Genomic DNA, 281,363 nt, shown 5'->3' with positions numbered 1-281,363 from the left:
TTCTTGTGTTTTCTGTTTTACCCTTTTAGTCATGGTCGTCGGTTCTTGGGTGCTTGGGTGCTTGGGTCTAGGTTTTTGTTCTGTTTGGTTCTGAGAAGTAATTGATTCATTCAGTTTTCTTATAATAGTATAGCATATAATAGTAATATTTAGCATTCCCCTGTGCTTTTAAGTTTTGATATTTACTAATGTTATGATCTCAGACGACACATGAGCAACAAGTATAAGTTTTTATGGCAGCTTTTATATTGATACTTTTTATACTTTAAATATTTTATTGTTTTTATTATTCGCCAAAAATGGCGAAGGTATGAAAGTGAACCACTTAATGAAGCAAAGCAGTAGTGTTTGTAGAATCCTCAAACCCTTCAAATGTAATTGAAATGAGCCGTTTCCTGTTTTTCCTATTTTATTTTGAAATTGTAGCGGAAGTTGTATCCTTGGTGCGTTTTTGCTAGCTTGTTTGTAGAGGGAAACTTTTCTCCAAGGTTCGCGCTCCTCCTCTTCACGCTCCTGACATGCAGCCACTTCAGCGGCGTACTCTTTAAGCATTAGCCGCTTTACGAAGTCATCTCTCGGGCTTTTTTCACTTCTTCCTTAAAACCACCGAGCAAAAGCCTTCCCTGCTATTTTTCAGTGGAAATTCAAAATAAATTCCAAGGAATCAACAGCGTGGACCGAGGCGGGATGGGGCGGTCCGGTTGAAGTTGCGAGCTAAAGACAGGCTGAGTCTCCTCCGGTGCTCCCACCACAGTAACGCCAGTACCCGCCTTGGAGGCCATGGGCTGCGGCTTGCGGAAACTAGAAGACCCGGAGGATAGCAGCCCCGGGAAAATCTACTCCACCTTGAAGAGACCGCAGGTGGAGACCAAAACAGACACCGTGTACGAGTATGTACTGCTAGACTTCAGCTTGGAAGGTAGGCGTGTGGCATATTTAATCCATCAATCGATTAGCTGACAGAAAATGTCTTGTTTGAAGATGCTCCATCAGTGTTTTAGAGCTGCACATATTTCTTATAACGATGATATTCATCCTCTGTTGCTTCACACTCAGAATACAAACTACAGCAAAGATAAACGGACTGACAGAAAATGATCCACTAACAGTTTCTGATAGCCCGTCGCTTTTTGTGTTGCAACATCATATTCATGAGCACATAGCAGGTTTTCTTTGTCTTATCAGAAATCTATTTGCGTAATATTATTGTTTATACTGATATTGGAACATGTTTTCACTATGGGTATTTTTACTGTTTTATACAACAAATGATTCATGAGAAGAATTTTACATTTCACTTTTAACATTTTCCAAGTGCTTCAAAGTTAAAACGATTAGTTGATTAATCAATTGATTGACAGCAAATGGATGGCAACAGTTTTGGTGGATTCTTAACTGATGCTCAGAACAAATGAAGCAACTTAAAAACAAACAAAAATATTATTGTGTTATTAGTGTTTTTATTATTATTATTATTATTGTTAGTGTCTGCTCAGTGATTGACTTTTCCTCCTGTCACCATGTCACAGGCTGGGCAGGGCAGAGTCATGTAACAAGATACAATGGGGGAAATATTAACAGAATTTAAAACCAACAACAGTAATCAACACGGGCAGATTATATCGGTTAGAGGATCTGAAGAGGTTAATTTTTAGCTAATCTCCCAGCCTTACAATCAAGTATGCTGTGACATGTTCTTGAGCTGAGGCAGTGATTTGATTATTCAAAATGTTGATTGAACATTTTTGGTCAGCTGTTGTAGCTGTAGGCTTGTTGTCAGTTTTTCAAATTAAAAGGACTAAACATTTGGCTGTTTTTTGTATTCTCCTCTGTTTTATAAATGTATAAAGTGCATATTTTTGGGGCTGTTGCTTAGATAAGACAAGTGCACCTAATTCAGTTGCATCTCTAGTTTGCTTCTGGTACCTCTTACACTGGCCTCAAAGTAAACCATTGTTGCTAATTTTAATGGACCCTTCAGCTGAACAAATAGTTCAGGTTCTTTCCCGTTTCCTCTTAACAAAAGCCTGAAAGTGTTCCTTTTTCTAATTCAAGCATTCCTCTTGTTTATTTGGCCCTAAAATAACCATAAATAGCAGACGTTATGATACTGTAGTTTGTTATTCCCCGGGAAAAAGTGTAATAAAAGCACCTTACAGCCAGACAGGAAGCATCTGATGTCCAGATCACTGTTTTAGAAGAAAAGGAGCTGACCTGTTAGTTTACGTTCAAGTGTTTAGCATACATGTAATGAGTTAGCATCTAACTCTTGGTTCCTCCTGGTAACAGGGCTGTTTGCCTAGCCTATCATGAAATAGGTCACCCAAGGTTTTTTGTTTTTGTGCCCTCCTCCCTGCCTTTGCTAGTCACTTGTTACCTCAGCAAACACACGGACACACAGATTGACATACCTTCTTATGCAGTTAAATGCAGCATCCTTCCAGAGTAAACAACCCCACCTGCTCTGTTGTGGAGTTTCATTTGAACATATGCGAAGGTTGCTGTTTTTCAAGGCTAATCCCTTCATCTGGTCTCCCGACTGGCTGTTTTCACTGTGACCTATTTGGAAGGAAATGGTGATTAAGTTCTAAATGGGAGCTGAGCACGTAAACGTCAGGCCAGCACAATGATGAATCGGGGGAGAAGTACTGCGGTCAAAGTTAGAGGAGGTCAGGGGAGCAAAGTGCTCCTGTTGTGCTGTCTGCAAGAAGGTAGCAGTAGAAGCTACCATTGTCTGAGCTGTCATTATTGACCGATAAAGCTGCAGATTTCTCTGCACTATTATAGTTACAATTATAATCTTTATTATTTTTGTAGTAGTAGTAACAGTAGTAGTTTTGGTGAAATGTATTATAAAATTAGTGGCTAAGTATAGGATTTTTGTTTTTTGCTAATACGCCACCTTAATGTTTCATTAAGATTTTAAATTCTGCCTTAGATAGTGACAGTTAACCATAGTATCTGAACACAGCCTTAAACATCTGCAGCAGTAATATTGATCCGTATAACACTGATGGAACATTTGTTCATCAGAATCATTACTTTTACTTTAACTGCTCTTTACCAATAATACACAGTCTGACTTGTAGTGAGGTGTTTTCGTAGCGTGTTATTGGTACTTGTATTTAAGGAACGGTTCTAAAAAGTAGTTCAGATGGTGATTAACTTTATTAGTATACTTTAGATACTACATAACATATGGGTGAATAAAAGTAACAGGTTCGTTGGATTGTTCTATATGTTCTGTGGAATCTTTAATGTTGCCATGGGAATTTTTCTTGTTGACAGCTCTGTGTATAACCCACCAGCAGTGGGTTCATGACCCACTGTGGAAAATTATTTTAAATCTTCTGGTTCTCTGAGCCAGTCATGAGCGGGCAGTCATGGGTTTTGCCCTCAGACACACTTATAAATACAGTATTTTAGACAGAGTGTGTGTGAGTCATAGATCTACTTTAGACAAACTCTGGTTCATACGAGTTACAACAATAATGAGCTTTGTGAGGAGTCCTTGCTTCACAATGGATTCATTTCTGTAACACAAAATTAATTTGTGCTCAGCAGCAAAGTGATGGATCACACCAGGACTAGTGGGCTTAAATGACAATAAGAGTATTAATAAACAATCTGAAGTTATCCTGTAAATCTCGGTCACTTATATCTCTATCAAACCTCGACACGAGGCTCAGAAGCGCTGCATGTTTATGACTGTTTGTCTGAAGGTGGCTTCTTTTCTTTTGTGAGTTAAGTGTGAGAATAGCACATTAATGTTCAGGCTTCCTGTATTCTTGGATCCGTGTCATGGAATCTCACTTGAAATGTGCAAATATCTCTTGCTGAGTGTGAAGCTCCATAATTGGCACAGCTAAAGATAAACTGGAATGATTCCAGTCTGTGAAGGTCTAGTACAGACTGTTAATCTCCCCATTTTATGATTTTGTGTATTTAAAAAAGGGGGGTCTGTAGTGGTTTAGTCAGTTGGATTTCTTCTTGCCAAATGAGCCACGAAAAGGATCCTCAAAAAGCCAATCTGTGCCACCAAATGTGCACCACATTTACTGGCTGGTGATCAGATTTCAGTTGGATTTTTTTAAGGACAGATTTTATCTAGGTTTAATGTTTGAGAGCATGACTAACATTCCTGATGAGCACCTGGCCTGCAGATGTCTTACAGCCACCAGAGGTCAGGTTGAACTGTATGCCTGTACATATTTATTTATGAAACGCATCAAATCAAATCACTTCTATTGTCACATCACATGTGCTGGTACACTGGGACAGCACATGTGGTTCACTGGGTATCTTTATGTTTGTTTAGTATTTAGGTAGATTTTTGTTAGTACCTCTAAAAATTGTGTTGTTTGTCCAGTATTATGCCAAATGTTGGGAAATGTAATATGCAAACATAGGAAACATCCCACAGTGAAGTGCACTAGTGAGATTGTGGGGCAGCGAGCAAGTCGGCTCTCATCCAGTTGTAAAAATATTTAAATGTAACATTTCTCATTTTGCCCAGAATAAACAGTATTCTGGGCAAAATGAGAAATGTTACATTTAAATAATTAGTTTGTCAGTAATTTGGCTCATCCTGAATAAGGTTGAGTTACACTGGATATTGGTGTCTCACTGGCAAACAGGAAGTAACACATTACAAAGCTGTATGGTGGAGGCAGGTAGCTGCCCCTCTTGGTGCTGCTGGAGCTCACTTCCTCTTAAAAGGGCGTTCGTTTTCACCTCACTGTTGCCAAGTGCTGCTCACAGTCCTGATCATTGTTGTTTTTCTAATGTATAATCACCTTGACACAGCTGTTGTCCTGAACTGGTGCTATATAAGTAAAACTGAACTGTATTGTGCCGAGACTGACTCAACAGTACTCAACCCAAATGTCACATTTTGGGTTTAAGAGCTTTGCTCGTTGTTGTTAGCCAGCCTCACTGCTTTCTCACTGAACAGAGCAGAGAGGGTGAGTGTGGTGCCTGTGCTGGGAAAACAAGACCTCATTGTTAAAGGGTCCTGTCCTTGGCTCAGAGGGCCTTTTTGAGGGAAACAAAATCCACTAAATATGTATGAAAATCTTTAGATTATTATTATTATTTTTTTAAGTAGGATCACAACTGGATTTCATAAATGAAATTCTACCCCTTGTTCAAGGACATCATCACCTCTCCTTGAAGCAGTGAAGCATTTCTGGGACACGTAGTGACGATCACACACTCACACACCCATCATGTATCTCCCAGTGCTCCCAGTCAGCTTGGCCTGATTCCACTTTGAGAGGAGACTGGACTTGGGGCCTGGAGCCCGAGGCAGTACATCAAAGTGCCTAATGGCTAATGCTTCCTGAGGTTATCACTAGCAGAGGGATATATATATATATATATGAGTATGCATATTGTGTTTCTGTAGGGGAAAGAAAGCATGTCGAGCTGAGTCTTTGTAGTTATTGATCTTTTCATAGCAAACTGCTCACAGTGCATCTTACAGCCGGACAGCGCTGAGCATCCCGATCATGTCGTCCCAACAAACTTGCACCATCTCCCTGACTTTCACACTAAAATTCAGAATTTCCATCTGTAAATGAAACTTTCTAAAAATGTTTTAAATGATGGCTAAATCATCTCTAAGATGATTCCTCTTTGTTTAAGCATGTGTTTACACTTTGTCTATGGGTCATCTTTCCTTTGCACTGTTTACCTCAGCTGTAGAGATGCTACGAATCAAGAAGGTGCACAGAAAAATAATAATTAAAAAAAATAATTACAAAAATTATATATAGCTCTTCATTTAAAAAAATCAACATATTCTTAAAACCTGAGAGCTTGTTTACGACTTCCTGAATGAAGAGAAAATTATTAGTCTTCCAGAAACAGAGCGTCATTAAGCTTAACTCAGCCTGTCACATAAAGTGATGGATGATATAGCCTGTTGTAATAGTGGACTTAAATGGGCTCATATCAGCTACACAGTAAACATCCCAACAGATTGCTGGTGTTACCTTCGCTTTTTGAAACAGTTTTCCGCGCAGTTTGTTTTCTTATGTTTGTTTGTCCCAAATACAAATGCCAGGTAGCTTTATAGGTTCCTGTGTAGCATGCTCCTTCAAACTCCTGTTTGTTCTTGTAACAAGTGAGTTACTCCTGTACAGGCTAGAAGCAGTGTTGACAGAAGAATAGCCTTGTCCTGTATTTCCCTGCTTATGGACTAGCTTTGTGCAACAACTGAACAGGACTGAGGGGAATCAGGGAGTAGATGGTAATGTAAGGTGACGTGAGGACCACATCAATAAACTGGAAGATGGTTGGAGTGATGTTTATTCATGACTGACGGTGATTTCAATCGCCTTCCTCTGAGAGAGGATTGGGTTGTGAAGTGGTTTGACTGACCTCAGCCTTAGATGACTGACCCAGTTGTGATGAGGCGTTTACTGTTTCTGCCTGCCAGGTCTATTTATTATCTCCAGAGGGTAGCGCAGTTGTCTGTAATCTCAGTCTAATCCTAGTATTTAAAGGTCCACAACAGATCCTTTCAGATTAAAGTTTGTGTTTTAGGTATTAAATTTGAAGGAGATTTCAAGGACACTGAAAGGTAATGCAGACCTAAAAATGTAACCATGAATGACATGAATGATCTGAATAATCTGAAATGATCCATATTGAAAGTACATGTGTTGTTAGTGTTTTTTGTTTTGGTTGGGTTTTTGTTTTTTTTTTTTTTTGGGGGGGGGGGGGGGGGGGGTTGATGTTAGGAAAGCTAACATTAGCATTCAGCACGTTAACAGCCAACAGTCAGCGGTCATGCTTACTGGTCAACTGAGAAACAGAAAGCTGCTTTCTGCAGATGCACTGATGTAGTATTCAGATCTGCCCCTGACTCAAAAAGCTGGAGATGATGACAGGAAACCATCTGTGGGCCTCATTTTATTACATGATGTGTTTGCAGCAGTGGACTGGTTTCTCCAGCAGGAGACATTACATGGTGTAGGAAGCTGACATCAAATGTTCAGCAGTTTGGAGGTATTTGTTTCCTATAATTGATGAAGCGAGTTAACAACTAAAGAACTCATTCAAGCTGTTTTGGCTTTTCCTCATTTTTATCCAGATCCGATTTTAGGCAAACAGTGATCATGTCAGGACTTGTGTAGCACCCACTGATTTCAGACACGCCCTGAATCGCTTTTTTTCTGGTATCAGGTCTGCTGCAGGAGACTGCAGACAGACAGACACACACACACACACACCTACACACACACACACACACACACACTGTTTGTACCATAATCACAGCTTAGAGGTTTGCATTCACCTCTTGATCCTGCTGATCAGTTGCTGTTCCTCACCAGCAGCATTTGTATTTGAAGCAGATGAGCTGATAGTGGCTTTGAAAACTAAAATGTGTCAATTAATATTGTTTGCGTTAATAATCAATTAATAAACATGTAGCGATAGAGACTTCTGTGCGTGTGTGTGCTAATGAGATACACTGTTTTGTAATAGCATCCTTATTTGGGGCCGACATTTATACACAGATTAATTGTGAGACTACGCTGGTATTTAAGATATGTTAAAGATAATGACTCTATCTACGATCCATTTACTAGTAGAAGAGGGAATCACCAGACAAGCCAAGATACCATTTGACAATAATTTGCTCACAATATGATATTGTTGCGATTTTTAATATTTTTCAAAAACACGTGCAATTTATCATCTTTTAAAAAAAAAAGGTTAATAATGCCCTAAAAGTTAAACTGTCAGTATCAGTTTTATTCAATAATAAGTTATGACATTTCTTTTTTTTTTTTCTTTTTTTCTTTTTTTGGGGGGTTCAAAGTGAGATTATCAATCACACCAACATTGTTACTAAAACCTGCCATAACATGGAGTCAGTCTGCTATCAGTCTGCAACTAGATGGGGTCAAGTTAACATGCAATCTGTTTTTGGAAATACATCAATTAACTGTGATAAATCATTAAAAATCACACAGCAGTCGTCTGTCTACAAAGAAATTCATGTTAAACTATTATTCAAGTCCAAACCTTCAACAATCTCTGCAGTTAGCCCAAAGGTTGCTCTCCTGTTTTCACTTGTGTGAAGTCATGAGGTAGTTTTGTCAGCTAAGTATGCCCAGTGTTGGCTGGGCTCAGCTCACAATGAGCCCTGAGCATGAGGTGACCCTCTCGTTTGTAGTGCCCCAGAGTATTTTGGTATCCCTATTTGCCATATTGTGATGCTATGCTGGATCTTTTTTATTCCCTCCAACCCTGTTTAATAGAGGACAGTAACTTCACATAAGAATAAAGTTCAAAACTAGCCCCTGTTCTCCCTGTGTGGTATTTATGTGCCAAAGGCATTAATGTGGTGGTCCTCGGTGTCAATCACTGTCTCCTCTGGGAGTGTCTCAGTCAGACAGACATGGACATCAGACAACGGTCTGAGAAAGAAACTTCATCCACGGGGTGGGCGACTCACCGCAGAGGCAGCTGATTTTGTTGAATTGTTGCATGCCATTAAATGGGCATTTTAATAAAGGAACAAACTGTTTGTTAATCCCCATCACACGCACACAGTCTTCAAGTGACCTTAATTTGTTGCTTTTACAGTATTATAGATTTCTCTAAAATTAATGCAGAAAGTGTAACTTGCTTTGGCTCTGTAATTCCAGAACCTTAGATTTTCTCCCTGCTGATCGTTTTTATTCCTCGACTACAAACAATACAAGGACTTGAAAAAACAGACGTGTTGAGGTTCGTAGTGTGGATGTCGCTCTTCATGTATTTGCTCCTCGTTGCTAGGCAGCTTTCTCTTTTTCACACCTTCACACATGGGTTTGTGAAATCCGTCTTGTAACCCGCTCCCTCCTCCATCCCCCTTTGGCTTTACCTCCCTTTCTCTCAGCTCTGTCACCCCTCTGTGTGCCCTCCTGTTATTCAACTCCTCTTGAACGGCTTCTACATTTTTACCACGTCCTTTCTAAGCTTCCCTCCTTCATCCCCTCCACCACCTCCTCCTTTTTCTCCCATACCCCAGTGAACAGAGGCCTCAGTGTGCGGGTCCTTGGGCCAAGTGGCAGCAGAATGGGAGGGGGTGTGAGGATTGAAACGGGGGAGGAGACGAGCAAAAGGCTGTCACAAAAGCCTTGTTTAGAGGTGTATTTGGATGCTAACACAGACGTCCTGGGAGCACTGAACTCCAGTGGTGGTCTGTTTTTCTGATGTGGCCACTCTATATCACAGGCCTCATTTCATGATACAGTAGCTGTGTCATTAGCCTAAACTATGTAAACCACTATGTTCCACTAAACAAGCTAACATAAGATGTGACATGATCCTAAACAAGCTAAAATTAGCTTAAACAAGACACATTCCTAGCTTAAAATAAAGGCACTAATATAAAGTAAAACACTATGTTAAACAAGATAACATTAGCTGCTATGTTAGCCTAAACAATTTAACAGGATGTAAAACAAGTTAATTTTAGCTGATATACTAGCCTAATCCTTTGAACATTAGCTGCTACATTAGCCTAAAGAACCGAAGATAAATTGCTACCTTTAAATAAAAGCATTAACAAAAGCTGCTACAATTTCATATTTGTCAAAAAAAAAACCACGAGCTAATAAAAACAGTAGTATAGGAAGATAACTGGTGTAGGAGTCATTTTTCTTGTGCACTTATCTGTATCGCCACTAGGGGGTTGTATTTCATTTCATGCACTTGTTATGACAGGCAGGTATGAGGTTATTTAGGGTCAAAGTTAATTCTGTTCAGGTCTTAAATATTGTCTTTGTTTAAATGGAAAGATAAACGGACATTGCAAAGGAAATAAATGACTCGTGAATATAAATGAAAATGAAGATTTGGCACGGTGAACTGTGACTGAGTGCACGTAAAAGCAACGCCTACTAACAAACAAGTAGCAACCAGTAGCATCAAAATATAGGATTTACTCGCTACAACAGCGATATTCAACTTTTATCATGTACGTCTGATTTTTTTCGTTTTCTTTTTTTTTATATAATTTAAAGTTCATAAATTCCAGGAAAACTACCACTTTTTATGGGACTTTCTCCGTGTTGAGGTACTTGGATTCACTTCATTTCATGACTGCTAGGACAGCAGGCTGCTGTACAAGTTCTCTTTAGAGCTGCATCACTGTTTTCCAGCAGCTGCAACATGTGTTAAATTTAAATTCACCTCAAGCATTGAAAGCGGGGTTTAAGCCCACAGGAATGCCTGTAAACTGTTGCAGCAGTCGCCCGACCCTGGTGTTTACTGGTTTTATTGAGGTTCTGGTGGTCTTCATTCTCATGAAGGGAGCCAGCCAGACAGCTCATTCAGAGGCTGCAGTGATGTCAGCTGCATGCTGGTCTCCCAGGTCTTTTGGGTGTTTGTTCATGAGAATGTGGGGTGAATGCTTTTTTTCTGTCTTTTACACACACTCACACTCACACACACACTCACACACACACACACGCAGTCTTGTTTTCATCGCTTCACAGGCTGCTGTACAGTCTTTCACTCTGTTCCCTAAATTTAAGTCTTATCCAGAGTTTGTCCCAGTAAGGGAGATGGGAATTCCCCACATTGTTTGTGTAAACTTGTATCTCACAAGATTAGTAATACTGTTACACACAACATGAGTTGACATCAGGAGACTGTAACCACATTAACTTTCTACCTAAACATCAGTACCCACCCACAACATGAGTTGTACACAGAATAATGAGAAGTACACACAAAGCTGTCTTGACGCTGACATGCCCTATCCTTCAGTCAAGCTCAGTTAGTGGAAGTTTTGTCAGAACAAACAATGAATCTCCACAATGTGACTGTATGAACAGGAGTAAGGCTCTGAAGGCTCTGGCTCTTTATCATTCGTGTCTCTTCTTTTTTCTTTCCTTGTTTTTAATCATCCTTTCTCCAAAATGTGCAAATTGTTTTTTAAAGTCTTGGAATGCTGTGTGTGTGTGTGTGTGTGTGTGTGTGTGTGTGTGTGTGTGTGTGTGTGTGTGTGTGTGTGTGTGTGTGTGTGTGTGTGTGTGTGTGTGTGTGTGTGTGTGTGTGTGTGTGTGTGTGTGTGTGTGTGTCCGTGCACAAACGGCATGTAGCCAAACCCCTCTGAACAGTTGCTCTTTGTGGACACAGGAAGTATGGTGATAGCCACATGGATTTCCAGCCAGGACTTTAGGAAAAATGGCACAAGACTCCGCCATTCACAAACTCTCTAACTCTCTCTGCTCACTTCACACCTCTGATGGTTCACAAATGGATAAAATGAAAACAGAAGACAGGCATAGTTTGGAAAGGATCTCTTCCCCTTAAGGCTGCAGAGTCGTAAGGAGAAAGGTGTTTATTTGATGGTAGATCATGGAAGGTGATTGATGGAGCTGGTGGTCACATGTCATTTTCAGACATCATAAAAGTTGGATTGATTTATGAATAATCAGTAAATGGTTTGTGTGTCAAAGTCTTCGGATGTGTCATTCAACTCTGAGCGCAGGTTTGAAAACTGAGCAGATGATGTCTGTGTGTGCAGGTAGCCGTCCGACAGTCCAGTATGTGTCCTCGCTGTCTGAGTTGCCTCAGGCCCTACAGCCATACTACACCCAAGGCTACCTCCTGGCTGCACTTCACCCCATCATCCTGTCTGTGGGTCGGACTCGCTCGCTTCCCTTCAGCCTGCTCTACCGCGCCATCCTGGCCCGTCCTAGACCCAGGTACGCCAGTCCTAGTCCAACGTCATCAAATTTATCTTAAAACTGGCCTATTGTTGATTTTTTTTTCTTGTAAGTCATGGTCAAAGAAAGCTTTTGCCATGATGTTGTCTAGTAGGTATATGAAAGATAAATGAAGTCAGCTGCATATTTAATGCAAATTGCTGATAGGAGGTCTGACTTGCGTGCTAGCAGAGAGAGGAGACTGTGTTTTGGTTTGACTACTGTTCAGTTTCTGTTGGCTAAAATTCACCTGACGACAGGGATCTCTCAGCAGCCAGTGAGGATGGAGTATGTCTAATCTCTCAAGCCTACTGGGCTCTGCTGAGGGACCCAAGGGGGCGACAAAACCACCACAAAGAGGTATAAAACCCACTGCCAGGAAGGTCAAAACCACAATACCCACACAACAGTCGCAAAGGGACCCAGAATCACCATACACAGCTGAAACAACCGCAAACATAACAAAAATGACTTGACTACAAAGAGAAATGAAACCTCCAAGACTAAACACGACTACCATTTGGAAAAAAACTACCAAGAAACTAAACATGAAACCGAGAAACATGAAACAGCCACCAAGGAAGCCAAACTAACCAGGAGAGTCCAAAAATGATTACCAGCAACACAAAACAACCACGAACAGACTAAATACCAGGAGACTAAAATCAACCACAGAGGAACTAAACATGATTATTAGCAACATGACTGTAAAGTTGCACAAATCAACCAATACTAGGCATGAACATTTTCACACTTTTCTCTCTTGTTTAGACACTCTCAAAGTTCAAACCTTCGTAGAAAAATAAGTCCAGTATTATAGAATGAAACCAAAGATCAAACCCTGTTTTCAAGTCCACAACATGGGAATAGAGCAGCTGCCAGAAAATTCAACATTAATGAATCAATGGTACGGAAGTGGAGGAAGCAAGAAGAATGGTAACTTCTACCTTCCTTTAGCATGTCCAGAAGTCCCAGTTTTTGTGCAATGGTTAGCATCTTCCTCTGCCTTTTAGGTGCTACCGCAGGAGCCTTTGACAGTGCAAAACGCTTCATCGACATTGTTGTGTTTGTTGGAGAGAAAACTTAAAGTGCAGCACTTCAGAGTCACACTGTACCGATCAAAGATTTATGTAAATTTGACAAGCTGAACGCATTCTGTACTGTACAGGAGACACGGCACGAGGTTGATTGACAGTGGTCTACAGCTGATCAGGACACAGAACACAATGTGCTGTAAAACAAAACAAAACAAAACAATTCAATTCAATTTTATTTATATAGCGCCAAATCACAACAAATGTCGCCTCAAGGCGCTTCATAGATACAGAGAAAAGCCCAACAATCATATGACCCCCTATGAGCAAGCACTTTGGCGACAGTGGGAAGGAAAAACTCCCTTTTAACAGGAAGAAACCTCCGGCAGAACAAAAAACAACATGCAAAATTGCACCAAAAAAATCTGCGAATCAGTGAGGCCGCAAAAGGTGAACCACGTTATAGCGAGGGACCACTGTATTACCGTATTTTCCACACTATAAGACACACTTAAAATCCTTTAAGTCCTGACAGTGTGCCTTATGTATGAATTCTGGTTGTGCTTACTGACCTCAAACCTATTTTATGTGGTACACAACACTCAAAAATCTGTCAAAAATGTTTTAGTCCGACTTTGGTAAGCTATGAAGCCGCACCGCTTGATGGATTGTTGGAGCATTACAGCTACTGTGGTCTGGAGCCTCACGGAGTAATCTGGGTCCAAAATTCCGTCTACTTCAGGTCCCAAAGTCAAACGAACACTGCAGCATCACTGAGAGTTAAAAACTGTCTAAATTCTTTCATCTTTAATAAAATGATCAGCGTTGCTGCTTTACCAGGTGCAACAATTAAGTTTAACATCCAGGCATTCATGAAAACAGAATTTATTCAATTTAGTTAGACTAGAGTTAGAAGTTAGCAGGAAGTTGGCTCGCTAGCTTCCACCTAAACATGATATAGCATGTTCTGACTGAGAGATTTCTGAAAAAATTCAAACGTACTGCTCTGCTATCACTTCCAACATAAATGAAGACAGAAAACTAAACAGCAGTGACGTTTATAGGGTTACTGAAGTTGGGCTAGCTGGTATATAATGATGCTACATGGTAGCAACACAGCTATGTTAGCATAACATTAGCACAGTGAAGCTGGAGGATGAACGCTAACTTATTCCCACTCATTAAACGTAATGTGAGGGTTCCTGATGGTTAGGGACAAATGCAATCACATGACAGAATGCTGTAAACGGACCAAACTTCAGTCAGGAGAACAACTAAGATAATCCATCTACATTGCAAGGTTAGTCATTAATATACTGCAACAACATGGGAATAGAGCAGCTGGAGAGAATTCAACATTAATGAATCAATGGTACGGAAGTGGAGTAAGCAAGAAGAATGAGTTGGGTAAAGTTTGACTTATCTGACTGGTTTGTTTTGCTTAATGTGCCTTATGGTCTGAAAAATACATAGGTTTGTGGAGCGTTGTGTTGTTTATTCTGTTAGTTGTGTGGGGGGATTTTTTCCTGCAGACTGTGGTGCTATGCTCTTGTATCGAGTCGCTGTCTCCTCATACTGATGAGAACAAAGTGAAACGTTTACCTTCATGTTGAAACGGTGCTACAACGGTCTGTGCGTACTCTTATCACTACAGTAGCAGCAGCCTGCTGAGCATGTAAATGATTTATTTGTTTGTGTCTGCAGCTCTGTGACAGCTGGACTCTGCTGAACAAGTCTCCCTGGGGTCTAACACTTATCTTTGTTATGTGATTTCAGTAAGCAGACAGCATCCATGTATCACAGCGTGCCGGTGCTGAGGGTGGAGGAGTGGCCTTTACCTGGAGACTCGCTGACGGCTGACACTGTCAGAGCACTCATCGATAGGGTCAGCCATCTTTACCGGTGCATTAGTCAGATCAAAGGATAAAGAAGGGATTTTTAGTATATATGTTACGATCAAGACATCCTCAATGGATTCAAGATAAATGAGTGGTCAATGTATGATGATAAAAGCAATAAATAAATACTTTTAATGGCTGAAAAATGTTGGAAAATACATTCACCTCATCTAAACTTCTTAATCTGTATTTATCTTTGCTGTAGGTGAACAGCAGTGCACGGGGAGGGGTTCGATTCATTGGCTCCGTCCTCCAGCAGGTGAGTGGGATCACCAATGGCCGGGTGCACAGTCCAAAGAGGGCCTGTCGCTCGCCTCCACATACACCTCCTGAAACACTGCCTGGAGACAGAGAGCTGGATGACAACACCTACAGTCCTGGTAAGACAAGATATTCATGTGGGGACTTTCTGACTGGTCGTGTGACCTCAGGTTCATATCCATGGTCACAATAATGGTGTTATGTGTTAGACTGCCAAATGGTCGAGAAGATTTCACCCTTGGACCTCGTATTTTATGTTATTTTTTTTAAGAAAAATGCTAAAATGAGTCATACTTTTGCTCCTTCTCCTTCCAGATTTGAGGTTGCTGGTCTTCTTCCATTCATGGGCTCCTGGCTGTGCTCCTCTGGACTCTCTGGGCTGTCAGTACCACCAGGGGGCACTCTCCATGCGTGTTTCCAGGAAAGGCCACGTGGTCAGTGCTCTGGAGGCTGATTGGTTGGAGCTGACTGCCGCCTACTATCGCAAAGGCTGGTCACTGGTAGACTCCTTTGTTTACTGGGACACACCTAAAGGTTGGTCTGATGGTGGATGTTAAACAAGCACAGAGCGGCGCATGTATGTTTGCCCTCTGCAGGCTTGAGCACTTAAAAACATTAGTCATGATTCCAAAACTAAAAGACTGAAGAAACCTCAGCTGTCCGGTGACAACAGGTATTGTTCAACCAGTTTGAAAATGGTCTAAAACCCATTCAGATTCAGAACCAACACCAACTTTCAAAGTCATTGCAAAATCTAATCCGGACCAAAGCCAAGTTTGAAACAAGCCAAAAGTCAGGTTCAAAACCAAGTTTCAAACCATTTTTCTATGCCCCAAACCAGAGCCACAGCCAGAAGCCAATCCAAGTCTAAACCAAGTCAAAGATTAGGTTTAAAACCATCCACATCCTTGTCCAAAACAAGTGTAACAATTTGTTTAACATCACAGCCCAATACAAGTTATAAGATGGTCCAAAACCAAGTTCAGACCCAATCTTAAACTTTACACAGCTTTGTGTATGTATACACAATACACACACGTGTGTGTGTGTGTGTGTGTGTGTGTGTGTGTGTGTGTGTGTGTGTGTATAGTGTTGTGTACTTATTGTTGTGATTTACATTGCTGTGCTTGAGAGTCACCATCTAACGGAACCAAATTCCTTGTATGTGTCTGCGCGTTTGCATGGCCAATAAACACGATTGTGATTCTTAAGTCCAGCCCAACAACACTGTGTAAAATGGGCCCAAAGTCAGAACCTTTTCCGAATGTTTAACTAGTCTGACATCAGCTTGAAATCCACAAATGAAACCAGAGTTGTCAAAAAAATGTTAAAAAGACTAAAACAAGTTTGAAATGTGTCACACTGATCTGAAGCCACCTGTGTCACGTTGTAAGTGGACTGATTCTTGTATAGAGCATTCCTGCTCTCCCAGAGTACTCAAAGTTCTCTTTACAAAATGCCACAGGCATCCATTCTTCTATGCTTTTAAGTGCTTACTAACCACATTCACACACATTCATACTCCGATGGATGCATCGGAGAGCAACTTGGGGTTATGCAGACTAGGAAGAGCATAGAATCAAACCACCAACCTTCCGATCAGTAGATGACCTGCTCTACCCCCCTGTTGTCCAAAACGCTGGAACAGAGCTGTGCTCTGCAGATGAACAGGAAGCGAGGTCGCCAAAGTCGGGAAGACTGCTCCAAATATAGATGCAGTGGGAGAAAGGAGCCAAAACAGGAAGTGACTTTTTTGTGTTTATGTCAGTCAGGGTTTGTTTTTTGGTTTTTTTATGAGATAGAAATGGATCGCATATATTTTTCATGTGTTTCATTTTGGCCACAGTTTATTTTGTGCAAACTCGAGTCATACTTTCTAGTCTTTTATGAATCTATTTTAAGTCGTTTTATTGCATGCATAGAATCTGATAACTTGGATTTGTTATCCTTCTTCCTAATGAATCGGGGAGCATTAGGCAGCTCGCTGATGGTGATGGAGAGGTTTGTACAGACGGACTACAACACGAACCCTCCGCGCTGCTGTCCTCTCACACATGAACACGTGGGAACTCTCAACCTATTTCTAATAACTGGGTCATTATCAACCCAGCGACGCTCTCATTTCCCCAGCAGCTGAAACTTGGCTAGCTGCAGCAGTGTGAATCATGTATGTGCTGCCAGACAAGGTGAAGAATCTGGGAAATGTTTGATTGTTGTTCTGTACGTTTTCATAGCAGCATTTAGTTGTTTGCTCTTTTTAGCTGTGAAACTGCACAGTTAGACCACTTGATGCACAAAGCTGACTTGCGTAATGTCATCCAGCGCCCTCTGAGCGGTTTGAGTTCCACAACTGTGACTTTATCAATAAGGACCATGCCACACAAAAATATGAAGATGAATTTTTCTGTTTTCACCACAAAAACGTGACCGCGTGTCTTCCAAACAGACGTTTGTGTCACTGCCACTGTTTGTGTGTTTCAGGCGAGCCGGTGCCTCGATCGCTGGAGGGATTGTTCGTGTACGAGGAGAGAAGCACGTCTCCTCCTGCCAATGACACAATTGTTGTCGAGCAGTGGACCGTCATCGAGGTCAGTGAGATTTTTGGAGAGATGTTTGTGGAACAGAGATGTTTTATCCACTCTTTAAGGGCAAGCTTAGGTTAAACTGTGAGGTTTAAAAAAGACAAAAAAAAGTTCTTTTTGAACATTAGTAGCTTTTAACACAGTTTGAGATAAAAAATGACCCGTATGTGTACGTGTGGTTAACATTGTGAGCACCTGGGACAGAATTAGAAAGTCAAATAGACGGTTTGAAGAGTTTGAAGCTGGTCGGTTAGTGAGGCATCTGGTTTTTTATACCTTCATACCTCCTCACATTATACACCATATGACAGTATTTATCTAATCAATAGAAATCATTGTAGTGATGGATTGGCTGACTCGATAATTCCACGTTGTTACTTTCTGGCTTTACAAATATTCATTTGGTAAACTTATAATGCCATTAATGCACAACTCACCGTGTAGTTACACCAGGGATCGGTTAAGAGCAAAGCACAGAGCCACAAAACATATTTAGGCATGAAAGTGAAGAAAAAGCATCACAGCAAATCCGGTCTGGAAATTGAAATCAATTTTTGTTAAATTCTGTAGTTTCTTCCACTGATTTCATTTTTATTCCATAGGTTAGTAACTGGTTAAATAAAATAGTTTCAGGAGCCACAGGTTTGAGACCTTTGCTGTGCTTATTGGTTGAGGACCCTGACATGACACCTTAGAGCAGAGCTGAGGTCCAGTGTGAAGTGTTATACCCTTTAGACGTGACTCTAGAGGCAAAGAATTGCGCAGCTTCTTTCATGTTTGTTGGCTCTAAAATACTCCCAAACACTCTTTGTTTACTAAGCACAATCCAGTCGTTCTTTCACAGCTCTCTGAGCTCAGCTGTCCACTTTATCAGTGTCTCCATGGAGAGAGAAAACCCCCACAGCATTTCTAAACAATATCATTGCCAGCTTTTCATTCCTCAGTATAGACCAATCATCATAACTACATCGCATTTCCAAGGAACTCCTGAGAGACCAGATCCTGGCCCCCTAAAGCAGGTGTGCTTTGGAGCAACTGGCTCTCAAAGGCTCCCCTTAATGACCGGCTCTAAAATAATCAAATGTTTAACATGGAATCAAGCCAGAAGTGGTGTTTACTGAGACTCACGGCTCGCTCTTAGCCAGACAGGTTGCTTTTTCTGAGCCCTTCTGTGATATCTGGACACGTTGCTCTCCTGCAGGACTCCAATGTGAAAACAGATTACGGGCCACTCCTGCACACTCTGGCTGAGTTTGGCTGGCTGCTCACGTGCGTGCTGCCCACACCCATCATCCGGCACGACAGGTAGAAGAAGATGCTTTGAAGATGTTTTCTCTCCTGAAACATGTTTTTCAGTTGCATTTCTGACCATGCTCCCGTTGATGTGTGCAGTGACGGGAATCTGGCCACAAAGCATGTTGTATTCCTCCAGAGGCCGGTCAGAGGTCAGACAGCCGGACAGCCGAGGAACCAGGTGAGACCTTTTCCACATTCGCTGTTGCCAAGAAACATGAGGAGGCAGCTGAACGTTAAGCAAATGTTTAAATGGTCTTTAATCTGCATGTGGCATCAGCGTTCTCTGTTGGATAGACCTACAAAAGCCTTGTGCAGCAGTGAAAGAGGCGAGCTGGTTAACATGTTGGGATGTTAAGCAACTTCAGAGCAGCATAAGACACTCAGGTGCAGGTGGAGACCCGAAACAGAGCTAGAATAGACATCACTGCACTCAGCGATGTAAGTCTTGTGCTCCTGCTTTCCCAAAGTCAGTTTGGTTTACAGTGTGTGTAACTATAAACTCTAGCACTGCTCCTGTCGGTGGCGCTGTCACTTGGTGTTCGCTCGCTCTGTGGTATAGTATCACTTCCTGTTCCTGCTCAAACACAGTGGTGTTTCTGAGTAGCTTATTTGCTTAGCAGTTTAATTAACAACTTCTAAATACATTCTTTTTTCACAGTATAATCTTCACGTGCTTCATCCGAAGCACACTTTCTGTGTACTCACTACCTAATTTATAGCCAAAGTATTCACTCACTGTCTCTGTACTGTTTCGCTAGCTTAGCTCGTAGCCGACCCGTTAGCACCATGGCTACTTCACCTGTCCCTTCTGCACTTTCTTGCTCATTGTGTCAGATGTTTAGTTACTCCTCGGCCTCCTTTAGCGGTAATGATATCTGTAACAAATGTAGCATATTTGCAGCTCTGGAGGCCAGGATTACTGAACTGGAGACTCGGCTTTGCACCCTTCTCTCACCCTTAGCTAGCCAGGCCCCTGTAGCTGGTGCAGCCGAAGATAGCGTAGGCCCCGCTAGCTGTTCCCCGGCAGACCCCAAGCAGCTGGGGAAAGACGGCTGGGTAACGGTGAGGAGGAAGCGTAGTCCTAAACAGAAGCCCCAGGTACACCACCAACCCGTTCATGTGTCTAACCGTTTTTCCCCACTCGGTGACACACCCGCTGGGGGTCAAACTCTGGTAATTGGTGATTCTGTTCTCAGACATGTGAAGCTAGAGACACCGGCAACCATAGTCAATTGTCTTCCAGGGGCCAGAGCAGGCGACATTGAAGGAAATTTAAAACTGCTGGCTAAGGGTAAACGTAAATTCAATAAAATCATAATTCACGTCGGCAGTAATGACACCCGGTTACGCCAATCGGAGGTCACTAAAATCAATATTGAATCGGTGTGCAACTTTGCCAAAACAATGTCGGACTCTGTAGTTTTCTCTGGTCCCCTCCCCAATCAGACCAGGAGTGACATGTTTAGCCGCATGTTCTCCTTAAATTGCTGGCTGTCTGAGTGGTGTCCCAGAAATGATGTGGGCTTCATAGATAATTGGCAAACCTTCTGGAGGAAACCTGGTCTTGTTAGGAGAGATGGCATCCATCCCACTTTGGATGGAGCAGCTCTCATTTCTAGAAATATGGACAAATTTATTAAACCCCTCAAAACATGACTATCCAGAGTTGGGACCAGGAAGCAGAGTTGCAGTCTTACACGCCTCTCTGCAGCTTCTCTCCTCCTGCTACCCCCCCCAAAAACCCATCTCCATAGAGACTGTGTCTGCTTCCAAAAAGACAAAAAACAAACTAAAAACCAGCAACAAACAACTTAAACATTTACAAAGAAAGAACAATACAGTATCCACATCTGAACCAAAGAGTAAAACAGTGAAATGTGGATTATTAAATATTAGGTCTCTCTCCTCCAAGTCTCTGTTAGTACATGACTTAATAAATGATCAACAAATTGATTTACTCTGCCTTACAGAAACCTGGTTGCAGCAGGATGATTATGTTAGCTTAAATGAATCAACACCCCCGAGTCATTCTAACTACCAGAAATCTCGAAGCACAGGTCGAGGGGGCGGTGTGGCAGCAATTTTTCACACCAGTCTATTAATTAATGAAAGACCAAGACAGACTTTTAATTCATTTGAAAGCCTGATGCTTAACATTATCCACCCCAGCTGTGAAACTCAGAAACCAGTCTTACTTGTTATCATCTATCGTCCACCTGGGCCTTACACAGAGTTTCTGTCTGATTTCTCAGACTTTATATCTGATTTAGTTCTGAGCTCAGATAAAATAATTATTGTGGGTGATTTTAACATCCATGTAGATGCTAAAAATGACAGCCTCAACATGGCATTTAATCTGTTGTTAGACTCAATTGGTTTCTCTCAAAATGTAAAAGAACCCACCCACCACTTTAATCACACTCTAGATCTTGTTTTAACATATGGCATAGAAACTGAACATTTAACAGTGTTTCCTGAAAACCCTCTCCTGTCTGATCATTTCTTGATAAAATTTACATTTACAATAATTGATTACGCAGCAGTGGAGAGTGGACTTTATCAAAGTAGATGTCTTTCTGAAAGCGCTGTAACTAAGTTTAAGAATATAATCCAGCCACTGTTATCATCGTCAATGCCCTGTACCAACACAGAGCAGAGCAGCTATCTGAACGCTACCCCAACAGAGGTCGATTATCTTGTTAATAATTTCACCTCCTCACTACGTACGACTCTGGATACTGTAGCTCCAGTGAAAACTAAGGTCTCTAATCAGAAGTACATGACCCCGTGGTATAATTCTCAAACACGTACCCTAAAGCAGATGACTCGTAATCTGGAGAGGAAATGGCGTGTCACAAATTTAGAGGATCATCATTTAGCCTGGAGAAATAGTTTGTTGCTTTATAAGAAAGCCCTCCGCAAAGCCAGAACAGCTTACTATTCGTCACTGATTGAAGAAAATAAGAACAACCCCAGGTTTCTCTTCAGCACTGTAGCCAGGCTGACAAAAAGCCAGAGCTCTTTTGAGCCAACCATCCCTTTAACGTTAACTAGTGATGACTTCATGAACTTCTTCACAAATAAAATTTTTATCATTAGAGAAAAAATTACCAATAATCATCCCACAGATGTAATATTATCTACAGCTACTCTTAGTACCATTGATGTTAAGTTAGACTCTTTTTCTCCAATCGATCTTTCTGAGTTAACTTCAATAATTACTTCCTCCAAACCATCAACGTGTCTTTTAGACCCCATTCCTACAAAACTGCTCAAAGAAGTTCTGCCATTGATTAATTCTTCGATCTTATATATGATCAACCTATCTCTAATAATCGGCTATGTACCACAGGCCTTCAAGGTGGCTGCAGTTAAACCTTTACTCAAAAAGCCATCTCTAGACTCAGCAGTCTTAGCTAATTATAGGCCAATCTCCAACCTTCCTTTCATATCAAAAATCCTTGAAAGAGTAGTTGTCAAACAGCTAACAGATCATCTGCAGAGGAATGGTTTATTTGAAGAGTTTCAGTCAGGTTTCAGAGTTCATCACAGCACAGAAACAGCTTTAGTGAAGGTTACAAATGATCTTCTTATGGCCTCTGACAGTGGACTCATCTCTGTGCTTGTCCTTCTTGACCTTACTGCAGCATTCGATACTGTTGACCATAATATCCTATTAGAGCGATTAGAACATGCTGTAGGTATTACAGGTATTGCACTGCAGTGGTTTGTATCATATCTATCTAATAGACTCCAGTTTGTGCATGTAAATGGAGAGTCCTCTTCACACACTGAGGTTAATTATGGAGTTCCACAGGGTTCAGTGCTAGGACCAATTCTGTTTACATTATACATGCTTCCCCTAGGCAGCATCATTAGAAGACATAGCATACATTTTCACTGCTATGCAGATGACACCCAGCTCTATCTGTCCATGAAGCCAGATAACACACACCAATTAGTTAAACTGCAGGAGTGTCTTAAAGACATAAAGACTTGGATGGCCACTAACTTTCTGCTTCTCAACTCAGATAAAACTGAGGTCATTGTACTCGGCGCTGAAAAGCTTAGAAATTTGGTATCTAACCAGATTCTTACTCTGGATGGCATTACCTTGGCCTCCAGTAACACTGTGAGGAACCTTGGAGTCATTTTTGACCAGGATATGTCCTTCAACGCACATATTAAACAAATATGTAAGACTGCGTTCTTCCATTTGCGCAACATCTCTAAAATTAGAAATATCCTGTCTCAGAGTGACGCTGAAAAACTAGTTCATGCATTTATTACTTCCAGGCTGGACTACTGCAATTCATTATTATCAGGATGTCCAAAAAACTCACTGAAAAGCCTTCAGTTAATCCAAAATGCTGCAGCAAGAGTACTGACAGGGACTAGAAAGAGAGAACATATTTCTCCTGTTTTGGCTTCCCTTCATTGGCTTCCTGTTAAATCCAGAATTGAATTCAAAATCCTGCTCCTCACATACAAGGTCTTAAATAATCAGGCCCCATCTTATCTTAATGACCTTGTAGTACCATATCACCCTATTAGAGCACTTCGCTCTCGCTCTGCAGGCCTACTTGTTGTTCCTAGAGTATTTAAAAGTAGAATGGGAGGCAGAGCCTTCAGTTTTCAGGCCCCTCTTCTGTGGAACCAGCTTCCAGTTTGGATTCGGGAGACAGACACTATCTCTACTTTTAAGATTAGGCTTAAAACTTTCCTTTTTGCTAAAGCATATAGTTAGGGCTGGACCAGGTGACCCTGAATCCTCCCTTAGTTATGCTGCAATAGATGTAGGCTGCCGGGGGATTCCCATGATGCATTGAGTTTTTCCTTTCCAGTCACCTTTCTCACTCACTATGTATTAACAGACCTCTCTGCATTGAATCGTATCTGTTATTAATCTCTGTCTCTCTTCCACAGCATGTCTTTATCCTGTCTTCCTTCTCTCACCCCAACCGGTCGCAGCAGATGGCCGCCCCTCCCTGAGCCTGGTTCTGCCGGAGGTTTCTTCCTGTTAAAAGGGAGTTTTTCCTTCCCACTGTCGCCAAAGTGCTTGCTCATAGGGGGTCATATGATTGTTGGGCTTTTCTCTGTATCTATGAAGCGCCTTGAGGCGACATTTGTTGTGATTTGGCGCTATATAAATAAAATTGAATTGAATTGAATTGTGTGAGGAGGTTGTAAATTCAGACGCCAGCAGGGATGCAAATTTCCCTTTAATTTCCTTACCCAAGCCAACATTTCATAATTCCACCTCTCAGCTTAGCTTCCTCACATTAAGCTGAAGAGTTTTCTTTCTTTGGGATTTTCAAGAAAGCACTTCTAAACATGCTAGTTTTCTTTAGAAAGTATACATTGCTTTTATTTAATGTTGTGACTGGAGAACAGCAGCAGTGTTTAGTGGAAGTAAAGAGCTGACCTGTATTACCAGCATCACCCAGATGAAGATGAATGAAAAATGGCTCTGTTGGATAAGCAGGAATATCCTCTGTGTGGCTAAAGTCCCCCCTGGTGGAGAAAGTCGGTACTACTCTGAGTTCACTGCAGGTGATGGCTGCAAACTCGTAGGAGGGCAGAAAAACAAATCAGCAGTTACCTGGAAACTATTCCAGGTGTAGTTTTCATGAAGCTGCTTTATTTATTTCAGTCGCCAGTCTGCAGAGCCGCCCTCAAGAAAATCTGTCTTTAGATTTTTATTTTAAATCGTAGTCCATCTGTGTCATTTCATGGTCTGTTATGGGTTCTGACTTGTGTCCCTCTCTGTCTCCAGTCTGTGTCCAGTCACTCTGTGAGTCGGGCAGCCAGCAGCCCCGACCCTCCAGACACCCTTGCTCTGCCTGCGGGAGGCATCGGGGGATTCCCAGTGTTCGGAGGAGGGTACCCCAGCTCCCTATCCCACATGGAGGAAGGTGGCTTTGAGCAGGATGAGGGGAAAGCTGAGGTCACCTGTATGTAAGCAGGTGGAAGTACCCAAGCAAAGAGATATGAACTGTGGAAGGTTCAGACTATTCACCATCTGACAGAGACTTTAATGTAGAGGAGCTCTGCACTTTGAAAATGTTGTTAACAAAGCCATAACGAGAAAGCGGTTGGACTTAGATGTGCAGAGTGATGCACGCCTAATAACAGGTGCTCCCAGTATTATAAAGCACAGGAAATATGTTAATGTTATTGTGAGAACTTGAAGGAGCGAGGCTCTGCTTTCTGCTTACAGTCTGGAGTTATGCTCCTTCACAGCTCAGAAACATACTGAAGCAGGAAGAAATCTAGTTTAGTTTAAAGTTATTTAGAAAGAGTACAAAAAGTGATGTGGAACTATGACTAAACATAATAGGAAAAAGTCACAGGCAGTTTTGGTTAAAAGGGCCTACTTGTTCTTACTTCAACCCTCTAAAATCCATGTTTCCTGAGAAAGTTCATGAATGTCAGCTTTAGATTTATATATCAGTGAGACAACATCCTTCAGTCAAGTAATCAGTTGTCAGTAATAAATGTATTCCAGAAACTGTGAAAGGAAAAAGAAAGTAGCACATTCCAGACTTTGACATATGACCGGTGACCTCAGCTTGAAGTGTGTGGATATAGCTGCTCGGTGCGGCTGCCATCGTCCTGTGTGGTCACTGTGTGGTGTCAGTGGCTCTATTAGGTTTAATATCGTACACGATGGAGCTCGATCAGTAGAAATTTGACTTGTTCTTTCATAACTGGTTTAAAGCCCCAGCTGTGTGTGCTTTCTGTTGGCGTGTGTGTATAACTGACTTTCAGTCAGAAAAGCAGCAGATGTTCAGCGTCTGGACTCGGAGTTTTTTTCTCTCTTTGCTAATGTGCTGCTCATAAAAATCGACGAGGAAGACTCCTGGAGCCTCGAGGAAGATGCCGGGGTGGTGGAGGTGTTGCGCTAGGACGTGGTGATGCAGGGCAGCAGCTCTGACGTGTGAAAGGAGGAGATGGGAGCATTTGGAGTTTAAAGGTGAACTGGAAGTGTGTGTCAGGTGTGTGACGTGAGGAGAGTGAGAGGGATGTTGGTGTGCGTGACACAGGGCAACTGGAGCACCACTTCAGTGTGTAGCTCTTACGCTGTAATGAAGGCTCTGTGCTGAAAACATACAAGGTATAAATGGTGGGCGTGGCTTCTGTCTGAAAAGTGAAGCAGACACACAAGTGCCTTAAACCTGCACTCTTTCTAATGGCCACCAGGGGGTGATACCAAAGGTTGCAGGTCCTATACAAGTCTATGAGGAAACAGCCCCCTGCTTGGACCTCTATAAACACGAGTTCAGTGACGTATTTTGGTTCGTACTGATGAAAACGCTCCGCTTTGTAAAGTTTGGTCACTCCAAGTGTCAGAGAGGACGACTCAGTCGGTGAGCACATGGTCTGAGTCAGAGCTACACCCACAGCTCATTACATCAAAGTTCTGATGATGAGGTCATCACACAGTTTACATGTTTTGGAATACATTTATCTGATATTTAGCTCTCCACTGAAGTTTTGTTTCTATTGTCACATATGATGTTTCACAATTGTTTTGTAGTTTCACCAGGTAACCACACAAAAAGAGAAAAGTCACTGAACTACTTGAGCCACCGTACAGATATGTAGTTAAACTATATACCTCCCCAGTACATGATGAAAGCGAGGTGCCTGAAACAGTATATTTGTACAGAAAAGACTATTTCTCTGAGATGTTACAGCTTTTTCAGCTATTACTCTGGAAATCATTCATACAGCTCATCGTGTTTAAAAGTATTATTTTTCCTCCTTCATTTTAAAGGTACTGCTAATATTCCTGCTGCTTTCCAGACATTCAGTGTTACACACATCCTAAATGGATGGAGGGCTCTTTTTCTGCTGTTGTGCATGTGTGTATAAGTATATTAGATGATAAGTGTATTTGTCTCATTTATATAAAACATTTCTAAAGCTGAGCTTTGAAATAGAAGCGATAGATGTCGTTTGCAGTCTGTGATGCACAAATACAAGAAATGTGAGTTAAATGCCACAAACATGAATTTCTAACAGGTGCCATGTTCTGTGAATAGTATCAAAATGTTTTTTTAAAAAAGACCCTGGAAACTAATTTTTCGAAGAGAGATTTGAGATTTCAGGATGAGGGAGAGCTTCCATGCCAATTCCTGATTAAACTATTGTTTGTTCTGGGATTTTACAAAGGGAAGTTACGTTATAATAGGACACAAATGGGACAAAAATATGGAGTGACCTTATGAATCAGGAATGACTTTTAAGCGGACCTGTTCTTCTCATTTTCAGCAGATTTGATCTTGGACTGGTTACAAGAGTCACATTGCACTATTCACAGTGAACCGTTCTTATTAGCGCTGATCTTCAGTTCATCCCGTCTGAAGCCACTTTTAGCTTCCTTTAAGCCAGCTTTATTACGATTGGCTGCCCTTCCTTAAGCGTTTACAGGTGGGTGGGGCTTCTGTGCTTGCAGCCTGAGGGGGCTTTATTAGAGCAAACAGTAGAAATGGCCAACATGTACATACCCTGAACTCATTATGTTAATGTTTGCTTTGTTTAATGAGCTCGATGATCAGAACAGTGCGTCAGGAAATGAGGAAAGCAGAGCAGGTCTCCTTAAAGATCAACTTTCAGGTTAATCTGAGGACTTTTATAAATAAGGTGCCGTTTTAGTTTGAATGGAAATGTATTAAATGGGTGTTCACTGTCAGTATTAATATTCTAGCTTTTCCCTCTTCTGAGAGTTGTACATTTCCCTTCCTTTATTGTGGCTGTTATTTTTTATTAAACAGTATTTCCCATGTCTGACTCACTGATTAACCACACGACCACACACACGTCTGAATAATAGTCTTTTTGTTTTTATTAACAGACATGAAAATGTCAACAGTAACAAAAGATTTTTTTAGTCCAATAAAAAAAAATAAAGTGGGTTGGATCAGGCTCCTCCCACAAAATAACTTAATGAGGGAGAGGGTAAAAGAAGGTTGTGCTCTGACATGTAAATGTGGCCGATGTTCTCTCCTTCCTGGATGACTTAATTGAATGCTTAAAAGCAGCCAAACGTTGCCCATTGCTGCAGGAGATGAGAACATCAGGCACACTGGACACAGTATTATGAAGTGGGGACATGTCACGATGCAGGATCAGAGTTAGCCAAACAGCCTTACTATACACGTCAAAGGCCGAAGAGACTATCTGACTGCTAGTACACAAACAGAGCTAAGAGATTACGGTTTTCTTTGTTCACTACCACACGAACCGCACACCTACATTGTGTTTTAATAGCATTATTAAGTCAGCAGGCTAATTTAGTGATCCATCTCATGGGACACCCCCAAATCAGACTGGTAGGCAATACAAGCAAAAAGAACAGAAGCAGTCAGGAGAAAAGTGCACAGAAAACATGAGTGAATTTAAACGGGGAGGAGTGGCAGAGGGTTTATATACACAGAAGGAGGGAGAGCTGTCAGTGTGGGCCTTTCTCAACAATACAGGTCACCATAGTTACAGAGGCTTTCTGCAAATCCAGCTGCCTGAGGAAGATTAGCCTGCGATGTCCAGAGCGAGAGGCAGCGTGGTGTCACGGCTCCATCGCTGCTGAGGATGGATGAATACCTGCAAGAACAACTTCGTGTTCCATGCTCGGTACACTGTGTTATAACGTAGACAGTCAAAGTGTGTGGGAACTAAAAAGGGCTCCAAACGTTAGCCAACCATACAAAACACTGACTGCAAGCTTTAAAGCTGCTGCATATTTCCTTCAAATCTGAAGAATGCTCCTCTAATCAGGAACTGCTGGAGGGTAAAACCTTTCACACTGCAGTTCCCCCATCAGTATTTAAGCTTTCATGGTTAATGCTGTTAAAGTTGTCCTTATTTACACGGTATTTATGATTCCTTTATTTCTTCTCATCTAAAATAAGATTATAGGTGCTCATGTGTGCTAAAAAACAAAAAATTAATCCCTTTATTCTAAATATAGTGAAGATAAATCTGAGATGGGCTATACTGGTGGGCGAGTGAAGTAAAGAGGCACAGAGGGTCATTAAATTCAAGTACAGCCACAATTGATCTAAATGAGTGTTTTCATCTGCTGGAAAACTAAATGCCTCCAGCGTGCTGGGAAGCAGCCACGGAGCCGTGAGCACACAAGCTGGATCCTGTGGACATGCGGGGTTATGAACAGGGTTTCCCTACAGGAGAAGTGTGAGAGCAGGGCTGTACCCCCAACCTCTGAGTGGAAATAGAAAATATAATTGTGTCCTGCAGGCATGACTGAACTCTGCTCCTGGTCATCTTTACCCTTACTTCCTTTTAGATAGATACAGGTGACTGGGGAGGAGGGACATGGACAGTGTTACTAGACGGGAGCCTCAATACACTGGTGTGTGTGTGTGTGTGTGTGTGTGTGTGTGTGTGTGTGTGTGTGTGTGTGTGTGTGTGTGTGTGTGTGTGTGTGTGTGTAATGAATGCGTGTGTGTAATGAATGCGTCTCCTCTGTTATGTAGAAATATGTTTACATGTGTCTCCCTTATGGTGGCAGCAGCAGGAGCTGTCTCTTAGGCTTCGCTCTCCCCAGCTGAAGAGGTGTTCTGCACTTCCTCCTCCAGGATGGGAACGATCAGGTTGTCCTTGGACATCAGGTTGTACTTCATCACGAAGCGTGTGAACCGGTGACACAGGAACGTTTCATTCTGCACACAGACATATGTAGCAATGATCACACTAGCCAGTTTGTCTCCTTCACAGCACCCAGTGTGACTCCGAGACTCCACTGCTGGAAATGTTTTGTTCTAAAGCTGAACGATGAGAGGCATTTGTGTGTTTCTACTTTATGGATTCAGAACACTCTCCTGTCCTATGATCACGTTCCTCTTACTTTCTGAGAAATAAGTATATATGAACCTTAATCCTCATGATGGCAGACAACAAAGCATGCTGCCATTTAGGGGTGGGCGGTATAAACGGTATACGGTAGAGGTTTGGTCCGTTTACAGCACCCTGCCATGTGATTGCATTTGTCCCTAACCATCAGGAACCCTCACGTTAACCTTTATTGAGTGGAAAAAAGTTAGCGTTCATCCTCCAGCTTCACTGTGTTAATGTTATGCTAACATAGCTGTGTCGCTACGATCACGTAGCACATCATTATATACCAGCTAGCCCAACTTCAGTAACCCTACAAACGTCACTGCTGTTTAGTTTTCTGTCTTCATTTATGTTGGAAGTGATAGCAGAGCTGTACGCTTGAATTTTTTCAGAAATCTCTCAGTCAGAACATGCTATATCATGTTTAGGTGGAAGCTAGCGAGCTAACTTCTAACTCTAACTAAATTGAATAAATCCTGTTTTCATGGACGTCTGGATGTTAAACTTAATTGTTACACCTGGTAAAGCAGCAACGATGATCACTTTATTAAAGATGAAAGAATTTAGACAGTTTTTAACTCTCAGTGATGCCGCAGTGTTCGTTTGACTTTGGGACCTGAAGCAGACGGAGTTTTGGACCCAGATTGCTCCGTGAGGCTCCAGACTACGGCAGCCATAACGCTCCAGCAATCCATCAAGCAGTGTGGCTTCATAGCTTACCAGAGTCGGACTAAAACATTTTTGACAGATTTCTGCGCGCCGTGTACCACATAAAATCGGTTCGAGGTCAGTAAGCACAACCAGAATTCATATAAAGGCACACTGTCGATTTTTGAGGAAATTAAAGGCTTTGTAAGTGCGCCTTATAGTGTGTAAAATACTTTATACAGAAGAATATATCGCGATATATGTTGTTACCGCACATGCTTCATAGTATACCATGATATGGATTTTAGGCCATATCGCCCAGCCCTACTGCCACTGCTGCTGAATTCACTTCAAACACTTCATAAATAAATAAAGAATAATCAAACAGCTTATCACAAGTGATTTTTCTTTTTTTTTTTTTTTTTTTAAACGACACTTGAACCTAACATTAGCTAGCATAATGTTAGCTTATAACAAGCTGTTCAGCTGGCTACAGCAGGGTCACGTGTTTCATCTTCTGACAAAAACTGTAACAATATTGTAATAAATAGGCATGTTTATGTACATTTTCTTATGTTGGAGCCATGACTTGAGTTCAGGAGATAAGGTGGAAATAAGGGAGGACACAGCAGTGGTGAGTGAGGCAGATGAAGTAGGAGGAGAACTGTGATTAAAAAAAAAAGACAAATGTGCAAATCTTAAATCTTCACTTACAGTTTCAGAGTTGTGATTTGGACATATCGACAAATAATTGAAAAGAAAAACTCAAAATAACCCTCCTTGGATGGGATGCCCTGCTGATGGTAGCTAGTTGACACATCATTCAAATTCTTCTTTCCTTAGACATTATGGACTTGTATAAATAGTCTTTTGTTAAGCTATTGTGAACAAACTGCTTATATCCCACGCAGCAGCTAGCTGGCTAACGTTAACGTGCTTGCTCACCAGTGTCACCATTAAAAGGCTAAAAGTTTGATTTGATGCATTGACGTGGAGTCTGTGTGTAGTTTGCTGCCACCGAGCACAGTGGAGGTAAAGCACTGAGTGATTGTTCATAAGCATCATTTCGATGTCTGCAGAGAACTGATCCACAGTTTTTCGTGTGAAGTCACTCAAAGATGGGGAACACCTCACTTTTTCTATGTTTTGTTACAATCAATTTAGCAATTGAAATGGAAATGAAATGGGGAAAAATTAACTTGAACAGAGCACATTTACTTAAAACCAATGATGAACACACTAAAAATACAAAAGAGACTATATGAAAAGACTATAACAGTCTTTATGGCCTCTTCAAGTTTGGTTTCTGTAACAGCAAAAAGAAAAAACAAATCCATATACCAGGAAGGAACAAATAAAATCACATTTTAGAATTTCTAGCTTGACAGCAACAACCAGAGAGCGATGGGGAGCAAAGGTTGTAAACGCCTACCTCATACTTGTCAAATATCTGGCGATGATGGAAGTAAGCATGAGAGAATATCCTATAGATGCGACGACAAACAGAGCCCAGCTTGGCCACTGATGACTCCTTGATGCTCACCCTGTAGACACAAACCAGTGGTGATTTAGCTTGTGCACTGGGAGCATCACAGCATGGGTTTCCATAGCTGAGCAGCTGCTGGTGAAATGTATAGGTGCCCCATTACTTTGTCCATACAAATCCAACTATCCAACCTCATCTAAGGCACTGTAATAAATGTGCTTTAGCCTGTCTACAGTGTGCGCACATGCAAGCCACGTTACAACACTCCAACACTTTATTCCGTCTCTCATGTAATCAAGTCATGTCTGTGGTGGCTGATGCCTGCTCTGGGTCTCAGAACAGAGTCAAAGTCAAACAGCAATTTAAAGTAATACAGTTGTGCATAACTTTTAATAAAATTCTGGCAACCACCAGCACTACCCCACAGCTTCCTAGCAGACACACCTGTGGTATGAATTTGAAAAATCCTACATCCCCCCTCGTTCTCGAGTTGTCACATTCACAAGGGTTTTTAGAGAACTTGACCTCTGACCTTTAGATCGAGGTCACATTTTTTAAATCATCCGAGATTTTTTAGTAGAAGCACCTATTAGAGTCAATTTGAAGCTTGAGTACTTTTGGAGCTTGGATACTGAAATCAGATGCCTGCTAAAAATGATGCCTCAAGAGTATTAAGAGTGAACAGAAACAGTCTGGTTATTCAGCTTAGCAGCTAAACAATGACCTGAAATTGATTTGATACTATTCTATAAATTATAGCTGCTTAATGGAAAATGACTGACCTGCTGGGGAAGTATTTGTTGCTATTAAGAAGGCAGGCAGCTCCGTCCAGCGTGTGCCTGGTGTAATCGATGGCAGGGCACTGTGGAAGCAGCAGCATCACAAAACACACACAAACCCATCAATGTGAGAGCAGCTGCTTGAAAAGCTTGAGTGACAGTTGGAAGCTTTGACTCACTTCTTTGGGTGTCTTGTGGGCAGCACATAAAAAGATCCACTGCTCTGTGGCTGTCATCTGGGTGCAGGTGTCTGGATGGCACTCACTCTGCAGGCAGAAACACCAAAATCACTGCAGCTAACAGTCTCTTACTAAACTAACTACTTGATGTTCCTGAACCCTTCTGCACCAGAGAGAAATGGTTTACAAAGAGTAGCAAGCCTACATGCTGCTGACTTATGTGTCAATGACCATTTTTGCAGACTGCACTATTTTTTTAAACCTTAAATGAGACCTGATTCGGGATCTATAGAGGATTAAGGCAAATTTCTAGGGGTGAAAGAATGCTCAAACCCCAAAATTACCAAAGGAAGTTTGTGGTGATTTAGTGTACTCACCTGCAGTTTCACAGCTAGCCCGTTGAGCTCCAGGCAGAACTGCCTACAAAAGGATCCAATAAAAGCAGAGTTAGAACAAAATATCCTCTGATCACATGATTTTTTCTTCGGCAGCCAGGTTTTAGCCCAACTGTGAGCACAAGATTTAAGCAAGTAGAGATCGCCTATACTTCACTTTTTTTTTTTTATCTGAAAGCTCCTCATATCTGAACAAAGAACTGGTTCAAAGAATCTCTAGAAACGGCCTGGTCTACATATTCAACTTAATTTAATAATTTCTTCAGAGATGTTACTAAAAACTGATTGCATGCAGTAGAAATAAGCACAGGACCGAACACAGAACTAATGAAGCCTACAAAACATTTCATGTTTTAGAAACAAAAAGTACGCTATATATTTGCTATACTGTGTAGGAGCTGCCAGCATATAAAAGGACATTTTATAAATGCTTGTCTGCAGCTCTGATCCTGTTTAGAAATATGTGCCCCAAGACTTCTTACCTGAGGTGCTCATACTTCCACACGCCCTCATCCTGACCCTCAGGAGGTTCCAGGATTTTGTCGATATTGGAGCAGTCTGATCGGATGTTCTGCTGAATATACTGACACAGAGAAAACACACACATTAGTACAGACTCTCACTTACAGTCCAGTCTGACTTTCATAACCTGACACATGATGAACACACAGTGAATGTGTTCATACATCACGAAAGGCCAATGACAATGCAAACAGTGCCGCACCAAACCAATAATGTGTTTGGAATAAAGTCAGAGCCGCACCAGGTAGGCTGACACACACAGCAGAGAGCAGCGCATGTGTAAATGTTTGGGCTACTGTCAGCCACACCGGTACGTTAGGAGTGAGTCAGATGGACAAAAAAGAAAATAAAAACAGAAATGTTGAGGAAAACTTGAGTGACAACATTATTAAAAACAAGATGTCACAACAAGCACAGCTCATAATCCAAAGCTCACAGTGCTAACCCTACTGCTTAAAAGAAGGCACAGAGGAATTTGGAGAGATTTTGGTTACTTAAAGTCAGAAAAAGCAGCAAACACTGCAAAATCAAGTTCCGACAAAGGCATGTAAAGACAACACATGATGCATTCAAGCACAGTCAAAAATGTCAAATTTAACTGGCTGATTAAAGTCACTGACCCTCAGTTCAATGTTTTTCTGTGTCAGGACTTCATCCAGTTTCACCTAGAGAGCTCTTTGGTTAAAAGTTGGTTTTAAATTTTACTATACATATAAACTCACTTCACTAGGTTGAATGTGAAATCCCCCCACAGTTTTTTAAACCTTTAACAACATTTACACTGACCGAATATAGAGCTCAGGATTGTGACATCACTAATGTAATGCATAATGGGATTGTTTTTCAAGCAAGTTCGAGTTGATAATGGAATATATAAACGTTTTAAAACGTTTAAAACGTTTTAAAATGACAAAACAGCACATGTGACTAGAATGGAAACCCTTTTCCAGCTTGGCTTGGGTAGCAGTTGGAAGAAGGAAACGTATCACCTTCAACAACATTTTGAAAAATATGTTAATGTGATCACAGGAATTTCATACCATAAAGTTATAATTACACTATATTTAACTGTTGTGGTTACATGCTGTTGGGCTGTTGCTATGCTACACACCCTAGGTGTGTCAGTTATCTGGGTTGTAGCTACCTGGCAGCATAGCTGGAATGAAAGAAAGTCTTCATGCTTTGATTTTGAAAAACAGATTCTGCGATAGTGTGATCGTGGCCGGGCTACAAAAGTGAACACACAGAAGTTAAGGTGGATACTGCTGACTGGTATCAATGGAGAACAAAAAAAGCTCCTGCAGCTGGTGCTACACCACAGCACAAAATGTTGCAATGACACGACCTGCCATAATAAAAGCCAAAACTGCTTTGCATCTGAATGACTCATTTTTCAGACTCACAGTACAGTTTAGTTAAAGTACGTAGTAAACATAAGGTTATTATTACAGTGCAACATTAAATTCATTAGCCTGTTTCCTCCTTAATGCCTGCTAGGCATTAGGGAGGAAACTTTGTTTTGTTTATGTGAACAACATGGTGCCTATCAACATGCTTTGCGATTTCCGAGCTCTATGTAGTCAAATTCTTGCCTAATTTGAGCAACTTTAAGCGCAAGCGATAAGACAGCAGCACCAGACAGTCTAAAATTGGGTGGGGAACACACCCACACACAAACACACACATGAAATGTCAACCCACCTGTTGGACAGCCAGGGTGCTGTCCATCTCCTCAAATGATTCATCCGGCCAGTTGTAGAAATCCTGCACAATGAAGAAGGACAGTATTAGTGTGCACTCAGTGTTTGGAATGTATCGCCAGTTATCCAAAAACTGGTCTATATAATATGACTGTCATCTGACGTAAAGTGAAAAGAAATTGCCAATCCTGGCAGTTTATATATCATATATGACAAACAAGGAGAGGGGGGTACCGGGATGACAAACTGTCGGTGACAGGTGAAGTTTTTCGGAGAGTAAAACGTTAGTACCTAAGTTAACAGCCATAGTTTTCCTACATTAGTCTGAGCTCCGAAGGCAGATAGCTAGCTACATAGTTATGTATCGTCTATTGGGATATGACTATTTCCTGCAAAGCTCTGGCGAAATTAACCATTTTTCTCGGACGCGTGGATCGAGGTATGTGTAAAGATGTATCATCAAACTGGCGTAGGAATTATTCAAGCCGAACACTTATTCAGAACAGGGAAAGCAGGACCAAGAGTCGCTAACATTACTCCAGGAACTAGACGGAGCAACCGCTAATCTTAGCTAGCTGGCTATTTCCAGGTCAGGCCCTTCCTATACGCTGTCTGCGACAAAGTTGTCGCGAAAATAAGGACGATAATGCTGTACAGCACCACAGACGCAGCTTCTCCCATCCGCGGAGAGGGTTCTTGTACTCATGCTGGAGTGGTTCTACAGACCACAACTCACCTTCGCCTTGGTTCCAGGCCGATTCCTCCTGAGAACTGCAGTACCCTCCGCCATGACCATCTCGACAGAATACCCGGATGTTCGTCAGCCGCGGTGTTGTAGCTGCTGAGCGGATACGGTAACACAAAGAGGCTCAAACTTCATTCTTATGTAAGGAGACCCGTATCAGTGATAGGGCACTCTTCTTTAGCCAATATGCAGGGGGTTCGCATACCTGCAAAGTGCCAATGAGAAAGACACAGACCAACCTGACAAATGTTTAATGTTTTTATAGCTGCGCATGAAATCTGGGTGCACTGCCTCAAAGTCTTAATTATAAGGAAACCCAGCTTTCTCACTTTGTCTACAAAGAGAGGCGCTGTGATTGAGTTAGGAATCTGTAGTTTTTCGTTTTACTGTATGTTTTTCTATGTGTCATGGGTTCCTTAGTTACAGGCTCAAGTGGGATTTGGCTGGTTGGGGAACTTTAAAATCGGATTTAGTAACGCTGAGAAAAGAATTGTTAGAAATAAATAATTTGTTTTGATCAGCTGATCTGTGCTGCTCCTTCCACATGCACTGCTCGTTGTGGGTTTAGTCATTTAAGATATAAGCAGGTATTTTCACGATTGCGTGTGGCTGATTTCCCAACCCAAACACACTTGAAAGTTAGAATAAAAGTGAGAATTTAGTGGGTGAATCTAATCGATAACCTTAAATATAGATTGATATCTGCTACCCTTGCTATAACCTAGCATTAACCATGAACAACTGGTCTGCTCTGTACCAGTCTAATATATACTTTACTACAAACTAACCAGTTTTGCCTGAAGTTCAAATTAGTCAAAATGAATATACTTCTGGTTTGCATTATTTTCCACAAAACCACATTCATCAGTACATTATGTATAAGTTCGATATTTGATTTAAAACATTAATTAGAACAGTATGGTTCCACTTTAGCAGATGTAACTTATTGTGCAGTCCTTACTTTTGAAAATAATTTCTCATTTCCCTTTCAGCTACGCAAATCTTTCTCCATCTCTCAGCGGCGCACATTGTTTTGTTTTTGTTTCTTCTCTGCTTTGAAAATACAGAAACTTTACATCATTCCTTGTTCCAGCCCACGTTAACCCTATGGTTACAGATGATATACTACTCAATGCTGTGGTTTTACTGTGATTTCAAAGGTTTAAAGCAATCACTTGAAGTGCAGCAACACCATCTGAAACTACAACACCCTCTGCCAACCTAAAACTACAGCAAAACCAAAACAGCTAAAAGTTATAGCAGCACCTTCTGTGTTTAGCTTTTTCTGTGCTTGCATTTTTTTCTTTATGTGAACAAAAGCCTATTAAACTTTCCTTCTGCCAAGATTACACAAGTATCACACAGTTTCAGGCAGAGGTGTGTCAAAGGAAAAGCCCAACAATGAGTCTTCACTTTTATTATTGTAACAAAACATGATTAGAATTATTTACAGGAACACAAAGAAGAAAAAAAAAAAGACAGACATTAATGAACTTAATTTCTTCTCTCCGGGGATGTCAGGGACTTTACATGAGGACTGGCGACTCATTCAACATATTTACCGAGGATATCTGCATCACGGAACAGGAAATAGTCCTATGGGAGAAAAGACAAGAAAAAATTAAACTAATTTCAGCACAAAAGCGTGGACGGAGTCTGAGGAAACTGCACCGCACCTTGTCATCCAAAATGACTTTAGTCCCACCGTACTCTGGTAGGAGAACCTTCTCCCCAACCTTCACGCTCACTGGATGGATTTCTCCCTTCTGAAAGAAGGAGAAAAACATGTTAGGCATGAAGTAACACCACAGTTGTTACTGAGTCTTTTATATTTAAAACTCAAGAAAAATCTGTATTTTTGTTTTACCCTATAATTTACAAGAAAACACAGTCATGCAGTGGATGGCCACATGACACGTAGCTTTCCTAATCCTAACAGCTTTTTAAAGGGCAGATGACTGAGGATCTGTGCTTCAGCAGGAGTCCTGTTCACTACTGTGTATTTGGAGATATATTTTTACTGCAGTTTTCAAATGCATCATTGAGAGAAAAAACCTAGGTTAGGTTAGATCAGGTCTGAAGGTCAACCCGACACTGTGACTATGTTAGCAGTGCTAACCCAATTCTGTAACCAGGGTTCAGGAAATAGTAAAGTCCAGATTTTATTCTCTTAATGCATCATATTTAAAGGTGCAGCACCTTCAGAAAACTAAAACCAGAAATTCAAAAAACTATAACAGACTTTATTTTGAACAGTTTTGCTTTTGCAGGAGCAACTGTGTATACAGAAATAAGAGTCGTGCGCATAAAAAAAATTATGCGCAGTGTGTCTAAAACAACCTGCATCAGCCTAACCCTTTAAAGCAGGGGTGGGTTACTCCAGGGCTCAAGGATCGGGGTCCTGCAGGTTTTAGATGCGTCCTTGATCCAACACAGCTGATTCAAATGGCTAAATAACCTCCTCAACAATTCTCGTACTTCTCCAGAGGCCTGGTAATGAACTAATCATTTGACTCAGGTATGTTGACCCAGGGTGAGATCTAAAACCTGCAGGACACCAGCCCTCGAGGCCTATAGTTGTCCACCCCTGCTTTAAACCCAATCAGGGACACTGAAGGATAAGCAATAACTATAATATTGGAATCTTTTCAAAGTAAAACCCATCTCAAGCATGATATACTGATTCATAACTGTCTTGTTTTGGGGGGGAATAAAGTTTCTGTTTAAGAGTTCTTAATTTAATTATTGTTTTTATTAATGTTATTGTGAATTGTGAGATTTTCATGTAGTTTAATACCAACTGCAAAAACAAGCTTTAGTTTATAAAATAAAACAAAAACCATACAGTCTTCTTGTAGCAGCTATGCTATGTATGCTTACCTGGGTGACAGAGCCAGGTCCGACTGCCACCACTGTAGCCTGCAGCACTTTGCCTTGAGACTTCTCTGGCAGCATGATGCCCCCTTTTGTTACCGTCTCTGCTGTGAAGCGCTCCACAAGCACCCGGTCAAACAGAGGGAGGAATTTTCTGAAAGCCTGGAGACCACACAAAGACAGGACATATTAGCACGACTATCACACTATGTTTAGGTGAACTGGGCAGCTAATGATTCATCATTAGAAATATAAGTTGGGGGAAAAGAAAAATCCTACAAATTTGACTCCAAACTTTTAAGTTGGCTCTCTTGTGTAACACGCCCCTGACTTATGTGTTATGCACCAACTATACACACACACTGATTTGCTGCAAAGGTTTTAAAATTTGAACATTAACTAGATTCAGTGCTTCACATGCTTACAGTTAAGTCAAACTGTAAGTTAATACAGAAACGTGCTGGTTATAATGCATGAGTGAATAATAAGCTGCTGGGTTTGAGTTAAAAAAAAGAGGGTGGAGGTTAGCGACAGAGGCAGCCTTTGTCAATCAGTTTCCCCTAAACTGAAAATTAACTTTTCCTCATTTATCTACTTGAGTCTGAAATCACGAGGTAGGGCAGCAGCTGCGCAGCATTTCAAAGAGACACTGATCAACTTTTTTCCGTCACGACTTTAAGGACAACATTTGTTTAAAAGCAACTGCATGAGTGACCTTCAGTAAAGGTCATTTGTGACTGTGATGGAGGAGGGTGATGGAGTGGGACTGGTCCCAGTTTGATAAGTAGGGAAAGGAGGTGGAGCTTCCACACTATGTCTGAGGGGTCCAGGCCAAGGACTCTTCACCTCTCCACTGATAAAACAAACTAACCAACATCAATCAGCCCTGAGCCTGGATCAAACATCCTCCTGCTCACTGGTACCAGATAAAATCCAAGGCCAGTCGAAGCAGCTTTCACAAAGTTCTTAACAAGTTGCATAAGCTCATTATGATTAGCCCCACATTTCTGTCAGATGCACCAACTTTTCTCCTTATACTTTAGCCACTGATAGTGTTTTGATTGGCTTATGACCTGACAAGAAAACCAGATGTATACTAGACATCTACATTTTAAATTGAGTATCAAGCTAGTTGAGGATCTAGTTTTGGTTTCTACTTAAACAAGAGTTCAAAAGAACTACCCACCTAAGTGTCTCATAACATTTCAAGATGGCTGACCAGTGGCAAGACTCAATTCTAGTAGTAACCTGTTCTATACAATGAGTACTTTTGATTTTGTACATTTTTAAATATTAGCATTACCTTTACTTGTGACAATGTTTCTACACAGGGGTGATGCAACTTTTCCAAAGCAAATGTGTACAGACAAGTATAACTCCCTCTACACTGATAAGCCTTTAAAGAGTCTTACTGCAGTAAAAAGCACTCAATTTTCCTCAAATACGGTGGATAAAGTACTTGAGTACCTCATATTTGTCATGAATGCAATCTGAGTGCATGCTGCTGTAAAAACTACTTTCAAACAAACTAAACTTCCGCTGCTCTTGACTCAGAGGCCAGTATTGGATGTCAGTAGTAGTTCAGCAGGAACAATGGGACTGCCTGTCGCTCCTCACTAAATCTCATGCCTGGAGGTTTGTGCCCTTGAGCTTGACGGTAAACGCAAACTTGCTGCACCTCGTGTGTGTATGTGTGTGCGCGCGCGTGTGAATGAATAAATGGCTACACTAAGTGCAATTACTTACCTTTTTACTTAAGCTAACAGTGCGCTCATAGCTGTACTTGTATACAGGTCTTATGATCCCTCATCTAGGTTTAGGCTTTGTGGCTTGCCATTAAGACAAACGTGCATTTATTTAAGCTCATTCTTAGCTCCCTTGCAGCGTGACCTTGTCACTGATGTTCACTTTAGCTAACATGCGGCTAAGAATAATTAAAAGCTGGTCAGTTTATTTAAACCGTCTACTGACTGCGTCACCTATATCAAAGAACTCGGCGGTGATTGACGCTCGTTTTTTGTTCGCCTTTTTTTAAATTAACCAGGCACCTTACCATTTCTGGACGTGTGTGAGGTCTGAGAGCCGGCGTGGATCTGCACCCCGAATCCTTGCTGAGCGTGAATATGGCACGCTGAAGGATATCTCCACGTGAAGAAATATCCAGAATGCGCATGCGCACTAACCAGCCCTGAACTCGTCAGGCGCAACGGAAAGTTCTAGTACACCCAAGGCCAACATCAAAATATTTTTTAAAAGCGCACACATTATTTAATAAAAGTAAAACATGTACGGGACATTTTCTAAAACTGCTTTAGTGACTTTTCTGTCTTTGAAACACTCCGAGCTGAGGCAATGTTGCACAATGTCAACTTTGACCCTTTTTTTTCCGCCAATGGCACGCCAGAAAATTCTGGAACCGTCTGCCCAGGAACGAGCATTAATTTATAATTCTACATATTTCTATCCTAATCAGCCTATTTTACACACTGTTTTGACTTTATTTTATCGAGAACTATAATTCAAGTAATAGTGTGCCCGCACGTCATTATGAATTTTAAAAGAAGAGCACTTTTATTAGGTAGTTATGGTTTATACACAGTCTGGGCGGGCCGGTACATAACCCGGATGTGCTAGGCCATGTGCAGTTCTGTCTCCGTTACTCCACACGACTGTTCTCTCCTCCAGTCGTTATATCATTCCGTCTTGCGGACCGGCTAGCAGCAAGCCTTTACCTCAACTCACAGGTAAGTGTGGACACTGCTGCAAGTGTCTGAAGCTACTCAGTTTACGTTACAGCCCGTATACTCGCGAATAGCGCTAGCTTTTATGTAGAGTACAATCTGCGCATGCCGCTCAGGAGGATCGAGTTTGATAGCTCTGCGCTAACAGATTTCTTCCCCTTCTAACTGCAAGGACATGCGAGTGTGACTACAGACTTTAACCGACAGGCCAGCTGTCACTGTGCTCTCCTTGTAAGTGTATTGTCTCGACTGTTAAATGTGCTTTGCTCGTGTGGAGTAAGAGGAAGATAGCGAGTGATTAAAAGCAGTTAAAACCTCCCATTGAGACCGTGTATGAGCTGAGCAGGGATGGAGAAAGCACTTCCACACGTGCTTTCACAAATTTGACCTTGTGACGCACGACCTGAAGAGCGCACGCGTGGGGTGGACGTTTCTTAATCCAGTCGCGGTTAATGCGCATAGAATTAACAGTCAAGAGACTGAAGCATTTAGAACATCTTTTAGTCAACTATCACATATTTTTGAAGTAGTTACACTTAATTGATTTTTTTTTTATATTCATCTGCACTGAATTTACTATGGTTATTGGTCGCTCAGTAGCTTAAATACAGCTTAACCTCAAGTAATTACAACAAGAATGGGGATAAAGTCGCGGGGGTGGTGTTGTACACGACTTTTAAAAACATGGATAATCTGGGGTTACAATCCTGTGGTCCTTAGACCTTAATAACAATCCATGGTTGTAAACCCCATTTAAAAATCGCCGATAACCGACAAGGGGCTCTTGCATACTACTGCTGCACAATTTAAACTCGTAATAGCTTGTTGTTCTTGCAGTACTCAACAATTTACAATTTCTACTTTTTGATAATTGATATGTTACTCAATGATTAAAATATGGTCATTATTCGCTAAGCAGATGTTAACTGGCGGACTGAAGTCACTGACAGGTTTTCCTAACATGTTGGCTCTGGGGCTACCTTGTCATTTTTACTAACCCCTTAATGAATGTTAAAGAATGTTTCAGGCTCTTTTTTTGGTTTGTTCGTTTGTTACAAGGACATTACACTGCTACTGTTCTATCAAAATTTTAATCGAATATCCTCATATGTGGCTGTCATTTTTCTTAGAAACAAAAATCAGGTGTTTAAAAAAAAATAAATCTGGTAATTCTTTGTTTTTACATTCATCGGGCCCCAATATGTCCAAATATCAAAGAGAAATTAAAAACGCATGCCGTGGAAGAGTTCGGGTTTTAGGAGGTTAATGAAATATCTTCCAGTTTCAACAACTTAATTGACACATTTTCAGATATTCTGGCTGTCAGATTGTGTTGTTCAACTATTAATAAAATGTATTCAGCTGCACCTCTCTTTACTTTTAATATGTAGGTAGGTAGGCAGGCCAAAACCAGTATTGGTAACACTTAAAACCATTAAACTTGCAGATTAATGATAAATCCAGGGGACTCTGCCCCCTTGTTGTTTAGTACAACTGGAGATGTTCCTTTATTCATTCATTCACAAGTCTCATGTCATGCCGTCTGCGGCCACTAGGGGTGTACTTATTACATATGCGAAGAAATGTAATTAAACTTTGGGATACTTGGAGTATTATGGCCTAACCTGTGTTTTCCTGCCACAGACATGTTTCGTTTAGCCACAGTCATGAGGCAGGTGAGGCCTGTGAGCCGGGCACTGGCTCCCCACCTCACACGAGCTTACGCCAAGGATGTGAAGTTTGGGGCTGACGCTCGTGCCCTCATGCTGCAGGGAGTGGACCTGCTGGCTGATGCCGTGGCTGTCACCATGGGCCCAAAGGTAACGCCCCCTTTGATTTTTATTTTTTTTTTTTGGATTTTTTTTCTTGAATATTAGACCAGTTTTCTAGGAGACTGTACAGAAAGATCCTTAATATCTTACACTGAGTGTTGGTGTAGGCCAGGGGTCTGCAACCTTTAAGACACAAAGAGCCATTTGGAGCCGGTTTCCATACAAAAGAAAACACTGGGATCCGCTAATACGTTTTGACATCTAAAATGAAGATAACACTGTATATATTGTTTTTTACCTTGTGCTTTGTGTGAACAACTAAGGTGTGTTGCTTATGAAATCCATGAAGTGCTACAGAGAAAATCACATTTTATTCATGTAATTAACACATTTTGAACTCTTAAAGAAATATAACAAAAGGAAAGACACCCAGCTGAACTAAAATGATCCATGTAGCAAACAAAAACTGTTGTAAGCTGCCACCCTTATATCGCCTTTGGGCTTTTGGAACCTTGACCTGACTTTTAAAATCTAATTGGGGAAAAAAAGCACTATGCTGCTAAAAAATGAAAAATAGATATTTGCAAAATTCTGCCTAAATATGTATTTTACCTGGTTAATGTGTGTGGCGGGGCGTGGTCTGCAACGCTGCTGCAGCGGAGGCGGGCGCACCTGAGCTGCACCTGCAATCACACCTCGCCACCTTAACGTCTGTGCTCGCTCTCCTGTTGTGTTGGTATGTGTCGGGCTGTGAGCTGAAAAGCTATATGTGTCGGCTGTATGCGTACAGCAACCGTGTGTGAAAAGTGGTCAATAAAGAGATGCTGAAAAGCGTGTTCATGCAAACATCGTCGGGTCTGCCGTGATATGTTTACAATTGGACTTCTGCTCCTGAACCTCTGCGCACAGCGTCTGCAAATCGGGGCTGTATGAAAGAACAGCTGCTGACATAATGTGGATCCGAAGATCCATAATTGGCCTACCTGGGGTTGAAAGTCTCGATAAATGCACAGCGTTTTGGCGGGTATATCGGCTTCCGCGAGTGGGACTCTTATTTTGAGCAATGAAAAAATACTAGAATATAATTTTATTTTTATATTTCAATATTACAATAATCTTCCAATTTAGAACTACAAGTTAAAAAAAGAACTAGCATAAATAAATAATACACTTCAGCTAAATGCTTCTAATTTATTTTTCCAAACCACGCGGAGCCGCAGTATAAGGACTATGACTTGATGCCACAAAGGGGTACCCTGCCCTCCACAGGCAGAGAAGGGAAATCACTGAATTTCTTGCCAATAGCAGGTTTAATTTCAGCAAAGAATTGAGATGTATTTGGATAAATAAAGCAGATATGCTAGCCTAAGTCCTTCATCAGCCAAGTGTTAAACAAAATGCATTAATCATTATGCTAAATGCCTCTTGCAATGCAACAAATAGCATAGACTTAAGAAAATACTGGAGATGAAAGTGATTATTTGTCTTTGTGAAACATATGTGCAGAACTTTTTACCTCACAACTTTCTGGCTCGTTTCAGGGTCGCACTGTCATCATCGAGCAGAGCTGGGGCAGTCCAAAGGTCACCAAGGATGGCGTGACGGTGGCAAAGAGCATTGATCTGAAGGACAAGTACAAGAACATTGGTGCCAAGCTGGTGCAGGATGTGGCCAACAACACCAACGAGGAGGCCGGCGACGGCACGACCACCGCCACTGTACTGGCTCGCGCCATCGCCAAGGAAGGTTTTGACAACATCAGCAAAGGTGCGAACCCTGTGGAGATTCGCCGAGGTGTTATGATGGCTGTAGAAACCATCATCAACGAGCTGAAGAACCTTTCAAAGCCCGTCACAACCCCCGAGGAGATCGCACAGGTATGGTAATGTTTCTGCTGTCTCCATAAGGCCTCAGGCATTTGGGATTTGAGCTTTAATTATGAGTCTGCTCTTTCAGGTTGCTACAATCTCAGCCAATGGAGATGTGGAGATTGGCAACATCATTTCTAATGCCATGAAGAAAGTTGGCCGCAAGGGAGTCATCACCGTCAAGGTTGGTTTCAGAGGTTTCCTCCTTCTGGAGAAAAGCTCATTTACTCGTCCAATGAACATTTACTGTCTGATTTTTGAGGACAGCTTGTAAATGTTTGGTTCAATTTGCCAGGATGGGAAGACTCTGCATGATGAGCTGGAGATCATTGAGGGTATGAAGTTTGACCGCGGTTACATCTCACCTTACTTCATCAACACTGCCAAAGGTAAGGCTCCTGAACAGGTTTCAGCTGTGCATTACTGCTCACTAAAAGTTTTAACTGATAAACCGGTGCTGTGCACTCATTATAAAATGACCAGTTAGTGTGAAAGGCTTGTAAGAGTCCCACTGTCCTCCTACAGGAGCACAACAAACAAACCGTATCTAAACTATTTATCCTCTTTAGTTGTTGCCATTTATCTCTTTGTAGCTGCCCGACTAGAATGTCTAGCATAACATGTTAGTTTTTTAAATTTTTATTTTATAGGTTTAGACACTTTGTAAATGTGTTATTTCATGTAATATTGGTTTGCACCACCAGGTGGTGCAGTCAGCCCAGACAAGGTATTTGTATTCAGTGGTGACTTGGAAAATAGGCAAAGTCCATTGAGGTAATGGGGTTAGGGCTAAGTAAAGCGTCTAAAGTTCAACAGCAGTGTGCTTCCAAAAACATCTCAACACACTGACTTGTTAAGTGCTGCCCCCTGCTGGAGAAAGTGTATGCTTTGCAGAAGGTATTTGGAAAGGGAAAGGGCGAGCAGCCCAGAAGATCATCTGACAATGTTTTAAACACAAGTCATTATCTGTGACAGTGTTGAAACGGTTTGCTTTATTGAATCGTTACAGTGTTTTCACTTGCATCCAAATATAATCTTTAGAGACAAATTTGAAGTGTAAAAAAAAAAAAGGGAGAGAGACAGAAGCTTGCTTTCAAACTTGTCTGAGGTTGCAGTCGTCCCCGTCTAACATCGATACTGTGTGCTGACTGGATTTAACAGTAAAACATGCAGGTTTTGTAACCAATAAACTGTGAATGGTTTTCATGTGCCAAGTCTTGTTTCTTCCTGTTTCTACCAGGCCAGAAATGTGAGTTCCAGGATGCCTACCTGCTGCTGAGTGAGAAGAAGATCTCCAGTGTCCAGAGCATTGTGCCAGCTCTGGAAATTGCCAACCAGCACCGTAAACCTCTGGTTATCGTGGCAGAGGACGTGGATGGAGAAGCTCTAAGCACCTTGGTTCTCAACAGGTACATTGTTGTTGTGAGGACTGAGATGCTTGTTAACTGCTTAAGGGGGAAAAAATGGAAACTACACTGAGGGAACTTTGAATGTGTAGTAGCTATTTATTTATTTTTCATTTCTTTTCAGGCTGAAGGTTGGGCTTCAGGTGGTAGCAGTTAAAGCCCCAGGCTTTGGCGACAACAGGAAGAACCAGTTGAAGGATATGGCCATCGCCACCGGGGGGACTGTAGGTTCTGATCAGTCTTAAGTGTGGCAACTCTTTATAAATCTGAACTGCCATCTGATGGTATATTGTTCTTTGTGTATCTGGAGGTGTTTGGGGATGAGGCTCTGGGCCTGGCTCTTGAGGACATCCAGGCTCATGACTTCGGCAAGGTCGGCGAGGTGCAGATCACTAAAGACGACACCCTGCTGCTGAGGGGAGGAGGCAGCTCGGCTGAGATTGAGAAACGGGCGGCAGAGATCGCCGAGCAGCTGGAGAGCACCACCAGTGACTACGAGAAGGAGAAGCTCAACGAGAGGCTGGCAAAGCTTTCGGATGGAGTTGCCGTGCTCAAGGTTGGATTCGGCACCATTTGTGGATGAGTGGTTTTTCCTGTGGAGAGGCAAAGCTGTGACACCTTTGCTATATTTCAGGTGGGAGGAACAAGTGATGTGGAGGTGAATGAGAAGAAGGACCGCGTGACAGATGCTCTGAATGCCACCAGGGCAGCTGTTGAGGAGGGCATTGTTCCTGGAGGAGGTTGTGCCCTGCTGCGCTGCATCCCCGCCCTCGACGCCCTCAAAACTGCCAACTCTGACCAGAAGATCGGTAAGATCGTGCTTTGGCCTCTTCTCGGTAACACCCATACTCCTAGGGTTACATACGTGCTGCGGTTTTAACCAGCGCCTCGATCTAAACAGGTGTGGACATCATCAGACGGGCGCTCCGTATTCCTGCCATGACCATTGCCAAAAACGCAGGCGTGGAGGGTTCACTCGTTGTGGAAAAGATCCTGCTGGGATCCCCTGGGATGGGCTACGATGCCATGCAGGGAGAGTACGTCAATATGGTGGAGAAGGGCATCATCGACCCCACAAAGGTACAGCTCAGCCAATCACATTCACTCGCAAGATGGATGCTATATAGATTTTTGTTTTGGGGGGGTTTTCATGGCAGATTATGGAGGAGCTTTAACTTTTTATTTCCTCCTCTTACAGGTGGTGAGGACAGCACTGATGGATGCTGCAGGAGTAGCATCTCTGCTCTCCACTGCTGAGGCTGTCGTCACAGAGCTCCCCAAGGAGGAGAAGGAAATGCCAGGGGGCATGGGAGGCATGGGTGGCATGGGCGGTATGGGGGGTGGAATGGGTTTCTGAGCCACTCCTCCTGATCTTTGTGTACAGACTCAATCAGGAGCTTAGTGGAGCTGGAGAACTGCCCCCACCGAGCTCTGCCCACAGTGATGGACGGACTGACGATGAATATGTCAGAGATGCAAATGTTTGATAAATGCTCAAAAGACTTGAGAGCCCACAGAGTCCACCTGCTACACTAGAGTCCTCCTCAAACCTTTTCCATTAGCACTTAACTCCTTGTCAAATGCTCAGACTTAAACTAATACCAGTGAAGAAGGAAATTCAGCAGTGTTCATATTTGAGGATGGTTCCAGTTTATTTCTACCTGATGTATTTCCCGTGTGGGTCTTTAGATTATAAACTTTGTACTCACTACATCTGTTGTAGGGAAACAAGGAGTTAAACTTCTAAACTCCAGAACATCTGGGTCTCCGTCCTCTTGTGTCCCTTCATCGGCTGTCTCCTCTGAGTGAGAGCGGCCTTCTTCACGCCTTTGCTTTCCAGGGACCCAGCTGTACTCAGAAGCACAGCTCTCACCTGCTCATCGGGAGGCTGTGTTTCAGGTTTCATGTTGGGTTCACATGGGATTGCTTTCCATAAATGGAGGGTATGGGTTTTGCACAAGTCCAATGTTCTTTGAAAGGTAGACGGCCTGAATTTCTGCCCAGATTTACAGTTTAGTGTGGCAACTCCTTGTTACCCTGAACCTCTACGACACAATCCAAAATGAGTTTGACAATGAGCTACAAAAGGGAAATTAGCAGGGTGGAATAAACTGTAACTATCCTTAAATGGACCACAGAGCCTCAGCATCTGTCCTTCACTCGTGTCTTTTTTTTCTTTTTCTTTTTTTTTAATTATTTGTATGTGTTGTCTGTGATTGACTTGAATTCATCTGTGATTGAATTAAAGCAGTTTTCGTACATACACGAAGCCTTTCTCCATCTTGTCTTGTTACAACTGGACAAAGAGTGCCTAAGTGACCAGAAGTGGAGCGTCGTCAGGAGCCCGTGTAGTCTGAATGTTTACCGAGTCGCGTTTCTGCATCAGAGTGTACAGCTGATTGTATGTGAGGGGCTCACGATCCTTTGCTACGGAGTAGATGTGAAATTCTCATTTCCTCCATCGTGGCACAGCACTCACAGAAAGCAACCGGAGAGTGATCTTTGTCTTGCTACTTTATTCCAAACAGCAGTGATGGTTCCACTACTCTTTTGTGTGGATGTTAATTGTGTTTTGTTTTGTTTGTTTTTTAAATTTTCATTAATAAACTCTTATTCTGATGTGCAGATTTGTTTGTTTCTGCTATGTAGTCTCCACAAGTCCGTTTGTTTCCTTTAGTAAAGCAAGTTGGGGTTAAGTTTGTCTTCTCAACCATAGCTCACCTTCTGTTCAACCATCCAGGCAGAAGCTGAAGATGTCTTGCTAGTACAACCATGAAAACGATACAGATGAAACTTGTGCATAAACATTAGCAGATGGAGGTTTAAGTACAGATTTCTGCATACAGTTTGTCCAGTTGCTCCCACCTGTTTCCAAACCATTCAGGCCTTATTGTTGCAGAGAGGTTACTGTATCCAGAGTGTTTTGCTACAGTAGTTCCTGTCAAAGTTGGCTTTAATGTTTAACCTCAGTCAACGGCTAATAATCGTCACGCTAAGTCAGGAATGGCTCTATAACTTTGGGACCAAAGTGAGCACTCTTTGCCTCTATGAAGCTGTTGGGACCATTTAGAAACCCAGTATGTCCCCATCACCAGGCCAGAGGACCTCAGAATACACTACAGGGCTTTTTTTTTTTGTCAGCTACTTATGCTTTGGCAAAATGTCTCTGACCCACCGATGGTATTATGTACAGCAGGGGTGGGGAACTCCAGGCCTCGAGGGCCGGTGTCCTGCAGGTCTTAGATGTGTCTTTGATCCAACACAGCTGATTTAGATAGCTAAATGACCTCAACATGTCTTGAAGTTCTCTAGAAGCCTGGTAATGAACTAATCATTTGATTCAGGTGTGTTGACCCAGGGTGAGATCTAAAACCTGCAGGACACCAGCCCTGGAGGCCTGGAGTTGCCTACCCCGATGCACAGCTAGACTGGAGCTGTGTCACCCACATGTGATTAAAAGGTGTCCTAGTTTATGGCTGAACCATTTATTGTGTTAAAAACTCAGTTCAATTCAAGCTTTTCTTTATATAGCATTTGTATAGCACCAAATCACAACAACAGTTGCCTCAAGGTGCTTTATATTGTAAGGTAAAGACCCTACAATAATACAGAGATATTTCCCAACAATTGGATGACTTCCTATGAGTAAGCACATGGCGACAGTGGGAAAGAAAAACTCACATTTAACAGGAAGAAACGTCTGTCAGAACCAGGCTCAGGGAGGGACGTCCGTCTGCCGTGATGGCTGAGAAGACATAAGTTAGGCTTTAAACAATTGTTATGTTTCCATTTAGCATTTTTTGCCTTTAAAACAAAAATACAAACCTAAAGCTATTTTACCATCACTTTATTAAGCGAATGAGATGTTTTATTTTTTTTTAGAATCTCATCATAGTACAACACTTTGCAAAAGTCTTGAGTTACCCCTCATTTCAGTGATTTACTCAAGTGTGCAAACATACATGGAAATGCAGTTTCTAAGGCAACAACAATCCTAAAAAGACCATCTCGGTATGGCCACCTTTATTTAGGAATAATCCTCTGGGTTTCTTTCAGGGGCTTCCAAAGTTCTGTAGATGCTAGCTACACACTATTTCAGAAATGGTCTAAGGCACAGGTGTCGAACTCAAAGCCTCAAGGGCCGGTGTCCTGCAGGTTTTAGATGTGTTCTTGATCCAACACAGCTGATTTAAATGGCTAAATTACCTCCTCAACATTTCTCGAAGTTCTCCAGAAGCCTGGTAATGAACTAATCATTTGATTCAGGTGTGTTGACCCAGGGTGATATCTAAAACCTGCAGGACACCGGCCCTCGAGGCCTGGAGTTCGACACCCCTAGTCTAAGGGAAGCTCTCAATTTACCGCTCAGTCTACGTCCCTACCCTCACCTGTGGTCATGAGCTGTGGGTAGTGACTGAAAGAACGAGATCGCGGATACAAGCCGCAGAAATGGGCTTCTTCCTTCAAGTGGCTGGCCTCTCGCTTAGAGATAGGATAAGATCAGCCATCTGAGAGGGGCTCAGAGTAGAGCCGCTGCCCCTCCACATCAAAAGGAACCAGTTGAAGTGGTTCGGGCATCTGACAAGGATGCCTCCTGGGTGAGTCTGGGCATGTCCCACCACCTGGAGGAGGCCCCGGGGCAGACCCGGGACATGGGCCTGGGAACACCTTGGTGTTCCCCCAGACAAGCTGGCGGAGGTGGCTGGGGACAGGGAGGTCTGGGCTTGTCTGCTTAGGTTTAGGCTGCTGTCCCCGCGGCCCTGGATGGGTGGATGGATAGAATGGACTGGTAATTATATAGCACCTGTCTGCTAAAGTTGAGCACTCAAAACACTTCCTCCTACAAGTTCACCCAAACACACACTGAGACTTATTTATTATTTAGTTGATTTATTATTTATTTATTCAGTATCTAAGGATACTTTGACGTGCTGACTGGAGGAGCCACAGATCAGGTCACCAACATTCCAACTGGTAGATGAGCATGATGTCATGAGAGGGGGCGTGGCCAGGATTTCTGGTTGAGGCGCCATCTTCCTGGGCCAAACTAAGCTCAAGCGAAAGCAGCCACATCAGCCATGGTTTGTTCTTGCTGTGTGGTCGGTTGTAATGTTAGATCGCACGACTGGTGTTGTGCCAAAAAGTGATTTCCGGTATTTACCAAAAACTGATTGCTCGTATTTAAACTGCTATAAGTAAGTGTTGGCCTATATTATGTAAAACATATGTCAAATGCATCCCTTATGGATTACATAAAGTCATCTTGAGCCACAAACAACATTCGTGTAACAAGGTAGAAGCCGCAATCAGTTTTTGGCAGTGACTTTTACCTTTATTTATGCAGTTAAAAAAATCTCATTAACATTAATAATGTCTTTTGTAAGAGTAAGCTGGCCAGGAGGACAGCAGAAATGGCAGCAAATATTACAATAGTTCAGTAAAAATATTTTAAGTGGGGATAAAGGACCGGATTGGTTATAATGTAAGTACAATAACACAGAGTTGTAAAGATACTTGAAAAACAGATAATTTTTTTAATTCTATATATAACCCCTTTGTAAAGTCTGTTTACAAACATACGTAAAGATATTACACATAAAAAATACACAGAAACATTGGAAATCACTTTTTGGCAGGCAATCACTTTTTGGCACAACACCTGCAAGGGAATAAGCTTGAGAATGGATGTTTTTATTTTTTCCCCACCTGGAAGCAACATGAGGGAGCTCATATAGCAGACCTTACCAAAAGAAGGCATCTAGCCTGGATAGCAGCTGTGAGACGAGCTGATATCCAGTTCTCTTCCATCTCCAAATATCTGTTGGTGCTCCAGACATTTTCATTCCGGTAAGTTCTAAATGTGTTCAAATCACTCTTTATAGTCTATTAGTTTTATTTTATGCACTCTGAGGTCATAGCAAATTAGAACAAACATCCTAATGAGTGATTTTGCAGAACTACCTTCTATTTAAAGAGTTGCTAATTATTTGGCATTATTGCAGCAAACCAGCCAATGAAATGGATGAAACACATCGTGACCGGGTTCCAGCGCTAGTAGTATTAGAAAATATAACGTTGAATCAATGTCAGGTTTCAACATTGATTCAACATCAAAACCTGACGTTGTTTCAACATTAAAAAAGGGTGCAAGGGTGACGTTAGGTCAACGTTACACTTCAACGTTGATTCAATGACATCGCCTGATATTGACTCAACATTGTTTCAATGTTTCCTTGCTATCTGGGTCGTCATTCAAACAAAGGTAAGTCAGCTCGAGTTCTGTGAGTAAAATGCGTTTGATTTTCCCCCGAACATTCAAATTAGTGCAGCATAAATTCATTCATGAGGGGGAAATTACAGTGAACACGTGGAGGCTGTTAGAGGGATAACATAGTGAGTTCAGTGCATTGATGTGACACTGTCCTGAAGGATTTAGTTATTCTGTATGGTTGTCTGTACGTCGACGTACTCATAAATCTTGTATCCAATCTTTGGTGAATTGGATGTGTCCCTCCAGAGATTTATAATTGGGAAACTGGTTCACCTTGTACGCGCTGACTCCACAGACAAGGTACGAGAATATATCAGGCTATGTCAATAGCGGTTTGGTCTTCAGGGTTTCTACTCCACGGCCGTATTTCATACGGGTCCACATTTCCAATGCACGCTATTTTCTGCAAGTACCGTCTCTTTCACACATCCGGACGCAATCTGTCTCTGTACCGTCCTTTTTCGTTTAAACTGCTTTTAAGCATGTTTTTAGCAACCGTCCTTCCAAAGTGTGTTTGTTTTGATTCGTGGCCTAGGAAGATGGCGCCGCGCTCCCACAATGCATTGGGTGTGACGTCAACTCCAAAGCCTTATCCTTGCACTGTATGTTTTTCTATCTCATTTCAATGCACTGGCAGTGTGTTCGGGATCATTGCCATGCTGGAAAAGTAGGCCATTGCCAATCAGAGGCTTTCCAACTGTTTCATATTTTTTAAATCTACAGGGTGGGTCACATGTTTAGCAACAGTATGCTAATCGGATTCCTCAAAGTGCAATCATACAGGGACTGAGAGATGCATTTTATTCTGCAAAATGGACATAGAAATGATGTCCTCAGGCTCCAAGAAGAGCTCAAACAAAAGTACAAGGGAAGAACACTGGAACAGAACTGGTGAATCGATAGAGCCAACCATTAAAGAGGAAATGGCTCAGAGAGGTGATGGATGGACAACATAAAAACCGTCTCTGTAAGAAACTGGTGAAAAAGGAAGAATGGAAGGAGACAGCAAGGAAGGTAAAAGAGAAGATCAAACTCCTCAACAACCAAATTCAGGGCCTAACAGCCAGTTTCAGACTGATTCACAGTTTAGCAGATCAACATTGGGAAACAGAAGCTTGTATCCAACACAAAGGAGAAGCAACAAATAGAAACAAGTGCTCAGAAGGAAGCACCAGAAAACAAAGAGGAAGAAAACCAGGAAAAAGACAGACACAAAAAGGAAGCTAAAGAACGAAAGTGAAAGGCAGAAATAGAAACGGTGGGAAAGTAAGGTGAAGGAAATAGTGAGAGAAAAGAAGGAGAACACAACTAATGACCGAGCAAAAGAAAAGACTGATGAGGGGGAAGAACGAAGAGCTGGGGTTGGCACCAGCAGAGCACTCTTCATCCTAACCCTCATCACCCTCATTCTTACCCTTTACTCCACCATCGTACAGCCCACATCTATCCCTCTTTACCAACATTAATCAGAACTGCTCATGAGTCTGGGTCACATAGTCTACAGAGAATTGGTGATTGAGTACCAGTCAGTACTGGTACTCAATTTAACAGCCGACGGTTTGGGACAAACCAATGTGACAGGTTAGGGGAGTTTCATCAAAGTATTTCTAGTCCAAACGATTAATAAATTATTTCTAGGAAATTGCATGTAAATATTTATTCTTTGTGTAATATGTAGCTATGTCACAGATACTCACCTGGGTCAGACTGTAGCACATGAAAGGAGCTCCTTTCACTGACATGTGCTTTAATAGGAGTCTTAGTCCAAATAGATGACACGGTGATACAGACGGGGGTCTCTCACTCTGAATGTCCAACAGGGACATTCAGAGTGAGAGACTTCATTTCTAAAAGCACTACTTGTAGTATTGTATTACTTTTTGTTAAAGTTCCTGCACTACAGTTTATACAGACTCATTAAAAGCCCTCTATCACTTCCCTAGACAGAAAACATTTCATTTCTTAATAATGCTTCTATTATGAAACATCTGCAGGAACTTATTGTGTATTAGCCAAATAGGGTTTTGTTTTGTTTACCAATTATGCAAAGCAGGAAACAAACACCTTTGGGTGTATCTCTCCTCTTACTGGTTACTAAATCATTATGTAACACAATTAGGGAGACGAAGATGAAGATGAGGCTGTCCATAACCTTGATGTAACATTTGATTATGTACTCAGTTGCAGCCGGTATTGCAAGTAATCTTGTAACGTTGCACAGCCTTCCACTAAAGCTACAACGCTACTGAGCATGGCTGTGTGGGCATATATGGTGTCCTCAGCGTGGCAGAGGCCTCAGCACATCACTGATTAGCTGCTGCCTGTGACAAAGTGGGTGAGCAGTTAGAAATCTTTAATACTCACCACTTGTCTCAAATATTAACTTTTTACACCAAAGCAGTTTATTCTCTACATGTGTTGTTTTGCCCGTGAATCTCTTCGGGTCAGCTTCTGTTGGTTAAATGTGCTTTAGGCTATAAGACGTGACACACTACACATGAAAAGGTTCAGATATTTTTCATAGTGCATGTTTGAGCTGTTTTCCCAAAAAAATAATAATTTTACACAATTCAGTGAGCTACATGCTGAACTTAGGAGATGTAAGCTGTGTGGGGTATTTTTACGAGTTAATCTGGGGAGTTTTTGGTTTCAGTTTCATATGTCACGGTCATCACTGTGAATGAACTACACATGCGGTCCCCAGTTTTCAAATCTCTGTCTTTTGTTCACAAGGAGCCACCTTTTAAAATGTCCTGTAACTGTACGAGTAGGTCAACTACCAATCGAGTGATGTCACAGTAATAATTGTGAGTCTGTTTTCAGATGTTCCCAGTGATCCGTGTTAGCTTTGAAAGGGCAGAGGGAAATTTCAGATTCTACTTTGCCCTTTGCCTGCAGTGACATTTCCAAAGCTTATGACAGACTGTTCAGATGCTTCACTTGCAGCAGGTCTATTCTCAATGCTCACGTGACGACCCTATTTCTGTCTGGTCCCAGCCCAGAGGGAGGAAACACACCAGAGAACCCAGGTTTGTTTTTTAGAAAAAATACTTTATAAATCATGCAGTCGGTCCATGTTTTTCAACACAAACAAAACGTCCTTTCCACATTGCATGAAACAAGCTGACACAAATCCATAATCATACTCTTTAACAGCAGTGTGTAGCTCTAATGTGATCTTAAAACTAGTATTTACACACTTACACTTCACATGAAGCCACCTTAGTTAGCGTTCATAAGCAGTAAAGCGGTTATAGTAAGCAGAGAAAAGGCAAATGCAGAGCAGTGTATAAACATAACGATACTGATACAGCAACACTGATGGAGGAGTTCCCCCAGTGCTGCAAAACAACATTGTATTAGGAATACTGCTTCTAAATGCTAACATTGGCTCCCAGAGTGAAGTGCTTGCATTTACACCTAAACTAAGTAATAAATATGATAAAATGAGTCTATTGTTCCTTTATAAATGAAGATAAATATGTTGCCAGCAGGTCTGGAGGCACTCTGTGGGTGCTGTGTGTTGGACAGGTGGAAGGTTTGAGGTCAGCAGACTCATCACGGAAACATCCTGATCTGAGCCCCATTTTATCAAACCGCTACAGGTAACATGCTGGTTGTGTGATGGTAAAAGCCATTTCTGACTGAACAATGAGCTGTTTGCTAATAATAATGATCACGGTGCACTCTCTGAATCAATGTGTTGCATTTAAACATTTAATTTCTCTTCTTTAGGTTAGCATTTATCAGGGTTAGTATCATTTTCTCACGGTTTTGTTTCATGATCAACAGAAAGTCTTGCCGCACAGTTGTATTCACTTGCAGCCAATTCCCTTTTTATTGATTTGTATTTGCCTACAAAACATATCACCGCTAATTCAGCACAAACTAAGTTACCTTTAAATAATCCTTACATGCACACAAACACGTGATCCTGCAGAACCAGACACCACTGAATAAACTATTAAGAAGTCCAAGCTTCGCTTTTCCAATTGGCTGGTGGGACGCGGTTCACATTCATAATTAACTGAAAGGTGCCAGTGTGAAGCAAAGCAACAGTAGGGGTGACTGAGCCAGCATGTGCAGGGCTACGCCCCTTTACATTCTCCATAGAGCTTGCTCTTAGTTTATTTTTACTGGGCTGTGAGGGGTCAACACTGAAGGAGAACCACTCTGACATCAGTCAGAGGTCAAACATGAAGCACATTTATGACCATATATGGAGGCTGCTAATAACATGATGATGATGAATGAAGCCAAAGCTGAATTGCCTAACAGTGCATTTCCTGTAGTGGCCACTTGAGGCTGGCCCCAGAAGTGAGCCAATCCTCATAGACTTCCATGTTAAAAATGTTAAAAACAAACTTTACAGCAGGACAAAAACACGTTTACAGCCTGGTACAAAAAAAGAGACACTTTAAATGAGTGTATGACTTGTTCACTTAGAGAGTGGCTACTTTGAAAGAAGTTGTGGTCAGTCAGGGTCCACTACATCAGAACTGTGACTGAAGATGGAGCCACTTGGAGCACGTAATGTAAAGCTTTTCTTTAAATCTAAAAAATCCTAATAGCTAATCTGCATACAGCAGGAGTTAAATCAAAAACAACACTACAACCAAAAATAATTCTCATTAGTTTGATAAAAGGAGCTCCTGGCTCCTGCCTAGCAGCTGCTTTGGGCCCTGACATCAGCAGTGGGTTTTACACACTTGCTCGGCTGCATTTGGCATGACTACAACACACTGCTGCTATTGCACACTTAAGCCCAAATATCTCCACCTACTGCTGTTGAAATTGAAAAAGCATTTAAGTAATGATAGAAATCCAGTGTCCATCCACACTGAAAATAAAGCAGCACAGGAGCTTAGTCTGTCAGCAGTTAGACATCCAGCGAGTGTCTAATCTGCTGGCCATGATACAACATGTTGGTTTGTTTTCAGAATTTCTGTTAAAACAGGGGATTCATAACAGTCTCTGTGCCCCAACATGGGCACATGGCAGGACTCTGCTCTACCTTTGGTACAAAGATATGGGATTTCAGTGGTGTTGGTTCTGACTTCCATTACTCATACTACACTATTATGGACTTTGCCACAAAAAAAAGAAAAGAAAAAAGATTTAGTATAAATGCCAAAATACCAGGATGTTCTACAGTATCCAGAGGGGGTACGGAGTATGTGTGTGCTTTTCTGGCCATTCTGACCTACAATCCCATGCCAGATACAGCGAGAGGGTCAGAGTTCAAGGTGCAATGTTATGGCACAGTATGTCCCAGCTGTGTGCACACTATGTACTTCAGTAAAGTGCATTTTGGAAGGCAGGAAAGCTTTCCGGCATCTGGGCATTATTAGTAACCTTGTGCTTCCCTGAAACTGCGTCACTTTGTTTTGGCGTCACTACATCCTGTATTGTCTCTCACTGGGACCTTTTTTCATCTTTCTTTATGTCTTTCATTTTTTTAATTTTATACTTTACATGTCACGTTGCTATATATTCAGTGAATTTCTTCTGCTTTTATTGTGATGTTGGTCTAATGCTCTTCTTTGCCTCTGTGTTTGGAATATAAATGAAGCTGCCTTTCCATTTCCATTGCACTAAAAGAACCATACGGGGTGAGAAATGTTCAAGTGGTGCTCATCAGCAGACTAGGCTAGCCACAATAAATGTTTGCTTTCACAATCCTCAATTTCTGTCAGTAAATATTGAGAAAAGCCCTGCGTGTTTTGACACAGTGCACTGCAATGTCTTCAACTGTGCGACCAACAGTCCAAGACCAAAAAAATCTTCAGTTTCACAATCATTTTGACAAAACACAACACAACACACACTCAAGCAGCTGGAGCCTGTGTTTTTTTTTCTTTCTAAAGCTGCTTTTCCATTCAGTGTCCAGAGTTCCAGGAACTAAACTGTTCCTTCATACAGATTAGCAGCAAATTAGTCCATTTATAAATAGGTGACAGCTGGTTTAGCATTAGACTATACACAAAAAAAAAGTCCAGTAGTTGGTGGTAATTCCGTACTTCAGAGTACGCCACCAATCACACGCCACACTCCCCTCTGACGTTCCTGTACTTTTGAGAAGTGTAAGCAGAAACCTTTTCCTCTGGAACTTAACCTACACTCTGGTCCATCTGGTGGAAACACAGCTTACTTAAAAAAAAAAAAAAAGGTTTAAATTATTCAGCAGCTTCCGGAATAATTTCAGTCATTGTCTGGCTCCAGCTGAACTCTTTGCTTTCCTGTGTCATGTGTGAAACTGAATATCTTCATGTCTTAGACTGTTAGGTGCAGATAAATGTAACGTTAGAGAATCTGTGTGCAAAAGTAAATATCTAAAATATCTGAATAGACTCTGTATGTTGCAGCTCATCATTGCTTTGTCTCCGTTTTCAGTTGTGTGCCTGCATCCCTATAGCTAATCTGTACAGAAGTGATGACGCACTGGCCTGACGCACCGTGGGGCCTCCATTTGACCTGCGGGCTCAGATTCACCACCAGATCAAGGTCTGATATAGGAACCTGCATTAGCACCAAGGTGAAAATCAGCTGGAGGATCCACACCAGCTTTAAAATCTGACACAGGAAATTGTTTCATTGTTGTGAGAAAGGCACTTTCAGTTGGAACACAGATAGTCTCTCTTCGGGCTCTTTGACGTTGTTGTTTGTGGGTCCGTGTTTGTGCAGCAGAGGGAGGTTGTCGCTACGTGTGGTGGACCTCGTGGAACATGAGCTCGCGCGGGATGGGCGTCTCGGCTCCGTAAACACTGGAGGCACGCCGCTCGAACGCAGAAACCATCTGCTTCACCACCTCATCGAAGAACACGTGAGCGAGCTGGGAGTGGATGAGGGAGCGAAATTCAAAGGAGATCTGAGGAGGAAGAGGAGACGATAAAGTTAGCAGCTGAGTCTCTAACTTTGTGACTGTATGAAACTGATCCAGACATGCCAAGATGAGCCAACACATGATCACAGAGCACATTCTCACATAGTGGACATTTTCCAGTATGTTGCCCTGCAACAAGCTGTTTGTACTTACAGCAAAATCCACAGTGCAGGTCCGGGGGTACCCAGGGAGACCAGGGCTGAAACGCCACATCGTCTCCAAGTGGTTGAACAGTTTACCCTCCGAGCACGATGCCTGAAAAGCAACATGTACAAGTTTTCTGCGGTCAGTCAGCAACAGGAGAGACATTGCATTTGTGAATTGCTTAGAGCAACAACTGTGACTTTACAGCCTCAGAAAACACTGCAAACACCCTCTGAGCAGCCAAACAAAGGAAAAAGAATTTCCAGCTGAACTTTGCACCTAATCCCAGCTTCAAAGACGGCCTGTTTTGACTAGGGTGATATTTACAGTTTACACTTTCACACCCAAAAAGTGTGGAGTGCTTCTCACTCCAGCCTGAATGATTTTCAGTCAGTGTGATAGTTCACCAAGCAGTGCAGTCTGTTCTATTTACATTTTACAGACGTTGAATTTAAGGCTGATAACCCTGCCTCGCTGAAAAGAGCAGATAGTGTTGCAAATGTCTCTCGCACCTTTCACACCTCAGAGAGGTGCCGTCTGAGTGTTATCTTCTAATGGTATTCACACCCACCTCAGCCTTTGTTTGTTCAGCTTTGCTGAGGTGAGACAGGGGCAGGTATTGTCTCCTCTTTTTTCAATTGTTATTCAGCTATTTGTGCCAGCCTTCACGTCTCTGTGACAGCCAGCTTTTTACACCCCCTTCTTGTGTGGCCAACTTTCCATCACATGTTGTGTAATGACAACAGGGATAAATAACGAACGAGAGGAAAATATACAACGTAGCAGGAAGAAGTTAATCAGGACTTAACACGGACAGTCCTTTTCCACTAGTACCCACTTGGCTCGACACAACAGGGTTTTTAGGATTCTCCATTAGGTGGCAGTACCTGGTACAGGGTAGTTTAAGTAACAACTTGGTCAGGCTTGAAAGCCTGAGGCAATCCAAAAATGTGACAACGACAGACTGTGTGCCACGCATTGGCCAGTCAATGGCGTCTGAATCATTAGAGCACTTCTTTCACAAAAATCAATACCACCATTTTTAAAACTCAACAATGAGGAAAAACACCTGAAAAAAAACCAAAACAACACAGTGGTCCCCGAGTCTGACAAAAAGCAATAGATCAACCATCATCCTAATGTGTACATTAGGTGGTACTCCACTGCAATGGAAAACGACGGTAACATAGTAGAGTCGAGCTGAATAGGCACCAAGAGTGTCTCCCCAGCACAGACCGCGGGCCTGTGTTGACTAGCTGCAGACCTTTTTCTTTTTCTTAACACTTTAAAGCCTGAACCATGAAATAACTGCCAGAAAACTCAAAATATTGTAAAATTGAGTGTTTATTGAATAGGCTGACGACTTCATACAGCTACTATGAAGGTTACTAAATGGGAGCTCATGATTTGTTGTGCCAATCTTCATTCAAAAACCGTATCCTGACTTTGACTTGAAACCAGCTTAATCTGTGACGTCCATCTAAATTAATTTTTCATTCTTACCGTTTTAGTCTGTTTCTTTTAGATTGAGTGTTTTCCTTTACCTACTCTGTGTTTTCCTAATAATGTCACAGTACTAACATCAACAGTGGATGTTTTTTAACCATGAGCTTGAAGCAGTATCTTACCTTGACCAGGTGAGGGCGTACTGTAGTGACGAGGGAGGTGTAGTTCTCCACTACAGGGGGGAAGCCCACAGTTAATTTGGCCTTGCAGAAGCCGGATCTCTTGAAGACCACCTCAGACTTCTTGCACCAGGGAACAAAGAGGCGGTAGTTTTCCACCTCAGCCACCACTTCATAGATCTCCTGCATGGAATATCTGCAGGGACACGGAAACAGAGAGAGCGAATATGTTAACGCAAGGCTGCACGTCACCAAGGAGATGAAGGTCAGCAACTGTGTGACAAGACACCAACCATAATACAACAGCGTCGACCCAGAAAAGGCTCAAATAGGTCAGTAAGGGATGTTGGAATAAGGGCAAAAGAAGAGCAGTAAAGCACACAAAACAAAAGTTGGAGGTGTTGAATGACAGACACGTACAGACACCGTGTTACATAATTCCAGACGTCCAGCTGAGGGAAAATAGTTGCCAGTGCCCATGTCTATTTATACAAGCAGATTTAGTGAGTATGACCTCTCTGAGGAGCACAGGAGGACATTTAGTGCGTCACACACACACGTAGGGTACAGATACAGAGACCAGACTCCAAACACTCACTGGTACATAGGGCATTTCAGAGCAGCTGAACGCACCACATGTTGCCAATACTGGAGATCACTGACATTGGTGCATTATATCATATTTTGGAGCTTCAATTTCAGCCCTTGTAGCCGTGTGGTTTGGTTACATTTCATCTCTTCTGCAATGGACATAAAAGCTCAGCAGCAGGACCACCCAGACGTAAAGTCTGATTTGATATCACAGAAAGACACTGAGAAGTAATTATGGATATTGATTAAGACTTTCTCTTTGTTGGTGGCATTATTGATTGTGCTCATAGGTCCAGTTCTTTATCAGTGCCATTACTGATTTCTGATCATTTTGTTGTGTGTGTGTGTAAACATGTTTTCAGCTGTTTTTTTATCTGTGAGTCAGAGCACAGGATAGAAATAGAAGTCAAAGGGCTCGCATGTGACTCAGGCATTCTACAAATCATGACGTCATTGTTTAACAATGTGCTACCGCCAAAAATCTATGCCAGTTATGAGAGGAATTAGAAAGCTTGGAGCCATTCTGATGGATGAATGAGTTTTTCCATCCTTTTTCAAAAGCTTCCTGTGAAACTATTTTTAAGTTTTCAGGAGGGTCAGAGTATTTCAGTCAAACAAACACAAACAGGAGCTAAAGATATATTTTAAGGACTTTAAGTGGTTAAATACAAGCTGGGGGAAAAAAACACTTGCAGGAGAGAGCTGAAAAAACTGTTTCTATACAAAATACAAGTTTTTGCCCGCAGACACTGTCTCCTCCTGAGATAAAAATTATGTCCAAACGTGTCTTGAGGCAAAAAATAAATTAATGTAAAATAAAAATGACAAAAAAAAATGTAAGTGGATCCTGACTCACCCAATGATGCGTCTCTCTGAGTACTCCTTCCTCTTGGAGAAGGAATCTGCGAGGTTGAAGAAGCTGCGTGAAGGCAGTGTGATGGGGCGCCCTAGCACGGCTGCACTCAGCAGTGGGTGCGCACGCATCATCAGGATCCCGCATGATGAAAGGTATCTGATGACCAAACAAAAAACAACAAGTCACCAACAATGCAATAAGCTCTCAGAAAGCAGAGGCGCATCAATCTGTTGTTCTCAGTTTGGAAAGTTTGTGTGATTTGACCCCAGTCTAACAGCAGAGATCAGAGAATGGCCAGCACAAGCAAGTTTTGACACAACATTGACATTTCATTATTCTTTAAATTCCTTTTAACACAACAAACAGGGTGTGACTGTGTTTGGTCTGTGCTGCCTGCAGTGGGAAATTCTGGACTGTTAAGTACCCACAGCTCATGCCTCTCACTGTGGGTTCTTCATCTTTACTCTTGCTCAGGCTAAAGCATACAGTGAAGCACATGTCATGCTCCTGCACCAGACTGTGGCCTCCCTCGTAAAACGATAAAGAATGTTAGGCACCCAGAAACATTAAGAAAAACTTTTCTTTAATTCCCCTTCTGGCCTCAAAAGCCAGACTGAGAGACAACGGTTTCCTTCTCTCCATTTTGTACTGTGAAAACGTTCCAGTAGCTGCTGTTATGACATCAAGAATGTTTTTAACTCCTTTCTGGATCAACATTCTGCCAGCTACTCAAAAAACTGCTGTTTCTTATCCAAAAAGGTCTAGTTTTTACCCAAACAATCTAAGGCCACAGAAAGCTGCTTAATGACAGCGAGTAGCCTCTGAGTTGTATAAAACACCCCAAATTCTCTTTTTCTGTCAACACCCAGGAAACAGCCATTCTGTTTAAAGAACTCAACTGTCAGGGGATAAAGTCTGCAGGGACTCGGTGCTTCCATTCTCATGATGGCCAGTTGACTGACCCGTGCAGTGTCCGAGGTTCTAGTTGAAAGAGATCTAATTTAAACACGGAGGGTAGTATAGAACTATCACACTGTCTGCAATACAAAGAAAGCTTCCAGGTGGAACTTGCATCCTGGAGTTTCTGTTCCTGGAGGCTTCAGCATAAATAGATCTCTGACAGGAACTGTCTGGGTCACAGGAAGGAGTCAGTTGAAAAGCCGTTTTAATGTTTGTGCCTCCACTCTTCAATGTGTTTTGTCCTCAGGGTGCACAGCTGTAATATTTTTCATAATCAAGCTAAGCGGGACAGGAAGTCCTGATCTATACCAGCATATAACCAGCTGATTATCCTGCAGTACCTGTAAACATAGCCCAGCCCCAGCCGTTATTCTGGAGAGAGGAAACTCGCCACGCCTGCCAAGCATTTGTCACTCAAATACAGATGGAAGTAACGTAACAAGGTCAAGGACACTGATTTTACTTTAAGCTTTGGACACCTTGATCGCTGTGCAGCTCTGACCAGAGCTGACTACAGGAACTGTGCTTACTGTTTGGCCCGAGGGGCCAGACAATGGGTGAACTGTATATAAGAGGAATTCCATGAATTCTGGGGGAGGAAAACTCCACTGCCTATGGCCTTATGTCCATCTATTTTACAAACATTTTGACATATAGTAAACACAAGAAAATTACAGTTGATATTCAAGTTTCTAAAACCCTTGAAGGACTGGTTTGGTTGAGATAATTAAGTGTTGGCTACACTTAATTAGCCAACATTTAATTATCAGCTAATAAAGTGCAGCCAGCGATTTTAGATTGAAACACAATTAAAACTAATTTCATCATCAGACAGTGAGGGGGAGGGTCTGTGCAGACACCTTCGTGACCAACTATCCATGTGACCCAGGTGGGAGACGGCAAGCAGACTTTAAAGAGATAGAACAGGAATGACTACTCAGCCATTCGATCTCCAGGTCTCTGTGTCTGCATCTTACAATAATCAAGATCTTAGATTAGAATATTTTCTCACTCGTTCAAGATTTCCTCACTGTGAAAGTTAATCTACAACTATTTGAATGAGTGATCTTTAAAGTCTCTTTTGAGACCTAAAAAATTTCTTTGTTTGATTTTTCTGTGGGGGTTTTTTTTGTTTTGTTTTTTGCAGTAAATTAAACATGATTAGCAGTTCTAGGCAGCTGATCACACAAAAAAATCATTAACTAGTAAAATCAGTTAAGTCTTTACATACACTTCCCTCCTTTTCTCATTTCTCAACATTTTTTCCCCAGGCTGTTTTCTTAGACTGTTAAGACTGTTTTACACCTCACTGACTGAAAGGCTCGACTTGTTCCAACTTGTCATAAATATCTGTGAAACAATTCATGATGTTAACTGACGAAAAACAAAAAGGGTTGCTAAATGGTGATAAGAAAAAAATGTGATAATTAGTTCAAACTTAAAGTGGACCTACATTTTCAGCTTCAATTTTTTGTTCTTAAACAACTGAATAGATCACAATTATCCCTGTACATCTTTCACAGGTACAGTTACACATGTAGTTCATCCTCTGTCTCACACAAGCCTTTTAGTTGAGTTGGTTTAGTTTAGCTCTTTTCTTATGATTGGTTGCACCCTCATAAATAATGGCCTCTTTTTGTTAAGAGCGAGCGCCTGTAAATTAATGACCATATTTAAGATAGATACATAAGATGGAAAATAAAGAAAAAAAATGCTATGTACCCTTTGAAATAATTGCCCTACATTGTTCGGTGATTGATTACTTGTACGCTATGAAGCTCTTAACATCACATCAGCATTGTTTCCAGCTTCTACAATGTGATGTTTAGCTTATATTTATAATGTTATATCGATATAAGTAAAATATATGTGGACTGTGGACAACCACAATCCACATATATTTTCTACTTTAATCAACTCTACAATTAATCAAGTATGTAATCCTTCCTCAAGGCAACATGTAGCAGTAGCTCCAGAGAAGGTTGGATCAGGTGAAAAGCCCTGCCCCAGCTCTCCCATGACACCATGAATGGGACAACTTAAACTGGCTCATACCCTTCACCACAGCAACTTAACTAGAGATCCTGTTACTCAGGCATAAGCAGCCTGTAGGGGCATTTTCATTGGCCACTCCTTAGGAGTGTGTCTAAGAGGGGTTTTTTGGTCCATTGTGGCTGGCTGTAGCTCTGTGTTCCAGAGTACCCCTGCCACAGCATGACGGGAAGCAATTAAATAACACATCGATAATTACAATAAATTTAATGCTTTTTGGTGTGACAATATAACAAGTTAAATATGTGACAGCAATCTGCTGTTGTCAGCTTAAAGTGATAGGACTTTCCTAATACCAAGAACACCAATGATTCTACACAGGTTTTAAGAATCAATAAACCGAGTCTCAACAGGCTGTGAAATAAGAAGCATAAAGGCCTGTTTGTGGCACAGGTGTGCAACAAGACTGACTCACAACTGTCAGAAAAATATGCCAGCAATTATAAGCATTCAATGAGCTTAGAGGAATACAATTCCCACAGGTATGGAGTTTTGTAACCTGTTCCCAAATGAATCAGGTTTTCCATTCCCATAGTAACTCATCCCACACTGCATGAAATTCCAATGTACCCACTGCCCTTAAACAGGAGCCTATTCACTCCTGTTTTACTACCTGAAATATGATACACCTGTAGGGATGGGTATTGATAAGATTTTCACGATTCCGATTCCATTTTCGATTCTGTTTAACGATTCTATTCTTTATCGATTCTCTTATCGATTATTTTTTTTTTAAAAAAAGGAGAACACTAAGGTCAATTAGCTTAGATCTTTGTTTTATATCTTCTCTTTGAACAAGATAGAAATTTAGGAGTAACATGGCCTTACAAACCCAACAGTGAGATCTTAACAGATCCAACCTACGGCTCTTCAATGGGGTGTCACAGGGTCCCCAGGAAAAAAAATTGTGAATGTAAAATAATAAAATAAATATTCTTCTGTAGCAATAACAAAGAATAACATAAATGATTCTGTAGCAATTACACAAGAATATCCAGTAATGTTCCTGCCTACAATTAAACACATTCACTTACCGAAAATCGGGGGCATCTGCTGTGGCAAATGGGTGCAAGCCTTTTACCACAAAGTAGTCACTGCTCGGTGACATTCGTCTATCCTGGCCTGAAAGGAGACGCTACCGGTAGACTGTAGCAAGAACTGCCAGCATCTGAGCCAGACTCTGTCTGTCTCTCTCATCATGGTCCCCTAAATGCACAGTAATGGCAGGTTTTGTAATAAGGCAGATCGCGCTAACATAATATGCACTGTTAGTTGATTATTTACCTGCCGCATTAACGGGAGAGGACGTGCAAACGTTACCGCTACTGCTGGGTTGAGATTCACGAGTCCGGAGCGGAATTAAAAACACGACATTCATTTAAGGTTATCGCGTGTTTTGTGAGCAAATGCTTTTGCATATTCGTAGTGTTTCCTCCCTTAAATGAAATATCTACTTTGCAAGTATTGCAAGTTGCCCTGTTGTCATCCGTTCTCGTAAAGTATAACCAAACTTTTTAGCGTTTGAGCCGCCATGTTTCCTGCCAGGTAAATGACGCTCCGCAACGTGGTGACGTCATTCGGGGCGACTGGAATCGATAAGGGAATCGTTTGCAAAAATGGCAAACGATTCCAAGGAATTGAAACAGTGGGAACCGGTTCTCAACAAGAACCGGTTTTCGATACCCATCCCTATACACCTGACCTCTAAATGTATCCTGGGTACAGGCTGAGAATGGCCCAGAGCAAAAGGTGAATGAGACACCTCAAACTCCACAAAGGTGGAAAGCAGAATTAAACCCAAACAACAGATGAGCTGGACAATGAATTCATGGAAGTATACAAATACACTGAGAAACTAATTAAAGTAGCACACTTTGGATTTGTTTAACATTTCTTTAGGAAAATGTAGATAAAAGCATCATCTTGTTTAATTTTAAGGGAGCAGATAATGTGCTATTGTTTAGGCTAAGGTAACAAGTAATGTTACCTTGTGATGAGTAAATTTATAGGCCATATACAGTAGCAGATGCTCATACTAAAAATTACCAAATTTTCAAATAATGAGGTCGGTGTATGTATAAGTACACCGTGTGACCGAAAACCTAAGACTTCAGACTGCTCTAAACTTAGAATTTCAGACAGCCTGACTATGGTCATTTCAGGCACACAGCTCTGGCAGTGAGCACAGAAACCCCACCCACCCGCTGTTCAATCAGAGGAAAGACGACTTAAAGGAGGGGGGTGGGAGATAAAATGGCTGAGATATAGAGAATGGACTGGGGACTGGACTAAGACCAATATAAGAGATAACTAGCTGAAATAGAAAAAAGAACCTAGACTAATCATCTGAAACACTGTCTGCTTAGTGACAATACGGAGTATTAAACATATCTGCATGGTTTATAATATACTCTTTCGCAGTCAGCTTTTGATGTTAAAGAGAGGCTGTTGTATAAACAGATAATGACTGACAAACAGTAAACTTAATATAATATATGCATCACATGTGAGACAATAATTGGTGAAAAGCTGCTACAGGTTCTGGTGATGGTTTCATTTACCAAATGGGACTTAACGATTTTAGGAATATTTTCAGACTGTACCTGCATGTCGTTTTTACTACACTGTTTTGCAAATCACAGATAATCGATGCTAATCGTTACGATGCTTCTAAATTTTTATCGTGGGGATTTAAGTATGTAAAGTTAAAGGTTTCCATGTCTTCAACTTGGCTGTGCTATCAGCAGTGGTGGGACGTAAAAGAAAAAACCCAACTACGCAGACATAGTAATAATTAATGAGCCTGGTTTATAATCAATACATAAATTATCTCGCATTTTTGTAAGTTTACGCTAAGACTGCTGCTCCCCACATGAGAATGCATATAGTCCAGTAAAAGAAACTGAAATCAGCTTTACTTTTCTATGTGTGAAAGTGAAAGAGCGACAATTTAATGTTTCAGTGAATATAAATTATTATCTAATGTACTATGCGGCTTATCACTGCAACATCGTGGCTGTACTACATTTGCTATAAGGTAGACCAATACTGCTTTTACTCGACCCTCATTTCACTACTTTCTACCATCTACAGAGATGTAGTTAACGAATCCAACGAGATTCTTGAGTCAAATAGGGCCGTGAATCGTACACCGCCGCAGTGTTTAGCTACCCCGTACCAGAAGTTTAACTTTGGTATAAATTCTCGTTATAGAGCTATGTCTTCATATTTTACGCCGTCTCGTTTCAGACAACAACTTGAAAAAGTCAAACACTTTACCTAACGTTGCTTCTGTTCTGGATATCCCGGTTGGCTGTGGACGGTAACTGTTTTATGCACTCAGCTACTTTCCTCAAGTTCCGACCGCATCTCGCCATCTTCTCTTCTTCTTTAACGGCTTTGTTCACTCCCTCGCTATCAACCAGTTGACAGGGAGCTCAACGCGCAGTTTGGCCCGACCCTCAACTGGCCTAACCCGCTTGCCATTGGACGACCTGAGGCCACCGAATGTTTTTATTGGGCGGTCCCGCCGTTTGTCACGCCAACGTATTCAGGTCCGTGTGCACGAGCTCGCACGCGCATAGAGTCACGAGTTGTTGGCTCGGGTTGCACTACCGGCCGAGAAAACCGGGTGAAACCTGTTTGTCTTTGCATATCAAAACTATCAATAGGTCACCGTATTGACCTGTCGGCTACACTACACCTTCTTTGTTGTCATTTATTCCTGCTCTGTTGGGCAAATTTGTTAGAATACAGTTTCTACTATTTTTGAATAACAAAGTGAAATAAATATTTAAAATTATTTGCAGTAAGGAAGACATTGAAAGTGAAAGTGAACAGGTTTCTGTATGTGTGCTTTTGTTTTTATCTTTATAAAAATGAAAGGGGAGCTGTTTACATATACATCAATTCAGGGGTAAATTATGAAAGTTTCTTTGCTTATCGTGATACATTATATTTGTTTTACTAACGTGTAAGGTACATTTATTATATATATGAATAAATATTGAAGGGAATGATATATGCTTATCGGCACTGGTGTTCTTATCCAAAATATATGTTATAACATACACTTTAGTAAAGTTCATGAAAGTTTAAAAAAAAAAGTTCAGTGTGGTTTCAGGTTAAACACAGAAACTGTCAATTGTATAAACATTTCTCCCCAGTCAGGGTTGTTTGTGGACACTTTGGCGGCATCATTATTATCCAAACTTTGCCTTCTGTGTCAAGTACCTCACAGCTGGTGGTACAAGTTTTTCCTGCAACGACATGCATCTTCTGGCATCTTTCTGCTTAGTCACCAGGTAAAACTCAACTGTTTTAAATCTAATCAGTCAGTTTCCCCACAGCTATATTCCTCATCCTTCTGTCATGTAGCTTCATTTTCTAATGACCAAAATGCAGGCTGGGTCCTGAAATTTCATTTTCTGTGAAAAGGAAAAAGCTTCACAATTAGCTCCTGTCTGTAGTAGATGGACTGCTCTATATAGCTTTTCTACTCTGCTGGAGCACTCAAACTCAAAGCACTTTATACAGCATGTGCCATTCATACAAGCACTTTTTTCTGTGTTTTCCAACATTCACACAGATTCATACTCCTATACATCTGAGAGAAACTCTGTGTTCAGTATTTTGCCCAAGGATATTTGCCATGTAGCCAGGGATCTAACCACCACCCTTTGTGGATGACCTGCTATACCTTGTGAGCTACAGCCACCCATGCATTGTTTTAGATATAGGTCCTCTAGCTAATAGGAGCACAAGAAAATCTAAGAAATAACACCTGGGCATTTATGAGAAAAGAACATAAACTATAATCACAGGTGTTTTGTGCAGACATTTGGGGAAGAAACTTTACCAACCATATATCTCTTTCAAAGAAGCTAGTTTCACATGAAATACTAGGTAAACAGATGTTACTAATGTTAGAGGTTAAACGCCTTGACTTGAAGTTACGATTCTGAACCAGGTATTAGAAAAGCCTTGTTTACCTACCACTGCATGCCAAAATAGCCCCTGTGAAAAACAAGTCTTCTAATCAACAAAACCTGTCTTATTATCCTTTTCACTTCTGTGGCATACACAGTGAAACTACAGGCTTTTTGGTATACGTTTTTACAAAGCAGCCCAATTAATGTCCCCCAGGAGACAAAGAAGGAGCTGTGCAAGGAGATATTACTCAGGTGATTTCTGTCAGCAGACATTCTCCATTTTAATTGAAAAAAGTCTGTAATTGAAAAAAAGATCAGAGTGCTGCTTCTAGGAGTCTTAAAAAACACCTGGGAAATCTGAATAAAATGAGAAAGGACAATTGGAGGGCTGCGTCAATTAAGACTTTTTAATGGGGTTTTTACTTTTTTTTTTTTAGGCTAGTGGACATTATACATCATACATGGACGGAAAGTTACATACTAATTGCTTCACTGTATCTACAACTTTTATAAGTATGTCAATATACTACTTCTAATACTAATGCTACTACTAGCTATATAACTACTGAGCGATTGGAAACTGGTCTGAGAACAGCTGGAAAGACACGGAGCTCTGAATTAAGTCACATCCGCTTTCAGTCTCGAACAACCGCCACCAAAATGGCGAAGATCGCCAAAACGCACGAAGGTAAATTACTGCTAAAACCTCCATAAATATGTTCTGTTTTACCATGTATTTTGCTTTATGGTGTCAGTAAATATTGCGGTGAATTTTCTGGTATTTCTGTTGACGGTAATGCTCCTGTTTATTTGCGAAAAAGGCGATAAGCACCAGGCCTTATACGACGCAACGCGGAGCTTTAGATAATGGCGCTGGTGGTTAGTGCTTAGCTTTCTTGTTAGCTGGAGTGGACTATTTTTTCTCAGCTTATTGCACAGTTGCATGCAATAGTAGGCGCCATTTGGGCTTTTTGTCTTGGTCAGATACGCCTTTAAGCTAGTATTACTTGTTGTTGTTACTGTGTAATCCAAGGGATGGTAATTCTTTAACGTCTCAGGGATTCTCGTGGCTAACCGAGTTAGCATTAGCAACCTCTAACAAGCGTTTACCATGCCTACAGCAAATGGTATTCGGCAACAGACTCTGATATTAGCTTCATAATCGGTGTTCTGTAGCAAGTATTGGTAATAGTTAACCCTTTTCTGTAAAATATTCTAATGCACTGTTTGGACATGACTTTGAGAGTTACGTGACCCAGTTTTTGTTTGTGAAAGCAGAAATTATGATGTCAGTAACGTTTATTTTTAAAGCGCTTTTCACAGGCGTGCATTCATAAAGCCCTGTTTTGCAAAATAGAATAAAATAAATACATAAGATTAAAGCAACCTCACAGTAAAGTAAATAAACAGAGTGAGCCAAACTTAATTGTAGTGCGGGACTGTCTTGGAACAGATCATGTTTACATCAAAAACTACAGTCACATACGGTGATATTAATAAGCAAGAGTGTAAGGAAGTATTTGAGCTTGATTTAAGGTGTGAAAGCGCAAATAAAGGCCCGTTTGCTAGTCTTTGCCAATCAGTCCAATTCTCTGTGTGGGGTTAAAGCATTTTTTAACGACTAAATCTCTTTGAGAGCATCGTTTGCAAGTACAATACCCCATCTGTTTTTTCTCCTTGCTAAGAAACACTGAAGATCCTCCTAATTAAATGTACAAAAATTCCACGATGAAGAGCTAAAGGCTTTTTTCTTTTTTCCTTTTATGAAGCATTCCTTTGTTTCCCTGTGCCAAGGGATGAACTAAATTTAAAAAAAAAAAAAAAAAAAAAAAAAAAAGGAAGAATATATGGGCATGTTATCAAATTTTACAGTACGCTCTATCACACTGGTTTTACACCCTTATCCAGCACAAACTGAAGTCATGCCTCAGATAAATTTCAGTAAATATAATATTTATAGATTCCATTCACCACTGCTGATATCGGGGTGTATGTCAGTCATCCATGCTTGCCTATACAGGTAGTTTTTCACCATGTTTCCTTGTGCCCCTACAGATATCGAGGCCCAGATCCTGGAGATCCAGGAGATGAAGGCCTCCCTGCTGGAGGATGGAGAGCAGGGAGTGGGCCTGATCTCCACTGGCGTTTTTGACCCAGAGATCTATGAAGGCAGCGACAGTCGCTTTGCAGGATACGTTACTTCCATTGCTGCCAATGAGCAAGAGGAGGCAAGTATTTGATTTTTTTTTTTTTTCCTTTTTCAAATCAAACAAAGTAGCTTCTTCCAAGAATGCTGTTTTGTGAGCCACAGGTTGTCCTTTGTCAGTTTTGTAAGGAGCTTGACTGCTCCCCTCTGCTTGCTTTGGGGATTTGAGGAGAACCTTGCCAGTTTGGCAAGATTTGAATAGACTCATTTATTCTCTTTCTTACCTCAGGACGATGAAGATGATACGTCAACAAGCTTGTTGGGACAAAAGAAGCCAGGGTACCACGCGCCGGTGGCAATACTTAATGCCATTCCTCAGTCAGATGAACAGGTATGTTCATTCACTGTTTGGGCTAAATTCCAGTTAAAACGGGATCTAATTTTTTAAATGAAAAAACAGGCTTGTACAAAATCCTATTTTACTAATCATCGCATGTTTTGTGCTTAATCTTTGCAGTACGACCCATTTGCAGAGCATCGTCCACAGAAGATTGCAGAGCGGGAGGATGAATACAAGGCTCGGCGCAGACAGATGATCATCTCTCCTGAGCGTCTCGACCCCTTTGCAGATGGTAAATTTTGTTCTTTTGTGACCTTTTTACATCTTCCCAAGTTCCTTGCCTCCTCCCCCTTTTTTCTTTTTGTTTTCTTTTTTTTTTCTGTTTTTTGCACCAATAGTTTTTACTGTTCAACCCTTCGACCACAATGCAATAGCTTGCCTCCCAGACTCAATGCCTTCCCTGTGGTCAATCCTTTCCTCCATGTACATTTTGTGTCGCTGTTTTTCTCCCACTATAAATTTCCAACTGTTTCCAACAAATGTCAGTGTGGGCTCACAATTCATTTCCGTAATTGCAGTTTGGGACAGTGTTGTTGGGATTTTAATTTGGTGCATGCGTTAAAGGTATTATAGGGTTACCATGCTTTTCAGGGGGAGAGGTGGTTAGGTGTTTATTGCCTAACAAACATGGGTTGCAGATGGGTTGTGTGTGGGTCGAAGGGTTAACAACCCAATGTGATTTATGATGGGAAAGTGCAGTGTCCGCTTGTCACAGAAGTTGAGGATGAAGGTTAGCTCATTTAGCTGCCCACGTCCTGTGCTTTACCACACTGGGCACAGCTTTATAGGTGAATATAAAATATATAAGAGGAATATCATTAATATGCTCTGGTGATAGTTGAACCAGAAGCATAATTTTATTTTCTTTAAGAGTTAACAGAGAAACTTGAGAGATTTATTATCTGGATGCGGTAACATGACTTGTCAAACTGCAAATTGTCTTGGGCCTCAGCGTAAAGCGCTGCCTAACAAGTAGGGCTGTCCCGAATATCATATTTTTGAGCTACAGCAATTCAGAGTTGATCAAACTTTGTGTTTTTCAGATTTTATGAGTGTGATGTTAAACATAATCGGTCAGAAATTTGAGTGAAGCGTAGTACAGCAAGAACGTTCATATTTTATCCTCCTAAGACATGAACTCTTTGGCATGCATTTTTAATTTCTCTTTGCTGTTTGGGCTGATTGGGACCTGACGAATGTAAAAACAAAGACATGGATTACATGGATTTTTTTATTTATTTATTTTTTACCTGATTTTTGTTTCTGAAAAAAATTAGATCCATATATGAGCGCATTGGCTTTAAATTTCGATAGAACAGTGGCAGTATAATGTCCTCGTAAGTGGATATCAGGCCCTTGTAGAGCAAAATTTAGTATTTTGGTTTAGACAACCCAAAATGTGACGTCCACATATGTGGACGCCAGGAGGCTAAAAAAGACTCATGGGGTATTGTTGTCACCCTACTGGGTGGGTGGGCGGGCAGCGTGGGCACCACGAAGTTTCTGATTGCAATAACCTAAGAATGAGGTGACATGGGATTTGTACATTTATACCCAAGGTGCATCTACTAGGTAGAGGAGAGGTAGCACTGGAAGCTGCCAGTATTTTTATTACTGTGGCAAAGTCAGACAAAATCACCACACGCATGTAAGGATGATGGCTGTGCTGGGATTGTGGTAGTATGTAAAAGGGTCATTGTAATAAAATCAGAAGTTTAGGCTCCGTGGGTGCAGCTACCACAGGACAGCAAGGTGCTTTGTCATAGAGCAGTACTGTCCATTGACTTTCTGCATGTTGTGACAGGGCTAAAAGTTGCTTATTTATAACAGTGAGGTGAGATGATCATTATTGCAGTGTAGATTATTGTCACATTCTTATAATTCCATGTTGCTAAACTGAATACACACACAGTTCATACATTTCCAAATAGTGGAATATTCGGGTACAGCCCTAATGACAAGTTATTCTTTCCAATGTGGCCAGCTTTCCTACACATTTTCCTCATCTTTTAGGCTGAGCTGTGTAGCTTATCATGATGACTAGTGCTCAGACTAAAAACCAGAAACTGTAGCTGTGAGCCAGCTATCTTACCTCTTTGCATATTTATTGCATCTTCACTTCCCCTGACACTGTGAGCTTAAATGGCCTGAATGTCTCAGGCTTGGTCTAGGTATATTCAACCTGCATGTAGAGAGAGCACTTTGTACAAAGTTGTTGTTTCAGTAGAGTTTTATTTTACAACTCTCTCTGTAAAATAGAAATATGTTATCAAGAAAATTGTGTACCAAAATACCACAGGCCCATACTAACTGTCCTTAATTTCTCTCCTACAGCAGTACTGCTTTGCCAGTCCTGTACTGCACTCTGTTAAGGGTGCAGCAACTCATCCTGTGTAGGTTATGGGGAACACTGAGAACGGTGCACTTGTCAGTTTGGTCAGGGTCCATTGGCTGCTTGTTTTGGTGGGAGGCTGTGAGGGGAATCAGATGCAACCCAGCTACAACAAACCTCAGCCCTCCCAGCAGCCTCTTTTGAATTTGGCTTATCAGATTCCAACAAGTTGACATAAAATATTCCCGTAATGGAAGCAGACTGCCCAAATATTTGATTACATAAATTTACCTCTGTCCCAAAAAGGAAGTCAAGATCTTGATGTATGATGTTTAAATAATGAGTCCATGTGACTCTGGTATTATCAATATTTTTTCTAGTTTTGAATGCAAACACTCACATTTGATTTTATTGTGCTAATGTCCTTCTTAGGCATAGCCTCAAAGTCTTGACTTCATATTTATCTGCTACTGTAAATACCTGGGAAACTGGACCAAAATATCATGGGATTTTTTTCTAGATTGTGCTAATACCCCAAGAAGATGCTTTATTTTTTTTGCCTTAAATCAATGCATCACAATGGTATACTGTTGTGTGTGAGTTCAAACCCTTTTCCAAAGTGTTACTAATGGTAAAGAGAAATTTTCTAGGCTTCTTTTCTGCCGGTTGAAGTCTGACTGCAGATGGACCCTTGGCACTGAAAGTGTACGTATTCTGAAGAGCACAGCCCAGGACCCCTGCATCAGTGATGGCTATACTTCTTAATCCACTTAAAGAAAACACCACAACCTCAGCTCTTCTTTCTATGTATCTTCTTGTTTTTCATTAGAATGCTATGACTGTATGTAAGAAAGCCAAATGTACATTTGTATGTAATTTATTAGGACTGTCAGTCAGCTGTTTATCAGAGCAGGAACATAAGTTAAACTGTTGGTAACAAGAGTCAGGGTTAGCTGGCTGTGTTTGTGCTTGCTGTGTGTGGAATAACTTGGGGTTGTGGAGCGTACGCTGATGAGTATCCTATGTTCTTGTTCATGCTCTTTCGCGCAGGGGGCAAAACACCGGATCCCAAGCTGCAGGTTAGGTCGTATGTGGACGTCATGTTGGAGCAGAACCTGTCCAAAGAGGAGGTAAGATGCTGTGTATCTACACATTATCATCAGATATCAGAAACGGTCAGATGACAGTCCTTTAAGGCTAATTTTAACTAAACCTGGAAAAATAAACACTCCTTGTAAATCCTTCTTTCCTGCTTGATGTGTTTATATGGTTGCCAAACCAACACAGTGTCTGTAATATCAGATCACTGCCACAAAGATGATCTGGTATAGTGAGGACTCATCTCCACTGTTGTAAACTGCACTTGCAGTGGTCCCTTTTCTTCTCTTGAAGCGCTTCTTCCATTAATACCTACTCTGATCGGCTCGACTCGTTTTTCAGTATAATCGAGTACCGCGTAATGTGTGTGGGGTTGTTATAGCAACGTGGCTGTACGTCCCATGATGTTATTTGTATGCGAAATGAACACCACAACAAAGGTGAACGTCAAGATGACGGCATACCTGCTGCTCGGTCTGTGGCTTTCCATCAGACTTATCATCAGGGGCCGCGTTGTTGTTTCTGTGCAGCCGATTCCCTCGTTCCTGGATTTCAAAAATGGCAGGAGACACTCATGACTCATCGAGTGATGCCACGGCAGCGTGATGGCACCACATTTTAGTACCTGCTCAGATCACTTGGACACTCTGCCAAGCAGGTACTAAAAAATGGTACAGGCACTAAGGTTTAATTGAAAACTGTGGCAAACCGTGACGAGTCGATCCGAGTAGGAACTAATGGAAAAGGGGCTATAACTGCAACCTGCCACAGATGGAGGACTTCATTTACTGCTACCCTCAAACTCAGTATGGCTGCAGAACAAGGACTACTATTACCAGCTGAAGTTCAGTGAATCCAAAGTTAATCCACAGAATGTGAGACTCCCTGTTGGAGAAGGTGCTTATGTCGCCAAGTTATTAGTCATAAAGTAATTGACAAATGAAATATTTTCAGCGGAGAAAAATTTAAATTAAATTATTTCATTATTAATTTTAACAAAGTGTGTGCCATTCATATTCACACACATGTGCACATGCAAACAACACCGCAGCACAAATCAAATCAAGCTTTTTGAGACTTGCTGCCATCTGTATGAAATAATCCATAGGTGTTCAGTAGAGTTGAGCTCTTGGGTGTGAGGCTGTAACAGGATTCATAGAAATTTCATCATTTTCAAATGAGTTCTTTAAGCCTTTATGCCCTTGGCTGAACTGTCGACCTGTCTCTGTTTAGATAAAATGAACAGACACAGTCGCCAGATATCTTTACAGTCTTTCATATCCATGAACTCTGTATTTATCCTGACATTTGTGCATCTGTTCATGTAGAGAGAGATTCGTCAGCAGCTGGCAGAGAAGGCCAAATCAGGGGACCTGAAAGCTGTTAATGGGTCTGCTGCTGCCCAAGCTGTCCCTAAACGTAAGCGTCGCTGGGACCAGACAGCTGACCAAACCCCCTCCAATGCTACACCCAAAAAGATGTCCAGCTGGGACCAAGCTGATGCCAGTGCTGAAGTAAGCTTAAAAAATATCACCCAGTGATAAAACATAAATCTGTCTTGCATATCAGTTTTCTCACTGAGGTTTCTGGTCCCTTGCAGACTCCTGGACATACCCCTGCGCACACACCTTCAAACAGCCGATGGGATGAAACCCCCGGCCGCCCTAAAGGCAGTGAAACCCCAGGGGCCACTCCCAGTTCCCGAATGTGGGACCCGACTCCTAGCCACACACCTGCCGGTGCTGCCACACCAGGGAGAGACACGCCTGGCCATGCCACACCTGGTCACGGGGGAGCCACAGGAAGCGTTCGCAAAAACCGCTGGGACGAGACTCCAAAGACTGAGAGGGAGACCCCAGGACATGGGAGCGGCTGGGCTGAGACTCCAAGAACAGATAGAGGGGAAGAGTCAGTGGGTGAAACTCCGACTCCAGGAGCCAGTAAGAGGAAGTCTCGGTGGGATGAAACCCCTGCCAGCCAGATGGGCTCCTCAACACCACTTTTTACCCCAGGAAAAACTCCCATAGGCACACCAGCTATGGAATTGCAAACCCCAACTACAGGTAAACAGCCTTACTCTTTGTTTTTTATTAATATTATTATAATAAATTATATTACTTATTATTATTATTATTATTATTATTAGTCTTTCTTCTACTTGATTATAAACAATTAATCTCCCGTTTTCTTCAGCACACATGACTCCAGAGCAGCTGCAGGCATGGAGGTGGGAGAGAGAAATTGATGAGAGGAACCGACCTCTAACAGACGAGGAGCTGGATGCCATGTTCCCAGAGGGATACAAGGTCCACGTCTATTTGATGCATTTCATTTTCTAGCAACAAGCATTAGTGAAGGTCATTTATTAGACTGCAGTGCTGACAGGTGTTTTTCTTCACAGGTGTTGCCTCCTCCTGCAGGCTACGTGCCTATCCGTACCCCGGCCCGTAAGCTGGCAGCCACGCCCACACCTATTGGAGGCATGACGGGCTTCCATATGCAGGCAGAGGATCGCACCACAAAACAGATGAACGACCAGCCCTCAGGAAATCTCCCTTTCCTCAAACCTGATGACATCCAGTACTTTGACAAACTGCTGGTGAGCATCAGCAGAGATAAAATAATGGCACAGTCAGTGTGAGCCAGGTGTTTGTTGTGTCTGAGGTTCATGGTTTTTGTCTTGGTGGTAGGTGGAGGTGGATGAGTCCACTCTGAGCCCCGAGGAGCAGAAAGAAAGGAAGATTATGAAGCTGCTGCTGAAGATTAAAAATGGAACTCCTCCCATGAGAAAGGTTGGTTTTTAATACTTTGATTAATCATTCTTGCTTGTGGCCAAACTTTGGAACAGCATTAAAGTTTCCAGTTACAAGATCAACACCCAGCACCGAGGTTTTGTGGCTACAGGGTGAATATTTGCTTGTTACACAACGTTCTCTCTGAGGAGCTGCTGCTTACAGCAGAGGTCACAGTGTAGACCTTCATGCTCTGCTGTAAGCTGCACACAGAAACCACCCGGTCTCATCTTATCATGACAAGTACCAGGTTCCTCTACAGTTTTAATCACAGTTCACAGAGGAAAAAAACCCCAGCTTCAAATCTGACTTTTAAAAAAGTTTTGCTGATTTTTGCCCCAAAATAAGGTTTTAAAAAACTTTTCCTGTCTGCAAATTATAAGTCTGTCACCATCTTTGTAGAGTTCTCATACAGGTTTTCTTTCAGGTTTCTTTGAGTATGAAGTCTCTCCTGTGTTGTTTAGTAACAGATTTGCCAAATATACTTCAGAATTTGACCATTATCTGACTGGCTGACCTTCTCTTTCCTCTTAGGCTGCTCTGCGTCAGATCACAGATAAGGCTCGTGAATTCGGAGCAGGTCCCCTGTTCAACCAGATCCTGCCCCTGCTCATGTCCCCCACCCTGGAGGATCAGGAGCGCCATCTTTTGGTTAAAGTCATTGACCGCATTCTCTACAAACTGGATGACCTGGTCCGACCATATGTTCACAAGGTGGGCTCAATGTGAACGATCATCTGTGACAGCTCAGTTTAAATGTTCAGTGGTTTCTCAGTGTCTTTGACAATCTAAATGTCCTTTTTCTGCATGCAGATTCTGGTGGTTATTGAGCCGCTGCTCATCGATGAAGACTATTATGCCAGAGTGGAAGGCAGAGAGATCATCTCTAACTTGGCAAAGGTAACATGGAGCACCTTATTCTTTTTGTCTTTTTATCCCATAAACTATATGGACTGTGGTTTGTGCGAACCATTCTCGCCTGTTCAGCCAGTCAGTGGTCAGATCAGGGCTAGTTGTTCGCTAGATTAATACCAGCATGAGAGCTAGCAGACGTGACTTTTATGCCTCGTCTGTTCTCAACCTGCACCCGCTGGTTACAATCCGCCATCATTAGCTGTTTATATTCTGTCACCATGTCTGCTCAGCATATCTCTGATCTGTAGCAGTATTTAAACTTGGCTTTGTGTGGTTAAATGATTGAAAGCTTGCTGTCTTTCCTCTGTGTGTCTCAGGCTGCTGGTTTAGCTACTATGATCTCCACGATGCGACCTGATATTGACAACATGGACGAGTACGTCAGAAACACCACCGCCCGAGCCTTTGCTGTTGTAGCCTCCGCCCTCGGGATCCCCTCTCTCCTCCCTTTCCTGAAAGCTGTATGTAAAAGCAAGAAGTCCTGGCAGGCTCGGCACACAGGCATCAAGATTGTGCAGCAAATCGCCATCCTCATGGGCTGCGCCATTCTGCCTCACCTTCGCAGTTTGGTCGAGATTATTGAACATGGTAAGTGAACTTAAACTGTTTGTAGCGTTAAATAGTACAGAGTTCAAAGCACTGGCATCCACTGGCTTATTATGTGGATGAGTTAGTTCATAGTTTGTGAATTTGAACAGAATGCAGGTGTACACCTTTAACTATTCTAACTAGTAAATGTGTAACTGCTAATTTGCTCAATTTTTCATTCACATGAGATGTTTTGAGTATACGTGGTTTGCTGTTGTTGTTAAAATGCATTGGAGCTCTGACCATCGACTATTCGATTCTGCAGGGCTTGTGGACGAGCAGCAGAAGGTGAGGACCATCAGTGCCCTGGCTATAGCTGCCCTGGCTGAAGCTGCCACACCATACGGTATCGAGTCCTTTGACTCTGTGCTGAAGCCACTGTGGAAAGGCATCAGGCAACACAGAGGAAAGGTGAGCAGGAAATTTGGAAAAAGCATTCACAGCATTGAGTGCAAGATCAGCACCCAGCACTAAGCCTGCCTGTGGCTGCAGTGTGAATACTTGCTTGCTATATAGTCTCCTCAAAGGAGCTGCTGCTGTCAGCAGAGGTCTAATGAGAGACCATTAATATGCTGCTGGGAGCGTCGGACATTACCAGTTATTGTAAAGGGAAAATATGTGAAACATGTCTGCGATTGTGTCTTATGTTATCCCCTTTGGTCACCAGGGTCTGGCTGCTTTCCTCAAAGCTATTGGTTACCTCATCCCACTGATGGATGCTGAGTATGCAAACTACTACACCAGAGAGGTGATGCTGATCCTCATCAGAGAGTTTCAGTCCCCTGACGAGGAGATGAAAAAGATTGTGCTCAAGGTAAGGAGACAGTCTGTGAGGAAGCACCTCCAAACTGTCAACTAACTTCCTGTAACTCGTTCTCACCTCTTCAGCCACATAGGTGATGAACATTGTTTGCTACATGAGCACCAGGATTGCCAGAGCAGCTGCTAGCATGTCCCCTCTGCTGTCTTTCTGCACCCATTGGTTACATTAACGTATCTTTCTGGATGTCACAAGAAACTCATCAGTTTTCCTTCTGTCTTGCCTCATAGGTAGTGAAGCAGTGCTGTGGCACAGATGGTGTCGAGGCCAACTACATCAAGACTGAAATCCTGCCCCCCTTCTTCAAGCATTTCTGGCAGCACAGGATGGCTCTGGACAGACGCAACTACAGACAGGTTCGCGAAACATTCTTTAGCTTAAAATATATTTGGAAATCTAATATTGTCAAAATAGCTTAGAAAAGGAAATGTGTGGTTGGCTCTTTTTCCTAAAACTGCTGATCGTAGCCCGTTTGTGGGTTTTTTGTTGTTTTTGTTTTGTGTTTTGGATGTATGAGATTAGGGCTGCCACAAACGATTATTTTGATAGTCGGCTAGTCACTGATTATTTTTGCGATTAGTCGACTAATCAGATCATGTGTCCATTGGACGTAAAACGTACAGTTTATTGAACCAGCATGCATCTGCTCTTATATAACTATCATTAGCTTACAGCTAGAAGTGTTTAAGGTATGTGCTAACTAAAAATAAAGACAAGATAATAGTTTATTAAATTTTAATGAAATTTGCAGATTGTTTTGGTGGAGTTTAATCAACTCAGCTGTCTGCTCCTTGCTATCAAAAATATAACAGGACACCGGAGTAAATTCTCAACCATCTCACACTTCTGATAATCAGTTGTCTGCTTGACGTTTATTGAGCTGTGTAAAAACTATAACTTTAATCTCAGCCAAACTGATTTACTCAGGAGCAAATAAAATACTAAAAAAAGCCAAACAATAAAATTTTTAAGTTATCTAAGTGACTTATATATCATGTTTAACCTGAGTAGTGAAAGACGGCGTTGGGTTTGAAAACGATTTGCCGGGAGTCCGGTGTTCTCGCCGGCTCTTGTGAGCCTTGAACCCCGGCTAGCTATCGAGCTAGTGGGTAACAGACGTCTCCGAAAACGTTGGCGCGCTTTTGAAAATATGTGGTGTCTTGATAAACCGAGCAGATATTTGAAGTTCACACAGCTACATTCTCACCTGAAAATATGTTTAACGTTTATTTTGTGCCCAGAAAGAATAATAAGAGTAATATTAAAACTAACTAGCTGCCGCCATTGTTGGAAACTGAGCAGGTATACAACCGACCCATCCTTCAAATCTGGGGAAATGAAGGGCGCATTTGTCGGCCGCATTTGTCGGAGTCTTTGAATTTGGACAGTCTTTGTCGTGTCGCTGTAATGTAATCGGCCTACAAATGCGGGCACTGGAGGATGCGGTTCCTGAATTTGGACACAGCTACGATACCGGGCACAGCTTCTTCTTCTTCGGGGTTTAACGGCAGCTGGCATCCTTGTACATGCAGTGCTGCCATCTTCTGTTTCAGTCCGTTATTACACTCTTAAATCCTACTACTCATTCCTGCTTCTTTTGGGATCTTGCAAAGCTTTAAACAACGCGTTGACTATTAAATTAGTCGTCGACGATTTTGATACTCGACGTAATCGTGACTAGTCGACTAATCGTGGCAGCCCTATATGAGATGAGGAATGTAATCTGTGTTACGTGGAGTTGGTTATTTCCTGTAACCAATTAACAACTTCATAATCAGGACTTTCCTGTAATTGCTTCAGCCGACTCTGTCGTCTGCCTGTCATGTGACTCTATCGGTGGAAAATAATGGTGTGCACAAAATAGACCAAGAGATCTGATCACACAACTCAAATAGACATTTAGGTTATAATCTAGTCGGCAGTTAAACACACCGTGTCCTTAGAGTTGTCTGAAGTTTTGCACACTCGTCTCAAGTTATTATCTCTTTGTCCAGCTGGTGGACACCACAGTGGAGTTGGCTAACAAAGTGGGAGCAGCAGAGATCATCTCACGTATCGTTGATGACCTAAAAGACGAGGCAGAACAGTACAGGAAGATGGTGATGGAGACCATTGAAAAAATCATGGGCAACTTGGGCGCAGCTGACATCGACCACAAGCTGGAGGAGCAGCTGATCGACGGTATTCTGTATGCCTTCCAGGAACAGACGACAGAGGTGAGAGGGAGTTATAGAGAAGTGGGTTTTTGTTTCTGTTTTTTTTCCCCACAATATTTTGTTTCTTGTTTTGTTTCATACTCCATGCTCTTTGGTCTGCAGGATTCTGTCATGCTGAATGGTTTCGGTACAGTGGTGAATGCTCTTGGGAAGCGCGTGAAACCCTACCTGCCACAGATCTGCGGTACGGTACTGTGGCGTCTCAACAACAAGTCGGCCAAGGTCCGTCAGCAAGCTGCTGACCTGATCTCCCGCACGGCCGTGGTCATGAAGACGTGCCAGGAGGTACATTCAGCCTATACAGCATCCGAGACAAATATGTAACAGAGTCTACACACTGACCTCTTCTGCTTGTCCCTGTCCCCACAGGAGAAGCTAATGGGTCATTTGGGAGTCGTGCTGTACGAGTATCTGGGAGAGGAGTACCCTGAGGTGCTGGGCAGCATCCTTGGAGCGCTGAAGGCCATTGTGAACGTTATTGGTATGTAACCTTCACCGATCACAGGCGTATTTTATTGATAGGATGTAAATAAACGTCTTCACATTTGGTCTCATCTTGGTTCCTGAACTTCACAGTTGTTAGTTTTGACTGCTTCCGTCTTCCTTTTGGAGCCAAAAGTGATCATTGTTACACAAGAGGGTGGAATGCTAAGCTATCAGCTAACACTAGCAAGCAGCATTCATAAAGTGGACAGCTGTCTCACACAGATGCACATAACTGCTAATTTGTATTAGAACACTCACCACAACTGAAACCGCTGAAGGCGTAGCAGGCAGTTACAGGCGCGACCCTCCTAATTCTTGTATCTCGGTGGATGAGTTATAAAAAAATATTTAAAAATTAATTCGTAGAGCCCCTAGGCTCTGTACTAGGCTTTGGTACAGAGTTTGACTGTCATTTAAGCTCAATAGCAATCAGTGCACCTTTGAGAGTTTGGTAGTAAAAATGTAGCAACAGCTACAGTAACATCTTCCCACCTCTTGTTCTGTTCTAAGTAACAAAATTTACCTGCACCTCAGTCCCATCTCAGGGTGTGGAAAAGGACCCGTGCTGATATCTGACCTCATTTTTAGGCATGCACAAGATGACCCCACCAATCAAAGACCTGCTTCCTCGTTTGACTCCCATCCTGAAGAACAGACATGAGAAAGTCCAGGAGAATTGCATCGACCTGGTGGGCAGGATCGCTGACAGGTCAGTGGTGACAAGCCTCAACCTCAAGGTTTGTGGATATGATTGTGTCCTTTTCTAACTTTTATGTGTATTTTTAGGGGTGCTGAGTATGTGTCTGCCAGGGAGTGGATGAGGATCTGCTTTGAGTTGCTGGAGTTGCTCAAGGCACACAAAAAGGCCATCCGCAGAGCCACCGTCAACACGTTTGGTTATATCGCCAAAGCCATCGGGTGAGTACCTTCTGTCACGTACACACCTTTTACATGTAAGGTTTCATGTTCGTTTTGTCTCGGCTTATGTACACATTAAAGTGGATCTAAAATGTTTTTCTCTCTGACCTTCCTCCCTGCAGTCCTCATGATGTCTTGGCCACTCTTCTCAATAACCTTAAAGTCCAGGAGCGACAGAACAGGGTCTGCACGACTGTGGCCATCGCCATCGTTGCTGAGACCTGTTCACCCTTCACGGTGCTGCCGGCCCTAATGAACGAATACCGCGTGCCTGAGCTCAACGTGCAAAACGGTGTACTGAAGTCCCTCTCCTTCCTGTTCGAGTACATTGGAGAGATGGGCAAAGACTACATCTATGCCGTCACGCCGCTGCTGGAGGATGCTCTTATGGACAGGTATCAGCATGGTTTAATTTGACTGATTAGTTCTGATAAAAACTGTGGCAGGGGAAGTATTCATATCTTTTCAAACTCTTTACCCACACGTGAGGGTTAAAGACATCAGAGTGAATCCTGCACCTTATGTGTTTCTGTGTTCTGCCCTCCCCTGCAGAGACCTGGTCCATAGACAGACAGCCAGCGCTGTGGTTCAGCACATGTCCCTCGGTGTCTACGGTTTTGGCTGTGAGGACTCCCTCAACCACTTGTTGAACTACGTGTGGCCCAACGTATTTGAGACGTCACCTCACGTCATCCAGGCTGTGATGGGCGCTTTGGAGGGGCTGAGGGTCGCTCTTGGGCCCTGCCGCATGCTGCAGTACTGCTTACAGGTCAGGACCAGAAATTGGAATTATGAAAAAAAAAAAAAAGATGTGTGTCAGGATTTTTGTCTGCACACTAGTGCTGTCACCTAAAAGATTATTCATACAGAAAAGTCACACAGATTCAAACATGCACATGCTACAACCACAAGAGAGCAGACCGGGACAAGAAATGGAGTTACTCATACAGCTGCATTTTAATATAAACACGTCTCTTAAGAGCTACACAGTAAAGTTAAAGAGGGAAGATATTTGATAGAGCTCTGCTGTGTAAACATGGAGAAGTGTTCTTCTTTTACTCAGCACTAATGAGGAGTCAAACATCACAAAGCTTAGCTCCATAAAGACTTTTTCATGAACCTATTCAGCTTTCATACAGCAGTAACACTTCCACATATTTCTACAAACTACCAAAATGCAAGTATTTTCCAATGTTGACAGAAGGTTCGAACCTTTTGTCAACATTGTAGATGCTGTTTACCTCGACCTCTTAATCTGAATTCACACTTTGTGTGTTACTACATGTGGCTAAATCATTTACTGGTTATACTCTACTCATCACCTGCAGTATAGTGTGTGAAGTGTAAAGCAATGAGAGCTGCATCTTGTATGCATGACAGAAGATTAGAGCTTCTTTAAGCCCTCAGCAGTGCTGGGATTTACAGCTGTTCCAGTGGAAATCCAGCTTTGCTCTCTGTGCTGCTTTTCACGGGTGAATATTTAATTCTTTCTTTAGAGAGAGATAAACAGATACAGAGACAAAGAGTCAGAAGCAGTTTTGACTAAGTTCTGGTTACCTGGGGGTTAAAATGGGCCTAACTTTAAAAGTTTGAATCATTGTGTTTGTATGAAGCGTAAACTCAAACTGTCTGGCGTTCTGCAGGGTCTGTTCCATCCAGCCAGGAAAGTGAGGGACGTCTACTGGAAGATCTACAACTCCATCTACATCGGCTCTCAGGACGCCCTGATTGCTCACTACCCACAGGTCTACAACGATGACAAAAATGTCTACGTCCGCTATGAGCTCGAATACAGCTTGTAGATAAAATAAAATAAATAATCCCCCTCCCCCCCAAAAAAAAAGAATACAAAAAAAATCACACACTCTCATACACATACTTTTCTCCATCATTTATTTAGCAGCTGTGTTTGTCACATTCAGCTTCTCCTGTTCACTCTGAACTGGACATGAAAAGTAATCTTGTAGAGTCTGTATGTGTGGGGTTTTTGTTGTTGTGTTTCCCCCCCCTTTTTTTCTTCTTTTTTTAGTGTGCTGTAAGAAACAGCTGAAGTCAGACAAGCTATGATTTTTTTTTTTTTTTTTTTTTTAATTAAATGCAGAGCAGTCTTTACAATGTTTTAAATCTGGGTTTGTTTCTCTTTGTGTCTTGATAATTGATAGGACTCAGTACCAGCCACACTTTTTCCATGTTTCACACCACCTCTGTTCTTATTAGATCCATGCTTTATTTAACTGAATAAAATGTTTGTGTATAAAAATCAGTTTCTGCCTTTCAGTGAGATTTTTTCAATTATATAATTTCAATGCAGAATATGGAGATTAATACAGACATGGTCAGCGATAAGCAGCGTGGTAGTCTGACCATGTTTGACAGCATAACTGAGGTTTCCGGGTCCTGACCTGTAAGCAGTCTCCAGCTCATCGGTCTCCATATCAATTAGAAGTCTCTTTGGACCCAGCACTCCTACCTGACGACCTGTCCCATCTTCCTTGCCTCTCTATTATATATCATTAATAAAATCTATTAAAAATAAAAGAGTTGAAAACGTAACCTCCCTGCACACATGCATGAACACTCAGCCTCTCAGTTTAAAACACCTCCCCCTCCTTGTAGGTATTCTATTCGCTCATTGCTGCTACTCATCCAGACTGTTTGACCCAGATTCCTCCACAAAGAGTGAAGCTCTACTGAGCTGAGGAGGATGTACTGAGTTCTTATCTGTTCACTGGAATTCATCTATTCTGCTTTAGTTTGAATTTTATAATGTATCAAAAGCAAACATTTTTATTTTTTTTTATAAGCAGCTTCGTATAAGAAATCTGCAGGGCAAACACACAGGGACAGACAACCATTCGCACTCACATTCACTCGCACATTCACACCTAGTGACAATTTGGATTATCCAATTAATCTATCCCCACAGACTGGCGACCTGTCCAGGGTGTACCCTGCCTCTCGCCCTATGACAGCTGGGATAGGCTCCAGCGCCCCCCGCAACCCTGAAAAGGATAAGCGGAAGCGAATGGATGGATGGTATAAGAAATCTGCTCCCGTATCATAAATGTGCTGCTTTAAAAGTCGAGTACTTGAGGAAATGTACTGGCAGATGTGCCTTGAATCCAAAATGACTCAAATGTGTCCGTATGTAGTGTTTGTAGCAGCAAGGGGTTTGAAGAAAAGGTCACATGCTCCCACGGAACAAAACTGTCTGCTGGACCGCAACTGCTCTGAGGCTAATTTGTAAAACAGTACCTATTGGGTTGGGCTTTTTCTGTAGATTTCTTTTTTTACTATTAAATTCAAAAACAGTATATAAGATATATATATATATATATAACAAATGCAATGATTACATTAAAGGTGTTTGAAATAATAAGGCCAGTGTAAATACAAGTAATCCTTGTGAGACAAATTAAAGGCTTCAGACTGCTTTAAACACTGTTTCAGCCAGTGGTTTTCTGCTCTTGCCTCTAGATCAGGGGTAGGGAACTCCAGGCCTCGAGTGCCAGTGTCCTGCAGGTTTTAGATGTGTCCTTGATCCAACACAGCCGATTCAAATGGCTAAATCACCTCCTCAACATGTCTTGAAGTTCTCCAGAGGCCTGGGAATGAACTAATGATTTGATTCAGGTGTGTTGACACAGGGTGATATCTAAAACCTGCAGGACAACGGCACTTGAGGCCTGGAGTTGCCTACCCCTGCTCTAAATGATGCCACTAAGTGTGGATGTCCCTCTTGTGGTAAATAGCCACACACCATCCCACATGTCATTAAAACCAGAGGCTACAGCACCCAATCAGAACAGCTGTGTCAAGACCCAGGGTAAGATAAAAATGATTTTTATCTGTGGATGAAAAGCAACACTAGTGCAGAGCAGAGTAAATCAAGCAAAACTTCTGTTTGTTTTTAAGGAAAACATTGACGAGGTAAAGTAAGTGCCAACATGCTGGTAGCATGACTGAGTAAAAAGGAGCATCTTAGAGAGGCATCGTTTCTCAGAAGTAACAGTGGACAGATCTTCCCCAATCTGCAAAACACTGTGCCTGTTAATTATGGAACAGTTTCACAGTGATGCTGCTCCTCCTCATGTACAGTACAAAAGAGTCAGAGAATCTGGAGAAATCTCGCAACGGTCAAGCCATAAAATCAATATTGGATGCGCATGACCTCCAAGCACTCAGACGGCAGGATTATGTCAAGGTAATCACTACATGGACTCAGGAACACAGTTTGCCATGCCGCGGTGGTTAAAGCTCTGTCATGCAAAGAAGCCAAATGTGAACATAATCCAGAAACACCTGGGTGAAAGCTTATTGAAAATCCACTAAGGTAAAGCAGAACACTCTTCTGTGTTCAGATAAATGGTAAAAAATGGTAAATGGCCTGTATTTGTATAGCACTTTACTTAGTCCCTAAGGACCCCAAAGCGCTTTACACTACATTCAGTCATCCACCCATTCACACACTGGTGATGGCAAGTTACATTGTAGCCACAGCCACCCTGGGGCGCACTGACCACCGCCAGTAGGCAACGGGTGAAGTGTCTTGCCCAAGGACAGAATGACCGAGACTGTCGGAGCCGGGGCTCGATCCGGCAACTTTACAATTACAAGACGAACTGCCAACTCTTGAGCCACGATCGCCCCACGAAAAACTGAACTTTGAAATTAGTTTCTGGAAATCATGAACCCGGCATCCTCCAGACTAAAGAATAGACTGACCACCTGGCTTGTTATCGTTGCTCAGTTCCATCTGGAAACTTAGAGGATGTCTGTAATGCTAAAAGGTATATACTGGTTTTAGAGAAAGATATAATCCCATCCATATCACATACTTTTCATTGAAGGCCTCACATATTTCAGAAAGACAATGCTAAACTGCATACTTCAGCTTTTCCAATGACTTTATAGCAGAAGAGTCAGGACTGTTGAGCAGCCACAATCTAATATGAGACAAGAATCAGACTGCTGTTAAACAAAGAGGGGTTGTTACACAGTGATTCCCCCCCCCCCCCCTCCAATTAAACATCCAACATAATTTCTCTGTTCTTTTGTGCAAAAATACGGTTTTATGAGATTTGCAAATCATTGCTGCATGTATGTAAACTTGCATGTTATATTCTACCTAAACAATATTGCATTTGGCTAAAATTAGAATAATATAGGCCTGATTTTTGTGTTGTCTTATGCAACAGTTATGGAAGTGACTGGTATGATCACATATTTTGCTGTATCAGCTTCTGAATGTCAGGATTTGCTAACACATTTGTCCATAAATTAAAGGTCTCGGTTTGGCTAAATTGTTCATTGGACTACAAAAAGACTTGTGTTGTTATTATTTACACTACGAGAACAATCCAGAGTCTATTGAGACATTTCTCTGTGAGTAAAAGTTCAAGAGACAGCACAGCACTGTACTTCCTTCAGTTTCCTTCCGTTATAACCTTTAGAACGCACAACTAACAGAAATGCATGAAAACCACACAGACTGTGTACTTGTGCTGTGGCTTAACTTCCTTACTGGGACAAAAAAGTCAGTCCCCAAAAGGTAGATGGTTATATTTCAGGGGGAATATTTATCTTAAGTTTAGGTTTGGAAATATTCAGGATAATAATGTAAGTCATAAGTTAAGTATTGCCCTCTAAAACTTCCTTGTAGGTCTTGTAAGTCTACATGAGTTAAATCACAATGTTTTAGGGTAAGGATTCGGTTTAAACTTTAGTCTAACCCAGCCATGGCCGGGCCACAAGCCAGTGTACTCACTGTTCATAAACTATGTTTGTTGCAGACAATGGAAGAAGAAGAAAGGGGGACGGCATCTTCAGAGGCGAGAGAGAAGGAAAGGCAGGAGTTTGGGGTTGAGAGTCGGGTCTTTAAATGTAGGGACTGTGATCGGCAAAGGAAGAGAACAGGATAACACGATGGAAAGAAGGAAATATAGATATATGACTTGCACAGACCAGATGTAAGAGAAGCAAAGCCAGGAGCAGTGGGGGTAAGTGCATTAAAGGTTGGATTTCAGGTAGAAAAGAAAGGAAATCTGGAGTAAGTTGGGTGATGTAGAAGAAAGTAGGAAGGTGCACACAGGTGGAGTACTTCTACTACAGAAAGTGCAATCCGAAAAACATATGAGACTGCAAGGTGGTGTCGGGGGAGAATGTAGGCAGGAAGTGAGATGAGTTAGTTACTTAGGGATGCAGACTTGAGACTGGAGTAGCCAGGATCGGACCACCAAGGTCCCTGTACACCAGGAGTGTGTAAAATGTTCACCACAACTGTAGAGCAGAAGAGAGGTGATGAACAGTGAGCAGCAGAATGGCTTTGTGCTAAGAAAGTGCACTACAGATGTGATGTTTGCTTTGAGGGTGTTAATAGAGAAGTGTAGAGGAGGTCAGGAGTTGCACTGTGACTGTCTTTGTGGATCTTGAGAAAGAGGAACTGTAGAAATGCACAAGGAAGTCAAGACAGCAAGACAGTGGTGAGATGTCTGGAAGGAGTGCTGGAGGTGTTCAAAGTGGGGGTGGGATTACATCAGGGATTGGCTCTGAGCCCCTTCTTGTTCACAGCGGCAATGGACAGGTTGATGATGATGGCAGCCAGGATGTTTGCAGAGTAGGAAGCAGGTGGAGGAGAGTCTGGAGAGGTGGAGGTATGCACTGGAGAGAAGAGGAATGAAAGTTAGTAAAAGCAAGACAGAACACATATGTGTGAATGAGAGATAGTCCAGTGAAAAGATGAACATGCAAGGACTACAGAGAGTGACGGTAAATGAGTTTAAATACCCGGGGTCAACCATCAGAACCAACGGACAGCACAAAGATCTGGGTCAGGGCAGATAGCTGCCGCTCCCTGTGCCTAGTTCAGCCGGAGCTTTCTTCCTGTTAAAAACTTTTCCTTCCCACTGTCGCCAAGTGCTTCTCAAAGGAGGAATTTGATTGCTGGGGTTTTCTCAGTATTATTGTAGGGTCTTTGCCTTAAAGACCACAGCTTCTTGAGGTGACTTCTGTTGTGATTTTGGTGCTCTACAAATAAAAGTGAAATGAACTGTATAGAAGAGAGAAACAAAGTGGAGTGGGAGAAGATGAATGTGAAAGGGAAGGTTTACAAGATGGCAGTGAGACCTGCTGACATGTAGTGTGAGACTGTAGCACTAACAAAAAGATGAGAAGTCAAGCTGGATGTGGCAGAGCTAAAGTTTAAAGTTTTCATCTCAGTATGACCAGGATTAGAAATTAGTACATCGGAGGGACAGTTTAGATTGAGCATTTTGGAGACAGCGTTAGAGGCAAGCCTGAGATGGTATGAACATGTGCAGAGGATGGATAGCAGATGTGGAATATGGAGCTCCCCGGCAGGATGGATGGATTAAACTGGTTTTAGTCCACAAAGAGCAATCTGCTCTACCTACATGGTGCTTGATATCTGCCCATCTTATCAGAAATTACATTTGTCACTTGAAGTGGGACTAATTCATGAACAAATATCTGGAATGAAAATTACACTATATCTTTATATAACCTACATCACTGCAGTCGTCACAGCCATCTCTCTTTACACGCATTCATTTTTCATGCTTTGTGTTACTTATTTTTGGATCGTGTAACTGCGTTTCGGCCTCTCTCTGTATCCAGTGGATGGCAGCAGCGAGGGGTATTCTGCTTGTTGTTGATGCTGAGGAAGCTTCTCCTCCACTTCTGCATCTAAAGAGACAAGCACGAACTTCCTGTGTGATCTCCGTTCAGCTGACTTCACCCTGGCTGCCTCTCTGGGAGGCTTACAGGCTGTGCAGTCTGGGGGATAGAGAGCCTTCTGTGGGCGGTGTACAGCTCGCAGAGACGCTTGGAATATTCTTGCAGAAGCATCAACAGAAGATCAGCAGCAGCCATAAATGTGGATTGTTTACACCGGTCGGTCGAGCCGTTCCTGCTTCCCCGCCTCCCAGCGACTCCGAGCGGCCGACTGTGCTCAGCAGCGTAGCCGCAGATAGCGTCAGTGGAACGGGGCTGATGGCCCTGGTGCTCGGCCCGGCCTCCATCACCCTCAGCGTCTGCCCGTGAGACTCCTAGAGAGCTACAAAGCCACACCGCTACATCTAGTCGCCTCAAGTCCCGTGGGAAGAGCGGAGAAAGGAGAGGCGGAGCGGGGCTCAGCATCGCGCCGTGCATGGTGCTGCGGTGTCGGAGGGAGTGGATGTGCAGCCAGAGCTGACCCAGAGATGGCTGTTCTCAAACTGGCCGACCAGGTAGGACCAGCTAGCCAGTTAGCTTAGCTTCCAGACCTGCAGAAGCACAGTATTTCTCCTCCTGTGTGGTAGGAAAGTGTTTCAGTAGCACATGTTGTGCTATTTAGTTTTATACAGCCTAGAAAATAATAAAATAGATTCCTCCCCTACAGATTTGGCGCAGGACTCTATCAATAAATTAGCATAACACTAAAAAAAGAAAATGGCCTTATTATTTGTTGTAAATGTCGTTAAAATGGTGACAGCTCATCTGTCTCACATTTCCTGTTCTGTTTCCTCCTGTAAGCTGTTAATGTCTTCAGTAACTACTGTGTGGAAGTCAAAGTACCCGAGTATTTCCCAGGGAATGCCCCTAAGTTTGAAAACAATACTTTGAAGCTTTGTATTCTTGGACTTTGCTAAAATAGACTCGCACAGTTCACAGTTTTAAGTATGGATAACTGACTCTTTATGCATCCTCTCAGTGCAACCTGTCTGAATCAGGCTGCTTCAGCTCCTTCCTCTTTAAGGTCCCCTCCCTAAAAGTCCGCCTTCAAACCCATTGGCCAGTTTCTGAAATCCTGCAGAGCAGTAACACAGCCCATGTAAATTGTGTTGCTTCTACTTCTGGGCCATCTTTTGCCCATGAGATGACATTTAAAATCTTTTAAAAACACTCATATAAAATGTGCATTTTGGTGCACACAGTATAGTGTAATTAATCTGTAACTGACTTATTAAACTTGCTTCTTGGTAAAAATGACCGCAAAAGCCAAGTATGTCTTTTGTTCTTATAGATCCTGCTTTTCTTCTTATATAGTGCTTTTTGACTCTGTTCAGTGGTAAACTGTGAATTAATGATCTAGCTGATAATCAGAAGCTATTGTGCTCTCTAATTTACACTTTAAAGTATCCCAGTCTAACAGTCTTCAAATGTCTTTCTTTGTTAAACTACAAAATTTAAAGTTGTCTTTGAAAAAGCTAAAATCTTCGTTCAGTGGGTATTGTTTTTAAATTTTTCTTAAAGAAATTCTTCTTCTGTTTATTGACTGATTGTTTCACCTTGAACATGTCGAAGTGGAGCTTAGAGAATATTTTACTTTGAAGGAGATTTAATCAGACAATTATTATGTAGAATTCTGGCTGAAATATTTACTTCAGTATAATATTAAAATGATTTTAACCTGTCAATTTATTTGAAACTCAATTTTTCAACCACAGTGTTGATTTTTTTTCTTTTTTGTTTGAATTTAAAGTGCACAGACTAAATTTGAGGTTTGAATTATTAGTTGAAGTCATTCACAGCTATCAGTTTGGCTCTTGTTAATTTCAAGATATCAACAAATCGAGCAAATTCTTTTAGTCTTAAATTAAACAAACAACATATGAAACAAAAATAAAGCAAAAACAAAACAAACATACATAAATCAAAAACAAGAAATAAGCAAGCCCCACCACAGTATAGTTTCTTTCATATGAAAAATACAGAATGTGTAACTTTGCAGTTTCACAAGTTATGGAAAAACAAACAAACAACCCCCCCCCCCCCCCCCCCCAAAAAAAAAAAAAAAAGAACTAAAACACCATTTCCAGCAACATTACCGTCCTGGGTTAACCCTGTTTTCTTCATTCTTATACTTATTTAAAATTAGGTTTTTATATTTTAATTTAAACTGGTTTATGTTTTTACTTTCTTTTATTTCTTCTGTTAGACTGTTCCATAATTTAACTCCTGCAATTGAGATAGACATCGTTCTTAAAGTTGTTCTAGCACTTTGTATTTTTAAATTCCATTTTCCTCTTAAGTTATACCCACCTTCTCTTTCTATGAACAATTTACAGATTTCTTTTGGAAGCAATTTATTTCTTACTTTATACATTATTTGCGGTGTTTTAAGCTGCACCAAGTCTTGGAATTTAATAGCTTGCATTTTGACAAAGAGTGCATTTGTATGGTCCCTGTACCCCACAATGAAAATGTTAAAATGCTTACTGACTGTATGTCAGCAGTGCTGTAATGTTTCAGATTCCTTGTGAAGGACCTCCAACTCAAAAAATTCAAATTGTCCCAAGGAGACATACTTGACATGATGTGTACAGTACTCTTCAGCAGAGGTTGACAAATAAGAATTTTTATTTAAACAAGTCATAAACAAGCAGCCCTAAAGGTGTTCAGAGAAATATAAATTTGAACATTTACATTTAAAACTCGGGCACAGTCTGCGACTGTTATGTTACTTTACAGTCACACACTGGTTAAAAAGTACAATTAGACAAACTGCTACAAAAAGAATCACAAAAGAGACAAAGAAACACTTAAAGGCTACAAAGAAACTTGTAACAGCTACAGGACACAATATTGCTACAAAGAGACACATGATGGCTGCACACAGACAACCAGCTACATATGGGCACAAAATGAAGAGATACACAGTGACTACAAAGATCTCTCTGTGGGCAGCAGCACAGATACACACCTCTCTGAGCAGATGTGAGCATGGAAGTGTAAAAGTACGTGATTTTGTAAATAAAAATACAAAAGCAACACCGCCTATTAAAACAGCACTTTGAGAATCACGACCCTCAGAGGTCCTTCTCACATTAAGATTTTTTTTCAAAGTTAACCGACTCAGCATCTCTCTGCAGAGCTCTCATGTGGCCATGTGTGATATGTCTTGAGGGAAGCAAGAGCTGCTGTCAGAGTGTGTGTGTGTGTGTGTGTCTGTGTGTATGACCTAGAAGTGTAGCACTTCCTGTTATTTTCAGACATGCTGATGATGCCTGATAACTGGATGCCTCAGACTTTTTTCTTTTCATCCCGGGCTTATCAACAGTGGGTACCATAACAATCCCACTGCTGTAACGTCTCTTTTAACTTGTGATCTGCTGAATTGATTCCGAGGTTGACGTCATGTCTAAAATTCCTCAGATGTGTTTGTGAATAAACATCAACTTTTTTTTCTCTCTCTCGTTTTTGTGCATGCGTGGAAATGAAAGACTCTGCGGGGTAAAAAAAAAAAACTAATCGCAGAACGCAAAGGAAGTACAGGAAGTCGTTGACTTCTGACTTTGTGCCAAAGCACAGTTATGTGTCTCTTGTAGATGTCACACAATTTGAAGCAGGTGAAACATTGAGACCTCTTTAAAAATGACTGCAAACAGAAGGAAATGGGAACGATTTTGTCCTTTTCAAATACGTAATTGTTTGTGTTAAACTCAACTTTTAAAATGTTCTCAACTTTCTTTATAATTAGCCCCAAAGCATAGGATTGTCTTTACAAAGCTTGAGGAACGTTTCCAGGTAATTACAAGGACAAAACAAAACTTGTTACGCTTTCACTGTTTGAGGAAGTCTGAAGTGTGCCACTGAGCCTGAGGAGAAGAGACTGAGCCAGTATGAGGCCTGTTACCTCAGGCATCAGCGGAAATTAAGGCATTGTTGCAGAGCACATATATTTCAGGTTAGCCTGCTAGTGTGTTTGGAGGATGCCAGTGGAATGAAAACATTGGTAATCAGATGCAGGATGTTTGTGCATTATAAGGTGGTGAGAGGATTGTACTGCACCGACCCAGAACCTCAGGTTCTAATAGCTGGTTCCACTCGGTTCTTGTTCACGATTAGTAAAATCAGTGTTCAGAAGTTCCCCCAAAAAACACATGTACTGAATGCTAATGACCCAGCTTGCTTTTAGAAGCAGCACTCCATTAGCTTAAACAGGATAGCATAAGCCAAAACATGTTAATGGTGGCTGATTGATGAATCTAAACTGGACAACATTAGTACATTAGTGAATGTATGAATATTGGTGTTTGTGAGATTTGTGTGCATAATTTGAACGTCACAGTTCACATACAGCAAAAGCTACTTAAAAAGTTACAAGCAGCTTCCAGGTCATCTTATGAACCGTAGCTGAGTTAGCCAAAACCATAGACACAATGTCACCCATTGATTGGTGAAATCTGTATCGACGTCTCAAGATGAGTGTTTCTGCTGTTGCAAAGAAATGGACGTACGAAGGATGAGCAGGTTTGACTGTGAAATTGCGTGCTCATTGGTTAATGACTCCTTATTGACAGCTTGTTACCCATGAGTTTGCGGTGTCTTCCCATCGATAATCCTCGATTTTGAATCATGGTACGAACAAGATTTTTAAAAAAAGGTCTTTTTCATCAGTATGATCACTGAGTGAGCTATTTTCTTGTAGACTTCTATAAGACTGGAAGTCGTCTTGCAACCACGTCTTTGGCCTTCACGTGGAATTTAGGTTTAAGGAACTTCCATCTTGGCTTCATTTTTGCACGTCCAACAAATAAAGCTCAGTGAATTTCCACGTCTTCTGCTGTTTATGGCCCAAACAGGGTTCTATTAATTACTGATTTAGACCAAAGAAAAATAAGGTCAGGTGCTTTCATAAATGTTAAGCTAACATTAGCCTTTGACAGCATTGCTACTCCACAAACAACAATGGCTCCTGACTAGTTACTAGTGTTAAAAACATCTCCCACATCACTATAACCTGTTGTTGAATCCAGGCTTTGTGGAGGATTACGCCAGGTGTAGATGTCATAAAACAGTAACATTTAAGGAGATCAACATTGTCTTTTGTTTTTAATTTTAGTGAACGGAGAACCTTTAATGTATTTATTACAGAGTCATATGTGTTCTGCAGTCTCATTGGTTGCACACCTCAAAGTTGAGATAAGTTTATGGTAGGACAGTCCTACTTCAAGGCACTAGTGGTTTTGTTTTTTTTGCCCCTAGTCACTTGAAACTGCTGAACGTCACTGACTTTCTTTGGTCTGTAGTCACCACACTGCTGCAAATCTTTCCTTCCTTGACAGTACTTGCATTTTTTGACTTTTGTTCCTCTTTAACTTATCCCTCATCCTCTACCCATTTGCTAAATATCCCCATACGTGATCCTTGCGTCTGTATATCAATAAGTTTAAATACGTTTGGAAAAAAGGGCTGAAAACAACTTCTGTGCTGATTTCATTACATAACATTTTCCAAGTGAGTCGAGAACATGACCTTTTTAGGGACAGAATAGTCATTAACAGAAATCAGCACATACTTGGAAAAAAGTAGTAAAAATATTCATCAGTTTTCAGAGTTACTGCAAAACCTTTCTTCTAGTAGCTCTTGTGTGAGCACGTGTTTGATTTCTCTGATTTATAGAGTTTGGGCGTTTTAAACAGTTGACATACTTGAACTTGAGAATGGAAGAAGTGTGACTTTTATTTAAAATATATAATTATTAGATCCTTAACACAAAAAGTCATATGTTATGGCCAAATATGTTTGGCTGTTACCGGCAGGCTGACACTGCACGTTGAAGAGCATTTTCTCATTGTTATTGGTTACTAACGGGATGTTGGTCACATTGGTTCTGCCTTAAGGCTAATGGGAAGTGTGTGTGTGTTTGTGTTTGCGTGCGTGAATGTGTGCAAGCTGCAATAATGAGCTCCTGTGTTTGAAATAGCCTGTGGGGATGACATACCAGGAAGACTAGTGCAGAAAGCCAAGTCCTGATGTCATTTCCTGTCTAAACCTGTCTTCCTCAAGCTTCACTGCATTTCTCACTTAGCATTTCTCTGAGTTATTGGATTTATTTACTACAGTTCCCAACAGAGGACACTAGCTTTTCTACTAAGGTATTCCCCTGACACATCCTATGAATCGTTGCCTTCTTGTGGCAGTACCAGCCAACTCCTGAGAGATGCCAGCTGAGTGTTTTTGTTACAGCCACTAAGCATCGAGCTAAATATACCTATAATCCTGACTCCATCACTGCAACTTTGTGAGTGTGGGAACGAGCATAGATGAGCTCATTTGCATTATTGTGTGACTCTGTCGGTGTTACACATTAGATCTGATCTGAACTAGCAGCTTTAAACATTAGTGTGGTAGAAAAGCAACTCCTGTGTACTGCAAGTAAAAGTAACAGCTACAGTCCTGCGACATGCTGCGCACACGTGTCTGCCTTCACTCTCAGCAGTGAGTGAGATGATGGATGCTGCAGCAAAATTACATTCAGGGGAATGAAACGGTCAGATGAGGAAGAAGTGTTGTGGCGTGCTGTATTTTTAAAGCAGAAGTGAAAAACTTCTCTGTGGTTGGTTCCTCTCTCAGGTTTCTGAGAAGGAGAGACTGTGTAACAGGAAGTGAGGCAGGAGTAGCAGAAACGCACAGGAAGTGAAGTGAGGCCTCCCTCTGCTCAGCCTGGTTCATAAATAACACAATGAGCACAATCTACACATCATCTACATTTCGGTTTCAATTTTGCAAATTTTTAAATTGAGACATTTTGACTATATTTGTAATTGTGTTTTTAGTATTTTTTTTTAAAGTAAAGGAGCTATATCTGTTTGTTTTCATGTTTTCAAATGGGAGCATTTGCTGTTGTCTTAAAAAAATCATTTTCTAAAAACTGGTAGTCCTTAGCATCCTGTTACTCTTGTTCCCCAATACAAATTTGCCGCCTTCAGAATATTAATAAATTATAAAAATAACAATAAAGAAACATATTTAGATATTAATGCTTAAAAAAAGTTGTAATGTAGTTGTAATGATATTAACCTGCTACTGATGTTGCTATGACAATGATATCATAGCAACATAACATAATAGCCTAAAAAAAAGAATTTTTAGCTCCTTTGCTAGCCTGAACAAGCTAACATCACCTGCTATTTTAGCCCAAATAGTATAACACCAGTGATAATGACTTTATTTTGTTTAGGTTATTGTACATTAGATATAATTACCTAAACAAAATAAAGCTAGCTGATAATTGAATAGATTAAGCAGAATGAGATAAACTGAACCTAAACTGGATACATTACCTGCAATCCTCATAGGCTAAAGTAGAAAATAGAGGTACAGTTTTAAAAAAGTCATGAGTTTATGTAATGTCTGCGCATAGATCGTGATTGTGTTTCAGAATTGAATCCATGCTTGTTTAAAAACAGGTTAATCGTTAACAGAAATGTAATCAGGAAAAATGATATTCCCATACTTTGCTTCCAAAGAACCAGAACTTGTTCTAATTTGTCAAAATCTTCCTTTTCAGGGTTTTCCTTTGGCTGCTGTTTCACTCGTGACAATTTTGATAATGGTTTAGTCATTGTTAAGTTTATTTATTTATTTATTTAATACAAACATTTAAAGAACATATTTGGCTTTAATACTGTTTAGCAAAACCTGCATGAACCTGAACCTAAAAACTGGCCTTTAAGTCCGCCACATGTTGTCCCAGTTTTCTGTGTTTTTGCATTCCTCAAAAGCCTCTGATATCTGCTGTTTGGGCCTGTATTTACCTCACCTTTCTCATCCTGAAAAGAATAATAGGGGCATCGGAGACATAACCTCCACACTGAGCCCTTTTTTATTTTTGTGATGTGTATCTACCAAGAATTTTCCACAGTAGTTTCTCTGTCTCACAGAGAAACAGGAGATATAAGAAGTAAGGGAAGGCCTGCATTTCTTTTGTGTACAGTCTGCAGTTTTTGTACACGCTGCAGCTTTAAGTACTGCACACATAGGCAGCACTTCATACCGTGGGAAGGATCGTAGCCTTTTGTAACGTTCGTAGTGGTCACGTGACTGTGTTCTTTCTCATCCCCACAGCCTCCTCTCATCCAGGCAATCTTCAGTGGAGATTCTGAAGAGATCCGTATGCTCATATACAAGTCTGAAGACATCAATGCTCTGGTATGGTCACATGTACACCAAACAGGCATTCTGTCTCTGTGCATGTGAAACACTCACCTATTCATATTTTCCACAGAGCAGATGGTTTGTATTCACAAATAAACTGTATGCAGGTACTTACCTCACTGGCTGCTGCTGTGAAGTGGAGGAAGAGTGAGCTCTTTTTTTTTTTAGCACTTGGTTTCCACATTTATACACATGACAGATGTGTATAAGTGACACATGATAAAAAGCTCACCCTGCATGTGCTGAATTTATAAAGAATATCAATCTAATTTAAGTGGTTTCACCATAACTCTGTTCATCCAGGACACAAATATTCACACAAAGCACTTGTGCTCTCTCCATCGTCTGTAAGCGTGCATGTTTTAGTGCAGAAAAAGTTTCCATTGCCCAAAGTCAACTTTTAGGGAAATAAAACTGGACTCGGTGGCAACCACCTTTTTCTTCATTCCACCCCCACTTCCTGTTTTAGAATGAGGGAATTAGGGCTCCAAGTTAAGAATCAGTAAAACCAGAGTTCAGGGTAAGTGTTTATTTACACATCTGCTCATATGGGTATAAATACACAACACATGTCGGGGCTGTCCTCTCTGCTTATGTCAGCCCACTCAGCCAGTGTGATGGGCATTTATTCAATGAGACGCTCTGAGCACGAGGTCACTGATCCTCTACTCATCTGTGACCTCATACCAGCTGCATGAATGGAAATAGCACTGGATTTAAATACTTATAGATTTGGTTATCAGATCCATCTGTTGATGGTACGCTGTATGTTTGGTAAATGTAAACAGAGGCTTTCGTGTTTACAGGAAAATTCCACAGAGCGCTCTAAATGTTGCCGACCAGACTGGCTTTGCCTTCGAGAAATGCAGAACAACTACAAGGATGTACAAAAGAGCCACACATAGACAAAAAACACCCCCAAACAAACATAAAGACACATATAACTGCCACACAGAGACACAGAAACGACAACAAAGGGGCAACCCCCCCACGACAACAACCACAGAGACTCGATCAAACAGCCGCAAAGTCATACAAGCAGATAACAGAAACCATCACAGAGGGAAAATTGCCAGAAGACAATTAGGACTGTAACTGTGTGACATGTGCTCATATGTGGGAGGGTCACTTGTCTCATAACGCACCACTGTTCCTCCATCAGGATGCAGAGAAGCGCACTCCGCTGCATGCGGCAGCCTTCCTGGGCGATGGCGAGATCACCGAACTCCTCATCCTCTCGGGTAAAACACGCCACGTCTTTCTCGCAGATTTCAGCTGTTTTTGTTGTTGTTTTTTATTGAATGAATGTAGATGTGGAGCTTTATGACATTTAAAGCATCCCAGATAAAATACAGTTAGCTCATGTCCAATTTAAAAACAAACACACAAACAAACCCCTACATTGTTTTGATAATATTAAATTGCCTAAAACTTTACGTAGCCCGGCCACTAACGTCCTGACTGTCACAGAAGATTGTGGACGCCCTCAATATGCTTCATCATTTTCTGGTGAAAGTAATTACCGTATGGATGCATCTAAGGCTCATGTTAGTTGATGGAAGTGGAAGGCTTGTGTTTCCTGGAGCTGTGAGGAAATTTCCAGAGTGTAAACGTGAAGTTCCATCTTTTCCGTGTTTGCCATGCTGTGTTTCCGCTCTGCAGGGGCACGTGTCAACGCCAAAGATAACATGTGGCTGACCCCTCTCCATCGTGCTGTTGCATCTCGGAGTGAGGTAAAAACACACACACACACACACACACACACACACACACACACACACACGGGCAGTGCAGTCAGGGAACCTCGGTGTGTTTTACATGAAAGCAGACAGATGACTTTTCTTTTTAGGTCTCAACCAGAACTCACACTGTTCTCCATCTTAAGGAATCTGGGTTACAGCAGTTCATTGGCTGCATAAATCCCATCCATACTGGTAATTCATCATAGCAGGACTAGCTGAAGGCTCCACTGGCTGTGTGCCCATTTATAGATATTCAGGTCGCACTTATTATCAGTGTGATGGCAAATTCTCGTCTAGTTTTTGTGTTTAAAATGTTTATATTAGCCAAGTTTATGATACCAAGCATCATGGTTTTATATGTACACGTTAAGAGTGGTTAGAGTCTTAGCAAGCTCTTGCTTATTAGACTGTATGTTTTTATGTGACAGATTAACTTTATTTTCAAATTCTGATCATTGTCTTTACATTTAAGTAGGGGTGCAACGATACACAAAATTCACGGTTTGGTTCGGTTCGATACTTTGGTGTCACGGTTCGATATTTTTTCGATACAAAAAAAATGTTCATGCCTTTTTATTAATTTGTCATTTATTAAATTTTCACGGCACATTCTGCACCACATCTCTGTGCGTTCATCATTTGTTTGAAGCCAGCTCACCTCCTGCAACCACTTTTCCGAGAATACGCGCTTCTTTTGTGGTTCGGACTCCTTCTGACATTTCTTTGGAGGTGGAGGAACATCACAGTAATTGCTTAAAGGAGCTTCTTCGACATCTTTAAGAGTTCTAAACAAATGTCTGTCCTCCTCCTGAAAATCTTATGTATGCAAACACTCGTTGCAACTTCTTATCTTGTGCGGGTTTTTATTTTGACAGTGAATGCGCACCTGCGGACCACTTATGTGTAGACCTGGTTATTTAGCTCGTCATATTGCAGCCACAGAAATTCTTTTGTCCATGAAACCATAAAGCTGCACTTTCTTTTTGCCTTATAGTCTGATTTGTCATAACCTTTCCGTTTTGTCACTTCTTCACCCTGACCTGTCTTATTTGGCTCAGCAGAACTAAAATATATATCCTGCTGCTTTTGCACACGCACTAACATAACGCTCAGCGATTCTCTGCGCGATCAACCTCTCACATGTTTAAGCTTGCTGCGGGAGATTTCACTTGTCATGTTTGCATAGTAAGCTAACGATTGATAAGACGATGTCAGAGGAATTGGTGCGCAAATTATCATCACTCACCAATCAGTGCTGTCGCTCTCTATACACAGTTCACGCGATTGCAAAGTGAAAAGCAAAAAACAAGCGCAAATTCAAACGCGATTTCAGTATGTCACATATTGACAGTGGCCGATGCCAATGACATAATTACCCAGCTACATTTCCGAAAGAATGCAAAAGCATTGACATATATTTTTCCTTCCTACGATAGGCCGACGGGCAGGGCAGAGATAGATTTTGGTAGCCCGACTGGAAAAAAGCCCCAGGACGTCGGGCTAGCGATTTTGCGAGCCCTGTATCTGATTGAGGAATCACTCATCTTTGGAAAAGAGAGTTTATTATGGAGAAATGTCTCTTTCCAAAATAAAAGCTATACTATACGCTTCTTCTGGGCTATATTCTCAGCAGCATATTAAACATATCAGGTCCCCATAAGGAGAATCATGTGCTAACGGCTGTCTAAATGACTCGGGTAAAGTTTGTAGCATGCGTGCTTGTTTTTGTCTGCTTCCACTTGTCTTTGCACTAGGATGATGTCGGAGTAAATGTGCAGTCATATTGGTTGTGTTCCCACTAGTGCTGTCAGCCTTAATCTGAAATGACGTTAAGGTCACAACACGGCAAATCTCCGTTAACGAGCTACCGCGGATCATGAGTGGGGCTGGAAGACGTCAACACATTAACGAGCTAACTGCGCTAACACACTAGTTCCCACCAATTGAGCATTGCTGGCACATCCAACATACTGTTTTACTTTTGTCCATGACATGCTTACCATCAGGGTTATACTTCACATGAAAACCAAAATAGTTCCAAACGCCAGATCTGAATGAGAGTGGGGGAGGTTCAATTTGCCATGTTGCAACGAGCTTAACTTCTGTCTAGCTAGCTTGCCCTGCGCTCAGTGAATCTGTGTTCGACTACTCCGCCTAGGCTGCACTGTCGAGCGCAGATCCACTGAGCGCTCAACACAGACAGCACCGTCAGAAGGAAAGTTGATAAAATAAATTAAAAATGTTGTATTGTTCGATACATATGCGTACCGAACCGAAAGCACTGTATCGAACGGTTCGATATCGATACGAGTATCGTTGCACCCCTACATTTAAGTGCAAGATATTCCAACTGTTCAGAAGTCTTGATCCACCCCTCATTTCTTTGTCAGGGAAATGGGAAGTTGAAACATGACCAAACAACCAGGGAAATACAGTTTGTACAATTCTTACAAGGCTGAAAGTCAATGTCTGGAATGAACATCCTAATTCACCAACATAGCCTGAGCTCTCTTTGGCAAGCTTCTGGGATTGGCTGTAGCTCAGGTGGTAGAGCAGGTCAGGGGTTCGATCCCAGTCTGCTCCAGTCTGCATGCCAAATATCCCTGAGCAAGATGCTAACGCCGATGCATCCATCGGAGTATGAATGCATATGAATGCTAGATAGTAAGCACAGGAATGACAAACTCGAGGGCCGGTATCCTGAAGCGTTTCCATGTGTCCCTGCTGCAACACACCTGACACCTAACCCTACTCAAGTATATTTAAATAAAATTGCAAGTTTTAAAGAAGAAATGTACTTCTAAAAGTACTTTTATTGCACCTTATTCATTCACTCAGGAGCTGCTGTGACATAAATCAAATGGCTGATATAGAGTCTTTCTAATGACCAACTAATATTATTTAGCTGTGTTGCAGCAGGGACACATGGAAAAGTTACAGGACGCCGGCCCTCGAGGAGTTCGACACCAAAAGTACTCAAGTGAATGTACAAGTTGTGTAAAGTGCTTTGAGTACTCAGAGTAGAATAGAATAATCCTTTAATTGTCCCACAAGGGGAAATTTGGTTGTAACAGCAGCCAGAAAGACACATATACAACAAACAGTACACAGGACACAGAACAGAAACATACCCAATTTTTCTGACATATTTACATTAAGGACAGTGGTTACTATAAACAGAGTACTGTACTATTATTAAGTGAAATAAAAATAACTACAGATAAGAGGCAAACCAGGTTGTAGTGCGAATAGGTTGATTAAATTATTGCAGTTACAGCGCAGATGTAAACATCTATGTTTGTTGGGAGCAGTTCAGATTGTACAGTCTGACAGCTGCAGGGAGGAAGGACCTGCGGAAACGCTCCTTCATGCATCTAGGATGCAGCAGTCTGTCACTGAAGGAGCTCTGCAGTTCAGCAACATCTACATGCATGGGGTGGGAGACTCTGTCCATCAGAGATGTTATTTTGGCCAGAGTCCTTCTGTCTCCCACCACCTGCACTGGGTCCAGGGTGCATCCCAGAACAGAGCTGACCTTCCTAATGAGTTTATCCAACCTCTTCCTCTCAGCTGCCGATAAACTGCTGCTCCAACATACCACACTGTAAAAAATGACAGATGCCACCACAGAGTCATAGAAGGTCTTTAAAAGCGCTCCCTGGACTCCAAATGACCTCAGCCGCCTCAGCAGGTAGAGTCTGCTCTGACCCTTCCTGCCTTCCTGTAAAGAGCATCAGTGTTGTGGCTCCAGTCCAGTTTATTATTCAGGTGAACACCCAGGTACCTATAAGAGTCCACTATCTCAATGTCCACTCCCTGGATGTTCACCGGTGTCAGTGTGGTGGGTCTGCGTCTCCGGAAGTCCACCACCAACTCCTTCGTTTTCCCAGCGTTGATCAGCAGGTGGTTCTGCTGACACCAGTCCACAAAGTCCAGAGTCCACTGTCTGTACTCTGAGTCGTCCTCACCTGTGATGAGGCCGACTATGGCAGAGTCGTCAGAGAACTTCTGTAGGTGGCAGCGTGGGAAGTTGATGTAAAAGTCTGCAGTGTAGAGGGTGAAGAGAAACGGTGCCAGCACAGTTCCCTGTGGGGCCCCCGTACTGCAGACCAGTAGAGTAGAAAAGCGCTATGTAAGAATCAGTCCATTTATCATGTACTTTCTTCTAATTTGGTTAACTAGTCCAAGTCTGGTTCCCTGAAAGCAAAATATCAGGAAATAAGTTGTGGCTCAAGACTTTTGCACAGCTGTATATACAGAAAATATGTTGCTCAGTTAATGTTAAACAGTCCTAGAACGTGTTACAGGTTTAACTGTGTTCTCACTGATGTGCTGATTACTGAGAATAAATACTGTTATAGGAAAAACAGCACGAAGTATGAGGAAATCCTTAAATGAGGTGAATATACTAAAAAGATTAGAATAAATAATATCTGATAATTTTAATAACATTAGTAAGGCTAATTGTAAAATCATTTATGCCTATGCGGAGCTTCATGTCACATTTCAGTGGGAGTGTCTTTTGTTAAATAACCCAAACTCACATTGTTACAAGAAAACTCTATTTATTTGTTTCAAAACCACTTAAAAAAAATTCCTCCCATTTCAAAGATTAGCACCACTTAGATAGCGCTAGCTAAAGAAAAGAGCTGAAGTAAAAACTGTCTCAGTACGTTAGGCAGGAGGGGATTTACAAAGAGGAAGCTTACCCTGTTTTAATGGCATTACTTTCATTAGTTAAATAATGTTCTGAGATATCAGTTGACTGATCAGTTTATCTGCAGGCTTGGACTGCATTTATTCAGGTGTCACATGATTCAGGTATGTGCAAAATTTTTCCTCAGGAGGCTGTTCGAGTCTTGATCCGCCACTCTGCTGACGTGAACGCGCGGGACAAGAACTGGCAGACGCCGCTGCATGTCGCTGCAGCGAATAACGCGCTGCGATGCGCTGAAATCATCATCCCACTGCTGAGCAGCGTCAACGTGTCCGATCGTGGTGGACGCACTGCTCTCCACCACGCTGCCCTCAACGGCCACACTGAGGTAAAGCAGCCTGGAGCCGTCTTTTTAAGCACTGGAAGTAAATGATCAGCACGTTAGCTGCAGAGTGGGGCCGCATTCAGTTGCACTTAACACTGCAGTTCACAAATAAACAGGCTGTGACGTAACCGTCCTTTGTGCTGTTCTGGTTGAATAGCTTGGTTGAAGGAAACAGGTGGGCGAGTGCAGCTGTGTCACTGGGATTATTAAGTGGGTTGTGCATTTTGAAGCACTCCTCATCTTAGACAGAATCATTCACCAGCGTGCCAGATCTAAAATTAACAATGAGAGGCGGCAGATTTGTGGAGCGGAGCTGAATGGACGGTGCCTTCATTTCTGCTCGATAGGCCGTCCGGTGTGTTTATGCGGCGACTGGGCCGAGAGATGAGATGGATTTACAATGCTGCTATAAAAAGACCCGCCCACTCACACATTCTGTTGCGCACACCTCCCTCTAATATTTCCTTCTCATGTCCTTTCTGTTTATTTGTTAGATGGTAAACCTTCTCCTCACTAAAGGAGCCAACATCAATGCCTTTGATAAAAAGGATGGCCGAGCTCTGCACTGGGCAGCTTTCATGGGTAAGAGACAGAAGTGAAGGTTGTTAAGCACATGTCACAGAGATAAAGGAAATGGAAAACCAGTCCAAACATAACAAAAACCTACCAACAAACAAACAATAACAACAACCTCTAAGGTCTACAAAGACATCAGCGGTTCATCAGAGCAGTGCTTCGGTGAAAAGGACGACCAATCAGCTGAGTGTCAGTATTTCTTATAATCCCCTTTAGGTCACTTGGATGTGGTGTGCCTGCTGGTAAACAAAGGCGCAGAGATCAGCTGCAAAGACAAACGAGGATACACTCCGCTTCACACGGCAGCCTCCAGTGGACAGATTGCCGTCGTCAAACACCTGCTCAACCTGTCTGTTGAGGTCAGGACACATACACCCACGTAAACACACGCTTTTGTCCCTAATTTTCAAACAGTCCACATTGCAAGCAAAAATACATTCAGAAGTTTACTTTCACTTCGAGTGATCCCTCACAGTAGAGAGGATGTTGTGGAGAGTAGTTAGATCCCACTCCAGCTTTTCAAAATGCCATCACTGTACCTCTGCTGTTTCAATGTGAAAACTACCACTAACTAAATAAAAGAGCGAAAAAAAGGATACATGGAGTCAGATTTTCCTTGAATCTAAAAAGAAATCCTCAAAACATTCCTTCTGCGTGTCACTCATACGCCTGATTGTTTACTTCAGAATACCCTACAGAGATAGACAGACAGTCCCTTCTTGAGTGAACAGACCAATCCTAACATGACCAGCATTCATTGCATCGTTCACAAGTTAGAGCCAACTCATTCTTATATACCTCAGAAATCTGCTGCTGACCTCAGTAAGTGAACCATTTCGTTCACTTCTTTTAGCTAGCATATAGCATAAGCATACAGTCTATTACTTTTATCTAAACATAAACTATTATCTAACCCAAATATACCCTAAATATTTTTACTAGCTTTATTGCTTTTTAATGGATTTATAACTGATTTGACACGTACTAGTCAAGTTGAGCTGTTTGTGCCGTTTTCCCTTTGCACCTTGAAAGAGACGCCCTGTCATTCATGTTTACCTAGTCTTTATACGTTTCTGTTTTCTCTGACCACAGATAGATGAGCCCAATGCATTTGGAAACACGCCTCTCCACGTGGCCTGTTTCAATGGTCAGGACGCTGTTGTCAGTGAGCTGATTGATTATGGGGCCAATGTCAGCCAGGCCAACAACAAAGGCTTCACTCCGCTGCACTTTGCTGCTGCCTCCACACACGGAGCGCTCTGCCTGGAGTTTCTGGTCAACAATGGGGCCGATGTCAATGTACAGGTACAGAGAAATATAGTTACTGGCAAGACTGGAGCCCAGCTATTATTGTATATCGAGGGTAATGGTGATGTTTATTTTTACTTTTATGGAATAAAAAAATACAGACTTAAAGTTTAGACACATTAAGAGGTGTTTTAGGATCCTGTGGTAAACGAGTGCTGCTGCAATTGAACCTGAAGTTTCTGTATCGACAGTTCGAGTAGTTCAGCTCAGTTCAATTTCATTTTATTTATACAGCGCCAAATCACAATGACAGTCGCCTCAAGGCGCTTTATATTGTAAGGTAGACCCTACAATAATACGTACAGAGAAAAACCCAACAATCATATGACCCCCTATGAGCAAGCACTTTGGCGACAGTGGGAAGGAAAAACTCCCTTTTAACAGGAAGAAACCTCCGGCAGAACCAGGCTCAGGGAGGGGCGGGGCCATCTGCTGCAACTGGTTGGGGTGAGAGAAGGAAGACAGGATAAAGACATGCTGTGGACATGCTAGTTGGTACAACATGCTAAATGCTAAAGCTAAAAACTTTTTTAGTCAATATTTTGGGCTTTCTTCAAAATGATTTTAAAGTGTCGAAATAAATGAACAGTGGCTATTTGCCGATTAATTACATTTTGCAAAGTAAAGCAGAGACAGGAGAAATACCCTTCAGATTCTAGAATGTTGAATGAGAGGATTACAAAATGTAAAAATATTCTAGAAAATACTGAATGTGACCGAAAGAACACCGTCCCCAGAGTCGAGCACAGAAGTGGCAACATTACGCTTTGGGGGTGTTTTTCTGCTAAGGGTGCTCATTAAAAAACACGGAAGTCTGAAGTCCGTGTTTCATTCTAAACCTTTTTTTCTTCTCTATCCACGTTAGAGTCGGGATGGAAAGAGTCCTCTCCACATGACTGCGGTTCACGGACGGTTCACTCGCTCCCAGACCCTCATCCAGAACGGTGAGACTTCTTTATGCTTGTGTTTGTCTCGCGGTGTCTTAAAGCTGCCTTAACTCCACAGGGTCATTATTTTTTTCGCGTTTTGTTTCAGGCGGAGAGATCGACAGTGTGGACAAGGATGGCAACACTCCCCTTCACATTGCTGCTCGCTATGGCCACGAGCTCCTCATCAACACGCTTATCACCAGCGGAGCCGACTGCACCAGGTTTGTTTGTTTATTTGTTGACTTGTTGAGAATTTTATTGGTTACAATGACGTGTTATGCAGATAAAGAGATACCCGTGTCTTTCTCCAAAGGCGAGGAGTCCACGGGATGTTTCCTCTTCACCTGGCTGCCTTGAATGCGCACTCTGACTGCTGCCGGAAGCTGCTGTCGTCAGGTAGCTAACTGGGAAATGGTGCATGATGGATTTAGTTAAACTTAGCTTTGCCTTATTTTCTGCCCTGTAGTGCTACAGTTTCAAAGTTAGTCAAAGCTTGAAATAAAGTAAATGTTTGTAAATGCGAAAAGTTGAGAATGAGGCAATGTAGAAGCTCAAATTGATACCGTAAGTGTGTCTAATAATAATCTCGGACGAGTTTGACCTCAATGTCAGAGGTCATGTTTTCTGAACATTTTCTGAATGCAATAACACAAGAAGGAAGTCAGCTAGTATTCTGAAATTGATACCTGAGTGGTGACCTTGGTGATTGCCAGTATTTTCTAACATTAGTAACAAAATTTGCTGATTTAAAATTCAAAATTCTGATATATCGTCCTATGATGTTTCTCGTCTTATTGAGGCGTACAAAACATTATATTTGTCTGCCTGACCTGATACGATCAGCTGGCTGTTGTGTTTGTGGGACTTCAAACAGGTGTCGGCAACATGTGGCACATCCTCTGGTGGACAAACTATCCAACTTCAACACTCATAAGTTCCCTGAAGAAGGTTTCTCCCATCTCTTATTTATTAAAAAAATAAATACAGACATTGATAGATTGGCATATAGCTAACATCAGCTGATACATTGGTTGGTCTTTAGCCTGCACTACATGGTCCTTTTTTTCCTGGTGACACAGGAAGCATTCTTTATATGTACTCGTCAGCTACGTCACAGCGTGTCCACAGAGAACAGGAAGTCGAGTTCACAAGCACAGAGTGTAGCTGCTCAGCAAGCGCCTACAAAGCGGAGGAGGGTGAACTGGTTGTTTCTGAAAAAAAAATAATAACTAGCTAGCAACAGCTGATGAAAAATGCATGAACGGATGCTATTTTCATTAACAGCATTTTGAATCAATCAAACACAAACAGTGTTTTATGTGCTTTTGTCTAAAAAAGTGAAATTATTTGCTATTGTTTGTTGTTTCAAGGACGCTGAATCAGCATTTCTACGTATGTGCACGTTGCCCTCAGTGAGGGCAACTGAGGACTTCTGTTGTCTTCATTTCATCTAGGAGTGTAACTTCAGTGAGCGTTGAGTCCAGCTGTTGTTCTGCACAGGCACGTTCAGCTCCAGCCAAATTAAGGTCACAATGCTCCTGAAAAGACAAGGCCTCAGTCTCATTACTCATTTTCCCTCCGGACACAGTGCATCCCTGTGAATTCTCCTCTATCAGCAGTTATCTTGTTTACATCAGAAAGTTTCCGTGTTGCTTTGGCCTGTAAAATAATTTTCTTCTCATATCATCTGTTAAACTTTTTTTTTCTGAAAACAGACGAAGAAACTTTGCATTAAACAAAAGTTGGGAAAAGACCCGACTTCTTCGGGCTTCCAGTTAACTTGATGATTTAACAAGGCGCCAGCGCTTGTGTGTGGATGAAACTGGGCTCCTCACATGGCTCTGCTGAGCTGCTGTAGCGAACAACAAAGAAGTCATTTACATGTGTTTGTGTGTTGTGCAGCTGCAGTACTGGGTTTGGTCAGGAGTGCTGTGTTTGCTGCACCCACAGCTAAATCTTGGATTTCAAAATCCTTCATACCGTGGATCTCAAGAGTGATTTCCTGTCAGCTATGCAATTGTAGGTCTAACTCTGATAATCATGTGGATATAAAATCAAATTGTGAAAGAAAGCGTACACGTGTACGTGCAGCCTGTGCCAATCTGAGCCTGGACTCTGTAAGACAGCCAGTTACAAGTTTCAAATATTCTTTAAAGGCCTTTTTGTTCATTTCCACAATTTCTTTCAAATTATGACTTTGCATGGCTTGTTTTGTCTAAAGAATAACATTAAACTGAGCAGTTCGGAGGAGTCCACCGGTTTTAGAGAAAATGCCTTCTCGGAAATGCATCCAAAAATTTACTAGTAATTTCTCCTCCAGGAATAATAACTAGGTTACTCCAAAAAACGTAGTTGTGAGCAGTTTCATGGTGGACGCCATCTTTACTGGGTAACTTTGGTGTTTTCATGGTGCCGTGGTGACTTTAGCACGGGGTGGTGTGCCAAAAGAAATCCCAGTTCCTACATGAAACTACTAAGTAATCACAATGTTTTTTTTAAAAAAGAAATGACTGTTGAGTTTTGTTCAGTTTTTGTGGCGCTTACTTCATTCCATTATATTTAATGCAGAATATGTCTATAGATGAACAATCAGAGTAATCTGCTGGATTATTAGCAGACAAAAGGTGAATCCTATAAATGTAAACGAGCTTTACCTCTAAATAAATGTACGTTTCCTCTGATTAAAATGTCCCATGTAAACATTGCAGAACCATAATAATGGATTAATTTGATGATGACTTTATTTATCTGCGTATCTGTAAAAATCCTAATCATCCTACAGTGTCAAACGTCCATTTAATTCAAGCTGTGTTGCGTTGCGCCGTTTGCCTTGTTGCACTTTATCCTGTGAGGCTGTCTGAATGTGTCTCTGACCTGAAGATAAGATGTGTGGCTCTCTCTGTGTGTAACCTGTCCTTGTATTTTCCTCTATGTGCATGATCGTCTGTGTAACCCTCGTTTCCCCACCTGTCACACTAACCCCTGTCTCCCTCTCCACCTCCTTCTCTTCCTCTCTCTCTGTGATGGCTGCTGCTGTCTTGTCTGGCCCTCTTTCGTTTCCCTGCGCTGCTCCCATCAGGTCGGAGGTTTAGCATAATGTGTAACGACTCGGTCCTGTCTGCAGGCTTTCAGATAGACACTCCAGATACGCTGGGGAGGACCTGCCTCCACGCTGCTGCTGCCGGAGGGTGAGTCCATTACTTTCCAGATATGAGAATATAGTCAGTGCAGCAAAAGTCTGAGGAGAAATTGCCAGGTGGAACAAATATGATAAAATCTTCCAGAAATGGAAAATCATTTGTGTTCTGACATCAGCCAGGACATGATAACATTAGCTGCTCTGGTAACGGAGTAAAACCAGTGCCTGTGTTAGCCTCTGCATGATGGTCTAAATATGAGAACAAGTCATGGTGTTAATGGCATTAATTTGATTATGTTTTATTTATTGATTATGGTAAGACCTTACAACAATCACATGGCCCCCTATGGGCAGGAGCCTCTGCCAGAACCTGGCTCAGCAGTTCAGTGTTATGCTGCATGTTTTTCAGTAACCAAACATTTTCCTTTTGCCTAAGGATCATAAATCCTTCACCTGTAAGCGTCATTTTGAGTAATAACTGCCGTCTCTGTGTGTTTTTGTGCAGTAATGTGGATTGTGTCAAGTTGCTCCTGAGCAGTGGAGGAGACCACAACAGGAGAGATAAGTGTGGCAGGTACTTAATGTTGCTGTGTGGAGAACAGTTTTCTAAACTTTTTAAGAAACGTCAAAATAAAAAGGAAAGAAAAAAAGCAGATTGGTCTTCAAATTCTTGTGTATGGTATATTTTATTCTATTTTATTCTACTGTATATAGTATTTTATGTTATTCTATTCTGTACAGTTGTGTACTGTATTTATTCTTATTATATTCTAATTTTTGATACATAACTTTTGCACTGTCCACTTACTGCTGTGACAAAACAAATTGGGACTAATAAAGGTTATCTTATCTTATCTTATCTTATCTTTTTCCCTTTGATTGCATTTTGAATTAATCCGATTAATTAAATTAATTAATTTGAATTAGTCTTCATTTGAATTTCTCTCACTTCCCAGGACTCCACTTCACTATGCGGCTGCCAGCCGTCACTATCAGTGTCTGGAGACTCTGTTGGCATGTGGCACTGCCATAAATGCCACAGACCAGTGGGGGCGCTCCGCCCTGCACTATGCTGCTGCCTCAGATCTGGATAGAAGGTGAGCAAGCATTCAAAAACTTTACATAAAGCTGCAGCCACTTCTTTCTTTTTTCTTCTTACATGCTGAACTTGGTCAAGTTGTTGGCATTTTCAATCCAAAGTTATCTAATTATATTTATAGTCATATAATTTTTTTTTAATTTCGGTTTGATTTTGAGTTTAAGTCTAAAATGCTGTGTTGTAGACAGTTTTTTGGGGGACTATGTGACTCTCTTGTTGCTTCACTCTGTTTATTAGCTGGTCTGATCTTTATACTGAGCACACTGTGGCTTTTAAAACAGCAGAATGCTCCTTTGAGAGCCTGAGTTTGCAGCTGGATGTACTGCTAAAATAAAGCATTGACATCAAACCATCTTCACGACATCTGGTTTAAAAGTTAATTTAACATTTAAAGGAGAAGGCCAACTAGTTTAAAATGAGCACTTTGGCTAATACTGTCACGGTAACGCTGAAGAAATAAATGCACCAATACAAGCATTCAAAGACACTGCATGCATTTGTGTAGAAACAGTATACGTCTGGTTACTATATTACAATGATAAATACTAATGCTGATCAGTGTATAAGCAGCATTTCACTGTTGGGTTTCCACAAGGTGGAAGAAGTTATCAGAGCATCTCAGTAGATGTGTTGAGTCCTCCACGTTTACCTCAGTCACAAAAATGAGTGGAGACAGACTGGCGCCTGGCTGGGAGCTGAGCTGAGCTCTTCACACCCCCTCCTTGGTGCATCACAAATCTGGCTAGCTGTCCTATGTTACCACATAAAGAAACCCGCTGAGCCATACCTACTGTTTCCATGGTAACCAGAGGTGATGCTGTCACTGAGTCATGCATGGTCTGCAGGTTTACGTTCAGTATTAGTTCAGTTAGCGTGTTAGCAGTGGCAGGTGATGATGCACATAGTTAAATAGGCTGTTTTGTTTTTGTTTTGTTAATGCATGTTGTATGTATGTAGTATATTGATACTTAATGTCATCCTATCTCTACGCCCATCTGATTTTTACCCTGATCCTCTGTTTGTCTCCTCCCTCATAGACGTCGTGTTGCTCTGGAGCCAGAGAGTGAAGGCGTTCAGGCAGAAAGGGAGAAGGAGGCAGCACTGTGAGTGGGAACAAAATCTACTGAAATTTGACCAAAGCTATGCACAAATCTACAATACATGCCAAAAACTGAAAGGTAGAACCGCATCTGTTTAAATGAAATTGTAAACAACAAAAACGACATTTTTGAGACATCTCCAAAAAGAGATGAAATAGACTGAATACTTAGATAAAAAAAACTGATTCACTGAAGGTAATGAATAAATGATTAGCATATAGTAGTATAGAAAATTAATAAATTCTATTACTATGTAGCCAAATGTGATTAGCTTAAAGAAATAAATCTATCAAAATCTATCAAAGTAAATAGTAATGTTAAAAAATGGAACAGGAAATATAACAGGTGATTTTCACGGTTTTCTCAAAGTTTATTAATGAAAAAAAGAAACAAAAAAGGAAAAAAAAGAAAACAAAATTGGAAAAATAAAAAATTAAAGAACAAATGGCGATAAAAGACTATAATAAAACACAAAGTCTATAGCATACATGTGTGATGTGTAACTGACATTTAGCTCCAGTCAAGACTCACCACTATACATTTAAAACATTTAAAACGGTGTTATCTTGATGTCATAAGCGTGTGTGCTTTAAGCATGTTCTCTGTCGTTCGAGCTGCCTTCTGAAATGACATGTTTGTGTTGCAGATGTTTGGAGTTCCTGCTTCAGAGCGGTGCTACGGCCTCACTGAAAGACAAACAGGGTTACAACCCTGTCCACTACGCCGCAGCCTATGGACACAGGCACTGTCTAGAACTGGTCAGTTTACACAAACGTCTGACACATAGCACACCTTAGCCCCTTACCGCAGTGTGCCCCAACCAGGGCTATTAATGGGGAAAGAGTAGCATCAGCTAGGGATAGACCGGTGGACACCTCTGAGAGTCACTGAAAATTTGCTTTAAATTGTCCCCGCTCTCTGCCCCCCTTTCCTAGCTCTCTCAGTCAGTCAAATCTAATAAAAACCAAAGAGCCCCGAAACAAATCTGACATAGTATTAGCTAGCTGACAGTAACAGGTAAGCTAACAGCTAACTAAATGTAAGTTAGCTTGTTACAATTTGCCAACAAACTAATTGTCTTTGAAAAAGTAGCAGGCTAAAAACAACAAATCTACTGATTAGTTAATATAATTTGCTAAAATAATGTAACAGCTGAAGTATAAAGTATAAAAAGGTAATGGTCAGTAATGAAGTCATTTTGATTTAGGGTTGCCAACTCCCTGAGAAATAAATAAGGGACACCTCGTGGCCAGGGCCGGGCGACCCAGTTGTCTTCACCCTTCCCAGTGTGGTGAATTTTTTAGCTCTTTTTTTGTGTGTGAAATTATTTTTTTAACCATTTGACTTGAATTTGATTTAAGTAGATGCGTATTCTTTGTGATATCAACACATGGGAAACAAAAATCATTTAGCCATTTATTTTTAGCTTAAAATGACAACGTTAACACAATAAAACAGGTCTCTTTCTTAAACAGAAGCCTGTCATGCTTAACTTTTGAGAATGAAAGTAAATCTTTCTTTAAAAGAACTCTGTCCTGCTTAACTTAAAATTATATAAATTAATAGAAAACAATAGAAAGAAAAATATTCTTGTAACAGTGCACATTTAGTGCAATTGGCTTCAGTAGAGGCATTATTTCAGCTTTTGCTCCCGTTTGTAAACCCACTTGTTCCCATTATTACGCATCATAACTCATCATCATTATTCATCTATGTATTACTTTTATGTATTACTCATCTATTTGTTAATCATCTATCCTTGCAGTTGTTTATTACACAAAATAAATTATATTTTCACACTTCTGGCCACATAGCGCTGATATTCACTGCACATGCCCATATTAACCTTAACCAGAGGGTTTAAAAACAAACAAACCAGTGTTTACCATATCTGCTTCTGCCGTGGCCTGGTGGACAAAAATTGGTTAAGGGTTCCCCGAGCTTTCACGCCCCTCATGTTCTTCATGTGCCCACCATTAGAAGCATGCCTATGGAAAAAGTGCGCCGGCACACAGTGCAGTGCGCTTTATAGGTGTTATCGTGCACTTTTCCAGCCAGGTGTTTTCCTTTTCCCATTCCTTCCTGTACTTTTGCAGCCTTTTTTTTTCTTTCTCTGAGAGGAACAAACATTGCTGGTCTAATGCTGGGCTCATACTGTGCGATTTGTGGCCCATTTTGAGCCGATTTTTGAGTCGTGCGACCAATTTGGTGATCGGCCCGATTTTGGCCTTCATCGTGCATCGTGTAGTATACGAGAAGCGATTAACACCTCACGACCAGCTCCCGATCATCAATCGCTCGTGAGGGTGTCACCGCAGCCGCTCACACTGCTCACGCGCAAACACGTAAACGTCGGTGAAAAAGACGGAGCAGCACGGCTGTGCAGCGTGTGATCTGGACACAAGCGACGGAGGCACAACTTGTAGAACTTTGGAAAGCTCATCCGAGCCTTTTCGATGTGGCATCACCAAATTATCACGACCACAACAACCGTGAAAATAGTTGGATTTACATTGCTGCTCAATCACAGCTGCCTGATCATGTTTTTCATTAGCAATTTAGCAAAGATGATGGTGGTGCGTGTCTGTGTGAGTGAAAGACAGAGAGGGAGAGCGAGCGACAGATTTTCTGTTATAACCTTCATTTTATGGAGGCACAGTGTGAGCACTCAGGTCGCATCAGAGCATCGGGCGGTATAGTGTGAGACCCTGCATCGTGACCTACGAACTTATAACCCATGCGAGCCAATCGTGCAGTTTGAAAATCGCACAGTGTTTGCCCAGCTTCAGGTGTACTGTCGTCTGACTTGCACCGCAGTGTCGGCGTTTGTTTCCCTGTTGGCCATGCTTTTTGTTGTGGTCATCTGTTGTCTTCCGGTATTTTCTCCGCAAGCGACCTTTCCTCAACCAATGAGATGAGCGGTAATCTGAATCGTCATACTTGAATTGTCATAAGTGTGCTGTCAGCTCATTGGTCACAAAGCAGGAGCGGGGCTGGGAATTATGTTTTCAAACAAAGCGTTAATTAGATTAAAACTTATAGAATACTTTTGATTCTCACTGTATTACGGGACAAAGTGCGTCCCTTTTCAGCTCAATACGGGACGTGTACTTTTGTTTCTAAATACGGGACGATTCCGTTTTTTAAGGGACGGTTGGCAACCCTATTTTGATTGGACCCTATTTCTGAACCCTGACTGAATCAAACTGCCTTCACTCTGCACAAACAGGATGTCTCCAGACTAAAGTCCTCACACAGATGTACACACTCCTGTCACATGTTGTTGAAGCCTTACTGAGGAAATGCTTGTACTGTTGGGGAGTGTCTGGAGGGAGTTCTTTCTCTGCTGGCCTCTCATGGCCTATTACTTTTTCACCACATGCCAGAAATCCGGGTGTTTTAAGTTAGAGCATCAAGTCTTTTATGTAACAAACAAACAAACAAAAAAGAGCTCTGAGTAAATCCCTGAAAAACAGAGCTACTTAAATTTGATAAAGCACATGAACAGACTGTGACTGTGTTCACGTTGGTTTTGTTTTGACCTCCAGCTGCTGGACAGAGATGGCGGTCACCAAGACGACTCTGAATCTCCACATGCCAGGAGCCCGCTGCACCTCGCTGTCAGTATTAAACGGATAAAAGGATTTGTAGTAGGTTATCCTATTTTTTTTTTTTAATTTACATTTTTAAACAGTAATTTCTCTCTTCAGGCGTACCATGGCCATGCTCAGGCCCTGGAGGTGCTGCTGCAGGGGGAGAGAGAGGTAGACCAGGGGGACGAGATGGGGAGGACAGCTCTGGCGCTGGCTGCTCTCCGTGGTCACTCTGACTGCGTTCACACCCTCCTCAGCCAGGGAGCATCGCCACGCACTACTGATAAGCAGTATGGACGCACCCCGGTGCACCTTGCAGGTGAGCTTAGAGACATGGAAGCATGCAATTTGGCAATTTGTAGAAAAACAGGAAACAGAAATAAAATAGCTGGTCTGGGAGACTGAATTTTCAAAACAAGAGCATGGATGTTGTTATTTTGTTCCAAAATAAATCAAAAATATAATTTCTATATGTGAAAAATTGTAGTGGAATCAGCATATGGTCGGTGTATATAACACTTTAATCCCTCTGCCAAAGCTTTTTTAAACACTGGTTGATGTGGACTGTGAAACTACAGCTGATTACCAAACCCTGGGATGGTTGTTTATTTAGATGGAAATCCAAGTATAAGATGTGTTATTTATGTGGAAAATCTTTACACTAAACATCAGCATTGGGTCTCTTATGTCTGAAATTGCTTTGGCCTCTTCCTCCAGCCTTAACTCATTACTTCAGAATCATAGGAAACACTTGTTTTTTGTGCACCTCTGGGCAGGATTCTTTAGTGTATCAAAGGTCGTCTTAGTTATTCTGTCCTCTTATTCCAGCAATGTGAGCATCATTTGAACATACTTGAGATGCCTAACCTTTGGACTGAATGTAGCTCTCTGTAGCTTCAGATATCTGCAGTCTTAGAATGGAAGAGTCCTTATTGTTCATTTGAAGCACATGTATGTGCCGCTCACGAGCCTGGGTTGCCTATAACTACACTTCAGATGAACTAAATTTAGAGTTTGTTCCCCATGTGGCTGAAAAAACAGGTGGTTAAATACTTTTTTTCTACTGTGGTGACAGAAGTCATCACAACCTTTGTGCCGCAGAGCTGATTTGTACGTTTGTGACACCTTTTGTTTCGTTCTCTTTGCAGTGATGAATGGTCATACTACGTGTGTGCGCCTCCTGCTGGATGAATCGGATAATTCAGACCTCGTGGATGTTGCTGACTCTCAGGGACAGTGAGTGACCCTCGCTCCCGCCCCCACACATCCTGTTTGCTTCGTGCGATTTGTCCCTTTCCGTTTTCCCTCTTAAATATGTCGTCCTCGTCTGCAGGACTCCTCTGATGCTCGCGGTGGCCGGAGGTCACGTCGACGCCGTGTCGCTGCTGCTGGAAAGGGAAGCCAATGTCAATGTGGCCGATAACCACGGCCTCACAGCGCTGCACCTTGGGGTGAGCGCGGAACTTGTGTTTGTGTGGATTTAGTGCAGTCTTTATTTATAATTTCTTTCATTTGTGACAAGAAAGAAGCAATAAGTTTTATATTAGAACCTATTAGACTGATGACTCCCATTAACATTTTTAGGAGGGACCTTCTTGGAAATGTGCTTTATTCATTAGAAGACTTGTAAAAAGAGACAAACAGGAAATGTTCTTTCAGATTTGTATTATAGATTCTTATATAGCTTCTGCTCTGTTGTCCCAGCTGCTGTGTGGTCAGGAGGAGTGCATCCAGTGTCTGCTGGAGCAGGAGGCTTCGGTTTTGCTTGGCGACTCGCGCGGTCGTACAGCCATCCACTTGGCCGCTGCCCGAGGCCACGCTTCCTGGCTGAGCGAGCTGTTGAGCATCGCCTGCTCTGAGGCGCCATCCTTGCCCCCGCTGAGAGACCACAGCGGGTACACACCGCTGCACTGGGCCTGTTATTATGGTTCGTGGAACCTGCAGACACGTTTTTAAATTTAAAAAAAAAAAGTAAATTCAGTTCAATCCTTTGTGAGCAGCACTTGGTGATAGTGGGGAGGAAGAACTCCCATTTAACAGGAAGAGACCTCCAGTTAGGAAACTTTTCCCTAAAGTGTGTGTTTGTGTGTAGGTCATGAAGGGTGTGTGGAGGTCCTGCTAGAACAGAAAGGCTGCCGCTGTATTGATGGGAACCCCTTTACCCCTCTGCACTGCGCTGTGTAAGTCACACTGATATCCCGGAGTCGTCTTTTTTGCTACTGGAATAGTGTTTTTCCTTCTTTTCAGAGGCCGATTTCAGTCGCTGAACTCCTGTTTGTGTTTTGTCTTTCAGAACCAATGATCACGAGCCATGTGCATCGCTGTTGCTGGAGGCGATGGGTTCAGACATCGCTGGCTGCTGCGATGCTAAGAGCAGGTAAGAAGCGAGTGTGGACATGTCGCCAGCGCAGCTCCCCCCACGCTGCCGAGCACCATTTGTTCTCATTCCATCCTCTCTCTTCCAGGACTCCTCTTCATGCTGCAGCATTTGCCGGTCATGTCGATTGTGTCCAGTTGCTCCTTTCCCACGATGCACCTGTGGATGTCGCAGAACAGTCGGGTCGCACTGCGCTGATGATGGCGGCTCAGAGGGGCAGGGTCGGGGCTCTTGGTACGGAGTTGTTTTACATGTGCTTATGTTCATAAAATGAGCAGTGATTTTGTTTTTTATGCATCCTCTGTATTCTGTCTCGTACAGAGGTGCTGTTGACCAGCGCCAGTGCCAACCTCAGTCTGACTGACAAGGACGGCAACACCGCCCTGCACCTGGCTTGCAGTAATGTACGTGTCTACAAGGGGGCACCACGCTCCAGCATTAGTGTTTGGCCCAGTTTTGTGGGACCTTTGTTTACCTGTTTTACTGAAAGGAAGGCTCACAGATGAGACCTCAGTGCTGTTTACTTATGCAGAACTCTGGAGAACTTTTTAACTTGAGTCCTTCTTCTTCCAGGGGAAGGAAGACTGTGTGTTGCTGATCCTCGAGAAGCTGTCTGACACTGTGCTCATTAATGCCACGAATGCAGCGCTGCAAACGTGAGTGTGAAAATACTTTGATACTTTGTAGATGTAGTACAAGAGTACTTGTGTAACCATGAGTTACATTATGTGTAACTTTCTGTCAGTCCTCTGCACCTGGCGGCTCGTAGCGGTCTGAAGCAGGTGGTCCAGGAGCTGCTGTCCAGAGGAGCCAACGTTCAGACGGTGGATGAGAACGGTACGGTAAACTCAGTACTTATCAGGGCCTGACTGCACACCTGCATGAATGTCTTCCTTCTCTCAGCATGGACTCAGCTTGTCTACTGAAAAGCTTTAATGCTGTTTTCCACGTTTGCTGCAGACAAAACAGTTTTAAAAAGGGTTACCACTCGTTGTAGAGTTAGGTGAGTTTTATAGAGTGCAGGAAGGGTTTTCAAGTGAACTTGAGGTTTGTTACATAGCAACAGACAGACAGAGATGAGTATAGAAAGCAGGCCTGTTACTGTTCGAGGTCGGCACAATAACTAGTCCACCCATATCTAGGAAAACGTAATGATCAAAGTAAATCTTCGATGGAGTGACATTTTTTTGGCTTTTATTTGATGGCAGGAAATGAAAGAAGAGCATGAATTGACATAAGATTTAGAAATTGATACTACAGGTGTATCTACTAAAAATCATAGACAAGTTCAAATCTGAGCTCTACGGGAAGGTCAGAGGCCAAGTTTTCTGAAAATCATGTGAATGCCATACATAGGACTGTGATACCACAGGTGTTTGATAGCAGGAGACTGGGGGCCAGTAGTTTTTATATGAAGCTGTGGAAACCCGGATTAAAGCTGTTCATGTGTTTTTGTGAGCTTTCTTTGTTTTGCTGGATATAGATCAATTTAAACCTGAAAAGTCCATAATTGATTAGCTTAGATCAGCAATACTGGATGAAGTACTTTTGTATATATTCAGTTACTGGAGTTTTAGATTAAGTTGTAACCCCATTTCTTTTCACTACTATGGGCTAAGGATTTGTTTTATCAAGGGTAATTGTAAGAACAAAAACAGTTAAGCTATAAAAACAAAAGATTCATTTTCACTGAATATAATAATACATGCTGTTCGTAGAGCTACACGTGGACAGCTTTTAGCTAATGTCAATGAAAAAACAGTGTCTCCATACCCTGAATGAATAAAATTGTATTTATATTAGGGCTGTGCGATATGACCAAAATCTCAAAACCAAAAAATGTTTAAAAACTCTTTAATATCAGAGAGAAACCCTGACAATCAGCTGACCCCCTATAAACAAGCACTTTGCCACAGTGGGAAGGAAGAACACTCTTTTAACAGGAAGAAACCTGTGGGAAAACAAGGCTCGGAAAGTTGTAATGAAACTTAAACTTTAAAATATAAAAACACTGAATACAAACCTCCTGTACAGTTCCTTCTGCTCATCCCCAACCAATCACAGCAGGTGGGTGCCTTCTCTGCCAGAGGTTACTTCCTGTTAAAAGGGAGTTTTTCCTCTCCACTGTTGCCAAGTGCTTGTTCATAAGGTTTTGTCTAATTATTGGGTTTTTCTTTCTGTCATGGTGGAGTCTTTATCTCACAATATAAAATGCCTTGAGGTGACTGTTGTGACTTGGTGCTGTATAAATACAATGGAAATGAAAAACCAACATATTTTTCTGCAAGTAAACACATCATTTTTTGATATAAAGTCATATTTTTAATATGGGAGTCTGTTTTGCAGCTAGATGAGATGAGGTCCCCAGTTTCTATTTTATTTTGTGACTATACTGCGCTTTGTTTATCTATTGTCCACTTTGGTGTCGGGCTGCTGTTGTTGTCGCTGTCCCCTTCTGTCTGCTCACACTGTCAACTGGCTGAACTCTAACGGGATGCTGCTCCGATGCTGCTTTGCCTTCCTCCGCTTCCTCCTTGTCCACGTCTCGCTCTGTTCCTCCTTTTTGTCCGTTTTTGTCGCCCTCCCTCCCTCTGTCTCCGTTCTTTCTCTCTGTCGCTCTACCTCAGGTCTGACGCCTGCTCTGGCTTGTGCTCCTAGTAGAGAGGTGGCTGACTGTTTGGCTCTCATTCTGGCTACCATGATGCCTTTCTGCTCACCTTGCAGCTCTGGAGCTCCCTCCCCAGGGTCCTTGTTGAGGCATATACCCCACCAGGGGGGTAAAGGCCTATCCACTGGCCCTCGGGCGTCACGCAGCCCCAGGAACCCCTCGGGACCATCCAGCGAGGGAACCACAGAGAACGACTCAGAGGATTCCGAAACTTTCTGACCCCTCTGAACCGACTCTCTAGCTTCCTACCTCCAAGAGTGCACGTGAACGTCTTACCTCTCTCCTCGGTGAGGAATGATGCAGTGTTTGAGTGCACAACTGAGGGAGAAGGATAGAGACTTGGTCATTCATAGAGCCCATAAAAGTTCAATATTAAATAAATAACTTGTGGACAATAACTAATCGTAAGATGAGTTGGAATATTTTCTAATAGATGGTTAAATAATATTCATATTTCTCATGTCTTCTGTTTGTTTAATATTGAACCTTTGGTGCTCCACATGCAGTGTTTATATCTTCTGTTCCTCATGTTGGGAACATGAACACGAACTGAATCGCTCTGCTTTGATGCCAGGCTGGAGACCCTGCAGCTTCTTTTTTTTTTTTTTAATGCTCTTTTTTTAAAAGAAAAACCAAGATAGGAGCAGCTGCACTGCCCAGGGCTGACTGACTGGAGCCCAACGAGTCGCTCCGTGAACAAGAACTTGATCTGGACCAGTTTGGGTCTGCATGCTTGTGTTAATTTACACCACGGTTCATTCTTTCTACTCACGGGTGCTTAAATCCAAACGACCTCGGTACTTAGTCTCTGCACGGCACAGCAGCTCGCTGCGGAGACTCGTGTTGTCTTTTTAAAAGAAGCCATTTTTAACTGTTTGTACAAAACGAAGGAGACTATTAAGAAATCAGAGTGTAATTTTAAACTTTTTATGATTTTAGGCTTGTTGTACCAAATATTTGACTTCCACGAGTAAATAATGAACATGTGGCAAAAGGTCACATAAACAGGTACATAGAGCTTGTTTTTAACTGTTTAACAGCTGAAGCACAAATTTGTAGGTTTTTGTTTGGTTTGGATGACATTTGGATAGAATGTGAATTCTGTGGCCTCTCCGAGAGACGTTCCTAGTTCAACTGTAGACCAGAATAGAGGATACGAAACACTAGGTACATCTCAATGACCTTAACATCGAGAAATCCAGATGGCACAGCCCTGACAAAAGATTCCTCAAGCCTGATTTAGAGTTCTGTGGTAAATCACGGTAGAGCTTACCATGTGTAACCCACATAAGTGGCCGTCAGCATTTATGCTTGTGCTGGTTTATTACATGTTAATTACCAAGTGGGTATGTCCACTGATGTTTCCAGCTGATGGAAACATCCTGGGTAAACATATTTGTCCCTGAAGTTTTTCCACTTCTTTCCACATTCCCTCACGTCAATAAATAAATAAATATCCCAAGTTTGTTTCAGTTCCACAGTCACATGTGTTTCAGCATAAATTTAAATGCTAATGCAAACACTCAGGCACAAAGCTGTGTTCAGAAGAGCTGAACAGTAATAATGACATTCTGTTAATGTTAAAAAAGTTAACGTTAGCCTCAAGAGGACATGGATACATGCTACGTTAGCATAATCCTGACAAATCTTTTGCTATGTTAGCCATTCTAGACGTTTCATGTTGAAGGATGCATTTATATCTGATTTAATTTTATATTAATCAAAGCGTGGTACATTTTATGGTAGTATAGTAGCTACACAGATAAGTCAAAATCCTAGTTCAATTAAAAAAAAGGATTGCATTAGCAGTGCTGTTAGCCTAAAGAAAATAGCTGCTACATTAGCACAAAGTGTTTTTACTATATTAGATCAAAGCTAGTGGTATCTTATGCTATTGTTCAGGACACTTTTCAAAACATTCAGTATTGTCATTATGTGGTGTAAAGTCAAGAACTAATGTATCACAGGTGGAGTTGTAGATATCAACCATGGGGGTTAGCATTGCTACTATGCTAAAACCAGCCTGGGGCTTCTTCCAGTTTAAAACCAGACTGAAGAGATAAAGACGCTTGTGTCCACCACTTGAATGAGTTCCTGTGGCCATGAAACAAAGGCTGTTCTCTTGATTCTTTGAAGCACCATCTGTACTTTTAATGGAGTGATGTGATAAGGTAATGGGGATGTACCTAGTGATGATTATAAGGTCTGTGGAGATCAGATTGAAAGATGAGATTATGACTAAGATTTATGCATTTTGTCCTCTGGCCTTGAATGGCCATCTGCACTGTTTTCACTCGATTTGCATCCCTACCTGTTGTGTTGTGCATGCTTGCACACTTCCAGGCAAAGCTTCTTTTTTTGTACTTTAATGTTTAATCGTAAATGCCCAGATTCTCAACAAAGACCAAATTTCTGAGGCAATGAAAAGCTCTGTTTAGCTCTGTTGTGCTATATATGATCCATTACACGATGATGGTAAAACAATGCCAGCACTTAAATGTAAATTAACACAGGGCTTTGACCACTTTCCTCACATTCCTCCCCACTGTTTGTCGCTCTGCCAGCTATGTGCCATTGTTTCGAATGTGTCCAGTGCCTTGATGAGTCTTTTTTTCTTTTATGACATATCCTTTGCTAGTAGTTGGAAAGGATGAGTTCACTATTATTGCAAAATAGGAAAAGTGTTGGTGGTACCGAGTGGTGCAGATTTTAGCCATGCTTTGAGAGATTTACCTCAGACCTCTACCAGCAGCAAGGTGGAGGACGTTTTATTGTTTGTGTAGGTTTTTCGCCTTTTGTACACACCAGACACTTTTAAAAGTGAGAAGAAAGTTCCAAACCAGCCATCAGTTATGAGGAGCTGCTAAATGGATTTGAAGGTCAAACTTGTAAAACCAGACTTGATGTGCTGCTGTGGTCATATGATGTGACTGAAAGCACAGTTACTGAATGGACCTATAAATATAAATCTTACTGCAAGAAGAAAGAAGGAATACTTGATTCAACGTTTAAGTTGGGAAATGACTGAAACTGTGAAAACAGCGAGCTCTTTCTCCTCTCTGTGGAGGTGCAAATCTTAAAACCTGGACAAACAAAAACTAGGCGTGGCTGAGCACCACCAGGTACCAACAGTTTTTTTTGAAATTGTGTGAAATGATTCTTTAATGCGTTGCGCTAAATATGAGTTGCTATGTTGTATTGAATGACAGTGTTTGACACAGTTTTGGTTGTTTTGTCTCCTTAAACCTCTGAGGTCTAAGTCATCATTTGTTTTTGAGTTTTTGGAAAAAATGTGAATTGTTTTTTGTGTTGTCAGTTGAACTAATTTTTTCTTTGGCCCCTGATTGCCAAGATTTTGGAGAACAAAGTAATAAAAAGGAAAAAAGTTAAAGGCTGGAGATTTAATCCCCCTAATTTTATTGTCAACAAATCCACTGCTCCATAAATCCTTTTGTTCCTCATGAAAAGTTCAATGATTTCCACTGAAATGTCAGGGAATTTTCCAAAAGAACTAAAAGTCTCTTTGGCTCTGGTTACCTGTGTGACTGTCAGTTTCCTTTTGTTTATAATATTTATCTCACCAACTGATTCCCATTGATGTGGATGACCATTAGACAGCAACAGCAATAAATTAAGGAGGTTTTACAGTCAGACCTCATACTCTCCTGCTAGATGATTAACTCGTAATACTCACCCAGTTGTATACTTTGGAAGGCTTTGATTTCCAAAGTATTCCGAGTGGAAGGTGTTTGTCTTCTGTTATTGTTACACGAGTGAGTCTTACTACAGCAAGATCGATTTCAACAACAGTCGAGGCCTGCGGCTCAGAGCAAGGACTTAGTTATCAGTCATTTGTTGACAATAAGAAGAAAAGATATCTCCAGCCGTGTGTGTGTGTGTGTGTGTGTGCGTGTGTGTGTGTGTGTGTGTGTGTGTGTGTACTAGCTTAGGTACTGATATGAAATCCACCTGCTTTTTTGTACATTATGTACTGTAAGGAAAAGCTTTGTATGAAAAAAAATTCTCCATCCCAGATGGTTTTGTTTGACTTTGGATTTAAAACGTAATGAGTTGTGAATCCTGTTAGCTGCCAGATAAGCACACATATTGTTAGCAAGCACAGTCTTTACTGCCTCCGCTGTCCCTGAGAGACAGAGCCTGTCCGCCAGTATTCAACCAGAAAATGAGCTTCAGCAGGCCTGACAATCGTGATGTGATTTTCATAGCAGTTCCTGATGCAGTACGGCATGCTGAGGGCTGTTTGTCACCTCCACTTTGTTTTATATTAACTGTACAACAATAAAAATCTGTTTGGAGTTAAAAACATGCCAATTCTTTTCTTTTTCCATCAATCTGTGCAGAGACTCATTGCACCAGAGATGTCAGACTCATCTTACATTGTGGGCCACATACAGCCTGTTTTGATCTGTGGGCCAGACCAGTGAAAACCCAGTTTCTGTCAGTGTAAAGAAACCTAACTACTCATGTAGGTGTTGCGCTCTGAAACTAGTTATAAAGCTTACATTTTTCTGAATTGTTGGGAAAATCTTTAAAGACTACTCTTATTTAATAGTGTTTTGTTTTTGGACACATTTCTAGTTAATTTTTGTAGTTTACTGGCTCCAGGAGGTCAGAGTTCAGATGTGTGATGTCATCAGTAAGCGCAGAAAAAGAACAGTGGCTGTGTCCCAATTCAAGGTCTGCACGCTTGAAGTACGCGCACTATAAGTACGAGAAGTGAGGAAGTGAGAGGCTTGTGAAATGGGACGGTCTAGCCTTCGTTGCGCTGTTCAGGTTGCCTAGCAACCATGATACTAACCACGAGAAACGTTACATACAACTTTGTTTGTCAGAAATGAAGGAGAAAAATGTTTTGTTGGTCATTCATTTTTGTCATGACATCACTTTGATTAGTTGAGTATCTGAGGCTGAGACCACAGGACTGTAAAACATGATTGTTGGGCTTCATTTCTGTACCGAACAGTTATTTCAAGAGTTAGTAAATAACAATTAGCTAATGTTGTTCATGAGACTAAAATCATCTGACTGTGGTAATGTAAATATAATATGGCCAATATTATAGTTATTGTCAGATTATTATGATATATATATATATATATATATATATATATATATATATATATATATATATATATTATGCTTTACAACTAAGTTAACGCTGAAAGTACAAACATCACTAATGTCACACAACTTTGCCACATGTGGCCAATAGCAATGTTTTAATGTTCTTCGTTATTAAACATTCGCACATAAATAAGTGACGTCATATTCAGTACTTACTATTGACAGTTCACTCTTCGGCCGCTCCCTTCTGCCGTATTTTGCAGCAAAATTATCCACACCCACCGCCGCGCTATGAATTGTGGGATATATGGGACCACGAAGTGTGCACCGGACCACGCTTGATATTTGGGGAAATCGACGGTGCATTTGGAGTATGCATTTGAAGTACACTTCGAATTGGGACAGCCGTCGTCGCGTGGCGGTGACGTAATCACACTTAAAATGCATACTTCAAGCGTGCAGACAGTGGCCCTTTCTCAATTCTCAAGTACACGAGTACGTACTCGCGTTCTCGGCGGGTACGTACTCGCCGAGAACGCACGGGAGTACGGACTCGCCGAGAATGCGAGCACGGACTCGCGATTTGTACAATTGGAACACCAGCGTACTTGATGATGTCACAGGTCCGGAGTTTTTACTGCCGTCCTTAATTTAACTGTGAGTAATATGTTATGAAGCTTAACTTTAATCACAGCCAAACCGGTTTACTCAGGAACAAATAGAAAGCCGAAATAAGCCAAACATTAACATTTAGAAGTGATCTAAGTGACTTATATATCATGTTTAACCTCAGTAGTGAAATCTCTATTAATTATTATTTTTATTTTAGTGGACACTCAATACAATAGACAACTACTGGGGTTTGGGGTTTGTTTAACCTGAGTAGCGAAAAGACCGCGGGGGGGTTGAAAACGATCTGCCGGGAGTCGGCTGTTCTCGCCGGCTGTAATAATCCTCGACCTCGCTGTCTGCTATGGAGCTGGCGGGTCACAGACATCTCCGAAAACGTCGGACCTCGTTTGGAAATATATGATATCTTGATAAACTGAGCAGATATTCGAAGTTTACACAGCTCCATTCTCGCTTGAAAAGAACTTAAAAGTTTATTTTGTGACCCAGAAAGAGTAATATTTAAAAGTTTTTAGACCCGCTCGTCCGCCATTGCCGCGTTTGAGTTTTGGACGAAATGCATTCTGGGATATTTAGCTGTACCAAGTCCACACAAGTCACCACCGATGCATGCTCGATAAAATGGGCGGAGCGAGAACACATCCGGGACTTTTTCGCGTTCTCGGCTTGATGCGTACTTTGAATTGGAACAGTACTTGGTCTCCGACTGATGACGTATCACGAGTACACGAGAACGCAAGTACGCACAAGTACGCATATTGAGAAAGGCCCCCTGAATTGGGACACAGCTAGTGTCTGAGACGTGAGGAAGCGATGTTTTGCTGATGATATGCTATGCTGCCTGTAAACTCCAAACCTGAACTGAGGAGAATAAAGTTGCAAGAAAAAGGAGTCATGTCTCTCTGAGGGTGCAACATAATCTTGGTGTTTCCGCCCGGTTTGGAGTTGATACCGCAAACACCGCTACAGGTGACTAGCCTCGCTCACTACCCCCCACCTGAACTCGTACGGCAGTGCCATCGCTTTGAGAAAAGGCAGTGACGGTAAAAGTTTTTCGTCATGTCTAAAGTACAGCAGATGTCTCCTGATTGGGAGCAACTTCTTGAGGAGATAGAGGAAAAGTTACTTATACTGCTAGCACCGGATTTGAATGAGATTTGTGCTGCCCTCAGTTTAGCCGTGGATGAAAGTAAAAAAGACTTACCTCGTAAACTGAGGCGGCGTATTCTCCAGTACTTAGAGGGAGAGGATGTTACTGCACGAGAAGATGAAGGAATGTCTCTGTTGTTGGAATTAGATGACAAAATTAATGAAGTGAATCAAAAGAGATGCGAAAGTAATGCCCCGTTGTCTCAACAAGTGGTACAAGAGCACCACCCTGTGGCTGAAAATGTGATAGCACCCAGTAATTCAGACGAGCAGAGAGAAAGTGTTTCTCATCTGAATGCTACACGAGTCACCCCTATCGCCACTCAAAGTGTCCCTTTTGTACACCCACTGTACCGACGGGATCTGAAAATAATGGGACAAATTGGAGAACCAAACCAAAAGGATAAATTAACATATACTAGCTTGGAAAGACAAATCCAGAGGGCATTGAAGAGGGGATATGATGAAGGAGACATTGTTGAAGCCATCATTCAAGCTATAACCCCAGGAACAAAACTGAAAAGCTATCTTGAGAGTAGAGTAGATTTGACTTTGCAAGCTCTCAGGCAAATATTATGGACTCATTACATTGAGAAAGATGCCACAGAGTTGTATCACTCGCTCACACGTGCTGTACAGGAGCCAAAAGAAACTCCAATCCAGTTTTTGGTGTGAGCCATGGATTTGAGACAACAACTTGTTCTTGCTTCAGAGAGAGTTCAGTCTGGTTTAAAGTACAGTTCGGAGCTCATCCAAAATCAGTTTCTCCAGACAGTACTCACTGGCCTCCATGATGACACCATCCGAGCTGATGTGAAGCTATACCTGCAAAATCCTAAAATCACAGATGAGGTTCTTCTGGAAAAAATGACTGCGGCATACAGTCTGGAAATGGAAAGAAAGAATAACCTGTCAGCTGCATCAAGAGCAAAGATGATCAAAGTTGCAGCAGTAAGTGGGGAAGAACAAGAGGTGGAGAAAGAAAGCAGTATGCACACATCAGACAGTAAGAACAAGCAAGGTGGAGCGGTCAAACGAGACACATTAACGGATAAAGTTGATCAAGGCAACAAGGCTATATGTGAGGCTCTGCAGAACCTCACCACTCACATTGCCAGCCTCCAGCAGACCGTTAAGCCTCAGCACATGAGAATGGCCGAACCACCTGACCGGAAATACCAATCACAGCCTAGGAGCACAAACGTTAGACAGTGCCAGCAGTGTCAATACAGGAAACAAATGTGACCACTGTTACAAATGTGGCAGTACGGAACACTGGGCAGTAGGTTGTCGTAGGAAAAAGTGCTCAGCTAATTCAAGTAAGATCGAAATCATACTTAACCCTGAAGGGGAGAAGCACCAAACCGACCCATTCAGCCTCAAAGCACCCCTCACTGGTAAACAACAACAAATGGCGAAGCTGGTAGGCAAAAGATGCCAGGTCCGTGGCTTCTTAGGAGGTCTGGACACCACAATATTGTGGGACACCGGCTCACAAGTATCGATAGTGGGGACGAACTGGAGAAAGAAACACCTGCCTGATGCTGAAATGAGGTCAGTGGAAGAGCTGCTCGAAGAGGGAGCTTTAGAGCTCTCGGCTGCTAATGGGACCAGTATTCCATATGAAGGATGGATAGAGACTGAGTTCAGCCTGTCCAAAAATGCTGTGGCTGGGATGACCAACAAGCCCGTCCAAGTTCCAATCCTAGTCGCCAGTGGTGACATTGAATGCCCCATCATCGGCTTTAATGTGATAGAAGAATTAGCTTTGAGAAATGACACCAGTGAAGACTGTATCCCCCCAGGACATATGCTGGACAGATTGTGCTCAGCATTTGAGGTGGGGCGCAAAACTGCAAGAGCTGTCCTGTCTGTCCTAAAGAAACAAACGCCTGACAGCCCGAGTAGGAAGGCGACCTGTGACCATCTCGAAGCGTATCATGATGACAGTGCAATGTGGTTGCCTAAATAAGAGTGTGTTGAGTGGGTCACATGCAGTGTTGGAGCCGAACTGTGAGACACCATGGCCAGCAGGCCTAGTTGTTAGAGAACAGCTAATTCAGCTCCCCTCAGAAGGTGATGCTAAAGTTGCAGTGACGGTGGAAAATATGACTGACCATGATATCACCCTCTGTGGTCGCACTACACTGGGGTGGCTGCACAATGTTGATGCTATCTACATGCCACAGGTAAAATGTATGGAGGGTGAGCTTTCTAAGACATCAGACGGAAGTACTTCCTTACCCACAGTGCAGTCCAGTCAGACAACACAAACTGAGCCCTGGGACCCACCAGTGGATTTGAGCCATCTGACAAATGACCAACAGCAGCAGGTAAAACAGATGCTGAGGGAGGAATGCAATGTTTTTGCAAAAGATGACTGGGACACGGGATGCATTAAAGATCTAGAGCTGGAGATACAGCTAAAAGACAAAGTGCCTGTGCAAAAGACATATAATGCAATCCCCAGACACCTTTATCAGGAGGTAAAAGCACACATACAAGACTTACTCAATCGGGGCTGGATCCAAAAATCTTGTTCTTCATATTCTTTGCCTGTGGTATGCGTCAGGAAGAAAGATGGTGGCCTTCGCTTGTGTGTAGACTATAGGCTCCTGAATGCAAAGACACTGCCCGACAGACATCCCATCCCGAGAATACAGGAGATCCTGGAAAACCTTGGGGGCAACTCCTGGTTCACAGTATTGGGCCAGGGAAAGGCTTATCACCAGGGTTTCATGAGTGAGAACAGCAGACCCTGTACTGCATTTATAACACCACGGGGACTCTATGAGTGGGTGAGGGTCCCATTCGGCCTTACTAATGCCCCAGCAGCATTCCAGCGCTACATGGAGGGATGCCTGGGAGACCTCAGGGATGAAATGTGTGTCCCATATTTGGATGATGTACTCGTCTTTAGCTCAAGCTTCGAACAAGCTCCAAAATGTGAGGAGAGTGCTACAGCGACAAAGAGAATGTGGTATCAAATTAAGGCCACAGAAGTGTGACTTTTTCAAACGTGAAGTCTGCTATGTGGGGCGAGTGGTTTCAGCAGAAGGATACAAGATGAACCCCAAAGAAGTTGAAGCAGTGCAAGCACTGAAACAGGAGAAACCATCGACTGTGAGAGAGGTGAGAAACTTGATGGGTTTCCTTAGCTACTACAGACCCTACATACAGGGCTTCTCAAGGACAGCCAAACCCCTCTATGAACTCTTAGCAAAGCCTAAGTCTGAACACAAGCAGCGTGGAAAGAGTAAGGAGTGCCACCGCAAATCTGCCCAGCTGCCACCATCCCATCTAATCCAGTGGATGACAGTTCACCAAGAGACATTGGACAAAATAGTAAACCAGCTGACAAACCCACCAATCATGGCATATCCAGATCTAGAGAAACCATTTGTTCTTCATGTAGATGCCTCTGAAGATGGGTTGGGTGCAGTCTTGTACCAGCATCAAGGGACTGCCCTGAGAGTCATAGGCTATGGATCACGGACATTGACAGCTGCAGAAAAAAACTACAAGCTACATTCAGGCAAGCTGGAATTCCTGGCACTGAAATGGGCCATAACAGAACGCTTTCATGATTATCTGTTTCATGCACCTCATTTTACAGTGTACAGTGACAATAACCCGCTGACATATGTCATGAAGTCAGCGAAACTTAATGCAGCTGGACACCGCTGGGTGGCGGAGTTGGCAGATTATCGGTTCACTCTTAAGTACAGGCCAGGGGCAGCGAATCGAGATGCAGATTTCTTATCAAGAAGAGGAAAGCCCATTGAAGACATCATGCAGGAATGCACAGAGGAATGTCAGCAAGATGCCATTGAATGTATTGGGAAAGCCCTAGAGAGAGAGAAAACAGGAGAAATGAACTGGATCTCAGCTGTCACCTGTAATGTCAACGCGCTGCCAGAGGGATGCATCGTCTCAGAACCAACTCAGCCGTTTGCAGTTGATGACATCAGAGAGGCCCAGGATGCAGACATAGCCATAAACCGAATTTTGTCCCTGAAAAGAACACACACCTACCTGAAGCATAAAGAAAAGATGGCGGAGAGTGAAGCAGTTAGGTACCTTCTTCGGCAGTGGCCCCATTTGCAGATTGATGGAGATGGCATTCTGAGGCGTGATACCACCAGGAGAAAACAGTTAGTTGTTCCTGACTCATTAAAGCCCATGGTCTATAAACATCTACATGAGGAGATGGGACATTTAAGAGCAGACAGGATGGTTGCTCTCGCCAGGGAGCGCTTCTTCTGGCCTAAAATGAGGCAGGAAATGGTAATGGTAAATGGACTGATTCTTATATAGCGCTTTTCTACTCTCTCGGAGTACTCAAAGCGCTCTATACAACATGCCACATTCACCCAATCACACCCATTCTCACAAGCACTTTATCTATACTTAGTGCTATCTAACTACATTCACACACATTCATACTCCGATGGATGCATCGGAGAGCAACTGGGGGTTAGTATCTTGCCCAAGGATACTTGACATGCAGACTGGAGGAGCCAAGGATCGAACCTCCAACCTTCCGATCAGTAGGTGACCTGCTCTACCTTCTGAGCTACAGCCACCCCAAATGGAGCACTATGTCACTCAGGTGTGTCGCTGTATAAAGAAGAAGAAGCCTAACAGAATAACCAGAACACCAATTCAGAGCATTGAAACCTCTGTGCCGTTTGAGATGATATCCATTGACTATCTGCATTTGGACAAGTGCACAGGAGGTGAAGAATACATACTCGTAGTTGTGGATCATTTCACCAAATATGCCCAGGCATATGCGACAAGGGACAAGTCTGGGAAGACTGCGGCAAGAAAGCTCTTTGATGACTTTATCATGCTCTTTGGTTTCCCATCCAAAATACACCATGAGCAGGGGAAAGAATTTGAGAACAATCTTTTCCGCAAGCTTCAAGGCTACTGCGGTATCAACCATTCTCGTACCTCCCCGTACCACCCACAGGCCAATCCTGCAGAGCGCTTCAATAGGACACTCCTAGGTATGTTCCGGACACTTGATGAATCTCAGAAGTCAAGATGGAAAGACCATTTGAACAAAGTAGTTCATGCCTACAACTCGACTGTGCACGAAGCAACAGGGTTTTCTCCATTCTTCCTTCTCTTTGGCCGTGAACCAACCTTGCCTATTGACCTGCTCTTCCCAAAAAGAGAAGAAGAGATGAGTCAGTCACATAGTGGCTATGCAGAGAAATGGAGAGGAGTTATGCAAGAGGCCTATGCAATTGCAAGGCAGAACATGAGAAAGAGTGCAAGAAGGGGACAGAAAAACTACAATAAACGTGCATGGAGCTCTGTGCTTCAGCCAGGTGACCATGTCTTGGTGAGAAATCTCACACCCAGAGGAGGTCCTGGGAAACTGCGCAGCTATTGGGAGGATATGATTCATGTCATCAGCGAAAGGAAAGGTCCTGATAGTCCAGTGTATGTGGTTGAGCCATTGCAGGGGACAGGAAGAAGACGAGTGTTACACCGTAACCTACTGTTGCCGTGTCCTTACCTGGTTGACGAGTCTGGGGTGTGCGAAAGCAGCCTGAAAGAGAAAAGCCATGGAAACAGAGACAGTCAGCAAGAAGACATCATCAGACCAAGCCCAATACTGACCAAACAGACACAGGCAGTTCTAGTGAAGACGACTGTCACATGTGGACAGCACTCAGATATGCTGATCCACCCCTCAACCCAGAAGCAGAGGATTTCTGCCCCCAGAGTGAAGCACTCGAAGAGAAGTCTGAGCCTGCTTTCAGAGCAGAGGGGCATCCTGAAGAGGAACAGGTGGAGGAGAGACGCAGTTTGGAGGAGGAGGTTGAAGCTCCAGCTGTTGGACCTGAGAGTGAGCAGAGTGATGCTGAGACATGGAGGCACAAGCCGAAGAGAATGAGACAGCCTGGCGTGTCTACACATATGAAAAACTAGGCCAGCCAACCGTCCAGCAATGGAGCACGTGCCCTGTCAGTGTGAACAGCCCTTCAAGTGCCATCCATCATTCCTCTGTCCCACCATCGTTCATGTATCCTTTACAGTATGAATAGATATAACAGAAAAACATAGTCAACTTCACAAGAGAGTTTAATCTAAGTGTAACATTACAGTTGCAGTTCATGTTGATGTGGTATTGACACATGTTACAGTTAAAAGAAAAACAGGTACTCTAAGCATTATGACTATAATAAATAGAGGGAAGGTTTATCATTCTAGCGTCAAAGAGTTAAGACAGTAGTGGGTACAATATGGGTTTAATGAACTCATGGTTTTGAAATGTGTAATCACATGATGTTGGGGTGTAAATGGTATTTTCCTTGTCCCACTGCGAAGATTCGGCGGGCCCACCAATACTTCGAGGGATAACCCACCCTTCAGTACAAAAGGACTATGAACATTGAGTTTTGTATCGTGACCATGAGAGACTTGTCCTGAGATACTAAGAGATGGTAGCCTCTCACCCAGTAATGTGTAATATGTGTGGAAACACTTGTTTGCTCACTCATCTTTGGTTAAATGTTCTATTTTTGGTAAATTGTCAAAGATTAGAAAGAAAATGTGTGGCAACATTTTTCTTTTGTGGGGGAGGGTGTTGCGCTCTGAAAGTAGTTATAAAGCTTACATTTTTCTGAATTGTTGGGAAAATCTTTAAAGACTACTCTTATTTAATAGTGTTTTGTTTTTGGACACATTTCTAGTTAATTTTTGTAGTTTACTGGCTCCAGGAGGTCAGAGTTCAGATGTGTGATGTCATCAGTAAGCACAGAAAAAGAACAGTGGCTGTGTCCCAATTCAGGGTCTGCAGCCTTAAAGGCCGCATTTTAAGGCCGATTACGTCACAGTGGCGCGCCGAAGGCTGTCCCAATTCAAAGGCTGCTCGAAATGCGGCCCTCAAATGCGTCCTTCATTTCCCGGAATTTTAAGGCTGTGGCAATGTAGACTTAGTGACCCAACATATCCCACAATTCATAGCGCGGCAGTCGGTGTGGATAATTTTGCCGCATACGAAGAAGCGGAGCGGCCGAAGAGTAAACTGAAAAGTAAGCACTGAATATTATGTCACTTATTTATGTGCAAATGTTTAATAATGAGGAACATTAAAACATTACTGTTGGCCACATGTCGGCAAAGTTATGTGACATTAGTGACGTTTGTACTAACTTGGTTTTAAAGCCTTTACTTTAAAATATACGCCGTTCAATAGCTGAGCTTAATCTTACAGAGAATGATCAAAGCTCATGTAGAAACAAACAAACAAATGAACAAAAGATTTTCTCCTTCATTTCTGTCAAACAAAGCTGTATGAAACGTTTCCAGCTGTCAGTATCATGGTTGCTTGGCAACCTGGGCAGCGCGACGGAGGCTAGACCGTCCCATTTCACAAGCCTCGCACTTCCGGCCTTAGCGGTCTTTGAGTACGCGGCCCTTGAGGATAGTTGAGGCTGCGTACTTTAAGGCTGCAGACCCTGAATTGGGATACAGCCAGTGTCTGAGACGTGAGGAAGCGATGTTTTGCTGATGATATGCTATGCTGCCTGTAAACTCCAAACCTGAACTGAGGAGAATAAAGTTGCAAGAAAAAGGAGAATGGAGTCATGTCTCTCTGAGGGTGCAACATAATCAATGATTAGTTTAAGACAGAGAAGAGTAATTTCAACAATATGTCTCTACATGATAAAGAAATGCTGCTGTAGTAAATGAAAGAAAGCACAAGTTGTGCTTACAGATTTTAAATGTATAAAATTTAAAATCTGTAAAATTACAGATGTTTGTAACTGAATTACTTCAGTATACTGTTTATCCGTAGGAAAAGCTGAAAATACAGTTAAAAGTCCGACATTTTTGTCCTTCACATTTTCCAGAGCTCCCTAGTGGGCCTGATTGGAGGTTCAAGGTTCTTTATTCATTACATGCATAGTTATACAAGTATAACACACAGTGAAATGTAACCTGACACGCTCCTTGACCAGGCTGTGATGTTCTGTGTGAGGATGCTCTCCACAGCACCTGCATAGAAAGTCCTGAGGATCTCTGGAGACACCCTGAACTTCCTCAGTTGTCGTAGGTGATACAGGCGCTGCCTAGCCTTTTTGGTCTGGACCTGAATGTGGGCAGACCATGTCAGGTCTGAGGAGATGTGGACACCGAGATACTTGAAGGACTGCACCCTCTCCACTGGAGCTCCATTGATGATAATGGGCTTGTAGTCTCTGTGCTGACTTCTTCTGAAGTCCACCACCAGCTCCGTGGTCTTGCCGACGTTCAGCTGGAGGTGGTTGTCCTGGCACCATGATGCCAGATTCTTCACTTCATCCATGTAGGCCGCCTCATCGTTGTTGGAGATGGTGCCCAACACCACTGTCATCACCAAACTTCACAATGGTGCTGTAGCCGTGGGTGGCCACACAGTCTGAAGTGTAGAGGGAGTAGAGCAGTGGCGAGAGGACACATCCCACTGTGGTGCTCCTGTGTTGATGGTGATGCTGTCTGAGACACATCTACCCACCCTCACCACCTGAGTTCTGCCAGTGAGGAAGTCCAACACCCATGCACACAGACGGCTGTTGAGTCCCAGATCCCTCAGCTTTGTGAACAGTCTGCAGGGCACTATTGTGTTAAACACTGAACTGTCATCAACAAACAGCATTCTCACATAGTTACCCTGTTTCTTGTCCACGTGGCTGAGGGTGGTGTGCAGGTCGTGGGCGATGGCGTCCTCTGTGGATCTGTTGGGTCGGTAGGCGAACTGGAGCGGATCTGTGGTGTCTGGGATGGAGGAGGAGATGATGTTCTTCAGCAGCCTCTCGAACACCTTCATTACTACCGAGGTCAGTGCAACTGGCCGGTAATCGTTCAGGGATGAGGGTTTGCTGTTCTTGGGCACAGGGATGACAGTGGATCTTTTGAAGCATGTGGGGACCACAGACTTCGCCAGGGACTCATTGAAGATGGAAGTGAACACACCTGCTAGCTGGTCAGCACAGCAGCGGAGCAGACGGCCGGTGATGCAGTCTGCCCCGCCGCTTTCTTTGTGCTCACTCTCCTTAATGCCACTCGGACGTTGTGCTCCTCATTGGTCTGATTGTTGGGCTGATTCTGGTCCCTGGGCTTTAGGTTTTACACCTGCGTTACACTGTCCGTGTTCATGTTTCTCAGAGCATATGCTTTATATGGTCAATGCTACAGACACAGCACACCCACAAAGTACAGACAGGTTGCTTGCTACCCCTCACTAGGCTCCCAGATGTTAGCCAATCACAAGTAAAGGGGCATTAAGAGGATTAATGTATGGACTATTTAAAAACGACACAAAAACACTTGTTTTTCATTTCCCACAGAAGAAAACAGAAATGTCTGACAGTCTGCTTAATGTCAGATTTAATTATTAGAAACAGGTCAATTAATGTGATGAAGTGGTTTGGGAAAGCCTGAAAACCCCAAAACAAGCTGAAAGACACTAAAATGTTTCACAGTGCTGAGAAGAACTGGATGATGACTCTCAAGTAAAGTACTTTAACGGTCCCATTCATTCATTACTCATCCTTTAACAGCATCCAGTGTAACTGAAACTCTCATGATTGGTTAAACCCTGTTTTCGATCCTGTGAAATGAATGAAATAATATTAAAAACAGAAAATGATCCCCAGCAAGAAGCCGGAAGTATTTTTTGATAGTCTTTCAGTTCTCTGGCTGATAAAGAGTGCAGTTAAGAAGAGCCATTGCAACATAGATGTATGTTGAGGGCTGAGGTGACAACGTGTATATACCAACTTCGGTTGCTTATGTTTATAGGACCACCTTGTGTCTTCCTTTTATTTTTCATTTTTCCCTTGCTGTAAGAGCTTTGTAACATTTCTCATCTGTGGGATAATAAAGGTTTATTCTATTCTATATTCGTGCATCTATCTTCATTAACACCAGTGGAAACAGAAGATATTGATAAGAACCTTTTAATAGTTACATAATCTCTTTACATTTACAAATTTTAAATTACATGAATGAGTCTTTTTAACAAACTAAAACTGCCACAGCGACTACCGTCAGTGGCTCCACTCGTGGCACTAATTATAAAATAACAGGAATCCAGAGGGTTAGTCATTAGAACCTGATTATACTGGGATAAAACTGAATGTTCTAGACTGTTTTCATAATGCCACGGATGCAGAGTGCTGGCTCTGCTGGAATGACACTGCTGTCTGTCAGGATTTAGCCTGCACCATTCTTAAAGATTTACAAAGTCCAGTGTGCTTCTAGCTCTCAGCCAGGCATTTACAGGAAAGTCTGCTTTGTGCACAACGGCTGTGTTTCTGTTGATCAGTACTCAGCAGTTAGTTCCCAGACCAGTCCAGTGGTCAGGGACCATCAGGAAGTATTTGTCCATGGCTTCGCAGAAGCGAGCTCTGTACAGCTCCGGAGAAACCACAGTGGGCATCTTCCCTGGAAACAAAGCACAGCAACACCTCAGAGTAGAAGGAGGATTGTAATTCAGCTGGAAGTACACTGATGAAGAAGAAAAACAAAAGCATTCTGTCATATATACACATATACATTTATATTAAACTCTACCTAAGCACTCAAAGTGTTTTATAAAACTGGCTGAAGTTTAAATTATTGAAGCCAACATATGAACCTCCTGTGAGCTAAAAGCTCAGGCTTCATATGTTGGAGTGTAACTCCACTATTGCCACTTTCTCTCTAATGATTCTCACGAGACTTGGAGCCTGTTGTTCTCATTGGCTTTGTGTTGAAGTTTATTTATCTTAGGTTTCACGTCTATGTGCTCAGATTTGACACCAAGCTTTAACACTAAGGGTGACTTGCTGTTTCATAGCCCCTACATGAGCTGGACACAAATATCTAAGGCTACATTCCCACTGCAGGTCTTAATGCTCAATTCCGATTTTTTGATCAAACCCGATTTTTTTGTCTGCTTGTTCACACTACATTTAAAATGTGACAGCAGATGCGCTCTAGTGTGAACCCTCAAAGCGGCCCACATGTACAAAAGAAGACATCACACACAACGCGCTCTGTTTAGACTCAGACCAAACAGTATTGTTTGACTGATGGACCATAATATAAAGACTTGTTTCAGACTTGGGGGTGATCGTGGCTCAAGAGTTGGGCGTTCGCCTTGTAATCGGAAGGTTGCCAGTTCGAGTTCCAGCTTGGACAGTCTTGGTCGTTGTGTCCTTGGGCAAGACACTTCACCCGTTGCCTACTGGTGGTGGTCAGAGGGCCTGGTGGCACCAGTGTCCGGCAGCCTTGCCTCTGTCAGTGCGCCCCAGGGTGGCTGTGGCTACAATGTAGCTGCCATCACCAGTGTGTGAATGGCGCTTTGGGGTCCTTAGGGACTAGAAAAGCGCTATACAAATACAGGCCATTTACCATTTACATTTCCCAATTTAGCTTTAAGTTATAAAGTTATTTTGTTATTTACAAATGATCCTTATTGCTGTTTTAGACAGGAGTGGTGCTACAAAGGATAGTTGCAGATTTCTGTCAGAATCTGCAGATTATACAGTATAAATAAAATGTTCACATTTCTCCAACGTTGTCTTCCCAACAGTTTCACTGACATCTACACTGGATGGCCAGGAAGCGTTCGCAATGTCTTCTCCGGCGCTGATAATTGGCGTCTGTCTTGTGTCAGTGACGTAAAAGACGGATTTAATGCGACCTGACCATTCAAACAGCAGTCGCTTTCTAAAACATCGGATATGTATCGGATTCAGTACCACATATGAAAGTGACCCAGATCGGATTTGAAAATATCGGATTTGTGCTGTTCACACTGTCATACCATGATGGGATATGGGTCGCACAGGGTCAGAAAAGTCAGATTTGATGCGCTTTCGCCTGCAGTTTGAACGTAGCCTAAGTAATCCATCCCTCCATATGCAGCCATACTTTCTGTGGGCTTTATGACATTTACCTTGGCCTCCGAGGATTCCAGTGGATTTAACAACCATTTCCAGTCTCTTGTCCCAGGTGAACGTCCTGATGTAATCTGCAGAAACGAGAGAGGGGAACAAATTAAAACAAAACCCCAATAAAAATCTCCACAAAACGCTTCTTCTCCTCCTCTCACCTATAATCCCAACGACCAGCTGCTCGGTGGCGTCGTCCCGCCCAACCAGCAGGGAGTAGTCGATGATGAGGTGGCTAGACAGGAAGTAGGCGTCGCTGTGAATGGCAGCTCGTAAGATGGACTTGCAGTGGGAGCGGATGTAGAGCGGGTTGTCGTGGATCAGCTTCAGCAAGTTCTCGTCCAGCAGAACCACCTCGCAGCTTTCCTTGCCCGATTCTGTCTTCACATTGCGGTTTCTCAGCGAGCCTTTGAGGTCGAATACCTGCAGGGACGTCACAGCATCAACAGAGGTCAAAAGGTCCTCATGATCCAAACAGCCACTACTGAAGAAACTGTGATGGATCTAAGATTTGTGTTAGACCTCTAAACACGTTTGTTCACACTTTGATGAATTATGGACAAACATGTTACAAGTATTGTCCTTTCCATGTTCTACATCAAGAATAAACAGTGTGTCCTGTCCTCTCTGCACTGATAGGCAGAGTGACACCACATCTCTGACCTGAGCCATCTTGCGTCCATAAAACAGGTTTTCCATAACAAGGAGGTCCAGCTTCTTCTCCGTGTTGTTCTGAGAGTTCTTGTAGCCAATCCTGTACACACCCAGGATCTTCGCCAACGCCGTCGGCCGCTGTGGTGCAAACACGCTCGTTACTCATTTGCAATCAGATGGTTAGAAACAGTGTGAGTGTTTATGATGCATACTTTCTGCTGCACAGCTCCTGTGATGTAGGTAAAGTAGTGGGGTGCAAAGTCCAGGAAGGACTGGACCTCCAGTCTGGGCATCTGCTTCAGGATGAAGCGGTCGTCTGACAGGACACACAGCAGGACTTACATCAGAGGAAAGAACAAAACATGCATCCTGAAGTGTGAAGCTAGCAGAGGTTTGGCGTCGTTTCCATTATCAAAATAGTTAGTGACCAAGTCCCTAAATCAGAGAGCAGGTGTGGAGCATACCAGACGTGTTTTTAAAACAAATAAAGGTTATTTTATGGTCCTTGTATTCATTTTCGTATTCTTTTTAACTTTGCCTTCAGCTGATCCGTAGGTTTTAGTAGGGCTGCATTCATAGGTGGGAGCATATTTCTAATCAGGCCCATTACAGCCAATCAAAATGTGGGAGAGGTGACTCAATGTGTGGGGCATAAACAGACTGTATATAAACAATGGGCACAGCCACTGTTTTGTGGTTAGTAAGTAGCCGTAGGGTTTTCGCTGTTGCCATCTTGGTGACTTTCAAATTGAACATTACGAGCGTGGGGGAACCCGAGGGACGCTGCACACTCACTGACCAACAACTTGTCCATAACACAGTAGCCAGGGATGAAACCACCAACGTTCTGGTTAGTAGATGACCTGCTCTACACCTGACCTACAGCCACCATCATTACACAGTCCTAATAAAGCAGGACACCTCAGTGCCTGCCACACACAGATATAGCGTTTACTTTATTTATTTGCCATAACAAGTGTCACAATGTTTTGCATGCATTTTGTAGTTACTATTTTATTTAGAAAAGCACAAGCATGCTTCCTTTTACACATGTGCACATACATACTTGTGCAAGCTCATGTGCCCCTTTTGTATCTATGTTGTATCTGTGAGGATATCAGCTCCAACCTTCTGTTGCGTAGAACACAGCTCCAGATTTCCCCCCACGAGCCTGCCAGTTAACGCAGTGGGACAGCGAGCGGACGAAATCCTCCTCACTGCTCTCCATGATCTCCTCTCGCATCTTGTGAAACTCCTTGGCGTAGTAGACCCGACAGTAGAACTTGGCGTTGGCATCGGAGAACTCTGAAAATAAGAAGGCAGTCAGGAACAGCAGGCTTAGACACATTTATCAGAGGGATAACATTCAGCTTGAACCAAAGAGTGTGCAACACAGTAATGCAGTGGTTAGCATTGTGTCCTAACCAACAAGGTTTGGTTTGACGTCTGCACGTTCTCCCACAGTAAGCGTGAAGCCGTGAGGTGACCTGTCCAGTCTGCACCACTCTCAGCCCCCGACTGGAAAAGCAGTTAAGAAAACAGTAATAATAAAACACTCACGCAGCTCAATGTGTGGATTTAGGGCCTGTTTCTTCTGCTTATCTGCTGAGTCGGCCTCTTCTGCACAAAACAGAGACAGAGTTGAAACACTGCACCTCCAGGTACGCCTCTACAGCCTTTGCGCTTTCACTAACTTTGTGTTGTATGTGAACACTTACTGAGAGAATCGGTGTCTGTGCTGCTGCGACTCTGCTGTGATGCTGTCGTCTCGGTGGGCCTGGCAGGGCTGCTCTTAACCCGGCTCTCTCCACCACTGAGGACCAGACAGTAGAAAACTCGACTCACATTTGAATTCATTTGTTTAAAATTTGAACCATTTGAGTTTTAGAGTAAGTTTTGCTCTTACACTGCTGAGTTTTTCAAACCATTACTGTCCTCTAACACAACACAACTCTGGTGTGGCTGGTTTGGCCACTTGGGGGCAGCAGAAACAAGTCCTGAAGAGTCATGTTAATGACTTCAGTTTAATGCTTGGCTTATCGTCATCACTTTATTATCCAACATTCACTTAGAGTGCAGTATCAATTTTGGTCTCCCCCATCTCCCGATGCTCTAAAGGTGCTAAATACTCCACTATGTTCTATTTAACAACAATCAATACATATATAAAAATAACTATTTTAAAAATGTAGATTGTGAGAAATTGGCACTTGGGCTGTTGGCTGGAAGAAGAGAGCCAACAGCCAGATTATTCTGTTTTGATCACGTCACAAACGAAAATAATGGGATTGGAAAGCTGCGAGAGATGCTCTGTAATTAAATGGGGGTTAAAGAGGATATATGAAATTAAAGTACCATAGCATTTTAAATGATTGTTAACAATAAGGACGTTACCTTTAATTCTTCACCATATTCTGATGCATTGTGTTCATTAATTAAGTGCAAACATAATTAATAGATAACAGAAATAAGCTAACAGCTGCACAGTGGATTTTAAGGCACAAAGTTGAAGCTCCGGTGGGAATGCAGCGTACCTGCTGGGCTGTGAAGTCTCGTCTCCTCCTGCGTTCGACACCTTAGACAGATCATCCAGTGCTGTTTTGTACTCCTTGCAGCTGAATGGTGACAATCGTATATTTTAGCATATTTTTCCAAACGTGACATGAATAGTGCCAATTTAAAAACAGAGAGGAGGGAAGCAGGTGGTCACCTGAGGGCGAAGGCGATGATGGAGCTTGGCTCTCTCTCGCACACTGCGATGGGAACCCGCTCATGTTCGTACATGAGGTAGTGCTTATCTGGATCACTGTAAACATGTGACACAGCAGTCAGAAACAATGCCTACTGAACGTGAGGTGGTGCACGCCTCTTTGGGCTTTTATTTTGGATGGCTAAAGCAAAGTTGGTAGTCTATTTTAACTGGCTTCAACAATCACATTTTCACCCCACCCTTTATAGCAATAGCTTCCTAGCCTTAGATGATAACCTCCAGAGTGCTCCACCCTCTCATCTAAACTGGATCACTTCTGGATCAAAAAGCAACATAGTGGAAGCTAAAATGCTAACGCTGAGTCTACAAAATATCCAGTCCAGACACAAATGGCTTATGTCATAGTGGCCTTGTCCATCTTTTAAGTACAGTACACTATTTTTTCTAATGGTATTGTTTACTATTCAAGTATCTAATTCTCTATTTACTATCAAATATATCTACCACTTCAGTTCAGCCAATATGTGATCAGTGACTAAGTGAATGGCCTGCAGACCTAGAGCACAGTACTTACAATGGGAAAGGGATGGGATTGTAACTGTTTCCAGGGAGGAAGTTGGCAAGGATTGCTTTCATGGTGGATTTTTCCTTCACCTGGCTGTCAGTGGAGCCCAGCAGGTGTCCGTCAAAGACGTCTGAAAGTGAGCACGCACACGGCATGTAGAGCAGGGGTAACGGTGCACGAAATACGATAAAGATTAGAGGAGGAGTGCGAACCTTCTGACACGCTGACAGAGTCCTGCTCGATAAAGGAGGGGACAGGTGTGACCGGCTCGGCTCCAGGATCTCCTGGTGATGGCAGCAAGGAGGAAACAGTGGAGGAGGACAGCGTACTGAGGTGACGGTCCTCTGCCAGACAAGAGAAAAACAAAGTGTCGCAAACAGCTTCATTGAGTAAGGTTTAACATGGAGGGATATTACTGATTGAGTAGATCTCACCCTAACCTGGAAATTGTAGAAAAAATTATTTATGCTTTTATCTTCTGAAATCTCAAAGCTCCCCGCTTTCTGACATGAATAAAAACAGTTGCTGTCTCTTGAAGTTATTTTCTGAACTGAGCGTTTTTCATATTCTAGGCTCGTCTACATAACGCGATGGCTGCTTTGCATCAGAAGTTAGTGAGGGTGGTCTCTGCCTACACAGTTACCCTTGAAGAAAAAAAAAAATGCAAAAGATATTCTAATGGTCGCCAAAGCACATCTTTATTGATATGTACCGTGGTGTCAAACTCCGTCATTAAGGGGTACAACGAGATCGTCAAATGTCGTCTTTATGGGGCGAAGAGTTAAAATGAAACAGAGCTTTTACCACGATGATCCCCGACTTTTATATTTACATGCCTTTTTTCTTTACTGTTGTTTTAACTCTTTATCTCAACTCTACTTTAAACGAGACCTATTATTATTTCCAGCTTCATGTTTATCTTAAAGCTTTACAAGAGCAGCTTTTCACGACTGACAATTTAAAAACATTCCTACTGTGCCCTGGTGAGACCCCTCCCTTACTTCTTTGTCACTTTCCACTCCCTTTCTGGTAGATCTATTTTGATTGGCTGCTCTGGTATAAACCTAACCTTCCAAGTCTAGCGAGGGAGGGACCTCTTTAATGGAGAAGATGACTCTGTCGCTGAGAAAGGAAATAACTTTTTACAAAAGTGGAAGAAATGGATTACCTCCCCTCAAGAGGACACTACCTTTTCATCTTGATGCAGGCTCAATCATCCAGGTAAGTAAAGGGTTAGTTCATCTGGATGTAGCGCTTTCAGTGGGAGAAACGCTCAGCTGAGACAGAAGAAGTCACTCGGATGAGTGACGAAACGTTTCTCCCAATGAAAACGCTGCGTCCAGAGGAACAGAATCAACCTTTTGGGACACTACCTTCTTGTAACGTAAATGCTTGGGACTCCTGGGGCAATATGCACCAAGTATCCCACTGGTTCTTTTTTAAATAAAATTGTCAAATCTAAACAAACACACAAAAATCTGAAATCCAAACAATTGAATTCAATTCTGTTTTATTTTTATAGCGCCAAAACACAACAACAGTCACCTCGAGGTGTAAAGTGAAGACTTCACATTAATACTTTAAATGAGAAGTCACAAAAGCACACTCAGTAAAGCAGTAACTCACCTTTCTCACCATTTTGTACCACCGGTGATGGGTTACGAGGGGAGGACTCCACAGCACTCTATTAAAACACAAAAAGATTATTGTGATATCGCATGTACGGGGACCATGAAGCTACAATCTAAGCTTTGTTCAAACCCACAAACAAAACAGAAAGAACGTCTCAAATTCATTCTAATTGGTTTGTTGTCAAGTTACAGTGAGGACGAAGATGTGGAGAAGAATTCCCTTTAGGAACCTTCAATAGAAACCGGATCATTAACATTAACCTTTATGAACGTCCCTTTCACGTGTCCCTCACACCTTGAAAACCTTTGTTCTGTGAATAGTGATGTAAACTCAGATTTTTAGGTTGAGTTTTGAATGCACCACCCATCCACAGTGTCCCAATACTGATGCTGACTCCTGTCACTATAGTCAATAATATTACATCATAGTTATAAAACATTATGTCGTAAGGACAAGACTACATGGTTAAGAAACACAAACAGCCCAGGTCTCTGACTACACAGCGTGTAAAGCAAACGGGTGACTGAGTGAAGTGCATGCAAACATTCACTGAATGATGCTACAGACCTTGCTGTCGTCACTGGTGTTTGGCCTGTGTCTGCCTGGGCTGGGGGGTACAGACAAGCGCTTCTTGCCTTTCTCCTGCTGGAACAAATCCTGAAGTCTGAAAGTATGAAATCAGGATTAAAACCAAGTGCTGGTGTTGCTATGGTGACATGACATTTTTATTGCATGGATGATGTAATAAAGCACGTGTCACATATTGTCCGACTCTCACCTGCTGTTCCAGGACTGCAGCATCTCGCACAGACTCTGTTTCTTCACCACCAGCGACTCGAGAACAGCCTGCAGCTGCTGAGGAGAATCTGAGCCGCACACCTGCAGTCGAACCTGAAGCTTTTCGATCCAGCTCCGCAGCTCTGCCTCTTCCATCTGCACATAAATACCAACATGAGCCCAAGACACCCCCTGCAACAAGAGACGCTGATGTGGGGAGAACCTACATCTTTCTGAGCGAAAAGGTCCTCCATCTTTTCTTCACGTGTCTTACTGAAGGTTTCAGTTTTCAGGGATGTGAGGCGGTCATCGATGGCCAAGTACACCTGTGTGACTCTGGGGGAGGGGGGGGGGGGGGGGGATTTGCAGGTTACTGTAAGCATGCTACTACACCCCTACCTCATGCACTGAGACCTTGTTCCAGTGTTTAAGTAAGTAAAAACCGTAACAATCTAAAGGGTAGCCTCCATAAGAGTCATATCAATTATCTAAAGTTGAGGTATCAGATCTCATATCTGCAATTCTCTTAACATTACAGCTGTTACGTAGGATGTAGTGGTAGAAATACACTAATTTCTTTTGTGAAGCTCAGTCTGTGGTATTTACTTCTGAGTGAAGTCCTTCAGGTCCTGCTGCAGGTTGGTTTTGGATGGTCCCAGGTTCCTGATGAAGATCTTGGGCCGAGGAAGACAAATCTCCAACAACTTTATAGACGTGTAGCTGAAGAAACAGGAAAAAACAGAGTCCCATATTTGAAACTGTTGTCATTAAAAGTGCTTTAAGACAAGTATTATTGTGAACCATTTATACAAATACACTTTAACTTAAATGAATAGCCATGTGTAAATAATTATTACATTTAGGCCAAACTCCTGGTTATTATCATAGATATTATCAATAAATAGTTATGATGGAATTTGGTAATTATAAGGTAAGGATATGTACAGTTTCTGGTGCTATTTATGTATTATGTGTTTATCAGAATTACTATTGCTACAAAGAAGTAATCAAATCATGCAAACAAGCAAACAAACATTTATTGGGCCATGGAGTATTGGAGGTGGGTAACACAATTAACCTGTAAACTGGATTTAAAAGGGAGTGAACAACAAATTACTGAAATGTGTGTTTTTGTGTGTCTGTGTACTTTAGTAGCTGTACTGTCTATCATGAGATGTGGTGTAATGTATATTATTCTCAAACGTGTGTGTTTCGTCATTGTTTTATTAAGAAAATCAATACTGGATGCCTGTGATCTTCAGGTCCTCAGAGGCCCTGCGTTAAAAACAGGCATGATTCTGTCACTGCAGGTCTGTGAACTCAGCTCACCATGTCATCCACAAACGCAACTCTATCATGCAATGAAGAAGCTAAACAGAAGCCAGAGCTCAAAGCTTGTTTCAAAATGACTCGGAAGAAAATGAAAACTGTTCTGGAGTCAGACAAATCCAAAAGGTAACCTGGAATTGGCAGCTTTCACATTGAGAAAGGTATATACAGGTTTTAGAGAGCAGGGAATTGCTTGCATATTGCAGCGAGACAATAGTGAACTGCATACTGCATGTATTACAACAGTATAGTTTTGTAGTAAAGAGTCCGGGTGCTGAACTTGCCTGCAGTCCAGAACCTTCACCTACTGAAAACATTTGGCTCATCATGAAATGAAAAATAGGCAAAAGAAGGCTGCTGAGCAACTGTTCTCCTCAGTTACCAAACATTTAAGAACTGTTGTTAAAAGAAGAGTGGATGTCAAACATGGCCCTGTCCCCACTTTTTCAGACTTGTTGCTGACATCAAATTTAAAATGCAACATTTTCCCAGTGTAAACGTCATGTAAACTGTGAATAAAATACAGGTTTTATGAGATTCATGAGACTGCATTCTGTTCTCTAACCCATTTGTTGTTTGACACTATAATGGCTATAATGCAGTAGTGTGAATGACTACCTGAAGGAAGCCACCATCTGGTTATATGAGAAGTACTGGTGGTAGTCTTTGTGGATGGAGTGCCCGCAGGGCTCTGCATTAGCCCGTCTGGAGTACTGGTGACCATAGAAGCGAAGTTCCAGGTATTTGGCAAAAGACATACACCACGAGTCATTGGAGAGAGGAACCACCGGTGTCACCTACAGACAGAGAGAAGAGAAGCATGGTGAGAAGACCGAGTCACCACTTTCATTCATTCATTCATACAAATAGTGGAATTTTCAGTGGCAGAGTACACCTAAGATACAAACACAGCAGAGGACACTTTAAGCTGCTTTTGACTGATTAATTGCTTGACCATAGAAAATGAACACACACACCATACAGTAAGGCCCCAGATGGTCTATCTGAACTGTTACTGACCTGCTTGCAGATTCGGCACCAGGAGTAGTTGAGAATTGTGTGCTGATAACCAGGCACAGGGGAGTCCAACTCCTTCAACACAATCTGCACACAGCCGTTGCCGTGCACAAACCGACGGACGTGATGCACCATTGGAGTCTCACAGAACATGCTGGGGCACTGGTAGGATGGCCTGCAGGTGAACATCCACACAAACACATTACAACATGTTCCAAGAATCCAACTTTTTAAATCTCATCTCATTAATCAAAGGCATGTCTTTGTTGTCGTACCTGAAACAATATCGTTCCAGGAAAACACCCAGAGAGAGGTCGTTCTTGCCATAAAACTCCATCGTGACAATCCTGTTGACAAACACAGGGCAGTGACTCCAAGTTCTCTCTTTTATTTCGGATCATATTTACAGGTTATCTCTGTATGACCAGTTTACCATGGGCTGACACAGGGGTTGGGTGCATTGTTGGACTGAATAGATGAACTACTGAAAAGCACACACAACCTCTGATGGTTGATGGGATTCAGGCAGTCCAGCTGAGGATGAGAAAAGTAAAGAATAAGTTCAAACACCTCGATACACTTCTTAAATCAAAGCTGAGGAGTCCTGGCTCAGCAGTGCAACTAGGATGCAAAGGCACTTTCTACTAAAAGGTTCCCTTGAATGTGCTTTTGCACATTAGTTCAGCCGTTTCTAATACCCCTACAGACAGGCAGCTAAACACATGAACCAGTGACAGCATCAAGCATAATGCTGAGCAATTTGTACTACAAATATACTATAGGGTCAAAAGTACTGGGACACCTACACATGACGTCTACAGATGCTGCTCAGCCATGAAAACCCATGACATGAAGCGGTTTTGTGCTGATGTTAATGTCAGAAGCGGTTTGAAACACAGCTTTTACTTTTACAATGATGTCAGCGCTCAGTGACAACATCTGTATCTTTATAGAGTCTGCCACTTCATGGCAGCGTTGCTTTGGTTCCTACATGCATCCAGTCTGCAATACCACTCAAACCATTGATTGTAAAATATCTAGAAAAAAAAGGCATTTCACAAACTGACCTGTGGCAACAGAAGCATCCTGTTACAGTATCGCACTCTAATTCAGTGAACTCTTTAGAATCACCCATTCTTTATTAATGCTTGTAATGACAGACACTGTTGCTAGCTGCTTGATTTTAAATACCTAAATTGAACTGCAAAAACCTGATTTCAAAGACTGTCTCGCCCAGTACTTTTACGTAGGGCTGTTCGACATAAAGATATATATCGGATGACGATATGAAAACATCTATCGTTTCATATTACGCTATCGTTTGTTTACGGTAATATGTTTTCATGGTTTTGATGGGTCACTGTAGAATTTCTTAAGGTTCTCTCTTTCTCTTATATTTAATATAACCACACTACGGACAGACAAGCGACTGTTTTCATGCGTTGTCATTAACAACAACGACGGTAAAACCATTGAGTGGCTCCGCCGTCCGCCTGCTTATTTTCCACATAAACCTTTCACAATAAAGCTGAAGATCCTGTTGAGATTTTTCAAAATAAACCGAATCACGCAAAATACTATGCAGTGTTTACGGAGAAACAAAAGAGCCGTCAGGTGCTAAATAATAAACCTTAGAACAGGCTTTTCCCCGCAGCACGCTGTGTAATAAATACAAAGAAAACTGCGGCTGTTTCAACTTATGTAACACTCGACTCCAGGTACACGACGCCCAGCTCAAAACACTTCACGCAGTCGAGTTGCCTTAGATTCACAGAATTTACACAAAATGTAAAATTTTGTAATATATATTGTCGAGACGGAAAATGTCTTATAGCGGGATATGAGAATTTGGTCATATCGCACAGCCCGACTTTTGAGCACATAGTGTGTTTGCATTACTGCAGTTCATTTAAACCTCCAACAGGCAATTCACTAAAATTTCACAAAGAAAGATATTCCCAAATAGGGTAAATGCAGAATCTTGTGCACTAAACCCACCTTTTCCTCTGCATTTCCTCTGATTTAAATTTGGTGTGTGGTGAGAAAATATTTTAAATGATAAGACCATTTGTATCAATATAGCTCCATATATGGACATGTTTTTGCCCTAAATAGACCCTAGTAGGCTACGTCCTTCAAACTATTGTTTTTAAATATCTACAAGTAAATACTCTTTTTGAAGATTTAAACCTAGTTCACCTCAACAAACCTCTGAGAAATAATGACAATGAAATAAACAAACAATAGACAATTTAACAAAGGAACAACATCAGACTTTTAGTATCTGTTTAGATTCTGTTCCTCAGCTGAATTCACCAGAGAGAAACTGAAACCTCAAGGCTGGAACTCATGTTCAGGCAGTAAATACACATCACACAAGCATGCATCATTTAACAGAAGTTACAAATATATGGAGGCTAAAAAAATAGTGTCTCACTGTGCTTGGCAGTGTCAGATTAAAACATTTTGATGGTTTGAAATTCTGTTCTGGTGAAGAATGATCGGCCTTACGTTGCTCACCTTGGGGGCCCAGTTCATCTCGCTCTGTTTGCTTGGCCTCTCCTCTTCTCCTTCGCTCTTCACTGATGGTTTGCCTGGTATATCAGGCCCCCGGCTCTGGCTACTGGCAGCAGCTGTGGCAGAGTTGAAGGGGTCATGGGTTTCTCTCTGCCGGATGCGACCCCCCTTTGCTCTGTAGTCCGCCAACATCTCGGCCAAATTCTGACTATTGCTCAGCTGCTCTACAATGCGGGTGCTGGTCAGACTGTGGCAAGGCAGGAACTCAATGGGCCTCGGCTGCACAACGCCATTGGTCTGTCCTCCAACCAGTGAGGAGGGGGCTGAGTCTTTAAGGAGCTGCCGTTTTCTGCGCACGTCCAGTTCCTTCAGGTCCTTGTTGAGGAGAGGAGAAAGGTAGACCTACAAGGCGTGGAAAAACTCAAATTAGTGGTCTGCGAATCAGGGAAAAAAAGCGCCAAAGTGCAGGCAGGAGTAAACTAAGGTACCTGCTCAGGAAAGTAGTCCCTGCTGGGGCAGTGCATGCCAGCTGGTATGAGAAGGAATGGTTCTTTAAATGTGATGAAGGGAGAAATGCACAGGATGACGTCCTTGAGCTCCTGCTTGAACACTGCAGAGATGGACTTCAGGCGGTCGTCAGATGAAGCCACCTGCTCTGCGACAAACATCCCTGTGTCATCCTGCAGGGGGTCTCTGAACAACTTAGGAGTTGGTGTCTCTGATCCATCACCATCCTCTAAACCTAACGACTCCTGCTTCAGCAGTGTTGCCTCTCCCCCCATATCCCCATCAGATGCTGCGATCAGCGTGTCGGAGCTCGTCATCTCTTGGTCTTCTACCATGAGGAATGGAGGGGACAAAGAAAAGGGCGGTGCAGGAGGGTTGGAAAATGGAGAGGAGGTCCTCGTCTCTGCAGGAGCCTCATCCTTTCGGACAGATGGGGTAGGTGATTTTGGGTTCAATTTGTCTTGGAGAGCTTCTATGTCTCCATTTTTAGATGAAGAGTCTAAGGGAAGCCCTTCATCCTCAGTCTGTGCTGCAGATGCAGAATCTTCACTTCCTGCAGTTTTCCCTGGGCTCTCTTCATTGTTCTCGCTCCCTGGCCTCTCTCCATCTGCCTCTTCCTCTGAAGCAGCGGCACCTTCCAGCAGACAGGGGAACGAAGTGCTTTGTGCCAAGCTGGGCGGCATGGCGAACTCATCCATGAGGAACGAGATCTCCAGCTGGGAGTGGTAGGCCACGCATACCATCAGCATGATGATCTCCTTCACCCTGGCCAGCTCGTACTCTGAAGCACCACGCAGTTTTATGGAGCATCCAAGATGAGGAGGGCAGCCCTCAAAGAACATCAATGTCTTCACCTCACCTGGAAGGACAAAGAGAGAGAATGACAGCGTGTCCTATCATTGCAGCAGGGTCCACTGAGAGGAGTGTGTGCTTCTTACTGTTTGCCAGTATAAATGGCTGCATGTAGAACTTGTGGCAGGTCCCCAGACGAGGTTTGGTGAGGAGCTGGTCCATGGACATTACCAGGTCTCCCTGAGTCATATGACTCACTCTGTCCAAAACTTGCTAAAAAGGAGGGGAAAAAAATGAACACTTGAGCAAAGACATCTCCTCAAAGACATTTCTAGCAGGTCCATTAGATGATGATGATGTTCCAGACCAAGCTTTGTTGCTTTGAAATGTATGAATCAGAGTAAAAGAGCATACACACAAGAAAAGTCAAGAAGCAATGAGGTGACCACGTACATTATACACTAGCAATGTGAAGTGAGAGGACAACAAGTTACACTAATCCCAACACTGAGGCAGGAGACTGATCAGACCACCAACTTGAGCAAAGAAAACCAATGAGCTGTGGTAAATACATTGGAGGGTTTCCTATACACGTGAAATGCCACAAATATTAAGTACAAAGCTGACGAACGCCATAAGGAGAAGGCGTTTATTCTTTCCTGTTATTAGTAGACACTTCAATTGTTTCATCTCACAGCCCAGACTTTTTACTAAAGATGGAGAAAGATGAGTCTCAAAAGTTAAGAAAAAGACAGTAGAGGGTAGGGCTGCTCGATTATGGCAAAAATGATAATCACGATTATTTTCACTGAAATTGAGATCTCAATTATTTGACGATATTTATTTAACAATAACAATGTATTGAATAATGACTTTAACGATTGTCAAAAATAATATAAAATAGTGTGCAAATACTGATAACAGTGCAAATGTTTGCAATATAAAAAATAAATGAAAAATGTAAACATCTATGTTTAGTGAACTTTGCAGTGTTGCTCTGTGGTGCAGTTACACTGTAGCAAAGTTTACACACTATGTCTACTTGATCCACGTCTGACTCCACGAACCCATAATGTTTCCACACCACTGAAGGTTTTTTTTACCTCTCTTTTCAACCAACGGCAGTCACTCTCCTCTCCAAATAACTTCTGCTTAGCTTTCCGAGCTTCCCTCGGGTCCTCTTAATTGTTGTGACACGTGTTCGAAATGCAGAGAGGTGCGCTCGATTTGCCACACGGAGCAGCGCGAGAGTAAAGCACGAGGGAGGGGCTAATAATCGGCTCAGTCATTTTTAATGATCATTGAAAGCCCAGATCGTAATCGTAATTAAAATTCGATTCATTGAGCAGCCCTAGTAGAGGGTTGCAAAGAGAAATCTGGTTATACCGACGTCTGTGAGAAAACGACCCTTCGGCTGCTTTGATCTATGACCTCGGTAAACACTTTCCGCTTAGAGTACAGGAAGACGGGATATATGGTATTCTTTGGGGCTGTCCCACCTTGTGATCCATAAGTTATGTGTTACATTGCCAACGTTTAGATGGTCACAGGCATCTCCCTCTCAGATCCAGTGTCGCCAAGTGCTGGATCACAGAGGTCATGTGATTAATGGGGTTTTGCGTCATCATAGGGTCTTTACCTTACAATATAAAGCAGCTCAAGGCAACTGTTGTTGTGATTTGGTCAGTCGTCATAACTACATCCATTTTTTACATGCAGATTACATCTCACAGTTGACAAATTTAACTTAGTGCCCACCTAAGATTTATTTATGATTTATTTATTTCAGACCTGCATGTCCAGCAGCTTTCCACAACATTTATTAAGGCAGGATGTGATGCCTCTACCAATCTGCTGTGATTTTGACTGCACTCAAAACCCAAAACTGTGATAAAAATGAGCAGGTGACAGAAATTTTATAATCTTACCAACTGAAAGAATTTTATTTCTTGGTGTATTAAATGTGCATACAACATGTTATATGACTACTTTTTTTCTCAGTTCATCATTAATGCCACTGTGACAGTGCTGCAAAAGAAACTATTACTGAAACTGTTGTTGGTAAAGGTAAAACTAGAGAAAGTAAACTATATATTTCGAGTGGAACACTGACGTTAAACTGACCGGTTTGACATTGATGACCAGTGTGATGCCATGCTCTAACAGCATGTCTTGAGCAATACGAGAAACCGTCTTCTCCACCAACACCAGGTTTGGACGGACATCCACGATGCGCTGCACATAGTTCTTCAAAAACTCTCGCTCCTGAGGTGGAGACAAAGAAAGCTTCTTTCAGAAAAGCACAGAAAAGGCTAGTTTCCTCTGCTGTTTCACTGCTGGAGTGACTCACTTGTAGGACAATGGGGTCAATGGAGGTAAACTTGGTCTCCTCTCTGTACAGGTACTCTATGGAACACTTGAGCATCAGGATCCTGGGGTTCTTGATGTAGGGGTTCATCTGGTTGCAGGTCAGACGGATTAGTTTACTATCAGCTATTCTTTACATATTTCATTCAACAACTGGTACATTCCTTTACTGTATTTCTTGATATATACTGCAGATTCATATGATGACAATAGTTGACCCTACCTTCTTGTGGGCGATGTTTTTTGTGCACACAAAGCCATTTACGACCATTGAGTCAAACTTCTTGCCTCCAGGAATCTGAACCACAAATAAAGATTCAGTTATAACTGAATGTAACTCAGCTACTCATAGAGCTGACTATACTGTTTATGTAGTTAATTAGACTAAACATGAATACAGTGGTTGCGGCTACAGTTTGGCTTCAACCTTCTTGATGTGGACCAGCTGCCGGATGTCCATGTCGTCATCGCAGTTGCGAACGTCGGGCCGCACCGTCTGCACGACCTGCCGGACCACGGGTACGATGATATCCCGCCAGGACAGAGATAGCGACTCGCTATAGAGCAGCTGCTGCAGCAGCGCCATCATGTGGCTGTGGTTGGCTGAACTAAACAGACAGGCAGGTGGTTAGAAACCTACCAAGTAGAAATGCCAGCAGCTTACCTTCTAAGTTACTGTCATCTTCAAAGCATTTTTTGGAGCTTTTTACCTCATTTTTACCGAATTATTCTCTTTATTTTGGTTATATTTAGTATTAACTTCACAGCTGTGTTTACGGTTTTGGCTGTTGTAGCACAATAATGTCAACTATGGCGACAATTAAATTATATCCACCCATCCATCCATCTTCTTCCGCTTATCTGGGGCCCGGCTGCCTCCTAGAGATGAGATTCTGAGACCACCTAAGTGAAAGCCTTCTGCAACTTGGCTACACCTAGAAATTATGTCACTCAATATTACAAACAGAATTGGTGACAAAGGCTGGAATCCATTACCCACCTGAAAGTCTGACTTATTGCCGACTACTGTGATCCCCGTACAGTTGGAACACACCCTCCGGTCCCCCTTCTTAAACATGGGAACCACCACCCCAGTCTCTGCCAATCCAGAGGTACCGCCCCTGATGTCCACACAACATTGTAGAGGCATATAAACCAAGACAGCCCTACTACATCCAGAGCCTTCAGGAACTCAGGGCAAACCTCATCCACGCCAGGGGCCCTGCCAAAAAGGAGTTGTTTAACTGCCTCAGTGACCTCGTCCCCAGAGATAGACGAGTTCTCCTCATTGTCCCCAGACTATGGAAGACGTGCCAGTGGAGGTCCTCGAAGCTTTCCTTCCACCGCCCAACAATGTTCTCAGTCTAAGTCAGCAGCAGTTCTCCTCCTGAGTCACCTAACGGTTTGCCAAAATCTCATCAAGGCAGCCTGAAAGTCTTTTTCCATGGCCTCCCCGAACTCCTCCCACGGCCAAGTTTTGGATTCAGTCACTGCCTGAGCTGCATTCCGCTTGGCTTTCTACAGTCCCGCAGGCTAACCAAGCCCGATAGGACTCCTTCTTCAGCTTGGTGGCTCCCTTCACCTCTGGTGTCCACCATTTAGTTCAGGGAATACCACCACGACAGGCACAAACCACCTTGCGACCCAAGCTACGTGCAGGGGCTTCGACAATGGAGGTGCAGAACATGGTCTATTGGGACTCAATGTCCCCAGTCTCCCTTGGAAAGCTGTTGAAGCTCTGCCAAAAGTGCGTATTGAAGATCTCTCGGACCGGGGGCATCTGCCAGGCATTCCCAGCGCACTCTCACTATACGTTTAGCATCCACCTGATCCAACTCACCACCAGGTGGCAATCAGTTGACAGCTCAGCCCCTCTCTTTATCAGAACATATGGCCACAGGTCTGGTCATCGACAAAATCAATCATCAACCTGCAGCCTAGGATGTCCTGGTGCCATGTCCACTTATGGACACCCTTAGGTTTGAACATGGTGTCCTAAATTACATCTGATTTAATTTGATACACTTGTGTTTCTGTTTATATTTATTTATCTATTTGTACCTCTTCTTGTGGGTTAATGTTATATGTCTATATCTATTACATACCAGTATCAAAGGACTATTCTATAGCAAGTGAATAGTGAATGCAAACTGGTAGTTTGTGGTTTGCAGCCCTAGTTTTGACACTATTGCTCTATAATCACAGTGGTGCCATATCCACTCACAGCAGCCTCTCCATGGCCTTCTTCTCCCCGTTTTCCTCTCTGAGCTGATCCAAAGAGCTGTGGTGCCAACCCAGCGGGGTGAACATCATCTCTTTAGCCTTTTCCTCCACACGACGGTTGAACAGAGACTCTGTGGCAAGAATAATAAGTTTGCTTACCTAGTCAGATATGCCAGTGAGTTACTAATTAAATCAGTGAGGATCTGCAGAGTTCGTACCTTTGATGAATGCATCAGTTATGACAATGTTCTGCACTCCATCCTCGGACAAAAGAAATTCTGTTTAAAAAACAAAAAGAAATGTTATTTTTAAACACTTCCAAACAACTATTAGATTTTCACTCAGGCATTTCCTTTTGTTAAAAAATCTAAAAAACAGGAAATGAAATCCATCAGCAAAAAAAACTGAGACAGCACGTGAAATTACCTGCATGTTATCTGCACTTCTGTGGAAGAAAATAGGCCCTGCTTCTACTACAGACCCAGCATAAATACTTTGTTTCACAAAACAATTTCATTGCAGAGACACACAAAGAGACAGACAACCATTCACACTCATATTCACACCTATGGCCAATTTACAAACTCCTAATGACAGACGATGTCACTGTGGCCAAGGATCCTCACGTACAGGTCATATCGCAGCAGGGAATATTTACCTTTCTGCTCAGCAGCAGGAGGCACGTGTGGATATTTGGACTGCTTCTTAACATGAAAGTTGACATTGTTTTGCTCCATGTTAAGGTTTATAGAGGCGGCTGAGTCACTATCCATCACAGAATGGGAACTGCTAACTGACGTCCTCTTGCTGGGGCTGGCAGAGTCTAGATGCATGCATACACACACACACACACAGATTGGAATGCAGAGAAACGATATGAAGGTAAATACGGTGTAAAATGTGAGAGCTTGTATATGTGTCAATTAAAAAATTAGTAGAAATACAAAATCTCCCACAGTTTGCAACATATTTACATTCATTAAAACCAAACCCCATGCAAAGAGGCTTCAGTTGCAAAGATAAAACACTGAATAAAGTGTCACACAGATACGTACTGGGCATGGCGTACTCAGTCTCATCTGCAAGCTGCTCTGTGTCGCTGTCATCAAACTTGATGTCTTTAAACCAAGATGGCTCTGAATGTCCCTCCAGGGAGTTGACACTATCGCTGTCTGGAGATGGGGTTTCTGAGAACTCTGTGCTCTAAAGATCAAACAGTGTGACGTCAAAGTCTGCACATTAACCTTCACTGAAATAATCAGTGGTATGACCCCCTTGAGCAATCATGCCCACCCCATTGAATCAATACAACTGCTGCAATGAGTCAATGCGGATTACAGCAAATGTAAAACAACTTAGACGGTATCCTAAAATATTTCTGTAATTCGGCTTTCCCTCACTCTCTGCTGGCTTTGCGTATCAGCAGGAAGCAGCTCTCACCTGAAGAGGTCGGTAGAGCGCATACTCGTCCCTGAACAACTGGTCGTGGTGTGTGACGCAGTCGATCCAGCGACCGTCTACTAATGCCTGGCCTATTGCAATAGCCTGTGCCCTGCAGCATGGAAAAACCAGAGTAAAACATGAGTGAGAGCAGCTTTTAACGTGTTAATATATTTTTAGCAAAATGAGCAGGGGAAGTCAGTCAACCGTTCATGCATGTACACATAAAAAGTCATTTACCAAACTATTAGAAACTTTTAGAAGAATTCCTAATCATGTGCATGCAGATGCAGATGCCAAAGACCTGTCCAACGATGTTTATGAAACACACACCTTTAACGCACTAGAAGAAAATAAGCATTGTTGTTTCTCCAGGGTAGGGGTGTCCAACTCCAGGCCTCGAGGGCCGGTGTCCTGCAGGTTTTAGATGTGTCCTTGATCCAACACAGCTGATTTAGATGGCTAAATGACCTCCTCAACATGTCTTGAAGTTCTCCAGAGGCCTGGTAATGAACTAATCATTTGATTCAGGTGTGTCTACCCAGGGTGAGATCTTTAATCCTGCAGGACACCGGCCCTGGAGGCCTCGAGTTCCTCAGCCCTGCTCCAATGCAATCGTACCTGGTGGAGATGGTTCCATTTCTCAGCAGCCAGTTGACAAGCTCCTTTCCCACAATGCAGTTTGGGTAAGTCCTGAGCCAGTATCTGTGGTCCTGAAACTCCATTCCTGTGCTATTGTGGCAGATTTTCTTCCACAGATCCTTCAGCTGAGAGGAATCCTACAAGACATGTTGTACTGGTTGGCATCACTCAGATGGTGTTACAACAACGAGGAACCGTGAACCATGAAATCAGAAGAAGAGAAAGGAAAAATCAGCTACCAGCAGGATCTTTCGCTCCTCCTCACTGTGGTCCAGCTTGGTGCCGCTCTTGGTCCCTGACATGGATCGACTGGTTGGCGGGCTGACTGAGCTGTCGTAGGAAGGCACCATAGAGGATACAGAGCGATCCAGCGTCATGGTGGTCACACTGGCAGATCTGAGAGGAACAGGAACCACTCACATTCATGGCTTCTAGCTATTTAAACTGTACAGATGTTTTTACCCAAGATTGTTCTGGACTGAGACACAAATAAGCTGAAAAGCTGAGCTCAATAATCTTTCTTTATAAACTTCTACTGCTAAGAACAGAAGATACAATTAACTGTGTTGCCTCTGGAAAATTACTTCTCTGGTCATGATCTCAATATTTCATGTTGCAGTGAGTGGAAACACTCAGGCAAACTGGTGACGGTTATCAAAAATAATTCCTGTCTTATTTAGAAACACTGACTCCCTGAAATCACTCTGAGTCAGTCTGCACCGACGAGCCCAACTTCAGTCGCAACAGACGACTCAATTCAACTGCTTGCATTCTAGTAATACTCGTATAGGTTGCTGAGCACATGTGTCTTTTTGCAGTTCAGCTGCTGTCTTGCAGCAACGTCACTATTGGTGGAGAAAATTTGATTTCAAATCTCGGAGATTCTGGCAGGACATGCAGCTCGTGTGGATTTATGTTTAGTGTGAATTTATGTGCATGTATGTGGCAACAGATGTGCAATAGACAGAAATACTACTATGATTTTCACCAGTGTATTACAATTGTTACCACAAACAGATGCACGGAATTACCAAATTAACTCAATTCAATCTCAAACTGACAGCAGTCAGTTTGAGAAACAGGATTATTTGATGCGGCAATGATCTGGATAGCTTGTTGTTTTTGGATAAAGATTGAGGTGATCGAAAAAAAACCATCAGATCCTGCTGGCATGAAGAAAACACGAGAGAAAACCAAAATTCTTCTTTACCTGTGTGGACCGAGGCTGGAACACACTGTGCATAATGTAATTTGTACAAGCAAGCAAAAAGCAGCGACTGACCTCTTCCTCACAGGTGATTTTCCTACGTCTTCCTGCAGTGTGGTCAGCCTTGAAGTGAGGCCGCTGTTCTGAGGCTCCTGATGAATCATACTAACAACACACAAACTTGGATTTAGACTCTTCCTGCAGTCCTTGCATTTCCTCTCTGTTCTTCGCCCACATTTATGATCAGTAGATTTCAGAATGCAGAAGACTATTTTCTTTACAGAGCTAGAAAGCATTAGCCTCTGCTAACTGACCGCTAAAGCTGAGACACATGTGGAAAAAAAGAAGAAACGAAAAGAAAAAGAATGAAACAAACAGCAAGACTCACGTCTTTCTCATCCCAATAGGAGTTTTTCTATGCCAGAAGAGAGAGAGAGAGAGAGAGAGAGGAAACAGATTTTCTTTGAAGGAAGTTGACAGAGAAAAAGCAGGGGAGCACACAGACTTAAAACTGCAACCAAAAAAGCACAAGTTGTAAAATGCACATATGCTTGGAGAAAGTTTGAAACAGATAAGTCTTTGAAGACTCATTTAACAATTTGTCTGGTCTGTTCTGTGCACGGTAAAGATATCTTTTTTTAAAAAAAAAGAAGATCGTCAACTATTTTTCAAAAGGAAAGTTGAGATTAGTTATGCTTTAAGCAGATTCTTAAATAATTAGAATCACATGTTAAAGGCATGTGTAACATGATTCAGCTTGATGGGTCTTAACCAAGCACATAGTACAGAACCTACAAACTTCACACTGAAGCAGAAAATCCAGCAAGGAAAAGATGAACAGACATCAAACAGCATGATTCCACTAAGAGACGGACCCTTCATGACAGACTTTAGTGAACAGGAAGAAGTATGACGGCTGGAGGTGCAGATTGCCATTGTAGGGTCTTTACTTGACAATATAAAGTGTCTTGAGGCGACTGTTGTTGTGATTTGGTGCTATATAAATAAAACTGAATTGGATTGAAGCATCTCCTCTGACAGGGCCTTGTTGGTGAGCTGGGGGAGCTGCGCCCTCAATAGATACATCTGTTGCTGCAGGTGGTTAAGCATCATCTCTCTCAGCCACACTGCTCTCTTCTAACTAGGGTTGGGTCATTATGTCCATACTGACCACTATTATTCCCCTGAATCTCCTGCTTTGATAGCAGGTTTCTTCCAATGAGCTACCAGGTACTTCATAGTCATTACAGACTTGTTCTCATTCATAGTTACTACATGTGCCAGCCAGGTCTCTGAGTTGGCTGGCATAGTAGCATTCCAACACTTCCATGTTCCCATGTCCATGTAAGCCTTGTTCCAGTAGCCCATGTCTCATCAGAGCAGCATTAAAAACAGGTGTCACATGACTGCCCAGTCTGATTGTCTGAGCAGTGCGTGTCTCTTCTTTTATGTCCCTGTGAGTACTCAAACTTTACAACATGAAGTATTTTTATAGAAGTGGTCAGGAAAAGACAGGAGGACAACAGTTCAGAGCTGATAGTGAAGGAATCATGCAGAAAGCCTGTATTCTACCTGTGTTTGTTCAAACTCAACTGGAAATCATTCAAACATAAGTGCCAGAAATCAGGTTTTACATACAGTATATTACAAGCTCAATTCCATCTGGGTATGTAAATTGAAACTTCTCAGATATAACTTGCCACGAAGTGTGCATTTGTGTCACCTCTGCCAGGCCAGGTCCTCCTCAAGGAAGATGTTCCTGCTGGACTTGCGCCCACCCAATGGTGTCCGTGGTTCACTGGGCTCCAGCACACACACAGAGGAGGGAGAGTCAGACAAGGCGCTCAGATCCTCGCCGATGGAGCCCGAGTCAGCTGAGTGAGCGTAGTTTAATGCTAATTTACGGCAGTATGTACACGCCCGCAGGTCTCCTGGCAACACAGAGAGGCAGACCAAGACAGGAAGAGGCGTAAAGAAGGAAAGAGTGACAGTTAATAGAAATGGGAGGAATTATTCTCACAAAGGTGTCACGAGTGCTTAGATAGAGGAACGTTTCCACCAAGGTTATTTATCTACTCATGAAAACAATCATATTTACAGAGAAGTATCGCCCAATGACATCATTAAATATAATTATCTTTTGTAGATTTGCTGATAACAGTCAACAAGGCAGATATCAGCCAGGATTCAGGTTAAACATCAGTGCGTTCCTTAACACAAGAGAACTGTGTGACCTACATTGGGTGAAGCAAAGTATTGAAAATGACATTATTGTGACACAATTCAGAAAAAATGACACTGACTCAGTTTTTAACATTAATGTAGGATGATGTAAAATGACAATGCAAGATATTCTGGTGGATTACAAACGGTTTTCTGATACATTCGTAACCAAGTAATATTTGGACCCTACCTGTGTAGCCCATGAACTTTCCGGGAATTTCCTGGTTGCAGCAGCGGCTGCAGAAGATCTGCCCACACAGCCTGCAGTGATGTCTGCGACGAAAGGTGGTAAACTTCTCGTTGCAGTCATAGCACTCCTTACACTGGCTATCTGGCATCCAGTACTGCTTCAGATCGCTGTCCTGAAGGGGGACAACATCACAGCATGCTGCTTTCATCCACAGAGACGTATGGGTGATATGACCTTAAGATGACATCACGATAGTCCAAGGAAATTTGCAAGAACCACATGTTTGATAATATAGGGAAAAATTGAGTTCCTAATTCACTTCCCAATTCTCTATTGAAAAAAGGTCCCAGCAGCATTCTCATTCAATAAAAGAACCACATGTTACAATCCCAGAAAGTACATTGCTTCAAAGGATAAAGTCTTGAGGGATGGCAGCCCGGAAGCTTTACCACCTTTGTATAGTGCAATGGTAGTAAGTAAAAAATGCAGCAGCATTATGCAGCAGTAAAAGTACAAAATTACTACTGAACACTGTAGTTCAATAATAACTAAAATAAGCTAACCTTGTCTTCAGGAGCTGCGCAAGATTGTGACACAATGTCGTATCTTGGGCCCTGCTTTCCCACCATGTAACTGCAGTCATTTCCATCCAGTGTTTGGTCATACTACCAAGTGCTTCAGTGACATCATTTGTAGTACTGTGCTCTGTTTTATGTACACCAGGCTTATCTTATTGTTGTGCACACTGGAGAAGATAAATGCATGGCATCGCTACAACAAATATTTTGCAATATGCTGTTTTTGCATCGGGTAAAGATGCTTACTGTATTATTGAGGATGATATGGCACAGCCATAGAGAGGTATTGCATGGCTTGGGCCATATTTATGACATTGTTGATTAAAAACAGACAAACTCAGTTCACTTTTAGCGCTCAAAACCTTTGAACTGGACTGGACATTCACACTTTTCCTAGAAAAGGCATATTATAATGAAATACTAAAGGTAAACAAATGTTTCCAAATATAGAGGAGTTTCTGTTTTACCTGGCTCTTTCCCTCCATGATCTCCTTCAGCCTCTTCAGTGCAGTGCGAAGTTGCACAGCAGTACGAGGGTCATGATTACTTAGAGATGCAACAGATTTCCCGCTTCCCTCTAAAAATCATGCATGCAAACAAATGAACAAACAGAACAAGTGAGCACAATAAATAAGTCTATAAATAAGTCCTGCCGCATTGTCAAATATTCCTCTTTTAAAAATTTATATATATATTTAATCTGAATAAATGCTACATTGGCTTCTCTTAGGTGATGTTAACAGTTAAATGAGAAACATTTGACAATGAACAACTACCTTTAAAGTTGCAAATGTGACATGACACAATCCAAGTTAATAAAAAAATAAAAAAACCAAAAAATAAATAAGTTGGCAAAAAAGCATGATGACTAGAAATGTTAGCTTAAAAATCAATCATAACAAATTACATTCCAATTATTAGTACCTGAGTGGCAAACCAAACACTAAAAGGAAGCGCTTTGTTTTAAAAGGCAAATCTCACACACACACACACCCCCTTGCATGTACTCGGACACATACGGGCTATTTTTTCAGACTGAGCAGCTACAGTCCAGCCAAAATAGCTTTAGTAAAACCACACAGTGCAGAAGAGCCCTCACCTGGCCAATCCACTGCAATCAGAAAAGACACGAGAATGGATGTTACAGCGCTTATGTGCATCATTTTTTTTTTTGTTTTCTCTTTCCAACATAACAATGGCTGTGTCCCAAATCACTCACTTCCATTAGACATTTTGTATTGCCATCTGATTGTACGGTAAGTGTAAATACGGTGCTCTGAAAGCTCTTCTGAGCAGGTCACTATCCAGGGATTGTATACCATCATGCACTGTGAGAAAGAAGGAACTTGTTGATGACAGTGACATGATTCAAAATGACTGGACAAGTTTCCAAAAGCGTTAGTGTCATTTTGCCAATGAGTTCATATCTCGTCTGCTACACAGAACCCCTGACACAAGCAGCAGGGAATGCATGAATGATTTCAAACACAACCAGTTACACAAACACCAAAAAGTTGATTCTGTTCTTCTGGATGTAACGTTTTCAGTGGAAGAAACGTTTGGTCACTCATCCAAGTGACTTCTTCAGTCCTTGGATGAAGAAGTCACTTCATCTGAAAACATTACGTCCAGATGAACAGAATCAATTTTTTGGCACTTACTTACCTGGATGATTGCATCAAGACAGTTACACAAACGCTCACAGAATTGTTTCTGTGATCAACTCACATTCAAATCTGCAGGTTTTCGTTCAAAAAAAAGAAACACAGAAGCTGGTGCTTCATTAACAAAGACATTTGTTTCTGAGTTAACACTGATAAAGGTTTACACAGAACATGTTTTTTGCCTCTGAAACTGTAATTAGGGGAGTTTGGTGGTGTCTTCAGGCAGAACACATTTTAACTTAATCACAAAAAACAACAAGACAGACACTTTTTTCCTGCCATGAGCTTTATTTTTGCTCCACTTTCCTGACCACTTCTGTGAATTCTTTATAAATTTCCTTTGTTTGAATCAGTGTTTTGTTGTCATTTAAGTGTCATTGTTGGCATATACAAAACTAACAGTGTTTAACGAGTGTGCAGTGTTTCTTCACAGATTACAGCCAAGCAGTCTTACCAGAACAGACCACTGATCATCACAACCCCAACACGTGCAGACACTATAGCCCGTGACAGGCAAATGACTTGTTTGTATTCTTATGTTACAATATGCAATATGGTTGTTGCTTCTGTTGCTTTATTGGATGAGACGACTCTTATTATTCTTCCCCATCAAAAACTGGAACCAAATGCAGGATGCAGTTCAATTCAATATTGTGAAATGCATTTTATGATCTTGTGACAATAAAACATGTTTTATTGGTTTTGCACAGATCAAAATGTTTAAGAGGTTTGCAGCACTGGAAATGATCCTGTTCTTCTCGTCTCATAGCTATCTGTTCATTTTCAACAGAGCGCGGAGCTGAATTTGAAAGCTTTCAAAGAGTTTGACTAATTTGTAAGCATAAAAAAAACAAACCTGTCTCGAATATCAGGAAGTGTACAGTGTGTGACTTTTACCCGAGGCTGTTGAGGTGCGTCTGTAGTGGTCGGGATGCTGCTTTCGATGCGTCCTAGAGTGAGAGGGACTGGTGGACCAGCTTCTCCTCTCCGATTGAGGAGAAGGGGCTGGAATGTCTGGCTTCTCTGAGGCTGTTGAAGGAGGGCGTCCCTCATCTGAACACACAGAGAATGTGCTGAATAATTGAGTCCAGTAGTTTGCAGTTAAATCAAAGCCAATAGTCATCAATTTCAAGATAAGAAATCTGACAGTGAAGGACTGTTGTTCAGTCTAAAGATCAGGATATTAGAAAATTAAATGCATTAAATGCAACCACAAAAAGGTTTCTCTCTAATGTGAGTGAATCCAACCTCTTTTACTATAGACTCATGCAGCTGAGACACAAGCAGAACATGCTTTGATATCGTCTTATTCAAATAACCTTAACCCTGCTCCTGAAAAAGTCTTTGTCCGGATGACAGCACGTGTGACTCCAAAATCTGCATATTTTGTTGAGCAGTAAAGGCGCCTTCACAGATGGGCCGGGTGCAATAAGGCACTCTATCGGATTCCCTCTTTAACTGTGTGATGATATCAAACAGGATGATGTAAAAAAAAAAAAAAGGATTTCAATTGGTCAGATGACAGGGTAGTTTAATAGCTCCATTTTAACTAAACCATGCAAAAAGTTTTTAACTAAACTCTTTGCATGGTAAAATCTTAACATGAGACATTTGCATATGCAGTGCTGAAGTTCTTTTACTGACAGCGGTTTAGAGGAGTACCCCTGAGTCTGTGCTGTGATTTCTACAACAGTCACACAGATCACAGCCATCACTGCTGTCCCTTATGTATAAAAAAATTTCTTTGTGTGGAAATTTCTGAATTTGTAATCAAATTATGTACCGTTTAACAAAAGTAGTGAACCCATCAGCTTTTCTGAAATGCAATATTACTGATGTGTTCAATATTACACAACTTCTCCAGTTTGTTGCCCCTTGTTTTGTTTTTTTTATATATGTTGCTGGCAGCCAATTCAAAATGATCAAATATTTTTAGACTACGTCCACACTATGTTTGAAAACGCCGTTTTCGTCTGAAAATGCTCCACGTCAACACTATCGTTTTCAGTTGTTTTCACAGAGTTGCGCGTCCACATTGAAACGGCCAAAAACGCTTACGTTCCAGTACTGCGCATGCGTGAAACGCAAGACGATTCGACCTGCCTCATTTCCGTCTGCCGTTTATTTACTTTCCGGCTCTTTGAAACGGCGCGGCAAAATGTCGAAGAAAAGCACAGAGTTTTTTAAATGGACTAACAATGAGGTGGAGTTGTTGCTGCGAGTAACAAAAAAAAAGTACAAAGTTGCAAAAGCGAGTGAGAATTAAAGAATTTGAAGAAAAGCTATCTGGAGCATGTACACACTGATATTAATCTTTAATAGGGCTGTCAAAACTCAGAGCAAACAAAACAATTGGTCACATGACTCCATCACATGACTAAAATTAGGGGACCAGACTTATTGGAGAATTTTAATTCATGACTTGTGCAGCTCACTGGGTCCTGGCTCCGGTTCAGATAAACATCTTCTAAAAATATTGTGTAGAGTCAAAAATACTGTAAGATGTAATTTCCACTACAGATTTATCACACTGTGTTTACAGTGGTAGGCAAAATATCTATATGTAATCTCTGTTAATCAGTGAGCGGTCTCATTTTTTTCTCTAACTTTCAAACATTAAAGAAATAAAAATCAATACAGAGTGTAGCTTTTGGACTAACTCAACTGAAATTCTTGGGCTTTTATTTGATTATATTGCGCATTTCCTCACCTTTGTTGTTAAACCGAAACAGGTTGACAAAGGAGCTGTATGCAGAGCGGAGGGGGGGTTCATCCTGCTCTGGAGTCAGTGGCTTGAAGTGAGTCAGGTGGGAGGGGCTGGTGGGTGAGATGCCAGCTGGCTCCACGCTCCAGTCCGTTGAGGATGAGGACGAGGACTTGTCATCTGTAGCCATGTCACTGTTCCTCCTGCCATAGAGGGAAAAAGGTATGCACTGAAGAATGTACATGTAAGCAAGAACACATTTAGCTTATTCAGTTTTTAGTCAGTTCCTAGAAACTTACCTGCAAAAATATCAGTAACTGCTGACTATTTTAACTCCAAGATTCTTGCACCTACCCTGCCTAAAAACAATCAAATTGCACTGTCATCTAATAAATCATCTAATAAATAACCTATTACACATTTCAAGGACTACATTGTTTTTCTACGAGAGCAGTTTTGCATGATTCAAAGTTCAAAATAATCCTTATATGTCTTACAGTTTGTCCACTTTCTGAAACAAGCTGTTTAAGCTCCTCTCGGTTTACAATTAACATCTTCGGACTGGTTGAAAGGGTCTGACTGTCCGAGGGCTTCTGACAGTTTAAACTTAGACACAGCTGGGTGTTCCAACAGGAAAATGATCCAAAACATACATCAAAGCTGATTTTACCATGGACAAAGGAGGTTAATATTGAGCTGCTGGAATTGCCTTCTCAAAGTCCTATACTTAAAACTATGCTTAAAAGCCAGTTCTGTGGCAGGAAGCCAACAAATTTAAATGAATTCTGTCAAGAAGAGTGGTTAAATATTCAGCCAGAATTATACCATAAGATTGTTGATGGCAATCAAAAGTTAAAACTTGATATGAGATATTTAACCACATATTAGTGGATGCTAACAGGGTTAAGCTACCCAGACTGAAAGGGACACAAAAGTTTATTTGTGGCTGTCGTATGTCTTTTTGTGGTCGCTTTGTGTCTCCTACAGGTGATTTTCTAGTTTTACCTAGATATATATAAATAGAAGTGTGGCCCACCCCAAAGAGGTTTTGGGTTTTCGGTACTCTAAAGGAAAAAATGATGACCATGGTAATAAAAGTATTTTAGCCATTTGTTTTTTTGTTTTTGGTTTTCATTTCCTCAAGCATAACATATATGTTTATTTATTGAATGACCAGAAATAGCAGGAATATGCCAAGTGGCAAACTCCAGGCTGAAAATGAAGCCAACACAGACCTGCCAGAATGGTAGTTCCTCACGTAGCTACTCAATATAAGCAAGTCAAATCCAAAGACTCCAATGTCAAAATGCCCAACTTTAGGGCATTAAAAACTACAATTACAGCCTGACATTGAAAACAAGATGAAAACTGTTGAGCTTTATGCTTTTGTGTCTCCTTCTATTCATTTTCTGACTTTTCCATCCTTAGTGGTGACTTTAAATCCCTGTGTTATTGTGCAACCAAAGTCTTTGCTTAGGGAGGGTATGTGCAGTGTATATAATTTGCATGACCTGGTAGCTGAGTCTGTACTGAGTCTGTGTTATAGGATAATCTGTCCATGCTGGGTCCCCTGAGATTGTACCCAGTAAACCTGTTGAAATAGGCTCAGCGTGACCAACAATTGTAATAGTGGTGACAGGAAGTCTGTATGCCCAACACCATCACCACCAATGTTGAAACTGATGACACGCAACCTTGTGACTGCAAACTTCAAAACAAGAGCTCAGATCCTCACTCTGTGGTGTAACCACTCAACTCCAGCAACCATTTCAATGTATACCACAGTGAACAAGGAAGTCCACATTTTAGGGCAACCTGTTTAATTTCTTTCTAATAGTATATTTGGAAAAGAGTCTGCTAATAAAGAAGAAATTATCAGGTTTTTTACTTTGATTTTTTTTCTGTAATTCTGAAATTTCTTTTTTTTTCATCAACGGGAACAACATCTTTGTATCTCCTTTCACACACTGCCGTTGCAACCTAAAGCTGACATATCTAACATTTGATCGCTGACGGTCCCACACATGAACTCGAACTCGTGACAAGAAAGACTCTCGGCTGGTCCGCATCCGCTTCTTAAAATTCTCCGTGATCAAAGCTTAAAAGCCGATACCAATCTCTTTTTTACTTACCTACTCAAGAAGGCCACGGACTTTGAGTTTGCAATACAAGCCATTTTAGATACTAGTAGTGAAAGCAGAAGTAGCAGAGGCATCACATCCACCACCTTATCATGTGATCAAAATAGGCCGAAGCGTCACTACAGTGTCCTGACACGACCAAGCCCTCAGCCCCATCAAAGAGCTAAAGATTGCTGTCGTTTGGATACGCTTATAGACTGCACAGATATCCATCACCATTTTCCACATTTTTTTCACTAGTCGTCAAAGTTAGCCACTAGCTCGCTATTAACTACCTAAACTAATACCTTTTAAGTATCTTATATCACCAGATTTTAATTGTAGCATATTGACTTTATAATTACAAGTATCTTGAAATGTCTTTTAACGAATTAGTTGTTTTTTGTAGGCGGAAACTATGACTCAACTCAAGCCGTGCTGATCAACTAGCTTGACGAACAGTACAGAAGCAGCTACAACTGTTTTTAGCCAAGCTAGTTAGTACTAGCTTCGTATGCTAACTAGCCGGTAGGCTATACAGGTCGTAAAATCTGGGTAACTGCCGTGAAAGCAAAAAATATGAATTACCCGTTCACTATAGGAGACTGACATAACTGTATGGAGCACCCCCGCTTTCAAGGCAGCTGTAAAACACCTGGAGGAAACGACTCCTTTGAAACACCAGACAGACCTATCCAATCGACTCCCACCACTGGTTGTGACCAGCCAGGCGCAAAAGCCGAACATAGAGATGTTCGATGGAGGCGCTCATTAGAGGATGGCAGCTAGGCGGCAGTCTCTTACTTTAGCGGTGACTAAAAGCAATGTTGTTTGAACAGGGATGTCTCAAGTGCAGCTAAACACATTCAGCCATTACCTTACTTCGATTACATTTTTATGGCTATTTGATTCTCCATATAAATAAACAGTAACAGATAAACAGGGTAGCAGACTGAGTCACATAGCTATATGAAAGACAGTAAGCAAAATAAGCAAATTACAAAATAATTACAATTAAGAGATGTATATAAACACACATACAAAAGAAAGAAAAAAAGCATAAAAAAGCTACAACAGTCTACAGCAGTCTAAACTACAACAACAGTCAAGCTGATAAGGTAAAACGCTTCTCGCTAAAGTCAGTACAACCAAATAAGAGGTTTTTGTAGAAAACTACAAAGTCTGACCAACTTTTACTAAAAATGTTGTGGTATTTATGTTGTTAAATGATGCCGCTGTACTTATTCTTATTATTCTTCATGTAATTTCTTCTTTTGTTTTTCCTTTTGTAAATGGATAACTCATACAATGTAAAATTGCATTTTTGAGTGAAAAGGGGAACATTTTGTGGATTATTTCTATTCTTATTTATTTAATGTCACAAAAGTGTCTCTTCTGTGAGCTAAAACTTTCAATTTTATAATTTTTGTCTTTTCCTACATTCAGCTTTGTCAGACAAACTTTGTGTAGCCAAACTGTTCGAAGACTAAACCTCTGAATTTAGTCTTTTATATGAAATAAGTTGTTATCGGTTTATTTTTAATATTATTTCACTCTTAACTTAAGTTTGTCAGTAAAGTTAAACATCTGCGCTAAAACCTGGTGACTTCTAGCTTTGAGCTGCCTGACAAAACAAGTTCGGGGAACAGCTTACATCGTTTCTGATTGGTTTTCAGATTGTTGGACACGCCCTGTAACGCTTGCGTGGAAGCCCAGCTGACTTTTTGTTTATGTTTAAAAAGCAATCAGCAGCGTTACATTTTTATTCGGTAAAGTCATGATTAGCCTTGTTTGAGTCGATTTGAACGTCAGTTTACGTGGCTATGAAGGGTAGTTACTAAGATTTTCCAGAGGCAAGTCTTACCAGTGGCTGAAGTTACCGTAAGTTTTGACCAAATTGCGAGAATACGCCGGTTACACGAACGTGCTAGCAGATTTAGCCTAAGTAAGCTAAGCTAATGTTAACAGAAGCACAGTGCAGACAAATTATAAAAAACTTCCGGATTGTGAGCCGAGGTAATCACATATCTTATGATTGTTTTATTTAAAAACTATTACTTAATCACAGTGGGTTACATGGGTATTTTTTATTTTTGAAAGCAGGTACAAGACGAGTTATGTAAGAAAAAAGATATCCAGACAGTTTAAGGAAAACATGAATCCTTGACAACGTACAATGAAAGAATGTGTCGGTTTAGTTATGCTACTGCATGATTTGGGTCGATGTGTCCTGTAATAGAGAAGAGTCACTGCAAATCTGCACCCATTAAGCGGTACATATTGAATAAGTTATATACTATAACTTATATGATAACTTCGCTTATGGGAAGTTTGACAGTGATGGGATGAAAGATCTAATGACAGAATACATTTTGGAAGAATTGTTTCATCCTTCAAGCAGTGGGAGAGGACACTACAAGCTGTTGTGGTGGCATGCGGTGGGCTACATCTTTATAAGATTCGCCTCGTCTTTCCTTTATATTGTTACCCGTTTGTTTGTGATGGTTAATGTAGTAGATACAGTATTAATAAGTTACTCTTATGAAAAAAAACCCCAAACTGTTAATGACAAGCACTTTTCAAATTTTATGGTCATTGTGCCACTAAACCTCGTCCACATTGTCATGCATGACTTTTAAGATAACATTTGGTTGTTAGTGGCTATGCCATCCTCTGGTTGCCTAGGTAACCATCACATACCAGTCAACAGTACCTTTTACCCTCATTGCTGCTTGCCTCAGTGGGTAGTTTTAAAGCTGAGAAAAGTTTAACTTGTGATTTGCCCCCATTATTAAGTCACCATCATTTCTGTATACTTTATACAGCAGGGGTGGGTAATTAATTTTCCCAAAGGACCACATAAAAATTTGGCACTGTTGTGGTAGACTGCAGCAATAAGCCTATAAAGAGATAAAATCAGTGTTGAGCGGAACCGAGTTAATCTTATTGCTGTGGGCCTCCAAAACAGCCCCAGTTTGTCATGTGTCCCCTTTGGATAATTCATTGCCCACACCTATTTAGATGGCCACAAATAGTCTGCCCCAGGGCAGCTGTGGCTACAACTGTAGCTTGCCTCCACCAGTGTGTGAATGTGAGAGTGAATGAATAGTGGAAATGTAAAGTGCTTTGAGGGCCCCGAAAAGCGCTATATAAATGCAATCCATTATTATTATTATTTAAATAAAATTCGAATCACCTTTTCCTGTGTGGATGTCCCTTATGATATGACTTAACTGGTGATATCCAGTTAGCAAGTCAGAAACCTGCATGTTTTTTCTTTTAGCCATCAAAAGGTGACCACTATTTTTGTAAAAAAAACAAAAAAAAGAAGTCTGGTTTCAGAGAAATTGACTTGAAGACAGCAGAGCCTGACTGATATAGGATTTTTAAAGATCAATCCTGATATTAATGTTTGATGATTTAAAAAGCTTTCTTTCATTCAGACACACAAAATATAAACAGGTTTCCCTAATATCCCTTATGATTCCTTACTAAGATAATATAACAGTGCATTTTAAAAACAGTTTTGTTTACCATCACAACTAGCTGTGAATTATGCATCTGCATTCTGTCCGACTCTGCTTGGATCAGCTGGTTGTTGTCTTTGTGGTGTTCTACACATTGCACAATGTCAACACTCTTAACAGTTTAATTTCATAGTTGTTATAAATGCTGTTAGAAGAGCTAAGTTAGACTAATATTTAATATATTGGTCGGATTCTAGAATTTCACTGATTTATGACATCAATAAACATTTTTTGTTGAGTTTATTGTCTCAGTCACTAGTTTTACGTCATATTAAATACAGTATGTTTTTCATTTTCTACTATTTTTGTCCCATTTGAGTCAGAAGAGAAGATAAAGCAGAGTGAAACAACTTTTAGCCAATGACCTATCAAAACCAACGTTAGTTTCTCAGAGCAATATTGTGTGAAATTAGTCTCAAAAGGTTGACAAATGTATGTGATATGATTGACAAGCATGCATTAAGTCACAAATGTCTGTAAAGATTTGGTTGTAATTCTGAATACTCGCAAAAAATGGTCCAATCTACACACAAATGCAGGGCAGTGTGAACACAAAGAAAACTATTTTACAAATGTAAAACCTGAGTGATATTTACGCACACATATTTAAGTTTAGCTCCACAAATCTAATCATTTTCTCTTTCGGAAAGCTCCCTGTGTGTAAAATGCCTAAAGTTATTTGCTTTGTGATTTTTGCTCACAAAAATATGAATGCACATATTGCATGATACACATAGAACATCACTTTGCATGTGCATGTGGAATTCTGAGGCTCTTCATACTGCCAGCTTCCCACAGATCCACAAATATGAACTGCATTTAAGTGCTGCTGGAAAACTGGGACCTGTGGGTTCCCTGTGTTTAATAAATAAATAAATAAAATGGGTGTTTATTTCTAAATAAACAGAGGAGTTCATCACTTCTTTACTACAAATGATACATTTATCAATTAAATATGCCATGCAGTAGTATATGAGAGTTCATATATGGCTTAAATAAGCTGTAACACCTTAGTGAATAATCTTCCGATGGGAAATCATTCTGACAAAATGGTGATAGTTTAGAAACAGCAGACATACTCTTCAAACTGTATTGCTGATACAGCTGATTTGATAACAATGATCGACTGTTTATTACGCATTCAGGTAATGTTAATATTAATCTGCTGTTATCGAGGAATGATTGGATGAATATGAAAGTGTTATCTCACATCACTGGGATCATTTCTATATTCAAAATATACAACAGCTTAGCTAGCACATATTCACTTCAGAGGATGAGCCACAGGAATGTTCAACCAGGGTGCTCTCCCATCTTCAGCTGGGCTCTGACCCTTTTCCCAGCAGAAGATTGTCCACTAAGTGGCGATAGGTTAGTTAAGACATATGCCATACATGCTAACGTATGGCACATTTAACTGGTAAATTGGTAAAGTGGATGATGGGTAATCAACTGGTTTGCTTATTTAGAAATAAATATGTGTTTTATTTGAAAAAACAGGAATCCGCTGGAAGCCCAGATGTCCCAGTTTTCCAATAGCACTTGAATCCAGCTTTCATTTTTGGACGTGCAAGCTGGCATTGTGAAATGTGTCTCAAAACTCCACATGCACATGCAGCGTGACCTGTACACATCAGGTGTTTCTTGCACGTGTATTTAGCGATCTGTAAGCAAAGGAAATGAACATTGCAAATATTTTTAGTAAACAAAAACAATCAGTTTTGATAAGTTGAACTGTGAAAATGTGTGTATAAATGGTCACTGTTTATTCAGGGTTTGATACATGCGTTTGTACAATAGTTTTGTGCGTTCAAATTGCTCTGTATTTGTGTGTGCATGAGAACAGGGATTTGTGGGTACTCAAAGTTACACACAAATCTTTATGCTTGTGGATCATATCTTACATGGCTGCAACACTTTTGAGACTAAGGCTACGTTCACACTGCAGGCGAAAGCGCATCAAATCTGACTTTTTTGACCCTATGCGACCCATATCCCATCATGGTATGACAATGTGAACAGCACAAATCCGATATTTTCAAATCCGATCTGGGTCACTTTCGTATGTGGTACTAAATCCGATACATATCTGATGTTTTAGAAAGCGATTGCTGTTTGAACGGTCATGTCGCATTAAATCCGTCTTTTACATCACTGACACAAGACAGACGCCAATTATCAGCGCCGGAGAAGACATTGCGAACGCTTCCTGGCCATCCAGTGAAACTGTTGGGAAGACAACGTTGGAGAAATGTGAACATTTTATTTGTACTGTATAATCTGCAGATTCTGACAGTAATCTGCAACTATCCTTTGAAGCACCGCTCCTCTAAAACAGCAATAAGGATAATTATTAGGCCATTTGTAAAAAATAAAATAACTTTACAACTTAAAGCTAAATTGGGAAACGTAAAATCTGAAACACGTCTTTATATTAAGGGCCATCAGTTTGGTCTGGGTCTAAACAGAGCGCGTTGTGTATGACGTCTTCTTTTGCGCATGCGGGCCGCTTTGAGGGTTCACACTAGCGCGTTTGCTGTCACATTTTATTTGTAGTGTGAACAAGCAGACAAAAAAATCAGATTTGATCAAAAAATCGGAATTGAGCATTAAGACCTGCAGTGTGAACGTAGCCTAATTTCCCTCCATAGATCCACTGTCATGTCCGATTTGAAAATACCAAGATGATCAGGCTGATGCTTCACATCAGGACTTGACTAAGCAGTGGATGATGCCAGCATGCTTATGTCCATCTTTTAAATACAGTTTCTGGTGACTTGACAGCATCACAGGAAAGACAAACACATGCATGCTGCTGGGTGTTCTTAATTACTGTGTTCAATGACTAACGTGTGCATCTTTTTCAGGTTTTTGATCGAGTCTTCCTGTTCATCTGATAATGTTTTCTTTGAAGACTATGATGGCCTCGAAGGCTACCAAGCAGACTTCAACTGCAGCATCCAAGATAAAAAATAAGCTTCTCAGTGAGTCTGTTTGCTTTTTTTGGATCTCAGAAATTTGCTGAAAGAAGAGTTCATGTAAATGCCAAACGCAAATACTGTCGTGTTTCCGCACCAGATACCTCGTCCTTCTTCAAGGTCTCTTTGAAGACCAACAACAAAGCCTTAGCTCTGGCCTTGCAAGCTCAGAGGAGGAGAAGCAGCCAGCTGGAGATGGAGGTCATGTACCTGCAGAAACAAGTGGACGCTCTCTGCTTTGAATTAGCCACCAAGAAATACAAGCACAGAAAACTGGTGCGTTTGTCGTTTGCTTGTGTTCTTCTACAGCAGTAGACAGAAAGTTCTGAGTAGACAGTTACTGGTCATGATGCAAAGAATAGTGCAGCGATGCTCCGCTGGATTGATTGCATTGACCGCAGAGCGTCTTGTTTTCCTCTTGCAGCTCCTTGTCTTGAACAACTTCCGTAGTAATGCTTTGCAGCACCTGGACATGGTGGCAGACCTGTTCTCTGACAGCGTAAGGATTTCATTCAATACACATTTACAGTTTCTGTGGCATATTGACATATTTGTGACATTTTGGTGAGCGCTGCTGAAAAATTTACTTAAAACTGGCACAATGCAGGGTTTCCTACTGATGCACATAACTTCAGGACTGTTCAAGGCTGGCAAACTCTTAACTTCTACAACTCTACAACTTATCTTTAATCTTTACAACTTGTCAGCTGACAGATGAATTTTTTTAGAGCCTCACCAATACAGGATTTGAAAGACATGTAATGATACTGATATTTGATTATTTAAAAATCCATATTTGTTTTTTAATTTCAGGCACAGAAAACAAATTTCCCTAAACTGATCCTTTGTAGCTAATTATGAGCCCTTATGACGATAGTATGCACAAGTCGTGGATTACTTGTTTGAGTTCTGCCTGACCTCTGACGGACAAACTATTCTGTGTCACTACTGATAACTGGTTGAACGGTTATTATACATTTTAATTTATCAGCAGATAAATGAAAATGATTATCAACAGATTGCTAATATTGGCTGATATATCGGTCGGGCTCTAAAAGTTTCCCATAGCTACTTCAGATGTGTAGGAAGCTGCGCATGATGTGTGCTGGCTTGCAGTGATTGTAATGAAATATTGGCTGCACCTCTAATTTAGCATCACACACACTCTGTACTGTAGCACTGGCAGTCAAACATTCATCCTCTGAGGGGATAACGATGCACCAAGGAAAAGATTAGCAGCGACTTGGCAACTGGAGACCATAGACAGTCGGTGACATTCAGAAACAGCATGAAATAACTGCTGCTGGTGTGCAGTGTTTGGGTCCCAACTTGAACTTTTCTTAATTTCACAGTGAGACTGTGAGATTGATTTGTAATTGCATTGGAGGATTATCTAGACAACTAAGCCTGGAATGTCAACAAGTGACCAACTGTCAGCTATGAAATGATGCGGTACAAGTGAATCGCTTCCTGTGTGAACATTTCTTGGATCCTAGGAAAAGTTTAGACTGAAAGCCACTTAAGTTTGAACAAAAGTAGAAGAAAATGCATTGCAATATCAAACCATACTAACATTTGCTTCTCACAGGATTCTCAGAGCCTTTCAGGAGATCCCCGGATCTCGTCTGGTGACATCAGAAGGGAAAATCTTGCAGCTGGAAGGTCAGAAATGAACTGAGTTCACAGTGATCGCCTCTTTGCAATGAGAACCACTGATTTAGCTTAGGCATCTCTGAATGGCATTGACATTTCTTTTACACTTTTCAGACTTGCACTCCTTTTTTATTAAGGTCACTTCAGTGACGCCACCTAAGTGGGTCAGAATGTGTAGCCTGGTCATGTTTCCATAAAAGTCAATGACAGACTTAGTAACATTTATCACTTTTAAAAACAGCACATTATTGAATAGACACAGACAAGAATACAATGTTTTTATCTTACTGACAGCTTCAGTTGCTTTTCTTATTAAAACAAGTACACAGTGCTGTGAGAACGTATTTGCCCCTCCCTGTTTTTTGCATATTTGCAAAAAAAAAACAAAAAAAATCCAAACCATTTTTCAGGTCATCAAACAAATTTTAATGTTGGGCAAAGTAAATAAAAAATGCAGTTTCTAAATGATGATTTATTCAGGGAAACTATCCAAACCCACCCAGATTTATGTGAAAAAGTATCAGCCTCAACCCACCTGTTAAATCGAGATTAAGTGTTGGGAGAATGGCCTTAATGGCACAAGGGGAAAAACCAGGGTTTTCATTTACACACTTTAAGACCCATTTTAGTGTTATACACTACCTTATTTAAGGGTTTGTCTTTATTTTTACTACTTTTGTAGTAAAAAATAATATTGTAGATAAAAACTGAAGACAACAAATATATGAAGCAAGATATGTGGAATTATTTAGCAAAGAATCTTTAAAAAAATCTAAATATGTCTTATTTTTTAGATTCCTCAAAGTAGACACCCTTTGCTTTGTTGACAGCGCTGCAAACCCTCGGCCTTCTCTCAGTGCGCTTCATTATGTAGTCACCTGAAATGGTTTCACCTCACAGGTGTGCCTGTCAGAGTTTATTCTTAATGAGGTTGGGACCATCAGTTGTGTTGTGCAGAAGTTGTGTTGAACCTTGGATTAGAGCCCAGATAGACGCCACACAGAGTTCCAGTAGAAGACACATCTCTACATCAGCTGTTCAGAGGAGACTGTGTGAATCAGGACTTTATGGTCAAACAGCTGCTAAGAAACCACAACTAAGGAAAAGCAACAAGCAGAACAGATTTGTTTGGGCCAAGAAACACAAGGAATGGACATTAGACCAGTGGAAATCTGTGCTTTGGTCTGATGAGTCCAAATTTGAGATCTTTGGTTCCACCCGTGTCTTTGTGCAGAAAAGATGAATGGATGTTCTTTACATTCATGGTTCCCACTGTGAAGTATAGAGGAGGGTATGGGGGTGCTTTGCTGGTGACACTGTTGGGGATTTATTCAAAACTGAAGCCACACTGAAACAGCATGGCTACCACAGCACAGCATCCTGCAGCGTCATGCCATTGAGTTTGCGTTTAGTTGGACCATTGTTAATTTTTTTTTAAACAGGACTGTGACCCCAAACACACCTCCAGGCTGTGGCAAGGCAAAAGGGCCAACAAGTGCTCAGCGTCTCTGGGAACTCCTTCAAGAGTGTTGGAAAACCATTTTAGGTGACTACCTCATGAAGCTCATGGAGAGAATGCCAACAGTTTGCAAAGCAAAGGGTGGCTGGTACGAAGAATCTAAAATGTGTTTTTTTACTACATAATTCCGTATGTGTTTATTCATAGTTCTGATGTCTTCAATGAGAATCTACAATATAAATACTCATGAAAATAAAGAAAAAACATTAAATGAGAAGCTGTGTCCAAACTTTTAACTGGTAATATATGTATAAAATATCAGGAAAGATGTTCACCTTGGATTTTCCATTCATCAAGATCAAACGTGTGATCTATGTGCTACCTTAATTTTGCTTGAGGAATATGGAGTTTAACTTTTCAACTCCAAAAAGGAAACACAGCATTTGGTGATGTCTACCAGTTCTAGACTTTATGCGGTCATTAACTAAAAAGGATTTTCAACAAATTTGAGTATTGAAAGCAATCTTATAATTGGTAGCTTGTCAAATTACTTTTGAGCCTGTGCAAAGTGTGTCATTGCCCAAATACTTTAGGACTTGACTGTAAAATTCTGTTTTCAGTGACAGAAATGTTTGCGCACGCACACGGCCTAACAGTGGTCAATTTAGCATTTACTTAAAATACCTTAGCCTCGACATAGAGCGAGATCTTGCTCTATAACGACAAGTGGATTATCACACGTTCTGTTTATAGACTGTAGGTTAATATTTGTCAAGTTTGGGAGACATTCTTATAGTTACATATAGGGTCCCCAAACTCCAAAATATAGCTGCAAGACATCTCAATATATGTTACCTGATGCACTGTGAAAAGTTGCTCTACTACTTCCATTAACAGTGTGGAGAGAAGCTGTGAGAAACGATGATGATAATAATAATAACAGTGTCAGACTGCTGTCACTAAACCAGACTTATAAAAGCAATACCCAAGTGTGAAATTTTTTTTACCCCTCAGCTGCATCGCCCTGTTGTCATCGCCCTGTCAGGTGGACCCAAGCTTGTGAATGCAATGTAGGATTTCACAGTTGATTCCACAGATGCATCTCCTAAAAATCTCAGACAAGTTTGAGTCTACTAGGAGGCTGAGGGGTGGCACCTGCATTCACTAGTGAGTTGAAAGAAAGAAAAAAATTTATATATATTTTTAATATCTTGCCTTTTCGCCCCATTTTAGTCAGTTACCGCTGCAGACAGATGTTTCAAGGAATTTGTGGTGTACCAGCAAAAACACAACATCTGCCCTGCTTGAAAATGCCATCAACGAGGACGTCTCTACTTTTCCAAATACATGTGAAAAGTCGACTGATGTTTGCAACGGTAGGCGTGATTTAAGCATTGAAAGTTTTAGTGTTAACTGTAAAATGTTGATGATGTGAAATGCTGATGTACTCTGCTTTATGTGCAGATAACACAGAAGCTGAAAAAAGGCTGTCCACCCAGTGCGCACAGACTGCCCACATAGAAGCGTCTGGCATGGCCAATACTCCGAGGGAAGATGTGGAGAATCCCTCTCAGTCCCAGGCTGATATTCATTCCGTCGTCTCTGTTCAGAACAGTCAGACTTGTGAAAAATCCACACCATCCCTTTCTGGAGATCAGAATCTTCCCAGTGTCTCCACCATGGAAAGTGAAACACAGCTTGGCAAAAATCAAGAGAAAACTGTTTTGCTCAATGCAACCATGGAGATGACCTTAAGTGAAGCCACTGAGATAGTCACTGTGGAAACCAAAGCGAAAAAAAAAGTCAGCTCTGGCAGAAAGGACAAGGAGCAAAGCTGCGGCTCAAGTATAGAAGTGCAGAAGTCTGCATCTTTGTTACAAGCACATAAAAAGCCGTTGAAGGATCAAAGTACTGCCACTGTCACTCGCATTCCTAAACTGGGCAAGCATCAGAAAGTATCAAAGGATAAAGTCAAATCTTCTGACCGCACTAACATCACAAATGTAGACCAAATGGATGTGGAAGATTACTTCTCTGATCCTAAAATTAGGTTTTCAAGCACCAGCAGAAGTGTGGCTGAAGAAGCAAGTTCCAAAATAACATGCAGGAAGTCCAGAGCTAAAGGAAAGAGGGCCTCTTCAGTAACCAGGAAAACATTCACTGTGCCGTCTGATGAAAGTGAGAGCAGCCAATCCCACCAGGAGAAAGTCCAAAAACCTAAAGCAGGAGACGAAAGCTTACAGTCTCAAGTCTCGGAGGACGCTCTGCTTTGTGCACAACCAGAGTCAGAGCACGCGGCGCGTCTGTCCTTTAGCAAAACTAATACTGTTACTAATTCTAGGGGAGGTCACAAATCAAGATGCAGGGAGACATTTGTTATCTCAATAACCGGCGACAGTAACTCACCAGAGCATGATGTGGCGCCTCCTACAGGATCTAGCTCTCAGGCAGAAGAAGCAGTCATGAAGAAAAGCGTTGTTGGACATTTAGCATCAAGCAATCGTTCAAAGACTCGGCGCTCTGGGAAGCGATCCTGGGTGGCCACTCAGGACTTTGGGAACTGTCGAGAAGACTCGAGTAGCGGTGACAGTGGTGAAGCACTGCCACTGGACTGGCAGGCGGCTTTAGGGTCACAGTTTCAAAAACCTAAAAAATCCAGGAGAGACAAAACAGGGCAGCCCTGCAGGAACAAAGTGGTGCAGCGAGAAGAGGGTGATGACTTGTTAGATGACAAGACGAAGAAAAAAGACAACAAAGACTTAAGATCTGAGAGTGAAACATGTTATCCTCCTGACCCTAGAGACGCCTCCGCTCTCTGCCTTGATTCTGAAATCGCTAAAGATCAATTACATGATTTACAAATGCTCAACTCACATTCTGTCATCAGCGAAAAGCATGAAATCTTTGAACATTTGAATGATTCGCAGTCCAGGAGGGATTCGAGTCCCACATCATCTAGAAATGTATTCATGCTGAACACAGCCACGGAAACCAGATATCCCAGGAAGACTTTTGTTGTCTACAGACGGAAAACTAAGAACAGAAGTGGATGTAGTTCTGAAAACATCACCAGGATGTCGAATGCATCGGACACCTGCACTCACACGGTGGACACTAGCGACCAGTCAGTTCATCAGAATGTGGGCGACCTGCTGATGGATGAGCTGCCGCCGTGGCTGGACGTGGATAACAGCACAGCTCACATCGATGTGGACTCTCTACCCGCCACTCCAAGCAGGGAAACACCAGGCAGGCTTGCGACAATTGGAACGGCTGAAGCCTCTCCAGGTGTGGAACAGTCTTTATTTACAGCAGTGCAGTCTAATGCAAGCACAGCTCTGTCATCAGCTCTTATGTTACTGAGTTTGTACATTTTTAGTTTTCGTTTGTGACAGATGGGTGATATCTATTTATCTGAACAGAAAAGTATATACATAAGGACAGATTGTGAATTTTGCTATCATAATAGGGCTGTGCGATATGACCAAAATCTCATATCCTCATATCCATCTATCGTCCCAATAACGATATAAATCACAAAAATGTAACATTTTCTGTAAATTCTGTGAATCTCGGGCAGCTCGACTTGCGTGAAGTGTTTCCAGCTGCGCGTCATGTACCTGGAGTCGAGTGTTTTAACCGATGCATGAAACGATACATTTTTAGACATAAGTTGTAACGGCCGCCGTTTTCTTTGTGAGTATTTATTACACTGCGTGCTGCGGGGAAAAGCCTGTTCTAACGTTTGAGTCTAAGGTTTATTTTTTAGCACCTGGCTCTTTTTTGCTTCTCATCCGTCAATACTCTGCATACTCTTTCACGTGATCCAGTTTATTTTGAAACAGGATCTTGAGCTTTATTGTGAAAAGTTTATGTGGAAAATAAACAAGCGGACACGCGATGGTTTCACCATCGTTGTTGCTAACGACAACGCATAAAAACAATCGCTTGTCCGTCTGTAGTGTGGTTATATTAAATATAAGAGAAAGAGAGAACTTTAAGAAATTAATATAGCCACTACAGTGACCATCAAAACCATGAAAAAATATTGCCGTAAACAGTTTATTTTGCGACACCACGAAAGAAACGATAGCGTAAAATGAAACGATAGACGTTTTTATATCGTCATCCGATATATATCGTTATATCGAACAGCCCTAATGCAGTATGAGTAAATGTAGAGGGTAGCTGAGAAGCAAAGCACAGAGTAATATGAGTTTGTCCCTCAGCATTGCATTTCCCAGAGCTGAACCTTTGTGCAGATGAACAAAGCTAATATTTACATTAGTGCCCCACTTATTGCCCTGTTCCTGCGGGGACTGTGAGCTGATATACTTCACCATGACTAAAGAATTAGTTCCCTAACCCAAGAGCTGATGGCAGCACCCCAAAACACTGTAAATACTGCCCACAGTTACCAGTGATATTTGTTAAGCAGTTTGCTGTCTGTCCTCAGCACTGCATGGAGCATGCTATGATGCTGTGCTTAGCAGTACCTCAGGAAGAAGTGAGTAAAATGGAGATACTATGGTTGAATTTGTATCCTCTAAACGTATTGGTTACCTGCTGTCTATGTATGTTTTTGTATTTCACTGCAGTTCTATTCATGTGATTTTTTTGCAAACCCATCGGAAACCCTAGTTTGTGAAAGCGGTGACATAGGATTTTCAAGCTTATGGGGCTGCATTGCTCTTATTGTTTGTCCCCGCAGGAAGAGTCTTATCGACAGTAACCAACACTTTTACAACACCAGACTGTGAAAATGGAGAGAGAAGCAGGAGACGGAGACCTGGGAAGGGTGCCGTGAGTTACAAGGAGCCGCCTCTTAACAGGTGAGGATGTTTCTGTCTAAAATCGGTGGCCCCGCGAAAACCCAGAACAGCACAGTATTAACCTCATTTATGTTTTCTATCAGCAAAATAAGGCGTGGAGATAAATTCACTGACACCACATTCCTGAGTTCTCCTGTGTTTAAGGATGGCCGGAAGAAGAAGAAGAAGATGACGACGACGACTGTCAACTGATAATTTGGCTTTTTTCCATTTTACTGTTTTTAAAAATGATTTTATGCTGTTTTCTTATTAAAGTTGTTTGCTAAAATCATTTTTCTACAGATTCAACCAGAAAGTATTGTGTGTCTTTAAGTGCTTTACATTTCACATTAAAGTAGAAATTTGAAGTATTTGTTCTTGAGTCTTTTCTTCAAGCTGTGTTCTGCTGACACTCAACAAGACAAAGTGTCACTAAAAACTATTGTAGTCATTATTGTTAACTTCTGTAAAGAGAATTTCCCAAATCTGGTTTAAAATGTATATCTTATCTTTAATGCTAGCATAGCTCAGTTGATGGACTTTTAGGGATTTGGGTTTTTTGTTTATGCACATATATCACATGTATAGCATTTAGTAAAATTTGTGTAATTTTTAGTAATATCAAACTGGCATCAAAAAGGAAAAAATATATACCTCAGGGACATTGTCATATTGTTAAATATTCAAATAATTAGAACCTGTTACTGTAATCGACAGTCAAAGTCATAAAGTAATCTGATATTTAGAATAGAATAATAATAATCCTTTAATTGTCCCACAAGGGGAAATTTGGTATTTAGAATCACCATGTATCATTGTTGTATGTTGGCAATACAAACAACAGCAGTAAAAAACATTGTTTTGATAAATAGCTCTGTGTTATTGTTTTGACATTCAGAACAATCGAGCGACCTTGAAGGAGAGGTCGGGGATCAAATATGAAATAATAGTTTGAATCCTTTTACAGTACTTGTGTTGAGAATGTTTAACACAAGTACAAAGTTACAAGGCTTTGTTTATGACAACAGCTGAGTCATTAACTTGACAGATTTTAATGGGTTGTTAACAGGATCTACACTCCTATAAAGTTTTATTAGAATTCATTCACTTCTTGATCTATCATGTTTACAGACAGAATGATGACATGCACACATAACCTACTTGGCAGAGACAATAAGGTTTACCTCAGTCACTACATTGCTAAAATGCTGCTGTTTCCTTAACCTCCTAAGACCCGAACTCTTTCATGGCATGCATTTTTAATTTCTCTTTGCTATTTGGGCTGATTGGGACCTGATGAATGTAGAAACAAAGAATTACCAGATTTTTTTTTAAACCAGATTTTTGGTTCTGAGAAAAATGAGATCCACATATGAGGACATCCGTTTTAAATTTCGATAGAGCAGTGGCAGTATACTGTCCTCGTAAGTGGATATCAGGCCCTTGTAGAGCAAAATTTAGTATTTTGGTTTAGACAACCCAAAATGTGACGTCCACATATCTGGATGCCAGGTCCTACTTCAGTACTGGTTTGTAGTACTCTGACATTTTCCTGCTTATACATACATACATTTGTGTAAGTACTAATTTAGCTTTGTACCAAAGTTACAATATGCTATTATGTTGTTTTTCTCCCCTTGCTACATTTATGCACGTCACTGCTCTTTGTGTTTCTACGTACCCTGCTTCACTTGTTTCCTTGGGATGTCTGGTTTGGTAATGATCAGACTGACAGGTCTGTTGTAAATTATTCAGGCCATGCTGTTCATCTGAGAAGTCTGCTGGACGTTGATGTTAAAAGCTTGTGTCCCACCTAGAAAGGTTAAAGGATTCAGTGTCGCGTGACTGCAGTCGTCTATGTTTAGGATTTTGTATGATCGTGTCAGGTGAAGTACTGTAATCTCCTTTTGACCAGTTGAGTGAGTATCTTTCTTGAAAACACGTGCATGTGTTTAATGTGTTGCTGTTTGTTCTTTGTCTTTATCTAAAATGTGCTACACGGGGAAAAGGAATTCTAGTTTGGATTCAGAAATCATTGATTAGAGAGGAAGTGAGCCCAGTAAGGGTGTCAGGTTGTCTGTGAGATCATCAGTTAATCAATCCTGTATTTTAAGTGAACTGCCTGATGCAAGCTCATTGCCATCCTGATAGATTAAGACAGCGGTCTCCAACCCCCGGGCCACGGACTGGTACCAGTCCATGAGTCGTTTGGTACTGGGTCGCGAGAGTTGAGGCTGTGATATTTATGGTTTTCATGTTTTTTTTATCGTTAACTCGGTTTCCCTGGTTCTTTACCCGTGTAGTTGTGTGTATTATTCTGAAAGAAATGTTTCCATGGTGACTAGAGACCATTATGGGGCAGAGAGGAAATGCTCCTCCTGAAATGCGCCAACAACATTGAGAGTTGGCGCATCTCAGGAGGACGCTGATAATAAAGTGACACAGTGAACTCGCGTTTATCATTATATTTACAAAATACCATAGTTTTTGCTTGGTCGTAACATTTTTATTTGTTGTATTTGTCTGCGACACCTTTAAGGCCGATCTGTGGAAATATTGTCTGAGATTAAGCCTTTCCTTAGGGACCACTGGATTAAGAGATAAACTATCCAATCTCATCTGATAGAATTCACATCTACTTGCTTTGTTCCACTAAAGTATGTTTTGGTATTAATTTTAAAGGATTGAAATGGTTATTTGCCCCTCATCAGTTTTTGCATACTAATCGTTAATAACAAAATATTGCAAATGTATTAAAAATCAACAACTAAAATATCTAATTTATAAAGGTATTTAGACCTTTAGTTGAGAAATTTTTGGAAGCCACTTTGCGTTTTGGTCTTGTGTTGCCTGTTTGCATAGGTCATTCTGGGAACTTAACCAATGCAGAGACTGGTTGGGCACATTAGTGAACAGTCCTGCAGGAAGATGACAGTGCAAACTTGAGCCATGATGGCTTTGAGTGCCGGCAGAATGGTGACTGCCTATAGACCAAGACCTTAAGTTGTCTAGAGGATTTGCACGCCTGGTTGCGGACAGTATATCTTATTTCCCATGACAAAACTTCTTGAGCTCCTTCACATAGGATGGGTGGTGTCAGTAAACTGGCATCATAAGTCTCTCTAACGCAGGGGTCTCAAACTCCAGTCCTCAAGGGCTGGTGTTCTGAAACCTTTCCACGTGTCCCTGTTGCAACACACCTGAATACAATTAGTAGGTCATTAGCAAGAGTCTAGAACTTGACTGAACTGCCACCTCAGCATGCTCTATACTTCTATAGAGTCCTGGTAATGCCATAATAATTGTATTCAGCTGTGTTGCAACAGGAACACATGAAGTTTCAGGATACCGGCCCTCGAGGAGTGGAGTTTGAGACCCCTGCTCTAACGTGGTCTGTAGGTTTAAAGCACAGGTGTCAAAGGCCCAGTGTGCTGCAGGTTTTTGATGTGTCCTTGATCCAACACAACTGATTCAAATGGCTAAACTACCTCCTCAACATGTCATGAAGTTCTCCAGAAGCCTGGTAATGAACTAATCATTTGATTAAGGTGTGTTGAGCCAGGGTGCTCTCTAAAACCTGCAGGACACCAGCCCTCAAGGCCTGGAGTTACACACCCCTGGTTTAAAGCATTGGCATTATACTACCACTACCATGCTTCACTCTAAGGATGGTATCAGCACACTAGTGATGGGATTTCCGGCTCTTTTTAGAGAACCGGCTCTTTCGGCTCCGAACCGGCTCTTCAGGTTGTTTTGTTGCTTTAATTAATTTATTATTAACAAGAATATAAAATTAGGCACAAAAGGAATTACTAATGTAAAAAAAAGTGGTTTTATTTATATATGTTTATATATAAATATATACAGTGGCCCCTAGAGACAAAACACATACAAACTCCAAAACACATTTCTAGCGTTAACTGAACTTCAAAACAGAGCTACCTAGATCACTTAAATTACACGATTGAAAGCATATGTGTATTGTCTGTGTATTTATATACAAGCACTCATATATATTCAAATAATTAAAAAAAAGTTCATTTACCTGTTACTACACTGTTACAAAAAACATCTTAAAAAAACAGTAATATTCTGGCAGCTGGGGCGCCCAAATACTACCGTAAAATAACAGAAAATAACTTTCTCATGAAAATACAGTTATTTTCAGTAATGAAAATAGAGTTTGTTGCGCTAATTTTACATGGGATTTTGCCTTTTCCAAGTGCTTTCAGACATTAAATTAGGAACATTTTAACGTGATCAAACAATGAAATTACCTATAAACATGTCAATGAATGTGGCAATATGAATCATAATACGTAAATGTACAGAAATATACAGTTAACAGTTGGTTTAAATAATAATGGATTGCATGCCCTGGGACAGACTGACCGAGGCGAGGCTGCCATATCGCACCATCGGCCCCTCTGGCCATCACCAGTAGGTGAAGAGTCTTGACCATGGACACAATACCGAGAGTGTCCGAGCCGGGGCTTGAACCGGCAACCTTCTGATCACAAGGCGAACTGCCAACTCTTGAGCCACGATCGCCCTAAATATAGCCATAATAATACTTATGTGATGTAACACAAGCTTATAGGAATCATGTTATATACTTTACCATAGCATTACATTTGAATTCAACAGTTCAATCTTTCAAATAACGGACAGATATTTGTGAAATCATGATACATTTGTGAATGTATTTTAACAATCTAAATATGCATGTGTACAGACAGATACATTTGATAATCATGAAAATTATGTTTTATTACATTACAGTGATTTAACATTAATTTACATTTGAAATGTGAAATCACAGTCTATTTACGTGACTTTAATGATATTCTAGAAGAACAGAACAAAACTGTGAAATGCACAGCAAAATACTTTTATATTAGCATTTTTTCCTACAGTGCAGCCATACCCGCGACCTTGTGGTTGTTAGTTCACATTCATTGGCCGATGCTTAGCGTCATGTTATTATGTATCCCAACATCCAATGGCATGTCACATTGTTTTCATGGCCACACCCTCACCCCAGGTGCAGAGGCCTATTTCTGTTCAGGAATGTTGTGAATACTTTGAGATTTATATTAATTGCAATTCCTACCTCTACATTTATTTTTTAAAATATATAATTAGCACAGTGTGGCCGTGCAATGTTTTATATGTTTTTTTTTTGTTTTTATTCCTATTAATTATATTTTCACTTGTTACCTCTGAATTATTGAATCAGACCTAGATGACAGGAAATTTTCAGCACAATTATAATTCAAATACTCCTTTAATTATTGATTATTCTCATTAATTTTCGATCATTTTATATATTTTTCCATAGTATTACATTTGGATTTGACAGATCATTCTCTCACATAACAGACAAATATTTGTGAAATTATGATACATTTGTGAATGTATTTTTACATTCTAAATATGCATGTGTACAAACAAATATACTTAAAAAACAAGTAAATTGTGTTTTACTATATGTACAGTGATGTTATGTTATTTTTACCTTTGACATGTAAGATCACAGTCTACTTATGTAAATTTAATGTTATTCTAGAAAGACAGTACAATACTGTAAAATATACAGTAAGATACTTTGACATTACTATTTTTTGGAACAGTGTACCACACACCAAATCCGGTCATTGGTACTTGCTGGCTTGTGTAGCCACCAGGTAACAAAAGCTCAACACTGGGCCTAGCATCCTGGAACACTTCTGTTGTGTTTTGTACGTGCTTCTGAGTTTGTACGTGTTTTGAAGTTTGTATGTGCTTTGTCTCTAGGAGCCACCGTAAATATACTTTTATTTATTCACTCCACATAAAATGTAATAAATAAATCATATAATACAAAAACCAACAAGTCACAGTTCAACTTTTAACTATTTAAATTTTCAGCTTTTTCCTTTTAAACAAATTTAAAATGAAACATCACAAAACACTGCAAAACACAACACAATTAAATATAAATTAAAATATGAAAAAAAAAGAACATGCATATTCTCTGTCATATGGACCTGCATGAATAAACTTTCTGAATCCTTTATCATCTGCAATTGAAAATAGTTGTGGATGATTACTATACCTTTCTAATGTGACGTTGTTGTCCCTGGCTCTTTCTCTGTCTCTCCCTCTGGCTCTGTTCCTGTGCTACTGTGAGTGTAACTACCGCCCCTCCCCCCTCTGCCCAGCGCAAAGCACAAGGCTCGTGTGCGGAGTGAAGCGGAAAAAAAGTGCATAGGGAGAGGGTGAGAGAAGGAAAAAAAAAAAGACACGGCTCGCGATAAGGAGCAGGCTCGCGTTGTTCACGTCAAAGATCCGGTTCTAAGAGCCATTTCGTTTGCGACGACACATCACTACAGCACACACACTACCTCTAGTTTATTAGTGCAAAGAGTTTATATTTTTTGTAATCCTTTTCCATGTGCTCACAGAGGCCTTTCAGAGCTTTCTGACAAACACAAAAGCTTATATTCATGTCAAAAACCGCAGGTGAGAAAAAACGCAGTCAGGAGCAAATAATTTCATTTCATGGGTGCAGATATTCATTGGCACTCAATCAATTACATTCTTTGTGTATAAATTCAATAACCTGCAGGTGTAGAACTCAGCAGCCGCGCACATAGAGAAGCCATCATGCATGCAACATCGAATTCTATAACTTTCTTGCAAAGTTTTCTGTTTATCGAGGATTGGTTCCTGGTAAGTTGGTCCTTTCCCTGGTGTGCGCTCTTTCTGCTCAAACTGGCCAGATGCCCATCTCTATGAAGTCTCCCAGTGACTGGAGAATTCAATAAAAATGAACAGTAGGCACATCAAAGGGTCTGAATATGTTAACTGAAACATTAAAAGCATGGTTTCACATTCAGTTAGGTTACGTGTTGTTAGGAAAATTACACTTTTATCATTCAAAAATGAATAAAACAACAAATTGCACAAAACGCTGAGGTGACTAGTTAAGATGTAGAAGATGTACTGTGGACTGTACATGTGTTGATTTCTCTGCAGGAGTCCTAGATGAGAGGATTTCATTCAGAAAATGGAGGCAAACAAGCTCAAAAGAGATGTTGAGGCCCTTATGTGAGTGGATGCTAAAATGTTACAAAGCATACCGTGCAATCGGTAAGTAAACTGGCAACTGGTTCATTTTCTCCTGTTCCCAAACAGAGACAACTACATTGGACAGAAACTTAGGGAAGACGCCTTTGATCCGAAGGGCAAGGGAACTTTCACAGCGCTGGATGACTTGGTAAAAACTCAGCAGAAGCAACCAATGCTAAAATAATGTTTTAATGTATAACTAAGTAGAGCTGACAACTTCTGTGTTGTAGGCTCACTATGATCTTGCAATCAGTGTTGCCCTTTGGTGGCTGGAGAAGAAGGAAGGACGACATGTGCTCGACAGAGAGATCATGTACGTTTTCTGTTTTTTAAAGTTAAGCGTTCAATCATTGATACTCCTCAATTATGTTTATTATGCTCACAAAATTTAGTAAAAATTAAATAACAAGTAGAAAAATAAACAAAACTTTGGTAAAAGCAGCTGTAATAAGACATGATGCCGTACAGTGCATTTACAAAGGCAAATGAATAGAGTCAGTTGGTGGATTGGTTGCCTTTCATCACCTTCCTCCTGCACCACAGTGGAGCAACATGCAGTTTAGGAAGTGCCCAGTATCCTAATCGCTTAGAGCGGGAGGCTATGATCTTGTCATCCTTTGCTGGGATTATTATGGTAAGGATATTTACATGTAAATGCAACTTTTAATAAATCTAAAAGCTAAAGGTAAACTCTCGAAAAATCTTCCTCAGAGTACTTTGATGCACTTAATGCCTAAACTGCTTATTTTAACTGTTGTGTGTTTCTGTTTAGAGTAGCCTGCCAGTGGAGGAAATCTTGACTCTGTACAGGTGTAAACCAGCCACTTCATACCCCAACCAGAAGTCCAAGGTACAAAGGTGTCCTAGTTAGGAAAGTGGCTGCAACTGTTTTATTCTTTTTGAAACATAATTTTGCCTAAAAACATCCCATTCCTTTTTCTTTTTCTTAACCCAAGGGCTCAATTGTCTATCCCATCACTCTGTCCTATCATCCGTTTGCAATACTTGGATCCTACAAGGCCGTGTACCACTCCAAGAAACACAGTAAGTGTGTGTTATCTGGTTTAGCCTTTATGGTAGTGACGAGAGAATAAAGATACAAATTGTTTCTCAAATGGGAATCAAATAGATTTCTATACAATTAAACTGCTTTGTACAACCAAAGAGTTGCTGGCAACTTTAATACAGTCTATACTTGAAACAAGTCTCAAAACAGAGTGCGTCTGGTGCTTGGCAAGAATATTTAGATTTTATGAGTACATATAAAATATAATCAACTTAAAATAAGATTTTCTTTTCTTTTTTTACTCTTTCTGGAGACACAATCCTCAGCAGATAAATGAGTATAGCAAAACCTCTCTGACCTCTTAGTAGTGTACTCAGCAGTATTTATCTTGAGTTTCCTGGGAAACTTTAAGTAAAAAAAAAACAAAACAAAAGCAAGAACTTTTCCTTCTTTTGAGTTTTAATCTTCTTTGATCTGTGTTTTGTTTCTTTAAACAATATAGACAACATCATCAACAATGTACTATTCTGTCTACATGAACTTTTATGACTTCTGTTTTGTTTTTTCTTTGATTTTTTGCCTTCCCATTCATACATTCATACATTATTCTTTAAAAGTATCAGTTTGCAGAATGTTTGATTTTTGAGCCAAGTAGAAATATAAGGAATACAAAACAGAAGCACTCAAACATGTACTTCAGTTCAGTAGTGACTGAGTAAAGCTATTCTGCAGACTCAGGCTGACTGCAATTGACAGCAGTTATTTGCTGGGAGGCAGGTTGGCTCCTACCAGGTGACCAGTGAGCAAAAATGGTCTCAAACCAGTTGGTTGCTTCAAATGCCAAATGTGAAAGAAAATTCGTTCCAATCATCCTGGGAGGTTTTTCAATCTAGTGTGACTGAGCCATTAATATTCCGAAGGACTGTTTTTTGTTTTGTTTTTTGAAAACAAACAAAAAAACCCAAACAAACCCCAAAACGAAACTCTTGCAGATCAGAAGCTGAAAAGATGGCTGTCTGGGCAGACAAAGGCAAGTGCTCCACCGAAGCAAGTTTCATCTTCGTTTTCCACTTCATCTCAGTCCTTCATCAGTGTGAGTACCGTATCTGAGCAATCACCATATGTGTGGTAGGCAAAATAAGAACTAACGTCTCTAAATAGCAAGGAAAAATACTTCAGTAGTCAGTACAAATCATGTAAATGGCTGCTGTGTTTCCCTTCATATACCATATACAACATGCAGATATGTTTTAAACTTTTAACCACTTGCTAAACCCAGCTGCATTAACACCTGCATCTGTTTTATTAACACCTGCTGCTTACCAAGTAGTCTCCTTGTGGACAAGCAGCTTTATTTCAATGATGAAAGTAAAGTGAAGGTCGCATCTTCAGGAGACAGTAGCTTCAGCACATCAGACACACCTCGATATTTAATAATCTGACATCAAGCAGATTATTAAAGACTGCCTTTATTGTACATAGAGCCAAATTAAAATAATACTCTATGGTGCCATGGTATAACACAAGATGTTGACTAAAACACGAGACGGTAGCACGTAGAATAAATAAAATCACACCTTTTAGGTTTTTTTCTTATTTAACATCCGCACCGCCTGCTGAAACAACCTTTTGCTAAATCTGGACGTGTGAGTCTTGGCTGACCTGTAACACCACAATAGATGATGGCCAGGGTGAGTGAAGTCCTGGACAATTTTGGTATTTCTGCTGAGGTAGCGTGATATGGCACTCTCCTCCAGAAACGAGTAGTCAGTTCTTTTCTGTGCAGTTCTTATCGCTCATTGCTGCACTTTCTTTTGGAAGTTGCAGTGGTGTTGGCCGACCAGGAGAGGTCCTTGTATATGAAACCCCCAGGATGTCTGCACCCTTCCTACGTGTGCTCCATTTATACAGTGAGGGGCAGAACTGTGTCATATTTCCTCCACTAATAATGCAGTTGTCTTTGTGGTGATGAGTCTCTGGTTATTTACCAAGAATCGCTCAGATAGTCTTCATAGCTCTTCTCTGCATGCTGACTCATTTCTTGTGATAAGCTTAATGATGGTTGTGTCTAATTTAATTATGGTGTTATACGAGCAGACAGGTACGTAGTGATGGAGTAGTAGAGGTGGGGACCTAGTTTGACTGTCTGTGAACGGCTGGTGAGGAAGTCTTTGGTCCTGGTGCCGATGGCGATCGAGAGGCCAAGTCATGTAGCATGCTGATTAGCATGTCCACGGGATGTCCAGCTCTGTGTTCCAGGTGGTTTAGTGCTGTGTGGATGGTGATTGCCTCTTCGGTGGGTCTGTTAGCTTTGTGTGCAAACAGATGTGAGCTAAATGTGGAAGACCTTTGTTGTTGTAGTCTTCCCCAGACCTTTCTTGAGTTGTTACATGTCAGGTGGTCCTCAGTGCCACTGTTGTAGGCCCTCTTAGTCTCCTGTAAATACAGTTTGGGTAATGCGGTTCTTTTTTTCTTAGTATTCCCACATTTCCCTGACCTCATGGCATTTTCAGTCTAAGTTAAGGAAAAGTGATTAGGTATAAGAGATAGGAAGTAATTTTGAAATGTTCAACATCAGTCCAGAAATATTTCAGAGAAAAGACTAGGATTTGAAATGCCCAAAGCCAAGAAGGAAATATTTGAACAGTAATTTCTTGTTACAACGTCTGCATTGAAAATCCTCTGCTGCCACCCTGTGGATCTAAACAGACCTCCCATACGCTCTGCTTCACTTTTAGGACAGCAGTGATGTTCACCAGGAAAGGACTGAGCACTATGAAGGCTCGCAAGAGTCTCTGCACAACTGACGTCAACCTCCAGCAACTGCCAGATGTAGAGACATTGAGCTAGAGCAATAATACCAACATGAAATGGTAAAACTGCTCAGTTGAATGTTAAGGTACTCAACTAAAAATGTCACTTAAACTCAGAAATGCACTTGAAGTACTCAGAAATAAAAGAGACATAAACAGAGAAGTATTTTCTGTCAACTGGGCTTTCATTCATTATATGAATAAGTTGTTACTACATTCAATGTCATGCTTTAATGTGTTTCCTTCACTCCTCGCAAAGTGCCATACCAGACTGTGTTGGTGGAGTTTATGCGATTTTGGAGGTCTGATGATCTGAAGCACAACTCCATGCTTCTTGGTCAAACAGCCTTTGGTGACGCTGGAGATGTGTAATGACTCAAACTACTGATGGTCTCACTGGAGTCAGAGATTTTTAAAAATATATTATTTACCCAGGAAAAACTCCAAAAACTCTTGGAGTTAAAAATGGCTTGTCCTCACCAAGAAAGACACAGCTCATACACAAGGTCAGGGTTTACTGATTTTCATATTTGATATGACCTTGACCTAATTTTCATCAAAATTAAATTGGCTCAACCTGTCACTGGTATCTATCTGGACTGGACTTCTTTAAGTTGTTTGAAGACGTTTTTATTTCTCATCCAAGAGGTTTCTTCAGTTCTAAAACCAAAAGGTGGAGAGTCCCGGATATTTAAACCCTAGTAAAGACTGGTAAATGGACTGATCCTTATATAGCAATTTTCTACTCTATCTGAGCACTCAAAGTGCTTTACACAACTTGTCACACCAGTACTTTTTTCCCCCTAAGCGCTTATTATCTAACATTCATACATACCCCGATGGATGCATCAGAGAGCAACATGGGGTTAGTATCTTGCCCAAGGATATTTGGCATGTAGACTGGGATCAAACCGCAAACCTCCCAGTTAGTTAGTAGGTGACCTGCTCTACCACCTGAGCTACAGCCACCCTCAGGATTGATTCTGTGAAGGGTCGTTGACCCACTATTGATCATGTATGTCAGGGGTGTCAAACTCAAATACACAGTGGGCCAAAATTCAAAACTGGAACAAAGTCGCGGGCTAACATTAATATTTATTGAAAAAAAAAAAACTTCCTCCAGATATAAGAATGAATCTTTTCTTATGGACTCAAACAAGTTTTGCTGAAAAACTTAATATGGAACAAGCAAAGCTTAATACTAAACAATATATATATTAGCTGTATAATACCAGTAGGCCAGCTCTAATAGTAATTTGGTATGGCTTCGCGGGCCAAATGTAATTAGGCTGCGGGCCAAATTTGGCCTGTGGGCCAGAGTTTGACACCTATGATTTCATCAAAAGGTCCAGGGTGTGAAAAAAAGGTGTGGGTCATTACCAACAGAGGTTTCGGGAGACACCTGTGTGACACGTTGCCTCAACCTCTCATGTACCTATTGAAGTCACCTGATGAGTTGGGGTTGAGGCGCCTGGGTAGGGATCTCAAAACTGGATTGTAGGTGGCAGACAGTGTGTCATAGGCCACCGCCTCTGTTCAATGACGGTCATTCACAGTAGACATAGAGGCCTGTTTCAGTCCTTTTTCAAACCATCTTTCTTCTCTGTCCAAAATGTGAACGCCGGGAACCTTTAAAAGAGTGAACTCTATCCTTTAGGTGCAGATATACAGCTGAGTCTTGTCCCGTCGAGGTGGCATGCGTTTATGGAGTGGCTATTTGGTTTCTCCCATGTACAATCTCGGCACTCCTCATAGCATACAGCAACATAAGTTTATGCTTTTGACAAGATTCACTTATTACCTGTTAAACATTCCAGTTTTGTCTTTGATGAAAACAATGAAATCATTTTTGTTACCTCAGGTTATGTTATTAATTTAGATAATCAGTTTGTGGATAAATGATTATTATAGGTTTGTTACCTTGCAGTATAAACTACCCTGATGCGACTGTTGTTGCGGCTATATAAATACAATTGAATTGTTATAGAAATGTAAGAAAATCTCAAATGATTGACTTTTAGAATCAGTCCTAATCCATGTCCAGTAATATTTAGAAGCATTTGTTACCATTGTAAGAGAAAAACTGGATATTTGGTATCCTATCTCTTTACAATTACATATCAGATTGTTTGCAGAGTAACTAAAACTGTCAAATAAGTGTACCTGAATACAAACTCCAGGGTGACACAAAGTAAAAGCACCTAAATATCACTTTGGTACTGATATTGACTTTACACTGAAGGTGCCTGGTCCCATTTTCCTCATACAAATAAAACACACAAATCCACATTTTTCTTTTTTGGAATTTCTGCAAATGTTTATAGAGGCTGATTCGTTTTGTGATTACCTCTGACATTCTGCGAGCAAAGATTAATCTCCTTGATGAGTGGATAAAATGTGTCTCTAATGTCCATATCAATAAAGAGGGCACAGTGGGTCAGTAATTTGCCTGGTAGGACTTTTGCATTGATGATTCAGGGATTTTCGCTGTATGCGCAGGATCAAGACTCTTGGCAACGATGCCAGTACGTTAAATCCCCACTCATTGAAAAAACAGCTAAAGTGGGATCTGCTAACCCTTTGATTGAGGTTTATATAGCGGGGCTGTGGTGCCGCTTTGTGAGACCACCATTTTTCTGTAGGTGACTGGCTCCAGCACACTGCAGGATGAGTAGTAAGGTAAGAGAGATTCATTTTTGTTTAGAAGTGGGCTTCTTCAAGCTGACAAGTTGCGTTGCAGCTTCTCAAATAATGATTAGGTTCTAAAAACTAAACTGCCAGAGACACCGACAAACTGACAGTGCCTTTAACTGGCTTTAACAACCCATGACATAATCAACACTACCAGAATCACACATACAGGCTCGACTGAAATCTGTAGTACAGCATCACCAGACTTGGCTGTGACTGCCTCTGTCCACCCTCCTCCTCCTCCCCTGGTTTTAGATCATATTCTATGAGGACAGAAACTTCCAGGGTCGCTCGTATGAGTGCGACACCGACTGCCCTGACATGCACCCCCACTTCAGCCGCTGCAACTCTATCAAGGTGGAAAGTGGTTGCTGGGTGCTGTATGAGAAACCCAACTACACTGGCTACCAGTATGTTCTGACCAGAGGCGAGTACCCAGACTACCAGCGCTGGATGGGCTACAACGACACCATCCGCTCCTGCCGTACCTACTCCTATGTGAGTGAACAGGAAACTATGTGCAGTTAATACTATGAAAAATGTCATCTGAGAATTACATTTTCTGACTTAGAAGTGGTTTTATGTCATTATTTAGATGATTAAACCACTGATATTTACTGTTTTCTATGTGCACAAGCCAAATAACATGATTAAAATATTAGATATTTTTTCCTTCCAACTAAAGTTGCACTTTAATAAGAGTTTAGATTTAGTTGCTGAAAAGTGCAAAGTGCTTTCTCTGTACAGAATCCACATGAAATAGTTCAAGGTTAGGTGTAAGACAAGCTAATGTTTGCCAAACAAGTAAATAAAAGTCAATTATAAATGTCAAATAAGTTGTTGTTGCTGTTTTCTCATAATTATGACACATTGTAAAACTGTATTAAATCAGGTTCCATGTATTATCTGTATATTATTATTTTTTATTTTAAGCACGTCTATGTTTAACTATTCTTTTGATGTGGCATGACAAATAAATACCAGCCTCTGACATTACTTAATGGAATTTTATTTGCTCACATGAAGATATCACTGAACAAGGCCAATGTGGGCCAACATTTAACTGATATATTAATGCAGTCCTACAAATTTAAAATTAAAAAAACCCAATGGTTTTGACTTTTTTTTTTAAAATTTATTTATTTTTTAGACATATTAATTTTTTAAGAGTAAGCTATGTTAATTTCCAATAAATCTTCCCCTCACACACACCCATACAGAGCTGCAGACGTACTGATGCTACTCTAATTTTGTGTTTTACCTTACTGCTATGTTCATCCAGACCAGCGAGGGGCCCTACCGCATGCGCATCTACGAGCGGCCCAACTTCCAGGGTCAGATGATGGAGTTCAGTGAGGACTGCGAGTCGGTGCAGGATCATTTTCGGAGCCGTGACATCTATTCCTGCAATGTCATGGATGGCTACTGGACCCTCTACGAGCACCCAAACTACCGTGGCAGGCAGTACTTCATGAAGCCTGGGGAGTACCGCAAGTTCAGTGACTGGGGGGCCACCTGCGCCACCACTGGCTCCTTCCGCAGAATCACAGAGTTCTAATCTGGATTGAATCACTATAGAAAAACAAAACAAAATAAAAATGGTAACGTGTCTCAGCGATTGACTTGGCATTAGTAAGATATAACTTCATAAATAAATGGAGCTGTTGTTAAACTACTTTCTGTGCTTTCTTTGTTACTGACTGATTTAACTAACATCACATGAAATGTCACATAAACATTTCCAGCATTTAAATATCATCATCTATTATATGGGCATTCCACACATTGACATATTTATTTGAAACCTTAATAGTTTCCTGTGCGAGAATGAGCCTTTATCTTATTTTGACATACTTGCACATTCGATAAGGAGATTGCCATGTGGCATTAATATAATTAAAACGAACATGGCATTGTTCTGCTTAATTTTTACTGCATAAAATTTAGTGAAATTGCAGCGGAGAGTTTTAGAACAGTGGTCCCCAACCCCCGGGCCTCGGACCGGTACCGGTCCGTGAGTTGTTTGGTACCGGGCAGCGAGAGTTGAGGCTCAGGTGTGAAATGTATAGTTTTCAGGGTTTTTATCGGTTTTCAGCGTTATTTTGTTATCGTTTTTATCGTTTACTCGGTTCTCCTTGGTCTTTTCACATGTGTTATGAATAAATTTTCTTTTTTCGGTACCGGTACTAGTTTTATTTTGTTGTATTTATCCGCGACACCTTAAAGGCCGGTCCATGAAAATATTGTCGGGCATAAACCAGTCCATGGCACAAAAAAGATTGGAGACCGCTGTTTTAGAACACACTCACTGACACGAGTGTTTCTAATTCTTTGTAATAAGGTAATTATTTGCCAAATTTTGGTGTAATGTTTGTTGGAAGTACAGTTTTTAGTTTTTCTAGTAGTCAGTCTCACTCCTACAGAAAATTATAAATCAATATCAACACACACCAGCAAAAAGAAACGTTTTATAGGCACTTACTCACCCTTCATACTCTGAATCCAGCCCATTTAAAGCAAACACATTAAGATTGAAAGAGCTGTGACTGTTCCAGCGCCTGCACATGTTGTAGCTCTTGCTGGAAGCTGTATGGCATCTGTTAACCTGAACACAGGACATGACAAACAGGAGTGGGAAGACTCTTGTAATATTTCTGCTGACACCACGCCTCATTTAAATAACACCAACTGCTCCCAAAAGGGTATTGTATATAAAGATGGAAGCTAATTTTAGGATTTAAAAACGCAGGAAGAAGTTTGACCAACAACAGCAGGCATTATGGGAAAGGTTCGTATGTTGTTTTACATGACGGATATCTGTAGATCAAAAATGAGCTTACATGCCTTTTTCTGTCCCTCGGTCAGATCATCTTCTATGAGGACAAGAACTTTGGAGGCCGTTACTATGAGTGCATGAGCGACTGTGCCAACTTGCACTCTATGTTTGACCACTGCCGCTCCATTCGAGTGGAAAGCGGCATGTTTATGATCTATGACCGTCCGGGCTACGCGGGAAACCAATATTTCATGAGGAGGGGAGAGTACTCCGACTACATGGGCATGACCGGTATGAATGACTGTGTCAGATCTTGTCGCATGATCCCCTCGGTAAGAACCTCAGTAAAATACCATCACTGTGTCATTCTGCATCTTAACCTCTTACAATAATAGATTCAGCGCACAGAAAAACATACACCAACTATTCAATGATTTTCTTTTTCGATTAAAAAAGTAACTACTCTGAAATTAGAAATGAAGGTGATTTCACTTAAACTAAAGAGGTCACTGCTGACTGATCCAAAGCTGATAAAGTGCTGCTTTTGTGCTCTTCTGTTAATTCTAATGTTTTAAATTTTGCTTGCCTGTCCTCCAACATAACCGCCAAGCAGCAGACTTTTAGCATGTAGCATTAGCCAATAAATGGGCTAATTTTGCTACAGCAATCTGTGTTCAGAGGTGTTTTTTGTTTAAGAAATATAAACTATCCTATCCCACCAGAGAACTTTTGTTTTCTTGGTAGAGGACCATGATGTAATATCCTTTTCGGCAACCATAGTAGCTACACGCTAGCTTGTTACTGTCTTTTTTTCTCCCGTTTTATGGACAGTGGCAAGCTGGGGAAATTGTTAAGATGTATTAGAGTGAAAATCAGACTGTTAATTGCACTGGTTTACATTATCAGATACTTGTGATACTTGTAATACATAATACTTGATATTAATATTTCATTTTTAAAAAGTATGGTGGTACTGGTATGTTAACATTAATTAACACGTACCATGCCTACCAGTGGTGTAGAGTAGAAATGGCCTAGAAACAGGCATCAGCGTTTACTCTCTTCTTTTAGTGCCAGTATGCAGCTTATTGCAGATATTTTATTAGGTATGTGGTGCATCTCATCATCTAACCCACAGCTATGCACATGAACAGATTTCACAAAAAACAAACCTAATGTGACCGTTTGACTTTCCTGACCTCTGCAGTACAGTGGCAGCTTCAGGATGAGGCTGTATGAGCATTTCGACATGGAAGGCGGAATGATGGAACTGACGGATGACTGTCCTAATCTCATGGACCGTTTCCACCTCTCCAACTTCAACTCCTGCAATGTGACAGATGGCCACTGGCTGATGTATGAGCAACACCACTACAGGGGGCGCCACTACTACCTCTCACCTGGCCAGTATAGGAGCTTCAGCAACTGGAACGCCATTAGCTCCAGGGTTGGGTCCATCCGACGTCTCATGGATTTATAAAGACGGAAGGACAGTTCTTGTGAAATGTCTACTCTTTGCCTTGTTTTACACACTGAATAAAATGGCATCAGTGCTCAAGTGTACTCAGTTTTGTTTTTGCTCTCTGCATCTAGAGGGCATCTTTCCCCAAGAGAATGTGCTGGGCTTGTGGCCTGACATCCTAACTCTCATAAGAGGATTGAATAAAATCATTCAAGCACTAACACTTTTCTCACCCAGGCTCAAGCGTTATCTATTGGACCTTTGTGTTTGTTTAGACATGAGCAAATATCCTACAAATTAACACAAGCATTTTGAAAGGTTGTCAGTAAAAATGTAAACATTGTTTCTATTTTGGTCAGAAATAAAGCTCACCACCAGATGGCAGTGGTAGAATAAAAATTACATAAAACACAAACTATCATTCTGTTGACAAAAACACAGACAGACTCATTTCTACCATAGGAAAAAACTATTCTAATCAAGTAGCTCCAAATAAAACAACTGGAGGTTTTTATGTCTGAGCAACTAGAAAAATGAATGTAAACATTTAGAAGATATCTTGGTGAACGTGGGTGGAGCATAAACCCTCAGTCTGAGGTAAATTTTAGCAGTGCAACAACAAACAGCACCCATTCAGAGTTGACATTGGACCAGTCAGCGCTCACCTGTACATACATAATCCCCAAACATCTCTTCAGGATAACACAACGGCACAAATGCCAAAGATTCCTGGCATTACAATATGAATGACACGTGCAGAGTCTGCATTTCACATTCACTATATATGTAACAGGTTTGAGTCTTCAAAGAGCTGGATGGATCATACAGAGACTAGGCACAGGGCAGGAGAAGCAGCCAACATGGGGAAGGTAAAAATGACAGTTTTGGGCAAACAAGCAGGTGGGGTATGAAATGCTAATAGGCTTCCTGAGTGTTCACAACGTGTACCGAGATGTCCATTAAAACCATGAAAATGCTCGGAATACTGAAGCAAATATAATAATTTTTGTTTCCAATGAACATATTTGCAGTGCAAACACTGAAAAAAATATGATTTGTATGTTTAGATTATCTTCTATGAGGACAACAACTTCTCTGGGCACCATTTTGAGTGCTGTAATGATTGTGAGGATTTGTTAAGCCGACTCAGCCGCTGCAACTCAATCAAGGTGGAGAGTGGTTGCTTCATGATCTATGAAAAACCCAATTACTCTGGTAACCAGTACTACCTGAAGAGAGGAGAGTATCCGGACTTCCATCACTGGATGGGTGTCAACGAGTCTGTCAGCTCCTGTCGTTACATCCCTACGGTGAGCTACTGTTTGTTGGCCAAACCCAGCCTTATACATTCACTGGAGTTCACACTGCCTCTTGATAGATTGTGAGAATGTAAACTAACCAGACCTAACTTTTATTGAAACAATTTTTAAACCTTTGTTTTTAAATGTATTTCAAGATTTTGCAAACACTTTTTAACCTACAGGTTTAAAAACAGTCTCCATTATAGACTCTTTATAATCTTAGCTGCCGTTCTGTTTTTAATATTTTCTAAGTAATAGCATATTATGTCTAATTTACTTATTCCAAACTGTTATATAAATCAAATGGATCTTTATACAAGAGAGTGCATCTTAGTTTTTGCTATTGATCTTCCCAAAACAACTGTTGTAGGACTAATTTTGCCTTTGGTGTAATATATTTTAAATGTTAGCATGATTTCACTGTTATTTCACCTTAAAGAAAGGCTAAATCAGTATTTGAAATTAATTTTACTTTGGATTTTCTTTGAAGAAAATGTAAAAAGAGGGTAGCTTTTACCATAAAAATGGTCAAATCAGTTATGAATACATGACGTTTTGCTAATTATAACTTTATTTAAATAACTACAGAATTAGTCTGCTCTATAAAGGTGCATGAATGCTGACACAAATCTAATGCCTATCAAAACACTTTATAATAAAAAATATCCATCCAGTCAATCTGTACCACAGTTTTTAGAGTCTTGAAGATGGGCCGGCCCAGGTACTGGATTTCCACTCACAGGTTTTGCTAGTGGTAAATGAGCCATTAACACATGTTTTAGAGTCCACTTTAAGTATTTGTTGCCTTTACTTTTTGTGCAATCTGAGGAAGTGGAACTGTGTCTTTCATTTTGACCAAAGTAGGTACATTAGCATGTTTAGCTAGATTAGCTAGCAAGCTAAAAACATATTATTTCATCGTCTTTCACAAAGTCAGTTTCCCAAACTCAGTTTCCCAAACTCATTCAGTATTATTTCCTTGTAGCAAAATAGAAGATTCCATAATTACATTTGAGAGTCATTACAATTATAACAACTTTTTTTTTTGTAGAGGTAGTTCCTGAAGGTGCAGCTGAGTAAAAAATGACCATCTTTGATTCAAAACTAGGAGCCTGGGATGTTCAACATGCGCCTGTATGAGCGGATCGAGTTTGGGGGTCAGGTGATGGACCTTGTGGATGACTGTCCCAGTGTCATGGATCGCTTCCACGTTAATGACATCTTCTCCTGCAACGTGAAAAATGGCAACTGGCTCTTCTACGAGCACCCAAACTACCGGGGCAGGATGTACCTGATAAGGCCTGGAGAGTATAAGAGGTTCAGTGAGTGGGGTGGCAGGAGTGCCAGAGTCGGATCCATCAAACGCATCATGGACTATTGACCACCTTTGGTAGTTGCCAGAGCTACATGAACATTTTAGAGAGCCTTCATACTCAGATAATTATGCTTGCAACACTAAAGAAAGAAACAGAAAACAGTTTTTGTCACTTAGTCAAAATACTACTGTCCTGCATCAGAACATTCCCTTATGTAAAGCTTGGGCTCACCATTGGACTCACCATTGTAATAAAGCAATTGCAAAATGGAGTCGTCATAGTCCATTCAGTTGTGAGGAGGACCTCATTTATCAAAGCATGATTTGTTAGTACTGTAACATTTCAAACAAACAGATTAGTCCATGGTGGTAACCTGATCTGAGTAAGACATTTTTGTAAGTCCTTCATATGAAGTCATAGCCAACATTTTTGATACTTTAGAAATGTTGACTCACATAAAAAAACCCAACAAGCAAACAGCTGGCAGCTTGTGCAAATTATGTGCTGGCTCTATTAAATATCAGTATTATTCTGCTGATGTTGTGCAGGACTATGTGACTATCATCCTATTGTACAACAGCATTTTCGGGAAGAAATTGTGATGAACATGGAGGAAAGAACAATAACGACACACACCAAGAGTCATCTATACATAAACAGATTTTCCTATCTGCCCACCCCCACTTGTGATCCATCATCACTGTGGGGATATATTTAAATGACAATACTTTATGCTGTGCAATCACACAGCAGTCCTTTCTTTCTTTCTTTTTTATAAAGCACAGTAGCTTGGCTCAGGGACAGCACTGAATGGTAATAGAGTCGGATGCCAACACAACCATGGGAAAGGTAAAAAAACTAAATGTTATGGTTTTACAAAAACTCCTGTTTTTGTGGCTTCTAACAGCACTCTGTAAAAAAGTGTCCGTGTGTGCCTGTGGCTTTTGCAGATCATTTTTTACGAAGACAGAAACTTCCAAGGGCGCTCTCATGAGTGCAACAGCGACTGTGCCGATCTTCACACCTATTTCAACAGATGCAACTCCATCAGGGTGGAGAGTGGCTGCTTCATGGTGTATGAGAGGCCCAACTACATGGGCAATCAGTACTATCTGAGGAGAGGAGAGTACTCTGATAACCAGCGTATGATTGGCATTAATGACTGTGTCAGATCTTGCCGTATGATCCCCCAGGTAGGTCATAATGACTTGCTTTAACACTCTGTTATAACCCCATAACATCCATCAGGTTACCAGAAACCCATATTGGGTTACTGTTAAATGGGAAAATATTCAGAAACTATAAATTAATTTTAGCACCATAGAGTATACTGATAGCTCTTTTGCAAGATGTTAATAGACAAAAATATTATATTAAGGAACTAGTTTTTAAACCTTATAGGTTACCGGTCAACTCTTGCTTTTCAAAAATTTTTAAGTAATTAAATGTATGTAAAGAAGGACCTGATTGGGGAGATTATAAGAGTTTTCTTTTTAAATTTCTTTGCTAGCACCAGGGTTCCTACAGGATGAGGCTTTACGAGCGTGCTGACATGACCGGGCAGATGCATGAGCTGGTCGATGACTGTCCAAATGTCCAAGACCAACTCAGCATGTCTGATTTCAACTCCTGCAATGTGATGGACGGCCACTGGCTACTGTACGACCAACCTAACTACAAGGGCAGAGTGTACTACCTGAGGCCTGGAGAGTATCGGAGGTACAGTGACTGGGGAGGCATCAGCCCAAGGATCGGCTCCATCAGAAGAATCACTGACTTCAACTGAAGTCAAGCTTCATTTAAATGCATCTTTCAATGACTTGAATTGTCTGTATTCCCAATAAACTTTAACTGCTTAATAAAACAAGCATCTTTTATTTCCATGTATCACTACAAAGCTTCATTAATATTTTGCAAAGGACCCTTAAGATGGCAGATGAGTTTTTTCTTGCAATCAAATGTTACAGAATGGAAAATAAGTACTCTTTGGGGCCAGTGGTGAAACAATTTATCTACCAGCTTCTGGGTAACTGGGCACTATAGTTTAATCTCCTCTATGCTTAGGCATACCATGGCAAACAATACCTCTCCCAGTTGGTTGGCTCGATAGGATTAGCTGGTCTCTGCGGTGGGAGAATTTATCCATACGATTAGTGTTAAACACTACGCTGCACGGTGTAGGAGAGGAAACTGATCCTGGACATCTCTGACAACAAATGACAAAATATGGAATAAACAATGTAAGAATGAGATTGATCTGGCAAAGCTGGTACCATAAGCACATGTTTTTTAAACAGTTTAAAATTAATGTCAGACACATTACACTGTTATGATTGACATTTGCTTTGAAACAGCTTACAAGGACCAAAAACATTCATTATGCTAAAGATTGTCTTAAAGATTTTAAACAAACAACAAAAAACGTAAAAGTTAAACAAAATGTATCTGGAAAATAAGTATAATATAAACTTTAACTTTTTTAGTGATTGATAAACTACACTACTAAGTGATATTAAATATGGAAACCGGAACATTTTCACAAAAGTCTTACATTTGAAGAGAGAGGAAGAGAAGAAAAAAAAAAAGGCTCAAATCAAGGTGAAATTTACTATTGCACAGTTTTCAGCATAACAAAATGTTATAAGTAATTAATTATATTTGACTAGTGGCTGGTGGTAATACCAAGAAATAAAAATAATAGGAGTTATGTGTCCAGGTCCATTTCTCCTGTAGGGGGTCTTCAGAAAGTCAAATTACTGTGAGAAATCAAGTAATCGTGAAAGTCCTAAATCATTTAAAAATAGTGAATTTTACATTGCTTAACATACAGTAAACTGTAAAAGTATATACAAAACTTCTGTTATATTCTATGTCACATGAAGACTGGCAGCACAGTATACACACGCTTGTTTATTTGCATATGGTAGGGTTGCTCAGGTAGAGGGACAGTAAATGGCTTCCTGCTCTGTTACACAACATATTTAATGCCAAAGCCCTGTTCCATATTGTTCTGCAGCTATTGTCCACTGGATGTGTGGATACCATACTAGTCTTTTCCTTTGTGCATGCATGTCAAAACACCAAACCAGTTAATTTATCCTTTTTTTCAAATACAGATCCATATTTCTCACCCAATGTTAGGCTCTAACAAAAAGGTAAACATGTGCTAGTAGCCTTCAGTTATAACTATGAGATAATTTGAATAACAATGCATTTGTTTGTCGCAAGGTAGTATAAAAAGCCCTGAAAACATGGGGAATCTCTCCAACGGAGACCATGGGCAAGGTAAGTACTGGTTTTTTATCTCTCTGCTCACATTGAATGTTAGTTCAATTTGTTGTTGGTCTTTTACACATTTTTTTTTTTTGCTGGAAAGTCTTAACTGAGCAGCTGAAACTACGACTCTTTTATTTTTCATTAGATTATCTTTTACGAGGACAAGAACTTCCAGGGTCGCTCCTATGAGTGCAGTAATGACTGCACAGACCTTCACTTGTACTTCAGCCGCTGCAACTCCATCAGGGTAGAGAGTGGCTGCTTTATGATCTACGAGCGCCCTAACTTCATGGGCCACCAGTATTTCATGAGGAGGGGAGAGTATCCTGACTACCAGAGGTGGATGGGCTTCAGCAGCTGTATCCGCTCCTGTAGGATGATTCCAGTGGTAAGACAGACATAACACTGAAAAATACACGTAGACATAATGGTTTCACTGAAATATTGCAAAGGTTTGAACATGTTGCTGATTCTCTTCTGGCCCCACAGTATCGAGGTTCCTACAGATTGCGTATCTATGAGAAGCCTGACTTCAGTGGTCACATGATGGAGTTCATGGATGACTGTCCCTGTGTGTCTGACCGTTTCCATCACCGCCATGTCTACTCCAGTAATGTTATGAATGGCTACTGGATCTTCTACGAGTACCCCAACTACCGAGGCAGACAGTACTTCCTAAGACCCGGGGAGTACAGGAGGTACCGTGATTGGTGCGCCACCTGCGCCATTGTCGGCTCCTTCAGGAGAGTCACTGAATTTTAGCCATCAACTGAAACCTTGCTGTAAATATAAAGCACTTTGTTTATTAAAGATGTTGAATTTTTAACTCGTCTTGTGAATTTGTTTTGATTGAGTTGTTCAGCTTTGAAACTGTGATTGCTTTGTTGCGGGTACATAAAGGGACCCCTCAAAAGACTGGTAATATGTTGACTGTTTGGTCTGCAGATCCTGTACTTACTCTGTAGGTACAGTGAAGAACAATACCTACTTTTGTTTATTAAATTAGATGTAATTAAAAAAAACACCCTGGCCAGTCCAGCTGATCCTAAACAAATAAACTATACATCAAGTAGGCAACAACAAAATCATCTACAGCATTATTGTTTTGACTCACTTGTTGTACTTTCTGGAATAAAAGAAAGAATCTGTGTATAACACAATGATACATTAATTTCATGACTATCTGTCATATTCTACATACTAATACTAGGTATTTGTACCACATTATTTCTTATCGACATTGCTGAATCCCTTATTATGTTGGTAAACATAAGTATTTATAAACTTTTTATATTAATATTATTAACTTAATATTGTAATTTCTTTTGAAATCGCCCAAATTCCACTCTTTAGAACAAAGTTAAACAATGTCAGTCAGGAGAGATATGTTTCCAGATATGATTTTCTTTTTGATTTTTCTCATCAAAGTTGTAGACCACATGGAGCAATCCTTCTTCAAAATCCCAGCTCACGATGTTCACGATGGCTTATCAGTATTTCTACTTACGACAAACTAGTTGAATTGAATTTGGAAGAACCGTCTAATATATACGGCTCACTTGAACAGATGTATAGTTATTATATAGCCTAAAACCCAATCATAACAACAGAGTCTTTTTTCAGGACTTCCTAATAAACTCAACTTTTCAAAATAAGGGAACTGAGTGTCTTTATATAATTTTAGTTACAGTGTAAGAAGAAGAGGCAGATCAGTGATAGAAATGAATGTTTCTGATCCAAATTTGCAAAAATGTTTAAACAAATGCCTGCAAATGAAAAAGTAAATTAATGCAACTGAAATGAATTAGTACAATATCACCATATTGCTAATGCTTTTTCTCCAGCCAGCTGCTGTTAAAGTAGTGTAAAAAAGGAACAACCAGATGTTGCATGATGGAATTAGAGGAGTGACACATTTTTAATTTTAATTTCTTTAGAATTAAGCTGTGTGAATGCAAATTAAAGTATTCTCCATAGGTATATGTACATAAACTGTCTGAACTTTTAATATTGCATAAATCCATCTACTGCTAACCTACTTTTTACCCTTTTTTAGTAACTCATCAAAAGTAAGAATACTGAATAATTAGTTACTATATTTTATGAGATTAGAATGTTGTGTTTGTTTAAAGGCTGTGTATCTTACTGTAGCTTGTGTATGGCCTTTCATCTCATGATTATTTATCACACTTTAATCTTATAGTATAATAACATCCGTAAGAACTTAATAAAACATGCAGATTCTCCTTTAAATGAAACTCAGTCTTTTAAGTTACGGAACATATTTCTTATTATCGAGAGTCCTGAAAGCCGGCAGTTAGTATACTTATTTCTTTGTATTAACTGAATCTTTCTACAGTTTGTCAGACGTTTACCACAGATGTAGCCTGATGTCATGTTCTTTCCATCCCTGATTACTAACTGTATGTGAAGAGCCTTCTGACTCAAAATGGAACACACACAAAGCATATGCTTATAATAGACAATACGGATGACTGCTGCCAGAAATGTATGGATGGAGAACCATTGTTAGTCATTTATAGGCCCCGTTCAGCAAAAGTAATACTGCTAATTCATCAGCTTTGCACATTTGAATAACAACACATCATGGCCCCTGGGATTTTGTATAAAAAGGCCCTGGAATCATGGTGTTGGCAGAGCAAGTTGAACCATCCACTGGGAACAACCTTAACCACCATCATGGGCAAGGTAATGGGATGATTCTTACTGTAAAAGGAAGCAAAAATAATCTTCTTTAATCGATTTACTGATTTATCATTTTGTTTTTTCAGATCGTCTTCTACGAGGACAGGAACTTCCAGGGTCGCTCCTATGAGTGCACGAGCGACTGCTCTGACATGACCTCCTACCTGAGCAGGTGCCAGTCCTGCAGGGTGGAGAGCGGCTGCTTCATGGTCTATGAGCGTCCCAACTACATGGGCATGCAGTTCTTCCTTAGGAGGGGCGAGTACCATGACATGCAGCGCATGATGAGCATGGGAATGATGTTTGATTCCATCAGATCCTGCAGAATGATCCCCTTTGTAAGACGTGCTTCACTTTTGCTGCTATAATTTTGATTCATTATTAATTTTTAAAATGCTCCTTAGCAATCATACTTACATTTTCTCTACATTTAATTACAGCACAGAGGCCAGTTCAGGATGAGGATCTATGAGAGGGAGAACTTCGGTGGTCAGATGAACGAGCTGATGGACGACTGCGACAGCATCATGGACCGCTACCGCATGTCCGATTGCATGTCCTGCAACGTGATGGATGGCCACTGGCTGATGTACGAGCAAGCCCACTACAGAGGCAGGATGATGTACCTGAGGCCCGGAGAGTACAGGAGCTTCAGGGACATGGGCATGAGCGGGATGAGGTTCATGAGCATGAGGCGTATCACTGATATGTGCTAGACTTCTGTATTTGACTTCAGTAAATAAAAGCAATGTGTACTTCATAACCACATTTGTCACATGCACTTTCTTTATCTTGCTACATTTTTTTATGTAGCTACATCTACGTACCTAACTGCAAGAAAGCATTCCCTAACTATACCCAAAATTACATGTTACTCAATAACTAAATATATACATAATTATCATGTTCAGCTTAAAAAATAATAATAACGATCAGCAGTTTTATAGCAAAGTCAAGACAGCTTCCATTCAGTAAATGATGAGGCTAAGTCTATAGAACAACCCTAGGCTTTTGCGTTTAGCCATCCTCAGTTAGCATACGAACTTTTATTCTAGTAGAACTAAAGACCATAACAACTAGGACAAATAAGACTGTAAATACAACAACAGCATAAGCATTCAAATCTGCAATAACTGACCTACGAAGCTTAGATACAGTAATGTTGTTAAAACTGATGTATTAGGCCAGAATGTCACTTAATATTTCACTTTATCATGCATTGTCAATATTTTTCCAAAAATGTACTTTTTTGGAAAATAAATATTATATTTAATTAAAAACTGAACAACTAACTAACTAATCAAAATATCTACACTCTTGTTTGTAGCACCAAAGAAAAATACACCTAATTTACCCATTTTTCATTGAACACACACACAAAGGAGGAGGAGGAGGAGAAGAAATATATAGATAGAAATATATAGAGGTCTATTGAGAATAAACAAATTTTTTTTGATTTTTGATTTTTTTCCAGTTTTTTTTCGATTGAAAAACACCAAAATAATTATTTGCTTTGCTAAACTAATTAGCCTAATTTAGCAAAATAAACTATATTAATATTTACGTTTTATTTTATTAAAATAAAAAAAATAAATTATCTAATAAAAAAGTAAATTCAATAGTTTTTCTTTAATTGTTTAATTTGGTAAAAATGAAAACAAACAAACAAACAAAGAATATCACAGATCTAGGTGGACTCAAACACAGGACTCAACATCAAGTTCAGTGTATTTATTTACAGTGAATAATGTGTAACACAGAAGATCAACAGCAGCAATGGTCCCAGTCCCCTCAGGCAAGGTTTTCCACAGAGCCACACTTTCCCACTTTCCCCTCTCTCTACAGATCACCAACACAGGTTTCTCTGGGAGGATCACAAGTTCACAGGGAAACAATGAGTGAGATTCTTCCTTGGAGGAAAGTAAAAACATGTACAGAAGCCGTAAAACAAACCAGTGAGGACTGAAGGTCAGCCACCACTGCCTTAAAAAGTTGTCACAACAACAACATCAGGAGCAACTGTGAGACTGAGTGAGACACACACACACAGACGCACAGACGCACAGACGCACACACACACACACACACACACACACACACACACACACACACACACACACACACACACACACACACACACACACATAGACAGAGGAGAGGTAGAGTGCTTATAAGAGAGAGATAGATAGAAAGTAGTGAGCCAACTGGAGAGGACAAAGGGAACATGACAGTAACATCAAACGAAGGTCTTTTTGTAATGCAAAAATTATTTCAAATTTTGATTTATCTGACCTCTAACAGAGGAAATTTCCAATTTGCTTCAGTCCATTTTTAATCAGCTTTCAGTGTTTTTCCTGATGATATGTTTCATTAACCTATATTTGTGGATGGCACAGCAAACTGTGCTCAGAGACAATGATTTCTGGAAGAGTTCCTGAGCCCATACAGTGCATTTCCATGAAGCTGCCTGAAGATCACACGTTGCACAACTACACACAAGCTTTTGATGATATACTGCACATCACGATGACATATTAAAAACTCATATACTCAACTCTGCTGAACCCGTAAATGCATTTTTCTTACAAATCTGCAGAGATGGCAAAAGTACAGACATTCTGCACGTAATTAGAAGTACAGATACTAGTGTTACAAACTAGTTCAGTAAAAGTTGAAGATTCAGCTTCTTTACTTAAGTAAAAGTGAAAAAGTACAGGTTCTAAAATGTAAGAAAACTAGTAATGTAATGTAATAATAAAACTAATCAGTAGATGGGAATACAAATTTGATTTTAATTCTAATTGTATTTAGCTTTAATCAGAAGAATAACATACAGTACATCTATTTTCTTTTGCCTATATTTCAAAAGTGCCTGTAAACAGGAAATTAGTAGTTTAAAGAGGAATTCTGCAGGTGGTGGGGCCCTAAATTCGGTTGTATTGAAAAGAAAAGAATCACAGAGCTTCAGTAGATGTTCTTTGTGTACAGAATGTGAAACCACAGCCACTGTGCACCAGTCACACACTGTTCTTTAATTTAAATCTATCACAGTGCAGCAAACTAACCTGTTTAACCTGCAGAGGATTTTCATGCAGACTTCGAATAACACAGTCAGTCTACCTCAGTTCATTTTGCAGCAGGTTTCATGATATGAAAACAACAACAACATAATGTTAGATCCGATATCTGATTTAAAACATGAGGACTTACATGTAAGCTTTAAATTCCCAGTTTATCCAACCCCACTGAGCGGTCCTTTAAATCTAAGCTCTCTTCTTCCTCTCCTGTCCTGTCTTTATCTTTCTCCATCTCTGAGTGAAGTTAGCTCTCTTTCCTTTTTCTCCCTGTGAAAAGCACTAGCGACAACTTACGGACACCTGTAGTTATTCTAGTGCTGTGCCAAAAACCCCTATAAAACAGAGGCTTTGCTTCTGTTCTGTCGTTTTATTTTTATTTTGCTAATTCAAGTTTAGAAAGTTCTTGTGACTCCAGCAAAATGGATATTGTTCTGTTTACTGAACTGTGCAGAACAAAAGAGTATTATCACACCAACAGGTCACAGTGCAGTTCTGCTGTGGATCAACCTGGCTCCTTTATAAACTGTTACAGTGCAAACAACATTGTTTTTGCTTTCATTGTTTTCTTCCTGAAAAGAAAAGAAAGCTGGTATGACTGTAGTATATTTACATAATTTGTTTAGCTTTAATAAGAGAAAAAAAATTTCAGATTTAAAGCTGGCAATGTCTTCTTATGAATAGCATGTCCTATATATGTGACTATGTGTTATAACCTGTCATCTTTAATTTAATAAAATTGTAATTATTCTAACTAGAAGGGAAACAGCATATGCTATTGAAAAATATTAAAGAATTAGTTGCCATTTATTCTGTATGCTGCCTTTTATGCATACATTTCCTTATATTCAAAATTACATTGGCACAATTAATAAATTATATGTAATTTAAATTGTTGTCTTTTTACAGGTTGTTGCATGAATAAAAAGGCAAATGTTGCAGACAGAAGGACTGCATTCACATATACTGCATTTCTAATATTGCTGTGTATTTAATGTATTTATAATTTGCTTAAATGTAACCATTTACTGTGGTTACATTTACAGATATAAATAAAAATGGTGATATGCTGTCATCTGGTGGTGTGCAGCATAGTGACCCTAAAGGTTTGCTGTTAAACTGAATACACAGCATAGCACTTAAAAGTTAGCTGTTGATACTTACAGGGTTATAATTTATACAAAAATGTAGCCTATGTTTGCGTGTCTTATTTTGGTTTGTTGTGCAAGTTTCCGATCACTCAGTGACAAATTCATTTAAAAGAGAATTGTTAGATTTTTATTTAAAATCATGCTTTTATACACTGGTGCTCTAATAACAGGAATCCATGATGCGTCTCATGCTATTGAACCTCATTCCGCTCATTCCCATCTCCCTGAAGCTCCTGTACTCTCCGGGCCTCAGGTACATCATCCTGCCCCTGTAGTGGGGCTGCTCGTACATCAGCCAGTGGCCATCCATCACGTGGCACGACTGGCAGTCGGACATGCGGAAGCGATCCATCATGTTCTCGCAGTCGTCCATCAGTTCGTACATCTGACCTCCGAAGTTCTCCCTCTCATAGATCCTCATCCTGAACTGGCCTCTGTGCTGTAAATTGAAATGAATACCAATGAATCAAAGAGATCTCATTAATATACTTTCGCCAGGCTCAGCATCTTACACCATATGTCAGATATTAGAAGGAGTTTTCAATTTACAGTACCATGGGGATCATGCGGCAGGACCTTATGCAATCACTCATGCCCATACGCTGGTAGTCAGAGTACTCTCCCCTCCTGACAAAGAACTGATTTCCCATGTAGTTGGTACGGTCGTAGACCATGAAGCAGCCGCTCTCCACCCTGCAGGAGTGGCACCTGCTCAGGTAGGAGGACATGTCAGCACAGTCGCTGCTGGTCTCATAGGAACGACCCTGGAAGTTCCTGTCCTCATAGAAGATGATCTGAAATTGAAAAAAAGAGAAAAAACAAGGACTGTTTGATATCGTACTTTTTGCATCGCATCCACATTTGTTCAGCATCCAATCAAATGCAAAAAATCCGAACAATGAAATAGCCAAAGCTGCACACACCTTTCCCATGGTCATGGTTTCAGTTAGGACTCTTTAGGCTCAGAAGGACTGCACAGTTTTCACGACATCCCACGAGTTGCTTTTATACCTGACCTCACGCCGAAAGATACATGACCCCATTGTTCAAATTCCTGACAGAGCAACATGGAGCAGAGGCCCCCCGTGTACGTTTCAATTCAAAGGGACCTTCAACGGATCGTGATTTGCGGGGGTTGCATTTGTGAGAAGAGGCCCCGCTGTGTATTGTCTTTGCAGCTGAATAACAGAGAGAGCGTGTTTTCCACAAACATAGCATTCTTTGAAGGCCTCATTAAAGTTTTCATCTCTAATGTTTCACAGGTGAAAGAACATTCTGTTTTTTTGTTCTTTTTGCCAAAAATTAGCCAAAAATCAAATCTTTAAAATCCAAATTTAATTGGCCTCAATAGAGGATTGAATCAATTCATTAAAACTGAGTAAACCTATAAAACCTATAAGGGACAGATAATCTACTGATATGTTAGTCTAAATATGTATCCATCAAGTAGTTTTTGGCTCTCGTTTAGTTTAATGTAATGAATGAGATGTTGCCAATGAATTTCATGGATATCGTGGTGATTTATTCATGAAGTTAATCCTTACATAATTTGTAGACAATATTCAAGCCCTTTCATAACAAGTGTACTGCAGGTGATTTCTTCTTTTTTAACCCATTAACTTGAATACTGGAGTTATATGCATGGCTGTGTGATTGACATGTCTCTTGATACTATTAGCTGTAGACAATGGCTGTTGTCTGAACTGGACCCCTCAACTGCATTTGTTTTGTTGGTGTCTTCTGGAGCTTTTTTAATGGAATTACTTGGCAAATGTTTTCATGTGATGTACAGTATAGTCTCCCTTCCATTAAATGTGGGCATTTTGAGTTATGGTGAAGTTATGGTGCTTTATTAGGCTGTTAGCACTGAGTAGCAGATAACTGCTGCTGTGACTTGGAGCTATATAAATAAAATTGAACTGAACTGAAATTGAATTATTTATACAGCATGCTAACCAGGCTTTTCCACATTTCTAGCTGGCTTAGGATTCCACTCTGTCATCCAAACCTGGTCAGTTTTGGCTCCCAAAACAAACAAACAAACAAACAAACAAACAAACAAACAAACAAACAAACAAACAAACAAACAAACAAACAAACAAACAAACAAACAAACAAACAAACAAACAAACAAACAAACAAACAAACAAACAAACGTTGGCCAAAACATTAGCACTAATGTCTTAAAATGTGTTCCAAAACCAGTGGGTGACCTCAAAGTGGAAATGTTAATGTTTTATAGCTGATGAAATGTTTTATTTGTTAATGAAATTGTCATTGACAAATTAACAGTGGATACCCATGCAGTCCTCCCATGACTTTCCTTCCTATGTATGTATGAGAAAAAAAAAGTTTTTCTATATTACTGTAATTTCTCACATAAAAACAATACACTGGGTATAGATGTAGGTTGTTACGATCTGGAGTTATACTCTTTGACTTCAGCCATTAAAACAATAAATCAAAATCTCTAAAAATCCAAGTAAGATAGTAAGATCCTCGGTGAGGTAGAGTAACTATTGCTTTCTTCCTTTAAGGTTTCCTAGCTTTAAATTCTACATATTTTAGTTTTCTTTACAGTTTAACACATTCCAGGTGCTGTTTTCTTATGAGATTATTTCTGACTTATAATAATAATTTTTAGACAACAACAAGCATTGTTTGCCTTTTTCAGGCAGTCTGATGCAGATGGGTCAGATATAAATGTTCGCTCTTGGATATGATGTGAAAAACAAGGTTTGTTATAAGGCCAATGTTGATACATGGCCATATAACTGGATCAGAACTAGATTGTATTTTCTTCTGAAAGTGACAAGAATGACCGAAACAGCGCTCTTACTGTGAATATTTATTGGAAGAAATCTGATGTCACAAGTCGCAAGAAAAACCTCTTTCATTTTTTGATATGAAAAATACTTTCGTGCAACAACCTTTGGCTTTTAATTGGAGTCACAAAGACCTAGTTTCCTTTTTGATGGTCACGTCAAAACAAATAACTAACTTCTAAGTCAACTGATGCTATCAAATGAATATGTGTACAGACTTGAATATTGCCATTATATTAAAAGTGCAGTACAAGGAAAGAGAAGGACATTTTTTTCATGTGCCACAAATCTGTGTTAGCTCATGTTGATGGAGTCCGTTATGTTAAGGTAGAATGAACGCTTCATGGACTGTGCCTTTAGGAACTGATCAGTCACTACATTATATGCTACAAAACAAATCAGGCATAATTAAATAACTATATGAGTCTAACTGAAAATGTTCAAAGATACTTGAAAATATTCTTAATCACTTTTTAAAAATCATCAATAACTCCAACCATATTTACAATAATCTTCAGAAGAGACGAGGTCGCCTGAAAAACCTGGAAGATGTATGTATATTTGAATAATGCCTAGGAGAAAATAATGATGGGGGAGCAAGACTTTACCAAATCTTATTTTCTACTGTTTATTTCAATTTTGGAATCACATAACACAATTTAAAAGGATAGTTAAATCACATTAATTGATTACCACTATTACAAATTGTGTATGCCATCTGGTGCATGAAAATTCTTTTATTTCTTTACGAGATTAAAATGTATTTGTTGTTAACAGGATTCATTAATGCGTCTGATGGAGCTGAATCTCATTCCGTCATATCCCATGTCCCTGAAGCTCCTGTACTCTCCGGGCCTCAGGTACATCATCCTGCCTCTGTAGTGGGGCTGCTCGTACATCAGCCAGTGGCCATCCATCACGTTGCAGGACTGGCAGTTGGACATGCGGTAGCGGTCTTGGAAGTTGTCGCAGTCGTCCATCAGCTCGTACATCTGACCACCGAAGTTCTCCCTCTCATAGATCCTTACTCTGTAGGACCCTTTGTGCTGTTAATATTACAATGTAAGGATGAATTATTTTATATAATAATCTTAGTAATAAACCTTATTTATAAAGTATTCTTTAAACCAAGTTACAAAATGCTTCAAAGAAAGAAATTGAAAAGAGAGACATAAAAAATGTCCTAAAAGTTTTAAAATAGTGCTTCAAGAAAATATTTAAGTTGCTATTTTGATTTCCAAACCAGCTAAGCCTTATTACCAATTTAAGGAACCCAGACCAGCGTATGTAAGAGACGAAGGTTTTGATATACTATTCATTCTGTGTACTATGTTGATGGACATCTTGCAAAAGCCATATCACATATGACACATATGTTATTATTATTTTTAGGCCGTATTAGTTTATTTATGAAAGTTTAGCAATCTCGGTACTGTACCATGGGGATCATACGACAGGATCTGATGCAATCGCTGAAACCTATCATACGTTGGTAGTCTGAGTACTCGCCCCTCCTCATGAAATACTGGTTTCCGATGAAGTTTGGGCGGTCATAGACCATAAAGCAGCCACTCTCCACCCTGCAGGAGTGACACCTGCTCAGGTGAGAGGACATATCAGCACAGTCGCTGCTGGTCTCATAGGAGCGACCCTGGAAGTTCTTGTCCTCGTAGAAGATGATCTGGATCCAACAGACGAGGCAGAATTCAGTAAACATTTTAAAATAATAGCTTTTGTTTTAGGTCAGAAAGATAAAAATTTTGTTCTATTTTCTCTAATACATGTACCTTGCCGTGCATCGTGGCTGATAGACTGAATGACGCTATAGCAATCCTATCCCAGATTTAAGCCTTTTTTATAGCTAACGTGACATCCAGACAGTTGATGTCACCATTGTATGGAAACCATGAGTCAGCAGCATCCAATGTTAGTCCCTCTGTGAATGCTGATGGCAAAGGGTTGTTATGCATCCTCTGACAGGCTCTATTATTCTAGATCAAAAGAGTTTCTTTGTGATTACCTTGAAAATGATTTAGTGTTTTTATTTTGTGGTGATATACTCAAAAAGTAATAGAGTAAAGTAGTTATTTGTGCTAGTACCACAAATGCTGTTGTTAAACTGATACTACACCCTGAATGTATGTAAATGGTAATGCAATGGTGCTAAAGGTTCATGTTTTTTTATCTATACTGCAGCAAATAATTGGTTGATGTTAGACACATACACACATGCTTACTTATAACAAGGTGGTGCTTTTCTTTGGTTTGTATTTAACATTCATTTCAGGAGTAATCTGAAGGTCTTATGTGGCATACTATAACATAACATTTCAGTGAAAGTTTAAGTGGAAAAAACGATTAAATTAAATATTATATTTACTTTGTTTGGGGTTTTAAGTTAACACTGCTTAATAACTTACTGATCTGCAATAAAGAGGCTTTTAATCAAAACTAGACTTTGACGTGGTTTAATAGAACAACAATATTTAATGTGTGCTGTGTATAATACTGGGATTAGTTTCAAAAACTGTGGCACACTTTTTAATTATTTATAGAGAATTAAAATGTTCCCCCAAGTTCATGTGGTGTATTTATTATTTAATTAAGTTGATGGTGATGGTGTGTGTCTCTAGAGAATAATGTAACCATTTCATTGTGTTTTTTTCCCTTTCAAACCCCTTTAATGATCGTTTATTCACTATATTAGAGGAGATAATAAAGAACAACACAAAAAGTCACTGATGTAAGATTTTGTCTTTATCTTTTATTTTTTGTGAATTTGTTTAGCACATGTCCATGATGCGCCTCATGCTCATGAACCTCATCCCGCTCATTCCCATCTCCCTGAAGCTCCTGTACTCTCCAGGCCTCAGGTACATCATCCTGCCTCTGTAGTGGGCTTGCTCGTACATCAGCCAGTGGCCATCCATCACGTTGCAGGACATGCAGTCGGACATGCGGTAGCGGTCCATGATGCTGTCGCAGTCGTCCATCAGCTCGTACATCTGACCACCGAAGTTCTCCCTCTCATAGATCCTCATCCTGAACTGGCCTCTGTACTGTTAGAGAGAATGGAAAAATAATTAATGTGTTATGGAGTTTGCACTTGTACTAGAAACAGGATTTCATGTTGCATTCTACCTACCATGGGGATCATACGGCAAGACCTGATACCACCGCTCATGCCCATCATGCTCATGTAGTCAGCGTACTCGCCCCTCCTCATGAAATACTGGTTTCCCATGTAGTTGGGGCGGTCATAGACCATGAAGCAGCCGCTCTCCACCCTGCAGGAGTGACACCTGCTCAGGTAGGAGGACATGTCGGCGCAATCGCTCATGCACTCATAGGAGCGACCCTGGAAGTTCCTGTCCTCGTAGAAGATGATCTGAAAAAAAGGAGCGCATTAGTTCACTTAGAGTTCACCGAAATAATACGATCTATATTCTGTATGCTCTAGAACATCAGTGCATATGACGTTCATGACGTTCATAAGCTCACCTTGCCCATGCTCATGTCAGTGGTGGACATACTTAATGATGAGCTGCTGCTGTTGCTACTGCTACTGCTGCACTGCTGTCCTCTTTGGTTTAACCCTTGCTTTTATACCTGACCAAACCCTACAGAGTTAGTGGGCCCCCATTGTTTAAACCCCTGACCCAGCAACATGGTATAGAGAGCTGTACCAGCATGCGGTACTGTGTCATATAATCACATGATTGGGCAAGCGAAGACTTTAGAAATTTGACCTTTTGACGAGTAACACAAAGCCTCTATTCTCAGCTCTAAGGTTGTCATGCCCATTTAGATGCATAACGTATGTTAAACCAGAGACCTTCAATCAGAGTAACATTAAAAAGATTGATTAAGGTTTTGTAAAGTAGAAAGAACTCACAGTGCATGCTAATGGAATGTAGATGTTTATTGCACATTTTCTTCTGGACATAAGTTAAAATCAGCAACTCAGAAACTGAAAAACATTTTGTAGAATTTGCACTATTAATTGTCATCATCATGATCATTTATTTGGAGGATTATAGATATATTCAGTTTTAGCATGGTTTATGTGTCTGTTTTTAACATTATGTTTGCATAATTTTGCAGTGTTTGATTCTTGTAGTATCTGATTTGATTGCCTTCTTAAATAATATAAATATTTCTCAAATTGATAATTGTATTTTACTTTGTAAAAAGGTTAAATCTAAATACTCTGTATTTAGATTTAACCTTTTAGAACCTTTTGGCTCTTTATTTATGAATTGAGCTTATGGCAACCATCGTCTTTTCTTGCACCAAATAATAAATAAAAATAATAATACAAGTGGAAACAGATGGCACAATCAGTATTTTCTTAATATACAACATGTTAGAATTAACTTTCACAGTACAACAATCTAAATAAATGTCTGCTTTTTTTTTAAGTGTCTTGTTTTTAACTTCAGGAGTAAAACCACAATGACCAATTATCCAAACACAGTAAATAATGACTCACTGTCTGTATTGTTCCTGATGCAAACAGAGTCATTGTTAAAAATGGAATAATGTCTGGGATTGTTTATATTAGACACACCACCTTTAAAACGAAAAAACAAACAAACCCCAATACATGTATATGATGACAACAAAATTTTTATTAATAAATATACAAGATGTCACAGTATTTACAACTTCATTGTAGGGTGTAGGTCTGAGTCACTTCAACCGTATCCTCAAGCAATTTTTAAGCACTTGTAGCTTGTAGCTAAATACTGGACAGATAGTTTCAGAATTCATTTAGTGATTAAAAATAAGAAAATAAGAATAAAAGAAACTTAAACTTAAACTATTAATGATGCATAAAACCAAATTTTAAGCTAAAAAATTTAACATAGATTAGCATCATCAGATGTTTTTAGTGTCAGTCAGATGACACTTACACATGACATAAACAGAAAACATCTGTTACTTTGACAATTGTTTGAAAATTCCCTTATTTTGATTTTATCTTTCAGTTTTTGAAAATGCTAATTGGTATCCTATTCACTTTATATTATCAGGTATCATCAGCTGAATACAATTTAGAATCAATATTTGCTTGCTATTGTGTTCGTTGCAGATAAAATTATAAAACTTCAAATATTTTCAGTATATATATATATATATCACAACAATGTAGCATTTTTTTCACAATGAGTTAATTAATAATCTCGACAAAGGTCAAAGTACTGTAAAATTGTTTTATTTAGTGGCATTGAACAGTGAACATTTAGTAACAGGAGTCCATGATGCGCCTCATGCTCATGAACCTCATCCCGCTCATTCCCATCTCCCTGAAGCTCCTGTACTCTCCGGGCCTCAGGTACATCATCCTGCCTCTGTAGTGGGGCTGCTCGTACATCAGCCAGTGGCCATCCATCACGTTGCAGGACATGCAGTCGGACATGCGGTAGCGGTCCATGATGTTGTCGCAGTCGTCCATCAGCTCGTACATCTGACCACCGAAGTTCTCCCTCTCATAGATCCTCATCCTGAATTGGCCTCTGTACTGTAGGGGAAACAGTTCACAACAAAGAATTTGAATATATAATTCAAGCCTATCTGGAGGAAAATGATATCCACAGCACAGCTTTCCTACCATGTGGATCATACGGCAAGACCTGATGCAGTCTGACATGCCCATCATGCTCATGTAGTCTGAGTACTCGCCCCTCCTCATGAAATACTGGTTTCCCATGTAGTTGGGGCGGTCGTAGACCATGAAGCAGCCGCTCTCCACCCTGCAGGAGTGACACCTGCTCAGGTAGGAGGTCATGTCAGAGCAGTCGCTCATGCACTCATAGGAGCGACCCTGGAAGTTCCTGTCCTCGTAGAAGATGATCTGAAAAACAGCAAAATAAAATCCTTCTTTAAAAAGCAGCAGTTATTTGGAAGCGGTAATCACTGTTGATTAAAAAAGAAAGAAATCTGTACCTTGCCCCTCATGCCCATGCCAGTGTTGCTCATGTTGCCTGCAAGTGAGTAGTTACTCCTGTTCCTGTTCTGTTCTCTACCTGGTTTAACCCTTTTCTTTTATACCTGACCAAACGTAAAGAAACCCCTCCCCTACACCAGAGAACCCATTACTCAGCAACTTGCTAGTGAGGCCCACAGAAAGCAAAGGTTAGGTCCATTTTTTTTTATAGACACTGGGCACCAGCAGTCTTTAGAAAGGCCTTTTCTCTTTTTACAGAATGCATTTTCAACAGTGCTTGTGAAATGTGAATAGGTTGGCCCATGTAATTGTTAAGAATTGTGTTTATGACCCGTGTCACACATAAACTGTCAAAACTGGGTGTTTGAATTGTTTTTCACAGTGAACATGCTTGTTTCCACTGTAGAATATGAAAAATAAATTGACTGTAGCAAAAAGACATTTTAAATTAGTTGCTAATACATTTACATACAACTACATCGTACTCCATAAGAAATTGTTTATATTGTATTTTGGTTATAAATCCTCAAACGGATAAAGAGGAGGAAGAATACATCAACAAAATATTGACTGTGTTAGACAAATGCAAGTATGATATCATGTAACTGTGAGATTAGTGTTAATTACAGAGTGTTTGTTTGATGTTTTTGATCGTTTGACCTTTGGGTAGGTGATGACCCCACCTTAATACTAACTCTAACTGTACAATGTGTGATGTTTCTTTTTATTAAATTATTCTCCCAGTCTTAGCCAAGGGAACAAAGAAAACACCACAAACTTTCCCCCCAAAAAGTCAGTTTTGGCTTTCTCCAAAATAAAGGAGAGATTTTTTACCTATGATGGCTTAACGTTTGTTATACCCTTACCATAACTAAAGAAGCCGTGTACAATTTTGCCTTCATTCTGTAAAAACTGAAGCTGTTTTGATCCCTCACTTATAACAGCTTATGTACAAGAAACTGCCACATGTTTGTTTAAATCTGAAAACACATTTTAGCTCTATTAAATGCTATAAAACTGTCATGTCTAATGTTTTTTTGTCAGAATAGTTTTTTATGGGCGAATTTGAACTTTATTTTCACATCATGTTATCATACAAGGTCATTAGAATAGCAAAACTGCATGAATTTATAATATTAATTTAGATTATTTTCTGCTACACTGGAGATTTCTTTACTTAAAATTCAATAGAGAACTGAAAAAAAAAAAGCTTTTTGGATAAACTTGACAGGATCATATCAACACAGTATCTGAAAGGTCTCCAAGTTCAAGCTCATTTTCTAGTTGCTGTTCCTTCTGGGTCATAAAAATGCTCTAATATGAAGAAAAAGAGGACAATGTACCATCCTTTCTGACCTCGTTTGAAGTCTGGCATACATTTCCAGCCAGAGGCTAGCTGTCTTGGTAGAGCTCCATATCTTACTGCAACACCACAGGTGGTGTTCTACAGAGGAGACAATGATCTCATCCTCCAGGGCTGCAAAAACCCAAATAGGTACAAACCAGTAGCATAGGAGGTCATGTATATTTTATGCATGAGCTCTGAGAGGAAGTTGGATTTACAGAGGTGACAAAATAGAAAGTGGCCTCAAGCTAGAGTATTGAGAGTGAAAACCTGATGATGAACTCACTTTAGCTCCCAGTGTGGTGGAGAAGTCTCTCTATACCTGGGAGGTGAATTAGGGGCTTGATCAGAAATTACATCCAATGGTATGTTGTGTAATCTGAAAACGCAATGAGCCATAATTTCTATTGTTTGCTGGTATGTCGGAAATTCGGGAAGATACACAAAGTGGTCTGCCTTAGCAAAATACTCCATAATGGTGAGTATGAATGTGTTCCCATTGAAGTGTGTTAGACCAGAGGGAAAATCTAGAGCAAAGTGTGACCAAGGATATTAGGGGTGGATAACAGTCTAAACAGACCAACAGGAGGCAAGTAAGAGGCTGCATTTGGGACACAAATAACACTGGCAGAGACACATGCAGAAGAGAGGGCCACAAGAATTCTCTAGTGAAAGATTATTCGGATACCTAGTTGAGAGATGAATATGCTGGTGTGTGCCCACTGTACTTGGTACAAAAAGGCAGTTAGTGGGTCCACCTCAAAGGTCAGGTCCATCCAACAATGGATCACTGCCTCAATTTCCTTGGTGAATATACCAACTATTCAGGAAGCTGGGAGAAAACATGTGCTTTCACGTGCTTGGGTTATAGAATAAGTGTTGGGACAAGGCTTTTCTAGTCTGTGCAATGTTTAATCTTGAAATTCAACTTTACAGAAAATATGGACCATTGCACCTAATCAGAGTTGAGCCATGTAGGTAACTTGGCATAGGCAAAATTCTTGTTGTGTATCCAAATGAGTGTTTGGCACTCCTCCAGCCAAGTTCTCCTCACTTACAAGGGCAACTTGACAGCCAGTGATTTATAATATCATACTTGCATTCTGCAGGGGAGAGACAGGGAGACAAGCAGGCACAGGGGCTGTCATGAAGCAGATGCTTGGCAAGCAGGATGAGGACCCAAATGCAAGACTCGGGAGACAAATTGCAAACACAAAAACAACTTTGAAGTTTAAGTCTTTAAAAAACATAAAAATATAAAACAATGGTAGAGCTGGATCCAGGAATTCAAAAACTAGGAATCTAGGAGGAAACATGGAACATGGGAGCACACAACCAAGAGGGATGACATGACAAAGGGAAAGGGGAGACTAAGAGAATATATACACAAGGTAATGAGGCTAGGGGCGTAATAATACGTCTAAACAATAATCTAAGAAGCAAATACAACCTTAGAATTATAAGCAGACATTCAAAGGTCCACAAAGGAAAACCTCTACATGTAAAACCCAGGACCATGACACTGGCTAGACAAGGACAGGGACAGAAGTGAATCTCCCATAAGGGTGGTGAATGCCTGTTCAGCAGCTGTGTCCCAAGTGAGAAGAGCTTTCACTGAGGTGAGTCTTCTGAATGGGCCTGCAATCCTGCTACAGTCACAAATGAGTCTGGGGCAGAGCTTAGTGAATTGTTAATCAGGTTAATTGGATTTCCCCCCCCCCCTAGTCTTGTATAAGGCTAGAGTCAGTGTCACTACTGGTAGCATGATGAGATACCTGGACCCTACCAAAGTTGCACAGGTGACAAAGGATGGCATGTGCCTTGCCAGAAGGTTTGCTGTTTCTACCAGCACAGTCTCAACAGTATGTAGGACATCCCAGCAGGCAGGTATTTACTCTAGAACAAGGTTGTTGAAGGCCCTTAATCTGTCAGCAGAACTGGTATCCACTCCTTTGTGGAAAGAGGATGAGCCCTGTTGCAGCCCTGCAAAATGGCCTCCAGCAGGCCAATGGTCTCTGACAAAACAATCAGAAACAAATTACGGTTGTCTGAGGACCCAACATCCATTAGTGGGCCCTGTGCTGCCTGCCCAGCACCGTGGAGACTGATTAGCATTTGTCATAGAATACCAGAATTGGCAGGTGACCTGTGTTTTTCACAGATGAGAGCAGGTTCACCCTGAGCGCATGTGACTGACGTGAAAGGGTCTGGGGAAGCTGTGGAGAATGTTACACTATCTACAACATGTCAGCATGTTTACTAGCAAGTCAGTGATACTCATGGGAAGCATATCTTTGGAGGGATACGCAGACCTCTACAGGCCAGGCAACAGCGCCCTGACTGGCGTTAGGTATTGTGATGAAATCCTTGGACCCATTTTCTGATCTTACAATGTTTACTTGCTGCAGTGGGTCCTGGGTTCCTCCTGGTGCACAACAATGCCTGGCCTTCAGTATACAGACAGTTGCTGGAGGATTAAGGAATTGATACCACTGACTGGCCCCCATACTCTCCTAGAATAACTCTGGGATATTGCGTTTCGGTCCATCTGACACCACTAGGTTGCACTTCAGACTGTGGATAGACTGTGGAGTTCAGTGATGCCCTGGTCCAGATCTGGAAGGATCAAGACAAGAAACATTATACAAGTGGTTGGAAGGGGGAACAATATCAATTGCACTATCGTAGGAGCAATGTAGACACAAGGATTAGGTTAAATCTTTATGAAATACCTCAGTCAAATTATGAAATTTCTTTGCTGCAAAAGTTAAATCTATGGGGCTCAGGCACACAGAACTGAACGGCACCATCTCCTGGAGGAAAAGTAGGTTGTAAAGACATTAACTGACAGCAAGTACTCCATCAGTGACCTTTCATTTTGACCAGTTGATATCAGAGCAGTTTTAACATATAATAGCCAAGAACCAGAGGATTACCAGGATTCTTGATGATGTTGAAACAGAATTTGTGATGATTTCAAGACAGAATGAGATGAATATTTACTGTTTTGCACTAATGTCAACTAATTCGAATTCATAATCCTCTGAAGGGCTTTCTCTTCTGCCACTAAACCATGTAGCGATGATAACACACTCTGGAGGAAGCAGCATTAAAAAGACTACAGCAGCTTCTTATGCAGGTTGTTTTTCACATAATCAGTGATTCTCTCATAGATTACCTGCTGCTCAAGATGAGATGCATGAGTCCATCTTCTGTAAACCTCTCTACTCTATAGATATACTCCTATGGATGAGGTGGGACTTCATAATGACAGTGGTAAGTGCCATGGGACAGTTTTTAAAACTGCTTTTTGGACTTCCTTCTTTATCATTAGGTGTGTTATTTAAATCCTAAATTGTTTATTGTTTCACTTGATTTTTATGTTCTTGCATATTATCTTGAGCCTTTAATTTATTGATCTGATTAGCTGTCGTTGAGTGTTCATCTGTGTTCCAAGTGTATCCATTAACCGTTAGCTACTTCCTGTTTTAATTTGTTGAGTCCTTATCTCTTATGCTTTTAGTTTTACTTACCCCATCTCATTGTCTTTGATTCATTTTAACTGTTTCTTATCACCCAGGTGTTTCCGCTCTCTGAGTTGCTCTTGTTGTCTGTACATATAGCTTATGTTTCCCCCTTTAATATTTATTATTGTGGTATTTTTACACTGGAAACATTTCGTTTTTAGGTTGATGAACTTTGTATTTTTGGGCCATTCACTGCCTTAAAAACAATAGTAAACAAATACAAACCTAAATGAGGCAGTTTTCTATTTGAGTGTCTTATTCAGTGTGTTTTTCCTCTGATTGCAAATTTGATGTGTAGATGAAATTTTGGAAGGATGGCTTTTAAGGAGTCTGTCTAGTCGGTTACATTTTTATGATCTAGAACGTAACAGGTAAAATGTCACAGGGCCAAGTGGTCAGTACCAAAACTGGACTTGGGTGCAGAAACCCAGAACAGAGACAGCAGGTGGTTTTACAATATATTTATTGGTTAGCCTTGGACTTTTTTTTTGGCAAGGACAAAAATAGTGAATCGCAGAATTTGATGTTGTGTGGCCTGGGTAACGTGGCTACGGGGACGTGCATCTAGAGAGGGGAAATGGGCCTGAGATGTAGACTGGAATAGGGCAGTAAGCAGTCACACTGAGGGAGAGAGAGGACAGAGTTAGGGAAGTAGCTGAGTGGAGCTCTGAAATTGGTAAGTATATTATATAACTATACTTACTTACAGGAGGAGAAAAAGAGCGATGAGGAGGGTGACGTGAATCCGGGGTGAGTTGAGCATTGTGAAGATAAGATAAGATAAGATAAAACTTTATTAATCCCTCGGGTGGGTTCCTCTGGGAAATTTGGTTTCCAAAAAAGCACAGCACCGACAGAAGTTACAGAGTTACAGAATATATATATATATATATATATACATACACATATATAAATACAAAGACATATAGATAAAATATACAAAGGGGATAAATAGAATAAATAGGAATAAAAAATAAAAATAAAAATACAAGTGAATTGCACATTTCAAGTATGGAGTCTATTGCACCATTGACTATTAACAAAAAGTATTGCACAAAAGGTAATTGCACAGTGAAGAGAGGAGTTAAACAGTCTGATGGCGTGTGGGACAAAGGAGTTTTTAAGTCTGTTGGTTCTTGTCTTTGGGAGAAGCAACCTGTCACTGAACAGACTCTTCTGGTTGTTTATGGCCGTGTGCAGAGGATGCCCAGCATTGTCCATAATGTCCAGCAGTTTCTTTAGTGTCCTTTTCTCTGCCACTGTCACCAGAGTGTCCAGCTTCATGCCGACCACAGAGCCAGCCTTCCTGATCAGTTTTTCCAGCCTGGATGAGTCCTTCTTTGCTGAAAAGGCTGACCTGAGATCCGGAGGTTCCTGATAGAGAGTGGTGGCAGGAGGGCAGGCAGGTGAGGCACAGAGTGATTTCCAAAATGGTATCCTGAGTCTGAGAGCAGAACTTGAGCCAGAGGTTTGAGACACGCGCTGTGTCCCAATTCAGGGTCTGCACACTTGAAGTACGCATTTTAAGTGTGATTACGTCACCGCCACGCGACGACGGCTGTCCCAATTCGAAGTGTACTTCAAATGCATACTCCAAATGCGCCGTCGATTTCCCCAAATATCAAGCGTGGTCCGGTGCACGCTTCGTGGTCCCATATATCCCACAATTCATAGCGCGGCGGTGGGTGTGGATAATTTTGCCGCAAAATACGGCAGAAGGGAGGGGCCGAACTGTCAAAGGTAAGTACTGAATATGACGTCACTTATTTATGTGCGAATGTTTAATAACGAAGAACATTAAAACATTACTATTGGCCACATGTCGGCAAAGTTATGTGACATTAGTGATGTTCGTACTTTCAGCGTTAACTTGGTTGTATCTATATATATATATATATATATATATATACATCATAATAATCTGACAATACTATAATAATGGCCATATTATATTTACATTACCACAGTGAGATGATTTTAGTCTCATGAACAACATTAGCTAATTGTTATTTACTAACTAATCTTGAAATAACTGTTCAGTACAGAAATGAAGCCCAACAATCATGTTTTACAGTCCCGTGGTCTCAGCCTCAGATACTCAACTAATCAAAGTGATGTCATGACAAAAACGAATGACCAACAAAACATTTTTCTCCTTCATTTCTGACAAACAAAGCTGTATGTAACGTTCCTCGCGGTTAGTATCATGGCTGCTAGGCAACCTGAACAGCGCGACGAAGGCTAGACCGTCCCATTTCACAAGCCTCTCACTTCCGCACTTCTCGTACTTATAGTACGCACCGTACGTGTAGTACACGTAGTGCGCGTACTTCAAGCGTGCAGACCCTGGATTGGGACACAGCTACGGTGAATCCAGGAACTGTACCACAAGAAAGTATGGTTAACAAGGTAAATCACTAAGGCTACGTTCACACTGCAGGCGAAAGCGCATCAAATCCGATTTTTTTTTTACCCTATGCGACCCATATCCGATCATGGTATGACAGTGTGAACGGCACATATCCGATATTTTCAAATCCGATCTGGGTCACTTTTGTATGTGGTACTGAATCTGATACATATCCGATGTTTTAGAAAGCGACTGCTGTGTGAACGGTCAGGTCGCATTAAATACGTCTTTTACGTCACCGACACAAGACAGAAGCCAATTATCAGCGCCAGAGAAGTACCCGAGAAGACATCGCGAACGCTTCCTGGCCATCCCGTGTAGATGTCAGTGAAACTGTTGGGAAGACAACGTTGGAGAAACGTGAACATTTTATTTGTACTGTATAATCTGCAGATTCTGACAGAAATCTGCAACTATACTTTGTAGCACCGCTTCTCTCTTAAGCAGCAGTAAGGATAATTATTAGGTTATTTACATTATTATGTAAATAACAAAATAACTAAATAGCAAAAATTGGGAAACGTGAAGTCCGAAGTCTTTATATTAACGGCCATCTGTCAAACAATACTGTTTGCTCTGGGTCTAAACAGAGCGCGTTGTGTGTGACGTCTTCTTTTGCGCATGCGGGCCGCTTTGAGCGTTCGCACTAGAGCGCGTTTGCTGTCGCATTTTATTTGTAGTGTGAACGAGCAGACAAAAAAATCGGATTTGATCAAAAAATCGGAATTGAGCATTAAGACCTGCAGTGTGAACGTAGCCAAAGAGAGCTTGAAACATGAGAGCCAGCTACAAACATGGATTGATGACAAACATGCGGTGAATGAACGTCAGCTTGAGGCTTAAATTAATCTGGCTTGATTGCCTGCAATCAGCTCCAGGTGTGAGGAACTGGAGGAGGAGGTGGCCCTGCCCAGGGGCGGATCCCAGGTAGGCTCAGGAGCCTGATGGAAAACTCCAGCCACTTACCCCAGACCATGACATAAAAGACAACAGCAGTCAACTTCACTTTTTGCATATAGTATGCAATGCAGTGGACTAAAAGGCAAGACAAAAATTGTCTGCTTGTTCTATAAGCCGTATGTTTGTAGTGACCCTCCTGTGAAGACCACGTATCTCTGAAAACAACAGTTGTTCGTGAGCTCAGAAATACAAGCCTACACATTTAAAATAAAAAAATAAAACACAGTCTTGGTCGAGTTACTTGAAAAAAGTAATCAGTAACTAATTACGGATTACTTCCCCCCAAAAGTAATCCTGTTACTTTACTGATTATTTAATTAGTTACTTAGTTACTTTTTAAAAACATGATTTACAACCTGAATAAAGCGATGGATCTTTCAGCTCAATTCTATTTCTTCTGCATAATCCATCATATAAATGTAATCAAATTAAAAAGTCTCTTTTTGAAACTAGTTTGATTAGTTTTAATCTTTTAACTTTACGCATGAAGCAAACATTAAATTATATGCAACACGCTCTGACTGGAAGAAATTTGTTGAACATTTAAACCTATTTTCTGCATATACCAGTGTATAAAATAACATAGTTTTTTGTGTTTAAACTCACTCTTTCAAATAGATGCAAGTTAAACACAGCAGAAAATAAATCAAATCAAAGAAGCGGTCCTGTTGCTCTATTTTCACCTGTACAGCAGGAGTGAGACAGGTGGAGGTTTGCCTTGGTGCAGGTGTGTCGTAGCGGTCAGTGGAAGGATACGGCAGTTTAACATTCCCGTGGCAGCATACTGTCGGTGCTTGCTCGGAAGTTTAGGTGTTTTTTCGCTGTAAAAAGAAGTTTTCTTCCAATGCAGTGAACAGCGGACGCTAATGTTTTTGTCACTTTTTACGGAATCAAACTCAAAGTAAGGTTAGTACTTCCATGCTTTAAGCGCTGCACGGCCATACTCTCTCCCGCACTCGTTATATTGTTGATCTGCACAGCTGTTGCCACGAACGTCGCACTCGCTTAGTCATTGTTACGAGACACTGTCGCAAAAAAATCGCAGTAACACAGCGTGAAAGTAACAGTAATCTAATTACCTTTTTTGCAATAGTAATCCCTTACTTTACTCGTTACTTGAAAAACGTAATCAGATTACAGTAACGCGTTACAGCCCATCTCTGATAAAACAAAAGAAAAAACATAGCTGAATTAAAAGGCTTGAGCAGTGTTTCACATGGTTAATGATTCCCAATTCCCAGTGTAGCAGGACAAGAATCAGCATGCATAGGAGCTGATGAAGAGCAAGATTTGCTTTTCTCTTTCATTTTCACAGCGCTCCTTTCATCGGGGGCGTCTCTGGACCCAGCTCAGCTCCCCTCTCCACCAGGTCCCAGCAGGCTACTAAACAGGGGAGACAAGACTAGACAAATACCATGAGGTGTGACGAAGAGACTCCCCTTCCGCTGTCCTCTGAACCCACTTCTCCATCCCTCCCCTGCAGTGCTGAGCCACCAAACACACCCCACCATACACCCCCACTGCCTGTCTGAGGCAGGAGAGCCATCCAACCATCTGTGCAGCGACGAGTGCTCAGATCTCTTTATTGGACAAAAACAACAGCTCCATAAATGGACGGTCCACCTCAACATGACAAGACTCAGCTGTACATCCACATCTAATGGATAAGGGGCTGCTAATGTTCACATTCTGGACAGAGAAGACAGACGGTTTGAAAGCGAGTGAAAGAGGCCCCGTATGTTCACTGTGAACAGCCATCTTTCAACAGAGAGGTGGCTTAAAACACCAACTGTCTGCCACCTACAATGACATTTTGAGATCCCTTCCCAGGCGCCTCAACCCCCGCTAACATCTTGCATCAGGTGAACTAATGCATCAGCCGCCTGTTTCAATTGTTCCTGCTTTTTCTCCATACTTTAACCTTTTCTTACTTTTCTGTTTTTCCTCATCTTTTATTATTATTTAGAGTGTTAGTTTGCTTATATAGTTTTCTCTCAAACATGTGGATTGTGAGAGTTTTTATTGTTCTTTTTGCATCTGAACCGTTACTTTATTTCAGGAATGGGACAGTGGCGCAGCAGCAACACACCACACGCAGTATTTACTTCAGAGATCAGCTAATTGCTCAGATCCTGGTGGCTTGTGAGCCAGACCCACGGACATACTGGCTGAAATCTGGAGGAAAACACACCTTGGATGCAGAGGTGAAGGTCAGACGAATCATTTCTCACTCACTATTGATAACTCCACAGTTTTCCCTTCACCTCAGGTTAAGAGCCTTGGTGTCGTCCTAGACAGTTCACTATCCTATAAATCTCACATCAGTGGTCTCACCCTTTCTGCCTATTTACATCTACGCAACATTAACAGATTATGTTCTTCTCTTTCCACCCAGTTTGCATCCATTCTTGTTTATAGTCTCGTTACCTCCCACATTGACTATTGTACTTCTCTCTTGCATGGTCTCCCCCAAAAATCCCTCCATAAACTTCAACTGGTTCAAAACTCCGCTGCCTGCATTATTACCAGAACCACCTCCTACCTTCACATCACCCCTGTTCTCCAGGAACGTCACCGGCTCTCTGTGTCACAATCCTGGGTCATTTGACCCAGTGTTTTGAGTTTTCTTGTGTTTTGTCATTTTGTATTATGGTTTGAGTCCACCTTGGTAGTCAAAAGTGTATGCAGGCTGTTTAGTTTTGTTTACTGGATTTCTCCTCTTGTCTTTGCCCCCTGTGTCTCCTTCGGTGTGTTTGTGTTTTGTACTTAGGTATGTTCTTGGGCCCCGTTTTCCCCTCCTTGTGTTTCACTCCGTCATGTTTATCTATGTTTCCCCGTCACGTATGCACTCTCTCTCCCTTGTATTCTCTTGCTCCCTCTGGTCTGCCGCTCTTCCATTCCCGTTTCCTGTTTCATTGTGGAAGTCTCATGTTTCTGCATTCGGTGTAGTTCCCCTGTGGCGTCTTGTTAATTTGTATCAGCTGTGTTCCCTCTGTGTTCTCATTTCCTTGTTATCCTTCTGTGTATTTATGTCAGCATCTCCCTCAGGTTCGTTGTCGCGATTTCCCTCATCCATGGCTGTGTATTTCCTTGTGTGTCTCTCCGTGTGTTTAGTTTCTATTTTCCCAGTTTAGTTTTGTACCGTTTTCCCCTTGTGTCAGCAATAAAGCTGCCTTTTGAGTTCACTTTCTCATCTCTGTGTATTCTGCGATTGGGTCCTTTCCTGCCTCCACACAGCCGCATCATGACACCCTGATAATATACAAGCTTCTTCTTCTTAACTTAACTTTCTAACCTGTTAAGCACGACCTCTTCTGCCTGCTCACTTCGATCTTTTCTTCTATCCAACTTGTTGTGTCTTCTTTCTGCCTCAGCCTCAGCTCTGAACACTCTTCCCCCAGATATAAGAAACACTGGTTCTCTCCCCCAGTTTAAATCTCAACTCAAAACCCATCTGTTCTGCATATTCACTGTAAATCTGTTGTTTGTTTATTTTATCTTGTCCTTTTTTGCTTTTATTGTTCTTCATTTTATCATTGTTGTATGTGTTTTGTTCTATTGTTAAGTGTCCTTGGGTGTCTTGAAAGGAGCTTTTAATTAAAATGTATTATTATTATTATTATTATTATTATTATTATTAGTAGTAGTAGTAGTAGTAATATTATTGTTATTAAGAGGAGGAGGGAGACGGCGAGACGGACATTGAACTGTGTGCTGTTGGAATCAGGCCATATTATTTGCCCAGGGAATTTACCCATGTAATTTACCCAGCCACACCAAACTCTTCGTCTCTCTCCACATTGCACCATAGCCTCCTGTGAAATTCTTGACACCCCTCCACCACCTATGACTCCACCAACCAGCTTAGATTTGAGACAAATGAGAAGACTCCACTCAGGTTGAGTCTCTGTGTCCTCAAGGCATGTGCCCCCTACCTTTGTGGAGTCTTTCATAAACTTCTCATGACTCACGATGAGTCTTCGTCTTCAGAGGGTCCCCGTGCTGTGGAAGATGTCAGGCCTCGTTCCTGTATCAAAACACCATGTCCTGGTGGCCCCAAGTATCGCAGACCTGTGGCACAGACTTTCCATGTCCTTAGGACCATAGAAAGACTCATCCTTGACCAACTCCAACCTCAGACCACATCTGGAACCCCTTCAATTTGCTTACCGCAGCCTCAGAGCTGAGGACGCCATAATCTGCCTTCTCAATCATATCCAAACCCATCTGGACTAGCCCGTCAGCACTGTGATGGTCATGTTTCTCAACTTGTCCAGTGCATTCAACTCCATCAGTCCGACTGTCCTGGGTGATAAGTGACAGCGATGTAGGTGGATTCTTCTCTTGTGTCCTTAATTGTTGATTACCTGGCAGAACGACTTCAATATGTGTGCCTTCAACATTGTGTGCCTTACAAGGGGATCAGCAACACAGGAGCTTCACATGGGACTGTCCTCTCCTCTTTCCTGTTCACCCTCTACACCACAGACTTCAGCCACTGCACAGATACCTGACATCTTCTTTTGCTAAGTTTTCTGATGATGCTGTGGTGTTTGGATGCATCACTAAGGGTGAGGAGACTGATCAAAGTCTGTGGTGGACTCCTTTGTCACCTGGTGTGAGCAGAATCATCTGCAGCTCAATGTGACAAAGACCAAAGCATTGATTGTGGATTTTAGGAGGACCAGGAAATCTGTGACCCCTGTTTCTATCCAAGGGGTTGATAGAAACAGATACCTCAGTCCACACAGAGATAATACACTGGACTGGGTTAAAAACACCACTGCCTGGGCATCCCTGGGCAGCAGTGGGAACAGCTGCAGGGTACACTCTTCTGGGGACAATTTGACCAGCGCCTCTATGGTCTGCGTTGGTCGCTGGTCCGTCATCGTAACACCTCCAGGGTTTCAGCATCGCTCGTGAAGTAAAGACCTCATACAAGCAGCGCTGCAGGTCAGTGAACATTTTATTTACACAGTGTTTTTTGAACAACAGTGACACTGGGATGCTTTTCAGTTCCCTCTCTCAAGCTCAGCTGCTGGCCCATGCGCTCTGTCTGCTCTCTGTTCCCTCCTCTGTCCTCCAGGTCCTGGCAGCTACTAATATAGGAGAAACATGATGGAAAATGGAGTTACAGCTGTCCTTCAACCTCCACTAACACTGCCCCCTGAACCTGCTAATCCACTCTCCTGGTTTTGGTTTTGAACCACATATCAGAACCAGTGACTAGGTGCCAGTTTGAAGAGTTTTACATTCTACTTTCTCCTTGTGAAAGTTGGCTACTATGAGTGACACAGGAGTCACCTACATGCTTTTACCTGTAGAAACCCCCATTTCTGAAATAACAGCAGTAAGGCAGAAGTCTAACATAGTAGAAATCCTATCAAGAGTGAAGCTCAGTGAAGAGTGAAAATTAGTGTTATAAAGAATGAATGGGGTCCTTTGCAGCTACTGTCTTGTCCCTTGCAGAAATAGATTTATCCATATTTTTGGAATTCTTTGATAATATTATGTACCATAGATGATGAAATATTGAAAGTTTTGCTTTTAACATTCATTCTGAACGTATTCTACAATGTGTAGATGCAGTTTTAGCAGACATTTTTACTTTTGAGAAACTCTGTCTCTATAAGTTGCTCCATTTATGCCCATGGTCGTGTTACCGACCTGTTGCCAATTAACATTATTGGTTGCAAAAATGTTCCTCCAGTTATTTGTATTTTAGTATCACTTATTTGAATTGAATTTAAAAAGAGCCAAAGGTTTTCTGAAAATTATTAATTTTCTCAATTTATTGTATTCTACAGGGTGGGCCATTTATATGGATACGCCATAATAAAATGGGAATGGTTGGTGATATTAAAGTCCTGTTTGTGGCACATTAGTATATGTGAGGGGGCAAACTCCTCAAGATGGGTGGTGACCATGGTGGCCATTTAGAAGTCGGCCATCTTGGATACAACATTTGTTTTTTCCAATAGGAAGAGGGCCATGTGACACATCAAACTTATTGGTAATGTCACAAGAAAAACAATGGTGTACTTGGCTTCAACGTAACTTTATTCTTTCGTGAGTTATTTACAAGTTTCTGACCACTTATAAAATGTGTTCAATGTGCTGCTCATTGTGTTGGATTGTCAATGCAACCCTCTTCTCCCACTCTTCACACGCTGATAGCAACACCGCAGGAGAAATACCAGCACAGCCATCCAGTATCTGTAGTTTCAGGTGCTGCACATCTCATATCTTCACACCATAGACAATTGCCTTCAGATGACCCCAAAGATAACAGTCTAAGGGAGACCTTGGGGGCCATTCAACTGGCCCACGACAACCAATCCACTTTCCAGGAAACTGTTCATCTAGGAATGCTCGGACCTGACACCCATAATGTGGTGGTGCACCATCTTGCTGGAAAAACTCAGGGAACGTGCCAGCTTCAGTGCATAAAGAGAGAAACACATCATCATGTAGCAATTTCAAATATCCAGTGGCCTTGAGGTTTCCATTGATGAAGAATGGACCCACTATTGTTGTACCTGTGACAAAGTGGCTAGGAGAGAAGTCATTTGCCATTTGTCACTTGTGTATGTTGTTATTCTGTGTTCTGTTATCTTATAGTTTATCATAATGCTTTAATGTAAACACAGCACATGTAGCCTTGGCTCTACATACTATCCCGGGTCTGTTTGTGGTAGCATTGGTTATATTCATTTCATCTGTGCAAATGTACTTAAAGCTAAATGTCACTTCGTCATTAATTGATTTGAATCTTTCATTTGTTTATGTAGTTTGGTTATACTTACCATTGTGTGTTCCTCTGGACAGGTCCTATGTGTAAAACGGGTATGTGGGAATGGCCGCCCCAGTACTTCCTGATTTTATAGGATATGTCACTGATCATGTCAATTGGGTGTAACCAAATGAAGGGGTGTTTCTTTTGTGTAAAATTGTTTATTTCATTTAAAATAACCTCATGAGTCTGTAAGTGAAGAGATTGACTTTTCAAATTGTTTAGTTGGGTGAATGAGTTTGTTAAGTGGAAAAATTATTTTATTCCTGTTTCTTTGGACTAGACTGTGTTATTTAGTCTACCCTGTTTTCCCAATGGTGGAGGTTAATGAGATCCAGGTGTGAGTAGAATTTTATATAAAGCAGGTGAGGTTTTGACTGAGAGGTTCTTATGTTTTGTGAAATAATTGTTGAAAGGCGACGCCAGAAAATAAAGAATACTTAAAAGAAACTTGAACAGTCTGCAGATGCTGTCTTCCTATCACCTTCCATGCTGCTTATGTCACGCTACCTCACAAATGGTGGCAGCAGTGGCTCCAGGCCAATAGGTGATAACAATGCAGAAATCAACCAAGTCAAGGAAACCTCAAGGGCCAACAGATTTTCCCCCAGAGGAGGCCCAAGATGATGGCCACCTGCCAGAAGCTACGGGTGAGCACAGCACGGAAGTACAAAGTCTCTCAGAGCTCTCAACTTTATTAAAAGGCCTGATGCAACAGCATGCTGATCGTGAGGCAAAATGGGACCAGGACAGACAACGCCAGGATGAACGGTGGCGTAGAATGCAACACCAGTTCAGCCAACTGCAACAGGAGGTCCAGTCGGAGCGCCGGGAGCATCAGATGCTGTTGGAAGGTGCAGTAGCTGATTCCGGCACGCCTCTGAGCCCCTCAGTGCGGCAAAAGGTGCAGCAACCTGTTCAACAGAGAGGAAACCCCCCTGAGTCTTCCACAGCACCACAGTCATCCAATCTGGGCAGAGTAAGCGGCTGGAAAGGCCCGAAGATGCAGCCCTATGGTGAGGATGAAGATATTGAACATTATTTAACCACTTTTGAGAGGATTGCAACAGGATGTCAGTGGCCACAAGAAGAATGGGCACTGCATCTGGCTCCACTTCTTAGTGGTAAAGCACGTGCGGCATATGTTGCTATGGACACTGAAGAGACAATGGACTATGATAAAGTAAAAACCACCGTTCTTGAAAAATTTGAAATAAGTGCTGAGACTTACCGAATCAGATTCCGCAATATGACGGTGAAGGACGATGAGACACCCAAAGAGCTGCGAACGCGCCTTAAAGACCTATATGAAAAGTGGATGCTTCCAAAGGAGAAGACAAAGGACCAAATAGGAGATGTCATAGTGATGGAGCAGTTTCTCAGAGTTCTTAACCCAGAGCTGAGGACCTGGGTGAAAGAGCGCAACCCCACCACTTCAAAAGAAGCTGCAGAGATGGCAGAGGCTTTTCTTGCAGCCCGACGATCACAAAAAGGGTACATGGTAGGAAAACCCAGTTCAGCCCCTGTATTTGTGGGTAAGTCAGGGGGTGGGAATGGGTACAGAGCTAAAAGCCCTAAACAAAGTTTCCCAATCACTAGCAGTAGCCGTGCTAGAGAAGTAAGGCAGAGAGGCCCGTTGGTGTGTCATGCCTGTGGTCAAGCAGGTCACTTTAAGGCAGATTGCCCAGGTCAGCAAGTCAGTAAGACTTACATGTGTCTTTCACCACAGTGTTTTGACTTGCTAGAGGAAGAAACAGAGTCTCTAGTACCCTCCAGTGATCAGGAGCACACTATCTGTGTTTTCATTGAGGGAAAACCGTGTGTTGCCCTCTTGGATTCAGGCAGTAGCCGCACACTTGTCAGACAAGATTGTCTCCCTAGCGACACCACATTTTGTGGTAAAGTGAAAGTCTGGTGTGTTCATGGTGATAATGTTGATTATCCTATTGCCAATGTTTGCCTTCAAGTTAATGAAAAGGAGTATGTACTTACAGTTGGAGTAATTGATAAACTTCCCTACCAGATTGTGTTGGGCCGGGACATGCCAATTCTTGGGGAGTTATTAGCAAAGACAGAGAAGGACAGAGAAGAGAAGAATCTGCATGTTCCATGTGAAGGTCTGCTAGTAGTCACTAGGTCTGGTAATAAAGCTTCTCATTCTGAGCTAGGTTTGAGTGAGTTGCCCTATGCAGACAATGAAATTCCAGATATTGACAGACTCAGTAGGCCACATATAAAGAAAAGTAAAATGCAGAGAAGACAGGAAAAAGTGAGGGGGACAGAAATTGCTGAGTCACTTCCTGAACCAGAGATTGATGAGCTCTTGGTTGTCCCGAGCAATATTGTCCAACTCCAAAGGGAGGACCCCTCTTTAGCACCCCTGTTTGCTAAGAGCACCCAAGAATCGGCACAGATTACAGACAGAGTACGGGAAGTATTCATTGTTAAGAATGAACGACTATATCGTCGTAGCAAAGTTGGTGACCAGTTGGTTGTTCCCAAAAGCTTAAGGCCTGTAGTCTTGCAGTTGGCTCATTCAGTTCCTTGGGAAGGCCATTTAGGACATCTTAAAACCTTTTCCAGAATGGTAACTCGTTTTTTTTGGCCACAGCAATTTTCAGACACTGTCCAATTTTGCAAATCATGTCCACAGTGTCAGTTGACAGCCCCGAGTAGGAAAGGTGACAGAGCCCCACTCATTCCTATGCCTGTGATAGACATCCCCTTTTCTCGTGTTGCCATGGATATTGTTGGCCCATTGGAGAGAAGTAGTTCAGGGCATAGGTACATTCTAGTGATCTGTGATTATGCAACAAGGTATCCTGAAGCGTTCCCATTGAGAAGGGTCAAAGCCCGCCAAATAGCTAATTGTCTGATACAGATGTTTTCAAGGGTGGGTATTCCCAAAGAAATCTTGACAGACCAAGGCTCAAACTTCACTTCCAACCTGCTGAAGGAAGTCTACAAACTTCTGGGAATTACCGGAATCAAAACGAGCCCTTATCATCCACAAACTGATGGACTTGTTGAGAGGTTTAATAAAACCCTGAAATCAATGCTGAGGAGGTTCGTAAGAGAATCAGGAAAAGACTGGGACCAATGGCTTCCATTTTTGCTTTTCGCCTATAGAGAGGTACCACAAGCATCAACTGGATTTTCTCCATTTCAGCTCTTGTATGGCCATAATGTCAGAGGTCCACTGGATGTACTTAGGGAAGCTTGGGAGGAAGCTAGCCCTGAAAAACAGTGCTCTTCCCTCTCTTATGTGTTGAAAATGAGGGACAAGCTTGAACAGTTTCAGGAACTGGCTCATTTTCACCTAGTAAGTGCCCAGCAACGTCAAAAACAGAACTATGATAAGACTGCTCGCAGGAGGGCCTTTAAAGAAGGACAAAAAGTGTTGCTGCTTTTGCCAACCACTGAAAGCAGTCTCTTAGCCAAATGGCAGGGGCCATTTGTGATAAACAGGAGGGTTGGCCCTGTTACTTATGAGCTCAACATGCCAGATCGTCGTAAAAAACACCAGGTGTTTCATGTCAACATGTTGAGAGAGTGGATTGGGAAGCCTGAGCAATCACTTCAGTTGTGGGCTCGTGTTGTACTGCAGGAAGAAGAGCCTCAAGAGCAATTCTTTCCCACCAGTACTGAAGAAGAGCTATTTCCGGATTTGAGCCATCTATCATCAGAACTACAGGAGGAGCTCGCGGCCATAATGCCACAGGAGCTTTTCAGCACAAAGCCAGGCTACACCCATCTTATTCAGCATGACATACGCCTGCGTTGTCCGAATCAACCACCCATCAGGGATACCACCTCCAGAGTTCCAGCAAAGCTAATGCCAGCATTGAAACAGGAGGTGGAAGAAATGCTTGCAACGGGGATTATAGAGCCATCTAGAGGTGAGTGGTGTAGCCCTGTGGTACTCGTCCCCAAGAAAAATGATGCAAGACAGAGATTTTGTGTTGACTTCTCAAAACTTAATGCTGTCTCTGTTTTTGATGCATATCCTATGCCAAGAGTGGATGAATTGATTGAGCGCTTGGGTAATGCTAAGTACCTCACAACACTCGACCTTTGTAAAGGTTATTGGCAAGTCCCCCTAACAGAGTCCTCAAGGGATTTAACTACATTCAGGGTTCCCAGCGGACTTTATCGTTTCAGAACTATGCCTTTCGGACTACATGGAGCTCCAGCCACGTTCCAGAGGCTGGTGGACTTGGTTCTGAAAGGAGCTGATGGCTATGCAGCAGCGTATATTGACGACATTGTGGTATTCAGCGAGACATGGGAGGACCATGTGAAACATCTGGCTGATGTCCTGCAACGCATCAGAACAGCTGGACTAGTCATCAACCCTGGAAAGTGTCACATTGCACAGACCGAGGTGGAGTACCTGGGATACGTCATTGGGGGTGGGGTCATCCGCCCTCAGGTGAGTAAGGTCGAGAACCTTGCCTCTTGTCCTCCTCCAACTACAAAGAAAAAGTTGAGATCCTTCCTGGGTTTAGCTGGCTGGTATCGTCGTTTCATCCCCAATTTCTCTACCAGATCAGCTATTCTTAGTGATTTGACTCGCAAATCATGCCCCAACAATATTAAATGGACTCCAGAGTGTGAGGCTTCATTCATGGATTTGAAAAACTGTTTGTGTAATGAGCCTGTGTTGCAGTGTCCGGACTTTACGTGCCCATTTATTGTACAGACTGATGCTTCAGGAGTTGGGCTGGGAGCTGTGTTGCTGCAAGGTGATGGAGAGGACCAAAGACCTGTTCAGTACATAAGCCGTAAGCTCTTCCCCAGAGAAATGAAGTATTCCACAATTGAAAAAGAAGCTTTGGCAATAAAATGGGCTTTGGACACTCTGAAATACTATCTACTGGGAGGTGAATTTGTGCTTGAAACCGATCATCGAGCTTTGCAGTGGATGAGCAGAATGAGAGACACCAACGCAAGAATCACGAGGTGGTATCTTTCACTGCAGCCATATTGTTTTAAGATTCAGTATAGAGCAGGGAAAAAGAATGTTGTGGCAGACTTCCTTTCCCGTTCCTATGAAGAGTAACAGACTTAAGGGGGGGGGAATGTGACAAAGTGGCTAGGAGAGAAGTCATTTGCCATTTGTCACTTGTGTATGTTGTTATTCTGTGTTCTGTTATCTTATAGTTTATCATAATGCTTTAATGTAAACACAGCACATGTAGCCTTGGCTCTACATACTATCCCGGGTCTGTTTGTGGTAGCATTGGTTATATTCATTTCATCTGTGCAAATGTACTTAAAGCTAAATGTCACTTCGTCATTAATTGATTTGAATCTTTCATTTGTTTATGTAGTTTGGTTATACTTACCATTGTGTGTTCCTCTGGACAGGTCCTATGTGTAAAACGGGTATGTGGGAATGGCCGCCCCAGTACTTCCTGATTTTATAGGATATGTCACTGATCATGTCAATTGGGTGTAACCAAATGAAGGGGTGTTTCTTTTGTGTAAAATTGTTTATTTCGTTTAAAATAACCTCATGAGTCTGTAAGTGAAGAGATTGACTTTTCAAATTGTTTAGTTGGGTGAATGAGTTTGTTAAGTGGAAAAATTATTTTATTCCTGTTTCTTTGGACTAGACTGTGTTATTTAGTCTACCCTGTTTTCCCAATGGTGGAGGTTAATGAGATCCAGGTGTGAGTAGAATTTTATATAAAGCAGGTGAGGTTTTGACTGAGAGGTTCTTATGTTTTGTGAAATAATTGTTGAAAGGCGACGCCAGAAAATAAAGAATACTTAAAAGAAACTTGAACAGTCTGCAGATGCTGTCTTCCTATCACCTTCCATGCTGCTTATGTCACGCTACCTCACAGTACCCCATATACCACACCAAACCATCACATTTGTTGTTCCAACAGTCTTGGAGGGATTCATCCAATGTGGGTTAGTGTCAGACCAAAGACACTAACCCGGTCTACCAGGAAGAAACCTGCTGCGAGAGCCAAGAAGGTAACAACGAAGGCAACAACGAAGGCGGTTTTGTTTGTTAACTTCACCATTCACATAAAAGTTTGCCTCATCACTGAACAAAATCTTCTGCATGAACTGAGGGTCCTGTTCCAATTTTTGTTTTGCCCATTCTGCAAATTCTGTGCACCGATCTGGGTCATCCTCGTTGAGATGCTGCAGCAGCTGGAGTTTGTAAGGGTGCCATTTGTGAGTACCTAATATCCGCCGAAGGGATGTTCGACTAATGCCACTCTCCAGTGACATGCGGCGAGTGCTACGCTGTGGGCTCTTGCTGAATGAAGCTAGGACAGCCACTGATGTTTCTTCATTAGTGACAGTTTTCTTGCGTCCACATTTTGGCAAATGCAACACTGAACCAGTTTCACGAAACTTAGCAAGCAGTTTGCTAACGGTAGCATGGGAGATGGGTGGTCTCGTACTGTGTCTTGCATTGAAATCTGCTGCAATGACCCGGTTACTGCGTTCACCAGATATCAACACAATTTCGATCCGCTCCTCACGTGTTATCCTCTTTGACACGTCAATGGCTGTGAACAAAGAGAAACTTGTAAATAATTCATGAAAGAATAAAGTTATGTTAAAACCAAGCACACCATTCTTTTTCTTGTGACATTACCAATAGGTTTGATGTGTCACATGGCCCTCTTCCTATTGAAAAAAACAAAAGTTCCTATCCAAGATGGCCGACTTCTAAATGGCCACCATGGTCACCACCCATCTTGAGGAGTTTGCCCCCTCACATATACTAATGTGCCACAAACAGGACTTTAATATCACCAACCATTCCCATGTTATTACGGTGTATCCATATAAATGGCCCACCCTGTACTGTGAATATATTATGGCCTTCTGGTATATATAAATAACTGTTTTCTGTTTTTATCTGCATTTTGCACAGGACGCCAAGTTTTTCAGAAATGTGGTTGTGATTTCTTTTATGTAACACCAAATTAAGTTGAGCCCATCTGTTATACCTGGTTGTCCATCCAGTTGTGTCAGTGCTGATGCCAAAGATGTAGTTATTCTGTACTAAAATCATCGGATGGTTTTAGTGACATGATACAAGAATGGTAAAATTAATAATAATCAATGTAACACACAAACATTTAGTCAAAAGTTTTATTTATTTGTTCATTCTATACTTTTTTTTTTTACATGTCCATGATACGCCTCATGCTCATGAACCTCATGCCTCCCATTCCCATCTCCCTGAAGCTCCTGTACTCTCCAGGCCTCAGGTACATCATCCTGCCTCTGTAGTGGGGCTGCTCGTACATCAGCCAGTGGCCATCCATCACGTTGCAGGACATGCAGTCGGACATGCGGTAGCGGTCCATGATGTTGTCGCAGTCGTCCATCAGCTCATACATCTGACCACCGAAGTTCTCCCTCTCATAGATCCTCATCCTGAACTGGCCTCTGTGCTGTAGGGGAAACAGTTCACAACAAAGAATCAGAAAACCCTTCTAGAATATCTGGCGGAAAATGATATCCACAGCACAGCTTTCCTACCATGGGGATCATACGGCAAGACCTGATGCAGTCCCTCATGCCCATCATGCTCATGTAGTCAGCGTACTCGCCCCTCCTCATGAAATACTGGTTTCCCATGAAGTTGGGGCGGTCATAGACCATGAAGCAGCCGCTCTCCACCCTGCAGGAGTGACACCTGCTCAGGTAGTTGGACATGTCAGAGCAGTCGCTCATGCACTCATAGGAGCGACCCTGGAAGTTCCTGTCCTCGTAGAAGATGATCTGAAAAAAAGGGATACATTGGTTTGGAGTTAGATTCAGCAGACACCCGTCAACAACCACTCTCAAAATAATACAAAATTTAGCCAATGATGACAGCAGTTAATGAGGTGAATACGCATACCCTGCCCATGGTCCCAGTTAGTTGCTTCACAGTGTGGTACTACTTCGTAAAACTGTGTGAGTGGTACACTGACGATGGTCCTGTTTTAACTGTTACTTTTATACCTGGCTGAACCCAAAGAATCTCTGGCTCCCATTGTGTAAAGCCCTGACTCATCAACATGGTATAGAGGCCTATAGAGTGCAGGACATTTGTTACATGTCCATGTGACTGGATCCCCTAGAAGACTTTAGAATGGATTTTTCCATAGGGAACTCAATACAATGAGCATTTTTTGGAGTTACAATACAGTGAAACAGACAATAGTCCCTTTTTTAGCCTTTCAAACCACACTGTATGGCCCTGTCATTTGTAAGTTGCTAATTTATAGAAATGAGTATCCTTTCGTGAGACCATGATAGTCTCACGAAAGGATACTCATACATTTTCAGGACTAAACATTATTAATTGATGTCATTAACGATAGCCCTTTATCTGCCTTAACCTAAAGGATTTCTTTAACGTTTAAGCTGAGAACATGTTTTTCTATGGATTTGAGAAAGAAAAAGCTATTTATTTCAGTCTACGCTTTACCCTTTTAGTATTTCATAATAGATTGTGGTTAATAGATTGTTACAAATTATGTATCTACTACTTATAGCTATTAAAAAACACAGAGAGAAATCAAAATCAAAACTATAAACCAAAACTTCAAAGCAAACTGCCTCTTAGGAGTTTATGGTTTGAATAAGGTAGGTGTAAATATAACAAATCAATTACATTTTATTTCAAAGTAGCATCAATACATTATAAGGTCCTGTGTATTGCAAATAAATATTTCGATTTTTATCGGAATCTTCAACTGATTTGTTAAAAAGTTTCTGTGTTAACAGAAAACTAAAATCAATCACGTATATTTGCCAAAGGGCCAGATTCGGCTCACTTGTCATTATGTATCTAATAATAGTGAATTTGTTAGTGTTACATGACATCATTCTGTCATTCAAGCAACACTAGATGACTAGATGACTAGGGACTAATTCATCATGAGAGTAGTATTGTACAAGTTTAGTTCTTTAAAAAAAGTTGCTATTGATACCTGATACCTGCATAAAACAATTTGATTCATTAAGTTAAGATAAAAAATACTTTTTTTAAATCCCAACTCAAAGTTGGAAAAGATATTGAGTAAGTTTGGAAACTGTTTACAGCATCCGAAACAAAATTAATTTAGCTAAAAAACAAATAAATACATATAATATCACTAAGAATGCACCCGCAGGTCTGATTACAGCCACATTTTTTGATTAAGAAATCCCTTAAATAGAACCTGTGTCTCAAACTGAAGTAGGCTAATAGATCTCACAAAGGAACACATACCACAATCTAAAGAATCAGACAAAGTCAGTCACACCTGTCAGTGTGGAAAGAGTTACAAAGCCACTCAGGACCTTCTTACAGCTTTTACATTTACTTGGATTATCTTTGTTTAATATTAAAATTAGTTTCATCATCTGAAACATTTCAATATGACAAATATGTAAAAAAAAAAAAAAAGTAGAAATCAGGAGGGTGCAACTTTTTCACTGCACTGTAGTTGAGACTGAGGCTACGTCCACACGTACACGGGTACTTTTGAAAACGCAGATTTTTCTGTGCGTTTGCATCTTTCGTCCACACATAAACTGCATTTTCGATCACTGAAAACGGAGATTTTTTTAAAAACTCCTGCCGGGGTGGAGATTTTCAAAAACTCAGTTTTTGCGTTTACATGTGGACGAGGAAAACAGAGATTTACTCACGCAACGTCAAAGGTGTGTGCCGTTTTTGACCTGAGATACATTTCTACAATGGCAGATGTAGACAAAATACTGTTGCTGTTAATCTGTCTATCTGCAGTTTTTACACGCTTACATATACACACATGCAGTTACTGTCCCACTATTTAGAAAGACAGAGGCAGAGGCATTCTCCATTCAACACAGACGCTCTCACAACCTACATCCTGACTCCAATGTCGGTTTTGGAATAAATTAATTTTTTTAAAATTAAAATTTATGCATGCTGTATGCATTTTGTTTATTCCTAAATTGTGAGTCTACACCAGCCAAAATACTGTTTTGGTTGAAATGAAGGCACTTGAAAACTAACACAAAATTAGCTACCTTTCCCGAAAAACACAAAAACTTTCCAGAAGTACTGCAGGTTTGCATAAAACCCTGTTTACTCTTTCCCTCCCAGGCTTCTAGACTTCTGTTTGGCCAACATTTCCGACACAGCTAGGATTTGCCATGTTCTTGACAACGTTTGACTGCGTTTTTTGCGTTTACATGTGGACGGAGATATTTTTCAAAACTGCACGTGTGGACAGAATAAAAAAAAAAGAAAAAAACAAAAAAACAAAATGGAAATGGAAAATCTCTGTTTTCAAAAATACCTGTGTACGTGTGGACGTAGCATGGAGTAAATGCAGTACATTATATAGTAAATGAGAGCAGCCAGTGCATTTATTTAAAGTCTAAAATCACACATGGATATAGTAAACCCATAAGATTGTGCTGTCTATAGTTCTGTATAAGAAGAAATACATAAAAAATAATGATTTCCAATTTTAAAGTTGCCATGTAAATATGTCAATAGTATTTTTCACATCGGGGGTTATTTCAGAAACTCAAGTTTTGATTTGTTTAACAGTTTAGTTTGACAGGGTACCTGCCCAATTCCTACTGGCAGTGGTTACAAATGAATGTTTTAAAGTACTTGTCAGCAAGTGAGATGGCAACAAGAAAGGCCATTACATTGTAAAAGTACATTTTAAATTCAATGCATCTTTATTTATATAGCGCCAAATCACAGCAACAGTTGCCTCAAGGTGCTCTATGCTGTAACATAAGACCATACAATAATACAAAGAAAACCGAGAAAACCTCAACAATCATATAACCCTCGGTGAGCTAGCACACCATTTAAGGAAAAACACCATTTAAACAGGAGGAAAACTCCAGCAGAACCAGGCTCAGAGAGGGACGGCCATCTGTCGCAACGTTTGGGGTGAGGAAGGAAGGCTGGATAGAGACACACTGTGAAGTATGTGTAGCCATAATTAACATTAAATATGAATTCTAAAACTGAATGTGTTGCACCCCCTCACCGCCCATCATGAAAAACTGTTTACCCCACAGCATCCCCCACTTGAAACTGCTGTTTTTCATTTATCAGTAGCAACTGACACTCTGACCTATCACCATACCTGTGATTGGTGCTAGAGGACATTTTGAATCAACACTTTGTGGTGACAATCAGTTTCTGCCAGCTACTAAGAAGCTCCACAGCTCCACGACACTGTTCTGATTTTTGGTTGAAGCGTGTCCTCAAGGGGAAATAAACAAGCTGGTAATGTGATATAGGAGATGTCACCAATGCCAGCTTCCTATGCAGTAAGGTGAAGTAATGCAGTCATATGTAAAGTGAAAGCTACACCCTCCCTGGACCATATAACCAACAGGATCAATGTAAATGCTAAGGGGTGTTCAATGTTGGTAAAACAAAAATGAGCAACCTTCAGCTTCTAAAGACTTTGCCTAATTCAAAAATCCAAACTGTCAACACAAAAATAAAATATTCCATGCTCTACAACCTTGAAAGTAGATAACTAATTGAGAATCTTATTTGGGACATCTTGCACAGTGTTTGTCTTGATGATTTTTTTCACAATAACATAAATTCTACCTCCTGCGATGACATGACAATATTGGAACTGTTAGTGGACAAAATCACTTTTTCATACTTTTTGAACAGTTATGTACCCCTGGAGTATCTAGAGATATACCAAAAGAGCATCCCTTTTTTACTTGTATTGCTTTCTCCATTGTTCAGAAATCACGTCTCTGATTAAGTTGTCCAGATTTTCAGCCAGCTCTGATGCAAAAGACCACGACTGAGATCTGCTGTGTGTAGTGTGTGCTAACCTAATCCTAGCTCCATTTATGTTACCTGTATACATCTGATTTTTGCATCGCTCTTATTTCTGCCACACAAAATGTATTTCAATAAAATCAAAAGATATTCTTATGTACTTGATGTACTTTATTTTCTATTTTTATGCAGTACCCAAATGCATAATAAACCATTGTGTATGTGGTGTTATATGTTGGTAAAGCAAAAGTATTCTTATGAATTTGTTTCTGAGGATGTGATGCTGTAATGTAATGGATTACTTCTTAATGGCTGTGATACTAAAATGTTACTTCTCTGAGTTAGTAATGAAATTAAATGTCATGACACAAGAATTTAGAAATTTATATCATTTATTGAATTCAAAATGTAAAATTAGCACATGTCCATGATACGCCTCATGCTCATGAACCTCATTCCACTCATTCCCATCTCCCTGAAGCTCCTATACTCTCCGGGCCTCAGGTACATCATCCTGCCTCTGTAGTGGGCTTGCTCGTACATCAGCCAGTGGCCATCCATCACGTGGCAGGACTGGCAGTCGGACATGCGGTAGCGGTCCATGATGCTGTCGCAGTCGTCCATCAGCTCGTACATCTGACCACCGAAGTTCTCCCTCTCATAGATCCTCATCCTGAACTGGCCTCTGTACTGTTTTATAGACACAAGACAAAATAAAATTAAACATAAAACTTGTGTTAATTCCAAAAAGGTCTCATATGGAAGTACCACCACTTTAGACCTACCATGGGGATCATACGGCAAGACCTGATACCACCGCTCATGCCCATCATGCTCATGTAGTCAGCGTACTCGCCCCTCCTCATGAAATACTGGTTTCCCATGTAGTTGGGGCGGTCATAGACCATGAAGCAGCCACTCTCCACCCTGCAGGAGTGACACCTGCTCAGGTAGGAGGACATGTCGGCGCAGTCGCTCATGCACTCATAGGAGCGACCCTGGAAGTTCCTGTCCTCGTAGAAGATGATCTGAAAAAAGTACAATGGGTTTAAAGGACATTTTTACAATCATGTTCTCCAAGATAACTTAAGTATAGGCTAATTAATGTTGATTTAACAATTTAGTTTCCTACTTTGCCCATGTTGACTGCGGTGATTCAGGTCTCTTAGAGAACTGTTTTTGAACTGATGCACTGGCTGTCTGAACAAGTTATATTTATACCTGGCCAGAGACAAAGACAGTTTGCCTCTCCATTGTTCATAGCCCTGACACAGCAAGCTGTTATAGAAGCCTATACAGTTTTTAGTTGCTTACCCATATACCAACAAGGTCATAACCTCTTAACAGAATTTTCCTTTCACAAGAGCAGAGGGGTTTTTTTTAATAATAAAAATAGCTTAGAACGTTATTTATATAGATGTGAGTGACTTTTGAAAAGTATAGATTTTCCGCAGGCTGTATAGTACAATAGTGAGTTTATACGAACAAGCCAGATAGCAGTTATCAAGCCAGATAAGTAGATAATAGTTTGTGGATTTGTTTTCATCAGGTATGTAAAAGTGAGCCCCTCAAGGCTAATAATACGAACTTCTGCCACACTCCTGAGTGTGAGTTAAAGAGGGAAAAAGAAATAGTATACTTGGTGATTTGTTATAACTGAGTTTGAATTTGCGATTTTCAATGCTATGGCAGGTATTTGTATATTTAATATGTTTTCAAGTGGTGGTATTTACAAAAAAAGAGAGTTGTTTGTTGTTTGTTTGTTATTTCATGAACAAAATAAATGATTTCAGCAGATTCATATTGTGCAGATGAATGTATATATGTTCTTTAGTCTTCATCTTTTGACATTTTCCATTGCTATGACGTTTTAAAAATAGGGATTGGGCCATGAGATTATTAGGTATTTAGTCTTTTTTTTTTTTTACTTTCATTGTCTTTCTTTTGAATAATTTTGATAATATTTTCTGATTATAAACTATTTTCGTAAAAAAGATCAAACATCTTGAAAAAACACCACTTTAGAAAAGGAAGTAACTGTATACACTGCACTTCTAAAAGCTTTACTTCCTCTTTTCACACAGACATGTTCCCTCTGTTGAAGTAGTTTTAAAGTGCTTGCAGTACATTTCTAAAAGGCAGTTGTGGAGGAAAGGTTTATTCCTGCTCATTAAGGAGTTCTTTGATTGGACTGTCATCTGGGGAGTTTGGATGTCAAAACAAAGCCTTGGAATCTCTGTTGTGTGTCATGAGTCACTTCAGAGCTAAGTTCAGGCAGGTGCTCAGTGTCAAAGTGAGGTCCACAGGAATGCAATGCTCTAAACTTTTCTGGAAAAGCAAAGCATTGTAACTGAATGATTAATACTCATTAATCACCTCGCCTCATTAGTGGTTTTAATATTGTGGCTGAGAACCTTTTCTCTCCAAGTTTTTTAAAACTGAGTTGAACAAAGTTACTGTGGCATCTTCTACTCTTCCCAGTAGCCTGTAGAGAGACCGGGTCAACCACGTGCTGTTTTTCTCAAGATTGCCTACCTCACCAGTTTTCAAATATTTTTTATCAAAACTGATTGAAGTGCAAATGATCTGAAATCATTTAGGATTGTAGGGGAACTGAATTTAGAGGCAGCACAGTGGTTCCGTGGTTAGCATCACTGACTCACAGTAAGAAGGTCCTGGGTTTGAATCCTTAGATGGCTGGGGTTTACATGTTCTTACTATACTGAGACAGACAGCCACATGTTCTTACATCTGCATCCATGGCCAAGTGAGAATCACCATTAACCTAATGCATATGGACTGTAAGAGGAAACTGGATTATCTAGAAGAAACACATGCAGGGACAGTAAGAAAAAAAAGATAAACTCCACCTGGAATTCCACAACCATCAAATATGGTCAGCTGGTAAAATTTATTTGAAACCTACTCTTCCAGTTTCTCCATATGAGCCACTGACTTTTCGTTGGTGCCTTGCTTTTATCGGTCAGTTCTCAAACATCATCTCTGTTGTGGTCATGTTACTTATTCAGGCATTCTAATTGGCTCTCGAGCAGTCTATCAAAACCAATCTGTGTAAAGATTTGGTGAAATATATTCACCTGAATACTCAGATAGTTGAAGAAAAACACTACACAATTATGTTCCTTATATCTTTGTACTGTCATTGCCTTTCAGATTAATTTCTCCTTTTGCAAATCAGAAGATCACTACTGCTGACATTGTGCTTTTCAGATGGCAGAATCGAACTACATTAATAAACTATATCACTTTGATGTTCCAAAACAATGACTACTACTAATAAATACTGATAATTTGTTGACCCTGAGCCCAAAATGAAGCAAATCTCTTCATATTATCATGGTTATTTTCTCTAGTTTTGTTAAATTCAGTACGTTCATGATATTTGCATCAACCACTGCAAATACATAAATCAAAACATAGTTACAAATTATATACTTTACTTTCTATTTTTATGCGGTGCCCATATGCATAATAAACCATTGTGTATGTGGTGTTATATGTTGGCAAAGCAAAAATTTGCTTACAAATTTGTTTCTAAGGATGTGATGCTGTAATGTAATGGATTACTTCTTAATGGCTGTGATACTGAAATGTTACTTCTCTAAGTTACCCAAAAATGCCAACCAGACACTTATAAAGAATATCACATTAGTTTGTTTCACAGGACCAAATCAGAATTTGCTCTTGGAAACGACACTGTTGAAAGGCATTAATAAGAATATCGGCAGGCTGGATGCATATCTATATATCGCTGTCTACCACAGCTGGCTTCTACAAATCAAATAGAAACAGGTGGTAATTCAGTCTTTTGGAGATGCCATTCAAAAGAAGAATGAAAACATGTTTTTTACTCGGTGGTTTCCACTGATACTCAATGCATTTGAATTCAGTATGAATGATCTTAAAAAGGTTCACAGTAATGAAATTAAATGTCATGACACAAGAATTTAGAAATTTATATCATTTATTGAAGTCAAAATGTAAAATTAGCACATGTCCATGATACGCCTCATGCTCATGAACCTCATCCCGCTCATTCCCATCTCCCTGAAGCTCCTGTACTCTCCGGGCCTCAGGTACATCATCCTGCCTCTGTAGTGGGCTTGCTCGTACATCAGCCAGTGGCCATCCATCACGTTGCAGGACATGCAGTCGGACATGCGGTAGCGGTCCATGATGTTGTCACAGTCGTCCATCAGCTCGTACATCTGACCACCGAAGTTCTCCCTCTCATAGATCCTCATCCTGAACTGGCCTCTGTACTGTAGGGGAAACAGTTCACAACAAAGAATCAGAAAACCCTTCTAGAATATCTGGAGGAAAATGATATCCACAGCACGGCTTTCCTACCATGGGGATCATACGGCAAGACCTGATGCAGTCCCTCATGCCCATCATGCTCATGTAGTCAGCGTACTCGCCCCTCCTCATGAAATACTGGTTTCCCATGTAGTTGGGGCGGTCATAGACCATGAAGCAGCCATTCTCCACCCTGCAGGAGTGACACCTGCTCAGGTAGGAGGACATGTCAGAGCAGTCGCTCATGCACTCATAGGAGCGACCCTGGAAGTTCCTGTCCTCGTAGAAGATGATCTGAAAGAACAACAAAGCTCGTTAGAATAGGAATCCACAGATTTCTTTTTTTTTAATGAATAAAAATCTTTCCCATGCTTTACATACTCTGCCCATGGTCACGGTCTTCTGGTGGTTCCTCAGGACTGAGCTGTGGCTTCTGTGTATTCCTGTCAGTGGTAGCTGTTACTTTTATACCTGCACCGTGGGAACATAGGACGTGTGGCGTCTATTGTGCAAACTCCTGACCCAGCAACACGGCATAGAAGCCTACTGAGCAGTCAGGGAACTAAAGGGTTATTTTGTGACGCCACACTAGTGGAAATGCATGTAGTGTATACATGTGGTATTGTTGCTACACATAAAGAAAATAAATAGAAGCTTCCAACTGTAGTATGACAACCATTTCTGTCTTCAGTGTAAAGGATATTTCATTTACTAACAGATGTTTTTGAAGTCATTATATGTTTATGTAAAAATATAAAACACTATAAATATAAATATGAACACTGTAGAGATCGTTTCCTTTTTTGTGGTATGAAAACACACAAAAACTGATTTATTGTCCAGTTAAGTAAGCATTAGATGCGGATCAGAAAACAGAAAAAAATAAGTTGTCAGGGAGATATGGTGGAGAGCCTGTGCAATATGTAAAGGTAGAAAGTTTTAGTTTTTTCTTCTCTTTTGTTTTTAGAAATTTGTTCAGCTACAAGTGAGCAACATGATAAGATTTAAAAACATGAATAACTGAAACATTTCATGTAATCAATTTCCTCTGAACTAACAATTTAAATAAACTGAGCATTTTTTGGCTGCTTGTGAGGAGTGCAAGTTGTGGGAATACTAATATGTGAACAAGTTAAAACGATGAAGTTAGCAAACAGCATCCAGCACTAAGTCTGTCAGGATACCATTTAATAAGTTTCACTGCAGAGTTGCTGTTTATTTGGTTCAAATGAACAGACAACATGAGATCAGGTAGACATTTATCGCAGTCGGCAATTTGACCAGTTTTAATAGGAAAAGCATCACCAAATTATTTATATCCGCAATGGTTGTGCTCCATAAAAAGATAACTTCACTTATGTCTTCAGACTTTCTACTTGTTATGGATTGTATGCGGATCAGAAAACAGAAAAAAATAAGTTGTCAGGGAGATATGGTGGAAAGCCTGTGCAATATGGATATTATGGACTATAATGGGATTGTTTAATCCCATTATAGTGGGATTAAACAATCCCACTATAATGTTTTTGTTACATCTACACCAGAAAAACATTGCCATATTCAGTCAGCATTACCTCGAGAATGTAAAGGCCAAAAGGAGCAACCTTCAGCTTATAAAGACTTTGCCTGCTTCAAAAATCCAAACTATCAACACAAAAATGAAATATTCCATGCTCTACAACAGGGGTCTCAAACTCGCGGCCCGGGGGCCACTTGCGGCCTACATCACCCCTATGTGAAGAAATATAATGCAATTTGGCCCTTGAAGTTAATTTTTTTGTTGGGGAGGATTTGTTTGTTGTTGAGTCCAATGTTAAAATAAGTTCTTTAAAAAACACAAAGTGATTTAATTTGAAGGCAATATGAGCAGAGAGCACAAACATGTTGAGGGATTGACTTTGTTAGTTATTTGTAAAGAAAAGTTTTCACTTATGTCTGCACTGTCATTTTGTTAAATGCAAACAGTTATAGTTATATAATTATAATTATTTGGTAGTTCATGAAAGGCTTCAATTAGTTAAGAGTGAGAAAAAACATTTACATTTTCGTAAATATTTGTTTGTTTGTTTTATTGTACAACCTTAACACTAAAGCGGCCCTCGCATGAGATGACAGTGCCACAGCTCATTGAAGTTTGGGACCCATGCTCTACAAAAATCCAAAGTAAATATCTAATTGAGAATCTTATTTGGGACATCTTGCACAGTGTTTTTCTTGATGATTTTTTTCACAGTTGTTACCATTGCCAATAACATAATTCTACCTCCTGCGATGACATGACAATATTGGAACTGTTAGTGGACAAATTCACTTTTTTAACACAGTTATGTACCCCTGGAGTACCTAGAGATGTGCCAGATGAGCATCCCTTTTTTATTTGTATTGCTTTCTCCAGTGTTCAGAAAGCACGTCTCTGATTAAGTCGTCCAGACTTTCAGCCAGCTCTGATGCGAAAGACCATTACTGAGTAGCCCTTTTAAATTCTTGTCAAACAGCTGTGTTCCAACATTGTCATGACCTTGCTAGCTTACATAAAAGTAAAGTGTTCTCTTGTGGCTCTAAATCTTCCTTCCTTCAGGATCCAGAACAAACAAGATCCAGAAGCTTTCTTTTAGTTTGTATGCAGTGTCCTCACCACAGCTGTAAAATCTCCGTCTTTAGGACACGCAGGGCAAGTAGAGCTATCGTTACCCTTCACTTTCATTATTGATGGCCCACAACATTATGAGAATTGTAACAAGTAGAAAGTCTGAAGACATAATGACATATCAAGACCAATAGGCTGGGATTGAGTATAAGTTACTGGGCGTGCTGTGTGTAGTGTGTGCTAACCTAATCCTAGCTTCATTTATGTTACCTGAATACATCTAATCTTTGCATCGCTCTTATTTCTGCCACACAAAATGTATTTCAATAAAACCAAAAGATGTTCTTATGTACACACTTTCTGTTTCTGTTTTCACAGAGCAGAACAGGAAATTAAAACTGACTGAAAAGCAGCCCTATGCTAACCAGGAGTGCACCATGCATTAACATAAATAAATGACAACTGTTGTTCTGTAATGTCGGTTTTATTTACATTTAAGTAATTTATTTTTCAGTGGCATGTGCTTCATATGACACAACACATTTCATAAGTAGAAGAATTAAGTGACACCGTGGATAAACTATCAACAGTAAGAGCAGCCAGTTGCTGATAATTCATGCACTTTTCTCTCAGGTTTGTGAGTTTGCCAGGGAAGTCAACCCAAATGATGAACTGAAACAGATATGAACTGTTTATTAACAGTTTATTTATTTTGTCTGTCTTGCCTAACAGGATTCCATGATACGTCTGATGGATCCAATCCTCATGTCCGTGGGACCCATCCCCATCTCCCTGAAGCTCCTGTACTCTCCAGGTCTCAGGTACATCATCCTGCCTCTATAATGAGGCTGCTCGTACATCAGCCAGTGGCCATCCATCACGTTGGCAGACTGGCAGTCAGACATGCGGTAGCGGTCCATGATGTTGTCGCAGTCGTCCATCAGCTCGTGCATCTGACCACCGAAGTTATCCCTCTCATAGATCTTCATCCTGAAAGGCCCTCTGTGCTGTGAAAGGACAGATCATTACTTTATCAGCAATATTAGAGTTGTTTTGTTTAACACATATAACTGCAGAAAATAGAAATAAGTAAAGCACACAATGATTAACAAGCTTACAAGTTTGTGCACAGCACATGCAAGCAAAAAATATTCTCAGTGCCTGATAGATGCTTTTATTTTGAAACATGTGGGGTACCCCATAGTTTCTGTATATTTCTATATATTTTCAGGTCTTACATACCATGGGAATCATGCGGCAGGAACGGATGCAGTCGCTCATGCTCATTCCCATCAGCCGCTGGTTGTCAGGGTACTCTCCCCTTCTCACCAGCATCTGGTGACCCATGTAGTTGGAACGTTCGTACACCATGAAGCAGCCGCTCTCCACCCTACAGGAGTTGCAGCGGCTCAGGTAGGAGGTGAGCTCAGCACAGTCACTGCTGGTCTCATAGGAGCGACCCTGAAAATTCCTGTCCTCATAGAAGATGATCTGAAAATAAAACAGTTTAATGTATGATTTAATCAAGTGTTTATTGGTCTCAATTACAGCAACAGTTTGTAAATTTTTCTCTTACTCTGCCCATTTTGGTCGTCAATTCTGTCCCTGATTCCACTCGTACTTGGCCCAGCCAAGCTCTCTGTCACTTTTATACCCATCATGATGGCTAAATGATCTATAGAGGCATTGTTTTGAATATCTTACTCAGCAGGATACCATACAGGGCTATAATGTTTGTTAAATCGCTCTGTAAATGGTTATTATTCCAGACTGTATGCATCTGGTGCAGTGCCAACCTCTGTGGCTCTCATATGGGGTACAGGTGGGTGACAGTGAGCAGATGTATCAGCTGGGACTCTTTGTACTGTCAGTGATTGCTGTGTGTTGAAAAGCACTCTGTTACATCCTCGTGTTCAGTCTATTATGTGAATGCATATCAGAGCTGAGCAACTGATCAAATGTACAAATGCTTCAACTTTAGATTTAAACACAGTTACATTTGTGAAGAAAAGACTGTAGTTTTTACATCACAGCATTTACATCTTTGCAAACACATTTACTAGTTACCAATACTGACTGGTGATCACGGTCTACCACTGCATCATGTACATCAGCGGTCCCCAAACCCCGGGCCAAGTCCGTGAGTCGTTTGGTACCGGGCTGCGAGAGTTGAGGCTTGGGTGTGAAATTTATGGTTTTCAGGGTTTTTAATCAGTTTTTATAATTATTTTTTAAATCTTTTTTATCCCTGGGTCTTTTCCCGTGTGTTATGAATAAATCTTCTTTTTTTTGGTACCAGTACTGCTTTTATTTTGTTGTATTTATCTGTGACACCTTAAAGGCCTGTCTGTGAAAATATTGTTAGACATAAACCGGTCCATAGCAAAAAAAGGGTTGGGGACCTCTGATGTACATTATCCTCAGCAATGTATGTATGTATGTATGTATGTATGTATGTATGTATGTATCTATCTATCTATCTATCTATATATATATATATATATATATATATGTATATATATGTATATATATACATATAGGACTGTCTGCAGCACATGCAGTATGCTATACAGAAGAGCAAACAGAGTTACACAAGCAAAAAGTATCTTTATGGTAAGTTACTAATTTGCTTATGAAAGTTTTGTACATTGGTAGATATTCATGAACTGAAGCTTTCAAACAATCTATCTTGTTAATGATGTGAAGGCATTGGTGACACACAGCACTGTGGACTGAAATCTTGCAACATCTGAAAAGTCTCCTGCTCAAGAAGGCACATGTACTGGCAGTGAACATCTTAATGCTTCATTGCAGGCTTAGGAGAGGATGCTGTGGTCACTTGAAAACCAAAATCAAACTTTTTGGCATCAACTTGACTTGGAGAAATAGAAATGCTGAGTATAACCTTCTCACAGTCAAACATTATGCTTTGTGATTGCTTTGTGCAGGACAACTTCATTGTATTGTTGGGCTAACAGACGGGACCACATACTGTAAAATAGAGAACCCCCTTCAATCAGCCAAAACAATGAATATGGGTCATGGATGGGTCTCCCAGGGCAACCAAGGAGTGGCCAGAGAAGAAGCACGTTAAGGTCACGAAGTGGCCTAGCTGCCATCTAGCCCTCAGTCCTATAGAAAATCTGTGGAGGGAACTGTAGGTTATTTGTTACCACATAGTAGCCAAGAACCCTGTAAAAAGGAGTTGGCCAAAATCCCTATTGAGAGGTGTATAAGAGTTTCTCCATCAAGTCCTTAGTCATGTTTTGCTTAGTTTACTGGCATGCAAACATGCATTCATACAATCATCGTCTCCATTTCTATTTATTTCTAGATTCTCTACGCATATCTTTGGACCACGGGAGGAAGCTAGTATAGCCAGAAATATTGTGATTAAAACAGCATGTTTAATTTTATGTGTGATATTACTAATAAAATTGATTGTAAATACAAATCATTCAGTCTAAACTGTGTGTTGTAACCTGTGTAGCATATAAAATCCAGAGTGTCTTCACCATTGCTTTTGAAACATGACATGACAATCAAGGAAATGCATATCCTGCTTTTTTATCATTTTGACTCTCATATTGACCATATTTTACAAAAGGAGAAGCATGACTTGAAACTAGATATAAAGAAACTTGAGATCATGAACTATTTAGTTCGGCCTGAGATCAAGAGAAATAAACGGTAATTTTATCTTCGATTTTTGCAATTCCTTTTGCAACAAGAGGTGGCACCTCCTGTTGGAGAAAGAAATATGGTTTAAGGCACTCAAACACACTGGCTCCACTTTTCAGACCTGGAAGTTTTGTTCACCTTTTATATACACTGTTGTGACAATGTGTAATTTAACTGCATTTTGTACATATTTCTGCAACGTGATATTTTCATAGCAGATATAATACTGTCTTAAGTTGCACATGTGCTCTTGTATTATTATTGTATGCGTTGTAGGATCTTCTCTAATGAAGATTGGGGCAACTATTTTTGTGATTATTATAATGAGAGGAATTGAATATCCCTCTATTATGTATGCTATTATAGCTCAGTAGTGGGCTTTTTAGCATGAGTTCATACATTACAGTGTAGTTGACACCCAACTCTCCCCCCCCCCCCCCCCCCCCCCACACACACACACACACACACACACCCACACACACACACGCACACACACACACACACACACACACACACACACACACACACACACACACACACTACCATGTATTCATAACTTTGTGGGAACATCTAACTGACATAATGCATAACCTTTAAACTTGTGGGGACTGGGATTCTGTCCCCATAACAATTGTTGGTTCCCACAAGTATAGTAAACTTACAGTTTTGGTCCCCACAGAGATATGAATACACAGTCACACACAAACACGTACACACCCACCTGCACACACGTACATCACAAATCTACTCAATATCACATGGCATTAGTTTAATCTTTGACTTTATTATTCAGCGCATTATTTTCCTTTGCATCAACAGGAATCCATTATACGTCTAGCAGAGCTGAGCCTCATGCCACTATATCCGATATCTCTCATGCTCCTGTACTCTCCAGGTCTCAGGTAGACCATCCTGCCTCTGTAGTGGGGCTGTTCGTACATCAGCCAGTGGCCATCTATCACATTGCAGGACTGGCAGTCAGACAGGCTGTAGCGGTCCATGATGTTGTCACAGTCGTCCATCAGCTCGTGATTCGGGCCCTGGAAGTTCTCCCTCTCATAGATCCTCATCCTGTAAGAGCCTCGGTGCTGTTAGTTAAAGGAGGAGAGGAAACGTTGGGCCGTTAAAGGCTACAGTGAAATGTTGCTGATATCAGATTTGCAGACTTAGTGTGTGAAAAGCAGTTTCATCAGCTCAACAATATCATAGTTTCTAATATCATATAAACTATGATATTATATGAACTAGACATGTTTTCCTTGTTGTAATCCCCGAGTACCTGAGGAATTAATCGGCAGGATCGGATAGAGTCACTCATGCCAAAAGACATGTAATCCGAGTACTCGCCCCTCCTCAGAAAATACTGGTTCCCCATGTAGTTGGGGCGATCGTAGACCATGAAGCAGCCGTTCTCCACCCTGCAGGAGTTGCAGCGGCTCAGGTAGGAGGACATGTCAGAGCAGTCGCTCATGCACTCATAGGAGCGACCCTGGAAGTTCCTGTCCTCGTAGAAGATGATCTGTGGAAACGAAAGAAAAAACTTTACAAAATTGATTTAAAAAAGATGTCAGAGCTGACCTTCTCTTTTATTTCTCTCCATTGTTCATCTGCAGAGTTTGTCTTAAATTTGAAAAGTGCTTGTTTTCTGGTCTGCTCTCTGCATACCTTGCCCATGTTTGATGTTCTGTATTTGTGGGAAACTGTCCAACAACCTGTGGCTGCCAGACAGCTTTTATACTTGATACGCGCTGTAACAGGGTTTTGTCATTCAAATTATCTGGAAGCTGATGAATAAGCAGCTCTGCGATCGCTGTTAATTTCATTTGTGCCATCACGATCCAGAACAAAGGGAGGGGAAGTGGATGGAAGACACAAGGCCGGAGAGGAGGGAGGAGAACAGAGCTACAGTTTCTACATGTCTTCACACAAATCTTCATTTGGTCACATTTAACCTGTGTGTTTGGCTTAATTGTTGTACTTGGATGTATCAATTCAGACCATAGGTTTACTTTACTGCATCTGCAAAAAATTGTATTTGCAATCGTAATGCCATGAAATGCAACACGTCTGTTTAAAGAAAAAAACAAAAACAAAACAAAACACACACACCCCTCCCCCATTAGTTTTGCAGGTCCTGTGATGAAGTGCCTACAAGCTGCATTCTTTCTAATGGTCAGCAAGGGACAACTATATGGTGGCAAAATCAAGTCTATCAAGTCAATCTATCTATCTATCTGCAGTGGGGGAAATCAATATTTCCCCCACTGCAGATGCATTTGGTTTTGAGAATACCAACCAAAGATCTAATATTTTGTTTTTCTCTGGCTTTTTCCCAGCTGTGTCTCCATGAGAATCTGTGAGTCATCCTTTGTCTATGTTTTGGAGAAAAGGAAAACAAACTGAAAATGCCAATACTTTGATGAACAGATTAGTATGACATACAGACAGCACAGGGTGAGGGTTGGGTAATAGATCACGACTGATCAATTATGGTCTATACCTCACAAGGTTAAAGAGATTTGGGAAAAAGAGCAAGAATGGAAATTAAAGAAGTCAGCGAATTTCTGCATTTGCTTTGAGTAAAACGTTTTTCAGTGTACAATGTATACAATGCATTATATAAGAAATGCAGAAAACCAAAAGAATTTACAATTAAGTGTGTCGCTGGCAGTAATGATGGCTTTAACGTAGAGTGTTTAGTGTGTATTTAATCATTTTTAACTAGTTTAATGACTGTTTAGCATTTTTATGTAACTTTTGTATGTATTTAAACATACACAAAATCATCAGACTACTGAATTAAATGTAACTAAAATAAAAACCAAATTAAGTTTAACTCTATTTAATATGTACTATAATCAGAAACCATGCCCATCATGGAGCATCCTAAGCCAACAGTGACCTGTAATTACCAACCTTTTTGATCGCTCATCAAAGTAAATAACAGAATATTTAGTGGATATTATGTCCAATAGTACCACTGTTTATACAAGTCATATTATAGAAGATATTTAAACTTTAATTTGGCAGTCTGTGGGAGCGCACTTGTTGTAAGACTAAGGTAATTTACAGGTGAAAACATCTTTAGATTAGCGTGCAAAATACATAAATCACTGACAAGAACAAGACAAAAATGGATATAAATTAGTGACAAAAGCAGATCCTATTTTCAGTGTTAAATACAGCCAACAGTCATCCAAAACTAAATAACTGCCTTGCTTCTTCTTGCCCTCATGATAAAATGCATTAGTTATCTCATCCTGCAAAAAACAAACTGTAAATGTGGATAAATAACCAAATGATTTCCAGGTGTACAAAAAGAGTGCTGACCGAGACTAAGAATTCAGTGGAAAAAAAACAACACATTTATCATCAAGTAGTAGTACTTTTACATGTCACATTTGGCACGTCTTTGATATGACGCTATCACATGTAGACAAAGGGAAATCAAACTTGACCAAACCATTTTGCTGATATGCAAATCAAGGTAATTTAGATGACAATAGCTTTCCCTCATCTGCACATTCTACTTTTCAATATAAGCCACAACACAGCTGCAGCTGGATGGCAGGCAAGCAATATCAGTAACAATGGTGAAGGTAAGGAACAAATGCTATTTGAGTGAATAGAGTGCAAACTATCGTCTGTCTTATTTGCATAAGAAGTCAAAGTATTCTAGTGTTGTAAAATACTGAGTAATTTTTGTATATTCATCTATCCAGATTGCGTTCTTTGAAGACAAGAACTTCCAAGGCTGTAGTCATGAGTGCAGTACTGACAGTCCTGACCTGACCTCATATTTTAGTCGCTGCAATTCCATTAAGGTGGATAGTGGGTGCTGGGTGCTGTATGAGCATCCCAACTACACAGGCTCCCAGTACATCCTGAGCCCGGGTGAATACCCCGATCACCAGCATTGGATGGGATTCAACGATAGCATCAAGTCATGTCGTTCAATTAAAAACGTAAGGCGGTAGACACTAACATTCATTCTTTAGAACTGATTTGCCTTTTTAATGTAACAGCTCTGACAATATCATAATGTGACCCAGTTTCTCCAAGGTTCAATAGGCCTATTCTAACAAGTTGTAGAGGAGTGCTTGGCTACAGCAAAATACCACAGAGTGCACCAACCAAGCAGTAATCAGTCAAAGACCAACAGACAAAAAGGAGAGATAAAAGGCTCATGATTTGGCAGCTGGGTGCTTTATGCCCGTGCCAATGCACATCAATTATTTAAGGAAAGTGGGAAAACAGCCAAGAAACCCATATGTAGTTTTGAGTTCAAAGTATTATTATTTAATGCGAAACACCAACTTGATTTTGTGAGATTTGACTTGCTACAGGTTTATGGAAAATCCTGGAAGATCAGATTCTACGACAAGCAGGATTTTGGAGGCCAGGCAGCTGAGTGTGTCAAAGACTGCCCATCAGTTTATGAGACCTTCAAGTTTCGGGAATTGCGCTCCTGCGTAGTGATGGATGGTACATGGGTCCTGTATGAGCAACCAGACTACCATATGGACACCAGTATTTCCTGGAACGTGGAGAGTACCCCAACTATACAGACTGGGGTGCCAACTCCCCTGCTGCAGGATCCTTCCGAATGGTCACAGAACTCTAGAGCAGCAGCACCAAAGTAGGGTTCTGCAGCTTGTGAAAAAATTATCCAAGCCAACAATGTTCTTAATCTGACAGACAAGGATCAAGCTGCAGGACTCTGTATTCTAGAACATTGCTTGGTTGTTGTTGGTTGTCTTGCTGATAAGACAACCAACAGAGTCTTAATACCATGGAAGTCTTGTAACCTTTAAATAAGTTCTAGAACTCTTGAAGAAGATCCGGAAGTTCCTCCCTCCAACACTGTTTTTCCCTCCTATACCCTGTACTTCTTTCCAGCACTCCAAGTGCTATACTTAAATGAATAAATACACTTCTTACTCATAACAATTCAGCCTCTGTTGCTTCTTATTACATTACCTGTTATGTCAGCTGCTTTTAGTCTCTTCTTCATCTTCTTTAAACCTTTTTTGAAGTTGCTTAAGTCAATCCAGAGGTCAAGTTATATATATGCATAATCAGATGAGAAAAAACAAGTAAATTTAACAACAGGAAGATGAAAGTTCTTTTACAAACCCATAAAAGTTAAACATTTTCAAATAATGCATGTTGCTGAGTGAAATAATGGCTGCACAAAGTTAAAGACCCTCTTGCAAAGTTGTAGTTTTTACGTTTCCACTCTATGGCTCAGTACAAATATGTAAAATAAGATATAAAACGATGATATAGTGTTTATTTTCATATGATCATTTTAGAAAAGTGTATGTACACTTTTTTGCATAAGCACTGATACACTGTGTTTATTACACTCTTTGGTACACACTATATCACTCTGTGGTTACTGAACTTTACTAAACATATTAACTGAGTATAACATTAGCTTCATTTTTAGGCATCCTGCAGTATTTAGGTTTATGACGAAAATAACAGAAAAATGCATTTTCAGATGGCCATTTTCAACTGTAAAATCAAAAAATCAATAATCACTGTACCAATATAGAACCTATACTATGAATAGGGCTAAACTTAAAATGACTGTTTTTACATTGATAAAATGCATCATAATTGAATTTCTTAACTTCCATTACATAACTTAACCATCACATTGCAAGTGACCTGTTCTGGGTTAGGTTACATTTTGTCTTCTTACATATTTGGAATAGAATAATGGATAGTACACCCGTAGTATAAAGGGAAGAACTCCATCTAAGAGAGTTGATTTGAAGCTATTTCTATTTCAAAGACACACCCTAAGCTGCTGGCTGGTCATTGGTGGATGTTAACAGGTTATAATGATCTTGTAAGGTTATGAACTTACTAAAACATTGCTGTAATGTTCTCATATTTGTTAGTGTTGGTTTTAGCAAATTCCCTGATTGGGAACTTGACTCAAAATACTCTACTTTTATATGTTTTTTCTTTTTTTGATTTTTATTATTTGTGAGTCCAGTGGTCCCTCGCTATAACGTGGTTCACCTTTCGCGGCCTCGCTGTTTCATGAATTTTCTGTGTCCAAATTTACTTTATTTATTTATTTATTTTTACAGCGCATTGTGTTCTGCGTCCTGATTGGCTGTAGACTTTTGTCAATCAATCTTGTGCCATATCTCCTGTACAGTACAGAATGCTTTCAGCTTGTCAAATATACATAAATCTGTATATTTGAAATGGCTGTACTGTATGTTTGTAAGTTTTCTCCCTAACAAACACAACAATGTCAACGAAACATCGTCACCTGCAGGAGCCGTTGGTTTCATTATATAACACTGGACTTATTTTTCTACAAGGTTTGAACTTTGAGAGTGTTTAAACAAGAGAGAAAAGTGAAAATGTTCATGCCTCTCTGAGAAATGTGTATAAAGTGTGTAGTGAGGGGTTTTACAGCCTTAAAACATCTATAATAACTGTAAAAAATAAAGTTCGGTTCTTGTGGGTTATTTTTAGAATGATAAATGAGGGACCTCTGTACACCAGTTCAGTTAATGTTTTATCATTCAAGGATACACATACACTACTTGTTTCGATTGATGATGATTGCATGTAGATAATAATACAAAACAAAAAAGGTTAAAAAAAGGATCATAGATTTTATTTGAACTCAAACTTTCATAATCAACAGCTTAACAAAAGCTTTACATAAAACTGCACACACACATTTATAGCTGTGCTTCAAATCTGTTTAGACCAAGCAGGTTTAGATTCTTGGCACTGCTAAACAATCATTGTGTTCGGAAAAGCAATTCAGTGAGTAAGAACAATAGGCAGATTCTAGACGAATATTTGAATTGTAATAATGGTTACAGGCACTGCTAACCATGCATTTGGTAGTATTGTCTCTGCCATGTATAAAGAGTACTACGTTGGTAACTTAGTGTAGTATTTTAGGCTCGACAGATGGAGAAGGTGAGAATTTACAGCATTCATAGACGATCTAATTGGGCTCTAAATTTAGTGCTGTAGATATTTTAGTTAACACAGATTCAGATTGAATTCAATGCGAGTAAAATTCTGTATAATTCTGCTCTTTCTAGATTGTGTTTTTTGAAGATCAGGACTTCAAAGGAAAGTCCTATGACTGCAAAGGGGACTCAGCAAACCTGCATGGTTACATCCGCCGATGCAATTCAGTGAAAGTAGAAGGTGGCTGGTGGGTTCTGTACGAGCGCAACAACTTCACCGGCTACCAATATGTCATTGGTCCAGGAAAGTACAATAATTACGGCTCCTGGATGGGATTCAATGACTGTGTAAGATCCTGCAGGATCATCAGAAATGTAAGTCTCTGCCTAGAAGTGATCAGTAGAAAAACACGTCACACGTCAAACTGACCACATTTCTTTACTTTCAGCCCAAAGGGCCCTACAAGCTGATGCTGTATGAACGACTTAACTTTATTGGCCAATCTCTGGAGCTGACAGAAAGCATAAAGTCAGTCCAGGACAAATGGCTCCGGCAAGAAGTCCAGTCCTGCAAGGTTCTAGAGGGGACCTGGGTGTTCTTTGAACACCCCAACTTCAGCGGCCGTCAGTACCTGCTGGAGAAAGGGGAGTACCACCACTGCTCAGAGTGGGGAGCTCTGAAAGCAGTTGTAGGCTCCATCAGAAGAATCATACAGGCTTAAAATGTGACCTGTTAATCAAATATATTGTTTTAATTTGAATGTGTCATTGCACTTGTCTCTTCTTGTGAATACATTAAGGGGAGATCGCATGATCTCAATCTTTTCACCACAAGTTAGAAGAAATGAAAATATATATTCTCTCAAATGTTGTATTGCTCCTAATTCTACATGTAGCTGTACATCATAACACTATAAATCTTCACTTGTTTTGGCTACATGGCCGATTTTGGCTGGCTGTAGCCACAACTTCTAATATGCAGGCTTCCCTCACTGATATAAATATTGTGATATTTAGGGTTTGTTTTTTTTAGAATATCAAAGATTCACAGAATCTTTTCTCATTTATTTGTAGCAATAACAATCAGATCTGCCAGCCAATGCAGAGACATACATGAAATCTTTCTCTTCCTCTATTCAGATTACTGCCCCCCAATCAACAGTGAAAGAAATGATCAAAAGGTAAAACCTTTACCTCGCTTTTATTATTATTGGTGACCCATCTAGGCATAAGATTAGGTGCAGGCTTTGGTTTAAGTTGATGCATTTTTATATAACCTGCTTGGAACACGTTTAGGCTGAGGGTTGACTTTTGTTTTAGCCACGTGCTAAAAAGGTAAAAACCCAAAAGATGTTATATTTCCAATGAAATCGTATACAGTTTGGCACTGACATCGTTTTAAACAGCTAAAAATGACCTGAATGAAGTTAAGAGGTTGTGATTTAAATGTGGATATCAAGATGTCAATATATTAACTGTACTACAAAAACAAAAAGCACAAACAAATCCTCACATTTGGAAGGCTAGAAATATAAAATGTCTAATGAAAAAGTCAAAAATTAGCACAGCTAATAATCAGACTTTATGAGTAATTCCAAATTATCCACTACAAATTGGAATTGAGTCATTGAAGAAAAACAGCCCTGCACTTCTGCACTCTTGGAGTCACAAATTATGCTGTAAACAAACCCAGCAGATGATATAACTCTAGAATAATCCACCACGTCTGGCAGAGCTCATGCGATAGCTGTCAGCTGACTTTGTACCAAGGTGGGGTTGCTGATGGAGGGTGGAGCATCACCTGTCCACTCCACTCAAGCCTAGTTAAAGCCAGTATCATGTTGCTATGTGGCCACAAGCCAACTTTACAGCATCAGGTGCAGCTGCAGCAGCTTTGCAGCAGACACTTTAATTGGATCAATAAATTGTTTCTGGAAACGGGCTTTGACAGATCAAAAGGTCAGCCACTGTAAACACTGTATAAAGCTAAAACAAATGCAGCATCAGCCATTGTGCTGATGTAGATGCTGAGGCAATTAAAATAACAATGATGCCCCTGGCAGTGCATTTCAGTGTGCCCACATACACAGCATATATAAATCTGGACCAAGGCTGTAGGCAATAATGTCTATGTAAAAGGTGGGATAAACAAACGGTGCTCAAAAATTGGTGTGAGGGCCAAACATGGACCGTGTGGGAAAGGTAGGAGGACAAACATTATCTGATTTAAAGATTCAACTGCAGCAGCACCTCGAGCATGAAGTGTGAATATGCATATCCATTCACAGATCGTGTTTTATGAAGACAGAAACTTCCAAGGTCGCTATTATGAGTGCAGCAGTGACTGTCCAGAGCTGAACGCCCATTTCAGTCACTGCAACTCTATCCGCGTGGAGAGTGGGTCCTGGGTACTCTACGAGAGGCCTAACTACATGGGCTACCAGTACATACTGACCAGGGGGGAGTATGCACATTATCAGAGCTGGATGGGCTACAATGACAGCATCAGGTCATGTCGGATCATACGGAACGTGAGTGGAATTAATTAGTCTATAGTAACTTTTCACCTCATGTCATGAGTGTGATAGTTTAACTGTCTATTCCAGATGTTACATTTATTGACAATGAAAACCCCAGTTAGTCTTCACTTAGGTTCAGGTTTTAATCAGTTTTATGACAAATTAGACGGAAGAGCTTAGAAATGATAAATGATTTATATTCCAAGATCAATGTCGGATATTTACTAGTGTCTTTTTCAAATAGATTTTTTAAATGCATACTGCATCCACATGGCTGTAGATGCCACTTAGCACTGTTGCCTCACAGCAAGAAGGTCCTGAGTTAAATTCCACCATCAGGCTGGGGTCTTTCTGTGTGGATTTTGGATGTTCTTGGCGGTACTCCGGCTTTCTCCCACAGTCCAAAGACATGCAGTTAGTGGGGATAGGTTAAGTGGAAACTCTAAATTGTCCATAGGTGTGAATGTGAGTGCGAATGGTTGTCTGTGTCTATGTGTTAGCCCTGCGACAGACTGGCGACCTGTCCAGGGTGTACCCTGCTTCTCGCCCTAAGACAGCTGGGATCAATCCTCTACTTTGTTTCACCCATCAGTTTCCCTGATGTGCACCCAATAGCAATGTTACTTTGAAAACTAAGAAAAAAATCAGTAGAGTATAATCACAACTTCATGATATGCAAAATCAGAGACATGTCACATCTGTGAGGTAAAACACAAATGGTTTTACCACTCAGACTGAACTGATGTTTGCATTACAGACCTCTGGTGCATTCAGGGTCCGTGTTTATGAGCGTCCTGACTTCAGCGGTCAGATGTTGGACTGCACTGAAGATGAGAACAACCTGCCCGACCGCTGGCACCACCGCGAGGTTCACTCTGCCCAAGTGCAGGATGGCGCCTGGGTCTTCTACGAGCTTTCCAACTATCATGGACGCCAGTATCTCCTGGGAAGAGGAGAGTACCGCCGCTTCAATGAGTGGGCTGCCATGAGTCCCAATGTGGGGTCTTTCCGCCGTGTCCATGACATGTAGACAGTCTATCGCATGTTTTCAGTCTATCTCATGTTCTTTGCACATTTAATAAAAAAAAATTGTGCTCAGTATGTGTATCCCTTCATGCTTATGAGTGCTGGAAAGTGTAAAATGATTTTCAAACCCTCCTCTTTCCTGATGAAAGACAGCATGATTTATTAAACTTTAAAATTCTTCTAATTCTTCTTTCACTCGTAATGCCCTCTTTACTCCATCCACGACCTGATCTAAGCTTTTCCTCAAGCAATACAGATTAATGACATCATTACCAAATGAATATGAACAATTTTATGAATATTGTAGGATGGAGTGGGTGGGGATGGGTGTCGGGATGACTTGTGAAAGAAGGACAGCTACAAGATGAAAATGAGACTTTCTGTAATGTATAGTTTGGAGATGGTGGCACTGGAGTCGTTAGGCTGTCAGAGTTGAATATGCTGAGGCTTTCTCTGGGAGTGACCAGCTCAGGCTGAACAGATGGGAACATGTACAGAAGGATAGTGGGCATATTGGACAAAAGATATAAAATATTGAGTTGCCAGGCAGGAGGAAAAGAGGAAGATGTCAGAGAGGATTCATGAATGTCATGAAGGAAGACGTGGAGAGGGTTGGTGTGACAGAAAAGGATGTTAAGCACTGGGCGAGATAGAGGCAGATGTGGCGACCGCTGAACAGTGCAGCTAAAAGAAGAGGAAATGCTTATAGTAACCAATACGGCTGCTCTAATATTCTCATAAACATAACAGAACAGCTAATGAAGAGATGCAGAGAAGTATTAACAAAGATTCAATAACATTAGTGCCGTGACTCAGTGTTAGAAAGTGTTTATTTGCATTTTTTCCCCACATTTTTTAACGTGTTGATTGGAACAGAGACTTATTTTATTTCTCAATCAGTCATCATTAAGGAATCCGTGGATTTATGGAGATGCTGTTGACTGAATGTGGGGATATTTCCTGCAGCTGGGAATTTTAAAAAGTAACCTAGGAGTTGAGATATATTACATAGTGACGTGCGATACCACTGATTTCCTGTCCGATCTAAAACCAAGTAAAATTCAGGGTGGTATCAGCGATACTGATCCGATACCGAACCTGTACAAAAACTTTTTTTTTTTACTGTATCTTTTATTGCATCTCAAATTATAGCTTCATAATGATTACAGAACGTCAGATTACTTGTTCTTATCACTTAATGATGCAGAATTATCATATTGAAAGCTGAAGTTGTGTGCCATTTGAGCATGTTGCCTGGCTGCAGCACTAAAGGACTCCGTGAGAGATGTCTGTCTCGCCCTAGCAGCATCTGTCCCTCTCCTCTTCAGTTCGCCTCAACATATGCTCGTCATATTCTGTGATATGATTTACTCTGAGGTGTTTGACAAGGTTAGTGGTATTGCCACAACACCTCACTTTCTTGCCACATGTATCGCAAACTGCATCTTGGCTGTTTGTGGAGGTAAAATACGTCCACACATGACTCCGTTTACGCTCAGCCATTGTTGTGCGTGTGCACGCCAGGGGCTGCTACACATTTATACAGCCGTATTTCACACATGACCATTAAAGGCGGAAGAGGAAGTAGTTCCTTCCAATGTAGACAATCCGAATGATATAGTTTCTTTCCACTCTATAAACTACAAATTTACCCTAAATTACTAAAATATCGATATTTTAATATGAGAATCGATTCTAGAGCATAAATGACTGGTATCGGAGGAATCAATATTTCAGTATCGATCCGCACATCACTAATATTATATTAACTATTAGACATTTTTAAGCATTTGCGCTGCATTCTAATGGTGTAAACCACATGCGTCTAACTCCAGGCCTCGAGGGCCGGTGTCCTGCAGATTTTAGATGTGTCCATGATCCAACACAGCTGATTTAAATGGATAAATGACCTCCTCAACATGTCTTGAAGTTCTCCAGAGGCCTGGTAATGAGCTAATCATTTTATTCAGGTGTGTTGACCCAGAGTGAGATCTAAAACCTGCAGGACACTGGCCCTCGAGGCCTGGAGTCCGACACCCCTGGTGTATACTATTCGAAGAGTTCAACTTGACAGGAACAATAGTCCTTTATTACCTCTTTAATGTCTCGGTGCAAATATGTGTTCAGTCATTATTTCGTGCTTCCTATTTTCATCGAATCAAATGAAATAAATGAAATAAATGTTGCCATGTATGTAGTTTAGATGTTAAAGGGTTAACTCGGCTAAGTTTGGCTAAATGTTAGTAAAAGAGCAGCTTACAGGCATCACAGCATGGACAGAAGAAAACAGTACATAAGGAAGGTAATAATGTTAAGGATGGCAAAGTAAGCACACGGTCACATCTTGCTCGAGTGAGAACAACAGGTGTTTTAAAGGGTGCCTGTATCCCACCCTGCTGTGTCCTAATGTCAGTGCAGGTGGTGCTGCAGTGTGACACCCAGCAGACAGGACTCCAACAAGGAGGTCACAGGGCTCACCTAAACCTGTGGACAAAGAGGAACAGCCTGCTGATGACTCAGTAGGATTTGCCAGTAAGAGCTTGAAGCACACCAGCTGCTGTTAGTGCTGACGCTTGCTGGAACAACACTGTGACCGCAGCAACACAAAGGGAGCCCAGCCAGCATGTTCTCCTAGCTGGGGTTATTCACCTCTAAAGCCTCTTTGTTTATGGTGACCCTTCATGTCCTGACTGGATAGGACAGCGAGAGAGAGAGAGCGATAGAGGGATAGAGGGATAGAGAGAGAGCATGAGAGAGAGAAAGTGCACCCTCTTATGGATCGTGTGGGGAGCAGCAGTCTGGGTCTGTCTGTTTCTCCATTTGCATCATTACAACAAACTTTCAGAAAGGATTTATGTTTAATTATTAGTGAAGGCTCCGTTTCTATTTCAGTTCCAGTAGAGCGTCCTCTACACAGCTCTATAAAGAGAGAATAGCTATAGTGTGTCAGAGAAGGGATTTGCACAGAAATCATTCTCTGTAATGGAGCAGGGAATGATTTCAGTACCGATTTTTATGATTCAGAAAGCTTTTGTTATTATGTATAACTATAAATTATATGGGTGGATAAGACAGACGTACGAATAACCACCCAGTAAACTTTTATCGGTCATACAATTGCATTAAAATGCTTGAAAATGCAGCAATAGCACAAGAATAAAACAAAAAATAATAAATAAATACATAAGAACAGTGAATAAATTAATACATTAAAATAAAAAACTGTGAAGAAATAAATAAATTAATGCTTTTAGAAATAAGACATCTAGATCTAGACAGACCCAGAAAACTGCAAAATGCATTTATAATAACTGTGTGCATGTATTTACAAAATGCAGAGAAAAAAAGGATATGCAGATAACAACGTCATCAAGAACTGAATATATGTTCCCTTCTTGACGCGTGTAATTGGCTGTAAAATATGAAAGTGGCGATTTCATAAACACAAAACATCAACGACACAATCAACAACACAGAAGGCAAGAATAACTGTATTGGAAAATTGATGCATTTAATGTGTTCACAATTGTAATAAAAATAGAGATCTCAATGGTATCAATCCATCCCAGTCCTTCACAGTCCAGCTGAGGGTAAGATCATGAAGACTCTGGTGGAGATTTTCTGTAGATTTTGCAGGAATTAGCTGTTGTAGCTAACGGGGTACACTCATCTGGATCATGTGCATACTCCTGTTTTATTGTAGTTTCTGGAGAGTACAGCACTTACAACAGCTTTAGTCCTAAAAGATTTTGGCTGAAGGACCCCCGAGCTGCCTGTTTCCTCCAGCTCTGGTGTTTACAAGTCGACGGCTGTGATTTGTCTCAGGAGCTGAGAGGAATCATGCTAATCTTGGGAAAAGAATGCAGTTTCTGGCTGCAAGAGTTACCTTGTATGGCAACAATGAAAAAGGTCAAGGTGGGAGAGAAAACACAGGATAGATGGAGAGAAATCCAGCTGTATTAAACAGGGATAAGAATAGCAATGAAAAAGTTCATTTTAAAAATGAGCACAGCTACTCTGGTGGTATCACTGCTTACTATGTTTTTTCCCAGCAGTACTCCTAATAGGCTGTTTAAAAAGTTGGCAAGCTGCTGTTAGAAGGCTGTGATACAGTGGTAATAACAACCATCACTGTTTCATGCAAAATGCCTGGGCACAAAAATGACATGCAATTAATAATGCAGCACTAATGTTTGTGGTCAGAGAAATTTGTCAAATTACACTGGAGTTGAGACAGTGATTACACTTAACATTCACAAATGACTATAAGGCAATCAGTTCACAGTTTAGCACCAGTTTAGACAAAACAGTGCTCACTGGGTGGGGGAATGTGAGGTGGATGAGTAACTTGTGAGATAACAGTCCTCCGTCCCCATACACCTCATTCAGGACTTATTTTGTGCAGACACCACTGTTATAAATGAGACATAATATCCAGGTGACAGGTGTTTCTCTACTGCCGCTCCGAGACTTTGGAACAGTCTTCCCTCTTTTATAAATTTCTCTTCCTCTTTGGAAATCTTCAAATCAAAATTGAAGACCAACCTATTTTCAAAGGCTAAGAGTCTGCCTCTGTGTGTCTATATATATGTGGATGTCTTACAATGTTTTTTATCTTACCTATTTTAATTTTTTTTTATTTGATTATATTATCCCTCTGTTCAGCACTTTGGCCGACACTTGATGTCTTTTAAATGTGCTATATACATAAAGTTGACTTGACTTTCAACTCTTTGCTAATTTGGTTCCTAATGCGTCCCATGAAACTCTATGAAAATTGGGTAAAAAGAGCTAAATTATTATACAATGGTTGGGACAGGTGGTTCTCTATTACTCAATGTATGATTCCTCATGTCCCTTGAAGTTGTGCAGTTATCATTTCTAATGAAGCTTCATATTTATGTGTCAATTAAGTGTGTTTCTGCAGTGGAACCATAGCTTTGGAAGTTTATGTCATAGGAAACACTGAGTAACATAACAACAACACCAGAAAGAACCTGAAAATCAAAAAGCTATGTTTAATATTGCAAATAACTTATTTGATATGCACACTTTGAAAACCCTGTATAAGAAATGAAAACATAATAAGCCAACTTGCTGTAAAAAGTGGCATGTACTGTATAGGGGAGGGTAATTTAAAGGCGATGCTAAAATGGCTTCTGGCTTGTGCTGTAGACAGACGAGATATATTTGCTTTCGGTCTCCTGTCACCCTCATGTCCTCTGAGATGCCCACTACTGAGAGGTCGTGTCTCTGCGATGTGGCTGAGAGCCCATGACACCCTCGGCAAGCCAATAACTTCACAGTTTCCATCCCACAGCAGCCACTGAAGCAAACACATGGACTTTTGTTAACACCTTGTCAGCATGCACCTGGCACTCATGCAGACCTGCTGGGACCTTAATTTGGATTTAGCCTCTATGCAGGCTCAGGCAAAATGATCCCAATTTGAGCTGCTTCCTAAAATGTTATTCTTCATAATTTCTTATTCTACCTTATCTTGATCAGTAGTAGATGAATGGTGCTTTGCAGGAGATGCAGTTTTTATGTATTTCGCATGTTGTTTTATTACATTACTGCTTGACCTTTTAGCCACTTAC

At 41.1% G+C, this 281,363-nt stretch overlaps 27 protein-coding genes and 1 pseudogene across 40 annotated transcripts; 15 read left to right on the top strand and 13 right to left on the bottom strand.

Annotated features, from left to right (window-relative positions):
* The first annotated feature begins 467 nt into the window (after window positions 1–467).
* Window positions 468–27,577, top strand: rftn2 (raftlin family member 2). The gene is made up of 9 exons (XM_006805821.3): window positions 468–919; window positions 11,537–11,717; window positions 14,528–14,636; window positions 14,855–15,029; window positions 15,226–15,444; window positions 17,392–17,498; window positions 18,694–18,797; window positions 18,885–18,966; window positions 24,565–27,577. Exons 1-9 carry the CDS (start codon window positions 781–783, stop codon window positions 24,748–24,750), a joined length of 1,302 nt encoding a protein of 433 aa, XP_006805884.2. The 5' UTR covers window positions 468–780; the 3' UTR covers window positions 24,751–27,577.
* A 47-nt stretch (window positions 27,578–27,624) lies between these two features.
* On the bottom strand, window positions 27,625–36,228 carry mob4 (MOB family member 4, phocein). The gene is made up of 8 exons (XM_006805823.3): window positions 36,094–36,228; window positions 35,359–35,421; window positions 33,618–33,718; window positions 33,118–33,160; window positions 32,741–32,827; window positions 32,565–32,644; window positions 31,729–31,840; window positions 27,625–29,473 (listed from the first exon to the last, which is right to left on the bottom strand). Exons 1-8 carry the CDS (start codon window positions 36,151–36,153, stop codon window positions 29,339–29,341), a joined length of 681 nt encoding a protein of 226 aa, XP_006805886.1. The 5' UTR covers window positions 36,154–36,228; the 3' UTR covers window positions 27,625–29,338.
* A 1,275-nt stretch (window positions 36,229–37,503) lies between these two features.
* Window positions 37,504–41,164, bottom strand: hspe1 (heat shock 10 protein 1). The gene is made up of 4 exons (XM_006805824.3): window positions 41,030–41,164; window positions 38,983–39,138; window positions 37,779–37,868; window positions 37,504–37,698 (listed from the first exon to the last, which is right to left on the bottom strand). The coding sequence occupies exons 1-4, from the start codon at window positions 41,147–41,149 to the stop codon at window positions 37,648–37,650; spliced, it is 417 nt and encodes a 138-aa protein (XP_006805887.1). The 5' UTR covers window positions 41,150–41,164; the 3' UTR covers window positions 37,504–37,647.
* Window positions 41,165–41,590: 426 nt separating this feature from the next.
* Window positions 41,591–49,388, top strand: hspd1 (heat shock 60 protein 1). Its single transcript, XM_006805820.3, has 11 exons — window positions 41,591–41,720; window positions 43,362–43,537; window positions 45,031–45,366; window positions 45,446–45,541; window positions 45,653–45,746; window positions 46,598–46,766; window positions 46,888–46,987; window positions 47,074–47,319; window positions 47,398–47,572; window positions 47,665–47,843; window positions 47,962–49,388. The coding sequence occupies exons 2-11, from the start codon at window positions 43,364–43,366 to the stop codon at window positions 48,118–48,120; spliced, it is 1,728 nt and encodes a 575-aa protein (XP_006805883.1). The 5' UTR covers window positions 41,591–41,720; window positions 43,362–43,363; the 3' UTR covers window positions 48,121–49,388.
* Window positions 49,389–56,843: 7,455 nt separating this feature from the next.
* coq10b (coenzyme Q10B) lies at window positions 56,844–69,577 on the bottom strand. 3 transcript variants are annotated; one of them, XM_087852953.1, is made up of 6 exons: window positions 69,425–69,537; window positions 67,180–67,351; window positions 63,134–63,289; window positions 61,690–61,882; window positions 60,071–60,172; window positions 56,844–59,902 (listed from the first exon to the last, which is right to left on the bottom strand). In XM_087852953.1, the coding sequence occupies exons 2-6, from the start codon at window positions 67,251–67,253 to the stop codon at window positions 59,735–59,737; spliced, it is 693 nt and encodes a 230-aa protein (XP_087709079.1). In that variant the 5' UTR covers window positions 67,254–67,351; window positions 69,425–69,537; the 3' UTR covers window positions 56,844–59,734. The 3 variants fall into 3 exon arrangements, with proteins under 3 accessions (XP_087709079.1, XP_087709080.1, XP_006805882.1); XM_087852954.1 differs by lacking the exon at window positions 69,425–69,537 and adding an exon at window positions 67,430–69,417; XM_006805819.3 differs by lacking the exon at window positions 67,180–67,351 and having other exon boundaries at window positions 69,425–69,577.
* A 2,109-nt stretch (window positions 69,578–71,686) lies between these two features.
* On the top strand, window positions 71,687–88,050 carry sf3b1 (splicing factor 3b, subunit 1). Of its 2 annotated transcripts, XM_087830147.1 has the most exons (24): window positions 71,687–71,764; window positions 73,132–73,304; window positions 73,512–73,613; window positions 73,740–73,854; window positions 77,005–77,084; window positions 78,381–78,566; window positions 78,653–79,115; window positions 79,246–79,358; window positions 79,454–79,651; window positions 79,743–79,844; window positions 80,379–80,558; window positions 80,658–80,744; window positions 81,077–81,347; window positions 81,613–81,758; window positions 82,015–82,161; window positions 82,398–82,523; window positions 84,162–84,383; window positions 84,486–84,668; window positions 84,753–84,864; window positions 85,458–85,578; window positions 85,656–85,787; window positions 85,910–86,182; window positions 86,340–86,556; window positions 87,431–88,050. In XM_087830147.1, the coding sequence occupies exons 1-24, from the start codon at window positions 71,737–71,739 to the stop codon at window positions 87,587–87,589; spliced, it is 3,936 nt and encodes a 1,311-aa protein (XP_087686273.1). In that variant the 5' UTR covers window positions 71,687–71,736; the 3' UTR covers window positions 87,590–88,050. The 2 variants fall into 2 exon arrangements, with proteins under 2 accessions (XP_087686273.1, XP_087686274.1); XM_087830148.1 differs by lacking the exons at window positions 71,687–71,764; window positions 73,132–73,304; window positions 73,512–73,613 and having other exon boundaries at window positions 73,740–76,659.
* A 5,428-nt stretch (window positions 88,051–93,478) lies between these two features.
* On the top strand, window positions 93,479–129,626 carry ankrd44 (ankyrin repeat domain 44). Of its 2 annotated transcripts, none has more exons than XM_006805815.3 (28): window positions 93,479–94,033; window positions 101,640–101,723; window positions 102,892–102,970; window positions 103,392–103,462; window positions 108,316–108,516; window positions 109,008–109,095; window positions 109,306–109,448; window positions 110,182–110,394; window positions 111,263–111,341; window positions 111,433–111,547; window positions 111,640–111,722; window positions 114,451–114,514; window positions 114,971–115,039; window positions 115,422–115,562; window positions 116,602–116,667; window positions 117,311–117,422; window positions 120,213–120,284; window positions 120,375–120,576; window positions 121,406–121,493; window positions 121,591–121,708; window positions 121,962–122,184; window positions 122,350–122,437; window positions 122,551–122,634; window positions 122,723–122,868; window positions 122,956–123,038; window positions 123,208–123,290; window positions 123,380–123,471; window positions 125,262–129,626. In XM_006805815.3, the coding sequence occupies exons 1-28, from the start codon at window positions 94,007–94,009 to the stop codon at window positions 125,519–125,521; spliced, it is 3,174 nt and encodes a 1,057-aa protein (XP_006805878.1). In that variant the 5' UTR covers window positions 93,479–94,006; the 3' UTR covers window positions 125,522–129,626. The 2 variants fall into 2 exon arrangements, with proteins under 2 accessions (XP_006805878.1, XP_006805877.1); XM_006805814.3 differs by having other exon boundaries at window positions 114,406–114,514.
* Window positions 129,627–142,115: 12,489 nt separating this feature from the next.
* pikfyve (phosphoinositide kinase, FYVE finger containing) lies at window positions 142,116–174,676 on the bottom strand. 4 transcript variants are annotated; one of them, XM_087852998.1, is made up of 43 exons: window positions 174,558–174,676; window positions 171,856–172,052; window positions 170,043–170,198; window positions 167,949–168,058; window positions 166,904–167,075; window positions 166,214–166,421; window positions 164,879–164,905; window positions 164,566–164,655; window positions 163,523–163,679; window positions 163,263–163,420; window positions 162,642–162,753; window positions 162,257–162,404; window positions 161,860–162,024; window positions 161,420–161,479; window positions 161,203–161,332; window positions 159,406–159,586; window positions 159,202–159,276; window positions 158,962–159,069; window positions 158,736–158,876; window positions 156,758–156,884; window positions 155,801–156,678; window positions 155,316–155,714; window positions 153,229–153,329; window positions 153,071–153,142; window positions 152,799–152,970; window positions 152,397–152,575; window positions 151,056–151,169; window positions 150,677–150,785; window positions 150,451–150,605; window positions 150,240–150,336; window positions 149,667–149,724; window positions 148,253–148,384; window positions 148,050–148,170; window positions 147,476–147,571; window positions 147,300–147,380; window positions 146,484–146,578; window positions 146,326–146,385; window positions 145,894–146,070; window positions 144,978–145,081; window positions 144,775–144,903; window positions 144,273–144,534; window positions 144,117–144,191; window positions 142,116–142,618 (listed from the first exon to the last, which is right to left on the bottom strand). In XM_087852998.1, exons 2-43 carry the CDS (start codon window positions 172,037–172,039, stop codon window positions 142,503–142,505), a joined length of 6,291 nt encoding a protein of 2,096 aa, XP_087709124.1. In that variant the 5' UTR covers window positions 172,040–172,052; window positions 174,558–174,676; the 3' UTR covers window positions 142,116–142,502. The 4 variants fall into 4 exon arrangements, with proteins under 4 accessions (XP_087709124.1, XP_006805871.2, XP_087709125.1 ...); XM_006805808.3 differs by lacking the exon at window positions 174,558–174,676 and adding an exon at window positions 173,982–174,099; XM_087852999.1 differs by lacking the exons at window positions 161,860–162,024; window positions 174,558–174,676 and adding an exon at window positions 173,982–174,099.
* A 989-nt stretch (window positions 174,677–175,665) lies between these two features.
* sgo2 (shugoshin 2) lies at window positions 175,666–188,768 on the top strand. 6 transcript variants are annotated; one of them, XM_006805802.2, is made up of 11 exons: window positions 175,666–175,850; window positions 180,364–180,480; window positions 180,575–180,750; window positions 180,899–180,973; window positions 182,063–182,136; window positions 184,601–184,645; window positions 184,820–184,962; window positions 185,051–186,874; window positions 188,043–188,093; window positions 188,298–188,418; window positions 188,502–188,768. In XM_006805802.2, exons 2-11 carry the CDS (start codon window positions 180,396–180,398, stop codon window positions 188,608–188,610), a joined length of 2,703 nt encoding a protein of 900 aa, XP_006805865.2. In that variant the 5' UTR covers window positions 175,666–175,850; window positions 180,364–180,395; the 3' UTR covers window positions 188,611–188,768. The 6 variants fall into 6 exon arrangements, with proteins under 6 accessions (XP_006805865.2, XP_006805868.2, XP_006805869.2 ...); XM_006805803.3 differs by lacking the exon at window positions 175,666–175,850 and adding an exon at window positions 175,885–175,985; XM_087829834.1 differs by lacking the exon at window positions 175,666–175,850 and adding an exon at window positions 180,159–180,268.
* Window positions 188,769–195,195: 6,427 nt separating this feature from the next.
* Window positions 195,196–199,483, top strand: c9h2orf80 (chromosome 9 C2orf80 homolog). Its single transcript, XM_087830182.1, has 8 exons — window positions 195,196–195,489; window positions 195,577–195,658; window positions 195,741–195,823; window positions 196,054–196,144; window positions 196,283–196,360; window positions 196,467–196,554; window positions 197,509–197,609; window positions 199,255–199,483. Exons 1-8 carry the CDS (start codon window positions 195,449–195,451, stop codon window positions 199,321–199,323), a joined length of 633 nt encoding a protein of 210 aa, XP_087686308.1. The 5' UTR covers window positions 195,196–195,448; the 3' UTR covers window positions 199,324–199,483.
* Window positions 199,484–201,923: 2,440 nt separating this feature from the next.
* Window positions 201,924–203,695, top strand: LOC102778272 (gamma-crystallin M2-like). The gene is made up of 3 exons (XM_006805801.1): window positions 201,924–202,008; window positions 202,276–202,518; window positions 203,303–203,695. The coding sequence occupies exons 1-3, from the start codon at window positions 201,997–201,999 to the stop codon at window positions 203,576–203,578; spliced, it is 531 nt and encodes a 176-aa protein (XP_006805864.1). The 5' UTR covers window positions 201,924–201,996; the 3' UTR covers window positions 203,579–203,695.
* Window positions 203,696–204,738: 1,043 nt separating this feature from the next.
* On the top strand, window positions 204,739–206,335 carry LOC102777697 (gamma-crystallin B-like). Its single transcript, XM_006805799.3, has 3 exons — window positions 204,739–204,808; window positions 204,886–205,128; window positions 206,004–206,335. The coding sequence occupies exons 1-3, from the start codon at window positions 204,800–204,802 to the stop codon at window positions 206,274–206,276; spliced, it is 525 nt and encodes a 174-aa protein (XP_006805862.3). The 5' UTR covers window positions 204,739–204,799; the 3' UTR covers window positions 206,277–206,335.
* A 669-nt stretch (window positions 206,336–207,004) lies between these two features.
* On the top strand, window positions 207,005–208,940 carry LOC102777420 (gamma-crystallin S-1-like). The gene is made up of 3 exons (XM_035914370.2): window positions 207,005–207,127; window positions 207,326–207,568; window positions 208,668–208,940. The coding sequence occupies exons 1-3, from the start codon at window positions 207,005–207,007 to the stop codon at window positions 208,938–208,940; spliced, it is 639 nt and encodes a 212-aa protein (XP_035770263.2).
* A 696-nt stretch (window positions 208,941–209,636) lies between these two features.
* Window positions 209,637–210,742, top strand: LOC102777138 (gamma-crystallin S-1-like). Its single transcript, XM_006805797.2, has 3 exons — window positions 209,637–209,724; window positions 209,826–210,068; window positions 210,386–210,742. Exons 1-3 carry the CDS (start codon window positions 209,686–209,688, stop codon window positions 210,659–210,661), a joined length of 558 nt encoding a protein of 185 aa, XP_006805860.1. The 5' UTR covers window positions 209,637–209,685; the 3' UTR covers window positions 210,662–210,742.
* Window positions 210,743–212,290: 1,548 nt separating this feature from the next.
* Window positions 212,291–212,977, top strand: LOC102776640 (gamma-crystallin M2). The gene is made up of 2 exons (XM_006805796.3): window positions 212,291–212,539; window positions 212,641–212,977. The coding sequence occupies exons 1-2, from the start codon at window positions 212,417–212,419 to the stop codon at window positions 212,911–212,913; spliced, it is 396 nt and encodes a 131-aa protein (XP_006805859.2). The 5' UTR covers window positions 212,291–212,416; the 3' UTR covers window positions 212,914–212,977.
* Window positions 212,978–214,758: 1,781 nt separating this feature from the next.
* LOC102776350 (gamma-crystallin M1) lies at window positions 214,759–215,620 on the top strand. Its single transcript, XM_006805794.2, has 3 exons — window positions 214,759–214,860; window positions 214,944–215,195; window positions 215,298–215,620. Exons 1-3 carry the CDS (start codon window positions 214,759–214,761, stop codon window positions 215,571–215,573), a joined length of 630 nt encoding a protein of 209 aa, XP_006805857.2. The 3' UTR covers window positions 215,574–215,620.
* Window positions 215,621–219,200: 3,580 nt separating this feature from the next.
* Window positions 219,201–220,035, bottom strand: LOC148098204 (gamma-crystallin M3-like). The gene is made up of 3 exons (XM_006805793.3): window positions 220,006–220,035; window positions 219,637–219,876; window positions 219,201–219,521 (listed from the first exon to the last, which is right to left on the bottom strand). Exons 1-3 carry the CDS (start codon window positions 220,018–220,020, stop codon window positions 219,243–219,245), a joined length of 534 nt encoding a protein of 177 aa, XP_006805856.1. The 5' UTR covers window positions 220,021–220,035; the 3' UTR covers window positions 219,201–219,242.
* Window positions 220,036–222,521: 2,486 nt separating this feature from the next.
* LOC148098203 (gamma-crystallin M3-like) lies at window positions 222,522–223,719 on the bottom strand. Its single transcript, XM_087853147.1, has 3 exons — window positions 223,695–223,719; window positions 223,346–223,588; window positions 222,522–222,953 (listed from the first exon to the last, which is right to left on the bottom strand). The coding sequence occupies exons 1-3, from the start codon at window positions 223,704–223,706 to the stop codon at window positions 222,678–222,680; spliced, it is 531 nt and encodes a 176-aa protein (XP_087709273.1). The 5' UTR covers window positions 223,707–223,719; the 3' UTR covers window positions 222,522–222,677.
* Window positions 223,720–224,651: 932 nt separating this feature from the next.
* On the bottom strand, window positions 224,652–225,479 carry LOC102775788 (gamma-crystallin M3-like). Its single transcript, XM_087853146.1, has 3 exons — window positions 225,409–225,479; window positions 225,053–225,295; window positions 224,652–224,966 (listed from the first exon to the last, which is right to left on the bottom strand). Exons 1-3 carry the CDS (start codon window positions 225,436–225,438, stop codon window positions 224,691–224,693), a joined length of 549 nt encoding a protein of 182 aa, XP_087709272.1. The 5' UTR covers window positions 225,439–225,479; the 3' UTR covers window positions 224,652–224,690.
* A 1,630-nt stretch (window positions 225,480–227,109) lies between these two features.
* LOC102799756 (gamma-crystallin M3-like) lies at window positions 227,110–227,985 on the bottom strand. Its single transcript, XM_035914368.2, has 3 exons — window positions 227,857–227,985; window positions 227,522–227,764; window positions 227,110–227,431 (listed from the first exon to the last, which is right to left on the bottom strand). The coding sequence occupies exons 1-3, from the start codon at window positions 227,887–227,889 to the stop codon at window positions 227,153–227,155; spliced, it is 555 nt and encodes a 184-aa protein (XP_035770261.2). The 5' UTR covers window positions 227,890–227,985; the 3' UTR covers window positions 227,110–227,152.
* A 22,021-nt stretch (window positions 227,986–250,006) lies between these two features.
* Window positions 250,007–250,851, bottom strand: LOC148098202 (gamma-crystallin M3-like). The gene is made up of 3 exons (XM_087830127.1): window positions 250,778–250,851; window positions 250,414–250,656; window positions 250,007–250,325 (listed from the first exon to the last, which is right to left on the bottom strand). The coding sequence occupies exons 1-3, from the start codon at window positions 250,784–250,786 to the stop codon at window positions 250,053–250,055; spliced, it is 525 nt and encodes a 174-aa protein (XP_087686253.1). The 5' UTR covers window positions 250,787–250,851; the 3' UTR covers window positions 250,007–250,052.
* A 4,194-nt stretch (window positions 250,852–255,045) lies between these two features.
* LOC148098201 (gamma-crystallin M3-like) lies at window positions 255,046–255,864 on the bottom strand. The gene is made up of 3 exons (XM_087830178.1): window positions 255,804–255,864; window positions 255,457–255,699; window positions 255,046–255,361 (listed from the first exon to the last, which is right to left on the bottom strand). The coding sequence occupies exons 1-3, from the start codon at window positions 255,810–255,812 to the stop codon at window positions 255,086–255,088; spliced, it is 528 nt and encodes a 175-aa protein (XP_087686304.1). The 5' UTR covers window positions 255,813–255,864; the 3' UTR covers window positions 255,046–255,085.
* Window positions 255,865–258,638: 2,774 nt separating this feature from the next.
* LOC148098200 (gamma-crystallin M3-like) lies at window positions 258,639–259,426 on the bottom strand. The gene is made up of 3 exons (XM_087830179.1): window positions 259,373–259,426; window positions 259,043–259,285; window positions 258,639–258,954 (listed from the first exon to the last, which is right to left on the bottom strand). Exons 1-3 carry the CDS (start codon window positions 259,379–259,381, stop codon window positions 258,679–258,681), a joined length of 528 nt encoding a protein of 175 aa, XP_087686305.1. The 5' UTR covers window positions 259,382–259,426; the 3' UTR covers window positions 258,639–258,678.
* Window positions 259,427–262,256: 2,830 nt separating this feature from the next.
* Window positions 262,257–263,178, bottom strand: LOC148098199 (gamma-crystallin M3-like). Its single transcript, XM_006805790.2, has 3 exons — window positions 263,155–263,178; window positions 262,821–263,069; window positions 262,257–262,585 (listed from the first exon to the last, which is right to left on the bottom strand). Exons 1-3 carry the CDS (start codon window positions 263,161–263,163, stop codon window positions 262,304–262,306), a joined length of 540 nt encoding a protein of 179 aa, XP_006805853.1. The 5' UTR covers window positions 263,164–263,178; the 3' UTR covers window positions 262,257–262,303.
* Window positions 263,179–266,023: 2,845 nt separating this feature from the next.
* Window positions 266,024–266,948, bottom strand: LOC102799479 (gamma-crystallin M3-like). The gene is made up of 3 exons (XM_006805789.1): window positions 266,925–266,948; window positions 266,539–266,778; window positions 266,024–266,347 (listed from the first exon to the last, which is right to left on the bottom strand). Exons 1-3 carry the CDS (start codon window positions 266,931–266,933, stop codon window positions 266,072–266,074), a joined length of 525 nt encoding a protein of 174 aa, XP_006805852.1. The 5' UTR covers window positions 266,934–266,948; the 3' UTR covers window positions 266,024–266,071.
* Window positions 266,949–268,838: 1,890 nt separating this feature from the next.
* On the top strand, window positions 268,839–270,209 carry LOC102799178 (gamma-crystallin M2-like; annotated as a pseudogene). Its single transcript, XR_015716556.1, has 3 exons — window positions 268,839–268,858; window positions 268,982–269,224; window positions 269,606–270,209. The product of XR_015716556.1 is annotated as a gamma-crystallin M2-like (transcript).
* A 2,001-nt stretch (window positions 270,210–272,210) lies between these two features.
* LOC102798881 (gamma-crystallin S-1-like) lies at window positions 272,211–272,979 on the top strand. The gene is made up of 3 exons (XM_006805787.2): window positions 272,211–272,222; window positions 272,351–272,593; window positions 272,668–272,979. Exons 1-3 carry the CDS (start codon window positions 272,214–272,216, stop codon window positions 272,938–272,940), a joined length of 525 nt encoding a protein of 174 aa, XP_006805850.1. The 5' UTR covers window positions 272,211–272,213; the 3' UTR covers window positions 272,941–272,979.
* Window positions 272,980–274,300: 1,321 nt separating this feature from the next.
* Window positions 274,301–275,838, top strand: LOC102798585 (gamma-crystallin M2-like). The gene is made up of 3 exons (XM_006805786.2): window positions 274,301–274,420; window positions 274,507–274,749; window positions 275,495–275,838. Exons 1-3 carry the CDS (start codon window positions 274,403–274,405, stop codon window positions 275,765–275,767), a joined length of 534 nt encoding a protein of 177 aa, XP_006805849.1. The 5' UTR covers window positions 274,301–274,402; the 3' UTR covers window positions 275,768–275,838.
* Window positions 275,839–281,363: the final 5,525 nt, after the last annotated feature.

This window comes from Neolamprologus brichardi, chromosome 16 (genome assembly GCF_056152115.1).
Source record: "Neolamprologus brichardi isolate AB-2024 chromosome 16, ASM5615211v1, whole genome shotgun sequence".
Classification (NCBI taxonomy): Eukaryota; Metazoa; Chordata; class Actinopteri; order Cichliformes; family Cichlidae; genus Neolamprologus; species Neolamprologus brichardi.
The sequence above is the reverse complement of the archived record's forward strand: the minus strand, read 5'-3'. Positions and strand labels throughout refer to the sequence as shown.

Excerpts from the sequence above, each read along its gene's own strand:
- rftn2 (XM_006805821.3), top strand. The coding sequence starts at position 781 with ATGGGCTGCGGCTTGCGGAAACTAGAAGACCCGGAGGATAGCAGCCCC. Across the intron at positions 15,445-17,391 it reads TTACTGGGACACACCTAAAG|GCGAGCCGGTGCCTCGATCG; the intron begins GTTGGTCTGATG and ends TGTGTGTTTCAG. Across the intron at positions 17,499-18,693 it reads AGCAGTGGACCGTCATCGAG|GACTCCAATGTGAAAACAGA; the intron begins GTCAGTGAGATT and ends GCTCTCCTGCAG.
- mob4 (XM_006805823.3), bottom strand. The coding sequence starts at position 36,153 with ATGGTCATGGCGGAGGGTACTGCAGTTCTCAGGAGGAATCGGCCTGGA. Across the intron at positions 35,422-36,093 it reads GGCCTGGAACCAAGGCGAAG|GATTTCTACAACTGGCCGGA; the intron begins GTGAGTTGTGGT and ends TTCATTGTGCAG. Across the intron at positions 32,645-32,740 it reads CCCACAAGACACCCAAAGAA|TGCCCTGCCATCGATTACAC; the intron begins GTGAGTCAAAGC and ends CTGCTTCCACAG.
- hspe1 (XM_006805824.3), bottom strand. The coding sequence starts at position 41,149 with ATGCGCATTCTGGATATTTCTTCACGTGGAGATATCCTTCAGCGTGCC. Across the intron at positions 39,139-41,029 it reads CTCACACACGTCCAGAAATG|GCTTTCAGAAAATTCCTCCC; the intron begins GTAAGGTGCCTG and ends TGTGGTCTCCAG. Across the intron at positions 37,699-37,778 it reads AAGTCATTTTGGATGACAAG|GACTATTTCCTGTTCCGTGA; the intron begins GTGCGGTGCAGT and ends TTTCTCCCATAG.
- hspd1 (XM_006805820.3), top strand. The coding sequence starts at position 43,364 with ATGTTTCGTTTAGCCACAGTCATGAGGCAGGTGAGGCCTGTGAGCCGG. Across the intron at positions 45,367-45,445 it reads CCCCCGAGGAGATCGCACAG|GTTGCTACAATCTCAGCCAA; the intron begins GTATGGTAATGT and ends CTGCTCTTTCAG. Across the intron at positions 46,767-46,887 it reads AGCACCTTGGTTCTCAACAG|GCTGAAGGTTGGGCTTCAGG; the intron begins GTACATTGTTGT and ends ATTTCTTTTCAG.
- coq10b (XM_006805819.3), bottom strand. The coding sequence starts at position 69,522 with ATGGCGAGATGCGGTCGGAACTTGAGGAAAGTAGCTGAGTGCATAAAA. Across the intron at positions 63,290-69,424 it reads CAGAACAGAAGCAACGTTAG|ATACCTTTCATCATGCGGGA; the intron begins GTAAAGTGTTTG and ends TTTGGTCATCAG. Across the intron at positions 59,903-60,070 it reads CCTGCACTGTGGATTTTGCT|ATCTCCTTTGAATTTCGCTC; the intron begins GTAAGTACAAAC and ends CTTCCTCCTCAG.
- sf3b1 (XM_087830147.1), top strand. The coding sequence starts at position 71,737 with ATGGCGAAGATCGCCAAAACGCACGAAG. Across the intron at positions 73,855-77,004 it reads TCTCGACCCCTTTGCAGATG|GGGGCAAAACACCGGATCCC; the intron begins GTAAATTTTGTT and ends TCTTTCGCGCAG. Across the intron at positions 79,845-80,378 it reads GAACTCCTCCCATGAGAAAG|GCTGCTCTGCGTCAGATCAC; the intron begins GTTGGTTTTTAA and ends CTTTCCTCTTAG.
- ankrd44 (XM_006805814.3), top strand. The coding sequence starts at position 94,007 with ATGGCTGTTCTCAAACTGGCCGACCAG. Across the intron at positions 111,723-114,405 it reads CCGGAAGCTGCTGTCGTCAG|GTCGGAGGTTTAGCATAATG; the intron begins GTAGCTAACTGG and ends TGCTCCCATCAG. Across the intron at positions 122,869-122,955 it reads GGGCAGGGTCGGGGCTCTTG|AGGTGCTGTTGACCAGCGCC; the intron begins GTACGGAGTTGT and ends TGTCTCGTACAG.
- pikfyve (XM_006805808.3), bottom strand. The coding sequence starts at position 174,064 with ATGCCTCTGCTACTTCTGCTTTCACTACTAGTATCTAAAATGGCTTGT. Across the intron at positions 162,025-162,256 it reads GACTGAGTACGCCATGCCCA|ACTCTGCCAGCCCCAGCAAG; the intron begins GTACGTATCTGT and ends GCATGCATCTAG. Across the intron at positions 150,786-151,055 it reads CTGAAGGACTTCACTCAGAA|AGTCACACAGGTGTACTTGG; the intron begins GTAAATACCACA and ends CCCCTCCCCCAG.
- sgo2 (XM_006805802.2), top strand. The coding sequence starts at position 180,396 with ATGTTTTCTTTGAAGACTATGATGGCCTCGAAGGCTACCAAGCAGACT. Across the intron at positions 180,481-180,574 it reads GATAAAAAATAAGCTTCTCA|ATACCTCGTCCTTCTTCAAG; the intron begins GTGAGTCTGTTT and ends TTTCCGCACCAG. Across the intron at positions 186,875-188,042 it reads AACGGCTGAAGCCTCTCCAG|CACTGCATGGAGCATGCTAT; the intron begins GTGTGGAACAGT and ends GTCTGTCCTCAG.
- c9h2orf80 (XM_087830182.1), top strand. The coding sequence starts at position 195,449 with ATGGAGGCAAACAAGCTCAAAAGAGATGTTGAGGCCCTTAT. Across the intron at positions 195,824-196,053 it reads GTGCTCGACAGAGAGATCAT|TGGAGCAACATGCAGTTTAG; the intron begins GTACGTTTTCTG and ends CCTGCACCACAG. Across the intron at positions 196,361-196,466 it reads ACCCCAACCAGAAGTCCAAG|GGCTCAATTGTCTATCCCAT; the intron begins GTACAAAGGTGT and ends TCTTAACCCAAG.
- LOC102778272 (XM_006805801.1), top strand. Across the intron at positions 202,519-203,302 it reads CCTGCCGTACCTACTCCTAT|ACCAGCGAGGGGCCCTACCG; the intron begins GTGAGTGAACAG and ends ATGTTCATCCAG.
- LOC102777697 (XM_006805799.3), top strand. Across the intron at positions 205,129-206,003 it reads CTTGTCGCATGATCCCCTCG|TACAGTGGCAGCTTCAGGAT; the intron begins GTAAGAACCTCA and ends TGACCTCTGCAG.
- LOC102777420 (XM_035914370.2), top strand. The coding sequence starts at position 207,005 with ATGACACGTGCAGAGTCTGCATTTCACATTCACTATATATGTAACAGG. Across the intron at positions 207,128-207,325 it reads AAGCAGCCAACATGGGGAAG|ATTATCTTCTATGAGGACAA; the intron begins GTAAAAATGACA and ends TTGTATGTTTAG. Across the intron at positions 207,569-208,667 it reads CCTGTCGTTACATCCCTACG|GAGCCTGGGATGTTCAACAT; the intron begins GTGAGCTACTGT and ends ATTCAAAACTAG.
- LOC102777138 (XM_006805797.2), top strand. The coding sequence starts at position 209,686 with ATGGTAATAGAGTCGGATGCCAACACAACCATGGGAAAG. Across the intron at positions 209,725-209,825 it reads CCAACACAACCATGGGAAAG|ATCATTTTTTACGAAGACAG; the intron begins GTAAAAAAACTA and ends TGGCTTTTGCAG. Across the intron at positions 210,069-210,385 it reads CTTGCCGTATGATCCCCCAG|CACCAGGGTTCCTACAGGAT; the intron begins GTAGGTCATAAT and ends TTTCTTTGCTAG.
- LOC102776640 (XM_006805796.3), top strand. The coding sequence starts at position 212,417 with ATGATCTACGAGCGCCCTAACTTCATGGGCCACCAGTATTTCATGAGG. Across the intron at positions 212,540-212,640 it reads CCTGTAGGATGATTCCAGTG|TATCGAGGTTCCTACAGATT; the intron begins GTAAGACAGACA and ends CTGGCCCCACAG.
- LOC102776350 (XM_006805794.2), top strand. The coding sequence starts at position 214,759 with ATGGCCCCTGGGATTTTGTATAAAAAGGCCCTGGAATCATGGTGTTGG. Across the intron at positions 214,861-214,943 it reads TAACCACCATCATGGGCAAG|ATCGTCTTCTACGAGGACAG; the intron begins GTAATGGGATGA and ends TTGTTTTTTCAG. Across the intron at positions 215,196-215,297 it reads CCTGCAGAATGATCCCCTTT|CACAGAGGCCAGTTCAGGAT; the intron begins GTAAGACGTGCT and ends ATTTAATTACAG.
- LOC148098204 (XM_006805793.3), bottom strand. Across the intron at positions 219,522-219,636 it reads CCTGCCGCATGATCCCCATG|CACAGAGGCCAGTTCAGGAT; the intron begins GTACTGTAAATT and ends TTCAATTTACAG.
- LOC148098203 (XM_087853147.1), bottom strand. Across the intron at positions 222,954-223,345 it reads CCTGTCGTATGATCCCCATG|CACAAAGGGTCCTACAGAGT; the intron begins GTACAGTACCGA and ends TAATATTAACAG.
- LOC102775788 (XM_087853146.1), bottom strand. The coding sequence starts at position 225,438 with ATGTCCACCACTGACATGAGCATGGGCAAG. Across the intron at positions 225,296-225,408 it reads CTGACATGAGCATGGGCAAG|ATCATCTTCTACGAGGACAG; the intron begins GTGAGCTTATGA and ends CCTTTTTTTCAG. Across the intron at positions 224,967-225,052 it reads CTTGCCGTATGATCCCCATG|TACAGAGGCCAGTTCAGGAT; the intron begins GTAGGTAGAATG and ends TCTCTCTAACAG.
- LOC102799756 (XM_035914368.2), bottom strand. The coding sequence starts at position 227,889 with ATGAGCAACACTGGCATGGGCATGAGGGGCAAG. Across the intron at positions 227,765-227,856 it reads GCATGGGCATGAGGGGCAAG|ATCATCTTCTACGAGGACAG; the intron begins GTACAGATTTCT and ends GCTGTTTTTCAG. Across the intron at positions 227,432-227,521 it reads CTTGCCGTATGATCCACATG|TACAGAGGCCAATTCAGGAT; the intron begins GTAGGAAAGCTG and ends TTTCCCCTACAG.
- LOC148098202 (XM_087830127.1), bottom strand. Across the intron at positions 250,326-250,413 it reads CTTGCCGTATGATCCCCATG|CACAGAGGCCAGTTCAGGAT; the intron begins GTAGGAAAGCTG and ends TTTCCCCTACAG.
- LOC148098201 (XM_087830178.1), bottom strand. Across the intron at positions 255,362-255,456 it reads CTTGCCGTATGATCCCCATG|TACAGAGGCCAGTTCAGGAT; the intron begins GTAGGTCTAAAG and ends TCTATAAAACAG.
- LOC148098200 (XM_087830179.1), bottom strand. Across the intron at positions 258,955-259,042 it reads CTTGCCGTATGATCCCCATG|TACAGAGGCCAGTTCAGGAT; the intron begins GTAGGAAAGCCG and ends TTTCCCCTACAG.
- LOC148098199 (XM_006805790.2), bottom strand. Across the intron at positions 262,586-262,820 it reads CCTGCCGCATGATTCCCATG|CACAGAGGGCCTTTCAGGAT; the intron begins GTATGTAAGACC and ends GTCCTTTCACAG.
- LOC102799479 (XM_006805789.1), bottom strand. Across the intron at positions 266,348-266,538 it reads CCTGCCGATTAATTCCTCAG|CACCGAGGCTCTTACAGGAT; the intron begins GTACTCGGGGAT and ends TTTAACTAACAG.
- LOC102798881 (XM_006805787.2), top strand. Across the intron at positions 272,594-272,667 it reads CCTGCAGGATCATCAGAAAT|CCCAAAGGGCCCTACAAGCT; the intron begins GTAAGTCTCTGC and ends CTTTACTTTCAG.
- LOC102798585 (XM_006805786.2), top strand. Across the intron at positions 274,750-275,494 it reads CATGTCGGATCATACGGAAC|ACCTCTGGTGCATTCAGGGT; the intron begins GTGAGTGGAATT and ends TTTGCATTACAG.